This window comes from Rhinatrema bivittatum, chromosome 7 (genome assembly GCF_901001135.1).
Source record: "Rhinatrema bivittatum chromosome 7, aRhiBiv1.1, whole genome shotgun sequence".
Lineage (NCBI taxonomy): Eukaryota > Metazoa > Chordata > Amphibia > Gymnophiona > Rhinatrematidae > Rhinatrema > Rhinatrema bivittatum.
Window position 1 is genome coordinate 204,055,521 of NC_042621.1, and position 215,685 is coordinate 204,271,205.

The 215,685-nt window shown below is 44.0% G+C and overlaps 2 protein-coding genes across 2 annotated transcripts; one reads left to right on the top strand and one right to left on the bottom strand.

Annotated features, from left to right (window-relative positions):
* Positions 1-1,179: 1,179 nt before the first annotated feature.
* TFAM (transcription factor A, mitochondrial) lies at positions 1,180-104,925 on the bottom strand. Its single transcript, XM_029609771.1, has 7 exons — positions 104,754-104,925; positions 100,065-100,234; positions 70,209-70,279; positions 50,266-50,415; positions 30,277-30,372; positions 29,796-29,852; positions 1,180-2,381 (listed from the first exon to the last, which is right to left on the bottom strand). The coding sequence occupies exons 1-7, from the start codon at positions 104,831-104,833 to the stop codon at positions 2,103-2,105; spliced, it is 903 nt and encodes a 300-aa protein (XP_029465631.1). The 5' UTR covers positions 104,834-104,925; the 3' UTR covers positions 1,180-2,102.
* Positions 104,926-104,955: 30 nt separating this feature from the next.
* On the top strand, positions 104,956-184,812 carry DNTTIP2 (deoxynucleotidyltransferase terminal interacting protein 2). Its single transcript, XM_029609770.1, has 7 exons — positions 104,956-105,360; positions 114,462-116,173; positions 118,373-118,505; positions 138,729-138,815; positions 143,793-143,957; positions 153,163-153,272; positions 184,252-184,812. The coding sequence occupies exons 1-7, from the start codon at positions 105,283-105,285 to the stop codon at positions 184,343-184,345; spliced, it is 2,379 nt and encodes a 792-aa protein (XP_029465630.1). The 5' UTR covers positions 104,956-105,282; the 3' UTR covers positions 184,346-184,812.
* Positions 184,813-215,685: the final 30,873 nt, after the last annotated feature.

Here is a 215,685-nt window from a genome sequence, read left to right on the forward strand (position 1 = left end):
AATCAGCATGGCTGAGTGCCACTTTTACTTTAAACGCGGTTCTGTCACGCTCACTGTTGCAACCGGCCTCTTCGTGCTTGCGACTCACTGCTGCTTTGGGGAATCCCTACTCTATCGCAGTTCCTTTTCTTTGTGGCTCGCCGCTGTGTTTAATTTCAGCACTTCCAGCTTGTGGCGGCCACAGGGTCAGGCTTCTTCGCCGCCACGGGCCTGGACACTGTCACTCCTCCCAGCCCCCTTCAAATCATCCCACCCTCAGGCTTTGAGATGCCCCCCTTCTTCCTGCCACACCAGCCAATCAGAGGCTTCCTCCTCCCACTGGCAGGAAGAAGGGAGGAGGTTTCCCATTGGCCCACGGGGGCAGGAAGAAGGGAGGAGGTTTCCCATTGGCCCGCGGGGGCAGGAAGAACGGAGGAGGTTTCCCATTGGCCCACGGGGGCAGGAAAAAGGTAAAGGGTATAACTGGGGCTGTGGGACACCAGGAGTCGCGACACACCGGTTGAGAATTGCTGCACTAAGCATTTCTAGTAAGAATTGCTCTATGAAATTGTCATGTTTTATTAATTGTTTAATATGTCTTTTACATTTCCTTAATGACGAGTGCTTTGAATAGGTTTTTCTATGAGCTAAACTAGTTTGGTGACAGTGAAGAAATAAAGATAATTACATCACTGAGATTGTACTGATCAGACTTGTAAAAACTATCCATGGCTGCTAAAATACTAGAATGTATGCTGAAGATCAAAAAGTATATTAACAGTCAGCATTAAGTTTTGTTTCTGCTTTCTGAGTTCAATTTACAAGAAATCACATGATTTATAAGAATCTTATCATTAGCATATACGAGATAAAATTATGCCAACCAATTAGAAAAATGTTACGTAAACAAATGAACTCGATGTGTAAATTAGCATTGGTGACCTATTTAACTTATTGTATCTCCAACAATCTCAGAGTCTGGCTCATGAATTGCCTTGCTGGTAATTGCTCTCTCCTGGGATATCCCACTTTTCAATAAACATCTTTCTCTTTTGGCTGCTGGTGGTTAAAGGTTTATTTGCAGCCCAAACTAGTTCTTTAAAAAAAAAAAAAAAAGTTTCCTCAATCTCTTCTCCCTAAAAAAATATAATTTTGGAGATAACGGACTGAGGAACAGCTTAAAAAACTGTAATTTTAACATTGATCTTTTAAGATTACTTTTATTCTAGGCAACAGAATATTAAAAATAGTATGCACAAATCAAAGCATGTCAGTAACAATTTACCTATTTCAAATGACAGTGATTGAAATCAGTAATTCTATATTCATCACACATTTATCTTGGGACAAAAAATATGCATTACAAAAAAGCCAAGATGTGTGAATGCTTAACTTATACTGACTTAAGAAAAACAACAAAAACATCAACATGGTAGATTGTACACTACAGGCAGCTAAAAAATGTAATGTAAATACATTTCCCAAATCACCTCAGACAAATTCTGCCATCATAATTAGTCAATATGAAAACATCTTCACTATTAAAAACAAAAAACAGCCTTTGATAAGTATATGATCACTTCTTAGAGCCTAGCTGGAAGTTCCAAGAAGCAGCCTCCAATCTCTCTGACCACAAGAGTTCAGTTTTAATTTTGTGCCACTGATGCCAGAGGCTAGGTGAAAATTGTTGACTTGCATGCCAAAGCAAAAGACATTAGCATTTAATGGCTGGCACAGTCTGTACTCGGTCAGTAAAGAATGAATAAAACACATTATAAAGCACCCAGGGTTCAGCTAATTAACCTACCTCAAATTCCTGCGCAATGCTGCCATCAGCAGTGCAACAACAGTCCCACTGTATTACTCTTCCCATGATACTTTCTAAATTAAAACTAGCTTATTGTAAACCATCTGCAACTGTAAGATCTGCTTTATAATATGTTAAGTCATGCAGGTGCCCATATCTCTTATTGCACAAGTATCTTTCAACTCACAAGTTTGCTCTACAGAATTTCTTGCCTTGCTTTGCTTGTTTCACTGTCCTCTCAGCAAATGACCGATACGCACTCAAAGTAAGGGGCACAAGCCAGAATACACCTTATGTTGTCATTAGTATCATCATGTTATTCTTCAGGTTTTTTTGTTCTTCTCATTGATTCTTCCTCCGTTTTTGAAGGAGAGGACTTGTGGGATCTTACAGCTTCCTGTATCTTGGTAGTTTTCTTCTTTGAAATAACTGTCTTTATAGTTTTTCTTCCTTTTGCTACTCTTGGTCTTTTAAATCTTTTCCTTTGTTTGACACGAATAAGATCTTCTCGCCCAACCTCAACCATCTGCTCTTCCCAGGCTGTCATTTCATTTTCGTATCTGACCTTGTCATCTTCAGCAAGCTGTACATACGACTGAAAGAAACAAGAATTCACAGATGAAAAATGTTTCAGTTTTTTTGTCACAGTACATACATACATTTCATATCACTTAGTCTAATATATTTCTAAATTTAGTTCACCAAAATCTCTTCATACCTACTAGCAATAGTTTACTTTAAAAAAAAAATCCTTAAGTGATAACTGATAGCTTTGTTCTGCAAGGTCATGTACATATTATATGACCTCTCCTGGCTGAACAGCTTTGACCTTTATGATTATGTAATTATATTTAAATAGCTAAATAATTAAATTAAGTAGACATGGTAATCAGCAAAACATAACTCTTCGGTTAGGGGCCTCCATAGTACTAATCTATTTTTAATGTCATTCTGTTAATTAACCAGAAGTCCATTTTGCTGGCACAGCTCTGAAGGTAACTTTATTCTGTCCATAAACTGGAGTTTATGTTCTAAAAACCTCAAAGTAAATGCTCAAAATGTATTCTTTTATTTTTGCCTGGCAGTTTTCTCCTGGTGTTTTGGGCTTCCAGCTCCATCTGTCTATAAAGTGGATATAATGCCATGAGCCTTTATTTGCAACTATATGAAGTCCCCCCTGCCCGCATTTTTCACCCCTTTTTGTGTAGCCCAACCACTGCAGCTGAAATCCTTAGCCAGGACCTACAGACTGTGGCTTCTTTGAAAGAAATACATTTACAGCCTGAATCTGGTCACTAAGGGGAAATTTTTCAAACAGCCACTGAGAAGTAAAAATAATCAGTTAATTTTAGCTGCTTATTTTTAGATGAATTTTCAGTCAAATTTAACCAACTGGGTTAAGATTAAAGCTCACAAACCATATTAAGCCCCTCATAATCCTTAAAAAGTGGCAGTTTTCCTCGAATTGCAAAACTCTACCCCCAAAGAAAAGATTTTGCTTCCTGCTGCTTCCCCCCACCATAACCCCCTAAACCAGGGGTCGGGAACCCATGGCTCGCGAGCCAGATATGGCTCTTTTGAGGGCTGCATCTGGCTCGCAGACAAGTGTCGCCACACTTCGCGGTTCCCCGCTGACCCAGCTGCTCCCCGGTCCTCCGCCGCCCGGGCTTAAAATGCTGTCAGCCCGGGCGGAACGCAGCGGGACAGCTGGAGTCAGCGGCACCGGCGTGCTCTCTTCTCCTCCTCCCCCCCCCCGCGGCCCGGAAGAGGAAGTGGTGAGCATCGGGTGCCTGCGCGGAAGAAGAGACCACGCTAGTGTGGTCTCTTCTTCCCGCGCAGGCACCCGATGCTCTCCACTTCCTCTTCCGGGCCGCGGGGGGGGGGGGGAGGAGGAGGAGAGAGCACGCCGGCAGCGGCACGACTGGAGTCAGCCGGGTGCCAGCGCTGGAGTCATCGGGTGCCTGCGCGGGAGTCTTCCCGCGCAGGCACCCGATGCTCACCACTTCCTCTTCCGGGCCGCGGGAAGAAGAGAGCACGCCGGTGCTGAGCGGCACCGGCGTGCTCTCTTCTTCCCGCGGCCCGGAAGAGGAAGTGGTGAGCATCGGGTGCCTGCGCGAGAAGAAGAGGCCACGCTTGTGGGAAGAAGACTGCAGCGTGGCTCGGAGGAAAATGAAGAGTTTCAACCGCGGCCGATGGGACTCCGCCTCCGCGAGGGCTGAAAATGAAGGAGGTTAGTGTTGGGAGGAGGCTGCTGCTGCCGCGAGTTCCTGGGGTGGGGGAGAGAGAGAGTGAATGAGCGAGCAAGCGTGTGTGTTTGAGATCCTGTGTGTGTGAGTGAGATTGCATGTATGTGAATGATTGAGAGCCTGTGTATGTGAAAGAGAGTATGTCTGTGATTGAGAGCCTGCCTGTGAGAGAGAGAGCATGAATGTAAGTTTACCATTGGGAACCTGTATGTGTAAGTTTGTGATTGAAAACCTGTTTGTGTGAAAGAGTATGTGTGTATGATTGAGATCCTTTGTGTGTGAGAGAAATCATGTGTATGTATGATTAAGAGCCTGTGTGTATAAGTAAGAGAGAGATCATGTGTGTCTGTGTCTGATTGACAGCTGGTTTAGGTGATGGAGCATGTGAGTATGTGATTGAGAGCCTGTGTTTAAATGAGAGAGAGAGACCATGTGTGTCTGTGTGTGATTGAGAGCTGATTTAGGTGAGGGAGCATGTGAGTATGTGATTGAGAGCCTGTGTGTAAATGAGAGAAAGAGAGGACATGTTTGTAAGCATGTGAATGAGAGTCTGTGTGTGAGAGAAAAAGACAGCATGTATTTATGTGATTGAAAGCCTGTGTGTGTGTGTAAGCGTGAAAAGATAGACAGCATGTGTGTAAATGTGTAATTAAGAGCCTATATAAGTGAGTGAGAAAAAACATGTGTATATGTGAGTACTGAGAGCATGTGTGTATAGGTGTGTCATTGAGAGCCAGTGTGAGAGAGAGCGCTGGTATGTGACTGAGAGAGGAGAAAGTTCCAAGCAAACCACCCCACCTCCTGCTAATTCAGAACAATCTCAGGACACCTGGATATCAAACGTTCCCAGGTATGCAGAGCAAAAAAATTTTTGTATCCTTATTATTTTTCATTACTGGATCTTTGTGTCTGCTATTTTGAAATATTTTGTTGGTATCTGGAAATGTTTTATATGAGTTTTAATTATTGGATATTCCTCTCATCAGCTGTTTCGAAATATGTTCTTTTTGTTAGTACAGTTTTACTGGTGATTTTATATTTCTTGATTTGTTTTATAAGGATGGGTGATGTTTCTTTTTTCCTTTGTTACACTGCATACAGAGACTCTGGCTTGTTGCAGTTTCCAATTCAGTTTTTTCTGCATGCTTCTTGTTATGCGTTTTATGTCTCTTTATTCTATGTTAGGTGAGGGACAGCACGTGATTCAGGTGAGGTTTTCTGCTGGCGTGTTGTTTCTGTGTAGGACTCTATAGCAGCCTGACTTGGTCCGTTTTCCTAATAGGAGATGTATTGGTGTCTTAAGGCCTGGTGTAATATTTTCAGAGACTTATTGTACATTAAAAGTGGGATCTTACATAAAATGCACACATTTACTTGTATTTAGTTTTAAACATATTGTATGGCTCTCATGGAATTACATTTTAAAATATGTGGCGTTTATGGCTCTCTCAGCCAAAAAGGTTCCTGACCCCTGCCCTAAACACTCCAACAGGGTCTATTTTGTTAGCTCCGCCCTCAGCTAACTTCCAAAAAAGAGGCTCCCTTAGCCAAAGGAAGCCTCAGATCCATGGGGGCTAAAGCAACACTCATGCTATGCCAGTGTCAAAATTCAAAATGGCATCCGATAACTCGAGGCTCACCTTTGCCTCAGACATGCTTAATAAATGCGCACAAAAACAAATTGGAGAAATTACTTACCTGATAATTTCGTTTTCTTTAGTATAAACAGATGGGCTCACGTCCAACGGGATATGTGCTCCCCTGCTAGCAGATGGAGATGGAGTCAGCTTTCAAAGCTGATGTCACCTTAGATATACCCCCTGTAGTGAACTCAACCATTCAGTATTCTCTTCAAAAAGCCATTGTGGACATATTATTGAAGAACTTGATTAGAATTTGGATATAATGATTAAAAACTGAAGACCACAACTGTACTCAACAACATAAGCGCTGAATCCCAACAATACTATAGATGCCCTGAACTAGGGATAGAGCAACGGCTTACCCGTAATCACATGGAATCAAGATTCACCTCATTGGCGTTTCCTTGGTGCCTCTCCTGGGCAGCTGTGGGCAGGATGTTGAGTCCATCTGTCTACACTAAAGAAAACGAAATTATCAGGTAAGTAATTTCTCCATTTCTTAGCGTGTAGCCAGATGGCTCAGGACCAATGAGATGTACAAAAGCTACCCCTGAACAGGGCGGGAGGCTGCCCGCAGTCCGGTTAGCACTGCCCTCGCAAAGGCTGCGCCCTCTCGGGCCTGGACGTCCAGGAGGTAGAATCTGCAGAAGGTGTGTAAGGAGGACCACATCGCAGTTCAACAGATGGCGGGAGACAGTAGCTCAGCTTCCGCCCAGGATACTGCCTGGGCCCTGGTAGCATGAGCTTTGACCTGAAGGGGTAAAGGCTTCCCTGCCTCTACATAAGCTCCCTTGATTACTTCCTTGATCCAGCTAGCTATGGTAGCTCGTGAAGCCGCTTCGCCTTTTCTTCCCCCGTGAAGAACGAAGTAGTGGTCTGTCTTGTGCACCAGTTCTCAGCGTTCCAGATAAAGCACTAAAAGTCTACTGACGTTTAAATGACGTAGGAGGCGGTAGTCTTCAATGTCCTTGCATCTATCCGGGGACGGTAAGGAGATGGATTGGTTCAGGTGAAACTCCGAGACTACCTTTGGTAAGAAGGGGATGGTGCAAAGCTGTACTGTTCCTGGAGTAAATCAAAGGAACGGTTCCCGACAAGACAGCGCCTGTAGCTCAGAGATGCAACGAGCTGAGCATATCGCCACCAAGAATACAGTCTTTAGTGTTAATAGGCATGGCGACAGACTGCACAGTGGTCTGAAGGAAGACCCAGAAAGTCCAATACTAGATTGAGGTTCCATAGGGGGAGCAGCCACTTTAAGGGTGATTGGAGTTGTTTAACCCCTTTTAGGAAATGGGCCAAGTCCGGATGCGCTGACAGACAGGTTCCGTTCACTTCGGCCCTGAAGCAGAAGGGAGTTGAGGGACAATCCTTTGTTCAGGCCATCCTGTAAAAATTCCAAGATCATGATGATCTTGGCCTTTCGCAGGGGCACCCTGTGCTCCTCGCACCAGGCCTCAAATATTCTCCAGATTCGTTCATACGCTAAGGATGTTGAGAACACTGCGCGCGGAGAAATGTGGCGATCACGGCCACCAAATATCCACGCTTTGTCAGGCGAGCTGGATCTTTGTGAAGAATCAGGCCTTTCTGGAGAAGGTCCCTGTGCGGGGGAGGGAGGCAAAAGGGACGCTCCACGAGAAGCCTCCGCATGTCCGCATACCATGAGCGCCTGGGCCTATCTGGGGCCACCAGAAGGACTAGTCCTCTATGGTGTTCGATCTTGCAGATGATCTTGCCCAGCAGAGGCCATGGAGGGAAGGCATACAGTAAGTCCTCCTCTGGCCAGGTGTGGACGAGGGTGTCGATCTCTTGGGAGTGCTGATCTAGTCTGCGACTGAAGAACTGGGGAACCTTCGCATTGTGAGATGTAGCCAGTAGGTCAAAGGATGGGAGGCCCCAGTGATCTACAAGGAGCTGGAAGGCTCTGGTCGACAGCATCCATTCCCCCAGATCCAGGCTTTCCCTGCTGAGAAAGTCTGTTCTGATGTTGTCTTCCCACGATTTGGGAGGCCGAGATCTCTGGTAGGTTTAATTCCGCCCATTCCATAGGGAGGTCTAGTTCCAGAGACACTTGGTGGCTTTTGGTTCTTCCTTGGCGGTTGGAGCCTGTGGCTGAACTGCAGGCATGCTAATCTATGTTCCAGTTCGCCTCTTCCTTGGTCCATTGTCCCTGGGTTGTCAGTTCCTGACAGTGAGCTCCTCACCCTCGAACGCTCGCATCTGTCATGAGGACGATCCAGCTTAGTGGGGACAGATTTACACCCTTGCTTAGGTGAACTTCCTGTAGACACCAATGGAGCCAAGAGCATACTTCCATTGGTAGGTGGAGGCGAATCAAGTAGTCTTGAGACAATGGGTTCCAGTGTGACAGTAGGGAGTGTTGGAAAAGCCGCCTATGTGCCCTCACCCACGATACTACTTCCAGGGTTGATGCCATGAGGCCAAAGACCTGAGACAGACCCACACCCTGGGGCGCATTGTGTTCATCAACCGATGCACTTGGTCCATCAGTTTCCTACTCGAGGGAGGGAGGAAGACCTTGTCCTGCTTGGTGTTGAATCGGACCCCCAGGTATTCTAAGGACTGGGAGGGGTTGAGGCTGCTCTTGTCCATGTTCATGACTCAACCGAGTTCCTGTAGGAAAGACCTGACCCTTCTGGACACCTGGAGGCGCTCTTCCAACGACTTCGCCCGGATCAGCCAGTCATCCAAGTAAGGGTACACCAGGATCCCTTCTTTCCTCAGTGCTTCTGCCACGACCACCATAATCTTGGAGAATGTTCTGGGGGCGGCTGCCAGGCCGAAGGGCAATGCCCGGAACTGATAATGGCAGCTCAGTACCACAAAGCATAGAAAACATTGGTGGTCTTGATGGATTGGGATATGAAGGTAGGCCTCCAAGGGGTCCAGGGAGGTTAAGAACTCACCTGGTTGCACTGCCATTATGACAGTGAATTGCCATTATGCGGAAGTGAATTATCCACAGATGACGGCTGACGCTCTTGAGGTCCAGGACGGGTCAGAATGAACCCCCTTTCTTGGGCACGATGAAATAGATGAAATAACCCCCCGTATTTACTTAGGGTGTAGGTACCGGAGTTATAGCCCTCAGACTGAGGAGCGTTTTCAGGGTGGATTCCACTGCCAGTTTCTTGTGCTGGGAGTAGCAAGGTGACATTAACCTGTCCAGAAGGATGCTGTGAAATTCTAGAGCGTAATCTTCTCGTATGATGTCCAGTACCAATTTGTCCGATGTGATCTCGATCCATTGCTGACAGAAAAAGGATAGTCGGACCCCTATCTCCTCGTCCTGTGGATGGGTGCGGCCCAACTTCATTGGGAAGTTCGGGTTGAACCTGAGCCCGAACCTGTTCCTCTTTTTGGTTGCTGGTTCCGAAAGGACTGAGACCTTCCCGAGGGCCGAGATGACTGAAATGACGAGTTTCTGTAGGGCTGGAAGTGCTGGGAGCCCCTGGCCCGACCACTCATGCATGAGTGGTCGGGCCAGGGGCTTATCTTCCAGTAGCCGGGGCACTGGAGATTCACCCCACTTACTGGCTAGCTTCTCCAATTCCTTTCCAAATAGGAGAGATCCCTTACAGGGCATCTTTGTGAGGTTTGCCTTAGAAGTTGCATCCGATGAACCAATTTCGCAACCATAGATGTCTTCTGGCCGCCACCACTGAGGGAACTCCTCTGGCTGAGGTATGCACTAGGTCCGAGCTTGCATCTGCCAGGAAGGATGCGGTGGGTTCGATCGCCTCTCTGGCATGTGCCCCTGAGCTATCTACCCCCCTCTCTCTCTCTCTCGAAGCAGACACGAGCAAGCCACCAGGGCACAACAGGAAGTGATCTGCAGTCAAAGGCTTGCTTAAGGATGGATTCTAACCACCTATTGTGAGCATCCTTCAAGGCCGCTCCTCCCTCTACAGGGATAGTTGTTCGCTTCGAGACAATGCAGACCAGGGCATCCATTTTTGGGAAACTTAGGTATTCCTTGACCGCTGGGTCCAGAGGGTACAAGGCCTCCAAGGCCCGACCTCCTTTAAAACTTGCCTTTGGGGGGCGTCCAATTCCAGGTCAATCAACTCCTGGATGGCTACTAGCATCGGGAAATAGCAAGAGGCTTTCCGTGGCGACCCCAGGATGGGGTTCTTCTTTGGCTCCGACATAAGGTCCGTGCCTGGAACTCCCAGAGTCTTCAGGGTCTGAGAGACTAGGGCCGGTAATTTATCTCTGTGGAAAAATCAAAGCATGGTCCAGTATGGTTCCAGGCCTGGGAGGGGGGGTACCATCCTCCAATGAATCTCTGTCGTCGTCCGTGGTGTCTGCGTCCCTGTCAGAGATACCCTTGGTGAGGCGAGGCATGTCCCAAGGCATGCTGACAGGGCTGGGATGGCGAGGCCTTCCCAGCTGGGGCTCAGCCCGGGCAGGGGCTGACTGTGCCTGAACAAAGGCTTGAAGGACCTGAAAAAATTCCAACCCAGAGAAGGCCGCCGGATCCATATTTGGCCCAGGAGGAACCGGGGTAGGGGCTGCTGAACTGCCCTCTCCCGGGAAGGATGCAGCCCCAGCATTGCTCAGGTCCAGGGTGCTGCCAGATAAGGTCATGGCTGACCCATCCTCCGACTGGAATGGGCCGGACTTGGAAATGTTCTGAGAATCCAGCCCTCCCTGGGCCTCCTCACAGTGCTGATACAGGAGGAATTCCAGGTCAGAGACTGTAGAGCCCTAATATGGCAGGCAGCGCAAAGTGAGCGTCGTCTGAGCTTCTTTGCTGCAGGGGACACAACCTCTGTAACTTGTGTGTTAAACCAGCTGATGCCTCGAGCGCACACAGACTCGCCTCAGTGCGCATAGATGTAAGTGGCCAGTTATGCGCAAAAGTATGCATGCACTTATGTATGCAGTTAAACGCGCATTAGGCGCACAGGCCAGCCCGCACCACGCATACAGATGGTCGAGGGGGGGAAAATGGCACCACAGCAAACCATGTGCAAGATGGCGCCGCCATGAATCACCACATGGAGAGTCCACTGAGCCTGAAGCGGGGCCTAGCCTATCGGGGGGCCGCTCAACCCACTCGAAAACCCCCTTCCATCGCCCGAACAGGATCGGGAACAATGTCGGTACGGCATGCCAAGCAAGAAGCCAGAGGAAAGACTTACTGAAGCCCTTCCATGTCTCTGGATCGGAGGAGTTCTCTACTTACCTGGTCTCAGCACTTACTGGCTGAGTACAGAGATAGTCTCTGGCTGTGGGGGTAGAGGGCTTAGGCCGTCACCGCCGTGCTTGACTTCTGCACCCGCTGCCTTTCAGCTGCTTCAGCAGCAAAGTCCACACCGGGAGCCGGCTACCAGACCAAGGCACACCTCTGAGGGATCTCGGAAATCGCTTCAGGAATTCTCAACTGGGAGAGGGACCCTTAGGTATCACTGCAGGAGAGCGGGGCTCGATCTTCCTTTCAATTTGAAGGTAAATTTCACCTTTGAATTAGTGCTGCAATCCCGCTAAACATTGCTGCTGGTATGGAGACAGCATCCACATCTGCTAGGAGACAGAGATATTGAATGGCTGAGGTCACTGCAGGGGTATATTTAGGGTAACGTCCCAGCTTTGAAACCTGACTCCGTCTCCATCTGCTAGCAGGGGAGCACATAACCCATTGGTCCTGAGTCCATCTGGCTACACGCTAGAAAAATCTCCCTAACTGCCTTTAATCTGCCATTTCTGCTAATTTTCTCATTAATTGCCATCTATGGATTTTCTGAGCATGCACGGGCCTTCTTGTGCAGCTACCCACCATGCAAGTCGCCTCAAGTCTTTAAAGCAAGTTTTCAACCCTATAGGGGAGGTGGGACTGTGTGGCTGATTTATCCTGCTGTCTATGAAGAACTCCTGCTACAGATGAACAACTTAGCTTTCACCATGGACAAGAAGGATAAAGTCAGCCACACATGTGGAGACTCCTAAGCTGAGGTTAGCATATGATTATTTTGTTACTTGAAAATTATGGTACAATTGCACCCCCATTTATTGCGTGAGGCTGGAAGGTATAGTTGAAGGAACTAGACGAATAAGCTTTGAAGAATTGCCTGACCAAAATGCAAGGCGTTTTCTAGGTAGTAATGACCAGTGAAAGTATGACTGGAAGATTAAGTAGAGCTTTGCAGAGGTCTTCTATGGAAGCAGACCAGAAATGTGCAAAGGAAGCTGCCTTAGCCCTAAACTAGTAGCCTTGTACTTTACTTTGAAGATATAGTCCTGATTGATTGTATTAATAAGTGATGCAATCAGATATCAAAGTAAAAAGAGTCCTTTTAGTAACAAACATCTTGCTTAACTGGGTTGAGAAAAATGAAAAACTAGTTGATAATGCTGATAGAATATCTGCACCAGAGACACTCAGCTAACAGCGATGTTCTCTGTGCCAATCTCTTCTCTGCTGCATTGCAGAAGACTTTTTATGTTTCTCTGCACCACTGTGTGGTGGTATCCAACAGCATCATTTGGCACTAAAGAGCACAACTTATTTCCCTCTTTACTGAAGGGGGAATGGTGTCCAAGCTGAAATTGTGCTGAATGACAGCACAAAATATGAGAAGTTTCTGCCTTTATTAATTTGGGAGAAGGTCCCTCAGCTAGTGATGGTTTTCCTCTCTTCCTGTTGATGTCTGAGGTGAGCTCAGGAAATCCCGACGTATGAGGCTCCTTCCACTTCTGGGTGACATACAAGCGCAGGCAGCGAAATCTGGCCTAGATATTGTGGAATTTAGAGTAGAAAACCCCCTTTTTTGGGGGGCTTGAGGTCTCCATTTTATAGGTCAGCTATATGGAGCAAAATAGTGGAACATTTATATATTTTATATTTTTTGCAAAGCTTAACAAGTCTACTGTTTACTAAGTTACTGTTATCTTAGAAGTAGACTTATTTTTAGATCTGTTCCTAGGCACATAGACATAACGGCGCAAGCAGTTTTTTTATTGCAAAAAACATGATAAAGTATTACAAAGTATTGCATCAGTATTGCAGCAGATACCCAGCATGAAATGGCTGATGAAATCTAAAATGGAAGAAAAGTTGTGTTGCTTCAATATTTGGACTTAGGTACATGGGGTAATAAGTAACTGGGTGCAGATCTGTGACTGGACACATTGTATGATAGAAAAAGTAAGGATGTGATAAAAAGAAGCTTGTCATCAAATAATAATGCATTTGATTGGTTATATAATCTTTAATGAGAAATTAGAAATATATTAGCCCCTGTCTAAGATGTAAGAAAATGGAGAGAGAGACAGCAACTTGCCATTGCCATGAGATATTTTAAATTTTTCCTTTGAATAAAAACTATAAAGATCAAGGGTTGTTTTCTTTTAAGTAGAATTGCTTTTATTTGCTAGATAAGTTAGACAAAGTTGCTCAATGGAGATAAGGATTAAATCCAGAGTCTTCTGACAGTGCTATTAAGCTGCTGGGGTCTTTTTAGACCATAAAGCCAACAATATCTTACACCCCTGTCACGATGATCTGTTAGGGACATCTTTGCCTTACAAAGTGAACAGCTTTTGAAGCCAAGTTGAACTCAATTTTGAATTAAAATTGTAACAATTTTTCTTTTGAAAACTCACAAAAATAAAGAAAAATGGAAAAATTTGGAATGAGAAGAAAAAGATTTTCATGAGCAGCTTAGAGATAGCAAAACACGTATTTGCTTTAGCGGAAAAAAAGATTGAAGAGACTCGCGCGGCAGAAAAATGCTGAGAAAACTCGCACAGCTGGTTGAAAAAACCTTTTCAGATTTTCTGAGCTCTGAGAGAGCTTTTTTACCATAGTGCCATCAGATGATGTCATCCACTTGCAAAACTGACTTATCCTGCTTGCCCACAAGGAAAAATAGGAATTTCTACATTGAACTAATGGAGCCTACTTTCTAGGACAGTGGTTCTCATCCTTTTTCCCATCGTGACACACCTGACAGATCACGCTCACATCTGTGACACACTGCTCATTACAATTCATGGCGGAAATAAAAAATAAAGACCCAGTATTATTTTTATTGTTAAGAATGACACAAGGGAAAGATAAGTACTCTGTCTGAACAGAAATTGCATAAACATCCCATACCAAAACAGCGCCAATTTCCAGCACTCAAACTTACAAGGCAAAACTGAAAATATTGCACCAGGCCGTAAAACTCCAATACTCCTATTAGGAAAACGGACCAAGCCAGGCTGCTATAGAGTCCTACACAGAAACTACACACCAGCAGAATACCTCTCCTCAGTCACACGTTCAGATCCTCACCTAACAAAGAATAAAGAGACCATTAAGCATAAATAGAAACATGCCAAGGAAAACTGAACTGGAAACCGCAACAAGCCAGAGATTCTGTGTGCAGTGTAACAAAGGAAAACGAGAAACATCACCAATGTCATAAAACAAATTAAGAAATATAAAATCAACCGCAGTAAAACCAACTGATGAAAGAAATATCCAATAATTAAAAACTCATACCAAAAATTTCTAGAGACCAATAAAATATTTCCAAATCGCAGGCACAAAGACCCAATAATGAAAAATAATAATGATAAAAAAATGCTTTGCTCTGCATACCTGGGAACGTTTTATATCCAGGTGCCCTGAGAATGTTTTGAGTTAGCAGGATGGTTTGCTTGCAACTTTCTCCTCTCTCTCAGTCACAGACAAGCTTCTCTCCTTCACTTACATAGGCTCTCAATCATGCACATTTACACATGCTTTTTCTCTCTCACTTATATATGCTCTTAATCACACATATACACACATGCTGTCTTTTCACACATACAGGCTTTCAATCACACACTTACATACATACATGCTGTGCCTTTCACTCACACACATTGACTCATTCACACACTTACAAACATACTCTCTCTCTTTCTCTCATTTACACACAGGCTCTCAATCACATACTCTCTCACCTACACAGGCTCTCAGTCACATACAAACACACATGCTCTTAATCATACATACACATGATCTCTCTCACACATGCAGGTTCTCAGTCATACACTTACATTCATGCTGTCTCTCTCTCTCACACACAGGATCTCAAACACATATGCATGCATGCATGCTTGCTCACTCTCCCTCCACCTAACTAGCAGCAGCCTCCTCCACTTCCAATACTCGCGGCCTCAAGAAAGGACTCCCATCGGCCATGGGGGCTGACGTTACTCCTCTTATGCTCTATGTCGCGCTGCTCATTCTTAAGGCCGCGCCTTTCTTCTTCGGGCCACGCTGCAAGCACTAACATGGTCTCTTCTTCCCGCACGCACAGCCACTGCATTCCACTTCCTCTTCTGGACCACTGGGGGGGCGGGAAGAAGAGACCATGTTGGTGCCGCTGACTCTAGCACTCCTGCTGCATTCCGCCCAGGCTATCAGCATTTTAAGCCCGGGTGGAGGATGAATTCCTATTTCGCTGGGGCAGGGGGAGCTCTGGGTCAGCGGGGGACCGGGAAGTGTAGCGACACACCTGTGTGTGCTTCGGGACACACTGGTTGAGAACCGCTGTTCTAGGACATGCACACGTACATGTACACATTCACATACATTTATGGATTAAAAAAATACACCAGACAGGATGCTCTTGGACACCTAGACATATCCTGAAAATCTGATGTGGATAGGACTCTAACATGTGTTACTGGGGTGATGGGGGATGGGACACGCACAAATACATATGGTAATGTCACAGGCCTACTTTTCTTCCTAAAGAAAGCAAGGCATATTTAATTTTTTCCATTTCGTATATTTATTGTTGTTTCATTTTTCTGGGGGCTAAGGGTTTCATTTCATTTGAAGTTTCTGAAACCTAAAAAAGAGCCCTCACTGGGTTGTTCTCCATTCTTAAACATTTGGCCCACCCTTCACTTACCTGAGCCATAGGGTCCAAAAGGGGCAGGAGCAATCCTCAGTCACGCCTGCCTTATCAATACCTACTCCAAAATAGCACCAGCTGACCTGAAGTTGGCACCATTCTAGAATATGGTACCATTGGGGAAGGAGCAACTGGGAATCACTCTTGCCCCTTTTGGACCCGAGGGAATGAGTAAGATTGGGGAGCGGCAGGAGATTGAGGGTAAGCCTGGACAAGGGGAAAGCTGCTTTTTTTTTTTTTTTTAATTTGAGAAGGTGAGTTTAATCAATGGTGAGGAGGGGCAGCAGGGCTAGCTGCCAGTTATCACTGCATGCTATCTGTAAAAAGCATACACTAATACACAGAAACATGACAGCAGAAAAAGACCATACAATCTATCTAGTTTGCCCATCCACACCAACTGTTTAGCGGTTTGGTGTGCGCTATTTATAAATAGCAACATATCCTTTTCAGAAAAATAGTCTAAAAATATCTCCTATATGTATTTATTTATAAATTTATATCCTGCCAACCTAAAATACTAGGTAGATGTTGCGCCCGTCGGTCGCAGGCGGCTGCAACCTATGCTGCTCACCTCCTTTCTCTACACAGCTCCAAGTCTGGGCAGAATGGTGGCCTCCGCTTCCACACGCCGACGCTCATGGCGTGCCCGGGATGGCGTGGATGCTCCCGGCAGCCATCTTTCATCCGGGGTTACTTAGGCGCGCGCCTGCCATTCTTTTAACTACGTCAAGGCGGGAACCTCTGAGGCATCCCCACCGCATGACGGCACCCACTGACGATACTTAAAACCCAGCTGACCATCTGAGCTACGAGTTAGCAAGGAATCTCGTCCTGATAGTTCCGCTACCTTGGGACTTCCTCACTGACTATTGGGTGACCTAGGTACCAGCTCCTCGGGGGACTTGCCGCACTCAGGGCTATCCACTCCTAGGAGAGCCATCTCTCTCCTTATTTCAGTGAGTTCCTGCATCGTTCTCATCTACTCCTGCTGATCCTGCTCCAGTCATCCTCGGGGCTTGCTACCTCTGCCTCTACCGTTCCGGTGTGAGTATTCTACCTTTGTGGCATGGATTCTCAGGTTACCCCGCTTGCGGACCACTACCGGATCCATAGTGTCTTGTGCATTCTACCAGTGGCTTCCGGCCTACCCTGCGCTGCAGACCACTACCGGGACAGCCAGCACAAGCAAGCCTAGATAAGGTATTCACCGGGACTCTCCGCGCTGCGGTTTCTACTGGACTGATCAGCTGATTCCAGACTCGTCTGCTTGCTCTACAGGATTTGTTGTTGTACAATAAAGTTGTCTCTCTGTTGTGACCTTGCCTGTCGGGGTAAGGGCCCTCAAGGCTCCTCCCTGTGGGCGGAGTCTTTGCTCACCTCGACCCAAGGGCCCACTATTAAGTTCAAGACACACCGAACATAACAGATTGCTAACTCCATGGACCCGGCTCAGCTCTCAGCCTTGCAGGCCATTCCTGGCCTGGCCCAACGGATCACCGAGCAACAGAGGACACTGATTACAGCCCTTCAACCAGCTGAATTCCAGACTGATGGACACTTCTAATTCCAGCATGACTGCATCACCCCCGGTGGTTAACGGGCATACTACAGTTCCTCTACCAGCCCCCACACGTTTCACTGGAGACTCCCTGTTGTGTAGGGGCTTCCTCAATCAATCCTGTATGCACTTTTATTTGCAACCAGCTTACTTTCCTACAGCTGTTACCAAGACTACCTACATTTTATCCCTTTTGGATGGGAAAGCCCTGGCATGGGCATCACCCCTTTGGGAGCGCAATGACCCTATATTAAATGACTTGCCTGGGTTTCTGGCTCTCTTTAAGTCAGTTTTTGATGACCCCGCTCGCCAGTCTATTGCCAGTTCAGCGCTCCTGGATCTACAACAGGGAACCAGACCACTCCCAGACTACGTGATTGAATTTAAGACTCTGTCTTCTGAACTCCTATGGGACTCAGGTTGCCAAAGAGCTATTTTTCTACGAGGACTTAATTCCCGCATTAAGGATGAATTTGCTGCCCAGGAGTTACCAGACATTCTAAGCTCATTGATGGACCTGACTGGGCAAATTGACCACCGTATATGCGAAGATCAACTGAGGTAAAACCTCCAAAGAAACAGGTATCCAGTGGTGTCTGTTCCCAGAATTTACCACCCACTCCAGTCCAGACTACACCTAGCCCAGAAGAAGATGAACCTATGCAATTAGGCCGTAGTCATCTTACAGCCAAAGAGAAGCACTTTCGTAAGAAGATAGGCCATGCAGTTCAAACCTGCCCTATCTGTCCGGAAAACATGCAGACCTAGGATCCACTGGAGGACTCTTCTTAGGTCTAACTGCTCCTTCTCCTCCACTGATTCTTCCTGTTTCCATCATCTCTGGGCCTCTCAAATTCGCCACCCAAGCCCTGATCGATTCAGGTGCTGGTGGGAACTTCATTTTCAAGAGTTTACGACTGCCAACTGGACCGGTACCCACTCCACTCCTCCTCTTGTCCATTCTTGGCGAACCCTTACCCGGAGAGGTTACGACCACCACTCAGCCTGTCTGCCTCCACATGGGATCCTTACATACTGAAACCATTACCTTCCTGGTTCTCGAAAAAACCATCCACCCTGTTGTGCAAGGCATACCCTGGTTACAAAAACACTCTCCTCAATTTAATTGGTCTACTATGGAGCTATCTCAATGGGGCCTTGTCTGCCATAACAGATGTTTAAAAAAAATAACACCACTGCCTTGTATGGCCACTACATCCGCTCCTCCTGGTCTACCACCACAGTACGCTGCCTTTCAAGACAAATTTTCTAAACAGGCTGCTGACGTACTTCCACCACACAGATCCTATGACTGTGCAATCAATTTAAAGCCTAATTCTGAGCCACCTAGGGGAAGAGTATATCCACTCTCCCTAGTCGAAACGGAAGCTATGTCGGCTTACATCCAGGAGAACTTGCAGAAGGGATTTATTAGACCCTCCAAATCTCCGGCAGGAGCCGGATTCTTTTTCGTTGGCAAGAAGGATGGATCCCTTTACCCTTGCATTGACTACAGAGGCCTGAATGAGATCACCATCAAGGACCGGTATCCCTTACCGTTAATTTCAGAATCATTCGATCGGCTTCAGGGGGGCGAAGGTTTTCATAAAACTGGATCTAAAGGGCGCCTACAATCTTGTTTGTATCCGCCATAGAGACGAGTGGAAAACGGCCTTTAATACTCGCGATCGCCACTTCAAATATTTGGTAATGCCTTTTGGCCTCTGTAATGCCCTGGCCGTATTTCAAAATATGATGAACAACATTCTACAGGACCTTCTGTATCAATGTGTGGTCGTTTATCTTGATGACATCCTTATTTTTTCCCATGACGTGCAAACCCACCAAGCAGATGTCGTTACTGTTTTACAGCGGCTCCGGGATAACCATTTGTATGCCAAGCTTGAGAAGTGTGCCTTTCACCAAGAGTCTGTTCCATTCCTGGGGTACATTGTGTCGAACAAAGGATTTCAGATGGATCCCCAGAAAATGAGAAGCATACAAGACTGGCCTCAACCTTCTGGAATCAAAGCCCTACGCCGCTTTCTTGACTTCACTAATTATTATCGTTCTTTTCAAGGATTGCTCTACCTTGACAGCTCCTCTCACAGCCATGACAAAGAAAGCAGCTAACCCCTCTGAATGGTCTCCAGAGGCCATTTCCGCGTTCCAACTACTAAAGAAGGCCTTCCTTCAGAAACCATGCTTACGCCACCCTGACCCTCACAAGCCATTCATCGTTGAGGTAGATGCCTCAGACGTCGGCGTAGGGGTTGTACTTAGCCAGCACAGCGATTCACTTGTTTTACACCCCTGCTCCTTTTTCTCAAGTCACTTCACACCAGCGGAGAGGAATGACGGCATTGGCGATAAGGAACTACTTGTTATCAAGCTAGCATTTGAAGAGTGCCGTCCTTGGTTAGAAGGTGCCCAACACCAGATAACAGTGTTCACTGACCACAAGAATTTGAAGTATCTTAGGCACGCTCCAAGGCTAAATCATCGCCAAGCTAGATGGTCTCTGTTTTTCAACAGATTCAACTTCCTGCTCAAATATAGTCTTGTTGAGAAAAATGTTCTGGCAGATGCCCTCTCCCAGTCCTTTACTCCGGTTGATGTCCCTGATGAGCCACGTCATATCATTGACCCTGAGAAGTTTATTTATTTAATAAGTTTTATATACAGATTTTTCATGCAAGCATATCAAATCAGTTTACAGTAGTTAACAAATATTCATTTAAAAATATTTGCATTTCCAAAATAAGAAAGGAAGTAGATACATAGTTTCGTAATGTAAATAAATAAAATAGTAAGCTAAAAATAAAAATAGTAAGCTAAATAATCATAAAATTTAAACAATTAGAGAGGCAGTATAGTAAGAGTAGAGATAATAAAATAAAAAATATACATTACGTTGGTATACAATCAGGAGTTTGAAATCATTAAGTTAACAGCCCTTGGAAGGCTTGTTTGAAAAGCCATGTTTTAATGCCCCTTTTAAATAATTTAATGTCTGCTTCCAATCGTAATTCCTGTGGTATAAAGTTCCATAGTTGGGGTCCAGCAATAGAGATAGCTCTGTCTCTTACATTATTTAGATGCACAATTTTAGGGGAAGGAATTGGCAACATCCCTGTTCCGGCTGATCTAGTGATTCTTGAAGGGATATGGAAATGAAGTGATGAAGTTAACCATTCAATTTTTTCATTGTAGAGCGTTTGTGAATTAGGGACAAGATTTTATGCTGGGCCCTGTATTTGACTGGCAACCAGTGAAGTTCCTTCAATATAGGGGTGATATGCTCAGATCTTCTAGTTCCTGTCAAAAGTCTAGCTGCTGAGTTCTGCAGAAGTTGCAATGGTCTTGTAACATTTGCTGGTAGGCCTAAAAATAGTGAATTGCAGTAGTCTAATCTTGACAAGACAAGTGCCTGTAAAACAGTTCTAAAATCTTTTGGAAATAGAAGAGGTTTTAATCTTTTAAGGATATTTAATTTAAAATAACCATCGCTTATGATTTTTTTTAACGCAAGTTTTCATTGAGAATTCGCAATCTATGAAGATCCCTAGATCTCGTACTTCCAGGGAGATGGAGTAATTTTTAGCTACTTCTTGAATTTCAAGTTCTTTTGTCTTGCTTAATTTAGGTGAGATGTATAGAATTTCAGTTTTATTTGTATTTAGGGAAAGATTCATTTGGGTTAGTACTTTTTCAATGGCAGATTGGTATATATCCCAGAGCTTAAGATTTTGGTCGATAGATTTTTCGATCGGTATTAAAATTTGAATGTCGTCAGCATAGACAAAATGTGTTAGACCGAGGCCTGACAGAATTCTGCACAGAGGAAGCATATAAATATTAAAAAGGGTTGAAGATAGAGAGGATCCCTGTGGTACTCCATACTGGAGATCAATTGATTGTGATTCGTTATCAAGAAATTTTTACTTTGAAGGCTCTATTTTTTAAGTAAGAGTTAAACCATTTCAGTGTGGAGTCTTTGATGCCTATTTCATTTAGTCTATCCAGGAGGATTTTATGATTAACTGTATCAAAGGCTGCTGAAATATCTAGCATGATCAGGAAGTAGGTTTGGCTGTTATTGGCTCCTCTGAGGATAATATCTTGTAATGAAGTTAAAAGGGTTTCAGTACTAAAATATTTTCTAAATCCATGTTGTGCCGGATACAGGGTACTGTGCTTTTCAAGATAAAGACTACTACTAAAGACTGCTTTCATAAACTGCATGTTCTAAAAAGAATAAGACCACTGTTCCACAACCATGACTACAGGACTATCCTACAAGCAATAATCTTCTCCAAGTTAGACTATTGCAATTCTTTATTATTAGGTACCCCATCAGCACACACCAAACCACTACAAATGGTTCAAAATACTGCAGCCAGAATCCTAACTAATACAAAGAGAAGAGAGCACATTTCCCCAATCCTTAAAGAATTACACTGGCTACCAATTCATTTCAGAATTCTTTATAAGTCAATCACCATAATCTACAAATCCATCCAACAAATCGCCCCTCTCAACCTACAAATCCCTTTCATAAAACATACTTCCTCCAGACCCATAAGAGAGTACTACAAAGAGTCACTACAAGTACCGCCTTCCAAAACTTCCCTCCACATAACTTACAGAGATAGGGCTTTCTCCACAGCAGGACCCACGCTTTGGAACTCCATACCAACGGAACTTAGACAGGAACCCTGCTTACTGACTTTCAGAAAAAGACTTAAAACATGGCTTTTCAAACAAGCCTTCCCAGACGCAGATTAAAAACTATTCTATCCGATTTTCAACCTCCAATCAACATATTTTATTATTATAACCATCCTGGTATCCTACCCCTAAGCATTATTATCATCCAGAATCTTCATTACTTATGATTTCGCCTTTATTGTTAAACTACATACTTGTACGGAACAATTCATTATAATTCTCAAACATCCATTTTTGGAAATTCCTCCATTCTACAGGTTTATACACTTTGTTAAAGTTTCTATCTTGTCTTCTTCTTGCTCCTAGTTGTACGTCTCCCTGTTTATTGTAACTGCATCTATATTATTTATAGTTCATATTATTTCGTTCTCTGTTCCGGTTATCACCCATTGTTTATTGTAAACCGGCTTGATGTGATATTTTCACGAATGCCGGTATAGAAAAAATTAAAATAAATAAATAAAATAATCTGTTAGTTAATGCTGGCCGCTACCCATTCGGTTCCTGCAGGGAAGACTGTGGTTCCCCTGTCTTTAAGGAGGAAGCTTTTGAATTGGGCTCATGACTCTAAGTTAGCAGGCCACCCTGGACAAGCCCATACCCTTCTATACCTACGGCGATACTACTGGTGGCCGTCTATGAGGAAAGACGTGCAAGCGTACATAGAGTCCTGCACCTCCTGCGCCAGGCAAAAACCTTCTGCCGGTCATCCTTGGGGCCTGCTCCAACCTTTGCCCATTCCTGATGGAGTCATGGACACATATCGCAACAGATTTTGTAGTCGACCTGCCCCTTTCTAATGGCAACAATACGATATGGGTTACCGTGGATCGGTTCTCAAAGATGGCTCACTTTGTTGCTCTTCCGGGACTGCCAACTACTCCGGAGTTAGCCAAGCTCTTCGTTCGACACATTTTTCGTTTACATGGGATGCAGAAACATATAGTATCAGACAGAAGAGTCCAGTTCACCGCCAAGTTCTGGAGGGCATTGTGTCGAAAATGTGATATCTCTCTGGATTTGACGTCTGCATACCACCCTCAATCCAATGGGCAAACAGAAAGAATGAACAGGACTCTTAAGAAATTCATCCACGCCTATGTCAACTCAAGGCAAAATGATTGGGCAGAGTTACTACCCTGAGCTGAATTTGCCTTGAATTTGCATCCAGCACCCGCCACAGGATCCTCACCTTTTCAGATTGTGTATGGTCATCAACCACTTCCACCACTCCCAATACCATTGACTGGTACATCTCCAGCTGCACAAGCTACGGCTGACGAAATTCATCAACTCTGGATCCAGACTAAGGAGCTTCTTCATAAAGCTGGACAACGAGCAAAGAAATCCTATGACCGCTATCATCAAGCAGCTCCCCAATTTAAGCCAGGAGATAAGGTATGGCTCAGTACCAGATATATTCGACTCAAGCTACCTTCAGTTCTTTTCGCTCCACAACATATTGGACCCTTCACTGTCCTCCGACGTTTGGGACCTTTGACTTACAGCTTGAGGTTACCACCCTCAATGAAAATACATAATGCCTTTCACGTTTCACTTCTGAAACCACTTATCCTATCCAAGTTTTCTCAGAAGACTCCTGATCCACAACCCCTCGATGCTGAAGATGACATCGCCTACAAGGTAGATGATATCCCAGATGTGCGAAAAAAGTGAAGCACTGGAGTACCTCATCTCCTGGGAAGGGTACGGACCAGAGGAGAACAGCTGGGAGCCTGCTGCCAACATACTGGACAAAGAGATGCTACATTGCTTCCGCTCATCCCAGGAAACCAAAACCCCCTGGGAGGATCCCTAATAAGGGGGGTACGGTTGTGTCCGGTCGCAGGCGGCTGCGACCTATGCTGCTCACCTCCTTTCTCTATTCAGCTCCAAGTCTGGGCAGAATGGCGGCCTCCGCTTCCACATGCCGACCGTCATGGCGTGTCCGGGACGGCGTGGGCGCTCCCGGCAGCCATCTTTCATCCGGGGTTACTTAGGCATGTGTGCCTGCCATTCTTTGAACTATGTCATGGCAGGAACCTCGGGTGCGTCCCCACCGCATAATGTCACCCGCTCACGATACTTAAACCAAGCTGACCAAGCTGACCATCTGAGCTACGAGTTAGCAAGGAATCTCATCCTGATAGTTCCGCTACCTTGGGACTTCCTCACTGACTACTGGGTGACCTAGGTACCCGCTCCTTGGGGGCCTTGCTGCACTCAGGGCTATCCGCTCCTCGGAGAGCCATCTCTCTCTTCTCATTTCAGTGAGTTCCTGCATCGTTCTCATCTACTCCTGCTGATCCTGCTCCAGTCATACTCGGGGCTTGCTACCTCTGCCTCTACCATTCCGGTGTGAGTATTCTACCTTTGTGGCACGGATTCTCGGGTTACCCTGCTTGCGGACCACTACCGGATCTATCGTGTCTTGTGCATTCTACCAGCGGCTGCCGGCCTACCCCGCGCTGCGGGCCACTACCGGGACAGCCAGCACAAGCAAGCCTAGATAAGATATTCACTGGGACTCTCTGCGCTGTGGAGTTCTACTGGACTGATCAGCTGATTCCAGACTCGTCTGCTTGCTCTACAGGATTTGTTGCTGTACAATAAAGTAGTCTCTCTGTTGTATCTCTGTTGAGACCTTGCCTGTCGGGGTAAGGGCCCACAGGGCTCCTCCCTGTGGACGGAGTCTTTGCTCGCCTCGACCCAAGGGCTCACTTAAGTTCAAGACACACCGAACATTACAGCGGGTTACAATAAAACATATATATTAAGGTAAACACTATCACATATGTACAATAAATATGTAAAAAGAACAAAAAACAGCTTAATAAAGCAAAAAAAAAAAAAAAAAAAGATAAAAATGTCAAATGCTCTCTTCATTTTCACTTTTGGGAGTTTATTAAACTCCCAAAAAATCTGGTAAAAATATTCTTTAATCCTGTTGACCTTCTCAACCTCACCAAACGAACATAGGCCCTAATGTAATAAGGTGCGCTGGGCTATTTACACAGATCTACTCATGAATATGTACACATTTTTCCTGTGCAAACTTTAATCTTGATGCAGCAAGGAATTTTGCTTGCAAAATATGTATGCCCAAACCAGCATAAAACCTGTGCACAAATTAGCAGTCCTCCATTCAACTCCATGTTAATGAAGATAATTATTAGTCCCTGATGTGGAGAGGTACATGGATTTAACTCATGGTTTCTTAATGTTGAAAATGTAACTCTGGTTAGAGCTGAACTAAAGTTACACTGGTTAAGTCTATGGTAGTGAACCTGAAATTTGTGGTGCAGGGGTCCTGGATTCTAATTTATGCACATAATACAATGTGAACAAATCAGGTTTTCTCCCCATAAAACATGTTTAATGCTCAGAGAATATGCTTTGCAGACAATTGTTTTTTTTTATGCTCACAAATTGTTTTGTGCACATAAATCTTGTTTTATACACAGAAGACTGAGCAGAAAATCATATTTTATGCACATTAAGAATGTCTTCTGAGCATATTTTCAGATTAATGCACTTTAATGCATTAGTATAGTATTAGCTTACTGCACTGAGAGTTAGCTCAATTTTTATTGTACAAGTAGATAAATGTCAGCAAAAATTTGGCTCATATTTCATTACATTGGGCCCACAGTTAGTAGATTCTGGCTGCCTCCCCTTCAGGAGAAGTCCTCATGAAGCCATGCTTTCGCTTGCTCTAACCATCTCCCTTAATGGTCCCATGACTCAACAAGGCCAGCCCTATTTAGCCCTACTTCTCCCACAACTTGGTGCCTCGTCATTGAGTCACCTTTGCTCCTTGCATTGGCCCACCTTGCCTTGCTACTGCGTGGCCCCTGTGGATTTCTTATTTCGCCTTGTTCTGCAGCCTCCTTGGCCTCGCTGTCTTGTTGCCTTCAGTCCCCCTGGTTTGCTCTGCCTTGTGGCCTACTTAGGCTTCCTTCTCTGTTTCTCCTTTGTCTTGTATATATACTTTGATTTAATTTCTTGTTAGCCTCTGTTTTGTATATTACTTGTTCTCATAGTCCTGCCCAGTCCTATCTGTCCTTGTCTTGTCTTCTCCTTTTCCCTATGGGCCTTCGGTTCCAGCCACTGTCTCCCCACATCTGCCTCGCCTCCAGTTCCAGTCCCAGCCCTTGTCTCCTCTGCCAGTCCCTTGGTTTCCCTGTGCTGCATTGGCTTGCCTTCTGTCAGTATCCCTTGGACTGATCTTGTTACTGACTTGGACTGTCTCTGGTCTCGACTTTGTTTGCTGCCTGCCCTGAACCCCTGCTTGGATCCTGACTTCTTCTGAACACTGCCTGCCCAGATCTCTGCTAGCCATATACTGTTCCCAGAAAGCCTTGCCAGCCATCAGAACTTGCGGGCTCAACCCAAGGGGGAGGTGGTTGGACAGGCAGAAGATCCTGTCCAGCTCTGCCCAAGAGTCAGGCCCTGCACCTGTTGGGGGAATCCCCTATCCAACTGATTTCCCACGCCATGATAAGAACATAAGAAATTGCCATACTGGGTCAGACCAAGGGTCCATTAAGTCCAGCATCCTGTTTCCAACAGTGGCCAATCCAGGCCATAAGAACCTGGCAAGTACCCAAAAACTAAGTCTATTCCATGCTACTGTTGCTAATAATAGCAATGGTTATTCTCTAAGCCAACTTAATTAATAGCAGGTAATGGACTTCTCCTCCAAGAACTTATCCAATCCTTTTTTAAACACAGCTACACTAACTGCACTAACCTCATCCTCTGGCAACAAATTCCAGAGTTTAATTGTACACTGAGAAAAAAGAACTTTCTCCGATTATATGTCACACTTCATTTCCAAAATCCACATAGGAATCTACACTCCACAAACACCGGTCTTCTAACAACTCCCTCCCCAAGACTAACCCACCGCAATTCAACCAGAGAACGTGCTTTTTCCATAGCAGGACCCCTCCAATGGAACACCCTCCCCACCGACCTAAGACTTGAACCAACGTCACAAACTTTCAAAAAGAAACTAAAAACATGGCTCTTCAAAAAGGCATTCACAGCATCATGAGAACAATCACCACTCAACTCACTCATGCTCACCCCTTATCCTATCCTCCCTTTCACTCACCCCCTACTACACTCACCAACCCATCTCCCTCCACGAAATATACAATCTACAATATCCCACCCTATCCATTTAACACACTTCCACATCAATCCTATGTAACTAAAATAATATAGAATGCCTATCCTCCATATGCGTAAATGAATATAAAAGAAACCCTTCCCTCAAGTTTTTCTTTACCAATTTATTTGTTTTATCAGCTTTTCTTTATTTGCCTATCTTCTAATTCTCCCCCCCCGCCCCCCCGTTTTTCTCTCCCACTTACTACACCCTGTTGGCATTGTAACCTTTTTCAACTTGATCTATGTAAACCGATGTGATAACATATGCTGAATATCAGTATATAAAAACAAATAAATAAGCCACATGCTAACTTCATGGAGTGCCCCCTAGTCATTCTATTATCCGAAAGAGTAAATAACTGATTCACATTAACCCGTTCTAGACCTCTCATGATTTTAAACACCTCTATCATATTCCCCCCTCAGCCATCTCTTCTCCAAGCTGAAAAGTCCTAACCTCTTTAGTCTTTCCTCATAGGGGAGCTGTTCCATTCTCTTTATCATTTTGGTCGCCCTTCTCTATACCTTCTCCATTGCAACTATATCTTTTTTGAGATGCGGCGACCAGAACTGGAAACAGTATTCAAGGTGCGGTCTCACCATGGAACGATACAGAGGCATTATGACATTTTCCGTTTTATTCATCATTCCCTTTCTAATAATTCCTAACATTGTTTGCTTTTTTGACCGCCGCAACACACTGAACCGACGATTTCAATGTGTTAACCACTATGACGCCTAGATCTCTTTCTTGGATAGTAGCTCCTAATATGGAACCTAATATTGTGTAACTATAGCATGGGTTATTTTTCCCTATATGCATCATCTTGCACTTATCCACATTAAATTTCATCTGCCATTTGGATGCCCAATTTTCCAGTCTCAGAAGGTCTTCCTGCAATTTATCACAATCTGCTTGTGATAACTACTCTGAACAATTTTGTATCATCTGCAAATCTGATTACCTCACTTTTCGTATTTCTTTCCAGATCATTTATAAATATATTGAAAAGTACGGGTCCCAAAACAGATCCCTGAGGCACTCCACTCCCCACTCCCTTCCACTGAGAAAATTGTTCATTTAATCCTACTCTCTATTTCCTGTCTTTTAGCCAGTTTGTAATCCACGAAAGGACATCACCACCTATCCCATGACTTTTTAATTTTCCTAGAAGCCTCTCATGAGGAACTTTGTCAAATGCCTTCTGAAAATCCAAATATATTACATCTACTGATTCACCTTTATCTACATATTTATTAACTCCTTCAAAAAAGTGAAGCAGATTTGTGAAGCCTGCCTTGGATAAAGCCATGCTGACTTTGTTCCATTAAACCACGTCTTTCTTTTTGTTCTGAATTTTGATATTTAGAACACTTTCCACTATATTTCCTGGCACTGAAGTTAGGCTAACTGGTTTGTAGTTTCCCGGATCACTCCTGGAGCCCTTTTTAAATATTGGGGTTACATTACCTACCCTCCGGTCTTCAGGTACAATGGATGATTTTAATGATAGGTTACAAATTTTTACTAATAGGTCTGAAATTTCATTTTTGAGTACCTTCAGAACCCTGGGGTATATACCATCCGGTCCAGGTGATATAATACTCTTCAGTTTGTCAAACAGGCCTACCACATCTTCTAGGTTCACCGTGATTTGGTTCAGTCCATCTGAATCATTACCCATGAAAACCTTCTCCGGTGCGGGTATCTCCAACATCCTCTTCAGTAAACACCGAAGCAAAGAAATCATTTAATCTTTCCGCAATGGCCTTATCTTCTCTAAGCGCCCCTATAACCCCTCGATCATCGTGTAACTATATGCATCACCTTGCTTTTGTCCACATTAAATTTCATCTGCCATTTGGATGCCCAGTCTCGCAAGGTCCTCCTGCAATTTATCACAATCCGCTTGTGATTTGACTACTCTGAATAATTTTGTATCATCTGCAAATTTGATTACCTCACTCGTCATATTCCTTTCCAGTTCATTTATAAATATATTGAAAAGCACCGGTCCAAGTACAGATCCCTGATGCACTCTACTGTTTACCCTTTTCCACTGAGAAAACTGACCATTTAATCCTTCTCTCTGTTTCCTGTCTTTTAACCAGCTGGTAATCCATGAAAGGACACCGCCTCCTATCCCATGACTTTTTAGCTATCTTAGAAACCTTGCATGAGGGACTTTGTCAAACCCCTTCTCAAAATCCAAATACACTCCATCTACTGGCTTACCTTTATCCACATGTTTATTAACCCCTTCAAAAAAAATGAGGATTTATGAGGCATGGCTTGCCTTGGGTAACTCCATGCTGACTGTGCTCCATTAAACCATGTCTTTCTATATGCTCTGTGATTTTGATCTTTAGAATAGTTTCCACTATTTTTCCTGAAACTGAAGTCAGGCTCACTGGTCTATAGTTTCCCGGATCGCCCCTGGGGCCCTTTTTAAATATTGGGGTTATATTGGCTACCCTCCAGTCTTCAGGTACAATGGATGATTTTAATGATAGGTTACAAATTTTAACTAATAGATCTGAAATTTCATTTTTGAGTTCCTTCAAAACCCTGGGGTGCATACCATCCGGTCCAGGTGATTTGCTACTCTTTAGTTTGTCAATCCGGCCTATTACATCTTCCAGGTTCACAGTGATTTTAGCTAAGGACCTCTTGGCCCACCAGTCTGCCCCTGCCAAGAGTCTCTTTAGAGTGATACCACAAACCTGTTTTTGAGAACTAGAAAATCTTCTCCAGTCTTCAAACAAGTTCTTCATCTTTGCCTAGGATAAGAGGACATATATACATTTGTTTTGCAGTCAATAATTTGAAGGAATAAAAAAAAATGCAACCTCTGCTTTTCTGCATCTTTTTAGAATGCTGTTAGAAAATCTTTTCTGAACAAGTAACAGTCATCGGGTCCTACCTTATACAGAAATACCAGAATGCATCATGTGCTATAAACTCTGCTACCAAGGGAAATCCATCAAATACTGGGGCTGACTGACTTCTACTGGGCTAGATGTAATCAAGATGCCAGTGAATGCTGGCAGCAGCAGGAGCTACAAAAATTTATCTGGTTAAAAACTAAATAGGGGACTTTAAAAAATGTGCTAAGCCCCCTATACCCACTTCCTCCATGGAAGGAAGAGACTCTTTGATCCATCATTTCATTTCTTCCTTTTGTCTTTTCTTATTGTGCCTTACCTGCATTGAAATTCCTTTGGCTTCTTGGAAGTGCTCAGACATAAAGATGTTGAAAGCAGAGCGAGGTCTTTTGGGTTTTCCTAAAATGGTTAATTCCTGCATAATTTAGGGAGAACAGATAAAGAAAAGCATTTTATTTCTTTTGATATAAATGATACTCAGTAAATAAACAGCAAAACATCAGAGGTGGATGTAAACTTACTCCCATTGGAACAGTCAACGTACCACACATGAGTGCAGTACCCAAAGGAATAATTTTAATAAACAAAATATTCAGTAAGTTGCTCACAACGCTCCATATTTACTTGCAACTTTTGTCACAGATATATTAACATTTTGAATGACTTAGAGAAGCGTTGCTCTTTGTACTTTTTCATTTATGCAAACCTCTGAGGTTATTTCGAGTTTTTGTCCCTCCCGAAGTTAACAGGGGACACATGGCTGTGTTGGGGGATGATTTGCTTTGAACCTCCTTCATAAACATTATTTCATTTGAACTACTTTAAATGTCGTTAATATATCTGTAACAAGTTGCGAGTAAATGTGGTGCATTGTGAGCACTCAATAAATAAAGCTAAACATACATTTTAAAGGAGCATTGTCCACCTAAAGCATGGCCAATTTTGTTATCACAATAAAGCTGAAGTCAATTTCTTGGCTAAAAATTGTCTGAGCTACCAGTGTACTTCAATAAGAAAAAAGACCCCATGCCAATTAAGTGGGAGCTTTTTCCAGTATTCATTGCAGGCAGTTTCTCCAGATGGGCTTGTTTTGCACACACCATGACAGGAATGAATCTCACTAAAAGCCAGGGTATGCTGGATATAGTCTCAATCTCTCAAATTCACTGCTAATGCTCACTTCAGTACTTGCCCTGAGCCAAAGAGAGCTTCCTCCTGCAGTTCATAAGATGTAGAGGCAACATATTACATTTTATGAACTCCGGAATGAAGCTCTTTAGCACAACGCAAATATTGAGGGGTTGACAGTGTACATTTAAAAAACTTAGGATTTATACCAACACTTTGGTTCTGCTCTCAGCACTACGCAGCAACAACAGATACTAGTAGTTACTGTCATTTTATGAAAACCTATTTGTATTTCAAGTCCATTTCATTGGTTTGTTGGTTTTATTAAGCATTTGTCTATTGTTTCATGATTATTTTATTTAGTTTGTCCTTTCATGTTTCTTAATTTATTTTAAGAAGTTTTATTTTGCTTTTTGTGGTTTATCTTTATATGTTTTAAAATTATTCTCACTTATTTTTAAGGCTTTACATAACCTGGTTCCTCCGTGTCTACAATGTGCTGTCTACCAATACGCCCCGTCTCATGTCCTCCATTCTTCCTCTCAACATCTGCTAGAAGTCCTGACCTTGAAGCATGCCCGCTTAATCTCATCTAGAGAACAGATGTTTGGTATAGCTGGTCCAACCCTCTAGAACGCATTGCCTGAAGAACACAGAGCTGAAAACAAGTTGCTTCATTTTAGAAAACTCCTTAAAACACTCCTGTTTATTATGGCTTTTGAAGACAGATGCCACTGACTGCATTCTATGATACCTGAGACACGCCTTGCAGTAAATACTGTTTTGTTTGATCTTTAAGTTTATTAATAAATGATTGATATATATATATATATATATATATACTAATATACTTAAAAAAACAATCCTTTGGGACTAGAAGATTGTAAATGTGACAGTTGGAGTTAGCTTTGAAATCTATTAATTTTTTTATGGCCCCTTCAGATAAAGCCCATCAACTAAAAAGGAGTTTACATCAGAAAGGAGTTCTTACACATTTAAAAGCTACCAATTCCAATTTATTACTTGATGTATCACAATTCTTACAAATAAATCAAAGTGATATACATAAAAATAATATATATTAAAAAAATGATTCATATACATATATACATACATAAAACAGTATTTACTGCAAGGCCTGTCTCGGGTATCATAGAATATATATACGGTATGTATGTATATATGTATATGAAACTTTTTTTTTTTAATATATATTATTTTTATGTATATCACTTTGATTTATTTGTAAGAATTGTGATACATCAAGTAATAAATTGGAATTGGTAGCTTTTAAATGTGTAAGAACTCCTTTCTGACACATATGCCCGTCTGACATCCAACTTCAATTCACATGCATACGGAGAATCTTTATCCAAATCCTAAAACGCAGGCAACTCAATTGACTGGTTCACGTGAAAGGCCGATACAACCTTAGGAAGAAAAGATGGCACTGTTCGCAGAGAAATGCCAAAATCTGAAAACCTAAGAAAAGGTTTGCAACAAGATAGAGCCTGAATCTCAGAAACTCTACGAGCCGAGCAGATAGCCATGAAAAACACAGTTTTGAGCGTTACGATCCTTTAAAGTAACGCGCCTGAGCGGTTCAAAAGGAAGTTCATACAATGTTCGAAGAACCAAATTCAAACTCTAAGAAGGACAAACAGCTCGCAGAGGTGGATTCAAGTGCTTAGCACTTCTAAGAAAACGCACCACATCAGGATGAGCCGCTACAGACACTCCTTCCACCTTCCCTCGTAAACAGCCTAAAGCCACCACTTGAACCCTTACAGAACTGAAAAACTAACCCCTTCGCCAAACCCTCTTGTAAGAAGGCTAGGATGTGGACTATCGAGGCTTGCCTAGGCGAAACTTTCAACCTACTACACCAAGAGTCAAAAACTTTCCAGACTTGGACATAGTAAGAGAGGTTTAAGTCTTGCGAGCCCGCAAAAGAGTGGAAATCACCGTATCCGGATAACCATTCTTTCCCAACTGTCGCCTCTCATAAGCCAAGCCGCTAGACAAAAGCAATCCACCTGGTCGAAAAATACTGGTCCTTGCCTCAGGAGATTTGGAAGATAACCCAGACGGAGCAGGCCGTCCACTGCAAGGTTGATGACACACGCGAACCACAGCCTCCGTGGCCATTCCGGAGCCACCAGAACCACTGTCCCCGGATGGGCCTCTATTCTTCTTAAGACCTTGCCCACCGGGGGCCAAGGAGGGAAGGCGTAGAGCAGAATGTCGTGGGGCCATGGAAGGACAAGGGCATCCATTCCTTCTGCTCCGTGCTCTCTTCTGTGACTGAAGAAGCGTGGCGCTTGGCTTTCCCCAAGTCGCCATTAAATCCAAATGGGGAATCCCCCACCGATGAGTTAACAACTCCACTCTCCGGGATCCAGTCTCCGATGGCTCAGAAAGTCTGCCTGAACATTGTCTACCCCGGCAATGTGAGAAGCCGCTATCCTGAGCAGATTTCTCTCCACCCAGGCCATGAGCTCGTTCACCTCCGCGGGACGGCTCTTTGTTCCTCCTTGCCGGTTGATGTACACCGTTGTCGCATTGTTGGAGAGCACTGTCACTGAGCGATGATGAATGAGAGGCAGGAACTTCTGAAGGCCATTCGTACCGCCCATGTTTCCAGACGATTGATGGACCATTGCACTTCCTGCTGTGTCCATTGGCCTTGCGCCACTTGGGCCTGGAAAACTGCCCCCCAACCGGAAAGACTGGCGTCTGTCGTCATAATGATTCACTGATGGACTTCCAGATCCACCCCCCAAGACAAGTGTTCGGGGATCAACCACCAAGCTAGACTGGACCTGGCAGATTCCTGGAGTGGAAAGGGCACTTGAAACTCCTCCGATTTGGGATCCCAACATGAGCGCAAAGCCCTCTGCAACAGTCTCATATGAGCGAAAGCCCATGGAACCAACTCCAGAGTAGACGCCATAGAACCAAGCACCTGCAAGTAGTCCCACGCCTTGGGAACCGGTAGGGACAATAGACGACGAACTTGAGACGTTAGCTTGTCTATCCGTTCCTGCAGAAGGAAAACTTTCCCGATCCGAGTATTGAACCTCACCCCCAAAAACTCCAGGACCTGGGTAGGACACAACTGGCTCTTGGCAGAATTGATGATCCACCCCAGAGAGTGAAGGTTTGCATCACTTTGGCAACCGCCGTCTTGCATAGATCCTCTGACTTCGCTTGAATGAGCCAATCGTCCAAGTAGGGATGGACTAGAATCCCCTCCCGTCGGAGAGCCGCTGCCACTACCACCTGATGCGCCCAGTCGCAGACGGCTGTGACCTTTGCTGCTCACCTCATTTTGCCCAATAGCTCTGATTCTGGCAAAGATGGCCACCTCTGCCTCTGCACGCCGACCTCTCTGGCGATCCCGGGACGGTGTGGGCGATCCCGGTCGCCATCTTGAATCTGGTGTAACTTAGGGCACGTGAGCGTGCCTGCCCCCATCTTATCCACATCATGGAGGGAACCTTGGGGGCGATCCTCCGCATGACATCACTGCCTACGTGTACTTAAGCCTACCGTACCTTCCTACCAGCGAGTTAGCAAAGATTCCATCTTGCTCAATTCCTTTCCACAGAGACGCTTCGCCTCGCTGTTCCTAAGTTCCAGACTGAGTGACTCAGGTACCCCAGAAGACAAAAAGCATACAAGACTGGCCTCAGCCTACTGGTATTAAAGCTCTCCGTCGCTTCCTGGGCTTCACTAATTATCGCACCTTCATCAAGAACTACTCGACCTTGATAGGGCCACTTACTGCCATGACTAAAAAAGGAGCCAACCCATCACAGTGGTCTCCAGATGCCGTCACTGCTTTTCAAGCCCTTAAAGAGGCATTCCTCAAGAAACTCTGTTTACGTCATCCTGACCCTCATTGGCCATACATCGTCTAGGTCGACGCATCTGATGTCGGCGTAGGGGCCGTGCTCAGTCAGCACAGTGATACGCATATTCTTCATCCCTGCTCATTTTTCTCCAGACGCTTTTCTCCAGCCGAGAGAAATTATGGCATCGGCGACAAAGAGTTGCTCGCTATCAAGCTTGCATTTGAGGAATGGCGCCCCTGGCCAGAAGGTGCACAGCACCAGATAACAGTGTTCACTGATCACAAAACCTGGAATATCTACGCCATGCGCAGAGACTCAACCATCGCCAAGCCTGATGGTCATTATTCTTCAACCAATTTGATTTCTTGCTCAAATACCGCCCTGCTGATAAAAATGTCCAGGCAGACGCTCTCTCACACTCCTTTACACCTGAAGATGTTCCTGATGCACCCAGACACATCATCAATCCAGAGAAGATAGTTCTGGCTGCTACCCATTCTGTTCCAGCTGGAAAAACGGTGGTCCCTCAGACACTACGGAAGAAACTTCTGAACTGGGCTCATGACTCCCGCTTAGCTAGCCATCCTGGACAAGCTCGTACTCTTGCCACCCTACAACGTTTCTATTGGTGGCCGTCTATGAAAAAAGACGTCCAAGTATATGTTGAATCCTGCACTACCTGCACCAGACAAAAGCCTCCTGACGGTTGCACCTGGGGTCTCCTACAGCTGTTACCTGTTCCGGACGAACAATGGACACACATCGCGACTGATTTCATTGTTGATTTGCCACCTTCAAGTGGGAACAATACTATATGGGTCACTATGGACCACTTCTCAAAAATGGCGCACTTTGTGGTATTACCCGGACTATCATCTGCCCCAGAACTTGCCAAGCTGTTCATACAGCATATATTTCGCCTGTACGGCATGCCTAAACACATTGTTTCCGACAGAGGTATTCAATTCACCGCCAAGTTCTGGAGGGCGCTGTGTCGCAAATTTGATCCCCTTAGACTTGACATCAGCGTATCACCCCCAATCAAACGGGCAAACAGAGAGAATGAATCGGACGCTCAAACAATTCATTCGTGCCTATGTCAACTCTAGGCTGAGTTCGCCCTGAACTCTCCTCCAAATACCTCAAGATATGCCTCTTGACATCCAAGGGCCATAACAAGCGATAGTCCTCCATATCTCTTTTCCTGTCCACAGATGGCAGGGAAAGCAGAGTTGCTTACCTGCAATAGGTGTTCTCCTAGGACAGAATAGTTGTACGCTTCGTGACTGCTGACATGGCCGCATCCAACTTAGGAACCTTAAGAAGGTCCAGAGAGTCATCCAGCAGTGGGTACAATTTGTCCATAGCTCAGCCTACCCAAAGGTTAGCTTCCGGAGTAACCCACTCCTGAAACATCAGCTGAAGCAACATGGGATGAAACGGAAAAGTTCTAGTCGGGGGGGCTAAGACCAGACAGTCTCAGATCCACCGTGTCCTGATCCTGAGGCGCCTGTCGGCCAGTATGCCCAGCTCCACGAGGACATGCGGGATCATCGGCTCCAATTCCTCCCTACGAAAGAGTCAAAGCACCCGAGGATCATCCCCTTACACTGGCACCACACGCTCGGAATCTTCATCTGCATCCACCTGAAGCAGATCTGCCGGCACGGTATTTCCCTGGTCCCTGGGACCGGACCCTCCCCGGACCACCCTAATCCTGGAGACCTCGGGAGGATCCGGCCTAGGAATCTTCGCGGGAGGAGCGGGCCCAGCCACAGACTGACCCGGAGCAGGCTCCGGATCCCCCGTGAGCATAAGGCTAGTTAAGTATGCCATATGCATCAACAAAACAAAGTCCGCTGAAAAGGGTGGCTGGCCCTTTAAATTTTCCCACTGGGGGGGGGGTCCCCAAAGGAGCAGGGGAGGTGGGAAAGGAGTCGCGGGGAGACCTGGGGCACTGATTGTGGGGGAACAGCTGAGGAGGGAGATCCCCTCCCCCTGTTGAGCAATCTGCATCCGCATCCGCAGCCCCCAAAACGGCTGCTGTTCTCGCGTTCCGGGGGGAGCGGAGAAGGCCTAGCGCCACGAGGCAGCATCGGGTTGCCTGCACCACAGTACAGAGCTGTCTGCTTCCCCCTCCCCCCGGCCGCTGCCGCCGATGGGCCCTTGCCCCTGGGGAGACACAGAGAGCAAAGGTTCTTGCGGGAGAGCCGCATCCACGGCTCCCCGCAGGCACAGCATGCCAAGGCGTGCGGCATCGCTGCGGTCTAGACGAGGGGAAGCCTCAAAAATGAAGGCTGGAGCCCGGGAGGCGAAAACAAAAGAGGCGCTGTCTTTTTTTTTTTTTTTTTAAGTTGGCAAATCAACACCTGCTGGCCTCACCAGAGTACAACGCGTAGTTGTCTCTGGGCCGGGGGGGGGGGGGGAGGGGGGAGGGGGGACTGGCCCACCGGTAAATCCCCCCAAGTCACTCACCGCTGAGCTGCTCCGGGAACGTGGGAAGCTAAGAGAAGCCCCTGGCAAGCCTACCACAGAGGAGGGAAGGAGAAAATTAACAGTCCCCTCAGGAGGCCCCCCCCCTTTTTTCTTTTCTTTTAAAGCTACAGTAGCTTTGAGTTAGCCAAACAAATAAAAAGGATTGCTCTACTTATCTGTTTCTTTTTTTTTTTTTTTTTTTTTTTTAAGAATCAAGCTACCAGGACCACAGGTTCTGCCACCTTCATCTGCTGGAGACAGAGAAATACTGAAGGGGGCTCTGTTTCCATATGCTGGAGGCATAACCCAGCAGTACGTACAGGGAACTTCTCTTTTTCTTCACTTAGGTGGCCAATGAAACTCCCTCTTGAACTGGACGAAGAAGTAGCAATTCCCTCCTGGCCACCTGGGCAGGGGATTCAGCCTACCAGGAAGGCACAGGTCTTATTTAGAAATAACTCAGAAAATTGGCAAAACCTTGTTCTCACTCCCTAATCCCACCAGTCCACACAAGGGAACTGGCAGGGAAGTGCCTCTCCCTTTCTTTGCTAGGCAAGTACCTAACTTGGAGAGCACACTAAAACAGATTATGCTCCTTCCAAAACAAACTCTACACTGCCACACACACTACAGTAGGAAATACCAGACTGTTTCACTACTGTATGCAACCAAATATGAATAATGACTCCACAAGAGCGAAGCAGACTTCATAGAAACATAGAAATGACGGCAGAAGACGACCAAACGGCCCAGTCTGCCAAGCAAGTTCCGCACTTTTTTTTTTCCTCATACTGGTGTGCCGCAAGGATCGGTGTTGGGACCGGTCCTGTTCAATATCTTTGTGAGCGACATTGCAGACGGGATAGAAGGTAAGGTTTGTCTTTTTGCGGATGACACTAAGATCTGCAACAGAGTGGACACGCCGGAAGGAGTGGAGAGAATGAGACGGGATCTAAGGAAACTGGAAGAGTGGTCGAAGATATGGCAGCTGAGATTCAATGCCAAGAAGTGCAAAGTCATGCATATGGGGAGTGGAAATCCGAATGAACTGTACTCGATGGGGGGGGAAAGGCTGATGAGCACGGAGCAGGAGAGGGACCTTGGGGTGATAGTGTCTAATGATGTGAAGACAGCGAAACAATGCGACAAGGCGATAGCAAAAGCCAGAAGAATGCTGGGCTGCATAGAGAGAGGAATATCGAGTAAGAAAAGGGAAGTGATTATTCCCTTGTACAGGTCCTTGGTGAGGCCTCACCTGGAGTACTGTGTTCAGTTCTGGAGACCGTATCTACAAAAAGACAAAGACAAGATGGAAGCGGTACAGAGAAGGGCGACCAGGAAGGTGGAGGATCTTCATAGGATGACGTACGAGGAGAGATTGAAGAATCTAAATATGTACACCCTGGAGGAGAGGAGGAGCAGAGGTGATATGATACAGACTTTCAGATACTTGAAAGGTTTTAATGATCCAAAAACAACGACAAACCTCTTCCGTAGGAAAATAATCAGCAGAACCAGGGGTCACGATTTGAGGCTCCAGGGAGGAAGATTCAGAACCAATGTCAGGAAGTATTTCTTCACGGAGAGGGTGGTGGATGCCTGGAATGCCCTTCCGGAGGAAGTGGTGAAGACCAGAACTGTGAAAGACTTCAAAGGGGCGTGGGATAAACACTGCGGATCCATAAAGTCAAGAGGCCGCCAATGAAGAGTGGGTGACTCGCCAGAATGATGGCTATTGACACAATACCCTTACTAAATAAACATACACATGCTTACTGTGACTCCTACATCGCTCTAAGCTTCAACAGCAAGAGGTAATGGAAAAAAAGGATTTGCACTCATAAAGAGGGGAGTAGCTGGCTTGTTACGGCGGTTACTACCCCAAACCAAATATGCCTGATACTTCACTTTCAATGCATATACAGCATAGCTCTCTGCTTCAATGACAGGGGAGAAGAATAACTGATACTTCACACATCCAGCAGAGCTCTCTGCTACAACGGCAAAGGAGAAGAAAAAGGGTTCGCACTCAAAACGCGGGGAGTAGCTGGCTTGTTACGGCAGTTACTACCCCAAACCAAATGTGCCTGATACTTCACTTTCCATGCATATCCAGCATGGTTCTCTCCTGCATCGGCATGGGAGAAAGACTGATACATCACGCATTTCCAGCATAGCTCTCTGCTTCAAGGGCAGGGGGAAAAAAAAAAAAACAAAAACCTGATGCTTCACGCATATCCTGCATAGCTTCAACGACAGGGGTGAAGAAAAAAAAGGATTCGCAATCACAAAGCGAGGAGTAGCTGGCTTGTTACGGCGGTTACTACCCCAACCAAATGTGCCTGATACTTCACTTTCAATGCATATCCAGCATGGCTCTCTGCTTCTACAGCAGGGGAGAAGAAAAAAAAAAAAACCAACAAGAGCTGTACAACATAGTCTAGGTAAAACAAATAAGCATGGGTGTAGCTTGCTTATCGCGGCGGTTACTGCCCCTACTACCCCTAACTAATCAAGCTAGATATTTCACTTGCATGCAGCTCCATCACTGCTCTCTACATTAATGGTGGGGGTGGAAGGGGAATAGAACAAGGAGCTAAGAGTAACAGATAAGAATGAGAGAAAAAATGTGTGAGGCTTGCTGGGCAGACTGGATGGGCCATTCGGTCTTCTTCTGCCGTCATTTCTATGTTTCTATGTTTCTATGTTATCTGTTACTCTTGGCTCTTAGTAACCTTTTGGTTCTATTTCCCTTCCACCCTCACCATTAATGCAGACAGCAGTGTTGGAGCTGCATCTAAGTGAAATATCTAGCTTAATTAGTTAGGGGTAGTAACCGCCGCAATAAGCAAGCTACACCCATACTTATTTGTTTACCCAGACTATGTAATTCAGTCCTTTTTGGTTGTCTGTATATAGATCCACTTTTCTTTATTCCCCTTGCCGTTGAAGCAGAGAGCTATGCTGGATATGCGTGAAGTATCAGTCTTTCTCCCCTGCCGTTGAAGCAGAGAGCTATGCTGGATATGCGTGAAGTATCAGTCTTTCTCCCCTGCCATTGAAGCAGAGAGCTATGCTGGATATGCATTGAAAGTTAAGTATCAGGCTTATTTGGTTTGGGGTAGTAACTGCCGTAAAAAGCAAGCTACTCCCAGCTTTTTTGTGAATGCAAATCTTTTTTTCCACATTCATTCACGTCCTCTAGACTTTATGGATCCACAGTGTTTATCCCACGCCCCTTTGAAGTCTTTCACTCTTCTGGTCTTCACCACTTCCTCCGGAAGGGCATTCCAGGCATCCACCACCCTCTCCGTGAAGAAATACTTCCTGACATTGGTTCTGATTCTTCCTCCCTGGAGCTTCAAATCGTGACCCCCTGGTTCTGCTGATTTTTTTCCCCGACAAAGGGTTTGTCGTTGTCTTTGGATCATTAAAACCTTTCAAGTATCTGAAAGTCTGTATCATATCACCTCTGCTCCTCCTTTCCTCCAGGGTGTACATATTTAGATTCTTCAATCTCTCCTCATAAGTCATTCGATGAAGGCCTTCCACCTTTTTGGTCGCCCTTCTCTCGACTGCCTCCATCTTGTCTCTGTCTCTTTGGAGATATTGTCACCAGAACTGAACACAGTATTCCAGGTGAGGCCTCACCAAGGACCTGTACAAGGGGATAATCACTTCCCTTTTCTTACTCAATATTCCTCTCTCTATGCAGCCCAGCATTCTTCTGGCTTTAGCTATCGCCTTGTCACATTGTTTCGCCGACTTCAGATCATTAGACACTATCACCCCAAGGTCTCTCTCCTGCTCCGTGCACATCAGCCCTGCTCCCCCCCATCGAATACAGTTCATTCGGATTTCCACTCCCCATATGCATGACGCTGCACTTCTTGGCATTGAATCTCAGCTGCCATATCTTCGACCACTCTTCCAGCTTCCTTAAATCCAGTCTCATTCTCTCCACTCCTTCCGGCGTGTCCACTCTGTTGCAGATCTTAGTGTCATCCGCAAAAAGACAAACCTTACCTTCTATCTCGTCCGCAATGTCGCTCACAAAGATATTGAACAGGACCGGTCCCAACACCGATCCTTGCGGTACACAGCTTAAAACCGCTCTCTCTTCAGAGAGAGTTCCATTTACCATCACACATTGTCTTCTGTCCGTCAACCAGTTTGCAATCCAGGCCACCACCTTGGCACTCACTCCTAAGCCTCTCATTTTATTCACCAGTCTCCTGTGCGGGATCGTATCAAAAGCTATGCTGAAATCCAAGTAGATGACATCGCGTGCTCTTCCTTGATCCAATTCCTTGGTTACCCAGTCAAAAATGTCAATCAAATTTGTCTGACAGGATCTTCCCCTGGTGAATCCATGCTGCCTCTGGTCCATCAATTCTCCCGACTGTAGATAGTTCACTATTCTCTCTTTCAACAGTGACACCATTACTTTTCCCACCACCGAAGTGAGGCTAACCGGTCTGTAGTTACCAGCCTCTTCTCTGTTACCACTCTTGTGAAGCGGGACCACCACCGCTCTTCTCCAATCACTCGGCACCACTAGGGATCTATTGAACAGGTCACACAGCAGACCCGCAAGCACATTTCTGAGCTCCCTCAGTATCCTAGGATGAACCTCATCAGGCCCCATGGCTTTGTCCACTTTCAGTTTCTCCAGCTCTTCCCATACATTTTCTACTGTAAATGGAGTTACATCTACTCCACTCCCCTCCAGTTTCTTGTTAACTAGGGACGGTACTTCTTCAGGGGCCTCCTTAGTGAACACAGAACTGAAGTATTCGTTTAATATTTCTGCCATTTCTTCGTCTCTCTCCACACATTGATCCTTTCCACCTTTCAATTTCACTATACCACTTTGAACTTTTCTCTTTTCACTGATGTATCTGAAAAATGTTTTGTCATCTCTTTACCTCCTTGGCAATCCTCTCTTCCGCTTGACTTTTTGCCATCTTGATTAATTTCTTCGTCTCCCTCAGTTCTACCAGATATTCTTCTTTGTGCTCCTCCCTTTGGGATCTTTTATATTTCTTGAACGCTATTCTTTTAGCTTTTATTTTGTCAGCCACCTCCTTTGAGAACCAGATAGGTTTCATTTTTCTTTTGCTTTTCTTTTCTAACATATAGATTAGTTGCCTTGGTAATTGCTCCTTTTAGATTGGTCCACTGTTGATCCACATCTCTCTCGTTCTCCCAGCCTTTTAGTTCTTCCTCCAGGTACTTCCCCATTTCATCAAAGTCCGTGTTTTTGAACTGCAAAACTCGGGTCTTTGTGCTTCTTTTCCGTATCCTTTTTGTGATATTAAACCATACCGTTTGATGATCACTGGTACTGAGGTGGGCGCCCACCTGGACATCAGAGACATTATCTCCATTAGTGAGCACTAAGTCGAGTATAGCGCCTTCTCTCATGGGTTCCATTACCATTTGTTTGAACAAAGCTACTTGCAGGGCATCCACTATTTCTCTACTATTATTAGATTCTGCAGATGGGATTCTCCAGTCTACATCTGGCATATTAAAGTCTCCATGCTGACATGATATGTTTGAACAGAAAAACAAGATGAGGAACTTTTGACCAGAATGACAATATATGCCTAGGTTACCTGATCTGCCTGTTTAACGTAAAGGTGATAACTCTTTTCACAAATAATGAAGTAAGCTGCCCAGGGACAGGTCACCAACACTAAAGCAGCCTATCTAAAGGGCAGTTTATCAGATAGGTCAGCTCATGGAAAAGCGCTGACACAGCAGGGCAGTGCTGGTCAAGATTACAGGACCAAAACCAGGTCCTGGTCCGGAGTTTCCACGCAGCAGGAGTAGTGACCGCCTCCCCCCCATGAGAGAGGGGGGCCAGCAGTTAAAAGGAGAAACAACTCTATCTGTCCCATTAAATGACTATGCATGAGCTTCTTACATATTAATGTTTTGCCTGTTAAAAACAGCCAAGGAGATGGCTCAGGGAGCTGGCGAAAGAAGAATCATTAACATCTGAGGACGCACCCGAGCCAACACCCCCTGCCCCTTCCTTGTGATGAAGCAGATGAGCTCCAAGATAGTCTTTGCCATTAAGGGAATCGGAAGATACGCGTATAGCAGTACCTTGCTCCAGTGACAAGCAAGGTCATCCGAGGCTGGTTTGCTGTCTGACCTGTATAGGGAGCAGAACTGAGGCACCTTCCTGTTGCAGGGGGGATGTGAATAGATCTATGTCCGGGTTCCACCAGAGGCGGGATATCTGATTTGCTTGTGGGGTCTGAAGGCTCGACTCAGCCTCTCTTTTACCACGTTTTCTATCCCTGTCAGGTACATGGCCCTGAGCACCATCCTGTGGGACAGGGCCCACGACCATATCTGGACCGCTTCCTGACACAGGAGGTACAATCCCATGCCTTTCTGCTTGTTGACACACCACATGGCTACCTGGTTGTCGGTCTGGATCAGGACAACTTTGTTGGACAGCTGATCTCTGAAAGCCCATAGCGTGAACCTGATTGCTCAAAGCTCCAGAAAGTTGATTTGACAAGAGCATGCCTGAGCGGACCAGAGACCCTGGGAATGAAGCCCATTTACATGAGCTCCCTACCCCAGGGTGGAAGCACCTGTGGTTAGTACAATTGAGTAGAGAGACTCCGAAAAGAGAACCCCTTTTCCAGATTTGAAAGTACCTGTCATCAGGTCAATGAGTCCTATAAAGACAGGGTGACTTGGATGCAATCCTCGAGGCTCCGAGTGGCCTGTCGAAACTGCGACCTCGGGGTCCATAGAGCTCTGCGCATGTGTAAACATGCCAAAGGAGTAACATGGATGGTTGCGGCCAAATGGCCCAACAGCCTCAACATGTGCCAGGCTGATACCTGCTGGATCTGTCAAACCTCTGCCACAATGGCCACCAAGGTGATGGCCCTCTGGCAAGGCCTCTTGACCTGAGCCGTATCTAGCAGGGCTCCTGTGAAGTCCAAATGAAGTGCTGGGCCGAAATGGGACGTTGAGTAGTTGAGAACGAATCCTAGTGATTACAACATCCGGAAGGTCAAGTGCATGGACCTGGTGGCCCCTGCCTGAGACGTACTCTTGACCAGCCAATTGTCCAGACACAGGAAAACATGTACTCCCAAGCCTGTAGAGGTGTGCCACCACCATGGCCAGGCATGTTGTGAAGACCCATGGGGCTGATGCGAGCACAAATGGCAACACCCGGTACTGGAAGTGCTGTTTTCCCATGACAAATCAGAGATACTTCCTGTGACTGGAGAAGAGCTCGATATGAGTGTATGCATCCTTTAGGTCGAGGGAGCATAACCAGTCCCCTTTTTTGCAAAAGGGAGATCAAGATGCCCAGGGAAACCATCTTGATCTTTTCTTTTCTTAGAAACTTGTTCAAGGTCCTTAGGTCTAGGATAGGACAGAGTCCTCCTGTTCTCTTTGGAATCACGAAGTACCTGGAGTAGAATCCCTGCCGTCTTTGCCCTGGTGGTACAGGCTCGACCGCTCTGGCTGTTAAGAGGGAGGAGAGCTCCACTAATAGTACCTCCTGATGTGCTACCGGCCCCCAATATGGGCATGAAAGGCAATTTGGCGGGATGCCGATTAGATTCAGTTGGTACCCTTGGCGGACGATGGACAGAACTCAGTGGTCCAAGGTTATACTGGGCCACTGGTTCGCAAAGAACCGCAGCCTGCCCCCGACCAGAGGATCCATTTTTCCAGGTATATGCAACTGGCTTGTTACTTACAGCCCAGTCAAAACCCCACCCTTGTTGTTGATTGAGGAGCCGGCTGGGGCATAGGGGCTCGCTGCTGCCTGGGACGGTCACGGGAGCCCTGATGGTGATGATGGGAGCGGGGGGCAGAGGATTGTACTTCCTTTGGCAAAAGAAAGACTTTTGTGGCCCTGGTCTCACCAGCCTCCTTGAAGAGGAGGGTAGATCTGGAGAGTCTCAAGGTGGTCCTGAAGTTGAGCCACAGCATCCCTCACCCTATCTCCAAAAAGATTCTCTCCAGTACACGGCATGTCAACAAGTCATTCTTGTACCTCGGGTGGGAGATCCAAGGCATGCAGCCATGCCATTATACGGGCGCTGATTCCCGCTGCAAATACTCTCAATGCCATCTCGAAAACATCGTAGGTTGCACGGACCTAGTTTTTTCCACAATCCAGGCCCTTATTCACCAGCGATATGAGGGTGCACTGCTGTTGTTGAACAGCTGCTCAGCCACCTCCTGCACCTGCTTCCAGATGTCCCACGAGTGCTGGCTCATGTAGAGCTGGTAGGCAGCTGGTAGGCAGCAATGTGGGCAATAAACATGGTGCCTTGAAATACTTTCCTCTCAAGAGTCTCCATCGCTCTATGGTCCTTTCCTGGGGACGCCGAGGAATGAGTCCAAGAGCACTTGGCCCTTGAGGGCAAATTCAACCACCACCGACTGGTGGGGCAGCTGACGCTTATCGAATCCGGCAGCCTTCTGGATGAGGAAAAACCCCATCTGCCTTTTTTTAAAATTTTTTATTTTCAGAGATTTTCCAAATTAACACAAGAAAAAATGTTGTACCGAAATAGTAGTGCAAAACAAGTATTCCTAATACAGGAAATAAAATATCTCAGGTTCCAAGTAAACATGCACTAAAATAAAGGAAAAGTTGGGAGGATTCAAAAATATGAGTGAATTATCAAACAAGGAAACATTACAAAAGAAAATGCAGAGCGAGGGTCACAACAGTTATTCTCTTATATCGAATCAACTAGGGGTGCCTCTAGGTGTGTGTATCTAAGAATGTTCAGAATTGTGAAGGCTCAAAAAAAATATAATTTACATTTTGATTTACTGTGCCCCTCTTTGGAGCACATCCGGATGCAGTTCGAAAATTTTTTCTACAAGTTTCAGTACTTTTAATAAGATCTGGATAAATCCAGACCTTTTGTCCGTAGAACAAAGACAGCTTGTTACGGAAGAAGAATCTGAAGATGTTATTCCTATGTGAAAGAGCTCTTCTAGCTATCTCAGTCTCTTGCAACATTTCAAGGATCCCTGAAAGATCTAGCAAAGGTGATTGTATAGGTTCATCAGCTCCACGCTCAGAGGCTTGGGGTAAGTAGTATACATTCGTTATCACAGGCATTGCTGAATCTGGCATCTTTAACACCTGGGAAACATATGTTTTAAAGAGATCCAGAGGAGAAATCAGATTTATGACAGGAAAATTCAGTATTCTAAAGTTATGGGATCTCAATGAATTTTCTATGTTTTCCAGTTTTTTATTATTTACCAAATCAGATTGAACCAAAGTTTGTTGTGTTTTCTCGACAACTGAAAGCCGTGTTTCACTACCATCCAATTTAGGGCCGAAGGAGGAAATCAAGTTAGCATTTACCATTACCTGATGCTTAGTGTCCAAAGTAACTTGAGATAATGTGACAATTGAAGACTCTAAAGACTTTAGAACAGTCCATATTCCATCCAGCGTAATTTCAGAGGGGTGCTGTAAAGTATTCCCCAAATCCAGAACATTGATAGAAGCACTACCTTCACCCTAAGTTGTGCCTAATCCAGTTTCCATACCTTTTGAAGATAGATCATCATCAGACGGGCCCGCCGCTCCAAGGAGTCCTCGGTCCATGCTGCCCCCGACTCGCGGGCACAGCACCCTCTGGGCTAAGATCGCCTGGGCCCCCACTGAAACCTCTCGCTCTTGCCCTGTTCCCAACTCCCCTCGGCATAGCTCAAAGGAGGTCTTTGCAAGGACCGGATTACTGGAAGGTTCGAGGTAGGGTGGGGAGAAGGCGTGTTCGGAGCACCGGAACTCAATGAGATGTCAGCAGTCAAAGGGGACGGTGCTCGCTCCCCAGCCGGCCCCACAGTGACCAAAGCTCCTGGCGTTCCTTTCAAAGTTGCTGTAAAGAAGCCCTCAATTCGGGGCTGTGATAATTCCAGTGAAGGAGAGCTCGAAGTAATCTCTCTCAATTTAGTCTTTTTTTTTTTTGTATGAGGCATTTTGACAAGGAAATCAGAGAAAAGGTAGTTGAACTGAGAGTCCTCTAACAGTGTTCCTCACTCGGCGGCCATCTTAGGGTCCTCACCCCATCTGCTTCTTATTGATGAGAGGCTCTGTGAGGGGGTGTTCCCATATCCTCAACAGCAACTCCTTAAGGATCTCGTGTACCAGGACCGCCACAATCTCCTTAGGAGGATCTCAAGCATTTTGTGCTTGGCATCTTTCTCCATCAGTAACTGAAAGGGATGGCTTCCGTCATCACCCTCACAAGCCCTGTGAAGGTTAACTCCTCAGGCGGAGACTTCTTTCGCTCCTCTGGAGGAAAAGGGTCGGAAGAGAGCCCTTGGAGAATTCTGAAATGTCATCTCCCCAGGGGTCATAGGGTTCTTCATCCTCACTGAAATTATATTATTTATTTATTTAAAGCTTTTTTATACCGGCATTCATGATACAATCACATCATGCTGGTTTACAGGAAACAGGGGAAGTGATAACTTTGAACAATAAACAGGTGCTGAGAGGCAAAGAAGTAAGTTACAATAAAACAAGGGAAGTTGGAACTAGGAGAAGAAGAAGAGTAGAAGGAATAATTTAGGCAGTAACAATGAGAGGAATAAATTATTTACGTAGTGTTGACCGGAATCTTACAGGTGGTTGTAGTCTTTCTGGTGAGAAAGTTAGGAGAGTCAGTTGTTAACAGGGGATGGGTCCCTAGGCGCTTGACCTATGTCCAGAGGTGCAGGCACTGGTAGAACTGGATGAGAGGCAGCAGGCATCTCCTCCGGCTTCTGTGAAGCGTCCTCCTTAGAGGAACAGGCAATGACCACTATATCAGTGCCCCACAGGGCACCAATGGATGGCACTGGGTCCGGTGCTGTCTGTGCCACAGGACCAAAACCCTGCAGCAACCGGACCACCACTAGCTGGACTCTATGCTCCTGCTCCTCCTCGAACATTGCCAATGCCAAGACCAACTGGGAAGAAGGAAGGGTAGCCAGAACTTCTTCAGACCCTCGAGGTGGATTGGTGACTGGCATCAGGACCAGTGGAGATGGTTTTGAACCTCTGGCTCCAATGGAAAATTGGCATGCCTCACCATGGGGTTGCTTCAGGGGCATCACGGTAAAAGCCGGTGCACCCTCATGCTGGCATCGTACATAGACTGGGACCAGTGTCTATGCTTCTTCAACTTTCCTCAATGCTTGGCTCGGTCCTTTCCTGGTGCAGAGGCAGATGATGAGGAACCAGATGTCCTCGGCCTGGAGGAGATAGATGGAACCGATGGTCCTGCCGTCCATTGGTGTAGCTCCTTTGTCCTTCAATGCCAATGCAGCAGATACCGATGGATCGGACTACTTCTACTCGAAGAGCTGCTCCATCTTGTTGAATCAAAGTTGATATCCCTTCAGTATCATCTGGGCACATAAGCGGTAACCCTGGACATCATGTGATGCCCCCTGGCAGAAGACACAAACCTCATGCAGATCCGAAATGGGCATGTCCTCAGGCACTAGGGGCATCGCCGAAAAGAGGATGTGGCTATGATGGATGAAGCAAAAGGGCACTAACAAAAGAGGGTGACGAGGCGTCGATGGCCGGCAGGCACCAATGCACCGCTGTCATGGAGGGAATTGACTGTGAAAGGAAACTTATCCGAATCGCTGAAAACCCCGACTGGGAGACACTACGGGAAGGCACCAAGAGGGACCCAGCGAGAAAAAACAAAGTTTTCCACAAGGCCAATAAACAGCCAAAATGAGCTTACTCACACCGTGATGCTTACAGCTCCACAGAAAAAGAGAAACTGGAGAGGGATCCCACGTGGATACGTGGTATAGGCCATGCTCAATGTGCCTAGTCAAAGTTCTAGAAACGCTGACATAAGTTTTCCGTGTCAGAGCTCCATCTGATGATGTCACCCATGTATGAGGTCTATCATCCTGCTTGTCCTCTGAGAATAGTGTACACAATTCTGGAGACAGCACCTTCAAAAGGATATAAACCATTTGCAGTCTGTCCACAGAGTGGCTACTAAAATGATCAGTAATCTTCACTCTAAAGCATATGGGGATAGACAAAGATCTAAACAAGGTCATCCTAGTGGAAAGGCAAGCTAGGGGAGATTTGATTAGGGACATTTAAGTATCTCAAAGATCTCAATTCACAGGAGGCTAGCCTCTTTCAATGGAAAGGAGGCTCATGGGATGAGGGTGAAAGGGGGTAGATCTCAGGAGTAATCTTAAGAAATATTTCTTTACAGCGTGAGTAGTGGAATCATGGAATGTCCTCCGAGTGGAGGCAAAAACAGTATCTGAATTCAAAAAAGCATGGGATAAATGCAGGGGACCTCTGAGGAAGCTATAGGAATTTTGAGGACTAGATAAATTAAACAAATGGGCAGACTAGATAGGCCATATGATCGTTTTCTGCAGTCATAGTTCTATATTTCTAATTTAACCTAGACTTAAAAGAAAGACCCAGGAGCTTGAAGATATACTTGTTCTACTGGTGATCGGTGTGGTCTTGATCAAAGCTGGAGAAATAAAAGAGATGAACAGCAGAATTGTATAACACTTAAAAGCAGAAAGGAAATACCAAATTAGCCCATCAAAGAGCCAAACATTCCTCAGTGTGGACAGAGACTCAGACATCATACAACTCCACACTCATAGTACAGGCATACTGGGTTCTTGGGGAAGCCTCAGTCTGCGATCCTCAAAACTGCCTATCATTTACCTCAAATACATTTTTAAAACTAATATAAAAAAGTTAAAGCACCCAAGAAAATAAAATTGCCACTTTCCTCTGGAAAATCAATGTCAGTATAACACATTTTTACCCTCTTTCTTCGCATTGATTTTCTTTTTGCTGCTCTCTGTCTCCTTTCTTCTTTCAAAGCTTTTATTTGTGCTGGAGTCAGCTGTGCTTTATATCTGGCCAGTTCATCTTTGTAGATCTGCAGGTCTGCTGCTGCAGCTGCTTCATAAGGCTAGATGTGCAGAGCACAATATCAAAGAATACAAGAATCACTACATTGTACAAAAACAGACAATTATCAATAGTATAGATGCTATTTTCAAAATCCTCAAAAGGCACATGTGTAATCACCAAAATAATTAGGCTTGTAAGTAGAGATTAATGTTTTGCTTCCTTGAATCATAACCATCTTTGCTTCTCCCTCCCCAGACACACCTTCAGTGACACTTGCTAACAGAGGTTGCCCTAAATGGAAAATTTTACCCTGATAATTTCCTTTCCCTGAGTCCAGCCAGACTAGTCTGGTTGCCTGGGTTAGACTTCCCAACCAGCAGATGGCAACAGAGAACAATAAGCTTGATGATATCACCCCTTATAAAGTCCCATGCTGTGCTCAGCCTGTCAGTATTCTATGTAACAAGCTAAGAAAAAGTTAAATGAACATTCCCGCTATAGAACCAAAGGGCTACCAGGGAACCAACAAGAAAGAAATCAAACTGTATGAAAAAAAACAACTTTTGTAGGCACTCACCTGAGTCAGAAAAAAAAAAACCCAGAGAACCATAGTTTTGAAATGATAAATTCTGAAGAACAGTTGAACAGCTCAAATCTCTGAAAATATTTACAAACGGGCGCTTAACTGTTGAGAAACTGGGAGTGTTTCTGGACCAGTCTAACTGGACTCCAGAAAAAGAAATTACCGTATATACTTGTGTATAAGTCGATCTCATGTATAAGTGAAGGGTATTTTTTGGGCCCCAAAATCATGTCACCCGTGGATAAGTCGAGGGTAAAACTTAGGATGCTCAACCAGTTTAGTCTTGGTCTGAAAATCTTGCCACTTATAATCCCTCCCACCTACCCGATAGACTGCTTTCCTTAAATATTCTTCCTAGGAAAAGAACCAATATTACTATTTTTAAGTGTCAAAAGTGTTTTTAAATCAAAGCCCCCCCCCCGCCCCCCCGGCTTCCCTCTCTGTTCAATCACTCCCCCCTCCCTCCATGGCTGCCCTCCCTATTCAATTCCCCTCCTGCCCCCCCCCCCCCGGCTCACCAAAGTCCCTGGTGGTCCAGTGGGGGGCCCAGGCGCGATTTCCCGCACCCAGGCTATTGGTGGCCCCATTTTGAATACTGGCAGCCATCGGCCCAGGCACGATCCCAAGGGACTTCAGTGAGCCTAGGGGGGGGGGGGGAGGGATTTACAGGCAGCTGGCAGCCTGGGAGTGGGAGATCACTCCCGGGCCCCCGCTGGACCAACACGAACTTTTGGTGATTTTTTTGGGGGGGAGAGTCGGGGGGGGGCTGTGCACAACACGCATATAGTACGCATGTATAAGTCGAGCCAGCTAATTTATGCCAATAAACCTAGCTTGATGTTACACAAGTAAAGATTCCATCAAGCTAGGTTGAGAGAACATTGTACAAATCTCATCTTTGGGTGAGTTTCCTCACTCCAAAGGACATTCTTTTCATACATCTCACTCTGAATATCAAAATGGCCCCTAACCCCTACACTAATACCTAAACCTCACCTCGAGAAACTAGGTGGGTCTCATATAGAGGTATAAATACCTAACTACTGTGAGGGCCTTATAGCTAAGTCTCTCTCTCTCTTCCCCCCCACCCAGTGATTGTAGGTAGGAATTACAATAAGTGTGGCACTTACCACAAAGTGCGAAAAAGTTATCGTACTCTGCGGTAATACCTATGCGAAGCGCTAAGATAGCTTGTTTATCGCAAAGTGCTCTATTACCATAAAACACGCCCCTCTTCCTATCACATGCGATACTATTACCATAAAACACGCCCCTCTTCCTATCATATGCGATAGTTTGATGAATCTAGCCCATAGAACTGTGTGGGCTGACATTCCAGCAAAAGGGTTTGGGACAAAGTCTAACCTCGTAATTCCTTGAGTGTCCCTCATGGGAAGTTCTGGAAACCAAAATTTAGGATTTTAGGTATAAAGTTGAAATCCAATACCTCCAGGGTAACATTCTCTGAAATGCTCTCTGTTCCATATGCAGAACCCCAGAGGCAGGCAGAGCTTCAGAGTCTCAATGCATGGATGAGACAATGGTGCCGGGAAGGGGGGAGTCTTTTCCGAAACAAGGGGCTCCACGTTAACTAGAGTGGAACGAGGCTGCTGGCACTAACCTTTAAAAAGGAGACAGAGCGGCTTTTAAACTAGAATAAGAGTCAACAGAAAAGTTACGGATTCCCAATAGAGAGGTTCTAATAAAAGCAAAAGAACTCCATGTGCCTATAAGTAAACAACAACCCGAAATAAAAGATTTCAAATTATTCCTGTCACCTGATAAGCAGATTATTAATATAAACCAAAAACATACTTTGAAATGTTTGTATGCCAATGCAAGAAGTCCAAGAAGTGAGATGGGATAGATAGAATGTATGGTACTGAATGAAGAGGTAGACATAATCTCAGAGACCTGGTGGAAGTAGGATAACCAACAGGATAGTGCTATACCAGGGTAAAAATTATATCGCAACAAAAGGATAGATCAACTTAGTGGAGTTGGTGGCACTTTATGTTTGGGATGGCATAGAGTTAAACAGGATAGAAGTCCTGCAGGAGACTAAATGCACAATAGAATCTTTATGGGTAGAAATCCCATGTGTGTTGAGGAAGAGTATAGTGATACAGGGTATACAAACATCCACCTGGACAAAATGAACAGACAGATTATGAATTGCTAAGAGAAATTAGGAAAGCTAACAAATTTGGCAGGTAAAAATGGGAGATGGTGCTTGTCGTTGAACTTAGAATTAGGAGTGCATCTCGAACCTTCAGCATAGATCACAGTGATGATGGATGCCAGTTTCCTTGGCTGGGGAGCCTTGATCTCTAGAAGAAGCCAAGTGGTCCTTCAGTGGATTGAAGACAAGAGTGATAAGTAAAGCTCTGTTGCAGTTTGTTCCTCTAGTTTTGAGGACAGGTGGTAAGGATTCTTTCCGAAAATATGATGGCTGTACCATATATAAATATCAGGGCAATGCCAGATGTCAGCAAGTGGCATATGAAATAGAAGTGTTGATGTTTTGGGCAGAAAAGTATGCAGAGATACTTTCTGTAGGACATATTGCAGGCATAGAAAATGTATCAGTTGGAACTCCTTGGATCCTGGTGAGTTGTCCCTCTAGAAGTAGGCCTTTGACATGAAGATGGGCGAGGCTGGTTCTGGATCTGATGGTTACCCTTGTCAACACCAAGGTGAGCTGGTTTTTTAGTCGAAGGAAGGAGCAGGACTCATCAGGATTGGATGAGGAGGAAAGGAGCAACAATCTTCTCTCCTTCCACAGGCCTGAATATACCACATTTGTGGCATGTCAAGGCCTGCCTGACTGACCCCAATGGATGAGGAATCTGAATGTTCTATGCCTTAGTGCTATGGTCTGAGCCATTGTCCCTGGGCTCAAAGATGTGCATTTTAATGTGAAGGGTGAGAGATTTCACACTTTTCACATGTATCAGGCCAATAAACAATACCTAAAGCCAGTACTCCTTTTCCCTATGCGTGAAACTACAAATCAATCTTGACTGACTTTTATGAGAAGTGGAACACTCCAGCAGAACAACCGAGCCCTAGACCTCCAATGTACTGATATTTCAGGGTTATGTATGCCAACTGAACTCAGAAAATCCTTCTTGCTGGGTACATAATGAAAACATCTTGGTAATGTTCTAGATAGTTTTAGATCAGTTCTACAACCTTGGCATAGGACAGGGATGGAAAAACTATGGTCCTTGAGTGTAACAGGTCATATTTTCACAATTTCTATGATTAAAATTCATGAAATGTAGCTATATACATTTGATCCACTTAACTTATGGAATTTGACCAACCTGAAAACCAGGCCCAATTGTGACAATAGAGGACCAGAATGGCATAGGAAAAATATTTTACAAACAGGAAGCTAAGTGAGGTGTACCAAACTTCATAGAGATTTAAGTTCACCACTTTCAGGAAGGAGTGCTGGGCATTCTTGCTAGAAATAAAGTCTTAGAAAAGGGGTATCAAAGTTATCTGGCCACAAGGGCAATTTAAATAAAAAATTTCCACTTAATGGACCACACTCCTCTAAGCCTGACTATAAGGGCTCCTCTCCACACCAAGTCCACATCCAAACATAAAGATCTCCATATTCAGCTGCCATGCAACGGTGCTAGTTAGCCAGATAAACTTATCTGGTTAACTAGTGCTGTATACTCAGTGGTGCAGCTGCACTGCTGAAAATACCCTGCTATCTTACAAATAGCCAAATAAAAGTTAAAACCAGCTAACTTTAGGACAGCCCTATGGTCCGATAATTCAGCCAGCTAACTCTGATTATCAAGTTAGCCAGCTAACTCTGATTATCAAGTTAGCCAGTTAACTTATCTGGCCAACTCAACTCCCCCCCAACCCACCCATTTGTCTGTATACAAATGCTAGAAGTCTAAAAAGTAAGATGGGAGAGTTAGAGTGTATAGCACTAGATGAAGAGGTAGATATAATTGGCATCTCAGAGACCTGGTGGAAGGAGGATAACCAATAGGACACTGTGATACCAGGGTACAAATTACATCAAAATGACAGGATGGATCAAATTGGTGGAGAGGTAGCACTTTGACTCAATGCGCTCTCTAACAAACAGGATGAAAGTTTTGCAGGAAACAAAATGCAATGTTGAATCTTTATGGATAGACATTCCAGGTGACAAGGAGAATAAAACAGTAGTAGGGGTGTATTACCGTCCACCTGGCCAGAATAAACTAACAGACAATGAAATGCTAAAAGAAATTAGGGAAGCTAACAAAATCAGCAGCAAAATAATAATGGGTGATTTCAATTACCCCAGAATTGACTAGGTGAATGTTATATCAGGACATTCTAGAGAGGTAAAGTTTCTAGATGAAATAAAGCAGAGTTGCTTACCTGTAACAGGTGTTCTCCTAGGACAGCAGGATGTTAATCTTCATGCATGGGTAATATCATCAGATGGAGCCGTGCCCAACATGTCACTATCCATGTGTTCATGCGGGGGCCCCCTTCAAGTCTCATAACATAGAATTACGAAAAATAAAATAAACATAGGAGAAACCCAACTCTGCGGGGTGGCGAGCAGGTTTCATGAGGACTAACATCTTGCTGTCCTAGGAGGACACCTGTTACAGGTAAGCAACTCTGCTTTCTCCTAGGACAAGCAGAATGGTAGTCCTCACACAGGGGTGAATACCAAGCTACAGGCTACTCTGAACTATTCTAACCCACAGACACTGAAGCTGGTGCCAACAGGCACAACAACTGTGGTGCTGTGGAGAACAGAGGGAGACAGCCTGAAACTGAAAAAAGGGCCCTAGGCAGGAAGAGTTGGATTCTACAGCTGAAAGATTCCGAAGAACAGATTGGCAAAAGCTGCTGTCATGCCATCCAACTCTATCCAGACAGTAATGGGCAGCGAATGTGTGAAGAGAACTCCACATCACAGCCTTGCAGATCTCGGCCACGGGGACTGCTTGCAAGTGGGCCAATGAGGTCACCATGGCTCTGACAGAGTGAGCCTTGACATAGCCTCCAAGCTGAAGGTACGCCTGTGCATAGCAGAAGGAAATACAATCCGCCAGCCAGTTCGATAGTGTTTGATTGGTGACCGTAACTCCCAATCTGTTCTTGTTGAAAGATATGAAGAGCTGCATGAACTGCTATCCCTCAAGGTAGAAGGCAAAAACCCTCTTACAATCCAAGCTGTGCAGAGCCTGTTCGCCCTGATGCAAATGAGGCCTGGTAAAAAAAGGTGGGCAGGACAATTGACTGGTTAAGATAAAAATCAGACACCACCTTTGGCAGTAACTTAGGGTGAGTATGGAGAACCACCCTATCATGAAAGAACTTCGTGCAGGGCGTATGTCACCAACACCTGAAGCTCACTGACTCAGAGTGCCAAAGTAACCACAACCAAGAAGATGACCTTCCAGATCAGGTACTTCAGGTCCCAGGAGCGCAGTGGCTCAAAAGGATCTCACATGAGTAGAGCCAACACCATGTTGAGGTCCCAGGACACAACAGGAGGATGCAGGGGAGGCTTCAGCTGAAGCAGGCCCCACATGAACCGACCCACTGCACGAAGACAGGCGAGCCATCAACAGTTTGGTGGTAGGCCCCGATGGCACACAGGTGCACTCTGACCGAGTTGGTCTTCAGACTAGCAGTCAGAGAGATGCAACAAGTAGTCAAGTAACCTCTGAGTGGGACAGAACAGATTCGTAACTCTCACACCAGACAGAAAACCTCTTCCACTTCAGGTTATAAGACTTCCTGGTGGAAGGTTTCCTGAAAGCTACCAGAACCAGAGACACACTGTCAGAAAGGTCTAGGGGTTGCAGGGCTAGTCTTTCAACATCCAGGCCGCCAGAGACAACACCCTGAGCTTGGGATGGCACAGCCTGCCGTGATCCTGCGAGATCAGGTTGGGGGCGATCCCCAGACCGATTGGTTCTCTGACAGAGAGATCCTGTAAGAATAGGAATCAGACCTGTCTTGGCCAATGGGGGCAATGAGAATCATGATTCCCCCCCCCCAATCCTTCCGGAACTTCAGGAGGGTCTTCATCACCAAAGGAAGTGGAGGATAAGCATATAGAAGGCCTTTGCCCAATGGCGGGCAAAGGCTTCCAAGGCTGGCCTTCCGGCCCCCCTGCACAGAGAGCAGAAATGGCTCACCTTGTTGTTGCAGGGGGAGGTGAAGAGGTCCATGTCCAGGATCCCCCAGAGGCGGAAGATGCAACCTGCAATTGCTTGATACAGGGACCATTCTTAGGGCTGGAACGCTCGACTCAGTTGATCCACCATCCACATGGGCACCCCACCCCAAGGTGGAAGCATCCGTGGTAAGCACAACCTAGGTTGGGGGGGGAGGGGGGCTGAACGGTAAGCCCCTTCTCCAATTTGTCCGGAGTCTCCCACCACGATAGGGAGGTCTGGAGAAGCAGCTCGACTTGAAAGAGCACTCTAGAGGTCCTGGGTGGCTTGCTACCACTGAGACTGCAGGGTCCATTGAGCCCTCAGCATGTGTGAGCAAGCTGAAGGAGTAACATGGACAGAAACAGCCATGTGACCCAGTAAGCAAAGCAGAAGTCGGGCTGACACCTGTTAGCTTCAGCGGACTAGACTCACAAGAGACGCCAGAGTAAGTGCTCGATCGCAAGGAAGAATGGCTCAGACCTGGGACGTGTCCAGGCGGGCACCAATAAAGTGCAGCTGAGGCGAAGGGGTGAGATGGGATTTCGGGTAGTTGATGACAAAACCTAAGGGACTCCAGCACGTGAACGGTCAAGCATAGGAAGGGCCCCCTTGCAGGCGGCACTCTTGACCAGCCAGTCGTCCAAGTAGGGGAACACGTGAACCCCCAGGCGGCAGAGGTGTACACCCATTGCTGCCAGGTATTTGGTGAAGACCCATGGAGCCAAAGCTAGGTCAAATGGTAACACCTTCTATTGGAAATGGCTGATGCCAACAAGGAACCGTAGATACTTACTGTGACCGGGGAAGATCTCGATGTGGGTGTATGTGTCTTTGAGGTTAAAGAGAGCAAAGCCAGTCCCCTCTTTGCAGGAGGGGAATCAGGGAGTCCAGCAAGACCATCTTGAACTTTTCTCTTTACAGATATTTGTTCAAGGCCCTCAGATCCAAGATTGGGCGGAGCCTCCCTGTTCTCTTTGGAATCAGGAAATATCTAGAGTAGAACCCCTGTTGATGTAGCGGGATGGGTTCTACTGCTCTGACAATTACAAGGGCAGAGAGCTCTCTACAGAGAATTTCCTGATGCAGGGACTGGCCCCACAACATGCAGGGGCGAGAGTCCACGGGGACACCCAGAAAGTTTAACAGATACCCTTGATGAATGATGGACAGGACCCACTGCTCCGAGGTGACCTGTGGCCAGTGGTCCTGAAAGAGCCATAACAGACCTTGTTGTCAAGGGTACAGTCATGGGGCTTATGCTCCCTTGCAGCCAGTCAAAGGGGCCTTGTCGGGGAGGCAGCTGAGGTCTGGTGGTCCGCTGCTGACTAGAACAACCCCTAGAACCCACTCGCTGTGTCGAGCACACGAGGCCAGAGGGTAATATTTCCTCTGGCGATAGGACCTCCTGCTGCTCTGACTTCCTGGCAGAGGGTGTGATATACTGGCTGAGAGATGCTGGAGGGTCTCATGATGGTCCTTCAACCGAGCTACAGCATCTCTTATCTTGTCCCCAAACAGGTTCTCGCTTGTACAGGGCAAGTCCTCTGGCAGGAGGTCCGATGCTCGGAGCCACTCCATTCTAAGGGCACCAATGCCCACCGCCGCCACCCTAGCTGCTGTTTCAAACACATCGTAGGTGGAGCGCACCACATGTTTGCCACACTCCAAGCCTTGCTGGGCGACTGCAAAGGCAGCTTCCTACTGTTGCTGAGGGAGGCACTCCGACAACTCTTGAACTTACTTCCAGAGATTACAAGGGTACTGGGTCATGTACAGCTGGTAGGAAGCAATCCAGGCAATCAGCATAGTGCCCTGGTACACTTTCCTACCTAAGGCATTCAATGCCCGGTGTTCCTGACCTGGAGGCATGGGTGCGGCTACCCTTGGCATTCATGAGGGCGGACTCTACCACCACTGACTGGTACGGGAGCTGACGCCTGTCAAACCCCAAGGCCTGCTGTACCAAGTAGACCGCATCCATCCATCTTCTGGTTCACTGGAAGCACAGAGATGGGGGTGTTCTCAAATCCTGAGGAGTAATTGTTTAAAAATGTCATGGATGGGGATAGCCACGACCTCTTTGGGGCATCAACTGGAGAACTTCCAGCATCTTGTGGCGGGCATCCTTCTCCGTTAGGAGCTGGAAAGGAATGGACTCTGCCATAGCCCACACAAAGCCTGCAAAGGTTAGATCCTCTGGTGGGGTCTGACGCCTCTCATCTGGAGGAGACGGGTCCGAGGGAAGGTCTCCTGAGTCATCTGAAGAAGACTTGGAGGTATCATCGCCCCAGGGATCATATGGGGTGTCCTGCTAGCTGAAGTCACCTGGGGACCCTTGTGGAGGATCCCTGCCCAAGCCCCTCGGCTTTGGCAGTAAGGGCACTGGAGGCACTGAAGGCAGCATGGGCACCGGTGGCATTGGGGGCACAGAGGTCCCAGAGGAAGCAGGATTGGACTGGGCAAAACTGGGCATGGCACCAGAGTCCCCCTTGGCCATGAAACATCATCTTTCTCCGAAGGACCCACAATGGGGACGACTCCAGAGGGTGGGGGACCCGGCGGCTGCTGGAGCATCGAGGGACCCTCGGGCACCAATAGCAACTGCAAGGGCAAAACGGCCAAGAGAACATAGAGGCTCTCCAGCAGCGGCACTAAAATTGCAGGGGCAGACTCCAACAACAAAGGATGCACTGGTGGAGCTGGCAGTTTGATGCCTTGAAAGGCTCGGAGCACCACCTATTGTACACTAAGGTCCAGTTCCTCCTGAAAATCCACCAAAGATAGAATGGAAGGAGAAGGAGGAGGAAGCGGCGGCGACGTTACCGAAGCTTCCCCGGAGCGACAAGGAAGCTCAGTGCCAAGCACAGATATCAGTGGGGAACACCTAGGACTCCCATGCTCGATAGAGGTCGATGCCTCCTCTCCACAGGGTCGCTTCGGAGGCATCACGGTGGCCACCTGTGCCAACCCGAGCCTGGTACTGTGCAATGACTGTGCTTCTGAGGCTTCCCATGATGCTTGGCCCAGTCTTTCCCCGGCGCCAAGGATGGAGATGATCCTGAAGTCCTGGAATGTGATGATGCCGATGAAGGCCTATCTCCGGCCCCTCTTTCCCAAAAGGGCCCCAGTGGGGGAGTAGACACCGATGGATCAACGTCCATTGGTTCCCACTGGCCCTTGGGTGTCAAAGCGCCCGATGCCGGAGTTGAAGTATCAGATTTCCTAGATCAAAGAGCTTCTCGATCTTACCTAGCTGGGCCCAACGATCCTTGTGGGTCATTTAATCGCAAAGACTGCACCCCTCGATGTCGTGCAATGCCCTCAAGCACAGGATACAGACCTCGTGTGGATCCGTAATGGTCCACGGGAACTGGGGGTATCAGCAAAAACCCGATGCCATGAAAAAGAGCCGGTGAGCGGTTGATGACCGGCAGCCAACCAAGAGCGGCACTGTCGGGAATTGACCACAAAGAAGGAAAAACTTACCATGTTGCTCTATAGAAGTACTGATGGGGAAGAAGGGGGACCCAGCACAGAAAAAAATTGCAAAAAGAACCTGGAAAAACACTCTGAAAGAGAGCACAGCTCCACAACTGCGAGGTCAAAGCTGAGCGGAAAAGAAGAGATTGAAAGGGGACCCTGCATGGACGCGTGGATTAGTGGCAAGCTGGGCATGCTCAGTTTTCCGTGCTGGGCTCCAACTGATGATGTCATCCATGTGTGAGGACTACCATCCTGCTTATCCTAGGAGAAATGACTGCTTCATGGAGAAGCTGGTACAAGAATCAACAAGAAGGGAAACTATTTTAGACCTAGTCTTTAGTGAAACACAGGATTTGGTGCAAGAGTTAACAGTGCTGAAGCCACTTGGCAATAGTGATCACAACGTTATCAAATTTGACTTAATACCTTTAGGGAGCGCACTAAAGAAATCTACTGCAACAGCATTTAACTTTCAAAAAAGTGATGATTCAGAAAAACTGAAACAAATCTCAGTGAACTTGAAAGATGTACTAGGACAAAATGACAAACTAAGGAGTAGCAAATCAACTGGATCAGATGGTATAAATCCCAGAGTGCTGAAAGAACTGAGAAATGAAATTGAAAATCTGCTATTTGAAATTTGTAAACTATCAGTACACTAGCTGTACCCGGCCACGCGTTGCAGTGGCAGAGCCAGGTTAAGTGGAAAAGAAAGAAAAGAGAATGGGGATAACCGCCCCCTGCCCCCCCCCAACATGGACGCAAGAACATCCCCACGCCCGCCCCCCCCCCCCCCGCAGGCCCGCCGATACCTGTCAAAAATGGTAGTCGGTGGAGTGGGCGTTCGTTCCAGCATGGAAGTATTAGCGCCAGGCCCTTGGCAGCCAGCACTGAAACTGTCTCCGACGGCTGTTAGAACTTACTCGTCAGTGGGGTGGAGCAATGGGAGCGGTCATCTCGCTCAGATAGTAAGGGCGAAGGTGCGCCGGTTGCCAGTCCAGAAAATGGTGTCGACGGGCCCTCGCCCTTACTTTGTCACATGGGCTACTGCCGCCATTGGCGTTCCCAAGTGTCCTAGTAAGGGACAGAGCCGTCGGCGCCATTTTGATTGCTGGCAGCCGACGGCCGTAGTGTATGCGATGTGTCACGGAGCGGTGTTGCCCCCCCCAAGCTGGTGCAGCCGGAACTATTCTGCCGTTTTGCGTGCGTTCTGAGGGTGTGGGCAGTAAGTAGAAAAGTCATGGGTGTGGGGGGTGTGAGGAGGGTGTTTTTGTGCGAGTTCGAAGGGTGTGGGAATAGCAAACATGTGGCGTGTGAGTGGCCTCCTGGTGTAGCATGCTGGAATTTTGTCGGTTTGTGTGTGTTTTGGGAGGGTGTGTGAAGTAAGTACAATTGCATGTGTGCGGGGGGTGTGAGGAGGGTGGATTTGTGTCTGGTTGGAGGGTGTGTGAATCCCAAACATTGGTCACGTGTGTGTGGGGTGTGAGCGTTTGTGCAAGGCGTAAGACCTTGCGCTTACGTCCAGCAGATGTCGCTGTTTTGTGGAACCAAATTTTAAAACTTTTTTACCAGCCCCTGGTGTGACATATATGTAACGTAAGTGTAGAATAACCTTGCCGTATGTGAGGTGAAGCTTGTGTCCAAATTTGAAAGCAATCGGTTCATGCGTTGCTGTGGCTGAGCCTGGTTAAGTTGAAAAAACAGAACAGGGCAGTAAAGGTTACAGTTTGTGTTTTTTTGGGGGTTTTTTTGTACCCCAAATGAACAGCACCAGCAAAGAATAGTTTAAATATGCAAGCACACCAATGGTTTGGGGGTTTGGTGGGCTTGCCAGTCTCTTTACACCCGAAAGAAGTATTGTTACATATTCCTGTATCCCAAGACCAGCACGCGCATAGCCAATTGCTCCGGGCAGTGGCGCATGCGGTGAGAGGGGAAATTGCTCTGAGATGGAAGGATCCTAGTGCACCCACTCTGTCCGACATGTTGCGGAGATTGAAATGGATTTATTATATGGAATATTTGACGGCTATTCGAAGAGACAACTTGGCTAAGTTGGGTAAAGTATGGCACTTATATTCGCAGTGGTCTGATTCTGCCTCACACTGCTCCACGAGCACATGATAGCGGAGCCTTTATTATTGTTTTTCACTTTGGTTTAAAGATTATTCATTCGTTATACTTTATTATACTCTGTTTATGTTATTATTTTTGGGTATATGGGGGAGGGGAGAAAAATGGTGGAAACCAATGGGGGATATGCAAGATATTCGTGATTCAGACTATAAGTTCATCGCAGTGTTGGTTGATGGTTTTATATACAATGGGTTAGTTTGTCTCTGTATTAGACTGCATTGCTTGTTGTTTTTTATGAAGTGTGTATTGGTTTTCCTGTCAATAAACATACAATTACAAAAAAATATGCAAGCACACCTTCCTGGCCCCCCCCCCCCCCAACCCGGCGAAATAGAGCAACCCACGCTACAGCCCCCCTCTCGGGAGACGTGGAGAATGAGTGCCCCCCACCCCCGTGAAAAACGCATTGTGGAAAATAAGAACGGTCCCCCACCGTGCTCCTCCCCGGCTACCTGTGTAAACTGCCAGCCAGTGGCGAGGGTGTGTGCTAGGGTTTGTTCCGCCGGCTGCCATGTCGCAAAACTTCACCGGTGAAAGTGGTGCGTCATGATTCCTGACATAGTAAGGGCAAATGTCCGCTGAGGATATGGCGCCGACGGGCTCTTGCCCTTACTATGTCACATGGTGTACCGACGTCATTGTTGTCTCCGTATAGCATAGTAAGGGCAAGGTCCGCCGGCGCCATTTTGGTTGCTGGCATCTGACGGCCCTACTGAATGCGATGTGTCCCGGACCGTTCCTGTGGTGCCGGTGGAGAAGCACGGACTTGTTTCAGGTGTAGTGTGTGATCGGAGTGCAGTGCGTGGGTGGGTGGAAGAGGGTACTTTAATTTAAATTCGGAGGGTGTGTGAAATGCGTGGCTTCCCAATGTAGCAGCCAGAAATCCGTGTTTTGGTGTGTTTTGGGAGGGTGGGTGAAGTAAGTGACATTGGCAGGCGTGTGGGTGGGGGTGTGTGGTGTGATGAGTGTGGATTTCTGTGTGTTATGAGGGAGTGTGAATGAAAGACAATAGCCCTGTGTGGGGGTGGGGTGTGGTGTGTGAGTGTGTGTGAAAGGTGTAAGAGGTTGCGCTTGCGGCCACCAGATGTCGCTGTTTTGTGTAAGCAATTTTTAAACTTGTATTACCTGTCACAGGTGTGACCTATATGTAATGTAAGTGTATAAGATCCTTCCCGTATGGGAAGTGAATGTTGTGTGCAAATTTGAACGCATTCGGTTAAGCGGTTGGTGAGATTAGCGACGACGTACAAACTATTTAACATTTTTATTTATATAGATTATTTATGGAACCAGAAGACTAGAGGGTTGCCAATGTAAAGCCGATTTTTAAAAAGGGATCCAGGGGTGATCCAGGAAACTATAGATCAGTGAATCTTATGTCTGTGCCAGACAAATTTGCTACATTTGTTTTGAGTGGATAAAGATGAGCCAGTTGATATAATGTATTTGGATTTTCAGAAAGAATTTGACAAAGTACTTTATGAGAGATTTCTTAGGAAATTATAAAGTCATGGGATTGGGGAAGTGTTCTCTTGTGGATTGCCAACTGGTTAAAAGATAGAAAACAGAGAGTAGGGCCTAAATGTAAATTTTCCCAGTGGAAAAAGGTGAATAGTGGAGTGCCCCAGGGATCTGTTCTGAAACCACTTCTTTTTAATATAAACAATCTGGAAATGGGAACAAGTGAGGTGATCAAATTTGCCGATGACACACAATTATTCAAAGTAGTTAAATCACAAGAGGACTGTGAGAAACTGCAAAAGGACACTGCAAAACTGGGAGACTGGGCATGCAAATGGCAAATGAAATTTAATGTGGACAAGTGCAAAGTCATGAACTTAGGGAAGAGTAACTCAAATTATGTCTACACACTACAAGGTTCCACGTTAGGAGTCACCACTCAGGAAAAGGATCTAGGTGTCATCGTTGAAAATATGTTAAAAATCTTCTGCTCAGTGAGCAGCAGCAGCAGCTAAGAAAGCAAATAGAATGCTAGGGATTATTAGGAAAGGAATGGAGAATAAAACAGAGACTATCATAATGTCTCTGTATTGCTCTGTGGTGCAACCTCAGCTTGATTATTGTGGGCAGTTCTGGTCACTCCATCGCAAAATAGATACAGCAGAATTAGAAAAGGTTTAGAGAAGGGTGACCAAAATGATAAAGGGGATGGAACAATTCCCCTATGAAAAAAGGCTAAAGAGGCTAGGACTCTTCCGCTTGAAGAAGAGTCGGATGAGGGGAGATATGATAAGAGGACTATAAAATAATGAGTGGAATGGAACGAGTAATCACTAATTAGTTGTTTAATATTTTGAAAAGTACAAAGACTATGAGGGAAAGATGAAGTTAAAACTAATAAGATTCCATATTATCCCTGACAACTGAAAAACAGAATGTTAATACAAACAAAAAACACACTTTGAAATGTTTGTTTGCTAATGCTAGAAGTCTAAGAAGTAAGATGGGAGAGTTAGAGTGTAGAGCAGTGAATGACGACAGACAATTGGCATCTCAGGGACATGGTAGAAGGAGGATAACCAATGGGATAGTGCTATACCAGGGTACAAATTATATCGCAATGATAGAAAGAAGCAATTTGGTGGCAGGGTGGCGCTTTATGTCCGGAATGGCATAGAGTCCAACAGGATAAAGATCCTGCAAGAGACTAAATGCACAATCGAATTTTTATGGGTAGAAATCCCTTGTGTGTTGGGGACGAGTATAGCGATAGGAGTATACTACCGTCCAACTGGCCAAAATGATGAAATGAATAGTGAAATGCTAAGTGAAATTAGGAAAGCTAACCAAATTGGTAGTGCAGTAATAATGGAAGATTTCAATTACCCCAAATATTGACTGGATATATGTAACATCAGGACATGCTAAAGAGATAAGGTTTTATGGAGCAATTGGTTCAGGAACTGACAAGAAAGGGATCTAATTCTCAGTGGAGACTAGAATCTGGTGAGAGAGGTAATAGTGGTGGGGCCCACTTGGCAATAGTAATCATAACATGATCAAATTTGAATTAATGACAAGCAGGGGGCCAGTAAGTAAATCCATGGCTCTAGCACTAAAGTTTAAAAAAGAAAATGTTGTCAAAGTGAGGAAAACAGTTATAAAAAAACAAAACCCCCCCAAAAACTGAAAGATAAAGCTACAAAAGTATAGAGTGTGCAACAGGCATGGACATTGGGTAGTTTTGGGTTTCCTTTTTAGAAGAATTAATCGTTTTGACTGGGACTCACACTATGCTCTTTTTGCTTCATTGTTTAAAAATACCATCTTAGAAGCGCAGTCCAGATGTATTCCACGCATTAAGAAAGGTGGAAGGAAGGCCAAATGATTGCTGGCATGATTAAAAAGTGAGGTGAAAGAGGCTATTTTAGCTAAAAGATCTTCATTCAAAAATTGAAGAAGGATCCATCAGAGGAAAATAGGATAAATCCTAAACATTAGCAAGTTAAATGTAAGACATTAATAAGCCAGGCTAAGACAGAATTTGAAAAGAAATTGGCCATAGAGGCAAAAACTCATAAAAATTTTTAAAATATATCCAAAGCAGAAAGCCTGTGAGGCAGTTGGTTGAACCTTTAGATGATTGAGGGGTTAAAGGGGCACTCAGCTAAGACAAGGCCATTGTGGAAAGACTAAACAAATTCTTTGCTTCAGTGTTTACTGAAGAGGATGTTGGAGAGATACCCGTACCAGACGGTTTTCAAAGTTGATGATTCAGATGTACTGAACTAAATTATAGAGAACCTTGAAGATGTAGTAGGCCAGGCTGCAAACTGAAGAGTAGTAAATCGCCTGGACTAGATGTTAGACACCCCAGGGTTCTGAAAGAACTCAAAAATGAAATTTCAAACCTATTAGCAAAAATTTGTAACCTATCCTTGAAATCATCCATTGTACCTAAAGATTGGAGGGTGGCCAATGTAACCCAGATATTTAAAAAGGGCTGGGAAAGAGCAAACTTTTGTTATAAATTTTGCTGTTTGATCCGTGTATGTTCATTCAAACTTTAATAAATATAGTTGCCCCCCCCCCCCCAAAAAAAAAAGGGCTCCAGGGGAGATCCAGGAAATTCTAGACCTGTGAGCCTGACTTCAGTGCCAGAAAAAATCGTTGAAACTATCGAAGAATAAAATCACAGAACATTTAGACAGACATAGTTTAATGGAACACAGTCAGCATGAATTTACCTAAGGGATGTCTTGCCTTACTAATCTACATTTTTTTGAAAGGGTGAATAAACATGTGGACAAAGGTGAACCAGATGTGGTGTATTTAGATTTTCAGAAGGCGTTTGACAAAGTCCCTCATGAGGGGCTTCTAAGAAAACTAAAAGGTCATGGGATAGGAGGCGATATCCTTTTGTGGATTGCAAACTGGTTATAAGACAAGAAACAGAGAGTATGATTAAATGGCCTGTTTTCACACAGTGGAAAAATGTAAACAGTGGCGTGCCTCAGGGATCTGTACTAGGACCGGAGCTTTAGAATATATTTATAAATGATCTGGAAAGGGGCACGACGAGTGAGGTGTTTAAATTTGTGGATGATGCAAAATTATGGAGAGTAGTTAAAGCTCAAGTGGATTGTGATAAATTGCAGGAGGACCTTGTGAGACTGGATGATTGGGCATCCAATTGGCAGATGAAATTTAATGTGGACAAATGTTAGGTGATGCAGTTAGGGAAAAATAACTCTTGCTGTGGTCAGACAATGTTAGGTTCCACATTAGGAGTTACCACCCAGGAAAGAGATCTAGGTGACATAGTGAATACATTGAAATCGCCGGCTCAGTGTGCTGTGGCAGTCAAAAAAGCAAACAATGTTAGGAATTATTAGGAAGGGGTGGCAAATAAAACAGTGGATGTCATAATGCCTCTGTATCACTCCATGATGAGAGAGCATCTTGAATAGTGTCTGTAGTTCTGGTTGCCGCATTTCAAAAAAGATATAGTTGCACTGGAGAAAATACAGAGAAGGGTGACCAAAATGATAAATGGCTCCCCTTATCAGGAAAGGCTAAAGAAGTTAGGGCTGTTCAGCTTGGAGAAGAGACGACTGAGGGGGGAATATTTTAGAGGTCTACAAAATCATGAACTGACTTGAATGGATAAATGTGAATCAGTTATTTACTCTTTCAGATAATACAAGGACTGGGGGCACACCATGAAGTTAGCAAGTAGTTCATTTAAAACTAATCGGAGAAAATTCTTTTTCAATCAACGCATAATTAAGCTCTGGAATTCATTGCCAGAGGATGTGATTATGACAATTAGTGTTGCTGGGTTTAAAAAAGGTTTGGATAAGTTCCTAGAGCAAAAGTCCATAAACTGCTACTAATCAATAAAGATTAGTAGCTTGGAATCTATTGATTTAATGTTTGGGTAATTGCCAGGTTCTTGTGGCCTGGTTTGGCCTCTGTTGGAAACAGGATGCTGGGCTTGATGGACTCTTGGTCTGACCCAGCATGGCAATTTCTTATGCTCTTATCTTACTTCCATACTAGCCGTAACTTTATACCCTTCAATTTGGAGCTGATAATTCTCCCAAGTTCTTCCCACTTGCAATACCTCTGTCTTTTTAGAATTCAAGACCAAAAGGTTCTCTCTCAACCAGCAGCTAACTGCCAACATACAAAGCTCCAGATGTCCAAGAACTAAATCTGGCACAGGTCCCAAAGGGACTAGAATTGGGACATTGTCTGCTTACATAAAAAGAGTGAAACCAAAAGACTGGACAATACTGCCTATAGGGGCCAAATATATATTAAATAGTAAGGGGAACTTCACAGATTGTTCTACATTCCTGAGAGAAACACCCTTGAAACTGAATCAAATGCACATGCATCCTATTTTACAAAAAACTTCTAATCCAATTTAAAACTTGTCCCTCTAACCCTAGGGCCTGACAGCTTGACACAAGAATTGCATGACCCACTAAATCAAACACACCTGACAGATCCAAAAAGAACAATCAAAACTATGTGCCTTTTATCCAAATGGGGTAGCACAGTGTGTGCCCTTTATTCAAATGGGGTAGCTCATGAGCATATGGACATATTACGTTTGCTTTTAACTAAAAAGTTTCATTACAATAAAATCTTTTTATCTATAGTTGTTTTTATAAAAAATCACTTAAATATTTTCTTTATGATGCAATCCTAGTTGCTATAGCTGGCATGCCCTTCTTAGCCCCATTTAGTGTTGGGTCAGGGTGACTTGTAGCATTCTTCTTCAATTTTCACCGTTCTGAAGAATAGCATGTCACTGTGTGGAAGCCAAGCTAAATAAAATTCTCTCCACTATGCCCTCCATCTCCAGGCCCCTCTCTGGTGAATGGGACACCGATCGATTTAGATGGTCTTCAATTTGCTAATTAGGAGATAGAATATTCTGGCTACTGCATGCATGAGAATGGTCAATGAGGCTCAAAGTTCTAGAAACTTTGACATAAGTTTTCCATGCCAGGCTCCATTCGATGTCACCCATGTATGAGGACTGCCATCCTGCTTGTCCTTGGAGAAAAAGAGTTACATGGTCATAATGACATTGAAGGAAGTTAACCTGTGCAGGTGAAATTTCAACAGATTACAGTGGAGAAAGACAGTTCAGTGGGAGTCCTGTAACGAGCAAGTTGCAGTAGTCTAAGTAAGAGGTGATAAGAGTATGGATGAATGTTTTGGTAGCTGCTCAGAAAGGAAGGGACAAATTTTAGAGATGTTATAGAGGAAGCAACAACACACTTTAGTAGTGTTTTGGATGTATGTAAAGAAGAAGAGAGAGGCATCAAAGATGATTCTATAGTTACAGGTCAAGACAACAGATGACAGCACCATCCAACAGAGAGAGGGGAAGAGGAAAAATGATTTTAGGGGGCAAAACAAGAAGTTCCATCTTGGCTATGTTAAGATTAAAATGGAAGTGGGACATCCAGGCAGCAATGACAGACAAGCAGGCTGAAATTTGGAACTGGATTCTTGGTGAACATTTTTTGGATTTTAGAAATTTCTTTTGAAATAAAGTCCATTGTTCTGCAAACACAGGCTTTTCCACCAGAAGTATAGAAATAAGGAATACGACAGCTGAGAAGAACTTCAAAGCCCATCTAGTCTGTCCAACTCTATTTCTGGCTGCAGTGCAATAGACTCCACTTGATCTTTGGCATTTTCCTCACTTCTTCATAATTAAACTTGTCGATTTTAATCAAAACGTGTTTAAAAAAAAATACTTCCACTTTTAATTTTACTATCTGAAGATTTCAGAAAAGTTGGTCCTTTAGAAGGTATCATAACTCACCAACAACTCACCTACAAGACCAAAAGTGACATTGCAACTAAAAGGAATGCCATGTATATAACAGTCAGTAGGAAATGACAAAGTATTCTTAGAGGCAACACCAATAGAAAGTCACACAAATCCACACTTACTTGTTTCTGGGAGGCTGGAAGTTCCTTCCAGGCTAAGCCAATTTTTTTGGCTAATTCCCCAAGTTTCAAATCTGTAAAATTAAGATAAAAATAAACTATTAGACTCTTGAAAATATCTCATTTCAGATTTTCAGTTTGACATTTATAGGACAATAAAGGCCTTATTTACTAAACGTTTCTCCCAAAAACACAGAATGGAAAAAAGCTTAGTAAATCAGGCCCAGAGAGCATTATTTACTAAAGCTCACCGTGTCTAGTGTACTTTTGCTTGCCATTATCTACTAGATAAATGAAGCTTGACCGACATGCCGCAAATGTGCGGTAGAGAGCAGCTCTACTACACATGAGCACGTCTGTCAGAGCTTGCCTGTAACAAAAATGGCGCTGGGAGGAGCAGTAGCGGCGGCAGAGGCGAGGAGTGGCGGTGGCGGTGGCGAGGAGCAGTAGCGGCGGCGCGCGCGAGGGAGGGAGGGACCTCCCCCGGAGATCTTCAGATGTGCCATCCGAAGGGGTTGTGAATGAGCTGAGAGAGGGGGAGTGACTGAGGGGAGGGAGGGGAAATGGACCAAAAAATTTTTTTAATGTAGCCTGTTGTTACGGGCTTAACGGCTAGTTTTTACATAAAATACAGAATATAAAGATACTGAGCAAACTGCTCAGTAAGAGAGATTACAGTAGCCAATTATCCTTTGGTTTTTACTCTGATGTAGAATATGACTAGCAGCCAGAGCCCTCCTTAGCATAAACTGTTTGAAGAGACATTTTAGCCATTCAAAGCAAACTAAGCTGAATATCTGCACATCATGCAGTACTAAAATACAACATTGTTCTCTTTTTGGAGGTACACAAAGTTATGCTCTCTGCAAATTTAAAGCCTGCTTGCTTGAACTGCCTCAACTCGTCTACAAAGCCAATAAGCTTATGTATTAGGAACACTGTTGGTGTGGTGAGGGTGGGGAGGATAGTAAACAAGCTTTCCTGGTATAGGTCAATCCCAGAATTTATAAATTAATTTTCTTCTTTTTGAAGTGCTCAGAACTATATAGTGCCATGTACCTGTACATAACCAACTTTTTGAGTTGGTTAGGTTCAAATATCTCTTCAAATAGCATTCTGTGGATCCTATGTATTAAAATTCATGCTATATTTTGTAACATAGTAACGATGGCAGAAAAGGACCAAATGGTCCATCCAGTCTGCCCAGAAAGTTTCTTATGGTAGTAACTGCTGCACTGTGAGGGTTACCCCATGTTTCTGTTAAGGGCGGTAACTGCTGCTCAGTGCTACTATCCCCAAGCCTTATGATAACTCATAAAAAATTACTGCTAGTAGCATTTTTACTGGGTGATGTGCCTTCTTGAAAATTCAGACAGTGCTGCTTGACGTGTTTTGCTTATGGACTTGGCTGTAGAACATAAGAACATAAGAAAATGCCATACTGGGTCAGACCAAGGGTCCATCAAGCCCAGCATCCTGTTTCCAACAGTGGCCAATCCAGGCCATAAGAACCTGGCAAGTACCCAAAAACTAAGTCTATTCCATGTTATCATTGCTAATGGCAGTGGCTATTCTCTAAGTGAACTTAATAGCAGGTAATGGACTTCTCCTCCAAGAACTTATCCAATCCTTTTTTAAACACCACTATACTAACTGCACTAACCACATCCTCTGGCAACAAATTCCAGGAGTTTAATTGTGCGTTGAGTAAAAAAGAACTTTCTCCGATTAGTTTTAAATGTGCCCCATGCTAACTTCATGGAGTGCCCCCTAGTCTTTCTACTATCCGAAAGAGTAAATAACCAATTCACATCTACCCGTTCTAGACCTCTCATAATTTTAAACATCTCTATCATAGCCCCCCCTCAGCCTTCTCTTCTCCAAGCTGAAAAGTCCTAACCTCTTTACTCTTTCCTCATAGGGGAGCTGTTCCATTCCCTTTATCATTTTGGTAGCCCTTCTCTGTACCTTCTCCATCGCAATTATATCTTTTTTGAGATGCGGCGACCAGAATTGTACACAGTATTCAAGGTGCGGTCTCACCATGGAGCGATACAGAGGCATTATGACATTTTCCGTTTTATTCACCATTCCCTTTCTAATAATTCCCAACATTCTGTTTGCTTTTTTGACTGCCGCAGCACACTGAACCCTTATGTCTGCGTATCAGTATCCCAAACCGTATCAGTCAGGGCCCGTGATGGTTGTCGTCTGAATCCAATTCCCCTTTTTTCCCCCTCCTCCCTTCCCTTCAAAGCAGAGAGTGATGTTGCAGAAGCGTCAAAAACATCAAGACTTATTGGTTAAGGGTAGTGATCCCCATGCCTTTTAAGAGTAGCAACTGCCGCACCAGCAAGTTACCCCCATGCATGCTTTTCTTAATATCTGTCCTCTAGTCTTTAGGAATCCAATGTTTATCCCATGCCCTTTTGCATTCTTTGACTATTTTTGTATTTACTACCTCCTCTGGAAGGGCATTCCAGGCAATCGCCACCCTCTCCGTGAAGAAATACTTCCTGATGTTGGTTCAGAGTCATCCCTCCCTGGAGTTTCACTTCATGACCCCTAGTTCTACTGACTCCTTTCCAATGGAAAAAGTTTGAAGTTCATGCGCCACGAAAACATTTCAGCTATCTGAAGGTCTTATATCTCCCAGGCACCTCCTCTCTTCCAGGGTATACATTTTTAGATCCTTCAGCCTCTCCTCATAAGTCTTCCGATACAGGCCCCACACCATTTTGGTGGCCATCTCTGGCCCACCTCTATCCTTTTTGAGATACGGGCTCCAATATGGAACACTAAAAATGTTGGGATTACTACCTGATAATCCCCTTTTCCTTAGTGTAGACAGATGGACTCAGAACAAATGGGATAGTATCCGCGTGCTAGCAGTTGGAGACGGATCTGACGTCAGCACGGGGGTGTATATATCCCCACAGGAAGCGTGGCTATTCAGTAATCTTCCTTGCAAAAGCTGTTATAGATGTGTGTACTGACGCTCAGTTAAAAAGTGAAACAGGATTCCCCTGACCGATTGATAGTAGCTGGAGACCGCCAGCATTCCCAACCGGAGGCGTGGACACCTGGTAGAGTGTACGCTCTTATGGAAACAGATGACATGGCTTACCTTGAATCGGTGATACCCATGTACGCAGGCAGCTGGGCGGGATGCTGAGTCCATCTGTCTACACTAAGGAAAAGGGGATTATCAGGTAGTAATCCCAACATTTCCTGGCGTGTAGCCAGATGGACTCAGAACAAATGGGATGTACAAAAGCTTTACTCCCAGCCTGGGCGGGAGGCTGCCTGAGGCCCATGTAGTACCGCCCTCGCAAATGCCGAGTCCTCCCTGGCCTGGACATCCAGACGGTAGAACCTGGAGAAGGTATGGAGGGAGGACCACGTCGCCGCTTTACAGATTTCCGCAGGCGATAGCATCCTGGATTCTGCCCAAGATGCTGCTTGTGCTCTGGTAGAATGAGCCTTGACTTGTAGAGGCGGAGACTTCCCAGCCTCTACGTACGCTGCTCTGACAACTTCTTTAATCCAGCGGGCGATGGTGGGCCGCAAGGCCGCTTCACCTAGCTTCTTCCCGCTGTACAGGACGAACAGATGGTCCGTCTTTTGTAGGTCTTGTGTAAGTTCCAAATATCTGGGCAGCAATCTGCCAATGTCGAGATGGCATAATAAACGCCCTTCTTCAGATTTCTTCAGACCCGCCGTGGTAGGCAAGGATATGGTTTGATTAAGATGAAACTGTGAAACCACCTTAGGCAAAAAGGAGGGAACCGTATGAAGATGGATAGCCTCCGGAGTGATTCTGAGAAAGGGATCACGGCAGGACAATGCTTGTAGTTCTGAGATGCGGCGGGCTGAACATACAGCCAGCAAGTACACCATCTTCAAGGTTAGAGAACGAAGAGACAGGCCCCGAAGGGGTCTGAAGGTGGATCCCGCGAGGAAATCCAAAACAAGGTTGAGGTTCCACAGAGGCACAGGCCACTTCAGTGGCAGACGAATATGCTTGACTCCTTGCAGGAAGCGAGAAACATCTGGGTGCTAGGCGATGGTCTTGCCATCCCTCCTGGGACCATAGCAAGACAGCGCAGCCACCTGAACCTTGATGGAGCTGAGGGACAGACCCTTCTGAAGTCCTTCCTGCAGGAAATCCAACACAATAGGGATTGTGGGTGCATGTGGATTGGTGCCGTGAGTATCACGGCACCAATCCACATGCACCCACAATCACACCATTGGTGTGATACTCACGAGAGTATCACACCATGCTTCAAATACTCTCCAGATCCGGATGTATGTGAGGGATGTGGAAAACTTGCGAGCTCGGAGGAGGGTATCAATCACGGGCTCCGAGTAACCCCTCTTCTTTAGTCTAGCCCTCTCAAGGGCCATACCGTAAGAGAGAATTGAGCCGGATCCTCGTGAAGAATGGGACCTTGATGTAGAAGGTCCCGGAGAGGAGGCAGGGGAAGAGGCTCCCCTGCCAGTAGTCTTCTCATGTCCGCGTACCAGGGTCGTCTTGGCCAGTCTGGCGCCACTAGAAGAACTAGGCCCCGGTGCCTCTGAATCTTGCGGATGACAGCGCCTAGCAGAGGCCACAGGGGAAAGGCGTACAGTAGAGTCCCTGGAGGCCATGGCTGAACCAGGGCATCGATTCCGTGTGAGAACGGGTCGCGCTTGCGGCTGAAGTAGCTGGGTACTTGAGCGTTGGACTTGTCCGCCAGTAAATCCATGTCCGGAATCCCCCAACGATCCACAATCATCTGGAAGGCCATGGGTGAGAGCTGCCACTCTCCCGGATTTAGGCTTTCTCTGCTGAGGAAGTCTGCTGTGGTATTGTCCTTCCCGGCAATGTGGATGGCGGAGATGTCCTGAAGATTCACCTCTGCCCAAGTCATCAGAGGGGCGATCTCCAGAGATACCTGTCGGCTTCTGGTTCCGCCCTGACGGTTGATGTATGCCACCGTGGTGGCGTTGTCGGACATCACTCTGACTGCTCTGTTCTTCAGTCTATGAGCAAATCGAAGGCATGCCAATCGGACTGCCCGGGCCTCTAGACAGTTGATGTTTCACGCTGACTCTTCCCTGTTCCACCGCCCTTGTGCGGTGAGTTCTTCGCAGTGTGCTCCCCGGCCGCTCAGGCTGGCATCTGTGGTGAGCAAGATCCACGTGGGTGAGGACATCTTCGACCCCCGGCTCATGTGGTTGGACTGCAACCACCACCGTAACTGGGTCCGCACTCTGGCTGGTAGAGGTAGGTGCGTGGAGTAGTTCCGTAGACGGGGGCTCCAGCGAGAGAGCAGGGCGTGTTGTAGAGGTCTCATATGGGCCCTTGCCCAAGGTACCACTTCCAGGGTGGATGCCATGAGACCAAGAACCTGCAGATAATCCCAGGCTGTGGGCCGACTTGCTCCCATCAAATACTGGATACGCTGCTGAAGTTTCAACTTTCTCTTGGTTGTGAGACTGACTGTGTCTGCCCGGGTGTCGAACTGTACTCCCAGGTATTCCAGTGACTGGGAAGGCTGTAGGCAGCTCTTGCTGAGGTTGATTACCCAGCCCAAGCTTTCCAGAAGGGCTATCACTCTGTCGGTGGTCCGAAGGCTCTCCTCTCGTGATTTCTCCCTGATCAGCCAATCGTCTAGGTAGGGATGGACCAGTATTCCTTCCCGCCTGAGTGCCGCCGCTACCACTACTACCACCTTGGTGAATGTCCGTGGTGAAGTTGCCAATCCGAAGGGCAGAGCCCAAAACTGGAAGTGGCGGCCTAGAACCTTGAAGCATAGATAGTGCTGATGATCCGGATGGATCAGGATATGCAGGTATGCCTCTGACAGGTCTAATGCCGTGAGGAATTCTCCTGGCTGTACTGCGGCCTTGACGGAGCGTAGAGTTTCCATGCGAAACCTCGGTACCCGTAAGTATTGATTGACTGACTTGAGGTCCAGGACAGGCCGAAAGGTACCCCCTTTCTTGGGTACCATGAAATAAATGGAATAATGTCCAGAATTCACTTCCCAGGCAGGTACTGGGATGATGGCTTTCAAGGACAGGAGCCTCGCCAGGGTAGCTGCCAATGCTGCCTTCTTGTGTGTGGGACATGAAGATTCCACAAACTTGTCCGGAGGGAGATGATGAAAGTCCAGATAATATCCCTCCCGGATAACGGCGAGGACCCACTGGTCCGATGTAATCTCGACCCATCTGGGGTAGAAGAGGGTTAACCTGCCCCCTATGGCTCCGTCCCCCAGATGAATCGGCGGATTCTCATTGGGAGGCGCGGCCGGGACCCGAGCCCGGGCCTGCTCCCCTCTTGCGCTGTTTGGTCCGAAAGGACTGATTAACATAAGAACATAAGAAAATGCCATACTGGGTCAGACCAAGGGTCCATCAAGCCCAGCATCCTGTTTCCAACAGTGGCCAATCCAGGCCATAAGAACCTGGCAAGTACCCAAAAACTAAGTCTATTCCATGTTACCATTGCTAATGGCAGTGGCTATTCTCTAAGTGAACTTAATAGCAGGTAATGGACTTCTCCTCCAAGAACTTATCCAATCCTTTTTTAAACACAGCTATACTAACTGCACGAACCACATTCTCTGGCAACAAATTCCAGAGTTTAATTGTGCGTTGAGTAAAAAAGAACTTTCTCCGATTAGTTTTAAATGTGCCCCATGCTAACTTCATGGAGTGCCCCCTAGTCTTTCTACTATCCGAAAGAGTAAATAATCGATTCACATCTACCTGTTCTAGACCTCTCATGATTTTAAACACCTCTATCATATCCCCCCTCAGTCGTCTCTTCTCCAAGCTGAAAAGTCCTAACCTCTTTAGTCTTTCCTCATAGGGGAGTTGTTTCATTCCCCTTATCATTTTGGTAGCCCTTCTCTGTACCTTCTCCATCGCAATTATATCTTTTTTGAGATGCGGCGACCAGAATTGTACACAGTATTCAAGGTGCGGTCTCACCATGGAGCGATACAGAGGCATTATGACATTTTCCGTTTTATTCATCATTCCTTTTCTAATAATTCCCAACATTCTGTTTGCTTTTTTGACTGCCGCAGCACACTGCACCGACGATTTCAATGTGTTATCCACTATGACACCTAGATCTCTTTCTTGGGTTGTAGCACCTAATATGGAACCCAACATTGTGTAATTATAGCATGGGTTATTTTTCCCTATATGCATCACCTTGCACTTATCCACATTAAATTTCATCTGCCATTTGGATGCCCAATTTTCCAGTCTCAGAAGGTCTTCCTGCAATTTATCACAATCTGCTTGTGATTTAACTACTCTGAACAATTTTGTGTCATCTGCAAATTTGATTATCTCACTCGTCGTATTTCTTTCCAGATCATTTCCTGGCCGGAGGACGTGGTGCCTGGTAGCGACCCCTGTAAGGAATGAAACGCTGGGAACTCCTGCCCCTGGAGGGCCTTGGAAAGGCGCGCTGGCCCCTTCTGAACCGATCTTCCGGCAATCTGGGCACTGGAGAGGCACCCCATGCACTGGCCAGTTTATCAAGGTCGCTGCCAAAGAGAAAAGAACCCTTAAAGGGCAATCTGGTGAGGCGTGACTTAGAAGGCGCATCAGCCGACCATCTCCGGATCCAGAGCTGCCTCCTGGCAGCTACGGAGGATGAAATCCCTTTAGCTGTTGTCCGGACCAGGTCAGATGCCGCATCTGTAAGGAACGAAAGAGCGGATTCCATGTCCGCCGCCGGAGCGTTGTTTCTAACCTGTGACAAACAGGCACGCATCACCACCGTGCAGCAGGTGGGGATCCGCAAAGATAAAGCTGCCACCTCAAAGGCCTGTCTCAGAATGGCGTCCAGTCGCCGGTCATGAGGCTCCCTGAGGGCCGTCCCCCCTTCAACTGGAATGGTAGTGCGCTTGACCACAGCGCTAATCAAGGCGTCCACCTGAGGGCACGCCAGCAGGTCCTGGATAGCCGGTGCCAATGGGTACATGCTCTTCAGAGCCCGACCCCCTTTGAAGGCAGCCACTGGTGCCGCCCATTCCAAATCAATCAGTTGTTGTGCCGCTTGTAAGAACGGGAAATGGCGGGCTGTAGGACGCAGACCTTCCAGCAGGGGGTTCTGCGCGGAGGGCACCGAAGCGCTGGAACCTGTAATATCCAATTCTGCCAGACACTGAGATACCAGGTCGGAGAGATCCTCTTTAGGGAAGAACCGCCTCATGGTTCTATATGGCTCAGTCCCTGGAGGAAGGTCCCCCTCGTCCGGGAGTTCGGACTCGTCCTGCGAGACCTCCTGGTCGGACTGATCCGGACTGTCCATCGCTGGGAAGTCCTGCTCACGATAAGGTTGTGAGGGTCCAGGAACCGGATCCGCAGGAGCCACCACCGCAGCAGCAGGCGCAGCAGCCGTCGCAGGCACAGCTACCGCAGGGACCACAGGGACAGCAGAAACCGTAGGGCCTGGATGGGAAGCCGTTTGCATCTGTACGAAGGTATGAATCCCCTTAAAGAGATCCACCCAGGAAATTGAAGCAGCCTCTAATCGCCGGGGTACAAGCTCCCCCGGGATTCCAGATTGGTCGAGACTGCCCCCTAACTCTGGGGTAGCCCCTGGGGAACTGTCCACAAATCGTGGCTGAGACCGGTCCTGGCCCAAAGGTCGCACGGTCCCCTCACATTGGGCACACAGAGAATCTGGGTCATCACTGCGCGTGGCCTGAAGTTGGCATGCAGAGCAGAGGCCAAGGGCTGCAATGCCTGAAGCAGGCGGCGCCGCCGCTGAAGACTCTGCAGTGTTCTGATCCATTGAACAATATGCGCTTAATACAACAGGCGCTCAGTAATAATATGCGGCAGCAATAGGCGCTTAATACAACAGGCGCTCAATAAGAATATGCGGCAGCAATAGGCGCTTAATACAGCAGGCGCCCAGCAACCATATGCGGCAGCAATAGGTGCTAAATACAGCCGGCGCTCAACGTGTGCACAGCAATAGGCGGCCAAGAACCAGCTCAATGGCATGCAATAGGCACTCAGCAATATGCAGGCAGCAATATATACGCAATGGCCCCCAATAGGCTTTCAGCAAGAAGCAGTCAGCAATATATGCTCAACGTATATTCAACAGGCTTTCAGCAATAAGCGGCCAGCAATATATGCTCAATTTGCATTCAATAGGCTTTCAGCAATAAGCGGTCATCAATATATGCTCAATTTGCATTCAACAGGCTCTCAGCAATAAGCGGTCATCAATATATATATGCTCAATTTGCATTCAATAGGCTTTCAGCAATAAGCGGTCAGCAATATGCGCCCAATTTGCATTCAATAGGCTTTCAGCAATAAGCGGTCAGCAATATACGCTCAATTTGCATACAATAGGCTTCCAGCAAGAAGCGGGCATCAATATATATATATGCTCAATTTGCATTCAATAGGCTTTCAGCAATAAGCGGTCAGCAATATATATATGCTCAATTTGCATTCAATAGGCTTTCAGCAACAAGCGGTCAGCAATATGCGCCCAATTTGCATTCAATAGGCTTTCAGCAATAAGCGGTCAGCAATATATGCTCAATTTGCCTTCAATAGGCTTACAGCAATAAGCGGTCAGCAATATACGCTCAATTTGCATACAATAGGCTTCCAGCAAGAAGCGGGCATCAATATATATATATGCTCAATTTGCATTCAATAGGCTTTCAGCAATAAGCGGTCAGCAATATACGGTCAGTGGCATTCAATAGGCGCTCAGCAATTCACCGAAACAAAGCCAAGGAGGAAGAAAGCCACGCCTATTACGGGCGCGGAGTAGCTGAGCAAGGCCCCACAATGGCGTCCTCCACGGCGTGCCATGCCGCCGATCCTCTGCGCTTCGGAGACCCGTAGGAAGAGATGAACTCCTTACCAGCTTCGGCGCTTCCCGACTGGAACACAGGCGGTCTCCGGCTGCGGGGGAAGGGATCACCTCACCACCGCAATTGAGGATATGCACCCGCTACCTCGTCCACACCGGGACCGAGGGCCTTGTATGCCTCACCCGGACTGCGTCCGGGGGCTGTGTCACTGCCGCACGTCGGCAGGACCAAGGACTTTCACTGCCGGGGGAGCACGGCAATCACCCCGGGAGCTTGCTGGGGGAGGAACCCTTGGGTATCTACCGCAGGAGCGCGGGACTCTAAGCCGAATAGACGGGAAAAAAGAAAGTAGAATCTAAAATGAGAAGAAAAAGAGAAAAATTAAAGTAGTCTTGGAAAGCACGCTCAACTAGCGTGCAGGCACTCCAAACTGCTTTGGAGACGGAAATTACTGAATAGCTACGCTTCCTGTGGGGATATATACACCCCCGTGCTGACGTCAGATCCGTCTCCAACTGCTAGCACGCGGATACTATCCCATTAGTTCTGAGTCCATCTGGCTACACGCCAGGAAATTTTAATTTGGAAGATAAAACATCACTTAATATGTGATATACTAAATATTTTAGTGAACCCGCTAAAAAGCAACCTCCATAATGTGCATGTGCCCCAAAATATCTTGCATCTACACACTACTTCCAGTTAAGTGCTAAACAGCACATAGACACTATAAAAAATTAGCACTTATGCACTAAACTTGCCAAAGTGGTTTTATGTAGTACATTGGCTTATAGAGTATGTACCGTGGTTTTGTGTGTTTTATTTGCTTCATATTTGCAATTTTATGCATTTTATCTATGTTTTGCTGTAACTCACTTAGAACTGTGAACAACCATATAAACTGAGCATGCACATTCCTCTTTTCCTCATAGCTCAGTCCCCTTTCTTCAAACAGAGTATTCAGTGTTGAGGGCAGAACTGAGTGAGCACCTAGATCCCAAAAGAGGAGGTGAAAAGAGAAGAGACTTCCAGAACAGGAAAACAAGACCAAAAGAACATGTCAGATGTCTGCCAAGGAGGGAGAAGAGATAAAACAGAGGAGGAAGAAAATGTAGATGTGTCTTCTGCTTTAGACAATCTCCCATTCTGTTCTGTTGAGAAGGCTAGAATCAATGGGGTACTGTACTTCAAAGGTTTGAGTAATTTGTAACAGACTGTATTTCAAGTATGCACTTCTAAAAACTTGTCTGGTCCTCAAGAAGTTAAACTGGATTCCCAAAAGGGTCTGAGCTTTTGGTTGCCCTTTTTAATGTTTTCCTAAGTCTGTTAGGAAAGTTAAGGTCTAGATTTGGAGTACAATATAAAATATATGCAATGATAAACAGCTGTTATTCCAGTTGCCCAGCCTTTGCAGGAAACGTCCATCGTAGGAAATTGTATTGAGGGGATTCAGTCATGGATGCAGGAAAATAAATTAGTTCTGAATCCGAACAAGAAAGAAGTGCTATGGTTGAGCCGAACACAAGAACTTCTCGGAGTGCCTGGGTTATGTGTTGAACATATATTTCTGTTCAAATTTGAAGTGAAAAACTTGAGTCTCATTATAGATTCTGCTTTAAGTTTTAAGCCTCATAAAAAAAGCAGTAGTGAAGGCTGGTTATTTTAAGTTTTATTTATTTAAAATTAGTTGTTTCCAACTCCCTCCTATGCTTGGGATGGAGTACAAAAGAAACACACACACACAATATAAAAAAAAAGTTTAGTTTAAAATGTTAGGACATTAAATATCTGCTCCCTGAAGTGTCCAATAGATAAAGTGTTCAGTTGGGTCAACATCCTGAGTGTTGCACCAAGCAAAAGCCTGCTCAAGAGTTTGAGCTTTCACTAAGCTCAAGCGTGCTAATTTCCTCCACCGCCTCCAATTCTGGGTTTGATTTGCTTTCCTGCCGTGAAAATGTCAGCACTGCAGATTAGTGAGGAGAAAAGTCTACTGGGAATAACTGGACTGTTGCAGGGTGTGCAATCCTCACAATATTCCACATTATTTTATATAACACCATTATTTCTATTCTTCACATTGTAACTGTTTATCATTATTGTTGTATGTGAACCGATGTGATGGCTATGGCTGAATGTCGGCATACAAAAAAAACCAAACGAACAAATAAATAAATAAATGTGAAGGGGGTAAACACAAGAAAACCCCCAGAATACCTTAAGGGGCCAGATCAAGAGTTCTGACCCAGTTCACCTTAAGCCTCAGACAAAAGGGAATCCTGGACCGGGAGGAGGTCCCTGGGAAGATGTATATCTAGCCAGGCCCAGGAGGGAATAGGAAGCCTTGGAGAAAGGAGGAACCTTAGGATAAGCCCAAACCGGGTATACTACTTCTTTGTTTATAAGCTGCAAAGGTATGCAGTGTTTTTCTGTTGTGAATTGATAAAAGTTTATGAATATCCAGCCAAGGCCTAGCCTGCATCTATTTTCTGGCCATCCTGAGTGCACAGTGCTACACCAAAATTTCATGATCTGAATTCACTCATGCCAAGGGAGCAGAAATTGATGGCAGAAAGGTACAACCTGGTGTATTATCTTTGGGTAGCCCTTGAGTGCCAGTACCTTTGCCATTATTGTTCTCTACTTATCTAAGGGAGGAAAATAAGAAGTTCTACTGGCAGCAAAAAAAGGGTGTCACCTTGGAAGACGACTGGGGAGTAGTTTATAGAACAGAGTTTGTTGGCTAGATTGTTTACATAATTACGGTATATCTTTCTACTCAAAGTGTAGCTTTAAAATTTGAAAGCATGATACAAGTTTTGGAGAAATAGGGAACTAGGTAGCTCTCAAATATCTGCCAGATATGAAATTTTTACACGAAGCACATCTCTAGTGGCTATTCTCTAAGACAACTTGATTAATAGCAGTTAATGGACTTCTCCAAGAACTTATCCAAACCTTTTTTAAACCCAGCAACACTAACCACATCCTCTGGCAACAAATTCCAGAGCTTAATTGTGCGTTGAGTGAAAAAGAATTTTCTCAGATTAGTTTTAAATGTACTACTTGATCACTTCATGGAGTGCCCCCTAGTCCTTCTATTATCTGAAAGAGTAAATAAAAGATTCACATTTACCCATTCTAGACTTCATGATTTTAAAGACCTCTATCATATCCCCCCCTCAGCTGTCTCTTCTCCAAGCTGAACAGCCCTAACTTCTTTAGCCTTTCCTCTTAGGGAAGCTGTTCCATCCCCTTTATCATTTTGGTCACCCTTCTCTAGTGCAGCTATTTCCTTTTTGAGATGTGGTGACCAGAATTGCACACAGTATTCAAGGTGCAGCCTCAGTATAGAGCGAATCAGAAGCATTATGACATCCTCTGTTTTATTTGCCATTCCCTTCCTAATAATTCCAAACATTCCAGGAACATAAGAACATAAGAAATTGCCATGCTGGGTCAGACCAAGGGTCCATCAAGCCCAGCATCCTGTATCCAACAGAGGCCAAACCAGGCCACAAGAACCTGGCAATTATCCAAACACTAAGAAGATCCCATGTTACTGATGCAATTAATAGCAGTGGCTATTCCCTAAGTAAACTTGATTAATAGCCGTTAATAGACTTCTCCTTCAAGAACTTATCCAAACCTTTTTTGAACCCAGCTACACTAACTGCACTAACCACATCCTCTGGCAACAAATTTCAGAGCTTTATTGTGCGTTGAGTGAAAAAGAATTTTCTCCAATTAGTCTTAAATGTGCTACTTGCTAACTTCATGGAATGCCCCCTAGTCCTTCTATTATTCGAAAGTGTAAATAACAGAGTCACATCTACTCGTTCAAGACCTCTCATGATCTTAAAGACCTCTATCATATCCCCCCTCAGCCGTCTTTTCTCCAAGCTGAACTGCCCTAATCTCTTCAGCCTTTCCACAGTACACTGAGCCGATGATTTCAATGTATTATCCACTATGACGCCTAGATGTCTTTCCTGGGTGGTAACTCTTAAGAGAGCCTGGGAGTTACACTCCCAGGCTCTCTTCTGGAAGCGGATATTCACCTTCAGGCACAGCGAAATAAGGTAATCTATATTTACAGGAGTCTCACAGCAGCCAGCTCATTTTTTATTTTAACTGATAAGCCCTGCCAGAAAACAGTAGTCTGTGCCTCTTCATTCCAACGGAGCTCAGAAGTTAGAGTGAAACTGGACAGTGTACTGCTCCACTGTCCGGGGACCCGGACATACGCGGAGCAACAAAGCGGCTGCCGAGGAGGCTCGGGCAGGTTCATTAAATATTTTCTAAAACTGAGCCAGGAAGGCCTGGAATTCAGTGAGGATGAGATCATCCTTCTCCTACCAAAGAGAAGCCCCATACCAAAGCCTGCCTAGAAAGAAGAGAAATGATAAGTCACTTTGGCCCAGTCAGAGGCAAAACTGGCTGCCTGAAGCTCAAACTGGATGAGACAAGACAAAAATCAATCCAGGTTCTTGTGCAGAAGAACAGACATCCATGTAACAAGCTCACTGGATCCGCATACCACGGATGTTGCAGCCAATCCAAAGCCACTAGAATTACCAGATCTGGATGTTTTGAAATGCTCTTAAGCACTCTCCCTATCATAGGCCATGGACAAAAAAAAAGTAGAGAAACATATTTGTTGGCCAACTCTGAATCAGAGCATTGAGACCTGACGAGTGATTGTCCTGAAGGATGCCATGAGATCCAAAGGAACTCCCCATCTGGCAACAATTTGTCAAAGGCTGCTGAGATAGGGACCATTCTCAGGGATTAATCACACTGCAATTTACAAAGTTCCCTTGAACATTTTCCACTTCTGCTATGTGCCAGGCCACAAACAACTTCAGTTTCTTTACTCCCCAAAGGAGTAGTAAATCCACTTCCAAAGACACCTGAAGACTTTTGGTGCCTCCTTGATGATTTACCTATGCCACTACCATGGCGTTGTCAGACACCTGACTACATGACCCTTCAGCAAAGGAGCATATTTCTGGATAGCCAAACAAATAGATCTGGCCTCCAGCCAATTAATGGACCATCTTGTCTCTCTGGAGTCCACTTGACCTTAAGCCACCTATCCTAGACAATAAGCCCCACAGCTCATGAGACTGGTATCTGTCGTTACTGTCACCCAAGCTGGTGACAGAATCTGGAACCAGAAGCTTCATGGAATAGATCCGAGACTGGGGATTTCATCTGGAGAATAAAGCTCTCTGTAGAAGCCTCATGTGAGCCCTTGCTCAAAGCACTAGGTCCAATGTCTCTGCCATGGAGCCGAGAAGCAGAAGATGGCTCCATACTATCATATTCCTGGCCAATAATGCTGTCAGACTCTGCTGATCCAGCCTCTGGATGCTTTGTTCCATCAGCTGACGATGGCCTATCTTCATACTGAAGAGATCCAAGGATACTCCAGAGTTTGAGAGGATTCTAGAATGCTGTTGGAAAAATTGACTAGACAACCCAACTCTCGCAAAAGATGAACCACTCTCTGAGTAACTAGTGTACTCTCCTGAATTGACTTCACCCTTATCAACAAGTCGTTTAGATAAGAATGCACCAAAACCCCTTTCTTGCACACTGCTGCTGCCACAACCACCATGACCTTTTGAAAAGGTTCTCAGAATCATGGCTACCCTGAAGGGCATGGCTTGGAATTGAAAATGAAATCCTAGAATTGCAAATAAGAGGAAGCACCGATAATCCATCCTTCTTGGAATATGCAAATAAGCTTCCATATGATCTAAGGAGGTCAATAATTATCTCTTTCACACCACCATAATCACAGACTTCAATGTTTCCATTTTGAAATTAGGTTACCCTCAACTTGATGACCCATTTCAGATCCACAATAAGACAATAGGAACCCTCTTTCTTGGGAACTATAAAGTAAATGGAATATTGAGCCTGACCCCACTGATTGATTGTGACTAGGACTTCCGCCTTCAAATAGAGGGGTCTTCTTAGCGTTGTTTTCACGGCTTTTCACTTTGTGACACAGAGATGGGGGAAACCATAAAGACCTCAAACAAGCCGAGAAAATTCCAGGGTGTAACTTTCTCGTATGATTTCCAAAACCACTGATCTGATATAATTTGGGCCCATCTCTGATAGAACTGGGACATACAGGTGCCTCTCTCTGGAACTAGAGAGAAGGCCCTCAAATACTCATTGTGCACCTCTAGAGCCACCTGACTCTAAAGGTCCCTTCCTTACTCCCTCTTTTGTTCAAACGAAAGGATTGCTACCTGTAAAGCTTCTAGACCTCTGATTAGAAACATTATTTTGCTATCTAAATCTTCTGGTGTACTGAAACCTATAATGGGCCAGAAGAAAACATGAATAACTTCTAGCCTTGTCTTCTGGTAGTCTGGGTACCTTACACCCCCCCCCCCCCCCCAAGCCTTTTGACAATTTCCAACAAGGATGGATGAGAATGTATGCATATGTGTCCCTCAGTTCTAAAGAGCGCATCCAATTGTTCAATTGAAGGAAGGACAAAATAGACTTTAGAGTTGTCATCTTGAATTTTTCTCTTCAAACAGCTCTGTTGAGAGGTCAGAGAACTAAGATAGGACAAAGCCCCCTGAACGTTTTGGAATGAGAAAGTATTGAGAGTAAAACCCCGTACTGACAAGGTGCTTTAGCAGTCGTCAAATTGCTTTCTGTTGTAATAGACTGTCTGTTTCTGCTTGAAACATGGGAATCTGAGAGCAGTCTCTCATCGATTGAGTGAGATGAGAAGAGTAGGGTTTTTAGAAAATTCTAGATGATAATCCCTCTTTATGATCTGAAGGACCCATTGGTCCGATGTTAGGTCAGACCATACTGAATAAAAGTTGGTCAGTTTGCCCCCAATTGGAGAAGTGGACCGTGGCTTGCTCTGGTTCAAAAACCTTGTTGCAGTTTCGATGTCGACTGTTGCTGCTGTTTTTGCGGCCTACGATGACATTGGCAGCCTCTTGGTGGCGCTTGTGAGCATGACTTATTACAATGATAGCCAATATTCGGGCCGATTCAGTAAAATTTGCGGGAGAACCGGCACTCCGAGTGAGCGCCCGCTCTCCCGGGCACGCGATTCTGTATTTAAATGAGGGCCTGCGGTAATAAGGAGGCGCTAGGAACACTAGTGCATCCCTAACGCCTCCTTATTGACAGAAGCGGCAGCTATCAGCTGGTTTGACAGCTGACGCTTAATTTTACCGGCGTCGGTTGTCGAACCCACCGACAGCCACAGGTTCAGAAAACGAATGCCGGCAAAATTGAGTGTCCTTCTTCCAACCCGCGGGCAGATTTTTAATTTTTTTATTTTTGGGGCCTCCCATTTAATATCGCTATGATATCAATTTTTTCTGCTTTTCTGTACACTTTCCCGGTGCCGGCCAAAATCAACTCCTGCCTTCGGGCAGGCGTTAAGTTCTGAAAGTAAAATGTGCGGCTTGGCTGCACATTTTACTTTCTGTATCGCGCAGGACTAACTAATAGGCTCATCAACATGCATTTGCATGTTGTGGGCACTATTAGTTTTTGGGGGGGTTGGACAAGCGTTTTCCTCGCGCTATTGCACTATTACCCTTTACTGTATAATATTAGCTCAGCCTGAGCGCTCCGAACTGAATCGGCCTGATTGAGAGTACTGTTTATAGGATTTTCTTTGAAAGTATGGATTTTAAGCAGAATAGTAATCGATTGTAGGTGGGATGCTAGTCAGTTGGCAATACCAGCGATTGAACTACTACATTTTGTTCCTTTATTTGTGCAACTGTTTCTCTCAGCTTATCCCCAAACAGGTTGTCTCTCAGGCATGGAAGGTCCGCAAGCTTATCATGGACATCCTCTTGTATGGGGCTTGCTCTCAACCCAAGCTATCTGACGAGCTACGACTGAGGTCCCCAACATACGAGATGTTGTTTCGAATACCTTATACCCTGAGCGTAAGAGATGCCCGAACCCCTCCTCTTGATCTTGAAAAGGCTGAGGGGTAATCTGTTCTCCAGTTTCTGAGCATACAAATGGTTTAAGTTGTTGGAGGCATTCGTATAAATATTGCACCATGTAGAACTGGTGCTGTACTGAATGGGAGGTGAGCATAGGGCTTTGAAAGACTTTACGACCAAAGTCATCTAAAACCTTATTTTCCTTCCCAGATGGCGTGTTAGAATGATGTTTTGACTTTTTCGCCTTTTTCATTGCAGCCTCTACAACCACGGAAGCATGGGGTAAATGGACCACCCCATTACCCTTGGATTTCTATAGATGAAACTTTTAATGTCTAGTTTTCTGGACACTGGCACGTTGGAATGTGGGGACTCCCAAGACTTCAGTAAAACAGAGTCCAGGAATTTGTGAGATGGCAATGCCAATGGTTCAGAGGTTATCTCAGGTTGCCAAAAACCTCTGCGCAGGGGTCCAGAATTTTCCTTACCTCAACCTTTAAAAGTGGTGCCCATCTCCTCATCAAATCTGGAGTAGGCAAGATCCTCCAGAGATGTGGGCTCAAGTGGTTCCTCCAGGAAGTCCGAGGAAAGACCCGTCGATGAAGATGAAGATATGGGGGGGGGGGGGGGGGGGGGTGATCCCTCCTATGGAGGAGAAGCCAGAGGAGTGTGATGCTCCATTGGAGCATAAGGGCTGTGATGGTGCTGAGATGATGAGTGCATGGGACTGACCTCTCCAAGTGAAGCTGGTGATGTCCCTGTTTCATTCCTCTCCAACTGGTGAGAAGGGAACGATGGGGTGGTTATGTTTGGATGAAATGAGACAAATAGGTTGGTAATAATAGATGTAATTTGCTTCATCGCCAGATATGACTGGGACCCTGGAGGTAAGGGAGGCCATGTCTTATCCGCGGGTAGCCGTGTAGACGTAGTTGATAACTGATGTCCATGTCCCTTTGTTGGGATAGCTGCTTGAACAATGTCTGAGGTTGGAGGACAACAAATGGGAGAACGTGCAGGTGGTTCCCAGTAAGACTTGTCATGGGGAATCAGTTCTTCTTGAAGAGGAGATTGACTGTGTTTTCTGAGGGACTCCCTTTAAAGATCTGAGTAAAACCTCATGCCACTCTGAGAAGCACTTGAGAAACTCACAGAAAATGGTCCAAGTAAGTTTGCAGGATCGGTTCTACCTCTATGTAATGCTCTCTGTGTGATGGTCTAACCTCGTCCAGTTTCCTTTTCTTTAACGAATCTCGAGATGCAGGAAATCCTGATGGGCATAGACGCCTCTTGGGAACCTCGTGAGGTTTCTATGTCTTCTGCTTTGGTTGGACAACCTGAGTATAGTTGACTGCATTGATTGCTTCAGCGCAGCCTGCTTGGGCCTCGTATCCTTTGACGTAGAGGACGATGCATCATGCGTCATTTGCTTCATGTGCGTCATCTTAAATGCTATCTTTGATGCACGCACATCGTGACACAAGGTTGACCTTGAAACCGATGCTGCGTCATGTCGAGAGGTGTTGGATCAGTCGCATCGTGTGCATGCTTTGATCCATCTTTACGGTGCAATGACTCGGAGCGTGATGTCAACGACACAGATGTCAATCCATGCATCCGTGACTCCGACTCTGGCTTACTAGTAGTTGAGCGGGGTAGTGCTTCAGTATATTGTGCTCCACTGAAGCAGCCCGTTGTTTTGGATGGTGCTGTGATTTTGGGCCCGGTGACGAATGAGTAGAGCATCGTTGCAATGGAGCATAGCTCCCCAACGGGGAAGAGTCATAGTTCCATTGGCGGAATCTGGCCATCTTGTCGGCCCTCTGGCACCTAGTCCTTGGGGACATGCAGCTGCAATCCCTGCAGTTGGCCTGATCATGTCTGGGGCCTAGACAGATATAACAATAGTTGTATCCATCTGTTGCCAACATTATTTTGCCACATTGACAATATTTAAATCACGGCTGCTTCTTGGACATGATGTAGCATTGAAAATTGCTGTTTTGGGTTGCTAACACGAAAGTATTTCTGAGAAGATGAGACTTTTGTCCATGCGATGGCGCAGAAAAAAAAAAGAACTGAGGAGACGACTTTGGTCGACCATCTGGGAACTGCCGCACATGAGCAAATCAGCAAAGCTCTGCTGCTTAAAGAGAGCTCCACATTGTGCGCCGGATGTCGTCACCCAAGACAGAATGGCTAATTCAGCCTGCTTATCGATGGAAAAATGATGATAACGGGGAAACTGAAGCAGATAGGCAATGGTTGCATATATTGAGCAGCGTTATTAAACCGTTAAGTAGAAGTATTAGTAGAATCCTAAAAGCTATGCCACACGCACCCTCCAGAATGACCACCCTTAACCTTGCACAATATCCAGTCAGAAACGTCTACAAGGAAGAAGACAGGAGGAAGGGATGTGAGGGGAACAGAAGGTGATTTCCTGCAGGCTGTTTGTAAGGGGAGGATCTGGAGCAGCAGCAGGAACAGAGAGATAGCTGAAACTGAAGGGCAGGCAGAAACCCTGCAGTTCAATTCAAAATACTGTATTAACAGGTTTGAAACCTTTCAGGAATGTTGATTCTAAGGCAGTCTGTAAAATATGTGGCAACAAGCTAATTATGTGGTTTTTCCTCAGCCACACAATTGTGGGAGACTAGGAGCACTGGGTATAAGTAGTCAGTGTGCATGTATAGTGATACATATTTGTAATAAGTCAATATACTACTTACAAAACTACCAGTATTTGGCACCAAAATAATTTAACAGGAGAACAGCTAAAACAGCTTTGAATAAACGTCTTATTTTACATCCCTAGGTTATGCATTCCAAACTGCTTCAGTCACTTATACTTGTCCAGCTCCTCTCACATCAGCTTTATCATGACATCTGCTCATGCACCACCACCTATAGTTTCATGTGCAAAGCCGGCAACTGCTCATAAAAGGAAATATGAATTTTACTATTATAAATTTACTTTTACTCCATAGCTGCTTATGCAGCAAGTCTTGATACTTCAAGGTAAGGCAACTGACTTGTACCCCATAGTAAAACAACTGGTTAGCATCCTATAACAGCACCTCAAGAATAGTGGTTATTCAAGTGGTTTCGCTATCTCACTGTCAGATGCCTCAACAAAAAATTAGCACAAACCTGCCTGTAGCATGTTCAAAACAAACAGTACATTGCGGGGTGGCCAGCTCCAGTCCTTGAAAGCCATGAACAGGCCCTATTTTCAGGATATCTACAATGAATGTGATTGAGATAAAATTTGCATACAATGGAGGCAGTGCATTCAAATTTCTGTCACACATATTCACTGTGGATATTCTGAAAATTTGGTCTGTTTGTGGCTCTTGAGGACCAGAGTTGCCCACCCCTGGTATAGCGCATCTCACATTGTGTATCTATAGTACTATATCATTATCAACAGACACATGCAATACTATTGTTTTTAGCGTGTGTGTCTTACTGCACATGCATTTTTAAATCCAATCAAACCCTGGTGGCTGTCTAAAGTAAAATAGATATTTTCATATATAGCGGCAAGTTCAGTAAAGTGTAAGAATACTTTTATAAGTGTTAACAAATGTTAAAAATGCTGTTTGAATGAAAAAAATCTAGCTTGTACACATTAACAGCACTTTTAACATAGTTTTAATGTAAAATTCTATACTGAGAAAATGAGATGCAAAACTATGTAAAAGAGCTCATTATGTTTTAGCACAGAAAAATGATGCATGTTAAAATATGCAATTTGACTACAGACCTGTTAATGCACAAAACTTAACCATACCTTGGAAAGGCGTAGTTCAGTTTCTGAGATAACTTTAATGCTAGTAAATTAAATTTGAATGTTAACACATTAACACAAAACTCATTTGCACGTCATTAACATGAGCCATCAACAGCAAATGCTAATGCACTTTTGTACATTGCCTTCCAGGTCTCCTAACTGATTAGAAAGGTTGACATGAAAATGGATTTGCATGAATATAGAAAGTGCACAGAGTACAAGTGTCAATGTATGAGTGCAAGAGCAATGGCATAGTTATAAATTAAATGAAAAAGATCTAAAATAATCTAGGCCACCACCTGAACAGCTGGATTTTCAGAATAATCACAATAAAAATGAGACATATCTGCACACAATGGCGTTTGTGCATGCAAATATAGATATATCTATATCATGTGTATACATTTGCAGAGGTGGCATTTGTAGCCCAGTATAACTATATCACAGTCATGGATTTCTGTGAACCATGTCTCTGACAGCCACTATATCTAAATCAGCTTCTTTCATGACTGCCTCTGGATCTGGGACTTTATTGCCCATACTATGAGCATTAGTGTACATGGCTTTCCAAATATTGCCTTTTTTAACCCATAGTGCCTCTGCCTCCTTACCTTGTAAGCCCAGCAATGCTGTTGCTTTAATATTGTTTTTTTATATATAATGTCATGCCTCCCTTCCTGAATAGATTGTAGCCCAATCAATGTTAAAGGCCAAGGCAGGGAAGCTCACATTCTGGAGATAAATGAATGGCCACATAGATGGTGTCAAAGAGTGTGTTATTTCAAGGACTGCTGAGCAAAGATGAGGTCCACCTGTCGAAGAAGTGGCACAGAGTCTTTCAACAAACAATGGCAAACCTACTGAGGAGGATGGGTAAACAAAACTCTAAAGTAAATATAACATTAAATACTTGCATAGAAATGTGGGTTAATGTAGGGGAATGGAACATCTATTTATATTAGTGTAATATACAGACCTCCCTCACAGACAGAAGATATAATGGAATGTATACACAAAATTGCTATGAAAGAGAAGATACTTTTGCTGGGGGATTTCAATCTGCTGAATACTGATTGGGACATTCCAGGTGCAGTGTTTTCAAGAAGCAGGGAGATCCTGGATTCCCTCCAAGAACTATTTTGTCAACTGAAAATGGAACTCACACGGGAAGGGGTGGTACTGTTCCTGGTGCTTACCAATGGGGTCAGCATGTTGTAAAGGATGATCATCTAGGATTCAATGACCATTGTGGTTCAGTATTAATGTGCAAGAGATGAAGGTTCATTCAAAGGCAAGGGTCCTAGACTTCAGGAAAACTAATTTTCTTAAAATGGGGAGTACCTCAAGGATGTTAAAGTTGTGTTGGAGTAAAGTTGACACTACCTACTGGGAAGGCCGAGTAGGTCCTCACTGTCAACTGACTGAGTAGATGGTGTAGAGACTGAGCTGGAGCTTTGCTTTTACCTGCCCCTTTCCTCGCAAGTTGAGCCTTTGTGTTTCGGGGACCGGAAGGTCTTAGGTGACAGTCTCTGGTGTGAATGCCAAAGAGAGGTTCCGATGACAGGCTGTGATCAGGGCTGGCAGCAAGGATGCTTGATAATCACAAGCTATGGAACTAACGGTTGTTGAGAGTCTGTTTGAAGTCAGTAAGGATGTGTTTTGGGGAGATATTGATGGTACTGTGGTTTTTGATATTTTGTGAAAGCTTGAATGAAAGTGGATACAAGCTGTATTGCATCTTATTGTGTGTCCTGTTGGGCAAAATGCCTTAAAGTGAGGTTTCCTGGCACTCACTTTTCCATACATTAAAATGTGCTGACAGCATGGTTTTTGTTTTTTTTTTATTTAGGATTAAAATCTGTTCCCCTGAAGAAGCCTCATTTCGAGGCAAGACTCAGGCCCTAGTCAGGATTAGAGGGTTTGGAGACATCACAGTTTTGAAGATGTCTTGCACACTGGTTGAATGCTGGGATTAGGATCTTGAGTGCCGGGATCTATGGCAACATAGCTGAAAAGCTTGTTTGATCAGCTATGCCACTTGTTTCAAATAAAGTGTTGCGAGTAAGATAAATGACACTGATATATAAAAACATTTGACAGAATTTGCTGTTAGAGTCGGTTAAAGTGTTTTTATGGATGTGTTCATTAAGATATATGGATGTGAGTGGATGAAGAAGCATTCTGTGTGTATAAATGGGTGTGTAATTTTATGGGCGTTTTAGGGGTTGATTATGATGTTATGTAATTATAACTAAGGTTAATGTAAAACCAAAATTATTATGAATTAATGTTTGCTCCTTGATGCTTTTGCAGCCTGGGGAGCCCCAGGATAACTGGATTAAATGCTTGAGGTAGGACATAGAGAGTAATGGTCTCGGAATGAAGTATGCCAGAGTGGTGGGTAAGAGGAACAGTGCTCTTTGAGATTCTCCCCGGGGGGGGGGGGGGGGGGGCCAAGTAGACAGAGGAAATGTGGGTATATGGTAATGCATCACCAGGGCCTGATCTATGAAGTTTCCCCCAGCACCGGAATCCAGGAACACCTGTGAAAAGAAGTGGGTCTTGCTTTAGGTAATCACTACAGGAACCAGGAGTTGAGGAACAGAGGGAGTCTGGCCTAGTGTTATCTCCCTGGTTAACCCTAGGCAAGGGCCAGCACAGTACATACACAGGCTCAGTTGTCTACAGCATGATTTTTCTTGGGCCGTCAACTGGCTAGCACCCAATTGCATGAGTTCCTCCTGAGCTTTAGATTTGGAGGGCCGCATCACGGGTGGAGAGTGAGGTTGCTAGAAGCAGAGTGGCAAGGGAATGGAGCACCAAGACTTGTACTCACATGTCCTCTTCTGGAGTCTATGGTCTGTATGGCCAGCCAGGGCGATGGGGTTTTCCAAAGATGTAGGAAGTTCCCGACCTGTGAGCTCATCCTTAATGCGCCCTGCCAGGCCTTATAGAAAGATGGCCGTGAGACTCTCTTCACCCTAGTTCAGTTCAGAGATGAACGTCCCAAACTCAATAGCATACTCTGAGAGGGTCCAGGAATCCTGGCGGTTCTGTGACCCTGATGGTCACAGGCTATGGTTGAGGCAGGCGGCAAGCAAAGGATGGTCAGGTCACAGGCTATGGTTGAGGCAGGCGGCAAGCAAAGGATGGTCGGGTCACAGGCTATGGTTGAGGCAGGCGGCAAGCAAAGGATGGTCAGGTCACAGGCTATGGTTGAGGCAGGCGGCAAGCAAAGGATGGTCGGGTCACAGACTATGGTCAGTACAGGAGATCAATCCAAGGGTGATGAGAAGCAGATGAGAAGAGCAAGACTGGATGAGGCTGAAGGAAAGGCTGAAGACACGGAAGGCTGGACGAGGTTGAAGACGGGCTCCGAAGCTGCAACTCACAATACCATAGGTAGTCAACCCATTGCTGAGGCAAAGTGTGTCAGGGAGCGCCTTAAATAGGCATCTGTCTTCATCTTCGAGCACCACAGGCAATTTAAATGAGCCTGATTCCAGCACATGCACATCTAGGGATGCATCAGAAGGAAGAGGGAGTGGCAGCGTCGCTGGTAAGGAGGGCTGTCCCGTGAGCCGGCAAACATATCAAAGGAATTTAGCTGGATGGGAAAATCTAGGGAAAGTAGAAGAGCAGAGGACAAAACTAAAAGAAGATATAAGGGCAACTATCCTTTTTGTTAGGAAAGTAAATAAAGGAAAGGGGCAAAAAAAAAAAAAAAAAAAAGAGGGAGCTATGGTTTTATAAAGTATCTAAAAAGGTAAGGGAGAAAAATTTAGCATTGATAAACTACAAGAGATCACAGAAAGAGGAAGACAGACGGCAATATCAGGAAAAATGTAAAGAAGCTGGGAAAGTAGTCAGGAATGTAAAAATTCAACAGGGAAAAAAACTGCAAATACAATAAAACGGGAACAAGCCTTTTTTTTTTTTTTTAAAGATATGTTAGTGACAGAAGGAAGGCATTGTGAGATTCAGAGGTGAAGGAAAGGAATATGTAGAGGCTGATGAAGAAAAAGCAAAATTGCTTGACAAATATTTGTTTGGTGTTTATTGTGGAAGGGCCTGGAACAGGACCACAAAAAAAGAACGAAGATAAGGTTGGAAGTGAGGTAAACTTCAATCAATTTTCAGAATGTTCATGAGGAGCTAACTACACTTAAAAATAGATAATGCAATGGGGTCGGATGGATACATCTAAGGGTACTAAGAAAATATAAGAAATGTCCCGGCAGCTCCACTAGCTGACCTTTTCAATGCTTCTTTAGAGTTGGGAGTGGTTCCAGAGGACTGGAGATGGGCGGATGTGGTTTCTATTCATAAAAGTGAAAGTAAGGAGTCTGGGAACTATAGAACAGTTAGTCTACCTCTGTGGTGAGCAAATTAATGGAAGTACTGCCAAAACAGAAGATCATGCAGTTTTTGGAATCCAATAGTTTTACCAAGAAAGCATGTTTTTACCAGAGGTAAATCTTATCAGACGAATCTTATCAAATTTCTTTCACTGGTTGACTAGAGTTGGATCAATAGAGCGTTACAGTTGTAGTGTACTTGGATTTCAGTAAGGACTTTGACACGGTTCCACATAAGAGACTTATAAATAAATTGAATGCCCTTGGTATGGGACCTAGTGTGTCTGACTGGGTTGGAAACAGGCTGAGTAGGAGGCGACAAAGGGTAGTGGTAAATGGAGTTTACTCTGTCAATGGGGGGATGTTACTAGAGGTGTGCCTCAAGAATCAGTCCTCGGATTGGTTCCTTTCAACATTTTCATGAATGACACTGCTGAAGGATTGTTGGGAAAGGTTTATCTTTTTGCCAATAATTCCAAAATCTGCAACAAAGTGGGAAACCAGGTAGGTGTGAAAAACAAGAGCAGGGATCTAGCAAAGCTCAAGGAATGGTCTAGGGCAGAGCTTTCCAAACTGTGTGTCGGGACACGTTAGTGTGTCGCCTGCAGTGTGCAGGTGTGTCGCGCAAGCCCGGTCAACTCTGATGCGAGTTTGGGCTTTTTTTTTCCTAGAGATTCACTTTTTTTTTTCAGTTTATGGGTTGCTTATTATTGGGTGATTTTTGCTGTCAATCGCGTTTTTTTGGGGGGCTTGGTGGGTGGAACGAGCCCAGCCATCCTTGCATTGGCTGCTGCTGCCGATGAGGCCTGGCCATGAGGAGTACTGACCGCAAGCAGCAGTGTCTGGTGATCATGGAAGGGAGTGAAGCACTTAACTGGCAACAATCAAAAAGACGAGGTACATGAGTGTGGGGGCCAAACATGTGCTGGAGGGAGAGAGATGAGTGAGTGGGGGGCAAACGTGCTGGGGGGACAGACATGTGCTTGAGGGGGAGAGATATGAGTGTGTGGGGGCCAGACATGTGCTGGGGGGAGGAGAGAGATGAGTGTGTGGGGGACAGACAATTTGTTTTATTATTGTTTCTCATAAATTATAACAATAACATGAATCTTGGAATATATATTTTTAATATAAATTTAAGGTTTTCATGAGATAGGTTGTGTCGTGAAACATTTTATTTATGTATATATTTAAGGAAACATACATAAATTGTCGAAATATGTTTCGTTCGTTTAACCTTTAACCTCTGGCTTACTAGTAGACTGAATTACTGTGTCGTGAAATTATGTTTGTCTAAAAAGTGTGTCACCAACATGAAAAGTTTGGAAAGCTCTGGTCTAGGGTCTGGAGCTAAGATTTAATGCTAAAAATGTAGAGTAATGTATTTAGGATGCAAAATCCCAAGGGAGAGTTACCATATTGGAAGTGAAATTCTTCTAAGCTTGAAAGAAGAGAATGATCTGGGGGTAATTGTATCTGATGATCTTAAGGTAGCCAAACAGGAGGATAAAGCAACAGCAAAAGCCAGAAAGATGACTGGCTGCATAGGGAGACGAATGATCATCAGAAAAAGGGAGGCGATATTGCCCCGGGTAAGACCTCATTTGGAATACTGTGTACAATTCTGGAGACCTGTTAGAGTGGGGAATAGCTGGATGGGGGATTTACCCAGCAGGAGTAAGGCCAGAAGCTAAGGAAAAGCTGGACAGGATTGTCCGCCTGATCAGCCATCTCCCACCTGGGCTGAGCCCGCAGGTTCTGGTTGCCAGCAGGACTTAGGCTGAAACTAGAGACAAGCTAGGTCTAGAGACAGGGCAGGCACAGGCGATGAGACAGGAACCAGAGACAAAGCTAGAACTGGTAGCACAGGCTGGAACCGGAGGCATAGGTGGATATGGAAGGCAGGCAGGGGCTGGAGACAGGGCTGGAACAGAAGGCAAGAACTGGGGCTGAAGACAGGAACTGGAACAGAAGGCCCAAAGGAGGACCTGGCAATATAAAACAATGACCGAAGACATGGACTTCACAAGACTAGGACCGGACAGGACCACAAGAACAAGGCAAAGGAAGTACAACGCAGTCTAATAGGAAATTAACAGAAAGCTTGGTACTTATAAAACAAGACAAGGCAGAAACAGACAAGGAGGCCTAAACAGGCCGTAAAGCAAGCCAGAGTGAGGCTAGTAGGCCACAGGCAGGGCAAAAAGGCCAAGGAGGCCACAGGACAAGACAGGGAGGCAAAGGAGACCACAGGACAAGGCAGGGAGGCCGAGAAGACCACTGAACAAGACAAAAAGGCCACAGGGGCCACACAGAAGTAAAGCAAGGTGGGCCAAAGCAAACAGCTAAGATGACTTGATGAAGAGGCAGGGTTAAATAGGGCTGGCCCTGCTGCATCATGGGAGCATCAAGGAGGTGGTTAGTACAGGAAAGAGTGTGGCTCCATGAGGACCTCTACTGCTGGGGAGGCTGCTTAGCTGCCAGAATTTTGACAAGACCGCATATTCAAAAGGATATAAATAGGATAGTGTCAGTACAGACAGTAACTACTAAAATGGTCAATGGTCTTCATTTGGGACAGACAAAGATCTAAATATGTACACCCTAGAGCAGTGATGGCAAACTCCAGTCCTCGAGTGCCACAAACAGGCCAGGTTTTCAGGATATCTACAATGAATATGCATGAGAAAGATTCGCACCACGTCCTCCATCATATGGAAATCTCATGCATATTCATTGTGGATATCCTGAAAACCTGGCCTGTTTGTGGCACTCGAGGACTGGAGTTTGCCATCACTGCCCTAGAGGAAAGGCGAGATATGATAAGAGACATCTAAACATCTCATGAATACCTTTGAGATGCATAGAAGACGAGCCTCTTTCAACAGAAATGAGGCTCTAAAATGAGGGGTTATGGGCTGAGGGTTAAAGGGGGGAGACTCTGGAGTAATCTTAGGAAATATTTCTTTACAGAGGATAGTGGATGCATGGAATGGACTCCTAGTGGAGGTGGTGGAGACAGAAACAGTATCTGAACTCAAGAAAACATGGGATAAATACAAGGGATCATTAGAGGAGTGATGGGAATTATAAAGCTAAATTGGGCAGATAGGAAGACTGGATGGGTCATACGATCTTTGTCTGCCGTCATGTTTTTATTGTGGATAACATGTGGATATGTCAAAAAATGGACCAGTTTGTGACTACTGAGTACTGGAGGTAGCCAACTCTGAAGTAGGTGCTAGGGTAGGTCAGTTTTATTTTGGGTTTTTTTTTTTTTTTTTTTTAAAGGTAAGCCCTGCAATATCCAATAGAAAAAAGAAGCACTGGCCCTTCAAAAGTGGCTTTTGTATGGAAAAATGAAACCAGTGTTTAAAAATTGGGGACAGGGTCAATATTTTTCCAGGCTTGCATATCATAAGGTTTGTTTCAGTTTTCTTATTTTTCCAAAAGCATAAAGTAGTTTAACAAGTTACGCCCATTGAAATTAATGGGCGCTCCATACCTGCAACAATGCCCTAACCCTGGAGATATTCTTGCCTCTGACAAGAATGTTTCAGAGATCAAACAAGGATGTATGTGTGTGAATAGGTGTTTCTGAACATATCTGGGGGCAAAGCAGAGGGTATTAATGATGCATCCATGATGGCTTTTCCACTGGGCATTTTGACCATATCAAATATTTTCTTTTTAATCTCTCAAACATTTTTTATGACTTCTGCTATTTAGGATTTTTCCACAATTCACCCTCCAGGTGCTAAAAATAATTTGGATGATCTAAGACTTTAGCAATAATTCCAAAGGCTAAAACACAATATTGGAATAGTCTTAAAAAGTCTTGAAATAATTAAAAATGTGTTTACATTCTAGATTAACATTCTCCTTACCTGGGTTGTATTTCTTAAGTACAGGTTGTTGTTCTACTGAATAACGAAAGTATGCTGTTAGCGGCCGCTTTGGATGGTTATCTGAACTTGAGCTTTTAGAAAACCATCTCACTGCTAAACACACAACACTGCTGTTGCTATTTCTTATGCTGGAGATTAGGCTGTTGCATCTTGAAAGAAAGCACAACATTTGAATATCAGTACAGTTAAACACATGTATTTGCCCCATATCTTTAGAAGACAAGTTTTACTGAATGATGAAATAATTCCCCCTGTATGTTGATAAACTGATTTAATATTAGTCTGTTCTGTTTGCTTTTAATACAGGTGCTCTCTGGTATTAAGAGCTGCTTCTGCTGTCTAGCTTCTGGTTATTAAAATAGAAGTCTTGTTCTGACCAGAATTTCATGTTAATCGAGGAATATTCAAGTTATCGTAGTTCACTCCACTGAATTTAAATGTATCTAATGTAATCTGGACTATCATGAGAACTTCAGCGATCAGCAGTGCTAGAGAACCAGGATTGGTGTCGAAAACACACAGTTCATATGTAAACCAGTTACAACCAGGTCCATGTAGCAAGAATATTACAAATTAATATATATTTATTTCCACTAATTTAATGTATAGAATAAAATCAAATATTTTATATGGGATTTAATGATCCCAATTTCAGCTTCATCAAATGTAGTAGCTGGTCCTTGTTACATACATTTTTAATCTGAATTATAGTTAACTACATGTTTTTATCTGTCAGACATTTTGTACAATCATAGGAATGTATATAATTTTCAGTGATTTTGGTACTTGTGGTAGGTATTGATAGCTTATTTATCCATAAAACAAGCACAATATGGGTGCAGCAGTGTAACACTGCTTTTGCCAGTGTATTTCGCCCCTGTTGTGTAATCTTTGGCTTTTCTGTCAATACTGATAGCAATAGTACCAACTAGATAAATAAGATTTTGATTTTTATTTTTTAGTGAGTTAGATACCAGGTTACTGGAAACTAAACCACTAATTTCACACTTGCTACCAAATAGTTTTCAGTCACTACTGACCTAACCTGAATTTGAACTAAGAACATAAGACATTGCCATGATGGGTCAGATCAAGGATCCATCAAGCCAGGCATCCTGTTTCCAACAGAGGCCAAACCAGGCCACAAGAACCTGGCAATTACCCAAACACTAAGAAGATCCCATGCTACTGATGCAATTAATTGCAGTGGCTATTCCCTAAGTAAACTTGCTTAATAGCCGTTAATGGACTTCTCCTCCAAGAACTTATCCAAACCTTTTTTTAACCCAGCTACACTAACTGTACTAACCACATCCTCTGGCAACAAATTCCAGAGCTTTATTGTGCAATGAGTGAAAAAGAATTTTCTCCGATTAGCCTTAAATGTGCTACTTGCTAACTTCATGGAATGCCCCCTAGTCCTTCTGTTATTCGAAAGTGTAAATAACCGATTCACATCTACTCGTTCAAGACCTCTCATGATCTTAAAGACCTCTATCATATCCCCCCCTCAGCCATCTCTTCTCCAAGCTGAACAGCCCTAACCTCTTCAGCCTTTCCTCATAGGGGAGCTGTTCCATCCCCTTTATCATTTTGGTTGCCCTTCTCTGTACCTTCTCCATCGCAACTATATCTTTTTTGAGATGCGGCGACCAGAATTATACACAGTATTTAAGGTGTGGTCTCACCCTGGAGCAATATAGAGGCATTATGACATTTTCCGTTTTATTAACCTTTCCCTTCCTAATAATTCCTAACATTCTGTTTGCTGTTTTGACTGCTGCAGCACACTGAGCCAATGATTTTAAAGTATTATCCACTATGATGCCTAGATCTTTTTCCTGGGTGGTAGTTCCTAATATGGAACCTAACATCGTGTAACTACAGCAAGGGTTATTTTTCCCTATATGCAACACCTTGCACTTGTCCACATTAAATTTCATCTGCCATTTGGATGCTCAATCTTCCAGTCTTGCAAGGTCCTCCTGTAATGTATCAATCCGCTTGTGATTTAACTACTCTGAATAATTTTGTATCATCCGCAAATTTGATAACCTCACTCGTCGTATTCCTTTCCAGATCATTTATATATATATATATATATATATATATATATTGAAAAGCACTGGTCCAAGAACAGATCCCTGAGGCACTCCACTGTTTACCCTTTTCCACTGAGAAAATTGACCATTTAATCCTACTCTCTGTTTCCTGTCTTTTAACCAGTTTATTATCCACGAAAGGACATCGCCTCCTATCCCATGACTTTTTAGTTTTCTTAGAAGCCTCTCATGAGGGACTTCGTCAAACACCTTCTGAAAATCCAAATACATTACATCTACCGATTCACCTTTATCTACATGTTTATTAACCCCTTCAAAAAAATTAAGCAGATTTGTTAGGCAAGATTTCACTTGGGTAAATCCATGTTGACTGTTTTCCATTAAACCATGTCTTTCTATATGCTCTACGATTTTGATCTTGAGAATAGTTTCCACTCTTTTTCCCGGCACAGAAGTCAGGCTCACTGGTCTATAGTTACCTGGATCGCCCCTGGAGCCTTTTTTAAATATTGGGGTTACATTGGCCACCCTCCAGTCTTCAGGTACAATGGATGATTTTAATAATAGGTTACAAATTTTAACTAATAGATCAGAAATTTCATTTTTTAGTTCCTTCAGTACCCTAGGATGCATACCATCCGGTCCAGGTGATTTGCCACTCTTTAGTTTCTCAATCTGGCCTACTACATCTTCCAGGTTCACAGTGATTTTGTTCAGTTCATCTGACTCATCACCCCTGAAAACCATCTCAGGAACTGGTATCTCCCCAACATCCTCATTAGTAAACACAGAAGCAAAGAATTAATTTAGTCTTTCTGCAATGGCCTTATCTTCCCTAAGAGCCCCCTTTAACCCCTTGGTCATCTAATGGTCCAACCGACTCCCTCACAGGTTTCTTGCTTCGGATATATTTTAAAAAGGTTTTATTATGAGTTTTTGCCTCTATGGCCAACTTCATTTCAAATTCTCTCTTCGCCTGTCTTATCAATGTTTTACACTTAATTTGCAACGCTTATATTTCATCCTATTTTCTTCAGATGGATCCTTCTTCCAATTTTTGAAGGATTTTTTTTTGGCTAAAATAGCCTCCTTCACCTCACCTTTTAACCATGACGGTAATGGTTAAAAGGTGATGTGAAGGAAATGCCTTCCTTCCACCTTTCTTAATGTGTGGAATACATATGGACTGCACCTCTAGGATTCTATTTTTTAAACAATGCCCATGCCTGTTGAACACTTTTAACCTTTGCAGCTGCACCTTTCAGTTTTTTTCTAACTATGTTACTCATTTTATCAAAGTTTCCCTTTTGAAAGTTTAGTGTTGGAGCTGCAGATTTACTTATTGTCCCCCTTCCAGTTATTAGTTTAAATTTGATCATGGTGTGATCACTGTTGCCAAGTAGCCCCACTACTGTTATCTCTCTTACCAAATCCAGAGTTCCACTAAGAATTAAATCTAAAATAGCTCCCTCTCTTGTTGGTTCCTGAACCATTTGCTCCATGAAGCTGTCATTTATTACATCCAGGAACTTTATGTCTCTAGCAAGTCCTGATGTTACATTTACCTACAGGTGAAAGGTTCTGTAACAATCCACCGAGTCTTTTATTCTTCATACACCTATTTAATTCACAAACTAAAATGCAACATTTTGTTGTACTTCAGAATATTCTAGCACTCTGTAAAGATGATCTGGAAAAAAGGTCTTGTGTTATCACATACATATGTAATGGCTACACCAAGTTATAACCATTTACACTAATCTGTACTGCCATCCCCTACAATTTATACAGATCTAATTGCTGAAGTCGTAATCCAAGAAAGCTCACCTGAAGAAAACATCTCAGGTTAAAGAAAACATAGAAATGACGGCAGAAGAATTAAATTAGGATTACAATTGCTTCATTTTGGCTAAGCTCTAAATGCACTAAACCAGCAGCTAAGGATGATCCCTTCTTGATTTATGGCTTTGTGAGTTTCTGTACAGTATGGGTTTGATGCTTGGCCACCCAACTCCATTGATGCCATTACATTAAGGCTATTGCCTTAATGTAATGGCATGTGGGCATAAGTGCCCACAGAAAGTTTTTCAAAGATGTGGGGCATACAAAAAAACAACAACACATGAACAAAAACAATGAGTCATTAAAAGTCAGAAAAGGGGGAGGGAGAAAATGACATCCCCAATAGCACCCAAGACTAATCCTGCTGTTATTAAAAGTGATTTTCCAGCCACTTTTTTTTAGCGCACATTTCCTAATCACGATGCTTCAGTCAAATCTGGCAAATACGGGGGGTAATTGCTTGCAGCGGGGAGAGGGGAAAAAGGAAAAGATCAGTGTATCTATTCCAGAACCCTTTGTTACTATTCCCAAAACGGACCACCTGCCCCATTGCTTAGAACTGGCTTCAGAAAACCGCCAGACTTAATAACAATCCAGAGTTTAACATCCTTCTGGTCGATAAGAGCCCCACGCGCACTCTAGCTCGGATATCCCGCCTTTACATCTAAGAACGTTTTGATTTGCAGAGAAAAGAAGCGGGCTAGCGGAGCGAAGCCAGGTCCCTCTTGGGCTATTATGAAAGCGTGGAAACCGGGACAGTCACCTGAGAGCGTATCTGCAGCTCAGCGCGTCTCCCAGACCTTTGGCGAGCACTCCAAACCTGCCACAGAACACCAAGACCATGACTGCCACAGCCACCCCGCTTCTAGCAGCCGCTTAAGCTGTTGCTGCATGCTGGGTAACGGGACACCAGGCACGGAAGCGCAAGCGCGGGAGTGAAAGAAGCGCATGCGCGGGAGTGAAAGAAGCGCATGCGCAGAGACACTCTCTGGTTGGCTGAGGTGCATCAGCGTGGATGAGCTTCTTGTTGCTGATGGCGAGGACATCACAGTCCAACCTTAAAGTAGTTGTTCAATGTGATATGCTGAGACTTTTTGTAATGGTTTTAACATAAATAAGTATGGGCAGAAGCTCCCCCCCTCCCCCACCCCGCCCGTTCTTGAGTCTCGGGGGCCTTTGCAGGATGTTACTGCTGCGGAAGAGTTATCGCGTTGCACTCAAAGGAAATAACTGCCTGACCTCACCGTGCGGCTCTTACTGCGATTGCGTGCGAGGAGTGCTGGAGAAGGAAAATGGTGGCCACCAGAAGAGGAGTGAGTCAGGAGTTGTCTGTGGATGGGGGAGATTTTGTTGCAGCCCCGACGCCGGAGGTAATTATAACAGCTTTGTTTGAGCTCTCGGTGGCTGGAACGCTGGCAGGGTTTCTCACAAGCAGATTCCAATTCATTGCTGTTTGACTTCTTACTTTTTCTGTGGAAACCAATACATAGGAAGACGTTTGCTATTCAAAAGTGTGTTAATGCAAGAAGTAAAATGAAGTGTGTAAGTAATATTTCTAAAGGCGTGACTTTTTTTTTTTTCCCTGCATGATTTGGTTATTCTTAATCTTCGTTGTAATGGAATCGCTCTAATACTAGAGACTCTCTCCATCTCAAGAGAGATTGTGGCTGCTCTCCTTTTGTAAGGAGAATGCTTGTTTTTCCCCAAGCTTGTTTGTGTTTTCTCTGAGTTGGTGAGATACTTTTCTGCCCACTTCCTTGCCCTGCACAAGAAGTTTAAGAACTTTTTCTAGTAAAGATTGAAGACATCTGGAGATCCCAGTAGAGTTTCCATCCAGGGATAAAAGACATTGGACAGGTTGGAGGTTTGGAGTGCAATTTGGACTTCAGGTACTGTGGGGAAGTGGACATCCTTCATGGTTGGGATACCCCTGCCACTTTAGAACAAATATTCATTCCACTGTATGGATGATACACAAGTTCCAAGCCCCAGTACTAAGGGAGATACACTGTAAATCTGTACTCCCATATGGCTGAAGATCCTGGATGTAATTGGACAATTTATTGACTTCCTTACAATTAATTACAGTAAACTTTATTGTGAACACCTTGTGAGTCCAGCCTGTTTTATCAAGGTACCTGTCACAAAGAACCATGATAAAATACACACAAGGAAATTTGATTCCTTGAGCCTAGAAGGTAATCCACCCCCCCAACAGAAAGGACTTACTCCTTGGGACATACAAAGTCATGGGAGAGCGGGCGAATGCCCAGGCCACTCTCCTGTGCGCGCGATTCACTAAATTAATTTATTTAAATTAGGGCCTGCGGCAAAAAGAGGCACTAGGGACACTAGCAAGTCCCTATCGCCTCTTTTTGGACAGGAGCGGCGGCTGTCAGCGGGTTTAACAGCCAACGCTCAAGTTTGCTGGCGTCAGTTCCCGAGCCCGCTGACAGCCACGGGTTCGGAAACCGGACGCCGGCAAAATTGAGCGAGCCACAGGCCCATTTCAAATTTTTTTTTTAATTTTTAACTTTTTTTTAACTTTGGGGGCCTCCGACTTAATATCGCCATTATATTAAGTTGGAGGGTGCACAGAAAAGCAGTTTTTACTGCTTTTCTGTGCACTTCCCTGGCGCTGGCAGAAATTAACGCCTACCTTTGTGTAGGCGCTAATTTCATAAAGTAAAATGTGCGGTTTTGCTGCACATTTTACTTTCTGTATCGCGCGGGAATACCTATAGGGCCATCAACATGCATGTTGCGGGTGCTATTAAGTTCGGGGGGGGGGGGGGGGTTAAAGCTAGCATGTCGAAAACGTGCAGCCAATTGGCCTGATAGAGAGGGGGGAAGAGACTGAGGATGTTGCCCCAATATATAAATTCATTTATGGCCCTTTAGGACACATGCTATCCACAAAAAAGGGTTATAAATACTTTAGGACAAATATGTCTAGATTTTAAACTATTTACATAATAAATACATTTTACAAAATGGAGACCTATTTGAACAAGGCAGAATTCTCCTAGGACTACAAGTTATATTTCTATAGACTAAATGACTTATTTCTTGAATGAATATATAGGGAAATGTGGTAGCTTTAAAGACAGGCAGGAGGAATTCGATCTTTCTATTTCCTCTCAGAACCATTTTGCTGTGACTTGATAAAATACAAAAGACTGTTTCTCTATAAGAGTTGAAACTTTTCTGATTTTTTACTGAAATTTCAGGATGTTGATCTTATACAGAATACTGTGAGAGGGAGACTGATGGGGCCAGGGTGGGAGGATTAGGATAGGGAGTCTGGTGGGGATGAAGAGGAGTTTGTTTGCCCTTTCTTTGGGGAAAGGGGGTAGAAGGGGCCCTCCGCTTCTCAAAATTAAGGCTTTCTGCCACTTTGCTTTCTGATTTCATGGCTTTTAGTGTGTGAAAGTTTGGCTACTCCTATTTCAAAGCATTAGCTTTGCTCTCTTCTCAAAAAAATCTCTTCCTGAACATACCCAGATCAGTCCAGACAAGCAGGTTTTATTCATCCCTACCAGCAGATGGAGGTAGAGAACAAAACTTTGGGCACTGCTACATATACGAGACTGCCACCTGCAGTCCCTCAGTATTTCTCTACCTCCAGCAGATGGTAGAGGTGCTAACCCTGCAGTCCTGACTGACTGGATATTTTAAGGAAAATTGCTCCCTGAGGTGACAACCTCCTGCAGAAGGGTCATCCCTCAGGTTGAGCCGGGGGGGTTGGATGCCCCTGGCCAGCTTCAGCCCACGACTCTGGGACCCCTGACAGCCTGTGGTCTGGTTCCCTCGGTGGGCCCGAAGCCCCTCCTGCCCAGAACAGGGAAGTACCCTTACTTTACCCAGGTGGCAACAAGTCCTCACAATCGGGCCGATACAGTAAGGAGCGGTAGGAAGAGCTGCGTTAGTGCCGGGCGCACCCACTTTGCCGCACGCACAGTCCGGCTCACCTACCGCTCGATACTGTATTTAAATAGCTTGCAAATGCAAGCCGCATCCAAGAAGCGTCCGAGAAGGGTTAGGCCCGCGCAATCCATTTTACTGTATAGAGTGCTATACAGTGCCTATACAGTAACTTGGGTGCGCTGGTTTCTGTCATTTCAAATGACATTTGAAATGACAGGTACCAGGAAGTGGACGGTTCTCCTACGCTCGGGATTGCCAGTCCTCTCTACCCTCCTCCCGAAGCAACGAGAGCGAAAAAGGAGCGAAAAAGGAGAGAAGTGACGTGAAGTGTAACTTACTCTTGCAGCCCTCCTCCAGAGACGCACCGCGGCTCCCCTGCCTCCCGGGGGCTGCCCCCTGCCTCCTGGGGGCAGCCGGCGGCGAAAGCAGCCCCGCCGGCGAAGATGGATGCCTGCACGGGCCCTCTGACACGATCGCTCCAGCTGCGGCCACTTCTCCTGCGTGCATTCAGCCTGTGCGTGCAATTAACGCTCAAGGTGTGACACACAGGCTGAAAGCACGCAGGAGAAGTGGCCGCAGCTGGAGCGATCGTGTCAGAGGGCCCATGCTGTCTTTCGCCGCCGGCTGTCCCCGAGAGGCAGGGGAGCCGCGGTGCGTCTTCGGAGGAGAGCTGCAAGAGTAAGTTACACTTCACATGTCGCTTTTCTCCTTTTTCGCTTTTGTTGCTTCGGGAGGAGGGTAGAGAGGACTGGGCTGCCCCTTTTTTCGCTCACCGGCCAGGGCAGGTGAGCGAGGGCTGGGGGAAAGTTTGCTGCCTACCCTTACCCCTGCCTCTAACGCAGGGGTAAGGGTAGGCGGTAAGTTAGCAGGTTAAACGCGCGGCTAAACTGCAGGTTAAAAAGGCGATAGTCGGAGCGCGCATTACTGAATGGGGGGAATAGCTAATCCGATCGTTTACATCTCATATACATGCTGCGGGCGGAAGGGGTTACTTGTTGATTTAAAGAGGCGGTAAGAATGGGTTAAAGGGGATAGTGGATCGCGGGTTGAGCTAATGCGGCCAAATTGTGAGTAAAAGGCGGGTTAGAAACAGGGTAACCGCGGCCGCACTTTACTGTATTGACCTGAATGAGATCTGGCAGGTCTACTTCTCTTCTCTGGTAATCGGGGGCAGGCTGGCCTGGTTCTACAGGGAGTGGACCAAGATCACTTCTGACCGGTGGGTGTTAAGCGTGGTGAGAAACGGCTGCGCCTTTGAATTTTCTCGCCCACTGTGGTCGGTCTTTCTGGAGTCGCGTTGTCTTTCCCGAAGCAAGTGGGGTAGCGGTCCAGGAAACGCTTCAGAGGTTGTTAAGTCTGGAGGCGGTTGTACCGGTGCCACTGTCCGAACAGGGACAAGGCAGATATTCCAACTATTTTGTGGTTTCATGTTTTTGGATGGAGAATTTGCGCACCGTAATTGCGGCAAGGGGAGGAGAGTTTTTGGTGTCTCTGGATCTCACCGCGGCTTATTTGCATATCCTCATCCGTCAGGAGCACCAGAAGTTTCTCAGATTCATGGTTCTAGAACAGCACTATCACTGGCAGTGGACGGACTGCTATGCCTGACCCATTTACCGGATCTCCTGCGTCAGGGACCTATATTTTCCGATCGAGAGGATCGCTTTTGTCTCACGGCCTGGCTTTTGAGAGGAGGCGATTGCACATGAGGGGGTATTCGGAACCAGTAATTACCACGCTGCTCCAAGTGAGACGCCCTGCTTACCTCTTTAGCCTATTCCAGGGTTTGGAAGGTGTTTGAGACCTGGTGTGGACAACAGAGATTGGATCCTCTTTAGGTGTCGATATCCCATATTTTCTTTTTTGCAGGTGGGTTTATCCAAAGGATTAGCCCATAGTTCCCTTCGGGTCCAGGTTTCCACTTTGGGTTATCTCAGAGGAAGAGTCCAGGGTGTAAGGCCTTGGCATCCCATCCAGATGTAGTGCATTTTCTACGAGGAGTCAAATATTAGGAGCTACCACCCAGGAAAAAAGATCTAGGCATCGTAGTGGATAATACTTTAAAATCATCGGCTCAGTGTGCTGCAGCAGTCAAAAAAGCAAACAATGTTAGGAATTATTAGGAAGGGAAAGGTTAATAAAACGGAAAATGTCATAATGCCTCTATATCGCTCCATGGTGAGACCACACCTTGAATACTGTGTACAATTCTGGTCGCCACATCTCAAAAAAGATATAGTTGCGATGGAGACGGTACAGAGAAGGGCAACCAAAATGATAAAGGGGAGGGAACAGCTCCCCTATGAGGAAAGGCTGAAGAGGTTAGGGCTGTTCAGCTTGGAGAAGAGACGGCTGAGGGGGGATATGATAGAGGTCTTTAAGAACATAAGAACATAAGAAATTGCCATGCTGGGTCAGACCAAGGGTCCATCAAGCCCAGCATCCTGTTTCCAACAGAGGCCAAACCAGGCCACAAGAACCTGGCAATTACCCAAACACCTAGAAGATCCCATGCTACTGATGCAATTAATAGCAGTGACTATTCCCTAAGTAAACTTGATTAATAGCAGTTAATGGACTTCTCTTCCAAGAACTTATCCAAACCTTTTTTGAACCCAGCTACACTAACTGCACTAACCACATCCTCTGGCAACAAATTCCAGAGATTTATTGTGCGTTGAGTGAAAAAGAATTTTCTCCAATTAGTCTTAAATGTGCTACTTGCTAACTTCATGGAATGCCCCCTAGTCCTTCTATTATTCGAAAGTGTAAATAACCGAGTCACATCTACTCGTTCAAGACCTCTCATGATCTTAAAGACCTCTATGATATCCCCCCTCAGCCGTCTCTTCTCCAAGCTGAACAGCCCTAACCTCTTCAGCCTTTCCTCATAGGGGAGCTGTTCCATCCCCTTTATCATTTTGGTTGCCCTTCTCTGTACCTTCTCCATTGCAACTATATCTTTTTTGAGATACGGCGACCAGAATTGTACACAGTATTCAAGGTGTGGTCTCACCATGGAGCGATATAGAGGCATTATGACATTTTCCGTTTTATTAACCATTCCCTTCCTAATAATTCCTAACATTTTATTTGCTTTTTTGACTGCTGCAGCACTGAGAGGTCTTGAACAAGTAGATGTGACTCGGTTATTTACACTTTCGAATAATAGGACTAGGGGGCATTCCATGAAGTTAGCAAGTAGCACATTTAACACTAATTGGAGAATATTCTTTTTCACTCAACGCACAATAAAGCTCTGGAATTTGTTGCCAGAGGATGTGGTTAGTGCAGTTGGTGTAGCTGGGTTCAAAAAAGGTTTGGATAAGTTCTTGGAGGAGAAGTCCATTAACAGCTATTAATCAAGCTTACTTAGGGAATAGCCACTGCTATTAATTGCATCAGTAGCATGGGATCTTCTTGGGGTTTGGATAATTGCCAGGTTCTTGTGGCCTGGTTTGGCCTCTGTTGGAAACAGGTTGCTGGGCTTGATGGACCCTTGGTCTGACCCAGCATGGCAATTTCTTATGTTCGTCCACCTCTACGTCACATTTGTCTGGAATGGAATCTTAATATCGTGCTACGGGTCCTTCGCAAGGAGCCATTCAAGCCTCTGAATCGGGTATCTTTGAAGATCCTGGCTCTGAAAATGGTCTTTTTGGTAGCTATCTGTTTGGCTAGAAGGATTTCAGAATTGCAGGCGTTTTCTTGCCGTGAGCAGTTTCTCCTGATATCGTCCGATTATGGTGTCCTTGCGTACAGTACCTTCTTTTCTTCCTAAGGTGGTGTCGGTTTTTCATGTAAACCAATCAATGGAGTTGCCCGGGTTTCCGGATTGGGCTTGGGATCCCTCGATGGGACGAGAGCTTCACCTTTTGGATGGGAGGCGGGTGGCTTTATGTTACTTGAAAGTTACTAACGCTTTTTGTCATTCTGATAATTTGTTCATCCTGTTTGGGGGAGCAAAAAACGGGCAAAAAGGCATCTAAGGCTTCTTTGTTGCGTTGGTTGAAAGAGATCTCTGCAGCTTATGTATCAAAAGGAAGAGCGGTTCCAGTGGGTCTTAGAGCACATTTGACTCGAGCTCAGGCGACGTCCTGGGCAGAGTGTCAGCTGGTGTCTCCCCAAGAGATCTGTAGAGCCTCGGTGTGGTCTTCATTGCACACTTTTTTTACCAAGCATTACTGTTTGGATGTGCGGGCCCCAGTGGCGGCCCCTTTTGGAGAGAGTGTTCTTCGAGCGGGTCATTCGGATTCCCGCCCAGTGTAAGAGAGGGCTTTGGTACATCCTGCTTGTCTGGACTGATCTGGGTATATTCAGGAAAGGAAAATTGGTTCTTACCTCCTAATTTTCGTTCCTGTAATACCACAGATCAGTCCAGAGGCCCGCCCTGAGGATCTCTGCTGAAAGACTGCTTGTTCTAATGCTGTATTTATTTGCAAAGCAGATTTGCCATTTTCTGGCTTCAATTTCTAGGTTTAGCGTTTCTGCATGGTTATCTAGTTGGTCAGGGGTATCTATGTTGGGAGCCTCGTTCGCTCTTTATTTTTTCTTATCTTGGCTTGTGTATCGATTAATACTGAGGGACTGCAGGTGGCACTCTCGTATATGTGGCAGTGCCCAAAGTTTTGTTCTCTACCTCCATCTGCTGGTAGGGATGAATAAAACCCGCTTGTCTGGACTGATCTGTGGTATTACTGGAATGAAAATTAGCAGGTAAGAACCAATTTTCCTCTTTTGGCTATAAAGAGAGAGAACAGGGTTTGTGATGGGCTCAGAAAAAGCATAGCACACTTTCTTGTTTCTTCAGTAGTTTACAAATCACAGGGACAACTGTGATGTATGCAACAATATGCTTAAGGTGGGTGGAAAAAGTTATCACTTGGTCACACACGTGAATAGTCCAAACAGTTTATTTTGGAAGCTGCAAGCCACAAATGAAACAACTTTTCAACATCAAAACAAATCACAGTTTCTCTTTCACCTTTTCTCAAAGTAAACAGTAAAGTAGGGTATTTTATCAGTAATAGTGTAAGTTCTTTCACTCTTAAAAATCTTCCTGGGCCAGCCTGATTGTTCTATGGCAGTTTTGTGCACTGCCATGTGGAGAACATAGATTTGATGCCTGACTAATATCTTCAGCTCCCCCGAGGCACTGTGCACATTCCCAGAGAAAGACTGACTCCTAGTTATTGCACAGAGCCAGCATCTAGTGGCCAATGTGGGATCTATGACTGCAGGGCTCCAGGAGGAGTCCTGGTGCTTGGTCCCCAACAAAGGACTGTTGCTGCAAGGACCTAGCTAAATGACTTGGGAGGAGATATAAAATGGGAGGGGGGGGGGGAATACCTAGGAATGTAGGTATGTGCAAGATCTAAGCCCTACTTCCGATTTGAGCTGTAAGCCCAAAGGAGCAGAAGGAAACTGCTAGGCCTAAAAAGAAATCTTACAAGGGGCGTGCTTTCATCTGGAAATAGCCAGCTATATTCTGTTTCTCTGCTGTTGCACTGCTTTAGAGCATACTGGTGCAAATTTTATTCCCCTTTAAGCTTCTATTAGTATAATTGTTAAAGAATTCATTGGGGTGGCTTGATATGCGTGCAATAATCCTAGCAACACAATTAAAAAAAAAATTAAATTAAATACAATTGCTGAATGTATTTGTTACCCTTTCCGATGCCTTAAAGATCAAAAGGACTTTGGCGAGAAGTGCCTCAATGATTCTACTCTATTCTCACATATTAGAAATGATAGTAAAGTGGTCAGAATTTTTATTAGGGCCAGCCTGGTGACCAAGTGATAGTGCTGTGCTCTCATATGCAATATGCCTGGGTTTGATTGTTTGATCAGGTTTTTCCCTCCCCAAATTGGCTGGAGATACTGTGGAGTCGGCATTCACAGCCCCTGGATGGGGGCAGATAGTTCCAGCCAGGGACAATTAGTAGCTGGGGGGGGGGGGGTGCAGTTCGAATGGAAGAGAGAGAGCTCTGGATGCCATCTGAGGACTATTGTTGCAGCAGCTGGGAGTTGGGATGGAGGAAGTAAAATAGGAGAGAAATCCTTAGTTGCAAATAAAGGTCATGGTGACATAGCCTAGCGGAAGCTCAAAGGAGCAAGAAGAAACTGCTGGGCCAAAATTAATTAAATAAAAATGTACTGCCTCTTCTTTTTAATGGATGCAACTGATATATTATGGCTGCAGAATATAAAATTGAAAAAAGAAACCCTAAATCTTACTGAAGTTTGTTGGATAAATTTACACAGCAACTGATGGTAAACATACATTGTGATTTATTTTTGTTATAATTCTTACAGATGCTGTTTAGAGGCCTATAAAATTCATTTATTTCTTTTTATTCGTCAACCTTTTTACTGTTTGTTAGCATGATGTACTCTTAAGAGCGAGGAACAGCAATTAAAACACGGCACAATACATTACATTTGTAAAAATCATACTGGGAGAATTGTGACATGGATGAAATTTTTAAAATTGTTTTATCAGTTTGCAAAGTAATTGTAATTTTCTGCTTTGTGTATATATCAGGTCTCCACTGAACTTCACCCTCCTACTCCTCAAAGGCTAACAAGAAGCAGATATAAAGAAAGCTCTCAGTCAGTAGTCCTGTCTGATTCTCAGTTAGAGGAGCCAGGAGCTGCAGCAACAAAATCACAGCTTGTGGACCTATCTGAACCCCTTAATCTTAGCTTACAGAGAACAAACAAGAGTAGAAGCAAACATGAAACACAGTCTGATGGGGATATCTCTGAAGCAGAATCAAATTGTTCTTCCATCTCTGGAATTCAGATACCCAGTGTTACCAGAACTACCAGGAGCAGACAAATTAAAATTACTTATCCATCAGATTCTGTTACCAAGAGTAAAACTAAAAAGCCTTTTTCTCGAACTGAGCCTATCGCTGAATCTCAAGAAGAAGGGGAAGTCTCTGAAGCAGAATCATGCTGTTCTTCTGTTTCTGGAATTCAGATGTCTTGCACCACAAGAAGTACAAGGAGTAGACAAACCATGGTTAAAATCCCACCATCCATAGTCAGTGAACCCCAAACTGAAGAAATTTCTGATGCTGAATCATGGAGCTCAGGTGTTTCTGTTGGCCCATCTACCAGAAGAATTACACGGAGCACACGTCTAAAATCCCAGCCTGAAATCGCCAACCAGAACCGAGAAAATGACACTGATGTATTTGCAGAAGAGGAACCATTGAACAGAGAAAATGGAACAGAATCTCAGCTCATAGTCATCTCAGACTCTGAATGTAAGGAGAAAAGCAGCTCTGACACAGAGCAAGCCTCCTCTGTACCATCCAAAGTTTCCAGCAGTCTAAGAAATAGACAGCCCACTCAAAAAAAAAATGAGTTTCAGCTTGAGCCTGAAGCTAAGGAGAACACCACGCAAATAGATGCCAATCTGAAGAGTTCTGAATTGACTGAGAAGAGAAAACAGACCAAAGCCACCCTATTAAATAAAGCTACAAAGGTTACCTGTTTGGATGTCATAGACAGTGAAGAAGATCTGGATCAGGTTTTGGAATGGGAGAAGGCAGGGAATGTCAGAGAGTCCCAGTTCATTAATGTAGGTGTGCCTCAGCTGGAGCATGGGAACGATAAAGGATCCCTGTCATTCCAAAGGCAGTCACCTATGAAACAAAGTAAGACCATTTCAGTACATCAGCAGGAGGATGTGAAGACAAGTGAAACTAGCTCTTGCAAGCAAGCAGCTGAGTTAATAGAAGTAGAGGAGCCTAGAGAGAGTGGTCAACGTAATAATGACATACGTTTTTCACCTATTGATAGTGACATGGATGATGACTGCAAAATTATTAATGTGGTTGAAGCTGATGCTGATGTAAACCAAGGAGAGCTTAGGTTACAAGGTAAAACTAAAGTGAATGTGCGCAAGGCTAAGAGAACATTTAATAAAAGTGATATTTCGTTGATCCTGAGCCAACTTGAATCTGAAAACAGTGAGGAGGAAGATGATTTATCTAACATGCGGACAAGGAACTTGAAGCCACTCTCGCTCTGTCCTTCAGAAAATGAGCTGCCACATGTAGATGAATTGTTTGTCATTGACAAAGCTCCTGGACTGGACTCTGATAAAAAGCATTACTTAGAAGATCATGACGTGGGAGATGCTGAATGTGAAGAGGAGGAATCTACAGACCAGATGGATGATGAGGATGACTTTGTAGATGAAGCTGAGGATTCTAAGTTAGTAAACAGCTCAAAGCCTGGCTTGTAAGTACTTCTGTTAATCTCAACTTAAAAGTAATGTATTTCTTTACTAATAACATTTTTGGTATTGGAATGGTAAAAGTTGCAATTTGCATTTAAGTTTTGTCAGACAAGGGGATATAATTGGTTACATATGCAAAGATTTTACAGCCTTCTGGAATACCACATATACAGCCATTAGGCAAAGGTCAGGCTTGATAGCCACCTGGCCTTTATTAAACCTGACTGTAACAAGAAGTGGAAAACTATTTAGGATCCATGTCAAAAGTGCATTTTCCTTATTAGTTTATTTTCTATATTTTGGATTTCTTGTTTCAATTTTTGCTTTCTCTTTTTTCCCCTGCCTTTTTTATCTGTACTTATTTTTAGGTTTGATTTTTTTTTTTCTACTCTTATTCTCTCTCCTATCTTATTCTCCAGACTGTCTTTCTGCCTCTGTCTCTCTCATCATCTCTTCTGTGGAGTGAGGAGCTGCCCCAAGTCTTAGTGGCTCAGAGCCTCTCTGCAAGCAGTGGCAGCTTTTTTCTGTCCCACCACAGCACATCTGTTTTTCCTAGGCCAGGCTTCCCTGCAGGCAGTGGCTTCTCTTTTTTGGATTGCTGCAGAATGGTTGCTTCCCCTAAGGCCAGAGGCAGATTCCAAGCACCAGCTTTTAGGTAATTAAGTGTCTGGAGATTTTCCACACCATTGCTGCAGAAAGGTTGCTTCCCCTAGGCCAGAGGCAGGTGCCAGGAACCGATTTTTAAGTGACCAGGTACCTGGACAATTTGCAACTCTGTATACGACGACTCCGGGACAGGAAAATGTATATGCTAGAGCTGAGTGAAAACATAAGCTATTATGTTTTAAAGGAAAACTTGACATGCTCAAGTTTATCCAGTTAAAAAAAAAAAAATCCACAATGGAAGTAAAGGTGGTGGTACTTTTTATTATTTGAAAAACAAACCAGCCTGTTCATTGCTTGTGTTTACAAGAACTGTCCCTTGTACTGTAGTGGGCAGGAAGAAGACTTGCCTGTCTCCCCAAAGTGAAGGAAATGGAACAAGCCACCATCACTGCTATAGCCTAAATACATACATCCAGCAAAGGAACCAAGGCTGCCGTGTAAATGAGAACAGACTTTGCATCCACCCAGATGAACCATTAGATTTAGCTTGTCTCGTCAGGACAGTTCCCTTTTTTAAAAACAAAAAGTATACATGGTGATGAAGACATTAACATATTAATTGTTCTTTATAACACTGCACATGACTGTACAATGTAAAAAACTGGAGGACACTAGAAGCACAAAATGAGGTGACTGTGGGAAAGCGTCTCCTGTTGTCCACAGTTGCTTTTGAAGAGAATACAGCAGGACTGTATATACAGTGACGTCAACTTGCTCAGTCTCCATCTGCTGGCAGAGGTGCATAACCCACTGGTCCTGAATCCATCTATATACCTTAAGGAAAAAGGAAATTCAGGTAAGTTGTAATTTCTCATTATTATCTAGTAGTAATTTGGTAAACAAAAGCACTAGCAGGGACAATGACTTATGGAAAGTCAGATAATGTTCATGGTAAAGGCGATTTAAAATTGCATTACAAGTTTTTCTCCAATTCAAAGCTAAATGCTCTTCACTACTACTATAAACCATACGTCACTGTTACTGTGTGCCCTGTCATTGCTCAGTCTCTTAGTAAAGCAGAAGTCTAATTGCATATCAAAGCTGCTTTAGAAAAAAAAAAAAAAGGGGGGGGCTCACTAGAAAAAAGAGAACTTTAAATAGCTCCAAAATAAAACTAGGGCAATAGATTTGTTTAAAATATGTATATTAAAGCAAAATCGGCATGTTTTCTCCAGTCTCCCATTTATCAGACTGAATTCCAGAAAGCCATCAGGCCTTCTGCCCCAGCTCTGGCTGCACTTAGGGTTTTAGAAATATTTCATATAAAGCATTTGGTGATACTGTGGTTTATCTTGTTAAAATTTTGACTGGTCCCCTGAGAGATCTGCGAACCTCCTAAAAGTTGGTATTGGTGCATTTCTTTCAAAGCACTTTCATCACATTTTTCTGGATTACCATGTTTCACTTGTATAGACAGAAGGCTGGTCTCTATGGATTTCTTGTCTTTCAGCATTAGTTTGTGTTTTTTCCTTCGAAGAACATGCATTGTGTAAAAAATATATCTTCGTGTAATAAGAGTATAATTTCTCTTTCAGCATTCTGTCAACCAGTATAGATCCTGGGCTTAATGTTAAAGACATTGGAGGCCTATATATCTGTTTTGATGTAGGCAAACAAAAACCTGACTCCAGTACCCTTAAGAAAATGAAGGTGAAAAAGAAGGATAAGGTAATATGCTTGTGGTTTGTTTTTTATAGTGAAAACATGTCTTATTGGAATCTCAAGTATGCTAAATTTGGACCAGACATAAAATTCTAGGGTTAAATTGTTCTGTAGCAATCTAGATTACTGTCTAGCTCTAGAAGGTTAAAACAATGACTGGAAATAGATTTGTATAATTGAATTTAAAAAATAGTTTGAATATCTGATTTATGCTCAGTTTCTTCAAATCCATTAAGCTAAAGATTTTGAGTACTTCATTACTTATGTCCTTAATTCTGCAAAATTCCTGAAACTCATAAATGGCCGAGAGTCTGGCCTCCATTACAAATGATATTTGAACCAGCTCATAGGATATTTGCTCTGTTCCGAGATGTATTTCTGTGTATAATTTCATGCGCACCTCCAAACTTTACAAAATTTTGGCAAAGATGTTATTCAGATATCTGGAGTGGTAGTGGTAGTGGCAGGTCTTGAATAGGTGTTTCCTAGCGTGTAGCAGATGGACTCAGGACCAAAGGGTATAGTGTACTCCTGCCAGCAGTTGGAGACGGATCAGATTTCAATCTGACGTCAGCCCCTAGTACATATACCCCTGCAGGAAGTGCAGCTCTTCAGTATTTTCCGTCTCCATAGCAGTTAGGGACTTCTGCACGCTCTCACAGCGTTAGAACCAAATTCAAAGAAGAAAACCAAATTTTAAAGAAGAAACCTACCTGAAGACGAGCCCTGCTCTCCTGCGGTGATACCCTCAGGTCACTCCCCCATTTGAGATTCCCGAATTGATTTCCGTGGTCCCTCGGAGGTAAGCCTCGGTCCGGCGGCCGAATCGCAGCGAGGACCTAGCCCCCGATCCTCTGGCCCGGCTGAGAGGCAGCGGGTGCACCCTCGAGCGCGGCAGTGAAGGTATTTGCCCTCTTTCCCCCCCCCCCCCCGCAGCCGGAGACCACCCAGAACGAAACCGGGAAGCGCCGAAGACAAGGTAAGGTAGAAATCTTCTGCTTGAATCCGGTCTCCGAGGATCGAGGAAGAGCACAGGTCACCGGCCGGTTCCAGTGCCACCGGGTTGATCCGCCCTAGCAGGGCCAGGCCCCGGCTATTTCCAAGGGTCTACCCACATGGAGACCCTCCGAGGGAGTCGCCATATTGCCTGCGTGCTCGCCGTCGCCATCTTGGCCCTATTCTCCACGCAGTTCGGCCCGAGCGCACAAAACCGTGCTAGGCGCACAAAGTACTTGTGTGCATAGACTTACACGCACATAATACCTTGTGCGCATAAGTTGCACGCACAGAGCTGGGCACATATATACGGCTGGATGCTCAGCTGTGCGCACAACTCACACGCTCATCTTAAGCGCAACGGAGCGCATAAGAGTTTACGCGCCAACAGCCATGGCACCACCAGAATCAGGGATAAAGGCTCAAGGCCTCTGCCCAGCATGCCACGTTGGAGCCGCACAAAGCGAGGAGGCCGACGCCCTGTGCACGCAGTGTGAGGAGGCCCTGGGAGATCCAGTTCAGGGCCAGTCCCACCCAGGGCCGAGTACTAGCTCCTCAGGGAGTACCCCGGACCTAGTAGATCCCAGTGGGACCTCCCCACAGACGGGGACCCCCAGGGAACCAGCACCCCTCAGCTTAGATCCAGCGTCTATCTCATGGGTGGAGTTCTTCAAGGGGATTCACGCCTTTGTTCAAATGCAAACTGAACCTCCAGCTGGTGAGCCACATGCTCCGCCGGAGGATCCTCAGGCCCCAGGTCCTTCAAGGCCAGGCACAGGCTTCCACTACCCAGAAGCCCCACCTATGGGACTCTGACATCTCTGAAGAGGAAGCTGAGCCCCTAGAAGAGGGGGAGCTCCCCCCGGGGACAGAGCCTCACCAAACCATGAGACGCTTCTTCACAAAGGACGAGCTTTCTGACCTGGTCACCCAATGCCTGATGGAGCTTGCTATCCCGGGCCCAGGTACTTCGGGGGAACCTAAACCGAGCCCCCTACTGGAGGGTCTTCGTCAGACCTCTCGCCATTTCCCTCTGTTACAAGCGGCACAACAGCTGATTGACCTGGAATGGAATGCTCCGGAGTCCACATTCAAAGGGGGACGAGCTTTGACAGCCATGTACCCCCTGGACCCGGCGACCAAAGATCTTCTTGCATGCCCAAGAGTTGATGCCATGGTCTGCGCGGTCTCTAAGCGCACCACTATCCCAGTAGAGGGAGGGGCAGCGCTCAAGGATGCACACAACCGGCGTCTGGAATCCATCCTCAAACCAGTCATTTGACGTAGCCGCTAAGTCTCTACAAATTGCGGCCTGCTGCACAGTGGTGACATGTGCCTGCTTATCCCAAACCAGGAACAACACCCCAGGAGAAGACATGGAACCAGCAGTATCATTCCTCGCGGACGCTGCCTCCGACCTAGTGCATACAGCGGCCAAAGGAGTGTCATCTGCGGTGGTGGCCAGAAGGCAACTCATGCTCCGAAGCTGGTCGGCCGACGCATCTTCTAAAACACGCCTCACAAGGATGCCCTTTAAAGGATCCCTCCTGTTTGGCAGCAAACTAGAGAAATTAGCCGACAAATGGGGCGAGTCCCCAGTGTCGCGCCCGCCGGAGGATAAAACGAAGAGAAACCAGCGACCCTTCCCCAAGCCCTCCAGGGGCAGAAGTTCACAGTGCTTTAATCCTTACAGGAACAACTATCAAGCGCCCCACCCTACGAGCAGGAACCAGTCCTTTCGGAACAAGCACAACAAGAGGGGTACCAGCTCGGGTACAGGCCCCAGCCGCACCCCCACAATGAGATTCAGCCGACCAATCCAAGGGAAGAACCCATAGGGGGCAGACTAGCCCTATTCTACCGCAGATGGGTCGAGATAACTTCGGACAAGTGGGTCCTAGCCATCATTCGGGAGGAGTACTACCTGGATTTTCTTCGTACCCCTCCGGACAAGTTTGTGGAGTCCCCCTGCCATGACCTCTTCAAGAGGGCGGCAGTGGAAGCTACACTGTCCAGACTACTGGTCCTCAAGGCCATAACTCCAGTGCCTCCACAAGAAATAAATACTGGCCATTATTCCATCTATTTTATTGTCCCCAAGAAAGAGGGAACATTCAGGCCCATCCTAGACCTCAAGTCGGTCAACCGCCACCTGAGGATTCCCCGCTTCCACATGGAAACCCTGTGATCCGTAATAAGGGCGATACAACTGGGAGAGTTTCTCACATCCCTGGATCTTTCGGAGGCCTACCTACACATCCCAATTCACCAGGAACACCAGCGCTACCTATGCTTCAAAGTCCTGAACCGTCACTACCAGTTCCGGGCACTACCTTTCGGGTTAGCCACAGCACCCCGGACGTTAACCAATGTAATAGTAGTGGTGGCGGCAACACTGAGGAAGGAAGGAATCCTTGTCCACCCTTACCTAGACGACTGGCTGATCAGGGCAAAGTCACCAGAGGAAAGCCACCAAGCAACCAGCAGAGTCATATCTCTACTGGAGAGCCTAGGATGGGTGGTCAACACAAACAAAACTTTCCTACAACCCTCAATGTCGCTGGAATACCTAGGAGTCCGATTCGACACCAAAGAACACAAGGAGATTAAAACTGTGGAACCGGCTACAGACCTTGCTTGAACGATCCTCGTCCCACAGCATGGGATTACCTGCAAGTCCTCGGGCTGATGGCATCTACACTGGAAGTTGTGCCATGGGCGCGAGCCCACATGAGGCCCCTACAGCACTCACTTCTATCACAGTGGAGCCCACGGTACCAGAACTACACCGTACATCTTTCGCTCCCGGGCAGAGTCCGGAACCAGCTATGGTGGTGGCTGCAGGCCAACCACATGAGCTGAGGTTCAAGACTATCCTCTCCAACCTGGACCTACTCACCACAGATGCCAGTCTACAAGGATGAGGAGCACACTGTGAGGAATTAACCGCCCAAGGGCAGTGGAGCACAGAAGAGGCGGGATGGAACATCAATCGCCTAGAAGCGCGGGCAGTCAGACTAGCCTGTCTGCGGTTCGCTCACAGACTTTGAGACAAAGCGGTCAGAGTAATGTCAGACAATGCCACAACAGTGGCCTACATCAACCGACGGGGGGGAACCAGAAGCCAACAAGTGTCTCTAGAAATAGACCTCCTGATGGCGTGGGCGGAAGCAAATCTTCAGGAGATCTCCACCTTCCACTTCGCCGGGAAAGACAACATCCCGGCGGACTACCTCAGCAGGGAAAGTCTAGACCCAGGAGAATGGAGGCTGTTGCCCTCAGCCTTCCAAATGATAGTGAATCGGTGGGGGACACCGGACATGGACCTTCTGGCAAACAGATCCAATGCTCAAGTGGCCAGATACTTCAGCCGCAGGCGGGAATGGCAGTGCCAAGGGATCGATGCCCTGGTACAGACCTGGCCACCGGGGACCCTGCTATACGCCTTCCCGCCGTGGCCCCTATTGGGCGCAATCATTCACAAGATACTACTACACAAGGGACTAGTTCTTCTGGTGGCTCCAGATTGGCCAAGAAGACCCTGGTACGCAGATATGAGAAGGCTGCTGGCAGGGAACCCCCTACTCCTGCCTCCACACAGGGACCTGCAACAACAAGGTCCGATCCTCCACGAGGACCCAGCTCAATTCTCTCTTACGGTCTGGCCCTTGAGAGGGCCCACCTGAGAGAGCGGATACTCGGGGGGCTGTAATCGACACCCTCCTCCAAGCACGCAAGTTCTCCACATCGTTAAAGTACATAAGGATTTGGAGAGTATTTGAAGCCTGGTGCGAAGACCACAACATCAAGCCATGCTCATTTAAAGTTCCCGTGATCCTGGAATTCCTACAGAGCGGACTACAGAAGGGGCTGTCCCTCAACTCCATCAAGGTACAGGTGGCCGCATTGTCATGCTACGGCTCCAGGAGTGAGGGCGACAGCATAGCCTCTCACCTGGACGTGTCACGCTTCCTAAAAGGAGTTAAACACATTCGTCCACCACTAAAGTGACCGGTACCTTGTGGAATCTCAATCTCGTCTTGGACTTCCTAGCGGGTACCGCCTTCAGACCTCTCCGAGGACTGTCACTCCGCCTGTTAACCTTAAAGACTGTGTTCTTGCTGGAAGTCTGCTCAGCCCACCGCATCTTGGAACTACAAGCGCTGTCCTGCCGTGAGCCATTCCTCAGGTTCACCCCAGGAACCATCCAACTACGCACAGTTCCCTCCTTCCTCCTCAAAGTGGTCTCACACTTCCACCTTAACCAGATCATCTCGCTACCAATGACGGATGGTTTTAAAGAATTCGGAAGAAGCCCGTAGTCCACGCCACCTCAATATCTGCAGACTCCTATCCAGATACCTTGAAATGTCGGAACTGGTCCGAAAAACGGACCACCTTTTCGTCTTTCACAGCGGAAAGAGACAAGGGGAAGCGGCCTCGCAGGCAAGCATTGCCCGCTGGATCAAGGAAGTCATCAAGGCGGCCTACGTAGAAGCTGGCAAGCCACCACCTCTACAGGTCAAGGCCCACTCTACTAGAGCCCAGGCAGTATCCTGGGCAGAAACTAGAATGCTGTCACCTGCCGAGATCTGCAGGGCAGCGATATGGTCCTCCATCCATACCTTCTCCAGATTCTACCATCTGGATGTTCAGGCTTGGGAGGACACGGCATTTGCGAGGACAATTCTAAGTGGGTCACGGGCAGCCTCCCACCCGGTTCGGGAGTAGCTTTTATACATCCCATTGGTCCTGAGTCCATCTGCTACACATTAGGAAATGGAGAAATTACTTACCTGATAATTTTGTTTTCCTTAGTGTAGACAGATGGACTCAGCATCCCACCCTTGGTCTTCCAAATGATTCAAGGGTAAACCCCGTTTTCATTTAACTAGAGCATCCACCCTGCTGGGTGTCGACGCTTTCCGGTTCAGTACACTGGCGGTCTCCAGCTATAGTCAATCAACCAGTTCAAGTTAATAAAGTTAATCAAGTTTTAACGTTTAACCAAGTTATGACGTTATTCAAGTTAATCAAATTATTAAGTTAATCAATCAGTCAGTCACACATATATCCACAATGCTTTTCGAGGAGAATACTGAAGAGCTGCACTTCCTGCAGGGGTATATGTACTAGGGGCTGACATCAGATTGAAATCTGATCCGTCTCCAACTGCTAGCAGGAGTACACTATACCCATTGGTCCTGAGTCCATCTGTCTACACTAAGGAAAACGAAATTATCAGGTAAGTAATTTCTCCAATATTGAGGTGGAATTTGGTTTATAAAGGGAAAAGTGTGGTTAAAGATGACAGAGATTAGTAGAGTACAGAAAGTAAAAACTGGAGAAGAAATTAATAGTAGCAAATAGCAGGAACAAGAAGAAAAATAAAGAAACTCTTTATTTTCCAAATAATGTTAAAAGTATAAAAACATAAGAATTGCCATGTTGGGTCAGACCAAGGCCCATCAAGTTCAGCATCCTGTCTGACAGATACAGGTTACCTGGCAGATTCCATAAAGTAGATCTAATTCCTGTTATTCCCAGGAATAGTAATAGCTTTCTTTAATCTATCTAGCTGCTAATGTTATGCCCTTTTCCTTCAGGAACTTGTCCAAACCTCTTTCAAACTCTGTTATGTTAGTCACCTTGATCACATTCTCTGGCAATAGATTCCACAGCTTAATAGTGCATTGAGTGAAAAAGTACTTTCTATGATTTGTTTTGAATCTGCTGGTTTATTCTTATAGAATGTCTCCTTGTTTTAGTAGTATTTGAAAGTATAAATAACTATCCTTTATTTACCTAGTTCATAAAATCATGAATAGGATGGAATATCATGTCCCCTCTCAAGTCATCTCTTTTCTAAGCTGAAGGGCCCTAGCCTGCTTAGTCTCTTATCATGGGAGAGTTGCTCCAGCCCCTTTATCGTTTGTCACCCTTCTCTGCAACGTTTTAATCCTGGGGGAATTCTGCACTACTGCGGAACGAATTTGCGGCGAAGATGAAGGCCCGGCGCGTCGTTGGTTGCACACGGGGGCCTTCCCTTTTCGCCGCAAACGGCGCACCGGGCATTCATCTTCGCCGTGAACAGAGGGCATCCCACAGCATGCCAGTGAGAGAGAATGTGTGTGAGAGAGGGGAGGGTGACAGAGAGTGTGGTTGGTAAGAGGGGGGGGTGGGGAGGGTGAGAGAGAGGGGGGATGCTTGAGTGTGGGTTTCAGAGAGAGAGAGAGCCTATATGAGGAGATTGTGAAGGAGTGTGTATGTGTGAGAGAGATTGGGAGCTCGTGTGTATGAAAAAGGGATTGTGTGTATGAGGATGCTAGCCTGTGTGAAGGGATTGTGTATCTGTGAGACAGAGCCTGTGTGAAGGGCTGCGCGAGAGAGAGACATAGGTAGTCTGTGTGAGGATGTATGTGTGAAAGAAAGGGAGCTTGTGTATGCAAGAGAGAGGGCCCTGTATGAGGGGATGTGTGTGTGTGTGCGAGAGAGTGAGGGAGCCTGTATGAGGGTGTGTTTATATGGAAGGGACACTCTTACAGTGAATTTCTAGGGAAATTCTGCTCAAAATATTTAAAATTCTTTAAGTAATAACTATTTTCTGTAATAATTTAAAATGTAATTACTTAACACAATTTACATGACAGTCTTTATTTTGACCAATATAAAGTTTGCAGAATTTTCAGTTTTTATGGGCAGAATTCCCCCAGGAGTAAACTTTTTTTTTTTTTAGTTCTGCTGTGTCTTTCTTGTGATGGAGTGACCAGTATATGCTTAGAGGCAAACAGAGCATTGACCATCAATTGCTTCCCCTTCAGTGTCTGCATATTTGTATATGCCTGCCCACAAGCATATACAGGTAATTTATTACTTTTGTCTTCTTTTCAGAGGCATTTATTAAAGGCTTATACTACATGTGCGACTAAAGGTGATGTATTTGATTTGGTACCCCCTTCCTTTTTATTTATTTGGGTAAAACTAGAAAGAGATCAAGGATTATAGAACATCAGTTGCATCAGGAAACAGAGATCAGAAGTGCTATTAGTTGCACGTTGCTGGCAGCACAGCATTGCTTTGAAGACCACCTGATCCACCATATTGTTTTGAGTGGTTTAAAAACATTGCATCTGGTTGGAATGTTTGAATATTAGTCCGATCCCTGAAGCAAGCATTATGTGCCAAAACATTACGGTATCAGATCATAGGAATTGGCATACTGGGTCAGAGTGAGGGTGCATCAGGCCCAGTATTCTGTTTCCACCAGTGGCACATTCAGGTCACAAGTACCTGACAGGAGATAGATCCTTCCCCAGGTTAAGTACTGACAATTCTAAAGTAAAAAGCATCCATCCAGGTGAAAAACTACTTGTACAATATTCCCAAATTCACCATAGAAAAATGAAACTTCAATCAATAGAATCGTATGCTAGGTGTATAGACCATTACATATTGAGAGACGCTGAATCACACTCACTAACGGAGTGTTATTGGTGCCTTCTTGAGGCTGCGTCTGAAAGTATTATGGCTCCAGTCAGAGTGGAACGTGGTGAACATCACCCCCAAAGTGGCACGGGTCAGCAAGGCGAGGCTAGAGCAAAGCTTGGGCAGTCTGGTACAGCTGGAGCAAGACCTGGAGAATCTGGTACAGCTGAAGCAAGACTTAGACATATTGTTAAGGCTGGAACCCGAGGCTTGGAGTGGAACAGAGTAAGACATGACTGGACAGGATAAGCTGAGGACAACACAGAACATGGAATATAAAGCCAGAAGGCAGCAATACAGGAAGGTCCCGAGGGGCAAGACGGGGAGAGACCTATTTAGGCCACAACATAGGGCAAGACAGGGAGAGGCCTAGATGGGCCACAACGCAGGGCAAGGCTGGGAAAGGCCAGAGATCAGGAGTAGGTGTAGATAGGCCACAAAGCAAGAAAAAAGAGCAGGAAGGCCCTTAGGACACAAGGAAAGGCAAGCCTGGATAGGCCACAAGGCAGAAGTGGCTAAGGCAAGGAGCCAAGAGCAACTCAGTGCGGTAACATCTTGGGGACTGTCAAGGCAGGGTTATGTAGAGCCTGAGTCTAGGTGTGGTGCAGGCAGGAGAGAGAGGAGCTTGGCCAGCCTGGATTGTGTGTTCTTCAAGGTCCCCTGGTGGAGGAGAAGCTGCAAGGTGGGTTGAGTCATGAGACCAGGGATGTGATGGTGAGAACAGTTCTGAGTGTTAGTCACAGGAGAGGCATCTGCTGGTAGGAGGTGTCCTTGTCTGGGTATGGTGAGGCTGCATTGCAGCTGAAATCATAACAGTGTAATCTTTCAAAATATGCACTTTTTTGAAGTTATTTTTGTATTGCAATTAAAACACTTTTAAAAATGAATGTATGCACATCTTCATTTGTTGTGCCGCTCAACATTTGAAGATGTGCGTACACTCATACGTCTTTTAATTGCAATAAAGGGCATTTTTGAGACTGATGTTTATACTTTGAGATGCAGCCTTGAAAAGGCACCAATAACCTCTGTTAATGCCCAGGATAAGTAGTGTTTCTTCCTACATCTATCTGGTTAATAACAGTTTATGGACTTCTTCAAGAACTTGTCAAAATCTTTTTTTAAACCAACTACACTAGCTGCATTTACCATATCCTCCACCAGTGAATTCCAGAACTTAATTGTGCGTAAGAGTTTTCTACTTTTTGTTTTAAATGTGCTACTTACTAACATCATTGTGTCCCCTAGTTCAGTGTTTCCCAACCCTCTCCTGGAGACACACCTAACCGGTCAGGTTATCAGATTATCCCTAACAAATGTGCATGAACATGGACGCCTAGTGTCTGTAAATCTCTCATGCATATTCATTGTGGCAAACCTGAAAATCTGACTGGATAGGTGTGCCTCCAGGAGAGGGTTGGGAAATAATGCCCTAGTTTTTGTATTATTCACATTTAACTTTTTTAAATTCTATTATTCTCCCTCAGCCGTTTCTTCTCCAAGCTGAACAGTCCTAACCTCTTTTTAGCCTTTCTTCGTAGGGGAGCCATTCCATCTCCTTTATCATTTTTTTCGCCCTTTTCTGTACCTTTTCTAGTTTAGCTATATCTTTATTTTATTTTTTTTTGAGATACTGCGATCATAACTGCACACAGTACTCTAGATGATGTCTTACCATGAAACAACACAGAGGTATTACAACATTCTCCCTTTCCTAATAATGCCTAATATTATTTGCTTTTTTTTGACTGCTGCCACACACTGAGCTCAGGATTTCAAAGTATTGTCCACAGTGACACGCAAGTCCTTTTCCTGGGCTGTAACTCCTAATGTGGGACCTAACGTAACTACATGTAGGTTACTTTTTCCTATGTGCATCAGTTTGCATTTGTCCACATTAAATTTCTCCCAGTCTCACAAGGTCTTTATGCAGTTTCTCACAATCCGCTTGTGATTTCACTACTCAAAATTTTGTATCTACAAATTTGATTGCCTTGCTCGTTCCCTTTTCCAGCTCATTTATAAATGTTAAAAAGAACAGATCCCTGAGGCACTCCACTGTTTTTTCTTTTTCCACTGACAAAACTGACCATTTATTCATAGAAATGACGGCATAAGAAGACCAAACGGCCCATCCAGTCTGCCCAGCAAGCTACGCATTTTATCCATTTTTTTCCCTTTTTCTCTCTCCCACCTGTTACTTATTGGCTTCCAGTACCCTCCAGCCCTAATTCCCCTCCACCCCACCACCAATGTAGAGAGCAGCGCCGTATCTGCATCCAAGTGAACATCCAGCTCAATTAGGGGTAGCAACCGCTGTAACAAGCAGGCCACACCCCTGCCCCATACTCTTACCCACCCCTGTTTTTTTTTTGTTTGTTTGGTTTTTTTGTTTTGTTTTGTTTTTTTTGAGATGGCAGCCCTCCATCCTTCCGCTCCGTGAAGGTGGAACACCAACCACTGGCATCCCGCTCCGTGAATGCCTATGTGACTACTGCCGCTCCGTGCAGTGTTTTGCTGCCTCCTCTTTATTCACGCCCTCTAGACTTGATGGATCCCACAGTGTTTATCCCACGCCCCTTTGAAGTCCTTCACAGTTTTAGACTTCACCACTTCAAATTCCAGTAACAGAATGATTTCCAAGAAGTTTCCATGGTCCAAATTCTCCTGCAGCAGCTACTTTGCATTTTCTTCCATTTTCTCCGAGAGCTCAGAGGATGCTTTCTGATTAGTTTTATCACTTTTATAACTCGAAGCTTGTGTTTCTCTGCTTGGATGTTATGCGTGTTTGTTTTGTTTATGAAAAAGCAGTGAATGAATATCATGACTGAAGTCATATGTCAGATGAGCATCAACGCATCTTTTATAGTGGCTACTGCCTTCACGTTCTGCTATACCAGAGCTTTCCAAACTGTGTGTCGGGACACGTTAGTGTGTCGCCTGCAGTGTGCAGGTGTGTCGTGCAAGCCCGGTCAACTCTGATGCGAGTTTGGGCTTTTTTTTTTCTAGAGATTCACTTTTTTTTTTCAGTTTATGGGTTGCTTATTATTGGGTGATTTTTGCTGTCAATCGTGTTTTTTTGGGGGGCTTGGTGGGTGGAACGAGCCCAGTCATCCTTGCATTGGCTGCTGCTGCCGATGAGGCCTGGCCATGAGGAGTACTGACTGCAAGCAGCAGTGTCTGGTGATGATGGAAGGGAGTGAAGCACTTAACTGGCAACAATCAAAAAGACGAGGTACATGAGTGTGGGGGCCAGACATGTGCTGGGGGGAGAGAGATGAGTGAGTGGGGGGCAAACGTGCTGGGGGGACAGACATGTGCTTGAGGGGGAGAGATATGAGTGTGTGGGGGCCAGACATGTGCTGGGGGGAGGAGAGAGATGAGTGTGTGGGGGACAGACAATTTGTTTTATTATTGTTTCTCATAAATTATAACAATAACATGAATCTTGGAATATATATTTTTAATATAAATTTAAGGTTTTCATGAGATAGGTTGTGTTGTGAAACATTTTATTTATGTATATATTTAAGGAAACATACATAAATTGTCGAAATATGTTTCGTTCGTTTAACCTTTAACCTCTGGTTTACTAGTAGACTGAATTACCGTGTCGTGAAATTATGTTTGTCTAAAAAGTGTGTCACCAACATGAAAAGTTTGGAAAGCTCTGTGCTATACTATTATATACGTGTTTTGGGTCAAACACTGTGAAACCCGATTCTGATGTGAATGAACTTTGGTCACTTGAAGTCCCATGAGCCAGACAAACTACAAAAATAGCATTTTTTCCTGCATTGCATGTTAATCATTTTCGATTTAAACCATCTTTTCTATAAAATAGATTTCTGGGATGTTTTTAAGCTTGGCAGTGTTTGTGGTGGAATTGGATGAGAACATCAAGCCCAGCAGGGCCCAGTGCAGGCAGCAACACAATTGTTTTATTAAATTGATATAACTTGTCAAGCTGGCTTACCTGGTGCCAGCGCAAGTGAGGTGAGGGTGAGAGACTGAGTCAGTCACTATCCATCAGTCCTCGATTCCTTTGCTGCTGTGCAGCCATCCTGTGGCTGCTCGGGCTGCAGGGCTCATCACCTCGAGTCTCACGGGTGGTGGGAACACAGCCATGCCTGCAATGCAAGCAGGAGCAATGGAGACCACGTGACCAACTAGACCGGCCCACCGGGGGAAGCCGGTTCCCCTGATAGGCCAATCCGCCTCTGGTGGTATTGCAGGAACAATTGAACAGTTCAATATTTTGGGCGTTTGGAGTCCATTTAATTGCTTCTATTGATGGTGTGCAAAATTTAGCAGGTGAGTTATAGATCTTGGCTTTTCTTCATGGCTCCTTTGGCAGCAGGTGTGGAAAGTGAAATAGTATTCTTGGCAGTATAATATAGATCTGTTAAAAAGGTGGTCTGTGATGTGAAATCAAGTCTATCATGGGGTGCTGGGCTAGAATCAGGATACACCCCCACAGGAGAGCAGTACAGGACTACAAGGCTGGGCAGGGAAGACAAAGTTTGCTAGGCAGGCAGGACAGTCTTGAGTAGGTTGCAAGGCATGGTACAAGGTAAGAACAGGCCCAGAAGCCACAAGACAAGATGAGTGGCCAGGTCAAAGAACCCATGGTGACTCCATCAAGAGGCATTGAGGAAATGGCAAGGCTGGGCAAAATAGGGCTGAAACTTGAGCATGGTGTAACCAATGAGGAGATACTTGGCAAGGCTATAGGTAAGGCTCATTGAGGACTCTTGCAGGTAGGGAGGCATCATAGCAGTCAGGTACGGTGAAGCTGCACAGCAGAGAAAACTGAATGTTGATTAAAACAAATCACATTTAATCAAGTTCATGTTTAGAGCATGGGTATCCAAAATCACTTCAAATAGATTCATTTTTAATATCTGTTAATGCTGTTAGCACAGCAGAGCAATCTTATTTTTTTGTATCTATTTTCCACTTTTCAGTGTACATAAGATTTATGTACACTAAATTGGGCACCTTACCACTACCAGGGAAAGAGCCTTCTCCATTGCGGGCCCCACCCTCTGGAACTCCCTCCCTGCCAAACTCCGTTTAGAACCGTCCCTGAGCCATTTCAAAAAAGGAATCAAGACATGGCTCTTTAAACAGGCTTACCCCAACTCCTCTCCTCTCAACCCTAGTCATTGTTCATTTCTGAACTATCTCAGCTCCCGCCCAGCCTTCATACCTTCTCCTTGACCTCCCTCTTACCATCCCAGTACCCCCCCTGCTCCCTCCCCCACACCTTTCCCCTGCGCCCCGCAGCCGCCCTTCCACCCCGCCCTTCACCCCTTAGCAAATTTTCCTTGAAAGTACCTTGCCATAATGTTTCCTTGTCCCCTCCACCCCCTCCTCCTTTCCCCTCCTCGCTCCCTCCCTCTTTCCCCTGCATATAATTGTACATAAGTGCACATGCCTCCTTTATACTGTAAATAAGTTCATATACTAAGTTTATAAGTGCACACACATGCCTCTTTAACATTGCTTACGCATATTTAATCTTAACATGGATAAGCAAATTCCATGTCGTTCAACAAAGTTGTATCCCTGCTCGTTGACTCTCTATCCTGTACTTTCATATGTTATCCAGTTTCGTATATTATCCAACTATTTCCCAGTTAGCCCTCCATCCTCGTTCATTGTAATTTCCTTTCTCAGTTACTTGTGAACCGACATGATGTGTCCTACGAATGCCGGTATATAAAAAGTGTTAAATAAATAAAAATAAATAAATAAGATTTATTTAGATTTATATTCCGCTTTTTGTACTTTTTTCAGCGCTTCAAAGTGGATTACATTCAGGTATTCCCTATCCCCAGAGGGCTTACAATCTAATTTTGTACCTGAAGCAACAGAGGGTAAAGTGACTTACCCAAGGTCACAAGGAGTGACGGCGAGATTTGAACCCTGGTTTCCCTGGGTCTGGTTTCTTTCTTTTAATCAGGCTAATCCCAATGTAGTTTATCCTCCAGTTGGTCAATACAGTTTTTTATTATTGCACTGAGTTTCTTTAATATAGGCTTCTCTCCATTTTCACATAATATAATCAGTGCTGAACCTTTAAATGATATACAGTCTGTAGAATGGTCACACATTTATAAGGAAAATTCTAAGCTATCTTGAATCAAGATAGGTATTAATAAAAGTATTGGAATATGAAGAGGGTCCAGTTTTCTAATTACAGTAGTTTACCAAGATCATAATTAAATAAAATTCAATGTTTGGTCACTTTCCAAGGTTGAAAGCTATATAAAGAAAAATGTTTAAGCCAATAAGAATTTAATTTGCATTACTTTTGGAGAAAAGTGTATTAATAATCATTCTTATTACTAGATTGAAAATAAATACAAAAGAAACAAATCTTGGAAAGAGTTTTCAAGATACTTTCAAGTATAATATAAATTTGTATATTGATAAATATTGATAAATATTTTGCTGATATGCTACTATGTAGAATACCCATGTATATATTTTTCAACTTTGTGCAACCTATATCCTGATGAGCAAATTTTAAAATTAAAGGGATCAAGTCTAGCTAAAAACCGTATTTTTAAAAAAAAAATGTTTTTGTTCTCTGCTTAGGAAAAACTTGAACTGTAATTCAGCTCAGACTGCTCTTATCTTTACACAAAGCCATCAGGAACAGCCGACAATACAGTTGCATCTTATTTTCACATTTAAATTTAACATAGTAACAGAGTTAGATGAATAACAAGTGAAGATCATTAGAGATATAACATTCCAAATTGAAAGTTAATGCATACACTAAGGAACAGCATTAACAAATGAAAGCAGAGAATTAAATTTACACAGAAGCAACACACACAAGCACTACTAAATGTGTTAAGACTCTGGATGTCTCTTTCAATTAAGCAATTGTATTTATATTTACTCCTGCACTCACAGTCTGTAAATTCTGCAAAATTCTGCAGATTTATTTGTCAAAATAGTTTTTTTGCAAACCATCATACTACATTTCACTGCAATCTATTTTCATAATAATAATAGCACAGAAAACAGCTTTCACATTTTTCTCATTCAGGGCCAGATTCATTAAGGCTGTTCTCCCATTTTGTGTCTATGGGAAAAATCCTTAGTGAATCAGGTAATTTGATATTTTCTGCCAGAAGGAAATCACTAACTGTACAGAGAATGTTTACCTTCATTTGAGAATCCATTTAGTTTCTTCTCTGTTTCACTTGTAATCTTATATATACACACAGTCATTCTCCCACAATATGCAATCACACTCAGGTTCCCAGACAGTTACCTACCTACCCACACACACCGGTTCTCAGCACGCATGGGCTAACACATACACTCTTCCAGGGCTTGGGCCTCTTCAGCTGCCAGCGGGATGAGGTCCATTGGCAGTCCTTGGGTCCTCTCTCTCTGTCTCTATTTCTCTCTCTCTCTCTCACCTCTTTGTGGTGGTGGCCTGCCGGATCATGGCGTGCATAGATCATGTTTAACCAAACATAGTCTTCTGCTGCCACAGGGCAGGTCTTGTGATAAGAGCTGTGAGACTGGCCCCGCGGCAGAGACCTCCCTGTGGCAGCAGGAGAACATTCAGTTGAACATGATTCCTATTGCCATCTCCTACTACCTTCCTCCTCTCCCTCTTTAAGCCCCCGCCTTACTCCTCTCCCCCTTCTCCCTCCTCCTTACCTACCCCCTCTTCCTCCTCCATCCTCCTTAATCTTCCCTCTTCTGCTCCCCCCGCCTTTTTTTACTTATTTACCTCTTTCTCACAGTGCAGGAATAATATGCACTGATGGTACTCCACTATTTGTCTCTCAGTCTTCAAGCTACCTGGTTGTGCCATGTTTGCGAAGGCCCCGACTCCGCTCTTTAGGCAGGCTTGTGGAGCTTGGCAGTAATCAGTGCCGTGCTGCCTCCTGCGAGTCTACCTCATGCTGCTCTGCCTCCTGTGAACCTGGCCCATGCTTCCGGGTTTGAGGAGTCCTGCAGTTAAAGCCCCTCTTCCTGCAGGCTTGCGGAGCCATTATTGCCGTGATCCTACCTGCGTTTGAGGTCAGAGTGACTGTGGGGGGGCCCGGAAGCTGCGAGTTCTGCAAAATAAATATGAAAATCTGCGTAAATTCTGCATTCCGTAGTAGTGCAGAATTCCCCCAGGACTACATATTGTAGTCATATTTAATGACATCCATCTGGAAATTAATCTTATCTTGATAAACAGCTTATTTATTACTGCATTTTACTTGTATTGTGTTAATGTTAACAGTGGACCCTTTGCGTGATTTATCTTACAATCAGAGGTGCATTCATAGCACATTTGAATATTTTTGTAATGTCCAAAATCTTGCTATTGTTTTATCCAGAATTAGTCTGCTTACTGAGGCAGCAATTTTGTATTCTATGAAGTGGAGAACCCTTATCCATGCTTTTCAGTAAGGAAAATCTCCCTAATCCTAATCATTATGTTTATATTTCAAATCGCGAACGCAAACACAGAGATAGAAAACAGGACAAATATTGATCATTACTTTGAATTTATAAAACTTATTAAAACTGTTACCTTAAATTTACAGAAACTATTAAAACTGTATTCACACATTACTCAACGCACGTAACCTAAAGAAAGTTACATCATACGTTCACACTAACAAGTACTGCAGTTTTTCATACCCTTGCACACACAACACATACTGACAAGTATTTAAAAAAAAAATTTATTTTTTTTTTTAGGTCATACCTACTGGACGTCCCATTATACCTTATCTTAAAGTTCAGCGCTCTATCTTTATGGCCAGTTAATTCTGTGATTAACTTAAATCTAAACTATCTAGTACAGAAAAACACTTCCCAAGACTTCACTAGCCTGGATTCAAGACTTCTCTTTGCGTGGCTTCTTTCTTTCACCCATGGTCATCTCAACATGAGAGTGGGATAGTCAGTCTTGAGGATAACTTCCCTGCCTTAAGATATAAATCTTAAGCTTATCCTAAAAGTTTTCTCCGGCTATGGCTTTGCAAGACAAAAACTCAAATCAACAGGTTTTCCTTCTAGAGTAGAGGTGAGAGAGGATGATGGTAAGGAAAAGACCATCAAGCCCCTCTCCTTAAACAAAGCAGGCAATCTCACCTACTTTCTCTTCCATGTCCCATTTGGGTTGCCAACTGTTGTGGTTTTTTGAAAATAATGCTTAAAGCCTCTAGCTGTAGCGAAGTTTTTATTAAATGCTATAAAATATAAATCTTAAACCTTTATTTAATAAGGTACTTTATGGAGAGGCATAGTGCCATGCATAAACTCCCTCTCAAATGGTTTTACTGATAACACCAAAACACACAAAAGGCACCTCTTCCGTCAATTGTAAATCAACTAAGGCGTGCAATCAAACAGTGAATATATAAAGGAAAAATTTTTGTTAAGGCAGGAGCCGCATCTGCAAGCCTGACGACGTGTCTAACCTCACCCGGTCAGATGCGGCTCCTGCCTTAACAAAAATGTTTCCTTTATATATTCACTGTTTGATTGCACGCCTTAGTTGATTTACAATTGACAGAAGAGGTGCCTTTTGTGTGTTTTGGATTTGATTTTTAGGACCTATTATACGCTCTTTGTGTTGGGATTTACTGATAACACACCATAATATAGAATTTGTTGTATATTTCCAACCCCTAAACTAGGTAACATAATCCTCAATTTCTATGATTGACTTTCTGTTATAAACAAATAATCTGAATGGGCATACGGTAACTTAATTCTAGTCTCGTATGTAAATGTTTGTTTGGAATTTGCCAGCATTAGCAACCTTGTTTCTGTTCTAAGAATATTTTCTATAATCTTAGATGGAATGTGAACTAACCTCATCTCTGTTCTTAAATAGAATTTAAACTAACCGTATATCAGTTTAAAATGTTCTATGACCTTGTAGCTTAGCATCTTTTTCTAGCTTATAGTGTCTTGACTGTCTATATAAACAACATTGTAATAGTACTAGGAGGAGGATGGTTGACTGAGGTAATGGGCATTGGGACTGCAGAGGACAAAGGGAGATTGAGAGAATGGTGGGGATATGGGAGTTTTTGAGAGAAAGGGAGATTGGTAGCAGCTCACATTAAATTGAAATTAAGGGCCTGATTTTCTAAAGTTTATTTCCCCCATAGAGACAGAATGGGAAAACAGCCTTGGTAAATATTCTTGAATGGGGATTCTCACCCTTCTGAAGCCGTTGGCTCTTAACTTTATGGTTGGCACTTGGCTTCAAAGGAACTAAACCTTTACTAATTAGATGGTTATGAACAACTCTAAGGAACAGATATAAGTACCGTATTTTTCGCTCCATAAGACGCACCTAGGATTCAGAGGGGGAAAATTAAAAAAAAAAAATAAAAATTTTGTGCTAAACCGGCTCTGTCCCCGGGAGTCTGTGCGTCTTATGGAGCAAATTAGTGGAGTACATAACATTTTGTTTTCTGGGGAGGGCCATTTCGGTCCATTCCCCAGATCAGAAAACTTTTGTCTTTCTAATTCTGTGGGAACCCCCCCAACCCCCCCTCCCATCCCAACCCTTTAAATTAATTAACAACCCCCCACCCTCCTGACCCCCCAAGACCTGCCAAATTAATTAAATACAACCCCCACCCTCCTGACCCCCCCCCCCAAAGACCTGCCAAAAGTCCCTGGTGGTCCAGCGGGGGTCCGGGAGCAATCTCCTGGACTTGGGCCATCGCCTGCCAGCAATCAAAATGGCGCCGACAGCCCTTTGCCCTTACTATGTCACTGGGGTCGACCAATGCCAGCGGTAGCCCCTGTGTCATAGTAAGGGCAAAGGGCCATTGTCGCCATTTTGATTGCTGGCAGGCGATGGCCCAAGTCCAGGAGATTGCTCCCGGACCCCCGCTGGACCACCAGGGACTTATGGCAGGTCTTGGGGGGTCAGGAGGGTGGGGGTTTTGTTAGATTTTTAACTTTTTTTTTTATATTTGCTCCATAAGACGTAGAGACATTTTCCCCCCACTTTGGGGGGGGAAAAAGTGCGTCTTATGGAGCGAAAAATACGGTATATGAGGAATCAAGGACAAAAGGATGGTATAAAGAGCCCATATGTTCAGATTAAATTTAAGAATAAGATATCATAGCGATAAGAGTGAAAATGGAATCTATTTTTTTCCTATTTCATGGAGATTAGAGGCACAGTCACAGTTTCAAGAGGGAGCTGAAAATTAGGAAAAGTAAGATTAAAAAAAAGGTTTTGCTTAAAAATAGCAAATTAAATGGAAAAAAGGTTTTATATATAATGAGAAACACTTCTGCCAATTTTGCAGCATGTGGATGAATCAAGGTTGGGGTAGTTTTAGGTAAGGATGGTATAGAGAATTAGATTAGATTGAAAATGTTGCCTGGTGCTACCAATGCTAAGCTGAGATGCATGCAGGGCTACTTTATAGACAAGATTGTGAATCAGTGGGACTTAAAACAGTGCATGTGTGACTAGAACCAGAGGGTACCTGAAGCATCCTTGCTAGAAGGAGTTTGGGAAGGACTAGAATTAGGAGAGATCATTATTAGGAAAGTTAAAGAGATCTGTTAAGATTGTGGGGAGAGAACCATGGATACCTATCTTTGCCACTTCTGAATTCTACTGTTTTCATGCACTAATGGTCACACCTCCTGCCATAAGTTTAGCTGTTTTTTTTCTCTTTTGCCAGCCAGTGAAGTCATTAAATTAAATTTGAGTTATCTTTATGCTTACAGAAAAGCATATTATCTCCAGATTTTGAAAAGAAGGAGAGTGTTCCACCATACAGTGAATCTGTTCAGCAGCTGAAAAAAAAGCGTAAGGTAAGTGAGGCCAATCCTCAAGAACACTATTTCCTACTCTCGCCACTTGAATCTATTAATCAGCTGGTCAGAACCCTAGCAGAGGTGTGAAGGGCACAGGTTTCTGGAGAGAAAGTGTCGGCAAAATTCCACTGAGCATGGGACTGTGAGACACTGCATGCTTGTGGTCCTACTCACTACTTCTGTGCGTCTCCTTTTCAAAGAGGCCTGGTATTTTAGTTGCAGTGCTGTGCATGGCCATGAGAGGGACTTGGGTTTGATTCCTGGCTCAGGGTTTCTGCTTCTTGGGATGATTAGGACTGTGGGGATACTGCAGGGGCAATGGTGATACCTGGTGACTGGATATAGAGTCAAGGATTTACGGGGATTCAGAAGGAACCCCTTACGTATGGTCACTGTAATGACTAGATTAAAATAAGTTGAGATACAAAACAGGAGAAAAATTTGAGTAATTGCAAATAAAGGGTTATGGCGCCAGATCCCAAGCCTGGTTTGGATTCAGCTGGAAGCTGAAAAGGAGCAGAAGATACTTCTACAACTGCCCCTTCCTGCCAAAGAAAAGGAAACTTGACAAAAAAGAGGATTGAGCTTCTCTGTGGTCTGTGAGCATGCTGATCGACTTGGATAAGTAGGAGGGAAAGTGGAAATGAGAGCCGTGCAAGTTGGGTTTTTCCATTATTTCTCAAGGGTTGAATATGACGGAACAGTAAATATTGTGCCATCACTATTGTCTGGTTTGGTTTTTTTTAATTTACATTGAGCATCTGGAGTCTGAATGACCTATTGTAAGAACACAACTTTTGGCCTAATGACCTTCTTTCCCACTTGAAACATATACTGTACATTAGTCTGATAGAAGAGATTCAGAATTGAGATGAAGAGTTGATTATTTGCACCTGCTGAGTACCTGGCCCTTCTAATTCAAGCTGTCTCTACTGATTTATTAGATCAAGTGATGTGTTCATGTTACTGTGGCTTCTTCTCTGTTTTTGAGTCTACTAACAGGTGATGATGCAGAGCCATGACCTGAATTTTTTTACTAATGGAGGTTTTAAACATTGCTTTCTCAGTATACATAGTCCCAACTAGTTAGAATGTCTAGGAGTACAGAACCCCAAGAATCAAATGCTGTTCTCCTGCATGTTGCTCTTATCACTGGGACACTGACTTGGTGCAACAAGAATATTTTTCAAGCTACAAAGCATTTTTTCGTATGGGAGTCGGTTCTGTTACAAGTATGCTGCTTTTTCTAATGTTTGTCTGTATATAGATACTCTTGTGAAAGCAGCTTAACTTGTATATTAAATGCTGAGGCTATGTTAGCATGCTTCCATAGGTGAAGGTTATATGTAATATTTTTAAGAGGCTTGCATTATTTTACTAAAGTTGTCTACATTTTGTGGTTTGGCTAGCCTCTAAAATCATAGAAAAAGGGAGGCAGAAAAGCTGTAAGACTTAGGGGAGACCTTGCCGCCGTCCATGCTTTGCTCCTTGAACCTTTGGCACATTAAGCGGCACTTGCTGGTAGGGCAAAATGAATACCACCAGAGTACTTATCTGTATGCAAATAGCAAGTTCCCTGCAGGGTATAGTAATCTGGCTTTCAAGGAGTGGAAAAGGAAGGGAATACACACTTGGGGAGTTATTTATTTATTTATTTAACATTTTTTTATACCGATATTCTTGTAACAAGTTACAAATCACTTTGGTTTACATTGAAACGAAAAACAGAGCATAAGGGGTCTGCAATTATGCATTACATTAAACAAGGAAGAACAAACTTGGAAAAAACTGAAAAAACAACCAGGGATAAATTCGAGAGCCATTAGCTGGAGGGTTGGAGTAGGAACAGGATTTAGCGGGTGCTTAAATGAGTGGTGAGATAATATAAACTCGATTGCAAAAAGGCGGGAGATGAAGACTAGCAAACTAGAGTTCTTCTACAGCATCATCTATGAGTAGACCGGTCAAGAGGATTGCGGGGAAGGCCTGATTTAAACAACTAGGTTTTGAGTGTCTTTTTGAAGGTGATTGGGCAGTTCTTTGGAAAGGTTTAAATTTGATCCCATTCTCAGAACTACAGGTTCAATTTCATCTTCATGGTGCGGATGCACTCGCATATCTGCAATTGCGACATTTTGCACATACATACTCACTTGGAGACTCTTTCCGGCAAGACAAATCAGCTTTTGAGGAATTATGTTTGAAAGCTGATCAAGGTACACAATTACTATCCCAACTTTACTCATTGCTGGGATCTCAGAAATTTGGTAAAACTAAACAAATGATTGCTTGGGAGAGCGATCTCCAACGATCCTTTACTCAAAAGGAATGGGAGACTATTTTCGGCCAATTGGGAAAGGGTTTAATTGCAGTGTCTATGATTTGAAAACGCATACAAATTGCTCTACCGCTGGCATTATAGTCCAGCCCACTTCCATAAATTTAAGGCATCCACATCTGATAAATGCTGGAGGGGATGTGTACAAAGGGGTGATTATTTCCATATGTGGTGGACTTGTGCCCTGATTCATGAATTTTGGCGGGAGGTTGAGAAATGGCTCAGCCAGCTTTTTAAGATCTCGATCGAACTCTTACCTAGCCAAGCTCTACTGGGCCAACCTTTGCCGCAGTTAGGGAATAATGAAAATAGGCTGACTTCTTTCATCCTCACAGCTGCTCGGCTCCAAATAGCGCAGAGATGGAAGGAGAGCCAACCACCCACTATAGGTGGGGTTCACACCAAGATGCAAAAAATGTATACTTTAGCGGAAATCACTGCCCGCCTTCACAAAGCATATGGGAAGTTTGTGGGGACATGGCGCTCTTATAGATCATGGAGGGGGATCTCTTAGAATATACCTAGACCTTGGGGGTGTGGTGTATTATATCAAAGAAGGAATACTGCTGAGACATGCATTCCGATGGATATTGTTGGGGTAGGAAATAGGGATGGGGTAAATGAGAAGGAAAAGATACAAAATGGATCCTAGATGCTTCTAGATCCATATATATGGTTTTACATGAATATGAGTAATAAACTGTTAAGATTGCATAGAGTTGCCTCCGCTTAGCTCATAACAATTACGGTGAAACTACAATGTCTGGTGATGAGGCATTATGATGCTTGTTATTCTGAACCTAAGATATTTTCTGTGTTATGTTATAGCTGTTGTTTTTTATCTATGCATTGGTTTATTTGTGCAGCTCTGTACCTTATATTCATGAGGATCTAATAAAGCTTTTAAATAATAAAAAAAAAAAAGAAAAGCTGTAAGACTTTGCTTAAAGAACCATGCTGATGATATGGCTTTGTGGTATGGTAGTAATATGTTACCATATAGGAGATCAAGGTTCAGTTCTCACATTCATCATCAGGTCTTTGGCTGACCCAAGGCTCAGGGTGCTGCCGAGGCAACACTCTTGGGCCCAGGCCAGGGAATCCCAATCAGTGTGAAAGTGACACTCAGTGGTCCATCTTGGGATGCATGCATACCAGATTCTGGAGGGAGCTGTGGTCTATGGCTGCTGGCCAAAAGATTGTCATACCAATAGCAGGGTGAGTCAGGGTGGGCAGAGTGTTGCAAATTAAAGCCCTTATAATTGTATCCCCAGTATTTATTTATTTATTTATTTAAACATTTTATATACTGTCATTCCATGTAAAAATCACAACTGTTTACAAAGGTAACAATTAAAGATGGGTTACTGGTTCGTATTCATAAGCCAGCATTACATTAAATGTTCATTCCATATTAACTAAGTATCTGGAACATAGGTGTGAAGTACATACATCAATTAATATTACAGATATTGCATATTAGTTATGTTGTGCAGAGCTCTTGCATATTTATTAGATTTATTCTTAATTTTTCCATTCGTATCTTTTGTCGTTCTTATTACTGTGGTTCTTTACTTTCTGTTTTTATTAGGTTATATGCATTTTTGAATAGCCATGTTTTTAGCTCACATTTGATACCAGATAGAGATTTAAATGTATCATCTCAGGTATTGAATTCCAGAGTTTTGGACCCACTATGGAGAACACACGATCTCTTATTTGTGACAGGAGAACACATGATCTCTGTGTGCTCCTTATTGTGGGAACAGTCAGTCCTTTATTTGAGATCTTAGTATTCGCTGATGTGTGTATGGTTGTAAAGTCACTTTTATTATACAGATGTTATTAAGAACATAAGAACATGCCATACTAGGTCAGACCAAGGGTCCATCAAGCCCAGCATCCTGTTTCCAACAGTGGCCAATCCAGGCCATAAGAACCTGGCAAGTACCCAAAAACTGTCTATTCCATGTTATCATTGCTAGTAATAGCAGTGGCTATTTTCTAAGTCAACTCAATTAATCGCAGGTAATGGACTTCTCCTCCAAGAACTTATCCAATCCTTTTTTAAACACAGCTATACTAACTGCACTAACCACATCCTCTGGCAACAAATTTCAGAGTTTAATTGTGCGTTGAGTGAAAAAACTTTCTCCAATTAGTTTTAAATGTGCCACATGCTAACTTCATGGAGTGCCCCCTAGTCTTTCTATTATCCGAAAGAGTAAATAACCGATTCACATCTACCCGTTCTAGACCTCTCATGATTTTAAATATTAGCTTTAATACCTTAAAATAAAGGCTGGAGGAACAGAAGAAAATGCTGGCTGAACTCCACCTCCAAAAAGAATCATGCTGAGCCTACAAAATATGTTGGGCACCCTAAATGTGACTCATAAAGGGACAGATACTCAGCATCATCAAAATATGGTAATACAATACAAGCAGAAAGAAGTAAGAGCGTATAGTTAAAGGAAAAGTCCTGTTTTCAACTGAATCTTGTTCTGTGGTGCTAGTGCTGTGTCTCAGAATTTTTTATAAATTTAATTTAATAACTTTTGGCTATCAGGAAAGAAGTTTAAAACAGATTTGTCATATATGACCTTGTGTTTCATGTCCTGTCTATTCTTTTAAAGGCAGAGCGATCCCAGACAACAGGTGATGGTTGGTTTGGTATGAAAGCTCCTGAAATGACAGAGGAACTTAAGAATGACCTGAAGGCTCTACAAATGAGGTCTGCCATGGACCCAAAGCGGTTTTACAAGAAGAATGACAGGGATGGCTTTCCCAAATACTTTCAAGTAAGGTACCCCTTCTAGATTAGAAATAATGTTTCATGGTTTTAGTTTTTATGATATGAAGTAGTTGGATTTACTTTTTATATCCATTCTGGATTAGTCCTTAAGGTTAGCTATTTCCCTCATCTTTTTTTTCCCCCATGACCTAATTTGCTGTGTGATTCTTTTAAAGTAATGCTGCTTACTTTATTGCTCTTTAGGGTACAGTTCATGTTCTGGTTTGAAAGTTAGCATATGCAAAGGGATATGCTACAAAATCAGAGTATATGAAACCTCCTATAAAAATTTACTGCAAGAAAACTGTGTTCATGTTGTGGAGTATTGTATCTTTTCCTCTTTAGCTCAGAACTGTGTGTTTCACTCTAGAACTATCTGTGCAAATGAGTTGCCTGTCTGCCAAGATCAGAAATATTATGATCTGAAGCTTAGCATCTTTTCCTGTGCAGTAGCAAAGACCTTGTAACTGCTAAAAATTTTGATCTAAAAAAAAAAGCACTTCTGATCATGGGAACTGCCTGAGAGGACATGAGCGGTTGAACTGTGTGGATTTCTCGCCCCCCCCCCCCCCCCCCCCTGCTGTATCATGTCTTATACTTTGCAATACCTCTTATTTGCTATATCTTGACCTTATCGGGGGGGGGGGGGGAAGGTTGGATGGGCAATTGTGTTAAAAAAAAAAAAAAAAAAAAGTCATACCAGCTCGATCAACATATGAAATTGCCAGTTGATTATAAAATGGTGATGGACTCACCGAGAGCTGGAGCTGAGAAAGTTGTGTGGTTGTGTCTGATGAAATGAAACCCACTTTATCTAAAAGTCTTATCAGTAGCACTAGAAGATCAGCTCCCCAAAATCAATAATTGATGAAATAAAAGGTTTTGAAACACAAAATTGGCGGCTCAGAGGTGGAGCAGTGAGTTTCCAATCAGGAGGATCTCGCAATTTAAGTTGACACGCAGCTCCTAGCCTTACAAAAGGAAAAAGCAGCTTTGATCTATAAAATAGATGATCAAGAAAACAGAAAACAAAGAAATCTGAGTGTGATTGGGATACTGGAGGCATTGAAAGACAGGGACTTGCCATTATTTTTTTTTTTTTTTAAATGGCTGCCAGAAACATACTGCCTAGACACTGCGGTAAGCTGTGTTTCCTAGAGTGTAACCAGATGGACTCAAAACCAGTGGGTTGTGTTCCCGTGCTAACACATGGAGACAGGTTTCAAAGCTGACATCACCTTAGATATATACCCCTACAGTGACCTCAGCCATTCGGTATCTCTGTCTCCTAGCAGATGTGAACGTGCTATCCCTACACCAGCATTGGTGTTTTGCGGGATTGCAGTACTCGTTAGAAGAAGGAAAATTTACCTTTAAATTGGAGAAAGATCGAGCCCCACTCTCCTGCAGTGATACCTATTGTTCCCTCCCCCAGTTGAGAATTTCTGAGACGATTTACGAGATCCCTCAGAGGTGTCTTGGTCCAGTAGCCGGTTTCCAGCATGGACGTTGCTGCTGAAGCTGCTTAAAGGCAGCGGGTGCAGGAAGCCGAGCGCGGCGATCACTGCCAAAGCCCTCTCCCCAGCATCCGAAGATAGTCTCTGTACTCAGCCGGTAAGCGCTGAGCCCAGGTAAGTAAAAGTAGGACTCCCTCAATTCAGACTTACTGGAAGGACTCCGGTAAGTCTTTCCTCTGGTCTCTTGCTCGGCGCATCGTACAAACAATGTTCCTGATCCCATTGGGGCAACGGAAAGGTGTTTCCGAGCGGGTTGAGCACCCTCCGATGGGCTAGGCCCTGCTTCAGGCTTGGTGGGCACTCCACATGACAGGCCGCGGTGGCCTAACACATGCATACATGTGCGCGTGAGTACACGCATACACTCGCGCACAACCGGACACGTATACTTACGAGCGTCAGGGCGGATTTGTGCACGCTCAAGTCCAACCACTAGCCATCTGAATGCACAAGCTACAGTTAACTATGGCTATGGCTCCGGCAGCAAAGAAACACAAGTGACACTCTTTGTGCTGCCTGCCATATTAGGGCTGCTCAGTCTGAGCTAGAATCCTTCCTGTATCAACACCGAGAGGAAGCCCAGGGAGGGCTGGACTCTCAGAACCTCTCCAAGCCCAGCCCCTCCTAGTCAGAGGATGGGTCAGCCACACCCTTATCCGGTAGCACCCCGGATCTGAGTGATCGCGGGGCTGCATCATCCTCGGGAGAGGGCAGTTCAGCGGCACCTACTGCAGTTCCTACTGGGCTAGGTATGGACCAGACTACCTTTTCTTGGGTGGAATTCTTTCAGGGCCTTCAAGCCTTTGTTCAGGCGCAGTCAGCTCCTGCTCCTGCCCCTGCCCGGGCAGAGCCCCAGCCGGGAAGGCCTTGTCTTCACAGCCCTATCAGCATGCCTAGCCTCACCAAGGGGTATCTGACAGGGATCCAGACACTACGGACGACGAAGGGGATGCAGACTCACTGGAGGATGGGGAAATCCTTCCACGCTTGGAACCATACCAGACCGTATTACGGTTTTTCCACAGAGATGAATTGCCAGCCCTGGTTTCCCAGACCCTGAAAACTCTGGGAGTTCCCGGCACAGACCCTATGACTGAACCAAAGAAGAATCCCATCCTGGTGTCTCTATGGAAAGCCTCTTGCTATTTCCAGATGCTGGAAGCCATCCAGGAGTTGATTGACCTGGAGTGAGACGCCCTGGAAGCCAGCTTTTAAAGGAGGTCAGACATTGGAGGCTCTGGACCTGACAGCCAGAGAATGCCTGTGCTTCCTGAAAGTGGACTCTCCCTGGTCTGCGCCGTTTAGAAGCGAACAACTATCCCAGTGTAGAGAGGAGTGACCTTGAAGGATGCGCACGATAGGAGTCCATCCTTAAGCAAGTCTTTTATGTGGCAGCAATAATACTACAGATTGCTTCCTGTTTGTGCCCTGGTGGCTCACTCATGTCTGCTTCTCGAGAGAGAAAGGCAGATAGCTTAGGGGCGCATTCCAGAGCCTGCCGTGGCCTTCCTAGCAGATGCAAGCTCCGACTTAGTGCATACCTCGGCTACCAGAAGATAAGAAAAGGAGGTCGCAGCACCCCTCACCCATGAGAGGTCGGGCCAGGGGCTCCCAGCGCCACTCCACCACACACTACTACAGTAACAGTCCCCTCAAAATAGCTGTTATAGCATAAGAATGTGTTAGCCATTTTGGTTGAGGGTTAAACTGCATAATATTCTGCTCTCCTTACAATGACTCATTCCTGAAGAGGGTGATGATTAAAGTTTTTAAAACTCATTTGTAGAAGGGATCTGTGTAACCTCAAGAGTCCATGGACAGTTCTTTTAGTATAAAGGTATTAAAACTGAAATGTTTGTCATTTTCCCCTCTATAAGCAGGGATGAATTAGACATGATCTATGGGTGATTATCATCAGGCAGCACTGGACCGAACTGTCTCTCCAAACTATTAGAGCTTTGAGCTCTACTGAGCATGTGTGTGTGTGTGAGTTCCCATGTGGTCGTTGCTTCTAGAAGCTCCTACGTTTATTTTTGACCATGTTACCGCATGAACACCTCAACAGCCTCTTAATTACTGTCTCCTCAGTTACAAAGCATTTCCAAGCCTTGAATAAAACCTCCTCTCACTAGCACTAACTCGTATGCAATAATGGAATGTAAACACGAATCAACCAACCTCAAACCCTCTCTCACTAATTCCTGCTGAATATTTATCATACTATTACCATTCACAACTGTCATATTTATTCATTTGATTACCTATGTACCGTTTCATAGTCTTATTTTTTCACTTGCTATTCTAATGTATCAATAGGCTGAAATGTAAATATTGTGCTGTTCAATTTCTCCCCTTCCATCCCAAGTTTATTTTCCTTGTTTTTTGTAACTTTCCCTCTCCCTTTTTCTGATTCACTGTATTTAAAGTTCAAGGTTCTTATTGAAAATATTGTTTTTTACGTTACGTTATGCTTTACACTCCTTGTTATTTGTAAACCGGGTTGATGTGATGCCTATCATGAAACTCGGTATAACAAAAACAATAAATAAATAAAATAAATAAATAAATAAAATAAATATTGTTAATCCTTCTCTCCTCATTACCTGTAGTGAGCCCCAAACAGTACTTTTCAGTACCATAAAAATGAAGATGTTGAGAAAACTGATGAGCAGACTCAAGACATGCCCCTGCAGATGCCTCATATCTAAGACAGACAGTCATGATCTTTGCTATTGCTGCTTAGGTCCCAATCATGACCGACCAAACTGCAGCCTGTGGCTGAATATCTCCTTGTTCCCAGAGGACATGAGCAATGAAGGTCTCAACAAGCCATGGACCAAATCACGGGTATAGTCAGACTTCTTCACATCTTTCATCCCTGAGCCAGAAGAACCCACTTTTTCCTCCTGCTTATCGGATTCTTTCTGCCTCACCAGAAAGTAAGGCCAGGAGCTCCACCACTCACTCCCTCCTTATTTTATTTAAAAAGATTTATAACCCACATGTTTCAGTATAGTTCAGTGCTTTGCAAAAAATCTACTTTACAGTGACATCCCACCTATTTGTTCAAGGACCCTGTGGAACTCTGTCCACTACAGTCTCCACAGTCGTCTTGGTCCAGCCAACACTCTCCAGGGGAGTCCCCCAGCAGTTTCCATTGGCATCACATCTGACCTGCCTCTGGAGCCGCTGGACCATACTTCTCCTCTTGAATACTTGCTGTACTCTAGGTTTATGGAGAAGGTGGGAACAGCTCTCAATTTTCAAGTGAGGAAAAACAAGATCCCAGGTCCAAGTCGGCCTTAAAAACATATTTTCACACAGGCATATGCAAATAATATGGGTCCATCTTGTTTTGTTTTGTTTCTTTTTTGGTTTTTTTGTTTTGGGTTTGTTTTTTTTTACCAGCTATGTAACTTTTAGATCTGCATTTTTGTGTTTTATTTATGTGCAAAAATGATTATGCATGTGATTAATGTAAACATGTATGCAATGGAATGTGTGGGTGTTAAATTTTTAATAAATCATCAGAATTCTGAATATCTTAGAAATCAGCAGAACTGCAAAGGACGTATTGCGCTATCAGGAAATACCTAAGTAGAGTGAGTTGCAGTAGTCTAGACCTGTTAAAATTAATGCTTGTAAAACTGAGTGGAAATCAGTAGCATACAGTAATGGTTTTAGGTTTTTTTTTTTAGCAATTGTAGTTTATTAAAGGAGTTTTTTTGTTACAGAAGAGAGACTAGCCATCATGTATAAACTGGAATCTATGGTAACGCCTACATTTTGTACCTGTCTGGTTATTGGAATAGGAATGTTATCAAATATGTATTCTGTCGGCGGAGCACGTGAACAATTGGGAATGGTTGGGTATAAAATATTAACAGCAAATAAACCAAACAGATAATTGAGGTTATCCCTTTCATTCTTCAAAAGCGTTAGTATTGGTGGAATAAGTATTGGAACCTGGACCAGGAGCAGGGGAGCATTAACCTGTATCTGCTTCTCAGAAAGGTAATGCGCCAACTGGGAATGGTCAAAGAAAATATATTTAACCCCTTGAAACTTAACATGTTTACAAGGAAAATTGGGGCAGAAATTTTTTTTTTTTTATAAGACTTGACACTTGCTGTACCACACAGGTCCGGTGCAAGGATCCAGGTTTTCTTTCCAAAATAGAAACAGATCACCAAGGACTGGGTGTTGCAATCTTTCACGGTCTACCGCCTACACTTCAACTCGCTTAGTGATACCTCATACAGTCCCTCCTCCTGGCCTATTTGTTGCCGCAACTACAACAGAAGAGACCCAACTCCTCTCGCAGAATGCGATTCAGGAAATAAACCCTGCCTGATTCTAGACCTTCAAAGTTTTCACTGCTAACATCTCTGGAGACTGTGCTCCTTAGATCTAAAGGATGCATATGCTCACATCTCCATTCCCCCTTCTCAATGGCATTTCTTAAGCTTCAAGGTGGGGAATCACCACTACCAGTACAAGGTCCTTCAGTTTGGACTCTCTTCAATGCCATGAGTCTTCATGAAATGCCTTTGGGTAGTGGTGGATCACCTGTTTCGCGAGGGCATCTGGATTTTTCCATACCTGGATGACTGGCTGTTGGTAGCTCCTACCAAGGAACACACTCCTTTCCCATCTGTCTCATTCTTTCTATCCAGATATTATATTTTTTAAGGTTTGTGTTGAATGTACTGAAGTCTGTGCTACAACCCATTCAAAGACTTCAATTCATTGGTGCAATCATAGACCTGATACAATGGGCCTTTTTGCCTCTGGAACGAGCCCAGACTCTCTTCAGAGTACCAATGACTTTACTAAAAACGCATGTTTCCACAGTCTGACAGGTGCTGGTCCTTCTTGGTCGCTGCTGTTCCTGTCCTTCCTCTAACCCATCTGGAACCAACTTCTGCAACTCGCATCAAAAGTCTCCATCACCCCTTAGATGAAAATGGAAATAGCTGGTGACTTCACTTGACCAGAATACAAGAAGGCACCCAGCTCCAACTAACACCACATCAGGTAGTCCTGACTATTGATGTCTCCATGCTGGGGTGGGATTACACACTGGACTCTACAAGACAAAAAGGGTCTTTGGACAAGATGAGAGCCAATATCAAATAAATCTACTGGAACTCAAAGATATGCAATTCCTTGTAGGCTTTTCACCATAGTCTCAGGGAAAAAAGCATAATGATTTTTAATCATGTAGCCATGATCTGGTTCGTCAAGCAGGGGGAAAGGGATCATGGACCCAGGACTCACTATGCATGTGGCAGTGGGCGATTCACAACCGTGCAACCCTTCAATTTTCTTATCTGCCAGGTATTCACAATACAGTAGAAGACAGGCTGAGCAGAATTTTCAGCCCGCACGAATGGTCATTACACCAGGACGTACCCAACCAACTCTTCCAAACATGGGGATAGCTGTGGATCGACCTATTTGTGGCAGCACAATGGAAACTTAAACCAATTGTGCTCTGTCCAGCTGAGCCCTCTACAAGAAGCCTAAAGTGCATCACTGATACTTTGGAATGTAGATGTCTTGTATGGTTTTCCTCAGATACTACTTGTATCTCAGTCGGTCCAAAAGCTACTAATGAGAGCACCATGATGATTCTTATAACACCCAGATATCCTCGAGCCCGCCAATTGCCCTAGGAACGACCCCTCTCTGCTTTCTCAAGGAGGAGATGAGCTTCTTGCACCCTATGCTACCTTCCCTTCACCTGACAGCATGGATGTTGAACTCACAATCTTGAGGGAAATGGTCCATCTCAGAGGAGGACCTGTTGGATGGGTTCTATCTAGAAAATCTTCCACGAGATGCAGCTGTTAGTTCAAATGGAAATGCTACTCCTTTTAGTGTTCTCATCATATAGACATGTTCAGTTGTGCTCCTAGACTTCTATTGCCTTTTCTCTATACCATAGGGCAGTAGCATAAGTCCAAGTACATCTCAGTGCTATCGCTGCTTACCACACATTTGATGATGACAAACCAATATCTCTGCATGCTGTCATATCCAGATACATGAAGGGTTTGTTTCATATGCATTCTCCCATGAAGAAGCCACGGGTTCCTTGGGACATTAATATTGTCCTAACCATTCTTACACAGCCTCCCTTTGAACCACTAGATTCTGCTCCTCTGCAATACCGGACATGGAAGATTTTATTTTTGATAGCTATTGCCTTCTTTTGAGTCTAGTTCACTACTTCCTTTACTTGCAATTTTTTCATGATAATAGTACCAAGAATGTACCTGAAATTCCTGTCAAACGTTCTCTGCATTTCATTTAAGCCATACTCAACCTCCCAGAAATGTGTCCCAGCTCTTCATCTCATATAATCTCAAGAAGCTGGTGATGAGTGTAATAAAGAGAACTATATCTAACTGGATTACAACAAACCCAGTTGAAGCTCACCAGGTTCTAGCAGCTGCCTCTTCGATTGCCAGCTCATAGACTTTCCAATCGAGTACATCTGTAAGGCTCCTACCTGATCATCTGTGCATACTTTCACCTCACTTTACTGTCTGGGGACTCTAGCCGCGGCAGACAGTGCAGTGGGAAAAGCAGTTCTGTACCATCTTATTCACAAAGGGGTCTATTTTAAAAGAACCACGCACACACGGACACTGCTATTTTAGCACGCTTTATAAAATAGGTTCGCGTGGCGAAGCGATCAGTTGATTCTCAGTTCCTTCCCAATTAAGGAGCGGACTGGGAGGGAACTTCCCTATAACCCCTTCCTACTCTGCCTTCCTTTTCCCCGGTCCCTACCTTTTTTTTTTCTTTATTTCAGAACTTACTTCATCAGAATAGATGAAGTAAGTTCCGCATGCTGGCCAGCTGCCGGTGCGCGCTTCCCCAGGACAGGGCCTAATGGCTGCTATCCCAGCCGTGCCCCCCCCCCCCACCCCGCACGCCCCTTTTTGATCTGCGTGTTTCTAAAATGCGCTCTGCGTGCGCTCGGCCTGGCCACCACATATCTCCTGGATTTTATGTGTTCATTTTAAAATTCGGCCAAAATAGTCTGCTATCCACGCTGGAGTCTGGGTTGCTCCACAGCAACCCTCAGTTTGGGACTCCTTACAGATCTTCTCTAATTCAGCCCTGCTTATCAGCAGAAAAGAGCAAGTTTGCTCACCTTAAACAGTGTTTTCCGTAGATGATAGGATGAATTAGACATGAGATGGTTACCCTCTAATCTCTATCAGCTTGGATGTAGACTGAGAAGATTCTAGAAGCAATGACCACATCTGAACTCCTGCACATTCTCAGTAGAGCTCAAAACTCTACTAGCTTGGAGAGACAGTTCTGTCCAGTGCCGCCTGATGACATCACCCACAGATCATATCTAATTCCTCCTTTCTACTGAAAATATTGTTTATGGTAAGCAAATTTGGTCATCCTTGAACATGTAGGTCATCTAAATAAGTTTGTTCATTGTAGCCTCCCAAAGACGAAAGTTCATACCAATTATGACAAATGCCAAATAAATACAGGACTTGGATTTAACAAATGGAACTGTTTTACTTATGAGCAGTTTAAAGCATACATAGCTTGAGGATGAAGGGAGTGTTTGAAAAGCACTTTTTTAATTAAAAAAAAAAATCAGTTTTGATGTACTTTTGAAGATTATTCTCTCTAAGCTCATTTTAATGGTGTTTGTAGGTTGGAACTGTGGTTGATAACCCAGTAGACTTCTATCATTCTCGTATCCCTAAGAAGCAAAGGAAGAGAACAATTGTGGAAGAATTACTTGCAGATTCTGAGTTTAGAAGGTATGTAGAAATGGATGTTTGGATATTGCTATATAACAGTAATACTATGCATGAGTGCTTGAAAAGTCATGTGCTATAAAAAAAATTAAATTGGAATCGCACCATTTTCAGGTGTTAATAGTAAAGCTTCGACCTCCATTAATGAGTGGATAGATTGATATACTGATATAGGTACAGTGTCAGATTTACATATCTAATTCTGATTTAAAATGCATTTCTACTAGCAAGGGCTTTGGTTATGCTACGAACACAAAGGAAGCCTCGCGTCTGACCTCCTGCTGAGACCCAAATATATTCTCAAAAATCACTGACCTTTTCATTGCTAGTAGCATTATGTCCTCGGTTAAAGAAGTGCCTAAACAATTGATTCCTTCGATGTGGGCCACAAAAGGCAGCAAAAGCACTACACAAGCAAAAAAGCTTGATGCCACAGAGCATCACAATATGGCAGACTCTGCCTTTTACAGAGGGGGGGGGGGGAGATGGCTTGATTTATTTGGGAAGAAAGTGCGAGTCTGTACACAAGTTAATGGAAAAATGTGCAGAGGCTATCTTGGCTAAGCTGGATGCCTGACTTGGCGTGGTTATTGAAAAAGTGGCTAAAATAATGTAAACTGTTTAGGATAATATGGTGCGTGTAGAAGAAGCAGTGCAAGATAAAGCTAGAATCAACCATAACCATGCTTACTGCCAAAGTTGAAAAGATGGATCATCAATATACTTCGGTTTGTGAAAAGATAGATGACCTGGACAATTAAGCTAGGCAGTACAACGTGAGTGATAGGGCTGTCTGAAAAGGTAGAAAGAGATGCGATGGCATTTTTCGCGAAATGGCTGCTCGCTATTGAAACCATCAGAGGACTCCTCAAGGTGGACAAGGTACACTTGTCGCTTGCGCCAGTGCTCGTCCTCGGGCAGTATTAATCAAGCTCCACGATTTTGAAGACAAATGCAGAATACTTAACATTGTAAGAGAGTCTGGTAATTTATTTATGAGAGTAATCGAAATATGATATTCCCAGACTTCTCCATTGAACCTCAAAAGAAATATTGTGTTCATGAAAATCAAAAAAGAGCTACAGCAACTCAACATCCATTATGCGATGTTATACCCTGCCAAGCTGCATATCTCAGTGGATGGCTAATCAGTGATTCTGGACAGTGTGAAAGCAGCAGAAAGGCAGCTTGCGATTCTCTGTGGGAAGCGCATGGTCGAGGCCTAACTCTGGTCTAACTCATCACATGACAGCAATTTTTGGTCTCCGCAGGAGGAGCAGCAGACATCTTGTCTGAGAGACAGTTGTGATGGGTAAGAAAACTGTAACTTATAACTGCTCTGCCAAGCACAATGGACATTCTAAGAGATAGAGAGGGTACAAATGGTTCCTCTAGGCAGACAGCGATGTTTGTTCCAGATAATTTATTGGACACAGTGTGGTCTGGAGGTGCCTTGGTGCGAATTTGTCGCGATCATGGAGCAATGCAATACTGACCTGGCTAGATTGGTGTGTGTATCATGGGCCTACATACATTTATGAACGACATTCATTTTTCCTGCTGCTGCTAACATCTTACAGAGGTCTAGCTTAAAGGATGGGCCTCTGAAATGTCTTTGGGCAGTAATTTGGTGTGGATGGGCTGAAGGGGGGATATGAGAGAATTGAGTTAGGGGAAGGCCCACCTTTGCCAACTCTGTCCAGGTTCTGGGGAGTTTTGGGAGGTGGGAAGGGAGTTGTATAGTTGGGGGTGCTGTTCAGGTGGGTGGGGGAGTGGATTCAGTTCTGTGCTTGTGAGACTTGTAGTTTGGGGAGGGAGGAGAAAAATGTCATACACAGGATTCAGATAGGGAGAGTGGCTACGAACGTGGTACCTTACAGTTGGTAGCAAGATGATGATGAGGTGGTCACGAGTGTATGGATCTAAGGGTACATCTTGTAATAGCCTGCATGTTGTGGTCACATGATAGCCTAATGGTTCATCCTTATAGAACCCTAAGAAAGGAATGTACACATGCATTCTTCACTTAAATGCATATCGTTAAATGTACAGGGAATCTCTACTTCTGTTAAGAGCAAGCACATATTTATTTATTTGGACATTTTATATATCATCGTTCCATGTAAAGATCACAATGGTTTACAAAGGTAACATTCATAGCTAAGGATCAACAAAGATGGGTAACAGGAAATATTCATAAACAGGCATTATCATTTATGAAATGAAGTGTTTCATTACTTATTAACTAAAGATCTAGGAGATAAGGTAAGAAGTGCAGAACATATAATAAATTTCGCATGTTAGCACATTGTGTTGAGGTTTGTACATTCACTCGTTAGATGTATTCCTCATGCTTCAATTAATCTCTTATCTTTCTTATTGTAATTCTTTACATTCTGATATATTTTTTAAGTTAGGTTATATGCACTTTTTAATTACCATGTTTTTTAGCTCACATTTAAAACTCTATCTGGTACCAAATGTAACTTCTCGGGTAGAGAATTCCAAAGTTTTGGACCTACTATGGAAAGCACACAATTTCTTACTTGCGACAGATATGTACTCCATGTTGTGGAAATAGTCAATAGTCCTTTGTTTAGAAATCTTAGTGTTCGCTGAGGTGTGTGTGGTTGTAATGTCATGCCTATCATACTGATGTTAAAAGAATGATTTTGAATATTAGCATTAATACATTTAAAATAGATTCGGGATTGTGCTGGCAGCCAGTGCAGTGAAATCAGCAAGGGTATAATGTAATCAATTTTCCTTGTTCCTAGCAGAAGTCTTGGTGAGGCATTTTGTAATAATTGTAATGGTTTTAGGATACTTGCGGGAAGACCGAGTAATAAGGAGTTACAGTAGTCTAGGTTTGAGAAAATTAGGGTTTGCAAGACAGTACGGAAGTCCTCGAAGGTTAATAAAGGTTTTAACTGATGTAATATTTGCAATTTGGCGTATTCTGTATTCATTAATTTATTGATGTGCTTTTTCATAGTCTGGTTCTCATCTAGCTGGATCCCTAAATCCCGTACTTGATTTGAGGGAGTAATTTGAAAATTGCCCAGGTCTAGAGCTGGTGGTTTAACTATCGAAGTTTCTACTTAAATGACTTCAGTGTTTTTGGGGTTTAATGTTAATTTGAGTTGTGATAGCTCCTGCTAAATTGCTTTCATATAGGTTGACAGTGGCGATACTGTGTCTTCCAGAGATTTGGAGACTGGAATGTAGAACTGTATGTCAGCATGCAAGAAGAAAGTAATTTACACAGTGGGAGCATGTAAATATTGAAATGTTGCCGAGAGGGATGAACCTTGAGGGACACTTGTATCAATCTGGAAAGTATCAGATGTGATTGCCCAATTTGACTTGGAATGATCTGTTGGATAGAAAGGAGGAGAACCATCTGTGAACAGTACTGTCGATCCCAATGTTGCTCAGCTGATGGCACAGTAGGGAGTGGTCCACTGTGTCAAAGGTAGAGCCTACTTGGGAGGAGCCTGCCCTCCTGGACAATCGGACAGTCGATGGATCAGTCCTGCTGCGGGGCCCTCGTTGGGTTCCCTCGAGAGCAGGATTGGAGAAGCTCCTTAGAGAAACGTCCTGAGGCATTGGCCTGGACTTCACTCCAGGCAGCAGGATGAAGTTCACCACCTTCTCCCAATCCTGCTGCGGCTGGAGGCAGGACTGCCGCAGAGGTCCTTGGATCCATTATGGCCCTGGACATGTTGCACCAAGCTGGGCCTGGAGGCAAACTTCGGAGGGGGGAGCCAGGAGCCCAGCACAGCGGCTGGAGTCAGCGGATGACAAGCCCCTTCTAACTCGCTTCAGTGGAGGGAAGGGAGCAGAAGGAGCATTTAAAGAAGTAATCCTCCGGGCCCCTGATGGGTTACCTGAGAGCAGGGTCTGGAAGGCCCTCCCTGGAGGAACCCCCAGCATCTAGGGATTGCCTTTGAGTGGCCAGTGCGTCGTATCACTGACGCGGGTACCATCGAGGCATCGGCTGAAGTGCGTTGGGACCAGCGCAATGGGGCCGGCGCAAGGAAGTGCATCTAGGCCAGTGGGTCCGACGCACAGAGGCGACGCATAAAGGTGCATTGAAGCACTGAAGGCGGCACCGGCTCACTGAAGCACATCAGAACTAACGTGTCAAACCCAGCACGCCGAGGCCAGGCACAGAGTCAGGTCTGGAGCATTGATGCTGACGCAGAGAGGCTGGCACGCTGAAGTTGACGCACCAAGGCCAGGGCATCGACACTGGCGGTTCAGTGAGTATGCCCGCATTGCAGTGATTGGAGCGGCCTGGATGCGTTCCCGAAGGCCGGGTAGACTACCCAGGAAGATGAGCGCTGACATGCCATGGAATAACTGGGTAATGCTGGCAGGGCATATAAGATGCAGATACGGGGCTTCCAGTCAGACCAGGGATGCCAGCTTAATGGGCCACTTCCTGAGTAAATACCAATGAAGTGTTCGCTATAGGTGAGTGGGACCTCAATAGGGGGGAATGCTAGATTCGATTATCATGGGGAACTACCTCCCAGGGAATCTTCAAGTAAAAGTTCAAGGCAGGATGCCCCCCCCCCCCCAACACACACACACACACTGAAGCGATGCAGCAGTATGGGCTGGGTTCAGAAGTTACGCACAACCCCACGGGGGCGGGGACCACTAAGTACCCGGGAGATCCTACACGGTGTACGTTCCAGGCGGAATGCCAGAAGATAGAAACAGCGCTGGTCTGAATGCTTTCAACCCTTGAAGCCACATCAGTGCGGCCCCCCACTTCCCCCTAAATTTGGACGGACTCCAGAAGGTGGTGGGGCCGCAGGCAACAACATGGTATACGCTAGTGGAAATCCTCAGATACTGCATAGCAGTAGCCTTGGTCTAGAATGCCAACATGCCCTAACACTGCCGTGCTTCCTCGCTCTAAATGATCAGAAGACCACCAGGCACTAGGGGAAAGTCGGGATGGTTCCCTCCACCCCAACCCATCCTACTAATAGCTCAAGGATAAGGGTATGAGCTGATTCTCAGAACTTCATACTCGTGGTCGGCAGTCGCAGTCAGCAGCGCATTCATGTCTACCTCATAGAACCGCTGATTCAAGACCCAGCAGGAAGGCTAGGAGTACTCGCAACCATTATCACTAGTGGAACATGTCCTGCATCGAGCCTCAGGGACGCCCGGCGGGGGGCGACAGTTGGAACCCAGGTTCACATATCCAGCCACTGCGTACATTCACAGTACCTGCACGGTAGGGTCAAGGAGCCCATGTCCGGGCCCTGGCGCGCACCCCCTGAGCTCTTGTTGTCCAGAGCTACCCACAAGAAACAAGGTACAGGAAAGCCTTCTCTGCAGCAACAAGAAGTGGTTGTACTAGGTCTACCTTGGGAATCACAGTCTACAGACCACTCTGGGTGGCAAATCCAACCTACGCATTGTGCACGAAGCCGCAGATGGGCCAAGGACAAGGGAACTTGAATATGCAGGGATATGACATATGCATCTTAAGCCATGCAATAACACGCCAAGAACACAGAGAAGGGGTCACAATGAAGGTTGCACCCTCTGACTTCGGTAGGAATGCCCCCTACAGTCTATCCAGTGGGGCATTTTGAATATAGTTCTCTGAGCAGAATCAGAAGGATTCAGAGGTACCTGCGCTTCACAACTGAAGGACAGTCCGGTTCATAGATGAGCCATCAAACTCAAAAAGGGTATCGAGATATGAAGGGGGAAGCCTACTATACCCTAGCAGCACTCACCCCACCATAAGAAACGCGGGAGTAGACATTCTCATCTTCTCCCTCAGAAGGTTGCAAGGAGCTAGTTTACAAAGGGGCATCTATCGCACCTCCTGTCAACTTGAATTTGACTGTTACAGGACAAGTTCCCTTTAATCTCATGCGATCCCTTCCTTGCCTTACGGGGCGGGAATTGAAATAGTGTATCTTGGTTTGCTATGTTCAATCTAGGTGGTTCGGGGTTCCTCTGGGGGTGGGAAAATCTCCAGTAGTAGGAATTGTAAAGCCAGTAGGCCAGGTGGTGCGGAGAACACGAGGAAGATCTTTCTCTGGGCTCCTGGGAACACCTTGGATTACCTTCACCTGCTGTATCAGGCGGGCCCAATAACAATAGCTGTTGGAGCACACGTCAGCGTTATTAGTTTTGTCACCTCCCGGGAAGTTCCCTGGTGTCATATCACCAGGTGATGAAGGCATTCTTCACTGTACCCACCGGTTCAGGAGGCCACCGGTGCGGCGGGATCTCAGTTCCTCTGGGAACTGCTGACACTGCCATCCTATGAACCCAGGGTTAGTGGCCATGGGGAATATCTTTTCAGCAGTGTGTGCTCCCTGGTCACCTGACATCAGCAAGGAGAGCCAGTGACCTGGAAATGCTAGTTCATTATTCATTATATTGGTGAACCTCTCCGTGGCAAGTAACATTGAGATTACACCCTTATGTCCCAAGGTGTATCAGCACTTCGTCTTGACTCAACTGTCTGAAGACTCATAAATTCGGAGAGGGAAGACGTCTTCAAACATGGGGCGGTAAGAGTGCTTTGACTTCCTGCAAGAGAGGACATACTCAGAGGCTAAAGCCTCTCAGCTTTCGTGCCTTTAAACCCATCGATCCTGGGCTTTTAGTCTCCAAGAGAGCCACAGAGTATGGGTTTTTTTCAATGCACTCTGTCCTTTTATAACAAAAGAGCAAGATCTCACGTACATCACCAAAGGCTCCCTGCATCAGAGCGGTGGCAGCATCCATTGGCCACCTAACAGAACCACCCGTTCCGTTCATATGTAGAAATCGCCACGTGGTCATTACTGCATACCTTTGTCTCACACTACTGCCTTGACCGACAGACAGTCACAGATGCAACAGTGGACTGAGCCGTTCCTTGGGCAGAGACATCCAGTAGAGATTGTCCGCAAGGGTGTGACAGGTTGAGTGCACTCTGATAGCCAGAACGAATTGCTATCGCTTCCAGAGACAAGCAGGGACGCCCCAGTTATCATGGCAAATTCCACCCAGCTTCTCTGCGGATAAAGAGCAGGTTTGCTTACCGTAAACTGTGTTTTCCGTGCATAGCAGGGTGAATTATCCATGTTATTCCTGCCCACCTCCCCAGACAGTCTCTGGACTGCACAAATGCAAGCTTGAATAACAGACTGAGGCAGACTGGAAGACCATGTGGTTATATACACAGGCGGGCACACAGAGCTCAGCTCAGTATGCTCTGAAGAGCTCCGCTACCTAGAGGACCGGAGGACAATCCTCAGTTGTCATGGCTAATTCACCCTGCTATCCACGAAAAACAGTTTACGGTAAGAAAACCTGCTTTTTCCTGAGTTAATGAAAGGAGCAGTGGAGGAATTTAATACATTTAACTCTGAAATTGATTGCCTGCCGGTGCTGGCTGGGAGGCCTTTAAGGCTTTCCTCTGGGGGAAAAATAATCTCCTTATCCAGCCACCAGTGGAAACTTTGCCGGCAAAAAGCTGATAAGCTGCTAATATTTGTAGTCCAGAGGCGAAACACAAACAAGATTGTGCACTTTGAAAAATCTAGAGATGTGCAGCTGAGAGTTAAAATCCTTAGAGATGTCAAAAATAGGAAAGGCCCTCAAAAACTAAATTGAGCACGGGGACAAAAGTGGTTCCTTTCTTACCAAAGCGGTAAGGAAGAGAGTTAATAAAGCCATGATCTTGGGTGTTAGGAATCCTTTGGGGACGGTCACCTCAGATTTCTGAGACATTGAAAATCAGTTTGGCACTTACTATGCAAATTTGTATGTTGACACATCACCGGCATGCCTTGCTGATATTCAGGGATATCTTTCCTCTTCACACCTGCTAACAATTTCAGAGGAGCCTATCATATCATTTGAAATTTAGGTGGCTGTGAAGGCAAATGCCATGGTCTGGATGGCTATCATATTGATATCTATAAGAAAAGAAAAAAAATACTTGTCAGATCTGGTCCCATGTCTGGTCAGCACTTCCAATGGCATTGGTGCTCCTGGGGGTTCCCTAGGTGATATGGCAGATGCTAATATCACTCTAATACCCAAGAAGGGCAAAGACCCACTTGAGTGTGGCTCATATAGACCAGTCTTACAGTTAATCTGATATAAAAATTCTGGCCAGAATGCTGCAGCACAGGATGAAATCTTATGGCCCCGACTTGTACACCCTAACCAAATACTATTTATTAAAGGGGGAGAGTCTACTTACAATACAAGGAGGGTACTTATCCTTTTTCTTTGCAAGATGTAAAATATGATCTCGGACCTTACTCTCTGGACACCAGAGGGCCTTTGATAAAATGTCTGGAACCTTCTTGTTTGCTGTGCTACGGGAGATTGGGCTTCCTGACCTGTGTTTGAGCTTGATACATGCTATGTACCAATGACTCTGGGCACGTTTGGTTCTCAATGGTTCATTAACATCCACTTTCACCATTGCTCTTTGACTTGGTTATTGAATCTTTGTCGGAAGCCATAAGACAGAATCCTGATATTAGGGGTATAAGGATGCGGACCAAGAATACCACAGTCTCACTTTATGCAGTCTCTCTTCTAATGTTCTTGTCTGAATTGGCTGTATCTGGACCTGTGTTACCAGAATTAGTATCTGGCTTCGGGGCATTAATGGGTTGTAAGTTAAATTTTGATGCCTGAGATAATGCCTCTTTGGGATCTGGGATAGAAAATCAGTGTTTGGCAGAGATGTGGGTAGCGTGTGATGGGCTTAAATACTTGGGTATATTTTTGCCTCGAAACCTGAAAGTTCTGAAGGCTAAAAACTGATACTAGGGACCATTAAATACCACCTTAAGGACTGGGAGGAGATTCCTATTTCTCTAGTTTATATGAATCTTAATAAAATGATTAACCTTCTGAAGTTAAGTTCCCTGTACTATTAAGAACCTGCACAGTCAAATCAGTAAATTTAGCTGGGGTCATAAGCTAGCTAGAATAAAACTGAGTACTGTCTGGCTACCAAAAATTAGAGGGGTATGATTTTGCCAAATCGTAGGTTCTACTATTGGGCTGCTCGATTGGTGTGTTAAAGAACTGGTTCAATAAGGTAATTACAGGATGGCTTACTCTGGAGAAGGAGCACGCTTATGAGGTAAACGTTGCGTCCATCGGTCACAGACGGCTGGGACCACGCTGCCTTACCTCTTTTTCTCCCCTTTCCCTCTCTTTGGGCAAGATGGCTGACTCCGGTGCCGAGTGCCACGGGCCTTGGCGTTTTCAGACCAGCATGGGTGTCCCCATCCGCCATGCTCACTCCTGTGGCCTCCTAGGGCATGAGCACGCACATCTCTGACGCTCAAATACATGTCATGGTGGGAACCTCGGGAGGGCGGCCCCACCGCATGACGTGAGTACCTCCGGGTATAACTAGCCTCTGCTTCTGCTACCAATTTGAGTTGGCAAAGACTTTGCTTCGCTACTCTGCCTGCTCTAAGCTGCCAGCTTAGACACTTCCTTTCGCTAAGGTCCTCGCTCCAGCAGAAGCTCTAGATACCCACTCCTCGGGGGTCTCTCTCTTCCAACTTCCCTTCGGGGTCCTCACTAACATACACAATCGCTCCTCGGGGATCTTTTCTCTTATTAATTCCAGGATATTGGACCATTGGGTACTCACTCCTCGAGGGCCTATCTCTTCATATCCCGCACCACGGACCTTCGGTCCCACCATTCTACCATCAGGAAGATGCCTTCACTCTGTGAGTACCTCTAAGAAACGGCACTCCAACTCCACCCACCAGCTGCGGCGTTACCTGCACTGCAGGTTCCTGCTTATCGTGAACATCTGGGTGAGACTATACTTCTGAGCCTGTTGAGCGTATTGGCACCTCATGGATCAGTGCCTTACCTTCCTGCTTTACCATCTAATTACAGCAGTACAATAAAGATACTATCCATTCTGTGTCTGCTAACTGTGTCAGCCTATCGCAGTGGTTCCCCACAGGGCTCCTCCCCATGGGTAGAGTCATCTCCATTGCGACCAAGGGTCCACAATGCCTCACACACAACAGATTGCTAACTCCATGGACTCTGCTCAGCTCGCAGTCCTACAGGCCATTCCTGGCCTAGCCCAGCGGATTATAGAACAAAAAAAATCTTTGGAGAACCTTGCTACTGCCTTCAATCAGTTACACGCTCAACTGAACTCCTCAGCTCCTCCTGTGAAGGAGTTGCTGTCACCAGTCACCCTTAAGACCACTGTGCCTTTATCTACACCTACCCGCTTTACGGGTGAAGCCAAGATGTGCAGAGGGTTCATCAATCAATGCAGCATGCATTTTGCTTTACAGCCTACCCTCTTTTCCACTGAGGCTTCGAAGATCACCTACATCCTGTCGTTCCTTGAAGGATGAGCCCTGGCCTGGGCTTTCACCGCTATGGGAACGTGAAGATCCTATCCTGAATGACCTATCAGGATTTCTACAACTTTTTAAGTCTGTGTTTGACCCGGCTCACCAGACCATCGCTGGATCTGCCTTGCTCAACCTTCAGCAAGGTAACAAGCCACTTACAGACTTTGCCATTGAATTTAAGACTCTAGCATCCGAACTGCATTGGGACACTGGATGCCTACGTGCCACTCTCGCATAAAGGACAAACTAGTGGCTCGCGATTTGCCTGAATCCCTTGAGTCCCTGATGGAACTAGCATGGAGAATTGACCGCCATATCCGCGATCGTACTCAAGAGGCTAAGAGTCCACGAAAGTCTACAGTGGGGGCTAACCGTCCAAAACCTGTGCCTATTGCTTCCAGCTTACCGTCTGCACCCCTAGAGGAGGAAGAGCCTATGCAACTAGGCCGAAGCCACTTGACCTCTAAGGAGAGATGTTACCGCAAGTGCATGGGTCTGTGCATGTACTGTGGCCAATCGGGCCACGCAGTCCAAACCTGTCCCCCATTTGTCCGAGAAACTGATGGGCCTGGGATCTGCAGGAGGACTTCTCCTGGGCCTTACCTCTCCTACTCCTTCATTATCTTTACCTGCATCCCTGCTTTGCGGAGATCTTTAGTTTCAGGCTCTCGCTTTCATTGACTCCGGTGCCGGAGGTAATTTTATTCAGAAGCACTTGGTCGAACATCTGAGGATTCCTACCACACCAGTAGATAAGCCTCTACTATTGTCATCCATCCATGGAGAACCACTTCCTGGAGAAGTTTTATTGACCGCTCAGGCCATTGGCCTACGCACTGAAGCCCTACACTCAGTATCAGTTTCCTTTCTAGTGTTGGAAAAAGCCATGCTTCTGGTGGTGTTGGGTCTGCCATGGCTTCAAGACCATATGCCACAATTTAATTGGGCTACCTTGGAACTGTCCCGGTGGGGACCAGACTGTCACGGTCGGTGTCTGGCTGAAGTTTCACCGCTCATCTGCATGCCTACCACTCCATCATTACCTGGCTTACCTCCACAATACGCCTCCTTTCAGGATGTTTTCTCTAAGCAAGCAGCTGATATGCTTCCTCCACACAGAGAGTTCGATTGTGCCATAAATCTGAAGCCAAACTCTGAACCTCCCAAAGGAAGAGTCTACCCTCTTTCTGTAGCTGAGACCAAAGCTATGTCTACCTACATACAGGAAAATCTACAAAAGGGATTTATCAGACTTTCCAAATCCCCTGCTGGTGCAGGCTTCTTTTTTTATAGGAAAAAAGGATGGCACCTTACACCCCTGTATCAACTACAGGGGTCTGAATGAGATTACCATCAAGGACAGGTACCCTCTGCCCTTAATATCTGAACTGTTTGATAGACTCCAAGGGGCCAAAATATTCTCCAAATTGGACCTAAAAGGAGCTTACAACTTAGTGCATATTCAAGAAGGAGACGAATGGAAGACTGCTTTTAACACCCGTGATGGACACTTTGATTACCTTGTCATGCCCTTCGGTTTAAGTAACGCACCTGCAGTCTTTCAAAATATGATGAACGACATCTTACGGGACTTACTGTATCAATGCGTAGTAGTATATCTTGATGATATACTGATCTTTTCTCAGGATTTGCAAAGTCATCAGGAGGATGTTAGAAAGTCCTCAAGCTTTGCATAAAGGTGGTACTCACGCAGGCATCTTAGAAGTGCGAATTTCACAAAGAAGCTGTACCTTTCCTGGGATATATCGTTTCGAAGAACGGTTTTCAAATGGACCCCAAGAAACTTGAGAGTATCCGGGACTGGCCTCAACCCACAGGCCTGAAGGCATTACATCGCTTCTTAGGATTTACCAATTACTACCGATCCTTCATTAAAAACTACTCATCATTGACAGTCCCTCTAACTGCTATGACCAAGAAGGGAGCCAACTCTGCCAACTGGTCTCCTGAACCCATCTCAGCCTTCATGACTCTCAAAGAGGCTTTTCAAAAGAAGCCGTGTCTCCGCCACCCTGACCCACACCGTCCTTTCATCGTGGAGGTTGACGCATCCGACGTTGATGTGGGGGCGGTTGTAAGTCAGTACAGTGAATCCAATGTGCTCCATCCTTGCTCCTTCTTTTCTAGGCGATTCTCGCCTGCTGAGAGAAACTATGGGATAGGAGACAAGGAGCTTCTCGCGATCAAACTGAAGAGTGGTGTCTCTGGCTAGAAGGCGCACAACACCAAATAGTAGTATACACCGATCACAAGAATCTAGAGTATCTTCAAAATGCTCAACGACTCAACCACTGTCAGGCAAGATGGTCCCTGTTTTTCAACAGGTTCGATTTCCTTCTGAAATATTGTCCAGGAGAAAAGAACACCCGGGCTGATGCCTTATCGCGCTCCTTCTCACCTCAGGACGTGCCAGATGAATCCAGTCATATCATCGATCCCGCAAGAGTGGTTCTTATTTATTTATTTAACATTTTTATATACCGAAATTCATGTAGCAAAGTTACATATCAAGTCAGTTTACATTTGTTCATTTTTATATACCATCATTCGGTTCAGCCATCATAACGGTTTACAAAGTCAAACAAAAACAGATAAATTATACATAGTTACAAAAAAGTAACAATGGAATGGAAGGAAGGAGAAGATGGGGTGAAAAAGGGAAGTAATAGTATTAATTTATCATAAAGGAGGGATTCTATCATTACTTCTTATAAGTTCCGAATTGTAATTATAACATTAAACAGGCATGACCGAATGCAATTACATCGAACAGGTGGAGAAACTTGGATCATGTAAACTGGGGATTAAAGAACAAAGAATACAATAAAGAATGAGGTTCTAGGAAGGACCTGGTTAAAAATAAAGGAGTCACGGTACAAGGTGCACATATTTGGAACGATTGAGCGGAAAATTATGGTTATGGATAGAAAGCTTGTTCGAATAGCCAAGTTTTGAGTCTCTTTTTAAAGGCGATAGGGCAAGGTTCTTTCCGGAGATATGGTGGTAGAGAGTTCCATAGCACGGGGCCTGCTGTGGATAGAGTACGTTTTATTTAATGAGGTTTTGATGGTTGGGGCGAGGAGAGTATCCCTATAAGCTGTTCTCACCGGTCTGGAGGGTATATGTGGCTGAAGAGGGATATTGAGTTCCAGTGGAATGAGCTTGTTTATAGATTTGTGTATGGTTGTTAGTACTTTGTAAGAGATTCTAAACTTGATTGGGAGCCAATATAGGTTTTTCAAAATGGGGGTAATATGATTTCTTTTGTTAGACTTAGTCAGAATCCTGGCTGCAGCGTTTTGAAGCATTTGTAATGGTTTTATGGTGTTGGTTGGGAGGCCGAGTAGGAGGGAGTTACAATAGTCAATTTTTGAAAAGATGATTGCTTGGAGAACTGCCCGGTAGTCTTGGAAATGGAGGAGCGGTCTGAGTCATTTCAGGACTTGCAATTTATAGAAGCCGTCCTTAGTGGTATTATTAATGAATCTCTTACAGTTTAGTTGATTGTCCATGACAACTCCGAGGTTTCTAACTTGTGAGGAGAAGGATAGTTGACTAGTAGGGGGTATGTTAGCTGTTGCATAGTTACATTCCTGTGTGACGAGGAGTAATTCAGTTTTATTGGAATTAAGGATCAAGTTAAGGCTCATGAGTAGGTTGTTGATGGCTTGGAGGAAGATGTTCCAGAATTCTAGTGTTTTTTGTAGTGATTCCATAACCGGGATGAATATTTGCACGTCGTCTGCGTAGATATAGTGGGTTAATTTTAGTTTGGAGAGCAGCTGGCTAAGCGGTAATAGATAAATGTTGAAGAGGGTGGGAGATAGGGAAGAGCCTTGAGGGACTCTTAAAGATGAGCGAACTGGGTGTGATTCGTCATTGTTGACTCTGACTTTATAAAATCTGTTATGTAGAAAAGATTTGAACCAGCTGAGAGCAGTGCCTTTGATGCCTATGTCAGATAGCCGATCCAGGAGTGTTGCGGGGTTTACCGTGTCAAATGCGGCCGATAGGTCGAGGAGAATGAGTAGGCCGGGTTGTTTTTTATCTAGATTCAGCAAAATTGTGTCCATTAGAGAGATTAGGAGAGTTTCTGTATTTCGGGCTTTTCGGAAGCCGAACTGAGAAGGGGCTAGTATTTTGTTATCTTCTAAGTACTCCGAGAGTTGCTTATTAACTATTTTTTCTAAGATTTTGGAAATGAAGGGGAGTTTAGCGATTGGGTGAAAGTTGGCGGGGTCATCTGGAGACAGGTTGGGTTTTTTCAGGAGTGGTTTTAGGACTGCGAGTTTCAAAGAGTCAGGAACTGAACCTTGCATTAGTGAGCAGTTAATTATGTCGGCAATTGGTTTGGCGACTGTTTTTGATATGGCGATGAGTAAGTTGGCGGGTATCACATCTGTGGGGTGCGAGGCAGGTTTGAGCTTCTTTAGGATTGTTTCAATTTCTAAGGATGACGTCGGCTCGAAAGTTTCAAGACTAGTGTTCTGTTGATAATGAGAGTAGTGGGCTGGAGGCGGAAGAAGAGCGTTATTGGCATTTAAAGGTCTGATCAGTTCAGTGATTTTTTTCTTGAAAAATGTGGCTAACTCTGAGGCTTTGCTGGCCGCTTGATCGTCTGGGATGTTTGTGGGGTTAGGTTTGGTGAGAGATGATACCGAGAGAGAATAAAGCTTTAGGGTCGAAGATGAAGTGGTGTATTTTCTGTGAGAAAAAGTCCCTCTTTGTTTGGAGGATGGATATCCGGTAGCGGTGCATGAGAGATTTGTAGGCTTCCGGGTTTGATGGTGAAGGATTTTTTCGCCATGTATGTTAGACTCTCCTGATTTCTTGTTTCAGGGTTTTTAGCTGAGGGGTGTATCAGGGTTTCCTGTTGTTCGCATTAGAGTGGAGAGCTTTGGTGGTTAAAGGGCATGTTAGGTCTGCTACGTCCTTTATTTTGATCCAGGAGGTTGTGGCTGAATTGGCATCCATGAGGCCTAGTTTGTCTAATGTAGAGGATAGGTGTGGGCTGAGGGTTTCTGGGTTGCATAACTTCCTGAATTGGACTGTGGTTTTTTGTAATGGTAGGATAATGGGTTGGATGAATTTGAGCGTTGTAGAAATCAACCTGTGGTCTGACCAGGGAACTGGGGAACACGTTGTGGATGAAGCGGTGGTGAGGCTTTCATTTATGAAAATTAAATCCAGAGTGTGTCCCGCTTTGTGTGTCGGATCTTTGATAATTTGTTTGAATCCCAGATATTGAAGTGAGGTGAGAGAGGTTTCACAACTGGATGATTGAGGGGTTTTATCCATGTGGAGGTTGAAATCTCCCATTATTATAGCAGGGGTATCTATGTTGATGTGTTTGGCTAGGAGTTCAATTAAAGGAGATGGGTCCGATTCTAGGCTTCCTGGAGGGGCATAGGTAAGGCCAATTTGAAGGTGTTTAGATTTGAAAAATGTGAATTCGAATTTGAAAAATGTGAATTCTTGCAGCCACCCACACGGTACCTGCTGGGAAGACGGTGGTGTTGCCAGAAGTTTAAGAAAAAGACTGTTGAAATGGGCACACGATTCTCGTCTGGCAGGCCATCCTGGACAGAGTCACACTTTAGCAATGTTGCAAAGGTACTATTGGTGGCCAACCATGAAGAAGGACGTGTAAGCGTACATGGGTTCCTGCGCTGTCTGTGCCAAGCAAAAACCACCACCCAGGCGACCTTGGGGTTTATTACAACCTCTACCATCACCGGATGAACCTTGGACACATATCGCTACTGATTTTGTAGTGGACCTGCCATCATCCAGCGGCAACACCACCATATGGGTTACGGTCGACCTTTTCTCTAAAATGGCACACTTTGTAGCATTACCAGGATTACCCTCTGCTACTGAATTTATTTATTTATTTAGAATTCGTATATACCGACATTCCTGTAAAGTATACAGATCATACCGGTTTACAGTGTAACAGAACTGTCGCGAGTGGCGATTACATAGAACATAAAACGTTAGAACATCAGAACATTTTGTACATAAAAATATTAGAGCATCAGAACTATGGGAACACTGGGAGAATGCAAGGAACAAATGGAAACCTTATAAACTGAAAGCGAGGTATCTATAAGATTAATACCGTAATATTGTAAAAGACTTAAGCCTTGAGGCTAGGTTTCAGGGGAGTAAGGGGGGGAGTAAAAGGGAGGTAGAATTGGAGGGCGGGGTAGGTCGGGCGGAAAGGATCAAAAAGGTGGGATTGAGCGGGTGGAAGAAACAGGAAAAAGGGGGCTCCCTGATGAGGCCTCGGGGACTGTGTCGAGGGTGGAGTGTGAACAATTTATCCTCGTGTCTTAGTCCATGTCCTTCGAGAAGTGTCGGAGTGAGCTTGAGTTTCCGGGAAGGCTTGCATGAAGAGCCACGTCTTTAGATTTTTCTTGAAGGTTTGGAGACTAGGTTCTTGCCGTAGATCTGGTGGAAGAGAATTCCATAGAGTAGGCCTTGCTGTTGAAAATGCTCGTTTTCTTAGCGAAGATTTGGCCGGGGGGCATACAGGAAGCCTTTGTACGCTCTCCTGACTGGTCTGTCTGAAGTGTGTGGACGGAATTGAATACTGAGCTTGAGAGGGGTGATGTTGTGGATGTCCTTGTGGATCATCATGAGGACTTTGAAGGAAATCCTAAATTTGACGGGTAGCCAATGAAGTGACTGAAGTATGGGAGAGATATGGTCTCTTTTATTTGAGTTAGTGAGTATCCTGGCTGCGGCATTTTGGACCATCTGCAGGGGTTTGATAGTTATTGCAGGGAGACCTAGCAAGAGGGAATTGCAGTAGTCTAATTTAGAAAGGATGATAGATTGAAGCACTAGACGGAAGTCTCGAAAATGCAGGAGAGGTTTTAGTTTTTTGAGAACTTGTAATTTAAAGAAGCATTCTTTGGTGGTGTTATGGACAAAAGATTTAAAATTGAATTTGTTGTCGAGCCGAACCCCTAAATCTCTGACAGAAGGGGAGAGGTTGATAGCTGTTTTAGCGAATTGAGAAGCGCTTGGGGAGTCAAACGCAGCGGATAGGTCGAGTAGTGCAAGGAGGTAAGACTGTGGGTTTTTTTCCAAGTTTAGGAGGATGGAGTCCAATAGCGAGGTTAGAAGGGCTTCAGTACTTTGAGTTTTTCGGAATCCAAATTGGTATGGGGAAAGAATATTGTTCTCCTCCAGGTATTCTGAAAGTTGTTTGTTTACTATTTGTTCCATAATTTTGGAGATCAGCGGTAGATTAGCTATGGGGTGGAAATTTGCAGGGTCAGTGGTCGGAAGGTTAGGTTTTTTTTTTAGAAGTGGTTTAAGAATGGCTAGTTTTAGTTGTTCTGGTACCCGTCCTTGTGTAAGGGAGCGGTTAATGATATCTGCTATAGCTTTAGAGATAATGTTTGGGATGGAGAGAAGAAGGTTGGATGGTATTGGGTCCAGCGAGTGTGAGGAGGGTTTTAGTTTCTTGAGGATGTTTTCGATTTCCAGAGAAGACGAGGTCTCAAAGGATTCTAGCGTGGCGCTTCGGTTAGGAGCTATGTTGAGTGAAGGAGGAGTTGCCAGGTGAGATGTGGAGAGTGGCTTTATGAGGGTGGCTATCTTTTTCTTGAAAAAAATGGCCAGTTCAGTGGCTTTCTTAAGTGCTAGGTATGGTGGGGGAAGAAGGTTTTGTGAGTGGTGAAACGTAGGAAAATAAGGCTTTAGAATCAAAGATGAAATGATGGATTTTTTTGGAGAAGAAATCTTTTTTAGCTTTGAGAATGGCAATCCTATAGGCGTTTAGGAGGGATTTATAGACTGATAAAGTTGAGGTGGATGGGTTCTTACACCATCTATGTTCTTTGCTACGCAGATCTTGCTTGAGAGCTTTTAGTTCTGGTTTTCTATTGTCCTGGGAAGGGTATCGTGATTTTGTGACGGTTGGGCAGACCTGTTCTGCAACTTTGTTTGTGATTCTGAACCAGGAGGTGGTCGCTGATTGGGCGTCTGTGAGATCGAGTTGAGCTAGATCTTTTGAGAGCAGTTTACTAAGATGGTTAGTGGTGCAGGGTTTCCTGAATTGAATTGTATTGTTAGGGAAGACAGGCGAAGGATGGTCTATGATTTGAAGTTCTGAGGAAATGATTTGATGGTCTGTCCAGGGGACTGGAGCGCAGGTTGGGAGAGTAGCAGCTAAGATGCCCTCATTTATAAAATGAGGTCCAACGTGTGGCCTGCTTTGTGCGTGGGGCTGTTGACGATTTGTCTGAGGCCCAGGTGACTGAGTGCAGAGAGTAGAATTTCACAATTGGGAGATTGTGGTGAGGTGTCCACATGTAGGTTGAAGTCTCCCATCAGAATAGCTGGTTTATCCATGTTAAAATGTTTGGCAATAAATTCAATCACCGGAGAGGGGTCCAAATCAAGATTTCCCGGGGGTGCATAGATGAGGCCGAGTTGGAGATGGTTGGATTTGAAAAAGGCTAGTTCGAGGTTGTTGGATACTGTGGATAGTTGCAAAGACAGGCCTAGACCCGTTTTTGCTGCTAGCAGAAGACCTCCTCTTTTTTTCGGTCTAGCGATTGAATAGATGTCTTAAAGATGATTGGGGAGCTGGTTCAGTAATACTGTGTCGTTGGTTTCAACCACGTTTCTGTGATTGCACAAATGTCCGGTTTGGAGTCTTATCAGATGGTCATTGAGTAAATGAGTTTTTTTGGTGATGGATTGGGCGTTGAATAAGGTTAGTGTGAAGAGGGTGAGACCAAGCATTTGGGAGACTGGAGAAATCACGATTGGGATTAGTCTTTGTTGTCGGAGGCCTGTTGCCCTAGGACTGTTGAACCTGTAATTGAAGGTTATGGGTATCTTGAAAGTATGCATCTTGGGTAAGGGAGTGATGGTAAGACTGGAGTGAGAGTTCAAAATGCTGGAAGAAAGAGAGAACGGTGTGCTAGGTAGGAGAGGACTCGCTGGGTCCAGCATCTATGTAGTTTAAGGTGCACCCTATCAGTACTGCTTGTTAGTGTTGCTGGTCGATTTGATTGGTGAAGATTGACGATAGGAGTTTTTTTAGAGAAGGTCGAGATTGGTGGTCCTGGCGTTGGAGAGAGAGCTTAAAGGCAGGGGAAGTGACAAGCCCTGATTAAATAGTTGTCTGGATTGAGGGAAGCAAGGGAAGAGAGCTTGGCGAGGCACTAATAGTCCAAGGTGATCTGGAGTTATTTTGATTGGTGGTAGTTGAAGCACGGAGGGAGAATAGAGTTTCTGGCTTGCACTTAGGAGCTGCACAAAGGGGCCTGCCCCTTTGTTGTGCTCCTTCGGCGCGCGGCGCCTAGGGGAACTTTAAATTTAAAGCCCCGCTGTTCCTCCGCTGATTGGCTGCCTTGCAGCATTCGTCTGATAAGCCAGTTTTCGTGGGCGGGCTTCAGCAGGCAACGGAGTCTAGGTTGGCCTCTCTGTCGGCGGCGGCCCTGCCCAGGTGAGAGGAAGAAAAAACAGAATTAGCTAAACTCTTCATAAAACACATCTTCCGTCTTCATGGGATGCCCAAACATATCCTTTCTGACAGAGGAGTGCAATTTACTGCAAGGTTTTGGAGAGCATTATGTCAGAAGTTTGACATCGCTTTAGATCTAACCTCTGCCTACCATCCTCAGTCTAACAGACTGAGAGGATGAATAGGACGCTGAAACAATTTTTTCGATCCTATGTCAACTCTAAACAGAACGACTTGGCTGAATTACTGCTGTGGGCAGAATTTGCCATCAATTCACATCCTGCTTCTTCAACAGGGTCTTCCCATTTCCAACTTTTCTACGGGAGACAACCTTTACCTCCGCTGCCTATTCCATTGACGGTAGCCTCTCCTGCTGCCCAGGCTACCGCCGCAGAATTATCCCAGCTTTGGAGACAGACGAAGGAGCTCTTTTTTTAAAGCAGGACAGAAGGCAAAGAGGACCTATGATGCCCATCCTCAAAAGGCACCCCAGTTCCAGCCAGGCGACAAGGTCTGGTTAAGCACAAAATACCTCAGACTCAAGCTCCCTTCTGCAAGATTTGCGCCTCGCTTTGTGGGACCTTTCGCCATCCTTTGGCGATTAGGAAATTTAACATACAGTCTCAAAGTACACAGTGCATTTCATGTATCTTTACTAAAGCCAGTGATACTCTCTGAGTTCTCCAGAAAAGAACCAGAGCCCACCAGCCTGGACACTGAGGATGACATTGAATATGCCGTAGACGACATCCTTGATTACATAAAAGAGGCAAGACAGGGGAGTACCTCATCTCTTGGGAGAACTATGGCCCAGAGGAAAACTCCTGGGAACCACTGACCAATATTACAGACAAGGAGATGCTACGTCAATTCCACCTGGCATACCCACGCAAGCCCAGACTACCTGGAAGAGGTCTTGGAGAGGGTCCTTTGAAGGGGGGTACTGTTGCGTCCGTCAGTCGCAGATGGCTGCAACCGCTCTGCCATACCTCTTTTTCTCCCCTTTCCCTCTCTTTGGGCAAGAAGGCTGTTTCCAGTGCTGAGTGCCAAGGGCCTCTGTGTTTTCAGACCAGCATGGACGTCCCCATCCACCATGCTCACTCCCGTGGCCTCCTAGGGCGCGAGCGTGCACATCTCTGACGCTCAAATACACGTCATGGCGGGAACCTCGGGGGCGGCCCCACTGCATGATGTCAGTACCTCCGGGTATAACTAGCCTCCGCTTCCGCTACCAATTTGAGTTAGCAAAGACTTTGCTTCGCTACTCTGCCTGCTCTAAATTGCCAGCTTAGACGCTTCCTTTCGCTAAGGGCCTCGCTCCAGCAGAAGCTCTAGACACCCACTCCTCGGGGTTCTCTCGCTTCCAACTTCCCTTCGGGGTCCTCACTAACCTAAACAACCGCTCCTCGGGGGTCTTTTCTCTTATTCATTCCAGGATATTGGACCATTGGGTACTTGCTCCTCGAGGGCCTATCTCTTCATATCCTGCACCACGGACCTTCGGTCCCACCATTCTACCATCAGGAAGACGCCTTCACTCTGTGAGTACCTCTATGAACCGGCACTCCAACTCCACCCACTAGCCGCGGCGTTACCTGCACTGCAGGTTCCTGCCTATCGTGAGCATCTGGTTGAGACTATACTTCTGAGCCTGTTGAGCGTATTGGCAATGCCTTACCTTCCTGCTTTACCATCTAATTACAGCAGTACAATAAAGATTCTATCCATTCTGTGTCTGCTAACTGTATCAGCCTATCGCAGTGGTTCCCCACGGGGCTCCTCCCCATGGGCGGAGTCATCTCCATTGTGACCAAGGGTTCACAATGCCTCAATCACAACAGTCAATCTGCCAGTACTACAGTTCCTGCCAGCCTCTTCACCCTTGAGAAGGCGTATATGTAGGAGCAGTCAGATCATTGCACACCTTACAGATATAGAGGCAGGTTTTAAGATATCTGGGAAGACAATACCGAAAGGCTCCTACCTATTTCTCCTATTCATAAAAACCCAAATATTTCGAGGTGCACATTTTCACCAGCATATGAACAATGGAGTAGAATAGGCTTGGTATGCATGGCCCAGATATGGGGGGGGGGGGGGGGGAATCCAGGGACCTCCTTCCTTACTAGGAATTAGTGGTGGAATTTGATCTACTAGAAGATTCGCTTGTGTATTACATGCAGATATGTAGGGCCCTGGGTAGTAAACTGGATTTGCAGAATCCTCTTCACCCATTCGATAGAATGGAAACATTTATGTGACTCAGATGCATCCTCCAAAGGGTTACAAATATATATTGGAGAATTCTCCTGAGGGAGAATGAGTCAGAGACCTATCATGGTTTGACAAATGGAATGAGTATTTAGGTACCACCTTAACTTCAAAAGAGTAGAAAGGGATCTGGACTAGCACACACAAGTTAATTATTTGCTGTAAAAGAGTTGAATTAGCAGTGAAATTGTTACATATAGTCTACTGCAGCCTGATTTATTATACTAGACTGTTCCCAGGTTATAACACTGCCTGTTGAAGGGGTTGCAGGGAACAAGGTACTTATATACACATGCAGTGGCACTGCCAGGGTGTGTTGTGGCTCTGGGGCAAGGTTGCTTAAGAAATATCTAACATTTTGAACATTTTAATACATTTGCAACCAAAATTGAAGCTGTTGGGAATTTGGCAAGGCTTGCTAATTCCAGTCAAGTTCAGATCTTTGGTGGACCAACTGATCCTTGCTTTCAGATTCACGATTGCGACATCTTGGAAATTCAGCCCAGACTTGGAATAGTGGCATGCTCAAGTCAGACACATTGCTGATAATTGAGAGACTGCATTTTAATTTAATCAATAAAATCTTTAAATATCAAATCTGGGGGAGCTGTTTCCATAGCAGGCCCCAAAATCTGGAACTCATTACTGCCTTCCTTACGTACACAGCCGAACCCCAAGTGATTCAGATCTAACTTGAAAACTTGGTTATTCACTAAAGCATTTGAAGATTCAGAAGATAAAATCTGAAACAATATGAAACATACTCCGTCCCTTATGATCTCCCTGACGTTAATATTTTTTAACACTTTTACTGTTAATTTTACTGAGTATTTATTGTATCTTTATTATTAATGTAATAAGTTTTCTTTAATATTTTATATATTTGATTGTATTTAATGCTGTGACATTTGTAAACCATTATGATGGCTCGACTGAATGACAGTATATAAAAATCAATAAATAAATAATAGAGTACTATAGCATAGATTGCTGACCTATCTGGATGGAAGTGTGTTTTCCCGTCAATAAGCAGGCTGAATTAGCCATGCTGTCTGGGACATCCACTAGGGGGCGGCCTTGATGGAGCTTCACAAAGATCACAGAGCTTTGCTCTGTGCGGCTACGCAGCTGTTCAATCTTTCCTGTGCAGCACCATCTTCCTCTCAGTCTCTCTTTACTCTGCATTGCGAGCCACACACTGGGCTTCACAGAGATCCCTCTGTTCCTTTTTTGTGTGTTTTTTCACATTTTTTTCGATCGGGATTCTTTTCTTTTTCTCTCAGCTCTCAGTATTCCCATGCCTCAGTGTGCACCGGGATTCAGATTTTGCCAGTGCGGCAAAATTGTCGGCCATGGGTGGCCACAACTACTGTTATTTATGCCTGGGCTTAGACCATGACCCAGGCCAACTGCTGGCACTGCTGCTGCTTGTCCCCCAGAGCTCAGAGGCAGAAGGCCATGAAGATCGCCTCGTGGAGAGAGGGAGGCTTTGACCGGCGCTCCTCCCACTTCTTGCCAGGTCCTCATTCAGATAAGCCGGCCAAGGCAAAGAAACCATCCTTCCTACAGCCTCTGGGGCCTACGGACACAGCAGGCAAACCATCGGAGGCGTGAGACAGACCCCACACGGAAAAAGCAACATGTATTGGGAGATGTTCCGCATGGATGCATGAGTTCACTGTCTGTGATCTCGAAGCAACAATATGCTCCAAGCGAGGAGGCCAGATCAGGACAGTCGATGCAGTCACTGGCACATGTGTCGGTGGCGAAGCCGCGGACGATCGACACAGGGAATCATTGGGCGCTACCGATACAGTGGCGCATTGGCTCCATTCTTCCTGCCCGATGCAGGAAACCATGACTCACTCGACGCGGGAGAAAAATATTGACACAGCTAGCTGCGCCCGATGTATAAATTCTGAAGCACTTGGCACCCCAGCCTACAGAGCCTCGCCAACACAAGAGGCTCCAGCGGAGGGCCGTGCCTTCCTACCAGGAGAGTGTCTTGAGTTGGAGCTGTCTGATGTTTAGCCCCTCTCGGAGCACCTATCTTCCAGCTCATCCGAGCATGTATTCTCAGACCTTTCCTCTGTCTCCAAACACATGAGGGCTTCTGCAAAAACAGCACAAGTCTTTGTGATGGGAAGAGCACATGGGACTCCATGTATGTGGGCCGCGTTTGGACATCCTTCGAGCAGCGGTCCTCCACCAAGGGTGGGGGCGCTGAGTCGAATAAGGCTATACTAGCATCACAGGCCATGACTCAGATCTCCCAGATCCTTTTTCAATTCGTTCATATCTGGGAGATGGCAGATGAGGGTCTGTCAAGTCCACCTCCGGACCACCCTTCGCAACCAAATAAGTCACATCACCATCTCCCGGGAATGCTCCTCAGCGGAATACCACGGTGAACATCCCCCTACATCGCCTAAACCTCACACTGCACCAGAGGATTCCCCCCTTCCTCTCCAGGTTCCTCCACGGGGATCCCTTCAGACCCACCTGAGGGGCAGCTGGAACCCTCCCCCCCCTCTCCCCGGAAGACCATTGTTATTCAAAATTCATGGAGAAGGTGGGGTCTCGGCTGGGTGTTGAGACAAAGATGATCTCTGACCCCTGCGCAGAGGTTATGGGCATTCTCAAAATCCTCAAAGTTCCAGCAGAGCCCACTGCTTTGCCATCCCATTCTCTTTTGGACTCAGTAATGGCAAAGGCTTGGGATTCCCCATTCTTGACTTAGCCCACCTTGAGGAAAACTGACCTGAAGTTCAGTTTGCGACGGTTGCCTTATTACAGTGCGGTGCAGCTTCCCCATGCCTTGGTGGTTGTGGAGTCCATAATGAAGCAGTCCAAGAAGACTTGTCTCCATTCCAACACCCCACCGACCAGAGATTATAAATATCTGTATGACTTTGGGAAGAGGACGTACCAGGCGAGCATGCTGAATGCGAACACAGCAGCACCAATTTTATATAACCCAGTACCTGTACGATTGCCTGCAGTCCTTGAAGCCCCACCCTGTCCCCACTGCTTCAGAAGGGACTCCCCCCACAGCCATTCACTGACCTAGAGGAAGACCTTGAGACTACTACAAACACGTCGGCCTGGACATCAGCGGGGGAATCGCAGCACGATGCCTGGCTTGGCTGAGAGCTACTGCCGTACGCGAAGATGTCCACAAAAAGCTTACGGACCTTCCATGCAAGGGGGACAACTTGTTTGGAGATAAGCTAAAAGCGACTGTCTCCCTGTTGAAGGAACAGAACGTAGCCGTCCTCTCATGTCTCCAAGAGAACAGCGAAGTGCTAGCAGACAGTACCCCTCAGGTTACTGGCATCCATATCAACACAGGTGCCAATTCCAAGGATACCCGACCTACCGCCCACCCATCTACCAGCCCAGTAGACAACAGTCCCAGCAGCCTACCAGCCAGGGCAGGCCTCAGATGCCGTGACAACAGCGTCTGCCTCAGCTCACCGAACCCAAGGGCCAGCAGGGTTTTTGAGTATAGCGGGACCACTGCCACAACAACCAGTAGGGGAAAGAATATATGTTTTCTACAGCTCTTGGGCAGCGATCACCTCCGACCATTGGGTACTCCACATTGTCAAAGAAGGGTACTCCCTCAACTTCAAGGGCAAACCCTCCCTTCCACACCTGGTCCAATGCCCAGGGTTCAGACACCAGATGACCCTACTTCAGGACGAAGTTCAGAGCCTCCTCCAACATTGCTCCATTCAGCAGGTGCCCATTCAAGAGCGGTGCAAAGGGTTTTACTCCCAATACTTCCTCATCCCCAGGAAGAAAGGGGGGGGGGGGGCTCCATCCTATCCTGGACCTATGGTCCCTCAACAAATTTTTATGGAGGGAGAAATTCAAGATGTCTCTCAAATCTGTTCTGCCTTTCCTTCAGCCCAACGATTAGATGTGCTCACTGAACCTCAAGGCTACTTATTCCCACATTCCAGCGCAACCCGGGTCCTGGTGTTACCTATGTTTCCAGGTGAATGCCTGTCATTACCAATACAAAGTCCTTCCCTTTGGTCTTCCATCTGTGCCCAGTGTGTTTACGAAATGTCTGATAGTGGTGGCCACTTGAGGAAAAAGGGCATCCAGCTGTTCCCATACCTGGAAGACTGGCTAATAGTCACATCGAGTGCCACATAATTGCAAAGTCACCTGGTCTTTTCGAAAATCTGATGCCTGGAGAGCTTGGGGTTCCTAATCAACTACAAAAAGTCCAGCCTCAAGCCCACACAGCTGCTCCAATTCATTGAGGCATCGATAAACACAACAGTGAGGGAAGCATTCCTACCGTCCGACCGAGCCGAGATGCTTCAATCTCATTCCGTGGAAAGGGGTCTAATGTACGCTTATCGCCCGATTCCTCTACTGTCAAGGATGATGGATATTGCAAACTGTCAAGGATGGAGGATATTGCAGAACTTCTGCCTGTTGAATCCTGACACTCCTGGGCCACATGGCAGTGGCCATATACATGGTTCCTCACACTCGCCTTCACATGCAGCACCTGCAATGGGTCCAGTGGATACAGTTTGTCCATCTTCTCTCCTGGACAGTGCACTGCACCCCCTCCATGTAGAAGGAGCTATGCTGGTAGTTGGCCCCAGCCTCCCTGGTGGAAGGAATGCCATTCCGCTATCCATCTCATCAGCTCATTCTTACCATGGATGCCTCCACCAAGGGTTGGGGAGAACACCTGGGACCTCTGCAGACGCAGTGCCTCTGGTCTCCATGGGAGCAATCTCAGCAGATCAACTTTCTGGAACTGCGGGCAATAAGAAATGCTCTCCACACCTTACATCACCTAGTTCACGGCAAGGTAGTCCTAATCCACATGGACAATCAAGTGGCCATGTTCTTCATCAACAAAGAAGGAGGGTACAGTTCCTTGTGCCTATGCCAAGAGGCTATGGCAATCCTGGAATGGGTGGAGAAGTGATCGATCTCCCTGCAAGCCATGTTCCTACCCAGTGTGGCCAACACCAGGGCAGACAGACTCATCAGAATTTTCCATCCTCATGAGTGGGCTCTTCACCAAGAAATAGCAGTCTGTTCCTGGAGTGGGGGATGCCTTGCATGGACCTCTTCATGACATGGTCAACAGAAAGGTGAACAACTTTTGCTTTGTCTTCCCAAGCAGGGAAAGATTCACTCCAGACATGTTTCTCATTATGTGGAAAGGGGGTCTATTTTACACTTATCCCCCGATTCCTCTACTGTCAAGGATAAGAACATAAGAAAATGCCATACTGGGTCAGACCAAGGGTCCATCAAGCCCAGCATCCTGTTTCCAACAGTGGCCAATGCAGGCCATAAGAACCTGGCAAGTACCCAAAAACTAAGTCTATTCCATGCAACCATTGCTAATGGCAGTGGCTATTCTCTAAGTGAACTTAATAGCAAGTAATGGACTTCTCCTCCAAGAACTTATCCAATCCTTTTTTAAACACAGCTATACTAACTGCACGAACCACATTCTCTGGCAACAAATTCCAGAGTTTGATTGTGCGTTGAGTAAAAAAGAACTTTCTCCGATTAGTTTTAAATGTGCCCCATGCTAACTTCATGGAGTGTCCCCTAGTCCTTCTACTTCTACTTCTACTAGTCCCCTAGTCCTTCAGAAGTGCATGGAGGATATTGCAGACCTCATTCTCATCGCCCCGGTGTGGCCTAGGCAACCCTGGTATGCATACCTAGTACTACTCTCCATGGCTCTCCCCTTCTTCCAGACAGTGAGGACCTTCAGACCCAGGACAATGGATCCCTTCTCCATCCCATGCAGATCTCCCTACACTTCATTGCCTGGAGGTTGAAAGGGTGGTATTGAGCCACTGGCAAATCCAAAGGGAAGTACAGGAGGTCCTTGTGTTGTCTTGAAAGCCATCTGCCAGGAAAAACTATCAGAACAAGTGGACTAGGTACTGGACTTGGTGCAGGCGGTGGGAATTTTACCCATTTTCCTGCTCATCTCAGTTGCTATTGCAATATCTGCACTTGCTTTTTCAATCTGGACTAGCGACGACATCCCTGTGAGTCCATCTAAGTGCAATTGTGGCCTATCATCACCCGCACAACGGCCTACCAGTCTCGCACCATCCTTTGGTAGTACGTTTCATGAGATGATGACTCAGGTTGCGTCCTCTGATGGCTAAGCCCTCGGTGCCATGGGACCTCAATCTAGTCTTGGAACAACTTAATGCTTCCCCTGTTTGAACCTCTGCAAAGTTGCCACATAAAGTACCTTACATGGAAAGTGCTTTTCCTGGTGGCGGTAACCTCTGCCAGAAGCTAAGGACGCATCCCTCTTTCTTGCATAATGTGGTTTCTGCGTTCCTCCTCAACCAGACTATAGCCCTACCGATGTTTTCCCGAAGCCACGTGCTAATGAAAGAGAGAAGTTGCTCGACACACTAGACTGCAAATATGCATTGGCTTACCACAAGCGTCGTACACAATCGGACAAGAGAGTTTCATGGTTATTCATATCTTTCAACCCGAATGCTCCAGGCCATCCTGTGGCCAAACAGACTTTATCTAACTGGATATTGTAGTGCATAGTTTTCTGCTACTCTCTGCGATCAGAGGCCCTTGCCGGGAATCCAAAGGCCCATCAAGTGAAGGCGTTAGCTGCTTTGATGATCCATCTTCAGGATGTTCCACTACTGGACATTTGCAGAGCAGAGCCATTACTTGGTCTTTGTTGCATACCTTCACATCGCATTACTGCCTAGATCAACAGGCTTCTTCAGATGCAGCCCTGGGCAGGGCAGTTCTCCACTGCTTTTCTAAGCTTTGAAGCTGTCCACACTATGGCACTTGAGCAGCTGAACTTGTGGGCACATAGCCAGCCCAAATATCGGACTGCAACTTCTGCTCTAGATTAGCTGGGGACCCCCAGACAGTATGGCTAATTTAGCCTGCTTATCGACGGGGAAAAAAGCAAGTTTGCTTTCCGTAAACGGTGTTTTCTGTAGATAGCATGAATTAGCCATGCTAACCCGCCCACCTCCCTGGACAGCCTTGCTAAAACCACCTTTCACAGAATCGGCTGTGTTATGGACTGAGAGGAAGATGGTGCTGTGTGGGAAAAACTGAACAGCCACACAGAGCAAAGCTGTATGATCTCTGTGAAGCTCCGTCGAGGCCACCCCCTAGTGGACGTCCCAGGCAGCATGGCTAATTCATCCTGCTATCTACGGAAAACACAGTTTACGGTAAGCAAACTTGCTTTTTATTTCATAGCTTGAACACAGTGTGACCCTTAGTGTATGCACCACTGTTTTACTAGGTTCTGCCTGTTTACGTCCACTGATATGAGTGTACCCTGCCTTAACTCAGTAATGAACAGTCAATATGTTTTCAGAATTTCTTGTATGCCTGAAAATTATTAAATATTTTTTAAAAAAATGCATTTCTACTATTGCACCAATAGTATAAATTACTCCTCCTCCCCATGTTGGGGAGGAGGAGCAATCTCATATCCACCATAACTGAAATAGATTAACAATTGTAATTGTAGCTTTTCTAGTTCGTTCAGTTATTGACATTTTTTATTTTTTTGGAATGTTTTTTTATATATGTTTTTATACGTTTGGCACAATATGGTCTAGTTGCTGCTGAGCCAAAGAAACCCCAGACTGTTCCTGTTAGGCAAGCACTGGTTTAAGGAGCCATGCAGAACATTGCTCCTGAGGCTGTAAACAGTGAGAGAATGGTATTCAGCAATATTAGGGTTCCCAGCTCGTTCTTCCAGGCCTTTCCCATGAGGTTTATGCTATGATGGTGGAAAAATATTCAGAAAACTTGGGCACAGCCAAGTTTGTTTGTTTTTTTTTTCAAAGGCAGAAAAGTTTTTCCTCAACTATTATTTCACTTAACTTTTTGTTTTGTCTGTTTTTGCTTATTTTGTATTTGTATCCTGCTTTTGACTTTTCCTCTCCCGTCCTCTGGCTTCTTTGCATTTTTCTTTTCTTCTCTCCCCTTCAACTTCTGTCATCTTCACTGTCTCTCTAGCAATTTTTCACTTGCCTTATGGGGCTGGGGGGGGGATGCCTTTCAAATTCTGATGCAACATTTGTGTTGTAGGAACTGAAGCTTAATTTAAAAAAATAAATAAATCTGAAGTTGTGTTTATAGCATTATGTCCCACAAGAGAACATATTCTAGTTGCATCATTTTCTCTGATTTGAGACTTCCGAGAACAAGTAGTACACTATGATGCTATATACTTCCACTGACCATTTTCAACATACCTGACCTTTTGAGTGAGCAAAATGGAAGCACATTAGTGTATGTAATTTTTCCTGCTCAACCCAGAAACTTGTATTTACATCTCTATTTCACATTGGTTTTTAATTTTATTGTGTTATTACCAAACCACATCTAGAATTGGGTACTTCTAACTAAAAGTATATAGGTATAACATGAATCTATAAAGAGTATTTTAGGTAATATAGAGAGAAGATAGTCTGGCAAAAAAGAAAAATTATTTTATAGCTAACCTTATTTTAAATGTTCTGATGTCTGAAGAGAGATGTTAAAGCAATATAAGAAAATAGAAACTTTTTTTTTTTTGCTGTTTTGTGCTAAAAAGCACGTGACATTCAGAACAGATGAGACTAATTACATCTGGCACAGCTGTTCTTGGCTGCTTTTTGTAAAGCGTTTTCTGCATTTCACTTACTTTGCAACACATTTCAAATTGCTGAGCTACACAATTTAACAAATCTTACTTACTTTTTCTTCTCCCCCCCCCCCCCCCCCCCCCCCCCCCCAGATACAACAAAAGGAAGTATCGGGAGATCATGACAGAAAAGGCTGCTTTTGCAGCTGGCAAAAAGAATCGGAAAAAGAAGAAATTTCACAAATGAAACATCGCTGGATGAGAATAATACAGAACATTGCTTTAATGGAGATGTTGCCTTAAGAGCTCTGGGCTCAAGCTTATGCTGGAGTGCAGCACTCTTGTTTCTTTGTGCAAGGTCTATCTACATGGACAAGAATGAGCATGTTGCATATTCAGCCTGTAGAAGTGAGGAAAGAACTAAACAATCATGTACAAATTCAGTGTACCCATCAATAAGCAGGGCATCATTGGTAGGGAGATTCACACATAGGTACAGGAATTTTAGATTGAATGAAAATGTTCCAAAACAGGCAGCACACAATTTATTTTTCATGTACAACCTACAGGTGCATATCTGTACACATTCACTGCTTTTGCATTACAGAATATCAAAATGTTTGTATATTTCCTACAGAAACTGTTTGAGTTGTGCTATATTTTTGAATTGTACAACAATCAAAATGTGCACAAATAAACTGGTCACGCTTCAAATGTATTCTAATTTTGTGCAAGAAACAAGATGAACTCTCCCCATGCCCCAAAAATTACTTAATGTGGCTATGCTGTTATAGTTAGAGCTCATATTTTTAGGTTTTAATAGATAAAACAGCCCTGAGGCAAAAAACAAATGTATTTTTGTCTAAACATGGTGTTAGACACCATTGCCTTTAGTACTTACACAATTCACCCTCCCTAGTTGCTGCTTTGGACCTGCCTTTCTATTTTTGTGCTTCTTCGAAACTGATCTTGGCTGCACAAGCTTTTAGCTGCTGATGGAATGCCATTCTCCTCCTTCCAGTTCTACTATGCAGCTGTGAGCATTGGAGCTTGTGATGAGAACAGAATGAGCACTAATGCGGAGTTTAAGAGTAGTATGGAAAAAGTGGTAGCGGATGAGCTGATATGGAGTGGAGAGGGCATGCAAAAGAGTGCCTAAAAAACCCCCCATATTTTTTGTATCTACATAAAACTCTAAAATAGTAAAAAAAAAAAAAATAATAATAATTTATGAATTGTAAACTAGGGATATTAAAGTTAAACGGGAAGACCATTTTCAGAGGTATTTCTGTGGCTGAAACAGTGCTTTACCTGTAGACAGGCCCTTCTTATAAATTTGACCAATGGGAAAAAAAAAAACAGTACTTGGGATCAAATTAAACTGCACTGTTCTCAATCTGAATGACTACAGTGACCCTCAAATAATTACACCTCAACAGCCTGAGTGCTGCAGGGAAACACTATCATCATAAGTTTCTGATTCAATTCACTTTTAATTTTTTTTATGCAAGTAAAACACTTTTCATTGTCATTGAAACTGTTTCATTGCTTTAAAAAAAAAAACAAACAACCCAAATTAAAGATTTTTTTTTTGCCAAGAAGTGAGAGAAAATTGACTGGTCACCTGACACTTCACAGCATGGTATCCGACTCTAGAGAGTCTGAATCCATGAATGCTCGAAACGCTGTTCAGCATCGAGTGATCTGGCAATTTATTTAACCACTGTTCCCTTGAAGTTAATGAGACAATCTGACTTTAGACTATTAGCTGCGAAGAGGCAGAACAGAAATAAAGGGAAGACAGACTGGAAGCACTCAAAATAAGAGTCTACAGAGAGGAAAGACGAAAAGGTGCTGTGTGCTGCACAAAATGGGGCCCAGCTGTCTGTGCCCTGCATGATACCCATCAAGTACCATGCTCCAGGGCTCATGCTGTAACTTATTTTATTTATTTATTTATTTTAAGTTTTTCTATACCGGCATTCGCGATGGGTATCGCATCATGTCGGTTTACAATTAACAAGTGAAGAGGTAACAAGAGGTAATAAATAACAAAAATTAAAAAAGGTAGTAGTAATAGTAACAATATACAAGTGAAAGTTAAGGGTTGCAGTTACAATAAAACAGGGTGGTAATAACTTGGAACAGAGAAAAGAAGCTGGGGTTTTTAACTAGATACATATGATACATATATGCATATCAATGCATTTGAGGTAATAACGAATTGCCCTAATGCTGTGGAGTTAATTTCTATGTTAAGGTAAAGTCAGAGTGATTAGTCAAAGACTGATTAAGGTTCAGTTTAGGTCAGGAAATGCTTTCATAAAAAGCCATGTTTTGAGTCTTTTCCTGAAAGTGGGGAGGCAGGGTTCCTGTCGCAAATCTGGTGGGATGGAGTTCCACAGTGATGGTCCTGCGGTGGAGAAAGCCCTGTCTCTGGCTGTTATGTGTCGCATAGTTTTGGAATGTGGTATTTGTAAGGATTCTTTGTAGGACTCTCTGATTGGTCTATTTGAAGTAAATATTATGAGAGGAATTTGAAGGTTGAGTTGAGAGTGTTGATGTATGGTTTTGTAAATAATGGTAATGGACTTATAAATAATTCTGTAGTGAATTGGCAGCCAATGTAAGTCTTTGAGAATTGGTGATATGTGATCTCTTCTCCGGGAGTTTGTTAATATTCTAGCAGCCGTGTTTTGAACCATCTGAAGGGGTTTAGTGTGAGAAGAGGGAAGACCTAATAGTAAGGAGTTGCAGTAATCTAGTTTCGCGAATATTATTGATTGAAGAATTGATCTATAGTCTTGAAAGTGAAACAGTGGTCTTATTCTTTTTAAGACTTGGAGTTTATAGAAACAGTCCTTAGTGGTTTGATTTATGAATGATTTAAGGTATAGCTTATTATCAAAGATAGCTCCTAGGTTTCTTACTTGTGGGGTTTGTAAATTCGGTGGAGGATTTGTGTCTGTATTACTGTTTTCGGTGGAAATTAGGAGGAGTTCGCTTTTTGAAGAGTTTAGTATTAGGTTTAGGTTGGAGAGGAGTCCATCAATTTTTTGAAGACAAGATTCCCAGAATTCAAGAGTTTTAGTATAGGATTCTTTGATGGGGATGACTATCTGGACGTCATCTGCATATAGATAGTGTTTAAGGTTTAATTTGTTTAGAAGTTGGCAAAGAGGGAGCAGGTAGATATTAAAGAGCGTTGGTGAGAGGGAGGAGCCCTGCGGAACTCCTGAAGAGGAAGCGTAGTGCTGAGATTCTTTGTTGTGTAGTTTAACTTGAAACTTGAAAGAAGATGCATGCATGATTACAGATGTTCTCAAAGGAGCTCCTACAAATTTGAGCTTTGGCTGCTGTTTTGTTGCTGTGAGGGCTGAGATCAGAGACCAGGTACTGGCCTGAATTTGAGCATCAGGCAGTGGTGAGTTTTCCATGGCACACCATTGCTTGGGAAAACACCACTGTAATGTGTCAAAATAAAAGAAAGTTACTGACCAGAGTCTTAATAGTCTGTGCTACCTTGCATCAGAAAATCCTTTGCAATGTCTTCAACTTAAAAAATATATATATATTATATAGAGATCTAGATAACTTTTTTTTTTAAATAAAATCAAGCTGCTTAAGAGCATGAATGGCTTCATGGAGAAGGCCCTTTGTTAATTTTTAAATAATCATCCAGGTACTAAGGTACAAAGCACTTGTAACTAATCTATGTAATTTGTTATCCAAGAACAAGTGAAAACAAAACAAACATGGCTGAATCTAGCACTTTAGAAATTAGTAGTATTGGGTATGTAACAGCTATGTTTAGTAATATTTCCTAAAAGAACAGCAAACTGTTTTGCATGCTTGCTGCTGCTTGGACTGATGTTTACAATCAGAAAACTAAAGTAATTTTGATTCAGGAACAGCTGTTTGTAACCTTACAGATGGCAAATTGCTGGTTGTAAGTTTTTCCTTGGTTGGAGAGTGTTCATGTGTGTCAAGAATATTTGAACATACAATTTAGCATCATTCAACAGCCCAGTGCTAGTATTTTGGTTAACAAAAACATGAGCATAACATTTTTTAAGTTAAAATGATCAGATATATCTTTTAATTGAACTATTTTTTGAAAGCTAATACTCTGTTCCTCAATTCAGAATGAGGACAAAAAGATGACAGAAGAAATAAATGGATTATAAAAGACATTCCAGTGATGGTGGAAAGAGGTCAAGTGCTGATCAGATGATGACAGGCAGTATAATTTTATAGCTCATAATGAGAAAAGAAGCCCAGATCTTTTAAGTCCTGTCTTGCTAGTTTCTGATAGGGAAATATCTACAGTACCTGAATGTAATTCACTTTGAAGTATTACAAAAGGAAAAATATAAATAAAATATTAAATTAATATATTAATAAATAGTATATTAATAAATCAAGCAGCATATTTTGGTTTTACGTTAACTTTTATTTCCATGGGTATAAGAGATGCAGGGATTAGCTAAGTCACAGAAAAAGTATAGTAAAGGAAAATTTAAAATAGAAGTGGGTGCATTATTCAAAATGTCAATTACACTAACCTTTGACTCTGCTGTATTCCTGCTGTTCATACATGTCACTGTGATCACATACATCCAATAAGGGTTAGCACACTACCGTAATTCACTATTCCCACCCATATAGAACCATGATGACAGAAAAAGACCATACAGCTTATCTAGTCTGTCCATCCACACCAACAACTCAGAATTACACAAGGAAGGTCCTGTCAGATCAAGGTTCATCAATCCCAGCATCCTCTCTGATTGTGCCCCATCCAGGTTGCAAGTTCCTTTCAGCTCCCATAACATAATCTAATTTCTCTTACTCACTCAGACATAGCTATTGCTACCTATATATGTGGATGATATCCAGCTATTGATGCTCTGTGGTTTAAATGGCAGTCTTATCAGAACATTTATTTTTTTCAATTATTTCTTTGATTATTTATCATAAACATATTCCATATTAGCAGTAGTCAAAAAAACAAACAAACAATGTTAGGAATTATTAGAAACGGAAAATGTCATAATGCCTCTCTTATCGCTCCATGGTGAGACCACATCTTGAATTCTTTGTACAATTCTGGTCACTGCATCTCAAAAAAATATAGAGTTGAGATGGAGAAGGTACAGAGAAGGGTGACCAAAATGATAAAGGGGATGGAGGGCTGTTCAGCGTGGAGAACAGATGGCTGAGGTGGGATATGATAGAGGTCTTTAAAATCATAAGATGTCTTGAAGGAGTAGATATGAATCGGTTATTTACACTTTCAGATAATAGGACTATGGGGCACGCCCTGAAGTTAGCAAGTAGCACATTTAAGACTAATCAGAGAAAATTCTTGTTTCACTTAATGCACAATTAAGCTCTGGAACTTGTTCCCAGAGGATGTGGTTAGTGCAGCCAGTGTAGCTGGGTTTAAAACAAGAATTGGATAAGTTCTTGGAGGAGAAGTCCATTCACTGCTATTAATCAAGCTGACTTAGGGAATGGCCTCTGCTATTATTGGGATCTTCTTTGTGTTTGGTACTTGCCTGATTCGGCCTCTGTTGGAAACAGGATGCTGGTCTTGTTGGGCTCCCAGCATGGCAATTTCTTATGTTCTTATGAATAAATAACAAGGTATATTCTGGACATTACAAAGGAAAATAAACAGGTATAAATCTAATAAGAAATTAACAATGTAACAGAATTCTGGGCCACATCTGGGGGGGGGGGGGGGGATAGGAAATATGAGAAAAACTACTGCTTATATTGCAGCCATTAATTACAATTTAATGACTATATAACCCTGCTAAGTAACTTGAACTATTAATGATGTAGAGCATTTATCATTCAATAACGTCTCGGGGGCCCTGCAATATTTAAATTAGGGGGGTCGCGTTAGCAGAGGCCCTAGCGCCTCTGCTATCGCGACCCCACTCAGTTTTCCTCACTCGGCCATCCACCAGGGGTTCATGAAACCCACACCGGTAAGCTGAGCGTCCGTTTCCTGCACCTGACTTTCAAGTGGGGGGTTTTTTAAAATAAAATTTCTTTAAGCATTTAAAACAAGTACAGAAAAGCATTTTTTTTCGTACTTTTAAATGCGCTCAGCTATTAACGCCTGCTTCAGGCAGGCGTTAATAGCTGATTGCTAAATGTACGTCAGAGACGCACTTTTTTTTTTTTTTTGCATCGGAGTGAATGCCTAATAGCCTCGTTCACATGCATTTGCATGTGATGAGCACTGTTACCATTCACTCCGCGTTGAAGAGGCGCTAATCCCCTTATTGCGCTCGGCTGAGGGCATTGCATTGTATTGCATCGGCCCCTCACTGAGCTGGATCAAGGAACACACAAGATTTTCTTTGGTAAGTTACTAAACACTTAGAGGGAAATTTAAGGAAAAAAGTAGCTCCAAGGGAAATTGTTCACTGCTTTTAAAAAAGAAATGATTTTCTATGAAGCTGAGTTTCACAGGATATATCTGGGTATACAAAAACCTTTTGACCACAAAAATCTACAGATTTAAATTTAAAGTATTGTTTAAATATTAAATCCTCCATACCTGTTACAAAAGGTAACCAACAGGGTCACTCTCTTAGGTATAGTATCCTGAGTCCTGAAGAAACTCAAGATACATCAAGACTATTATTTGGAGCTAAAATATCAGACACCCTCCCTACACACAAATTCAGGAAGATAACATTTAGATAACTTAATTTTTTTGTCCTGGGCTAGCTATAGGACTTTAGTTATATTTTTGAAATAATTCTAAAGGTGACAATGTAGTTTTAGGAAAGTTCACAAATGGTTTTTTTTATATCTCATAGCATTATGTAATTGCTCAATTTTATTATGCCAAAATAAGCTATCTTTAACATTTGAAACAATAACAGATTTGTATATTAATAGTGGCTTGGTTGATGGTTACCAGTTGTCCTTCGATCGCAGCAACTCTGTGCTCCAAGTCCAAAAACTTATAAAAGGCTATTGAAGAGCAATCACAGAATTGGGAGACTGGTTGGAGTAAAATAGCTTCCATCTGTGAGACTGCTCTCCAGCTGTTTAAGAGTACATTCATTGGTTCTTCTGGGTCACCTGGTGAGTAGGACTTGTTATCTAGAGTCTGATTAACAGGTTTTGGAATTGGGACATGAGACCCAGACCTTCCTCCACCAGATGCTGATATAAATTAGTCAGGGTTATTTGATCTTGACCCTGAGCAATTGGAGAACTGGTAGATGAAGATTCAGGATAGTGAACCTGAGATTGTTGGTGAGACTCCAAGTCCATTTGACCTATATTAAGGAAGGTCCCACGTGATCCTAAACCCCCAGATGGTTCCAAGTGGAATGCAGGGGAAGGAGTCCAACCACCTATACTTGAGCTCACCTGAAGTTTCAGCTCCTTCCTCTCCACAAGTCTGCCTGGAGGTAGATGATCTTGAAAAATGATGATCTAAAGGTCCAGTAATAGGTGGTGGTGGTGGTGTTTGGGGAACTGAAAACAGTTTCCCATTCTTTTCTCCCCATACTGATGAAGGGAGAAAATCGTCAAAAGGGGTGGGGTGCATGGCATAGGCACGCTGCTGGCTCACTGCTTAAATCCTGCTGAGGGCAGGACCCCAGATGACCACCTCCGTGCCTGATGAAATGGCCAGAGGCTCAACTGCAATATCGGCAGGCAATCCCCCAACAGTAAATTAATTTAAAAGTATGGGATAAGCATTGCAGATCTCTAAAGACTTGAGGTTGGTAATAAAGAAAAAGAATAACATGTCAACTTTAGGTATAACATTAATGCATGGGGGTAACTTGCACAGAACTGCAACTATTAGCAGTGTGCATGCAGCCCTGGATTTGTCAATGGGTACCCATTATACCTATGCCTAGTGCAGCTTAAGATTTGCTGTCTTCCAGCACCGCTGAATCTCATTCAGCAGAGAACAGTATTATGCTACCTTGTAACAGAACCTAACTCACAGTGGGAGGTTAAAAGCACCAAATATGCCTTGGGGGGCAGTCAAATCCTATATATAAGAGAGTGACAGTTACTACTGTTAACAGAGTGCATGGGGGTAACCTGTACAGCACCGCAGTTAATACTATAAGTGCTTGCTGGGCAGACTGGATGAACCATTTGGTCTTTATCTGTGTCATTGCTATGTTACTATGTTGATAAAGCAATATATGAGGTCCAAAATGATATGAATTTCTTATTAACATGCTATACCACACCATGCTTTGTGATCAACTGATCAAATCCTGCTTGCTGTTCCAAATTTTAAGTTAAAATGACTAGGGATAGATTTTCTCTTACAGGTCCCTCTTTGTGGCATGCTTTGTGTTGATCTTGGAGAAGAAAATGATCTAAAGCTTAGAAAAATAATTAAAGCTTTACTTTTTCAGCAGGCTTATAAATGATAGCCACTTATTGTATTGATTATATGATTGTGCCAAGAATTAAATGTTTTAAAAATGTCTTTGTACATTTAAAATTGTGAATGTTTTACTGTGATCCACCTTGAATGAGTTTTACTTAGAATGAACTATAAATTGTTTTCAAATAAATTTAAATAAGCAACCAGCAAATTCACAACAGATTGAGAAAGTACTTTCATTCAGCACACTGTCGAGCTATGGAAGCTGTTGCCAGAGGATGTGATCAAGGCGACTAGCACAGTAGACTTTAAGAGATTTGGACAAGTTCCTGGAGGAAAAGTCCTTAACACATTATTAACCAGGTAGACTAAGAAAATTTTACACCAAGCTTCCTCAAAATGGCTGCATATATACAGTGGCTTGCAAAAGTATTTGACCCCCTAAAAAGTCAGCAGATTTGTGTGGACTATAAACGACACACAGATTGTTCCAGACAGTAGGTTTATTGCAAATCAGTATGCTCTTAAAGTAAATTTTCACATTCATAATTCATTATTTCTCTGAATTTTTTGTAAAATTAAATTAAAAACTGAAAAATGCTGCCTGTATAAGTATTCAACTCCTTCAACTGACCATTGAGTTCTACTCTCAGTTTCTGGCCTTTTAACTAGTTACCAATACACAATAGAACACTTCCTCCTATCCCAAGACTGTAATTTCTTGAGAAGTCTCTCATGGCAGACTTTGTGAAATGCCTTCTGAAAATCCTAATCCACCGTCTCAACTTTATCTACATGTTTAGTTACACCTTCAGTCTCTCCCATTCCCTTGCAAAAGGGAGTGCTTAAACCATGCTTTCATGAATTCAGATACTGTCCTTGCCTCTCCCTCCACAATAGGAAGCCTGTCCCATACATCCACTACCCCCTCTGTAAATAAATTTTTACATGGCTAAGCAGGCCGAATTATCTATAATGTGTGGGTGATCTTATCCAATGACACCCATTAGACTCATCTCTCCTAGCTATTCAAGCTTTGAACTTTACTGAGATGCATGGGAGTTTTGTCTCGTGAGCAGTCTCAGTATTTATCTGAGCACTGCATGAACGGTTACTCTCTCCATTTGTTTTTTTCTCCTAACCACATTTCAAAAATGTTCAAACCTTTACTTATTGCCTTGCTGTCTCAGCAACCCACAACAACACTTTTAAGTGCTTCTTAAAAAAAAATTTGTTTTTGGAAAAAGGAAGATTTGGATATATTACTGCTTGCTTCAAGGATGTCTGGCAAGAAGGGCACTCTGATAAGGTCATGTCCTTCACTGCTGTAAAGTGTCCCTGCTTTCCCAGTGGTCCTCTGCCCATTGGATCGAGGAGCTGCATAAGTCTTTCAGGAGATGCAATCACCCCCCTCCCAGTTCAGTGTCACCTGCCGCCTCAGGAAAGGGAATGGAGTACTTCCAAAACTCCCCCAATCGGAGCATCATGTGCAGCGGGGGTGGGGGGTGGTCAATCTGCATCGAGGCAGAGGTGCCATCACTTGGCTGACCCTGTGGTGTTGAAGAGATGTAGAGTGCATGGAGATGCATAGACACTGGCACTGTCTAGACAAGGTGTATCTGCACTAGCAGCATACACTACATCAATGCCTTTGACAGACAGTGCATTGGTACTATAGAAATCCTCCTTGAAGCATGCTGCATCATTGATGCTATCAGCACCACACCCTCTACTTCCGATGCACATTGCTTCTTCTCCTTCTAAAAATCTGGTGCAAGCTCCTGCGTCCACTGGCACCAGGGTTGCAACTATGATCCTGTATTCTGATCCATTGATGCAGCCTTTCCCAGGGCAGTCCCAATCAGCACCTTCCTGTTGCATCTGTCGGTCACAGACGGCTGTGCCCTCTATTGCTCACTTTTTTTTTTCTGCCCGACTCAGTTCCTTTTGGGAAAATGGCTGCCTCCACTTCTCCACACTGACCACTCCGGCAGCCCCGGTCCGCCATAGGCGATTGCATTTGCCATCTTTCTCCCGGAGTCACCTAGGGCACACACATGCAGCTCCGTCCTTTACATGTGTCATGGCGGGAACCTCGGGGGCGTCCCCACTGCATGACTTCACAAGCTCTGGTATTTAAACTCCATTCACGATTCCTAATACGAGTTAGCAAGGAATCCTCCATGCTGATCTCTCTACATTTCCAGACGCTTCCGCTCGTGTGTACTCTTGCTCCAGGATGACTTAGGTCTCCGCTCCACGAGGGCCTTGCCTCACACCTCTACACCCTCTGGGGTTATCTGCTACCAACAAGGATGCCTAAGGTACCTGCTCCTCAGAGGCCTTGCCACGCTCCTGTCTACCGTCTGGGGTTGCCTACCATCTACAAGGATGCCTAAGGTACCCGCTCCTCGGGGGCCTTATTTTGTCCCGGACCTCTGCTCCTCGCAGTTTCTCTCCTACTACAATTGCCAGCATCAGAGTGAGTACTACTGCTCCAGTTCTGTCTCTGTATTGTCTCATCTCTCTCTTCATAGATCCTTAGCCTACACCGCACTGTAGACTACTACCAGATCTACTCTCACTGGCCTTCCCATCTAGGCCTGGGTTCTCGGTCTACCCTGCTTCGCTGTCCACAATCAGACCCATCTCCCTCTCGGGACCTGCCTTTTCCACTCTGCAGCTTTCAGACGGAACATTGCCATCAGACATCTCCTCTTCTGGCTGGGATTATTACCTGTTCCTTGGGTTACCATCTACGTTGCAGTATAATAAAATAAACTGTCTCCTCTGTGTCCATCTCTGCACAGAGCTAGCCTATCGCTGCAAGTCCCCACAGGGCTCTGCCCTGTGGGAGGTGCCATCTCTTGCAGCAACCAAGGGCCCATGCTTCAATGTCCAAAGTACACCACTTCCTCCAAGGGATAATTCAGATCAGCATTTTCTGAGTATATCTTAAAGGAGCTCATTTTCTCCTTAACCAAAGGAAATGGAAGTTGAACAGCAAAGAAGCATGGACATTCTTCTATTTGTGCTGATACTGAACAATGCAGGCCTTTCATGAGAAATGCATAGATTGTAAAACCTATCCTGGCATGGACACCAGTTGGTCTACTGTTAGCTTTGCTGAAACAGCTGGCTTTGTTACTGATTGGAGGACACTTATCTCTGTCATTTTGAAACTATGCAGGTCTCTATGCTAACATGAACTCTTTTTTAAAAAGTGTGAAACTCACAGTTTCATAGCTGTGCTTGACACTAATCCTATGTCTTTACTGTGTATGCATTATGCAGATTGTTTTACTTACTTTATAGCAATCTAAGGAGCTAGGCATTCAGCTCTTCCCAATCAACAGACCTACACCCCAGCAGACCACAACAAGTCTGCCTACACCTCAGCCTTAGTGTTGGGATAAAGAGATGCTTAGCAGGATCCCTGTCTCCAGCTGGTGAACCTCAGGACCTCTAGGGAGATACCAACGTTTTTGCCACTGTATGCAGGGAAATATGAATACTGGCTTCACACAAGGAATGCTGACCTGCATTGCAGCAGAAATACAGAAATTATGAACTTTGGCCAGAATAGCACTAAGAGATGGAATTATTTGCTCTGCCAGCACCACTGTTTTTTCCTAGGCTCTGAATGAATGATAGCTTTTCTCTGTAAAGAAGGTCCTAAGACAAACACCCAAGTGTGTGTAAGGACATTTCAGACCTGCAGCAGAGCCCAAATCTGCCTGGAGACGAGAACAGCTAATCCAAGAAAGCAGGCTTAGCAGACAGGTCTGCTCACAGGTGAGCTCTGCCCCAGCCAGGGTAGCTGGTTGGTCAAGATTTCACAAGACTGAGATCATGCGCCCTGGTTACGAGTTGTCATGGGGCAGGAGCTGGCAGGTGTCAGATAAGGGAGGGGTCTATTTTTATTTATGTAATAATGTTTCACTTCACTAATTAAAAATTGCTTGAAGTGATGCATAACACAAAACAAATTAACACATTCTTAATAAAAACTAAATAAAAATATAATAAAATAACTATAAAATTGTTCTTTTTCAAATGCAACCTGCACAGTCCCCACCCATCCCAATATTCCATCCTAGATCATGATAGCCACATCCGATATTAAAAGATTGAGAACTTCTGGAGCGCTTCCAGGGATAGGTGCGAGTGCAGAGCAAGCACAGACGCCGCTGGACTTAAACATCTCATTAAGCCCCGGAGAGTCCGAGACTCCTCTGCCACTGTGTCTCGCACAGTCTCCGGTTTTGGATGGCAGTAACCGACCAGAGCAGCTGGAAAAAGCTGTCCCTATCGGGGGAAATTTGGAGAAGGAAGGAACAAGTCCTAAAATTAGGGGGAACACCGATAGAAGAAACAGGCTCCCCCTAACATCAACGGGGCATGATTTATTTTATTTTATTTAAAAGTGTTTGTATACTGTCTTTACAAACAGTGTTTAATCAAAACGGTTTACATAACTAAATAAAAAACAAATGTAAATAAAGATTTAAATTTAAAAGAACAAAGATTATCAAATTATAAAAGCTCAAAATTACAAAAATATATAATAAAATCTAAAACAATGAATAGTTTACATAATAAAAAAATAAATCAATATATAATAATGTTGTGCCCTGTGTGATGGAGAAGTAGTTATGTTATTTAGTGTGTGATATATGGAAAGCAGGTTGAAATAAATGTGTTTTTAGGGATTTTTTGAAGTGTTTGGAGTTGGATATGGATCTTAAAGAGTCTGGGAATGCGTTCCATAAGATTGGTCCAATGACAGAGAATGATCTTTTTCTGGTGATGTCAAGACGGGCCTGTCGTGGTGATGGGATGTCTAAGAGGTTTTTGTCCAGTGATCTTAGATGTCTTGTGGGTTTGTAAATTCGGAGAATGGAACATAAGGTAATTGAATTAGGAGTGTAGATGAGAGAGTGTATAATGGACAGGATCTTGAATTGTATTCTGTATTTAATTGGTAACCAATGTAATGATTGAAGTATCGGAGTGATGTGATTTTTTATGGAAGAGTTTGTTAAGATACGTGCTGCTGCGGTTTGGATCAGTTGAAGTGAGTGAAGTGTGTTATCTGGGAGACCTATATAAAGAGAATTACAGTAGTCAAGCCCAGAAAAGATGAGTGATTGAAGTATAGTCCGAAAATCGTGAAAGAAAAGTATAGGACAAAGCCGTTTCAAGAGTTGAAGCTTATAAAATGAATTTCTGGTAATTATGGATATGTGTTGTTTTAATGAAAGATCTGAATTAATGGTTATACCTAAATTTTTTGCAGATTTGGAGATGGGGATAGTGATACCGTTAAATACTAATTGAGGGGGGGGGACCTATGGATGAATCTGTAATTGATGAGAGGTGGACTATTTCTGGTTTTTTTTGGATTTAGTTTTAGTCTATTGTGAGAGAGCCATGTGTCAATAGTCGTGAGGTATAAAGATACTAAGGATAATGTGTGAGTCCAAGAGGTGTTGTATGGTACCATAAACTGTATGTCATCGGCGTAGATTTTGAATTGTATGTTTAGTGAGGCTAAGATGCGGCAAAGAGGTAGTAGATAGATGTTGAAGAGAATAGGGGATAGAGAAGAACCTTGTGGAACACCCGATGCAATAGAGTATGGTTCAGAAGAATGATTGTTTATATTGACTTGTTGAATGCGATCAGACAAAAATGAAATAAACCATTGTAATACAGCACCCGAAATACCTATAGATTTGAGAATGGAGATGAGAATTTGGTGATCAACAGTATCAAAAGCCGCGGAAATATCTAAGAAAACAATGATGTGATCTGTGTAAGAATCAAAAGCCCGAAATATAGTGTCAAATGAAGTCAACAGAAGAGTTTCATGATGTGAGGACAGAGGCCTCAGATGTGAGGAAGGAACCCTGCCCTCAAGGAACAGTGAGTTTATTAAATAACTCAATTGTATCACAGCCTATAACTCTGGAGAATATTTGGTCTACTTTAATAGACTTAAAATCAATTATCCTGTCTCTAAATACAACAGTTGTGGATACACAAAATCGGTTATTAAAAGTTGAACCAGTAATTTTACAGCATGAAGAGAAAAACCTAGGATTTGGTAATTGGCTTAATCAAATTGAAAAGGTTCAAACAGGCTTGATTCAGGGTGAATTGGTGAGTAATAGAAAAATTGAATTTATAGAAACCAAATGAGATATAATAACTTAAGAATTCTTAATTTTCCCAACATGAAGCTCATATCTCCATATGAGCAATATAAGAAATTTGATGGAGAATTTAATGTTAACTGTTGGTGAGTTACCAACAGTTGAGAAAATCTTTTTTGTATCATTGGGTAAAAGAAAGAATGAAGCTAGTCAACAAAGTTTACAACAGCAGAATGAAATAAGCAATAATCACAGTTTTCTTGAAACAAACTATGTCTAAACAAGTTGATTGCCGAGGAACATTGTGTGTAAAATTTAGGAATGCAATAGAGAGTGATAGGATACTTAAACTGTCTTTAAAGAATAAAGATAAATTGTATTTGGGTCAAAAGACTTGGACCTTTCCAGATATAACTAGAATTACTCAAATGCGTAGGAGAAGTTTTCTCCAGATGAATCAGGAAGTGAAAACCTTAGGGGCTCAGTGTACAATATATTATCCAAGTAAATGTGTTGTAAAATTTCAGCAAGAGAGGTTTGTGTTCTTAGAACCTATTGAATTACAAAATTTCTTGACATCAGATTACCTGCACTGAATCCTAGTCTCGGCAATAAGGAAATAGCACCACCTGTTTCTTAATGATTTTGCTCATATTGTCTGCTATCTTGGATCTTTTTTTCCTTATAACAGGGATTGTTTCTTTTCAGAGAAAATATGGATAATTAGATTACCTTTGTACTATATTGTTTAAGATGCAATGGCGTAACTCTTTCTCATTTATAATTTTATTTTAATCATACAGACAAGCAATATCTGCTTGTCTGTATGATTAAAATTTGCATAAATAAAAAATTGAAAAATGAATCATGTTTTCAACTTTCTTCTAAACTTTTTAAAATCTATTTCCTCCCTTAATTCAATGGAAAGATCATGCCAGAGGGCAGCAGCACTACCTTCAAAAGGATCTTTTTGACAATCATAATAGTTGGAAACATTTTGCTGGAGGGATCTATAACAAATATTTGCCTTTGGATCATAAACTCCTACTTGCCTCATGCCATTTCAATTGTTTGTTTAGCTTTAGAGAACCAGTTCCACACAAAGCCTTAAATGCTAAAATCAAAACATTTAAATTTGTAACGAAAGGGTACTGGTAAACCAATGAAGTTTGTTAATTTTATTTAAAAAGGGCTTATTGCCTGCGCCTTCCAATGTTTGGGATGGGTTACAGTGGAAACATGCATCATAAAACATTCATAAAGAAGATCACAATAAAATTATAAATACAATCAAAATGAAAATAAGAGTGAACCAGCTGAGGTTTTTCTAGAGCATCCTGTAACAATGCATGCAGCAGTGTTCTGTATTTGAAGTTTATGTATTAACTTTCCAGATAAACCCAAATACAAAATATTGCAGTAATCTATGCCTGATAAAATCAATGCATAGCTCACTACTTTTACTGCCTGAAAATCTCCACATGGATGGAGCTGTCAAACTTTCTTCAATTTCCCATATGTCTGACATGGCGAAGAGAACCCTGTTTTGAGCTCGTTTGACTATGTATAAGCTCTTACATATGCATATCCTAGCCTATAAAAGCAGCAGGGGAGAGGGGTTTGAAGAGTTGGCTGTGGCGGAAGATGATCATTAACACCTGGAGCCAGCACTCCCTGCCCTCCTTACAACCCTGTAGTGCAGCTTCAGGATTCCAGAGAACATAGCACAGATGCAGCTGCAGTGTCTCCTGGCTCTGCAAGCCAAATATCTATAATGGCAAGACTGATGGTGATCTTATGACATTATAGGGATAGTTAGCTAGGCGGGTTAATTATCATCCTAAGCAAGTCAACGATTCCTACGTGCTCCTCTGAGTTCACTTGCAACATGCTAAGCTGTAGTCATTATAGGTACATGCCATTTTAAGAATTGTAGTATATATTTCTCACCTAGCATAAGATGTTATTTTATCCTAAGTGGTAAATCTGAAATATCTAAAAACAGAGGCCTGATTCTGAGGTATACAGATGTCCTTTCCTAGGCTGCTCATATCGCATAGGGTGTAAATAAGTGCTAATATTCAGTAGTGCTGCCCCTCCCCCAGAGTCAGGGAGAGAGTAGAGTGGGCTGGGACCCACAGGCTACAGGATACCCTTATATTGCTACAGACCAGCACACTGAAGAACATAGATACAGTGTCTTCACACAAACTATTCCTTTCCTTCAGCTGCACTTGCTAGATTGCTAAGAGAACAAACTTTCATTTTTAATTAAGAGGTCTGAAGTTACCTTTAGTTTGGGTAGACAGACAGTGGTAATGGTTTTGAATTAAATCTGTGCAAACTGGTGGTCAAGATGCTGTAGTGTTGCTTTAAAACTATAACTGCCTCTCAGTTTCTAAATCAGTTAGACTATTGTTATATCAGTCAATCATTTAGCTGATAAAATACTTTCAATAATCTTCTGTCAGACAAACTGAATAAGTCCTTGTTCTGATTAAAACAAATCTGATCAACCATAGTTGGAGTAATTACTACAGTTATAAATTCTGTGCTTGGCCTAGTTGAGATTCCAAAGTAATAATTACTCTATAATTTGTGGTGTGCTATCTTCTTTACAATTGATTGGAACTAATCAGTGCATTGTGAGAAGTCTTCTCTGTACTCTTCTAAGCACTCTGGGCAGGGAATGCCGGCACCAAAAGGCATAGATTTTAATGCATCAGTTGGTGCTTCAGGACCCAGACCAGGGTATGACTGCAGCCACACAGCTCCATACCCTTATCCCAGTCCGGGGGGGCAGCAGGGAATATGGGTTAACTGTACCTCTTCCTGGAGTGAGTCCCTTCTCCTCCACTGAGCTGGTTGCAGTACCAGACCCCCCTTTCTGCTCTATAATGCCTCTCTTCTATGAGGTCTTTGGGCCAGGAACAGGATCAGATTTTTATTTTGGTGGAAGATATGCCAGCCTACTCTAGTAGGTGGAAGGAGAATGGTTTTGTCTTGTAGTCTGGATCACACAAAATACACTAGAAAAATAACACTGCCTTATGTGAAATTATGAAAAGCTATATTTTCTGTATAATATATGCACAAAACCAAATATTTATACAAACACTTGGGAACAAGTAAACAAAATAGAGCATATAAAGTATATCAATACAGTAAGCAAGGATAAATATCTTAATTCTCCAACTAATAGGAAATAATTATTTACAAAGGGCTAGTGGAAGTTACTACATTCCTGAAAAAGCACTTTCCAAAACTCTTCAGTCTGTGGTAACCAAACAGATCTTTGGGGAAGGCGGGACTGTACAAAGAAATCTGGGTCTCTGCCAAGCTGGTCGTGCTAGTCTTTAGCTCTTAGCAGGAATTTGTAAGTTCTACTGTGTACCAGGATTATATGCCTTTTGGACTGCACCTGCACAAAAGGGATCGCGTTGTCTACTAACTTTCCTAAAATATTGCCAAGCTACTGCTAAAACTACTATGTGTGTCTTCTGAAAATGGTGGATTTCTTCTTTGGCGATTTTAGAAGCAATGACCAAATTGTCCAGACATTCTCACTTGTGAGACCACTAGCTCTACACTTTCTCTAAACCTAACACATTCTGTAAAAACACCCTAAAACAACAAAACAAAACAAAATAAAAAAATCAGCATATGGAAAAAGTACCTGTCTATAATCTACTTCTTAATAGAGAAGTTTTACCAGAACTAAGCTGGATATAGGCCAGGTGTTTGCAGCTTCAACCTGTGCAAAACTTCTTGTGCTACATTTCAGAGTCAAGATTTAACTCTTAATCTGCTAGCTGGCTTTAAGTATGTGATATGACTTAAAAGTATAAGCATATCTCCATTTTGTGTGCATGACTTGAAGTTTGCAGTCTTCAAGTTAGAGGAAGGGAAGGTTGTATAGGCTGGAAGGTGTTCCAGGCCGCTTCTAGTAAAGGGGGGGGGGGGGGGGGGGGGGGGGCTAGGTGACAGCACAGAAGTTCTTTTTGATGCTTACAGCATTATACATGCATAATGCACACACAGTACTGCTTCTATCTGTCCAACAAGCTATGTGCTGACCATGTTTACAATAATGTCTGTTTCTCACATCCTCATTCACCATTTTAAGAATATACTTTTATCATCATATCTTGTCAGTACTAACCTCTGATCATACTTTCACACATACAATGACTTGCAAAAGTATTTGACCCCCCTAAAAAGTCAGCAAATGTGTAGATTACAAATAACACTTACACAGATTGTTCCAGACAGTATATTTATTACAAATCAGTATCCTCTTAAAATATAATTTTCAAAGTCACAATTCATTATTTCTCTATTTTATTTTACAAAAAATGCAAACTGAAAAATGCTGCTTTTATAAGTATTCAACCACTTCAGACTAGCACTTGTACCACCTTGTACTGCACTAACAGTTTTAAGTCTGAGGTAAGTTTCTACCAGCTTTGCACACTGTTTGGGAGTTATTTTTTCTCATTCTTCCTGGCAGATTTGGTTCAGGTTGGATGATGCTTATGGACTGCAATTTTCAAATAGTGCCACGATTCTTGATTGGATTTAGATCTGGACTTGGCCATTGTAGAACATTCACCTTTTTGTTGTTCATTTGCTTTGGTCTTATTCTTGGGATCATTGTCCTGCTGAAAGGTGAACTTTGTCCCAGGTTATCTTGCAGTATCTCCCTGTCCTTCCATTTTAACAAGATGCTCAATCCCCGCTGACACGGGATGGATCCTAGGTAGAGTCTTCAACAGTATCCAGAAGTCCCTTACTTCTGGTAAAGCATAGGGCAATGCAAACAGTAACCTCTGATGTGGGCTATAATTTAAATACTAAATACACACAAATCTCATCAAGCGATACAAAAATCCTTTACAGACAATCTGCCTATTGGCACAATTGTATATTCCACAATAGATTATCTCAACTTTGAGAAGGGTTGGCAAGCAGCCCAGATTTGGCAGACATCCCAGAGTTCAAAAAGCCCAGCTACAATACACTGTCAATGAGTGAGAGTTGAAGAAAAAAAAAAAAGATAGTGAAACTGCAAATTTCTTTTAAAACCAAATTTGCTTATAGTTTAAAAGCCAAGCCAATACTTTATAACATTTAGCTATAAGAAGCTTTTTCTGTTAATAAAATATAAATATTATACTTGCAATGTAGAAATAAGCTTTTCTTAATACATTTATAAGATATTTGTAGTCATACAACTGGATAGCAAGGTTAAGATAGGCATTCAGCCAGCTATGAATGGATGATGTAAGACTAGTTTGTAAATTTCTAGATGATGATTGTTATGAATTACATAGGTATTGGGGTTATGTATTTCTTGGAAAATGATACTGTTATTGGGAATTTAGTACCTAAATTTCTGAGAAAGTACTCTCAATTTCAGAGTATTAGGTACCTAAATTTTCAAAGTAATAATACCATAAATTGTCAACAACTGAAAAGTATAAATACTGAGTGAAATCAGGCTCGGGTACTGCTATTTTCTATTGTGGATAGTAATCTGGGACCAGACTGGCAATTAAAAGAACTTGTATTTGATAAGAATAACTATCTTTCTGTATCTATAAGACAAGACCTGATCAATAAGATTTTTTTCCTCTCCTATAATAATTTAATAAAATCTTTTTTATAAATAATTATTGCTCTCACATACATTATCTCTAAGGAGTGTTAAACTTATATGACATGGGGTTCTAGGGAAAGAGTGACTTATAGGAGAGTTCCTTATTAAAGATTCACTCACCTGGAGCTAACTAAGGCCTGGATTTATCAAAATGCACTAAATATCACATGCAATAGGAAAAAGGGTGTTTTATGGTAATAGGCAGTTTATCACAATTTGCACTAAATACCTATTTGAAGTGCTATCTTAGCACAAATTGCAATAACTTTTTCACACTTTGCGATAAGTGCCAGAATTGTATTTATTTCCTACATACAACCACTGGAGGGACCATGTTTAAGCTCCTGGAGAGGGGCCCAAAAAGCAAAGAGGAAGACGGTCTAACAAAGCCGTGAGGAATAAAGGAAGGGGATAGCCGAAAGTCCTTCAGAAAGTCTTTATTGGTTGCCCGACTATAGTCTTTCGTGGATTCCAATGGATTGAGCACACCTATGAATACACCGATTTAGATTTCATTCAGGTATGATTGTTTTATAAGTTGCACCACCGTATGAAGGGTTTTATAGTACATGTCAGCCAATTTACATTCCAGGTTGATAGTATTGAGGATTTTGTTGCTGTAATTTTATTTTTATCTTTTGTCTTCCTCTGTTTTGTTCCATATAAATTGTTTTATCATTATACACACTGAATTTATGATTACGCAACCTGAATGTTTTAGTAGATGTACTTTTGCGTCTGGTCTTAATTAATATTAATTTTAATTAATATTAATTTTAATTTACACCATAGTTTTGTTTTTATAATCTTATAAGTAACTGATTATATTTTTAATTATTTGTTTATTATTATTTTTTATGTAGCCCCTGAAGCAGGCCCCTGTTGGGCGAAACTCAGGCCTAGAGTCTGGCAACAAATAAAGACTTTCTGAAGGACTTTCGGCTATCCCCTTCCTAAGCTCCTGGAGAGCCAGCCTAGCTCTGTGTGAGAGACAGACTATCCATAATGCCCTCACCCTAGCTGGTATTTATCTCTCTAGGGGAGGCCCACCTAGTAACTCGAGGTGAGGTTTAGGTATTAGTGTAGGGGTTAGGGGCCACTTTGACATTCAAAGTGAGATGTACGAACAGAACAGTGCTCTCTTGTGAAGATTTGATGGCCTTTGGAGTGAGGAAGCTCACCCAAAGATGAGATTTGTGCAATGTTCTCTCAACCTAGCTTGATGGACTCTCACCTCCACTCCAGTCTGTCACTGAACTCTGTAGCTTCTCCAAAGTGATTGTTGGCCTCTGTGGTTTCCCTCACACATCTACTGCTTGCTTTGATACTGAGTTTTGAGGGAATGGCCTTGATAAGCAGTGTCTGGGTGGTATGATGCACCTTCCATTGATGCAACAGTATTCAGTGGGATATCCAAGCATTTGGATATTATTTTGTAGCCTTTTCCTATCTTCATCATGTCTATAACTTTATATCTTTAATTTCCTTAGAATGCTCTTTAGTCTTCTTTTTCACAGCTTTCCTTCAGCTTCACAGTCTGACCAGTGGTACTGGAACAAAAGGAGTCTTTTATCCAGAAAAGCTAACCTTAATGATTCACAGGTAGCGACATTTTATAAGCCATGCTTAGGGCAATATTTTTCATCTGTGTAAACTTGGCACTTCCACAGCACAGGGTTGAATACTTATGTAAACAGCATTTTTCAGTTTTTCAATTTTATTTTACAAAAAGTGTAGAGAAATAATGAATTGCAACTTTAAAATTTTACTTTAAGAGCATTCATGTTTGCAACAAACAAACTGTCTGGATCAATCTGTGTCATTTGTACTCCACACAAGTCTTCTGACTTTTGAGGGGGTCAAATACATTTGCAAGCTACCTCATATGGGGCCTGATTCCTATCCTGTACATCTAGTTAATCTTCATATCTGCTATTGCCTCACACTAATACCTTCCATCCCCAGACTTTTGGGAAAGATGATCAGATGTTAGACTTAAATCTGTGTAGTGACTGGAGCAAAGAGAACAGGGGGCAAGGAAAACCAGTCATCTACAAAGAACATTCATAAAATAAAGCATAACTAATCCATACTAAGGGGAAAAAAGGAACTTGGGGGGGGGGGGGGGGGGGAGGGGATGTACTGTGAAGCAAGAACTGTGACAGTATATTTGTCAATGAACACAAGACTGTAAACAATAACCCATAAACAAATCATAACTACATGACAGTATGTCTCTCTCATAAAGGACTAAATTAACCTTCGCAAGATCCATCCACAAGACTGTCCTTTACACCCTAATACATTTGGTCCCCCAAAATTATCTCCATCTGGCTTAGTAATTGTGCTCCAGCAAAACATTTTCCATGACTGGTTCAAGCGGATATGCTAAAAGAAACCTGGTCACCAGGAGCACTGCTACATTTATACATGAGCCCAATATTAACAGCAAGAAGAACACATGTTCTTTTTGCCACTTACTCAGTGTATGGCAATATATCTAAAACTAGAAGGCAAATAACCACAACCCTATCCTCCTCGCCAAATAAAGTGGGTGGAGGAAGAGTTGTTTTGTATTCTGGATCACACAAAATATACTAGGAAAATAACACTGACTATGTCTTATGTGAAACTATGAAGAGCTATATTTTCTGTATAATATATTCCCAAAACCAAATGCTTATAAGAATGCTTGGGAACAAAAAACAAACAGAATATATACAGTATATCAGCACAATAAGCAAGGGTAAATATCTTAATTCTCCAACTAATAGGGAAAAATTATATACAAATGCCTAGTAGAAGTTAAAACTTTCGGAGGCTATTCCAACTTGCCTTCACTGCGGTGAGATCGGAGCTGTTCCTGACCTGCGGGCTGAGGGAGGAAAGGACGCCGGCTTGACCGACGTCCGAGGGCGGCGCCGGAAGACCTGTGAAAAGGCGCCTCCCGAGAGAGTTCCCCTGAGGCTATTCCAACTTGCCTTCACTGCGGTGAGATCGGAACTGTTCCTGACCTGCGGGCTGAGGGAGGAAAGGACGCCGGCTTGACCGATGTCAGAGGGCGGCGCCGGAAGACCTGTGAAAAGGCACCTCCCTCTCGGCGCGTCGTCCAAGGGGCGCGCGTGACTTTGCCCGACAAAGCCCGGGTCATACTTATTTGAGGTTCATCTTTTTGTTATATTGGATAGAGGAAAGTGCTACATAAGCAAGAATTATATTTTGCAGTTGAATTAATTTGAACCTATGCCAGCGAAGAGGAAAGGGAAGGTGCGGATCTTCCCTCCGGAACCAGCCCTATCCACCTCCACGCAGCTAGAAATACAACAATTCTTGACCCAGCTGAGTAAGCAAGGAGCTGATGAAGCCGTTGGAAATCCCCAAGGAGGAGAAATGGGGATTTCCCGTGAAGAGGCGTCCTTAAGTCCGGATGCCAGAATACCACTGGTACAGCGTGCATATGAGGATCAGGCTGCTCATTTGTCCACCCCATCTGGGGAAAGAACAAATGAGCAAGAGGGAGCCTTATCTTCAATTTTGATGCAGGAAATTGTCAGGCCAGAAAAGGTGACTCTTGAGGCGATTTGGGATGCTGTAAAAAGTTTAAATGGAGCTGTAAACAGATTGGAAACAAAGATGGACTCTGACTCTTGAAAATCAGGGTAAGATACAACAAATGAATACTAATATATCAGAGGTTTCTAGAAAAGTTAACAAAAATGAGGAAGAATTAAAAATGATACATAAGTTGAATGTCATGGTAGTAAAAGAACAAACTGCTATTTCACACCGTTTAGAAATGATAGAGAATAAGGCAAGGCATTTAAACATACGTATCACTAATTTTCCTCAGGTATTAGGGGAATTACCTTATATTTCATTAAAAAAGTACTTAAAGGAAGTTTTACTATTTTCTGATAATGATTTACCATCCATTAACACATGTTATTTTGTAACAAGATCCCCAGTACCTTCAAATTTATCAAACTTTTTGGAGGACTCTTCCTTAGAAGTATTGCATAGAAACACCCTGATAGTTTCTTTTATTTTAAAGAAAGATATTAGTACCCTAATGAAAAAATATTTTCAAAAATTTCCAACCAGTTTTTATGGCCAAATAGTAAAAATATACCCTGACTTGGCTCCTATCACGAGGTTGAAACGGAAAGAATTTTTTAAATTGCGTCAAAAAGCTATTACCTTAGGTTTTTCCTTCTTTCTAAGATACCCGTGTAGATGTGAGTTAAAGAAAGGGGAAGCCGAATGTGTTTTTTCAGTTAGAACAATTACACAGATTTCTTGAAGCTCAACAACAGCCTATAGCATCTACACCATTGCCCAATGAGACACCAAATCTGGGGGTACAATTAAGTGTGTGAAATGGCACGAGTAATAAGTAAATCAGCTGGTAAATATGAATAGCTATCGATAATTGTTCTTTTTTTTTTCCTTATTAGTCTCCTCAATTATTCTAGATTCCTCACATAGCCTCAATGTTTCTTCTCTAATAGAAAGAGATTAGAGGATACTTTGTTTTTTCTCCTTTACATATTTGAATATGCAAAATTTTAAGTTTAAATACGTCAGGTGTGACAATTTATGGATTAGTTATAGCCTTATAGAAATTGTATATCAAATGTGATGTCAGAAAGTGTAAATGTAAGTTGGATGTTAATATTTTGATTGTGTATTCAATATTGGAAAATTGAAAATAAAGAATAAAAAAAAAACAAAAGTTAAAACTTTCCTGAAAAAGCACCTTCCACCATTCTTCAGGCTGTGGTAATCAAGTGGATCTCTTTGGGGAAGGCTGGACTGAGCAGGGAATTCTCATCTCCAGCCAACTGGACATGCTAGGCTGTAGCTCTTAGTAGGAATTTGTAGGTTCTACCATGTGCTGGGACTATATGCCTTTTGGCTTGCACATGACCAAAAGGGATCCATCTACTAACTTTCCTGAAATACTGCAAAGCTACTGCTAAGAAAGATTAATGGGTGTGTCTTCTCAAAGCTGGTGGATTTCTTATTTGTTCACTGCTTCTAATCTCTATATTGTGCATTCACTTTCGTGTATGAGACCACTCGCTCTACACATTTTGTAAAACACCCCAAACGAATAACCAAGTCAGCATTTGTGAAAAGTACCTGTCTAAACTACTGGTGGAGCTCATTCCACCACAGCCCACAGAAAACAAAAGATCCAACATACAGATGCTCCTTCTTGCCCATGCAGCCTCAGAAGACATTGCTTGAGCAGCAGCCTGCATCCAGAACAGGAACTGTGTCTAGTGCAGATCCCACCTCGTAGGGGCCTGAAAAGAGGAAGCCCAGAAGCAGGGCCACTGCAGCTCCCATCTTGCAGCTACTGAGAAGATCAGGGAAACCATGGAGCATATCCCTCAGTAACCAATGAAGAGGAGGTCCAGAGGCAAGAGGGAGACTGAGGCCGTGTAGAGAGTGTGTGTGAGACACACACAGAATGCAAGCATGTAAGTAAGTATAAGAGCTTGAGTGTTTTGAGGGAGGAAGGGAAGAGGACAAGTGGAGAGAGAAGAAACAGGAAAAAAAAGTGAGACCCTGTAAATGGAATTGGGAAAAGACCAAGAAAGGGAACTGGGGGGGGGCATATATTATCATCTATTCCAGGTTTTATGGATAAACCAGTGTTTGCAATAAAAAAGTCAGAATTTAAAAGAGAAATTAAGATACCGTCCTTTAAAAAGGATGGATGAGGATTCAATTGGACAAATTAAGTGTGGAACCTGCTCGGTATGTTGCCATGTGATTGAATGTACAGAGTTTTGTCATCCATCATTGAAGACACCTTATCGTCTATCGGGGTTATTTTCTTGTAACTCTAAAGGAGTGGTATACTTAATTGTGTGCCCTTGTAATTTAATTTACATCGGTCAAACTACTAGGACGATTCGGGTTTGCATCATTGAGCACAGGAGTAGAATCAATGCTCAAGTGGAAAATGCCCCACTTGTTAATCACTGGACGGAACAAAAACATTCTGTGAGCGATCTGAAATTTTTGGTGATTAAAGGCTTATATGCCCCTAATGGGGGTGATATATCAGCAAAATTACGGAGGTTAGAACAGCTTTTGATTTTCCAATGGAAAACTATGAGCCCTCATGGTTTGAATGGACCTATTGAATGGCAAGCATTTTATAAATAGTTTTTTGGTAATTAATTGGATAATTAAGTGTTTGGAGTCTTTATAATGCTTAGGAAGGTATAGCGTTCCGTCACCATGTTGGAACATGTGATTGACGTTGCGTATGCGCCAGTTCGACGTACGTGAGTAGTGAAGATGGTGGTGGTTTGGGTACTTCTAATACAAGGTAATTTGTTAAAAATATTGTCTTTATGTGGCTTGTTGTGTTTGCTGTCTTGTAGGGATGTATGCAATGACATACCCGGTATATGAATCATGAATTAAAATGAGTTTTGGGAATCGCAGTAATGATGAAATTGAGGAAAATATTTTTGTATAAGCGTCAGTGAAGATTGAGGGTAGGTATCTAGAGTGGTGGAAGTATTGGATATATGGGTACATGTGGAGGGTTGAAGGATATTTATGTTTTTATTCCAGAAGTGAATATTGGTAATCTATATCGGAAGAGCTGATTATTGTATAAGTGGAACATAAGTCCCTGAGGAAGCCCCATGAGGGGAGAAACAAAGATCTTTTGTCGGACACACTTCAATTGGAATGAACATGTATTATGGTGAATATGAAATAACAATCTTGAAGCAATAAGAATAAGCAGCTGTAATTTAGTAATATACAAAGTGTTGTATTTTGAAAAAATTAATTGTTAAGAATTACTAAGTTATTTTCGCAATCACGATGTATTGGAAATGTTTTTAATATGATTTTAGGTGTGTGTGAATATGTTTGAATGGGATAGTGAGTATTTTATCTGTCTAGATAGAATTAATAAAGTTTTGCATATGAATTTCAAAAAAAGTGGAATACTCCTTGTGTTTACTATGTCTGTACAACTAAACAAGAGACATTACAGACAGAAAAACGGCTCATTTTAGAAACACTGAACCTTGATCAAAGCTTTTTCTATAGCCACTAAATGGGCCTCATGCCAAAGGAAATTGTTCCAAGGTAAATAGGAGTATTGTGGCTTTCTGCCTACATATAATCTCTAAAGATCACAGTAAAAGCAAAATGAGCAATTACCTATATTTTCTATACTGAGCAGGAGTCACTTTTTTTTTTTTTATTAAACTGTTCTAACGTAATGAAGAATGGTCCGAGGCAACTCATAACATCATAACTCACTTGGTTTGCAAATTATTTCTGGCAAACACCTCTCCATTCACCATCCACAATTACTTCCAGGACATTAGTAGTAGTAAATAAAATAAACCAGAGAACCTGTCATTTCACCAGCAGGAGAACCAATAGTCTAAAACCAAAGCAAGGCTGCTGAGGGACTGAGGATGCTGTGATAAGTTGTTTCCCTACGCTTCCTCCTAGGCAGCCTCAAGGGAGCACTCCTGGGAAAACACCAGAACCAATAGGAGAAAGCTGTTTTTTTTTTTGTTTTTTTTTTGTAAGTATAGAAGCTGCTGGATTCGGTTAGACTCCTTGGGCTATAGGTCTCAGTCATCTTGTTGAGGAATATAATAGAACTGTATACTTGATTAGCAGTGGATTTATACTGCCACGGGCCTGGGTAGGATGAAGAATCAGACTGTGAAATGCTACCACAAATTAGAAAGGCAAACAAAATTGGCAATAGAATATGAAATTCACCCAATCAATACTGGAGTAACTTAAATGTGTCATCAGGACATACTAGGCAGGTAAATATTGTAGATGCCATAAGTGACTGCTTCTTGGAGCAGCTGGTCCTGGAATTGTGAGAGGTGAAAGGCAATTTTAGTGCTAGTCTTCAATGGCACGCAGGATCTGGTGCCGAGAGTAACATATTTGTATTATATTAGGGCTGCTCAGTAAGAGCAATCATTGGAGGAAGAATATTCAGTAAAACTACTAAAGAAACAGCACTTAAAAATCTAAATTTCTATTTTATTCTATTCTACCTAAAGAAATAGTTAAAGATTAAAAGTTTGTATGAAGCATAGATATTGTTTAAAAATAACATTTATTTATTTAAAACAACTTTTCTATACCGTCGTTAAGTTAAATAACCATCGCAATGGTTTACAGAAGGACACGATAACGAGAAATATGGGTGGTATAGATTACAAATTAATCATGTGCCATCATAGTACGGGAACAATTTAAAATAATAAACTAAGTGTGTAAGTTAATCCTGATTGTTAGGAACAAATTAGAAGCCCAGATATAATATGTTTCAAATATAAGGAAAGGATGGAAGATCAAACTGCCACATTAAGGGGTAACATGAAAGAATTAAAATCAAAAGAACATCTTTCAGAAAGTGTAAAGCAGATCCAAATGAGGAAAATAGAAGAGCACCAGCATTGGCAAGTTAAAATGTAATCAATCAGGTAAGCCAAGAATGCAAAAGGTAAACACCTTTATCAAGTACATTCAAAGCAAGAAGCCTATAAGGGACTGCTAGATGACCAAGGGGTAAAAGGGGCTTTAGGGAAGAAAAGACCACAGCAGAAAAACTAAAAGGAATCATTTGCTTCAGTTTTTTTACTCAGGAGGATGTTGGAGAGATACCCACATTGGAAACTGCTTCAGGTCTTCTGAATCATTGCCAAACACAAATTACTGTGAAACTGGAAGAGGTACTAAGAGCTAACTGTCAAACTAAAAAGAGTAACAAATCATCAGGGCTGGATGACATCTATCTCAAAGTTATATAACCCCCCCCCCCCCCCAAATATGAAATTGCAGATCTATTAATACATGCATTTCATTTATATTCCTTTTTTTCAAAGCACTTCAAAGCAGACTGCATTTAGGTACTGTAGGTATTAAACAGCCACAGTACCTCAAGGCTGGAAGATAAACAATTGTCAGTGCATTGGCTAAGAATGGCTTGAGGGGTGATCTGGGAAATGATACAGATATCCGAGCTGGGCAAAATAGCAGAAACGACTCAAACTAAATTACTGACCAAATGGCTAAACATGGCATAATGGGGAGAAGACAGGATTTAGCAGAGGGTCATCTTGCCCTACCAGTTTACTAGATTTTTTTTAAAATAACTTTATTTATTGAAATTTCAGTTATATAGACATCAATAACGTCACGGAAAACACAAGAACGGTATATAATCACCAAAAAATTAACAAATCCACTTCCATATTTAAACCATATCTTGAATTACAATGAAATTGGAGAGAATCAATACAAAGTAGAGCAATACTTAATCAAAAAGTAAAGTAAAGGGGGGGGGGGGGTGTGCAGATAATTCAATCACCGGTTACTACTTGGTTAACTTCACCAGGGGGGTTGATAGGAATAAAAAAGAAAAACCCAATTGAGAAGGTTCAAAGAATATATCTAGTATTATCGATCTTCATTACACATTTACAAGGAAACCGTATAGTTATCTTACCACCCAACTGTTGTGCATGAGGACATAAAACCAAACCTTTTTTTCCCCAACATTGCTGTGTTGCTCTGGAGATATCTGGATAAATCCAGACCCTCAGGATATTTCTTTGAAATAGAGAATCCTATCTTAGCCAAAGGACATTATCCCGATCAGAGGAAAAGACGAAATTAACCAACAGAGCTCCCCTGTCTTTAATCTGTGCCTCAGTAGATGTTTCTAAAAAGACAAAGATTTGCAGATGGAGGAATTGCATTTGATGAGAAAACAGGAGCAGGGATTCACCCTTTTGCTTATTGTTTAGGAGAAAAGAGACCTTAGACATAGGTGGTATATCCAAATGAAAAATGTAATCTCTTGCAGATAGTTTCTAAATTGTTCTCTAGGAGAGATTAATTTGCAATTTGGAAAATGTAATACCCTCATGTTCAGATAAAATTTTCCACTTTTAGAAATAGCAAATTCTCCCTGAATTAGAACACTGAGTAGTTTGAATTTGAGACATTTTGGAATCCAACTCTCTTAGATGAATGTGTTATAACCATAGGATTTAAGGAATTAAATTGATTCTGAGAATCTTTCAAAGCTGTTAGGGATTTAATAGAGCTTTCTGGTATTGATATAGCCTTCCACAAAGAGTCCAAAGTCACAACAGGGGTTTAACTAGAAAAGGTTTAAGGGAAAAAGTTACCAGAGAGGCTTGTTGAGGAGTTCCAATCGCTGCTCTGGGAATCTTCCAAGATCTCTCTCCCTTCTAGGGTCTGCATCTTTGCGGGAGACCAGATATGCTCCACCTCTGAGCTTGTAGATGTTCCTATCAGCGGTGTAGATGTCCGCCACAATCGCTGGGAACACAATGCTGGTTTGGCTGAGAGTCCTGCCTCTATGGTCGCTGCTACTTCAGACACCTTCTGTCTTGACAGCACACCCAGTCTCTCAGCTGCATCATGTGTGGGTGGTGAGGGAGTCGCTGGGGCTCCAGGGCTTAGTGATATTTCGTCTAAAGTGTAGGAATTTGCTCTGCTCCTATGCTTACAGCGGATCAAACATCCAGAGCTAAAAAATCTGCAGCAGAGCAGAAGCCTTCTATGCTAGTCTGTATCATGGCTAGCTGAAGGGGGGCCAAGGCTGCAGCCCTCAACTGGCCTTTTCTCTTAGTATGCGGCATAATCCGATGAGGAAATAGGCAAAAAGACGAGGTAACTCCTGAGCTTGAGCCAACGTGTCCACCCTTCACGACGCCATTTTGATGCTCCCTTGTATATTTTTTTTCAGGTGCCTATAAACATGTGAATAAGGGTGAGTGTTAATATAATGTATCTGGATTTCCAGAAGGCATTTGCCAAAGTACTTCATGAGAGATTCCTTAGAAAATTAAAAAAAAAAAAAAGTTATGGGATAGAAGGCAATACCCTAGAGTAGATTGATAACTGGTTAGAGACAGATAACAGCAGAACTAAATAATCAGTTTTCTTAATGAAAAAAAAGTTAGGGATGTTTAATATTCATAAATACTCTTAAAAAGGGATCATTGAGCATGATGATCAAATGTATTTATTTACAAATACAAAATTATTTAAAGTTGTTAAAACTAGCAGACTGTGAGGAACTGAGTCTGGGCATCTAAATGACAGATTAAATTTAGTGTGGACAAATGCAAAGTAATGGAAATATGGAAAAATAATTCAAAATATAAGCACACAATGCTGGATTCTATATTATGAGTCAGGTACAGGAGAAAGTTACTGTGAATATGTTGAAATCCTCAGCTCAGTGAGTAGTAGCAGTCAAAAAAAAGCAAACAGAATGATGCCTCCACATCTTGAGCACTGTGTGCAATTGTCATCTTATATTT

Excerpts from the sequence above, each read along its gene's own strand:
- TFAM (XM_029609771.1), bottom strand. The coding sequence starts at position 104,833 with ATGGTCTTGGTGTTCTGTGGCAGGTTTGGAGTGCTCGCCAAAGGTCTG. Across the intron at positions 70,280-100,064 it reads ACTTAAGAAATACAACCCAG|ATTTGAAACTTGGGGAATTA; the intron begins GTAAGGAGAATG and ends TTAATTTTACAG. Across the intron at positions 29,853-30,276 it reads CCAAAGGAATTTCAATGCAG|GCAAAGATGAAGAACTTGTT; the intron begins GTAAGGCACAAT and ends CTCTTATCCTAG.
- DNTTIP2 (XM_029609770.1), top strand. The coding sequence starts at position 105,283 with ATGGTGGCCACCAGAAGAGGAGTGAGTCAGGAGTTGTCTGTGGATGGG. Across the intron at positions 105,361-114,461 it reads TTGCAGCCCCGACGCCGGAG|GTCTCCACTGAACTTCACCC; the intron begins GTAATTATAACA and ends TGTATATATCAG. Across the intron at positions 138,816-143,792 it reads AGCTGAAAAAAAAGCGTAAG|GCAGAGCGATCCCAGACAAC; the intron begins GTAAGTGAGGCC and ends ATTCTTTTAAAG.